At 44.2% G+C, this 206,848-nt stretch overlaps 3 protein-coding genes, 1 long non-coding RNA gene and 1 pseudogene across 29 annotated transcripts; 2 read left to right on the top strand and 3 right to left on the bottom strand.

Moving 5' to 3' along the window:
* The first annotated feature begins 2,391 nt into the window (after positions 1 to 2,391).
* Positions 2,392 to 25,133, top strand: STRA8 (stimulated by retinoic acid 8). Its single transcript, XM_086395485.1, has 9 exons — positions 2,392 to 2,649; positions 5,941 to 6,156; positions 9,992 to 10,067; positions 10,680 to 10,764; positions 14,481 to 14,696; positions 15,490 to 15,766; positions 19,562 to 19,635; positions 21,640 to 21,751; positions 24,899 to 25,133. The coding sequence occupies exons 1-9, from the start codon at positions 2,428 to 2,430 to the stop codon at positions 24,971 to 24,973; spliced, it is 1,353 nt and encodes a 450-aa protein (XP_086251611.1). The 5' UTR covers positions 2,392 to 2,427; the 3' UTR covers positions 24,974 to 25,133.
* LOC147373751 (solute carrier family 23 member 2-like) lies at positions 24,486 to 112,075 on the bottom strand. Of its 16 annotated transcripts, none has more exons than XM_086395463.1 (13): positions 111,962 to 112,075; positions 110,905 to 111,035; positions 82,216 to 82,362; positions 78,805 to 78,962; positions 69,235 to 69,394; positions 41,806 to 41,987; positions 40,037 to 40,157; positions 38,791 to 38,947; positions 37,862 to 38,115; positions 30,929 to 31,093; positions 30,438 to 30,546; positions 29,092 to 29,187; positions 24,486 to 27,577 (listed from the first exon to the last, which is right to left on the bottom strand). In XM_086395463.1, exons 2-13 carry the CDS (start codon positions 110,944 to 110,946, stop codon positions 27,336 to 27,338), a joined length of 1,833 nt encoding a protein of 610 aa, XP_086251589.1. In that variant the 5' UTR covers positions 110,947 to 111,035; positions 111,962 to 112,075; the 3' UTR covers positions 24,486 to 27,335. The 16 variants fall into 16 exon arrangements, 14 of the variants coding, with proteins under 14 accessions (XP_086251589.1, XP_086251591.1, XP_086251592.1 ...); XM_086395465.1 differs by having other exon boundaries at positions 82,216 to 82,359; XM_086395466.1 differs by lacking the exon at positions 30,929 to 31,093.
* Positions 44,887 to 65,406, top strand: LOC147373753 (uncharacterized). Of its 2 annotated transcripts, none has more exons than XR_015162043.1 (4): positions 44,887 to 45,059; positions 58,663 to 58,764; positions 63,804 to 64,008; positions 64,973 to 65,406. It is a non-coding gene; the product is annotated as an uncharacterized LOC147373753 (long non-coding RNA). The 2 variants fall into 2 exon arrangements; XR_015162042.1 differs by having other exon boundaries at positions 63,804 to 64,012.
* LOC147373752 (polypeptide N-acetylgalactosaminyltransferase 1 pseudogene) lies at positions 98,632 to 101,966 on the bottom strand (annotated as a pseudogene). Its single transcript, XR_015162041.1, has one exon. The product of XR_015162041.1 is annotated as a polypeptide N-acetylgalactosaminyltransferase 1 pseudogene (transcript).
* An 8,002-nt stretch (positions 112,076 to 120,077) lies between the features above and the next one.
* On the bottom strand, positions 120,078 to 196,739 carry LOC147373750 (solute carrier family 23 member 2-like). 9 transcript variants are annotated; one of them, XM_086395455.1, is made up of 12 exons: positions 196,607 to 196,717; positions 180,994 to 181,140; positions 179,076 to 179,233; positions 159,749 to 159,908; positions 137,741 to 137,922; positions 135,973 to 136,093; positions 134,727 to 134,883; positions 133,799 to 134,052; positions 126,428 to 126,592; positions 125,937 to 126,045; positions 124,585 to 124,680; positions 120,078 to 123,159 (listed from the first exon to the last, which is right to left on the bottom strand). In XM_086395455.1, the coding sequence occupies exons 1-12, from the start codon at positions 196,646 to 196,648 to the stop codon at positions 122,918 to 122,920; spliced, it is 1,833 nt and encodes a 610-aa protein (XP_086251581.1). In that variant the 5' UTR covers positions 196,649 to 196,717; the 3' UTR covers positions 120,078 to 122,917. The 9 variants fall into 9 exon arrangements, 8 of the variants coding, with proteins under 8 accessions (XP_086251581.1, XP_086251583.1, XP_086251582.1 ...); XM_086395457.1 differs by having other exon boundaries at positions 126,484 to 126,592; XM_086395456.1 differs by having other exon boundaries at positions 180,994 to 181,137.
* Between the last annotated feature and the right edge of the window lie 10,109 nt (positions 196,740 to 206,848).

The following is a 206,848-nucleotide window of genomic DNA, read 5'->3' as shown; positions in this document are numbered from 1 at the left end:
TGGTTGTATAGTTACAAGCATAAACCTTGAGACCATACGATTGCAGCTGCCAGCTGCTACCAGATGTTTTGAAAATATCTGGTGACATCCTTGAATTTGATATAGTTCAAAAAATTCAGGAATTGATGCAGTAATGTGTCTGAAACCACATCCGCAATGGCCACCAGCTCCATTTTAGACGTCTGAATCACAGTTCCTCCATTTTGATTTTTAAATGATCTTAAACATGTCATCCCCAACAATGGAGAACAAGTGAAAAAGGCTGTTTCTCCAACCAGAAAGTTAGGGCTGAGGATGCAGAACACGGGTGGCCATAGTGGGCTGTCATCATGCAGAAACCTTAGAAGGCTCCCTGTTGGGACTGCTGTAGAGCTTATCTGAGGGAAAGAAATGCTCTCGTGCTGGTGGAGGGGAGGGTATTTCAGGGCGGGACCTATGCTCCTTTGGCAGGGGAGGTATTTGGGGCAGGACCCATGTTACTATGAGGAGGGATATTTCACGGCAGGATCTCTGGTACTGGGAGGGAGGAGTCAGGGTCAGAAGGTGATGCTGTGTCTGTGTGTGGCTGTTACTGGGGAGAACTCTGATCGTATCCAAAACTGGTGAGAAGGCCACCTAGAGGTCCCAGAGTTCGTGAGCAGAGCCTTCTGCCTCACGGCAGTGAGGAAGGCTGACTGAGGTGGGCCAGAGGTCTTCATTTTCAAGAAAGAAACATGGCTGTGGCAGGTAAGGAACCCTCTCAGCAACGTCCCACCCCAGGACTGCATTTTTTCTGGGTGCAGACCTGCTCCTCAATGGCCACATCCAGGGAGCCAGACATGTTTGGTAGTGGTGGAGAGGGGATGACTAGACAAAGGGCTGGGCAGGTCGGTTTCTGGACCTCTGTGTGCCCTCTTAGTGCAAAGATAAAGCTCTCCAAGACAGAGGTGTGCTGCTGCTGCTGCTAAGTTGCTTCAGTCGTGTCCAACTGTATGTGACCCCGTAGACGGCAGCCACCACGCTCCCCCGTCCCTGGGATTCTCCAGGCAAGAACACTGGAGTGGGTTGCCATTTCCTTCTCCAATGCATGAAAGTGAAAAATGAAAGTGAAGTCGCTCAGTTGTGTCTGACTCTTCACGACCCCATGGACTGTAGCCTACCAGGTTCCTCCGTCCATGGGATTTTCCAGGCAAGAGTACTGTACAGGCTCTTGAATGCCCTCAGTCGCACAGGGGTCTCAACAACTCTGAGACTGGTGTTGGGAGGCGAGGAGCAGGGGCAGGGAGGAAAAACAAAGGAGGGGGCAGGGGAGAAAAGCAGTTCCTCAGGGATCCTCCATGACCCTAGGTCACAGGGTCCTGGACAGCCAGAAGGGACAGAGCCTCAGGCTAGGGAGAATTTTGTTTTAAAACGAATGTTTAATATTTATCTTGAAAAGGAGGAGGAGAATTTGCTCTTCCTGGGTGCCTTCCATGTGACAGTTTCTTTCTACATAACACACGGTTTAATTTAGTGTTCCACCAAACTCTGAAGCTGAATTTCAAGAGCATCCACAGGGGGGCCAGGTACCCTGTCTGTCTGTGTTAGGTAGATCTCATGGTCCTCACGTTCACTGTGAGGTAAATCCCCAGTCAGAATCCAAATCCAAGTGCCTCTAGTTCCCCTGAAGGAGGCCTTTCGACCTCAGGTTCACCCCTCCCCGTGGTGAAGCAGCTTGTTCCAAGAGCAGCAAGGGGCGCCTGGCTGCTGGGACCTTCTAACCTCAAACTGAAGGAGTGGGAGCAGACCATCCCCGAAACATTCAGGGGAGCAGGAATTCAAGTAGAAAGACACCTAGACACACGAATCTCTATTTGGGGGAAAAATGAATTTTATTTATTTTTTTTTTTGCCTAAGCTGGAAGAGTACCTGTTTCCTCTTGTCTCAGAAAGTAAGCACCGTTTCTCTTTTCTTCTTGCTATTTTGATCCCACCTTCAAAGGCCGCTTATGTGCAACCTCTCTCACGGCCCACCCCTTTTTCTTCTTCCCTAGTTTAAAACATCAATCCCCCGGTCTCCACCACCACCCCACCCCCCCACACACACAACCCCCGCTTTGTATCTGTCTATTTCCTTACATCTGCCTGCTCTCATCTTTCCCCCGAGACAGGGAACCTGTGCTCTGGACCCTGTACTGACAACGTCCTCTCTAAGCCTCAGGGAAATCCTGTTCAGGCTGGTGTCAGAGCCCCGTTTGAGAGATGAGGATACTGGGGCTGTAGGTCAGGCCAGCGGACCCAGTCGAAGGACATCCGTTTAGTCCTCGGTGGGTACATACAGCCCGTGTGGTGACACAGGGATCCGCTCCCTGCCCCACTTCGACCTCTCTTGGAAAAGAGTCGGCGGCGAGGTGAAAAGGTCAACCCACCCCGCCCCCCTCCCCGCCGCCTTGTGTCACCTTCGGACAATATGTTACACTGTTTCTTCCACTGCCTGCACCTCATTGGTCCACCACCGCGCATCCTCATTGGCTGTGGGCCCAGGGACACACTGCGATTGGTCCGCGCGCCTGTGCTGAAGTCGGGCCCAGTGGGAAGACACTGTGTTTGGCATGTGAGGCTGGTGACCCACTGCCACCACTGGCATGGTTTCCCGCGGCCCGTGTGCCCAGGTGTTCATCTCCCTGCGAGGGTGAGAGTGGACTAAACGCCACGCATTCACCTCCAGAATAGTGCACTGGCCTTGTGGGTGGTTTATGTAATACATGCTACTGATTGAAACTTGTGGGTCCAAACAGGTGGCCATTTAGGTCTGGGTCCAAACTTTTGTACATTTGTATATGTCATCCTGACACCCAACAGATTTCTGAGAATGATTCTGAGGGTTTTTTTTTTTTAACACCATCTTATAAGCATAGGGTACCAAAGGAAGCTACTGGTGGGTTGCAAAACATCCAGTGTCTTGTATGCATTTGCTTAGGGTTTGCTAATGAGACTGTGTGTGTGTGTGTGCGTGTGTGTGAGAAATCACTTCAGTCCTGTCCGACTTTGCGATCCTATGGACTGTAGCCTGACAGGCTGCCCGCCGCCAGGGCATCTTCCCCACTCAGGGATCAAACCGATGTCTCCTGCATTGACAAGGGGGTTCTTTACTGCTAGTGCCACCTGGGAAGCTCTAATGCAACTGGCTCACACTTAAATGTTTTAGGGATTGATAATTTAAAATGATTGAAAGTTACTTCGAAACTTGGAAAGGGTGACGTCATAGTTTTTTTTTTTAAGTTTAGCCTAGGGAGTTTTTTTTTTTTTTTTTAAGTTTAACTCTAGGTGGGTATTAAGTGGTGTTTCAGTACGAAAGTCTTTGATAGTGAATGTATGCTTTATATAGGAGAGGTGATAATGATAAAAAAAAATTGTGGCATGAGAATACAAACCTCCACAAAATGTCTTTTTAGAAGAATGCATCAATGAAGCTGTCCTCTAACTTTGTGAGACTGAAGGTTATGGGTAGCATGCTGATCTAATGAACAGGACTGAAGGCACAGTAAAAAGTTTTTTAAAAGGAAAAGATTTCAGAGTTATGGTCATTCTGAAATGCCTGATACTATTTTTGGCCCTAGTTTCCTGCAGAATGGATGGGCTGTGCACAAAGTACCTGGTAAACATTTGTTTGAGGAGCCACAGTCCCCAGAATTCCTTCACATCAGCTGCCCATGCTGCCGTGTGCTCTAACTCCACTTCTGCTGGAGAATGAGCAGCTTGTGTTGCTTGCCCTTGCTCCAAATGATCACAGACTTGTGACAGTGACCTTAAAGGTGAACAGCTTAAAACTATAATCTAGTTAAAGACTTTTTCACCTTCTTTATCCAGATAAAGAAATTAAAATTTCAGGTTTCCAGGCTCATAGAATAGTCACATTGCTGGTTAACATAAAGTTAGAGCTCTAGTCTTGTTCCAATCCATAATCCATCTGCTTTTCCCACACTGGTTCGTCTCATTGGCCGGGTACCATCTCTAGGAGCAACCTTCCATCATCCTACCCACTGTGGATTCATATGACTAGCTTCCTTTCACCTACTGTCCCTGTAATGAGTTCCCCAATTCTCATGTGTATCAGATGCCCAGACATTCACATTCACCCTCCAAACATGCCCTGTTTCCTGAGTCAGAATAAGGTATCCAGGTTCTTGCCCCTGTATAATCCTTCCCTACCTGTCTGACAGGGAGCTGGCCAGCATCACCTTCAAAGATTGTTTTTGAAGTTTCTCAACTATGTGCTTCTCACTGTGAATCTTGTCAAGAACTGAATTCATGAGACTGCAAATGCTTAGGATCCAGAGAGAACTTTGGGGTCAGTGTCCAACGCACTATTACTCCCTGCCCCCAAGGTTTTCTCTTAATGCTGTCCTTGTTGTTGTTCAGTCGCTAAGTTGTGTCCAACTCTTTGTGACCCCATAGACTGCAGCACTCCAGGCTTCCCAGTCCTTCACTATCTCCCAGAGTTTGCTCAAATTCATGTGCATTGAGTCAGAATGCTATCTAACCCTCTCATCCTCTGCCACCCGCTATCCTGTCTTATATCTATTCTGATGCACTCTCGGAGAGACACTTAAGATGCTGAATACATGGATCCTGACAAAGGATCTTACTGATTTGCTGACAAAACAAGATTCAAATGAGAAGCCAGTGTGACCTGGGTCTGAAAAGATTCTCAGAGAAATTGGGGCTTAAATTGAGAACTGAAGGACAAGCTGACTCTAGACAGGTATAAACCAGGGGTGGAGGTCGCGGCGGCGGTGGGAGGGGGGGCAGTGGGGAGACAGGCAGTGGAGGCAGCCTCTGGAGGCAGCAACTCATGGGAGCGTCTGCCCCCTATAGGAGAGGCGGAGGACTGCACCCTCATCCGGTGCGGCAAACTTCTCCACAGCCGGGCAGATCTTTCCAGAGGAATGTGTTTGGGTAAGAAACCTGAGAGGAAAGTCAAATTATCAGCATTGGCACAGGAGAGCTCTAGACTCCCCACAAGCCCAGAGGCCTTTGGCATTCATATTCCTAGACTTATTTAGAGAATTTGAGATCCTGGGAGGACCTTGGTGTTTTTACCTCAGCCTAAATGTCAACCTAAATGCCCTGGTATCCAGGCACATGCATTTCTTTTTAATTTAAACAGGTAAAGAAGACTCATATTCTTAAGTTCAAAAGGTTCTTGTTTTTCCCTGTACTGTGTGCTGTCCTTAGTCCCTCAGTCATGTCTGACTCTTTGCGTCGCTATGGACTCTAGCCCACCAGGCTCCTCTGTTCATGGGACTTAGGCAAGAATATTGGCGTGGGTTGCCATTTCCTCCTCCGGGGGATCTTCCTGACACAGGGTTCAAATCCAGGTCTCCCGCATCGCAGGCAGATTCTTCACCACTAGTACCACCTGGGAAACACTTGTTTTTCTCTGGGCTTCCTGTTCACTTCACTGTTTCACTTTGCTTCCTATTAAAGATTTGTCCGTGTCTGGAAATTGGAGACTATAAAAGGTGGCCTCTAATGTAAACTAGCCCTCAGGCTGGATGGGCCTCTGATTCTGTGGCTGTCCTCCCAACCCAAAGAGGGGTGCCTTCTCAGGGTAGGAAAGACCTCACAGGGCTGGGAGACACCTGCCCCACCTCACAGACTGTAAAGAATGACACCTCAGGGTGTGGCCTGCCCTCCTTGGCCTCCTTGGCACCGTGGTCAATTAACAAGAATCTAGTGAGAACCTGCAAGGTCCTGGAGACTTCCTGCTGTAAAGCAGCAGTGCTCTTTGTCAGTCAGGTATGAGCACCTTGGGTTTTCGGGAGTCGAGCTTCGATAACAGGTTTTGTATCACCTATGGTTGATTGTGTATCTGTTGTCGATTATACTCATTGGTTTGGGAACTTTTACTTGGGAATTGTTCCCCTTTTGGCTTCAATCTACCTTCCTTTCTCTTTAATATTTTACCTTTACTATTTAGGGCCAAGCCAAGCCTAGCACCTTGCAGCTTCTCATGGAGACTGCAAGAAAAGGCGGCAACGCCGGCAGAAGAATGATGCCCCGGGTCCTCCAGGAGCTGGAGCAGCGGGTGGCCCGCAGACGCCTGTCCCAGGCCCGCCACCGAGCCACCCTGTCAGGGCTCTTCGGCAACCTCAGGAAGGCTGTTTACTCCCACTCTGATCTCACAGCCTCAAAGGTACGGGGATCGAGGGTAGGGAGGAAAAGCTCCCACACCTGGGAAGACTGTGGAGCCAGGGTGGGGACTGGCCTGGAGCTCCACCCTCGAGGCCTGCAGCTCGGGTGGGTCAGCAGCCCGCAGTGGACACCTCACGGGGCTCTGTCTACTCTGGGCCCTTCCTACCCGCTGCGGACAAGCCTGGCCTCAGGAGGGAAATGACCCACTGAGAGGCCGGATGAGCCGGCCATACCAATGCCCGTCCCTCTTGTGGGCCGTGGTGAGCCTTCAGCCACTGCCCAGACCCTGCATTCCCACTGCAATACACACAACTCCCTCTACCCCAAAGCACACCCCCCACTACAGGCGGATGTGAGTCCCTCAGGTTTCATGCACTCACCAGGTCTTTCCCTAGGTGGCCGGACTCTCCCGGTAAGCATTTGTCTTTTCCTGATCTTAATTCTACCTTTCTCCTTCCTGGGCTACTGTACTGCTGATTGGTGTCTCTGGCGGAGCACAGAAGGTTCGCGTGGGTTAGGGTGGTGATGGAAGGATGGAGTTGGTATCACCAGAGGGAGCAATCAGGAGGTCTCCAACGTGGGGGAGGTTGTGCTAGCCTCAAGGCCCCTCACCCTCTTTAACGGAGGGAACTGGAATTCAGACAGGACCTGCCAGCTGTCAGGGAGAGGCCAGGTTTGGGGATCCAGGCCAGGCCCTCTTTCCACGGTCCATCTCTCTGGACCAGCCCATTGCCCTGCAACTGTGGGTTTCCGTCTAGGCTGGTGCTGTTTCCAGAGCAGGTGAACAGAAGAGCACTGCCCCCCACCACTGGTGGGCACAGGGCCAGAGCCTCTGTGGAAAACAGAGGAAGGTGCCCCAAGTGCCCTTGTGCCCGGATCCAAGGGGGGCAGGAAGAATCTCAACAGAGCTCCCACCTGCTCCTCTAGAAGGATGTAGGGGGTGAGGGGTGGGGGAGGGCTGCTCCTCTGCCCGACATCCAGCTGTGGACGCCTCACAGCACTCTGCTGCTGCATGTGGCTGAAGCCTGAAAGCCGCGCCTTACCTACTCACTGCGCACTAGCCTGACCTCAGAGGCCCATATCTGGGCCTCTCAGCAAAGAGCCTGTCCAGAACAACTCTGCTCCGTGTCCCCTGGGTGACATGCGTCCAGGGGTGCACAACAACCCCAAGGCCCCCGGCCAGTGACAAAGTGTGCAGACAGGCAGCATGACTGAAGGAAAAAACAGGTACTGGGGGCTGGCAGTAAGGAGTGCAAGTAAATCTAGAGGAAAACCCTCTGCACCCCTGAAAATTTATACCTCACGATGTGGTGGTGGAGAGCCTGCCTGTTAAGTGGCGTCAGTCCACGTGAGGTAGGTTCCTGGCTAAGCTTCAGTTAACACACCAGTTAAACAGGGACACCAGTCACGGCTTCCTGAGGCCTGCCGTGGAGTTTAACAAGAAAGAGCATGAAAAGCATAGCACAGTCCTAGGTGGTTTAGAATGCTAGTATCGTTTCCCCGTGCATCACCTCATTTATTCCTCCCAGCTCTGTTCATGTCACCCTCACTCTGCAGAGGAACAAACTGAGGCTGCAGAAAGTTAGACTATTTGCCTGGGATGGCACAGCCAGGGGGCAGCCTGGAAATCAAATATCTTCTGTCCTGTCCTTCCTTTGCGCTCCTCCTGGAGGCAGAACACTGAATTTTGCATTTGTAGTGTCCATGCAGAAAGGATTTGCTTTCCTAGAGTGAGATGCACACATGTGTGGCAGCAAGGTCGTACTAGTTTTCTGTGGCTGCCAAAACAAAATACCATACACGAGGTGGCTTAGAACAACAGAAATGTCTCAAGGTCTAGCCTCTAGAGGTTCAAAATCCAGGTGCCGGGCTCGCTCTGACTGCCCTAGGGGAGAACACTTCCTGCCTTTTCTGGCTTCTGCCATTTACTGGCAATCCTTGGCGTTCCCTGGCTTACAGAGGCGTCACTCCAGTCACTGTGTGTATCTGTCTCTGTGTCCGAATTTCCCCTTTTTATAAGGACACTGGTCATACTGTGTTAGAGCCCACCCTCATGACCACACGTTGACTTGATTACCTCGAGAAAGGCCCTGCTTCCAAATAAGGTCACACTTACAGGCTTGGGGTTAGAACGTCAACACATCTTTTTTTAGGGGGACATAATTCAACTCAGACAAAGGTCCTAAGAAAATCAGCCTGCCAAAAATGTTGTAGAAACAGAGTTGCAGTGAACGGCACCTGGCCTACGTGGCTCTGTTCTGGCCCAGGTGACGCAGTCAGACTGCAAGGTGGGCATGGGGTGGCTGTGCTGCGAGGACACAGGTGACCGTCCTAGACCAGAGGGATGGAAAGTCCTCGCCTCCCAAGCCTGGGGTTTGGGCAGCCTGTCGGCCCCAGGTATCCTGAGAGCAGACAGAGTCCTTGCTGACCCAACAGTATAATTCTGAGCCCGGGACGGGGGCCAGCAGATGGTGTAGGACGGCAGGGGCCCTGCTCTAAAGGAGCAGTCCAAGATCCCCATGATCTGCTGGGTCTCCTGTCGCCGTCCCATGGGTCTGCAGAGTGGGGTACCTTTAGTCGCCCTCCAGTCTCCTTTTCACGCACCAGTGGGGCTCAGTTGGGCCTCCAGGAGGGTGGGTCCCTCCACCTCCCCTGCAGGGTGCTCCCACAGTCCTCTGCGGTGCTTACCGAATTTTCCTGTTAAGAGGAGCTGTTGTGTGTTCTGTGTGATGAGTGGTTGTCTCCACGCTCACCTTCCCTATTAGAATGTCAGCGGCCTTAAAGCAGGGCAGTTTTGTTTACTCTGTGACCCCGGGCTGGGCACGCAGGTCTTTGCCCTTGTGCGTGCCTGAGGAAGGTCTGGGACTCCTCACAGGCACTGGGCGGTCTGCATAATACACAATATTCAGCGTTTCTCATTGTTGCATAATCTTGCAGTTACCATTTTGACTTGAATAATGTTATATACAGTGGTGAAGAAAGGGAAGGAGGGAGCAAGGAAATGCTTGTGCTTCTATTTTTGCAGGACAGGAAATTCATAGTTCAAGTTGACAGAGCACTTGATAAAGACTTTAGGTCAACTAGAATGTATGCATTTGGCAAACAAAAATACATTTTTGTATTTTTACTAACTAGTACATTTACTGGGAGAAGGCAATGGCACCCCACTCCAGTACTCTTGCCTGGACAATCCTATGGACAGAGGAGACTGGTAGGCTGCAGTCCATGGGGTCGCTAGAGTCGGACACAACTGAGCGACTTCACTTTCACTTTTCACTTTCATGCATTGGAGAAGGAAATGGCAACCCACTCCAGTGTTCTTGCCTGGAGAATTCCAGGGACAGGGGAGCCTGGTGGGCTGCCGTCTGTGGGGTCGCACAGAATCGGACACGACTGAAGTGACTTAGCAGCAGCAGCAGCAGTACATTTACTAGTACTAAACTAGTACATTTACTGTTAACCCACCTGTAGCACACTGTGCGAAGTGATCAGAAGTTAATGGGGAGAGGACGGGGCTTTGTGCCGCCTCTGCAGACATTGTCCATCCCAACTTCACAGCGCGTCTATAGTCCTTTGCAGCCCTGTCTGCTGAACACAGCTTAATGGTTTCCAAATGCTTTGGTATTTCTGTGAGAATCATTCCCAGAATACAAAGTAAATGATGTGCCTTCTGTGGCTCGGAACTAACTCCTACCCTTTCTGTCGACGATGTCAAAGACTGAGACTTCGCACCCGAGGTGGGGTGGCTCTGGGCCAGGAAAGGGGCTTCTGTGTCCACAAAACCAACTCTGTGGCGGGGAGGCTGGCTTCTCCGCACTGTCTGTCTCTGTCCTCAGTGGCAAGTTTTGAATAAGGCGAAGAATCATATTCAGGAACTGGAACAAACTTTGGATAATCTGCTGAAGCTGAAAGGTAAGCAATCCATACCTGCCACCCCTCTGCCTCCCAAGGTAGGGCTTGTTGGTTTTTTCTGTTGAAAACAGAGAGATTGGGGTAAGCCAAGTGAACATGTATTTACTGAGAGCCTACTGTGTGTCAGGCACTGTGCTTGGGCCAGGGGTACGATGAGATCCATGCCCCTGTCCTCAGCGAGCTTAGGGTCTGGCAGGACGGACAAATGTCAGCAGGCTGTGTGAGCAAGAGGAGTTCTTCCCAGGTGCTTGACCTCCTCTTGAGAGGCCAGAGAAGTGGACCGGGGCTGTCCAACTCGAAAGCAAAGGGCAGAAGCTATCTCCCTTCTTTGGCCCTCAGGCTGGACATTGGGGTTTCATGAGTCAGTGGAAGCTGAATTCTCAAAGGGGTGCTCTCCATGCCTTGACTGAGAAGGGCCAGATCAAGAAGCTCTTCCCCTGTCCCTGTCCCCTCCCATCTAAAAAGAGAGGTGAAACTGGGCTCTTGACCCTTAACACTGAACCTAGGTGGGCTCAGTGACCACCCGTGGTCCATACAGTCCAGAAAGGCAGGAGAGACTGGACCAAGTCCCAACTTTATCACGTGTGACCCTTGCCTTCAACTCCTTGATAGGATCTTTCAACCTGGAGGATGGGAATGCAAACAGCTTAGAGGAGGCCAAGAAAAAATATGCCAGCATGTACTCCAGAAACCCCAGGTAAGACCCCCAAGCACCAGGAAACCCAGGACGTGCCGCTCTTCTACCATAGCAGAAAGTTCTGCTGCGGCTCGGCAGCCCACCCTCCCCTCCAGAATGCAGAACAGAGTGAGAGGCACTGCTTATCTATTTAGAACAGCTTTGTGCTGGAGAGTTCTCTTCTCTGTTTTATCCTAATCACATGTATTGGATTTTTCCTGAATATAAAAATAATGCTACTTATTAACAGAAAATGTCAAAAAGAACAGAAGTACCCGAAAAAGAACATGAAAGTATTTATCTCACCACTCAAAGAAAATCAATGTTAATCGTAAAGAATATCCTCATTTTTTTTATTTGCACATTATTTTCTAGAGAAATGAGATCACAGTATTCATATAGTACTATAGCTTAAAAGAAAAACTTACCTAATGGTTTTACTGAAGGATACATAAGAAGATAAGGGAAATCTAAATCTCTGCCTACTTTCTAGCTTACAGGAACCTAAGAAAAGCTAAAAAGGATGTCAGAGAAGAAAGGAAAAAGTAGTAGATGCGGGTGCTGCAAGGGGAAGGGGTGCTGAAAGGGGAACCTCGTTTGTAACAGCACACTCAGACAAGAGAGGCTGCCTGAGCAACGTCTCTCCCACACTTCTGTGATCTCACGTGGGACATTTAATGCTCACACCTTTTGACATGCACTGTGTAGCCTCCGTCTCTGCTGTGCTCTCAAAGGGTGGCCCAGGCCCCGCGCCACCTTACCCTGCGCAGCTGCTCCAAGCGCGGCCTGGACTCTGGGCACAGTGGCCGGGCCCTCGTCACCTCTGGTGGCGCCAGGGCGTTCCCAGCACGGTGTGCGCTCAGACCGGCCTCCGAGGAGGCGCCGGAGTATGTGTGTAAACAATTTTACTCACTCTGAAAAGGGGACTGCACACGGCTTGTGATCAGAATCTCCCGACAACCCGCGGAGGCCAAGTGATGTTGTCCCCCTCGTTTGGGGCGGGGTTACTGATTTCTTATATTGTCTTCTCTGTGTTTTTCTGTATTTCCAGTTTTTTTAAACAGCGAGTGTGTACTATATATATATATATATCCTAAAGGAAATAATCAGGAGAGAAATGATTTAATTAAATTCACATTGTAGACACTGTGGGAATACAGAAAAGTATTAAGAAGGATGTAATCACCTATAATCATAATCCATAGTTTGGTCATGTGGAGGGGAAAAGGCAAGTGGTGTGTGTGTGTGCGCGAGCATGCACATGTGTGTGTTGAGTATACGTGGCAGGGTATTTGTGGCCACGTTTTACAAATCAGACTGGCCCCACCTAGAAATCAGCCTGGGAGTTGATCTCAGTGAGGCAGATGTTAGCTATTGACTCCACACTTCATTTATTACGTAAGCCATGCTCTCCCTCCTGATTTAACATATGAACACTATGACATACTAAAATCTTATTAATACTCGTATCACCCGCATGTGGATGGCTAAATTTCTTTCAGAATCATATTAATTAGGGAAGATTTTTCGCTAGAATTATTATAAAACTGCAATAATTAAAACTGTGCTACCAGTAGAGGACTAGATTAATTGCATTTTATAATTATTATATTTTTAATTAATTAATTAAATTATGAATATGCTTAAGTGCCTTTGTTCAGGGTCATTTGTATTTCCCTTCCTGGAAGCTTTTTTTTTTTAACCTATTTTTTGCCCATTTTCCTGTTCGGTTGCTGGTCTTTTTCTTGTTTAGTGGTAGAAGCACTTTACGTATCATGAGAAATCAGCTCTCCTTCTAGTATATAGATTACAAACAATCATACCTTGGTTGGTTGTTTTACTATTCCAGCATTTCTGTTTTTTGTTTTGTCCATGCAAAAATGAAGTCTAATCTGTCTATCTACAATGGCACCTGATGTCAGGTAAATAGCAGAAAGACTTCTTCCACTCTGAAATTAAACAGAAAGAGAGAGAGCGAGAGACTGAGACCCCTCCTATGTTTCCTTCTGGTGCACTTGCTTTTTAACTCAATCTGATACCTTGGGGATTATTCCTATCAGTATGAAGAGATTCTGGGTATAAGTCCTGGTTTTCCAAATTGTGTCATATTGTTTCATTCTCTTAAAACTGTCTTCTGAAGAGCAGAATTAAAAACTTCGAAGTCCAATTTATTCATTGCTTTCTTTTCTAGGTGGAGCTTTTAGTTTAAACCCAACTATTTAACCATGATTTTGGGTGCTACTGTAAATGCTAATTTTTAAAATTTCAATTTCCAGTTATTCATTGCTAGTATACAGAAATACTATTGGGTTTTGTATATCGACTTTGTATTCTGAAACCTTGCTTCCTTCTTAGTTCTGGCCACACATTTTTAGTTTCTTGGGGATTTTCTGCATAGATAATCACATTGTCGGCAAACACAGTTCTATTTCCTCCTATCCAGTCTGTACACCTTTCATTTCTTTAGTTCACCTTATAGGATGGGCTATAATCTCCAGCATAATTTTGAATAGAAGTGGTAAGAGAGGACATCTTTCTCTTGTTCCTGATCTTGGCAGATAAACAATCTTTTACTATTAAGTATGCTGTTAGCTATAGGCTTTTTATAGATGCTCTTTATCAGGTTGAAGAAATTCCCTTCTATTCCTAGTTTGCTGAGAGTTTTTAAAAGCCATGAATGAATGTTGAATTTTGCCAAGTGCTTTTCTGCACATATTGAAATTAATATTTTTCCTTTAGTCTGTTGATATGGTAAGCTACACCGATTGGTTTTCAAAGCTTGAATAAGCCATCTCATATTCCTAGGATAAACCTCACTGGGTCATAATGTATTTATACATATGTAAGGTGATGGCACCCCACTCCAGTACTCTTGCCTGGCAAATCCCATGGACGGAGGAGCCTGGTGGGCTACAGTCCATGGGGTCGCGAAGAGTCGGACACGACTGAGCAACTTCCCTTTCACTTTTCATGAATTGGCGAAGGAAATGGCAGCCCACTCCAGTGTTCTTGCCTGGAGAATCCCAGGGACGGGGGAGCCTGGTGGGCTGCTGTCTATGGGGTCACACAGAGTCAGACACGACTGAAGTGACTTAGCAGCAGCAGCAGCAGCAGGGTAGAGTAGGTAGGGTAAGAGGACCATGTTGCCTGCCTGCTCAGGTCCAACTCTTTGCGACCCCATGGACTGTAGCTCACCAGGCTCCATTGTCCATGGGATTTTCCAGGCAAAAGTATTGGAGCGGGTTGACATTTCCTACTCCAGGGGGTCTTCCTGACCCAGGGATCAAACCTGTGTGTCTTGTGTCCCCTGCATTGGCAGGCGGATTCTTTACCACTGAGCCAATGGGGAAGCCCACTTATGCACAGATATAATATATATGCTGCTGCTGCGTCACTTTAGTCGTGTCCGACTCTGTGCGACCCCATAGATGGCAGCCCACTAGGGTCCTCTGTCCCTGGGATTCTCCAGGCAAGAATACTGGAGTGGGTTGCCATTTCTTTCTCCAATGCATGAAAGTGAAAAGTGAAAGTGAAGTCGCTCAGTCGTGTCCAACTCTAGCGACCCCATGGACTGCAGCCCACCAGGCTCCTCCGTCCACGGGATTTTCCAGGCAAAAGTGCTGGAGTGGGGTGCCATTGCCATATATAAAATATGCTAAAACTGTGTTAAAATGTTTAGTCTTGATGTTCATGAGGGAAATTAGTCTGTAAATGTCTTGTTTCTATTTCCTCCCCAGTCTGGTGTCAAATAAAGTTCATTGGAAAGGCTCAGACACTTGGTGCTCCATCGAGGCAGCCGGGAAGGATGTTGAGGAGGAAGAAGAAGAGGAGGAGGAGGAGGAAGACCAAGAAGAGGAGGAAGAGGATGAGGAGGTGGAGGAGGAACAGGAGAAAAAAGTGGAGCTCTCACGCTCCTCCGTCACTCTGCTGCCAGACCTGTTGGAATTTGAACGGTGTGAAAGGCCTGGTGCCCATGGGGAAGGGGACAAGTGCTCCAGTGGGAGCAGCCTGCAGGCCCTGAGTCACGGGCCCTCCAGATTTCCACACAGGAAGGGCTTGGGGATGGGGTTGGCAGAGGGGCTAGAGAAAGTCTTGAAACCACATTTGCACAGCACATGCACTGTATTTCCTTAGACTGACTTTATCTGGGGTGACACTGTGGGGGTCTGCTGGGATTTGAGGGCTAAAGTGCCTCCCCACCCCCGCAGCATTACTGGTCTTGGAGCAAGGGAAGCAGTGAATGGCTAACCCAGATTCCACCTGCTATTCACTGCTCCTCCGCAAACTCAAGGCTGAACACATCCTTGTATGTGGGCTTGGAGGAGTTGGCCCAACAGAAAGAGGCTTACTCCACAGCTTCCAAATTTAAGCGAGCTCATATCATGTCTGCATATTCCTGGGCTCTAAATTTGAAGCCATGTTTCCCTGGTGAGACAGTCAGCCTGCCCTGCCTCTCATCCTCTCTTCTGTCGGGCAGTGAGCTTCACAGAGGGCGCTGGGAGGACTTAGGAAGGGACCCCAAAACACAAAACGAAGTTGCCTGTGGCCCCCAAGCTGGCTCTGCACTGCTAGGGTCAGGGCTGGCAGAGACTAGTGAGGCTGAGTCCCTGGTGAACCACAGCCCGGGGCAAGGCCTGTGCTCTTCACCACCCCACTCCCCACCACGGGATCCCAAGGAGCCACCCCGAGTCGGGGGACCTTGGACTGCTGGTTCAAGTCTGGGGGTCACTGCCCTTTTGGTTGCAGATACCTCAACTTTTACAAGAGGACGATGGACTTTCTGATCAGGAACGAGTTCATCTCCTCCAATGAGGTGACACTCCCCATCGTGTCCGCGGCCATCTCCCATCTGTGGCAGACCTTCTCGGAGGAGAGGAAGACCTTCATCTTGCAGGCCTTGGAGCGGACACAGAAGGGCCTCGTGGGGTCCTGTCCAGAGCCGGCCTGCCCCGAGGGCAGCGTGAAGGACAGCGGGGTTGACAGCCAGGGGGCCAGCTGCTCGCTGATCTCCACCCCTGAGGAGGTGAGCCGACCCACGGGTGAGAAAGGGTGGATAGGAATGACTCCATCACCTGTGCCTGGAGACGCCCGGGGAAGTTAGCAGGGTTCCCACAGCTACCTGGAGGTGCTGTCTGGATGCTGGCGTGGTACGTTTCTGATTTTCCCGACATATATGCACAACCACAGAACATTTATTTTTCTCCTGTTACCTTCCTGGTCTTTCCATGGGGATTATAGAAGAGATGGCTTAGAAGGCTGTATCCAGTCGGATTTTTTCAGCTTCAGGTACTCGCTCATTAAACCAAGAGGTGATGTACTCTGCCCACCCGGGAGGGCCAGCACGGCAGGAGGACTTCCGCTATGTCTCCCAGCCAGGTGGCCGTAGATTCGGTTCTTTCCTTTTCCCTGCTCTGCCTCCTCTCAAGGCTGGCATCTCACCTTTCCCGCCCTCCCCATTTCCCGCACAGGGTATAATTGTGGAATGGCGGCCGGTAGCAATCAAGTTATTATTCCTCCTCCTCTGCATCAGTTCAGTTCAGTTCAGTTGCTCAGCTGTGTCCAACTCTTTGCGACCCTATGGACTGCAGCACGCCAGGCTCCCTGTCCATCACCAACTCCCGGAGTTTACTCAAACTCATGCCCATTGGGTCGGTGATGCCATCCGACCATCTCATCCTCTGTCATCCCCTTCTCGTCCTGCCTTCAATCTTTCTCAGCATCAGGATCTTTTCCAAGGAGTCAGTTCTTCGCATTAGGTGGCCAAAGTATTGGAGTTTAAGCTTCAGCATCAGTCCTTCCAATGAATATTCACGACTGATTTCGTTTGGGATGGACTGGTTGGATCTCCTTGTAGTCCAAGGGACACTCAGGCGTCTTCTCCAACACCACAGTTCAAAAGCATCAATTCTTCGGTGCTCAGGTTTCTTTATAGTCCAATTCTCACATCCATACATCCTCTACATCAGGCAAGAGAAAAGACTGCCTCTGGCTCTTTCTTAAGCATCAAGGAGGAACATCTCCAGAAATTTCCACCCTCCCTCTCCTGCCCTCTCATTGGTCAGAATTGTATAGATTGTCAGATTACTGAGCCAATGAATAACCGAGATAGAATTCCGTTTGGACCAATCAGGACCAATACCTGAGAGCGGGTCAGTTCCCTCGCACCCCACAGAGCATTAGGGAATAGAGTGGAGGTACCCACGCCTTTACTGTAAATGCTCGGAGTTCAGGCTGTTAACCCCGGCCATGGTGAGCGAAGCGGCGCGCTGGTGGGCGTTAGCGGTCGCTGAGCGCTGAGATCAAAGTGGGCTCCTCAGCTGCTATTCCAGAATTAGGACAGCCGCGGAAGGCTGCTGCTCCCACTTGGGGCCGCATCTCTCCTTCCGTGCTCTAGCGGGGTGGGCAGTTCTTTGCTTCTCTGCTCCTAATCTAGTGCTTTGCAGGACATTCAGCTTGCATGCAGCACCCCCCTGCTTTGCCCTGACTTTTCAGACGTTCCACAGCAGGTGGTTTCTTTGAGGAGATGTCCGGTGTCTCTCTGGGGAGTCTTCGAGTCAGAGAACCTCCGTTTGCCTCTGATGCTGGGGGAACAGCCCTTGTTGTTCAGTCACTCAGTTGTATCCGACTCTTTGTGACCCCCTGGACTGCACACGCCAGGCTTCCGTGTTCTTCGCTATCTCCTGGAGTTTGTTCAAACTCATGTCCCTTAAGTCGGTGACGCCATCCAACCATCTCATCCTTTGTTGTCCCCTTCTTCTGCCTTCTATCCTTCCTTAGTATCAGGGTCTTTTCCAACGAATTGGCTCTTCGCATCATGTGGCCAAAGCATTGGAGCTTCAACTTCATCAGTCCTTCCAATGAATATTCAGGGTTGATTTCCTTTAAAACAGACTGGTTTAATCTCCTAGGTGTCCAAAGGACTCTCAAGAGTCTTCTCCAGCACCACAGTTAGAAAGCATCAGTTCTTCAGCAGTCTTTTTTATTGTCCAGCTGGAACATCCCTATGGGAAAAACCATAGCTTTGACTAGACGGACCTTTCTTGGCAAAGTAATGTCTCTGTTGTCTAGATTTGTTATAGGTTTTCTTCCAAGGAGCAAGTGTCTTTTAATTTCATGGTTGCAGTCACCCTCTGCAGTGATTTTCAGTTCAGTTCAGTCGCTCAGTCGTGTCTGACTCTTTGTGACCCCATGAATCGCAGCACGTCAGGCCTACCTGCCCATCACCAACTCCCAGAGTTCACTCAAACTCACATCCATCAAGTCGGTGATGCCATCCAGCCATCTCATCCTCTGTTGTCCCCTTTTCTTCCTGCCCCCAATCCCTCCCAGCCTCAGAGTCTTTTTCCAATGAGTCAACTCTTTGCATGAGGTGGCCAAAGTACCGGAGCTTTGGAAAGCCCCAAATAAAGTCTCTCACTGTGTACATTGTTTCCCCAGCTATTTGCCATGAAGTGATGAGACCAGATGCCATGATGTTCATTTTTTGAATGTTGAGTTTTAAGCCAGCTTTTTCACTCTCCTCTTTCTCCTTCATCAAGAGGCTCTTTAATTCCTCTTTCCTTTCTTCCATAAGGGTGGTGTCATCTGCATATCTGAAGTTATTGATATTTCTCCTAGAAATCTTGATTCCAGCTTGTGCTTCATCCAACCTGGCATTTCACATGATGTACTCTGCATATAAGTTAAATAAGCAGGGTGACAGTATGCAGCCTTGACGTACTCCTTTCCCAATTTGCAACCAGTCCATTGTTCCATGTCCAGTTCTGACTGTTGCTTCTTGACCTGCATACAGGTTTCTCAGGAGGCAGATAAGGTGGTCTGGTATTCCCATCTCTAGGAATTTTCCACAGTTTGTTGTGATCTACACAGTCAAAGGCTTTACCTTTGAAGTAGTCAATGAAGCAGATGCTTTTCCGGAATCTTTAGCTTTTTCTATGATCCAGTGCACAGCCCAGGATGGCCCATTCTCTGGGAGGCTTCCTAAACATCAGGACCCAGGCATGGAAAACTACTGTCGCCTCATCCAGTCCTTCCAATTCACAGACGAGCCCAGTGTGTGGGAGGACCTATCCAGGATGCCTAGTTCCTGCTCTAAGGATTGCATCCTTTATCACAGATTTTTTCTTTCAAATCTCTGCCCTTTGGTCTCTAGTTTATTGTTGACCCTCCAGGCTTCTCAAGTGGAGTTTAGTTAAAAGGCAGGCACTTGGCTATTACTCTAGACCCACTGAATCCGAGTCTTTGAGGGGATGGCTCAGAATCTGTTTTTAACAACCACCCCAAGTGACTGGTGTGACTGCAAGGGACTCCCAAGGTGGAGTGAGGTTGGGGCAGGGACGTGGGAGGGAGCGGGTTGACTGTGGCATATCCACCCTGGGAGTGGGCTCTCTGCAACCTAACCCCCGAGCCCCTGAACCTCTGTTCCCCTAGAATGAAACTGCTAGATTGTGGATCCTGGGCTCAGTCTGTCCCTCGGGCAGTGTAGATGAGCCCTTTCCTGTGTAAACAGAGGCTCACCTCTGGCTGTTGCCTCTCCCACCTAAGCTCCCACCCTCTTTAGAAAGAGGAGACCATGGTCCCCAGTGCTTCCCCATCTCTCAGCCACTCTCTGGGGTTGGCAGTTTTTTCTGGGTGGTCAAGAACTTAATATTCATCCCCTGTAAAGGTCACCAAGCAGAGACCCTGGGTTTGGGCCTCAGCTTTAACATGCACCCCTTTGGGGACAAGAGGTAGGGAGCCTTTCTATCCCTCGGCAGCCCAGAGCAAACATCAGAGTGTGGTGGATTTCTGACATGTGAAGTTTTGTGGTTTCTTTCAGATCCTTTTTGAAGATGCCTTCGATGTGGCAAGTTTCCTGGACAAAAGTGAAGCTCCAGGCACATCTAGCCCCAGGTGAGGAGGGGTATGAGACTGTGTGTGGGTGTCCCTGTTGGGGTGTTTGGGAACCTCTCCCGTGCAGCCTCTCAGAGGGGAGCATAATTCAGTGGAAGTTCTTGGAAATCCACTTTTTCCTGTGATTCAGAAAAGGCTGGTCCTAGGATTGTGCCATTGCCCTGGGGAGGATCTTCTCTGGGGCTTCTTCAGCAGAGACCATTCTCCCATTGTGATCCAGGCTGAGATACATCAGCGAGTTGTCAACTCTAGGTGGTTTGCACTGTCTCCTGGGGTGAGGTGGCTGTGGATGGGTTACAGCAGTCAGTCTGGTTTGAGAGGTGGACAGAGAGAGTCTGGGCCAACATGGAAACAAGCCCCACGCCTGAGCCTTGGGGTGAGTGACAGAGTCTCTGAGTTGCACAAGGGGAGAAGCTGTTTTCACAGTGCTGATGGGAAGGATGTAGAAGGAGGGATGACCCCCTGAAGTCAGAAGAGCATCTGGGGAGATTTTAAAACAAGAAGCAGCTTGGTTTTTTTAAACACACACACACACACATAAAAAACAGTTGTGTTTTCTCAGAAAGAGAGAGTTTAGGACTAAAATATCGTTGCTACTTTGAAAAGCTGTGGTCTTACAGCCTAAAGGCACAGCCCCCTCAGATACCTGGTTAAAAAGAGGTGACCAGTGGTTAAGACTCCACACACTCATAGCAGGGGCCCAGGATCAATCCCTGGTCAGGGAACTAGATCCTGCGTGCTGCTAGTAAGACCCACACAGCCAAATAAATAACATATTTTTTTTTAAATGAAGCAAGAACATGTAGCCTTGGGAATGAGGTGACATTCATGTTCTCATGATCCCAAAGAACATCTCCATTCTTTCTGAGGCTTGTGGCTCCAGCCCAGAGCCCTGGCAGCCTGCAGACAGATTAGAAGTCAGCATTTGCAACTCAGCTGCCACCCCGTCCCCCACCCCCAGCCCAGCCTGACATGCCCAAAATCTCAAAGCGATTTTCCGTGGTGACTCTTCCCGGCTGTATAAAGTTTGATTTTCCTGAAACCATCTGGAGACAGACATTGCTATCTCTTTGTTGGGATTGGGCTGTGAACACAATTTGGTTGAAAAGTGGCCAAAGTGTACTTGGCAAATAATTTTGTTAACTCCTCATCCTGCTGGTGGAACAGAAAACAACCAATCAGGGGGAAAAAAAAAATTGTTTTTTTTCTTTCTTTCCCTAGAAAAGGCAGAGGGGTTGCTGCCAGGGTTCCCAAGCTGACTGTGAGGCCTCATTCCAGCAGGAAGTGAGGTCAAAGCACCACCAGCTATCCAGGCCTGATTACAGTCCCGTTGGTGGGCTTCTCCCCTTGTCCCAGGAAACAGCAGGAAAAGAATCTTCAGGGAAGCCGTCTGTGCCAGGGCTGGCGTTTCACTTTAGACCTCCTGAGCCAGAGGCATGTCAAGGGACTGACCTCGATCGTGCCCTGTGCTTCCTGAGCCTGGGAGGTCACGGGTGGGAGCAGAGCCTGACTTTGGGTGGAGAGGAAATCTTGCTCCTTGTTCCCCAGGCCACAGCTCAGAACACTGAACTAGGACCCATGGGCCAGCCTCCCTGTAGTCTTGCTTCCCCAGCAGCTTACAGACATGATGCTGGAACTGGGGCTGTGCAAATCTTCCACAGAAGGCGCTGGGCAACCTTCTGGAGGGTCCAGCTGCGTGCTTCAAAGTGTTTGGTTCTCATTGTAATCCAGATATTTTCAGAGGGTGCAAGCAGAGGTGGAGATTGAGGGCAGGATGAGAAGCGGGCAACAGAGGATGAGATGGTTGGATGGCATCACCGAATGAATGGACATGCATTTGAACAAACTCTGTGAGATGGTGAATGACAGCGAAGCCTGGCGTGCTGCAGTCCATGGGGTCCCAAAGAGTCAGATACGACTTAGTGACTGAACAGCAATAACAAAGCAGAAGTTAAAAGTTAGTTTTACCTCTAACTGCTGTTTCTTCCTCTTTTCTGCCGTTAGTACCTCGCTGGCTGTCTGCAACTCAAAAAAACCCGAGGACAAGTTTCATCTCTACGTGCAGATCATCGATATTTTCAAAGACTTTTGCTGTGTTGACACTCAGGTCAAACAGGTAGGATGGAGCAGGGTGCAGTCAGGCCTTGGCTCGCCTCCCCTCAGATGGTGGGCTCTGGAGGGGAGTACTGGTTGCAGCTCCCCCAGTTCACACCACGGGGGGCCGCTCTTCCATGGATAGTTGACTTTAGTCTAATGCACCTTGTGGAAGGAGGATGTCAGGGAAGAGGCAGACGGATGCTCTTCAGGGCACATCTGAGCCTGGGAGCCTTGAGGCAGGGACCAGACCTCAGAGGCCTGGCCCTTGGCAGGCATTCCTACATGGGTGATTCCTTGATGCCTTTTGAGAGGCTGAACTAGTTCATCATTTTCTGAGACACTGGGGTAATATTTGCTGTCAGCTTTTGAAGGATATTAATTTCTCCTTCCAAAAAGCTGACTGTGCAGCCCACCGTGACATGCATTGTGGGGGTCTTGGTTAGAAGGTCCATTCCTGGAAGTTTCCATGGAGGGAGGGGGTTATTCATGAGCTGCCAAGGAGACAGCCCCTTTCAGATTCAGAGCCATGGATTTTCCCACTGATTTAGCAAAAATATAGCTGTTTATTTTAAAAGGTACGTGATAGTGATGAAAATGTCCAAAAGTAATCAGGGCAGCTTTTCAATGTGGCCCTTTTCCTGCTTACCCTTCACTTCCCTCTGCTGAGACCACTTGGAGCCAAGGCCGATTCCTGCAGTTTGCTCTCTGCACCCCCCACCAACCCTTGGCCACCAGCCCTGACCACTGAGTCCCTTTCTCTGGACACAGTGAAGTCAGGTCACCTTACCAAGGCTTTGAGAGCAGATGGATGGGACAGTCTTTGTTTTCCCCACTTCGTTACTTACACAGAGCAGGAAAGAAAGAACTGGCAGGACTGGAGCTCATGTAAAGCAGAGGCGCTCAGACTTGACTCACCTTGGGAGCTCATTGGAATGCAGATTCCTGACGTCCCCGCACTCAAGATTTCCATTCAGTGTTGTGAGATGTGGCCCCAGGAATCTGTGTCTTGAACAAGCTGCCCAAGAGTGTCCTCATGCGGGAGGCCTCAGGCCTTGGTACAGGGTGTGTAAAGAGGGCAACTGCATTCTCTTTCCCGTTCATCCCAGTGCCTGTATTGGTTTCCTAGGACTCATGTAACAAATTACCACAAACTCAGGGGCTTAAAACAACAAAAATTTATTCTCCCAGAAGGCCCAGTTTCGGTGTTGACCCGCCATGCTCCCCCTGAAAGCTCTAGGGGAGAATTTCTCCTGCCTTTTCCCAGCTCCCAGTGCTCCCAGCAGTGCCGGAGATCCTGCACTTGTAGCTGCATCGCTGCTTCTGTCTTCTGTGATCTCTGTGTCCCTCTCATCTTGTAAGGACACCTATCGTTTGGATCGAGGGCACACCCCAAATCCAGGATGACTTCAGCTTACAGCCTTAGTTAATCACATCTGCACAGACTCTAGTTTCAAATAGGCTCTCGGTGGGCGTGAACTGGGGGAAGTGCTACTCAACACACTTCAGCACCCAGTCCCAGCAGACACCTCTAGCGGCCTAGCGATTTAACAGATCTGCAGCTGAAGAGTCCCTCATCATCGTGTGCAGGGGCTTAGAGATGGTTGGATGGCATCACCGACTCAATGGACAAGAGTTTGGGTGAACTCCGGGAGCCAGTGATGGACAGGGAGGCCTGGCGTGCTGTGGTTCATGGGGTCCCAAAGAGTCGGATACGACTGAGCGACTGAACTGAACTGACTGAAGGAAGCAGAACGTTTGGAACGACATTCAGGCACTCTGTGACAGACTCCAGTGTGTGGCTCCCTCCCCTGATGTTTGGCCTCAGGGCATCCTCCACATTCCAGCTCCCCCTTTTCTCAACCTTTGCCACCATTCTCACCCTAAACAAGGGGTCTGGTGATTTTCCTTTGACCAGTTCTTCCCTCTCTTGGATACTCTGGCTCTGATGTGCCCACCCCTATCAGGAGGGCACGGCAGATGAGGACCATTCTCTGGAGCTTCATTCTCAGAATCACCCCCAATCTGGCCCCACATCCATGAGATGGTTGGTTGGATTAGGGGTGCTTCCCAAGGCCCAAGGGAATCAACCCCTAACGAGCAGCGCTAACGAACTACAGGGATGATTTTCTGCTGGGGTGGGATATGCAGGAAGAACACAAACCCAGGAATGTACTTTTAGGGGAAGAGGTAAAGTGGAATCAGGTTAGCTGGTGTCATCGTTAAGGGAATGAGAAACACTTGCTAATTTAACATAATGCTATTTCTTTTCAAAATGGTCCCCAAATAGCTAACCCATGAATGTGGTTTAAAGTTTAAATGTTACCAAAAGATGTACAAAGAAAACGTAGTCTCTGGCCTACAGGTGTTCCTTGTTCCTATTGCATTCCCTCCCCCAAAGGCAATGATCATGACCAGTTTCTTATTCAGTCATCCAGAAATATTCTCCAGCTACTTATATAATCTATCAAATACAAATGGTATTCCCAGGTGGCGCTAGTGGTAAAGACTCTGCCTGCAATGCAGGAGACCGAGGTTTGACCCCTGGGTTGGGAAGATCTCCTGGAGAAGGAAATAGCAACCCACTCCAATATTCTTGCCTGGAAAATCCCAGGGACAGAGAAGTCTAGCAGGCTACAGTCCATGGGATCGCAAGGAGTCAGACACAACTGAGCACACACACATCAGACACAAATGGTAGCCCACCATACACACTGCTCTGGACCGCGCTCTTTGGAAATCATGTGTCCCACAGAGAAGGAGCCCATTCCTTTTATTGGAAGCAGCTGCAGAGTATTCCATGGGTGGGTGCATCGTGGTATAATTCATCATCCTCTGTTGAGGGCATTTGGATAAAGCTTTAAGATTGCCCCTGTCTCGCTCATGGGTTCTTAGAAATCCCCAGAAGAGGAGAGAAGCCAGTTCTACTGTATCCAGGAGAAGCCCTTCTGGAGACGGTAGAGTACGGAGGCGAGTGAAATGGAAATGGACTCCCTGCCCCTCATTGCTCGTAACTTCCTGGCTGGAGCTGGAGGAGAAGATATCGCTAAAGAGATGTGGGGGAGAAGCAGAGGGAGGAGGCATGCCTGAGATGGTGGGGCCATCTCCCCCGCCTGATGCCTGGAGCCCTCAAATAAAACTCGAATCCTCTTCTACCGGTGTTTTGCAGGAACCGGACCTTCCTGTCGACGATGAGATGATAATGTTGAGGTGCACGGAGACGTTTGACGATGAAGATCTGTGATGCGGGAGGGCTGGAAGCAGGAGGGGATGGAGGAGGCTGGTGGTCTCTGGCTTTGAGTTCTGGCAGCCCAAGTTGCCCCTGCCTTGGCGTTTTGGAGTGGGCTGCCCCGAAAGCATTTTGATGGTTGTAGTTTCTGGTTGTTATAAAGTATTTAAGAATAGTGTGGTTGTGTGTCAGTCTTTTGGGGTTGCTTTGAATGAGGTGCTGGCCTTCTGCAGGGCACACACCTGCTCCTGCTGTGCTCCTCTTCACGGGGTACCAGATGCACCCGAGGACCAGGCCATGAGTCTTTCAAGAACAGGATGGCCAGGATCTGTCCCATGACACTGGGTACTTGCAGCACACCTGCTTCAGGGCATTGTGTTGATGGGTTCTAGGGATCTCTGGCGTCCACCCCACATCCTACAAGCTCTAAAAGCCCAGGAGCAATGCTGACCTCAATCTTGTGCTCCAGGACACCAAGGCAGAATCACCTATATCTGCTTCTTCTGACAATAAAGACTCCTGAATGGAGTCCATGTCAGGTCCCACAGTGCTCGCAATGTTTTTGCTGAGGCTGCTGGGCAGAATGCATCAGTGCCCTTGCCTGTGTACTGGGGGTGACGGTTATTATTACATGTCAGCTTGGCAAGGCCATGGTACCAGGTACTTGGTCAAACATTTTTATAGATATTTCCCTGAAGGTTTTAGGTTGTGTTTTTTTGTTTTTGTTTTTTTTTTTTAGAAGAGATTACCCTTTAAATCAGCAGACTTTGAGTAAAGCAGATTACCCTCCATAGTATGGGTGGGCCTCATTGAATAAGTTGAAGGACTGAACAGACCACGCTTGCAACCCCATGGCCCGGAATTCTCCAGGCCAGAATACTGGAGCCTTTCACCTTGGATCATCCCAATCCAGGGATCGAACCCAGATCTCCCAGATCTATATTGCAGGTAGATTCTTTACCAGCTGAGCCACAAAGGAAGTCCAAGATACTGGAGTGGGTAGTCTATCCCTTCTCCAGCAGAGCTTCCCAACCCAGGAATCGAACCAGGGTCTCCTGCATTGCAGGCAGATTCTTTACCAACTGAGCTCTCAGAGAAGCCCTAACCTCCCTCAGGAAGAGGGAATTCTTCCAGTGACTGCCTTCAGATTCCAGCTGCAAATCATTCCAGCCTGCATGGCCTGCCCTGCAGACTTCAGACTTGTCAGCATCCACAATCACCTGAGCCCAATCCTGAAGTCAATCTCTCCATCTGCCTTCCCCATATGTGTGTGTGTGTACATATATATATATATATGTAGACATATATGTATAGGCACAGATATGTATGTATGTCCACACCCCCCGTATTGGCTCTGTCTCTCTAGAGAATCCTGACTAATCCATTGAGGATGCAGAGACAGCAGGTTCACCTGGCTCTTACAGTTTATAAATCATGACAACAGTGGCTCCACTCCACTGAAGGCCTTTCCAAGGCTTTGGCTGTTTCATGTCCCTGTGAGAACCTGAAGTGCAGGTTAAGTCTTAGGGTCCAAACCTGGTGCCATCTGACCCGCACCCCCAGTGCTCACTGCCTCACCATACCATCCTGTGATGCAGTCTGACTCCAAGGACTAGCACTGGGCATATGCAGGGACTGTAGCTTTGCAGACCCTTCAGTGCCTACAGGGGCTTCCCAGGTGGCACTAGTGGTAAAGAACCTGCCTGCCAAAGCAGGGGAGGTAAGAGAGGTGGGTTCCATCCCAGGGGGCAAAGATCCCCTGGGGGAGGAAATGGCAACCCACCCCAGTATTCTTGCCTGGAGAGTCCCATGGACAGAGGAGCCTGGCGGTCTAGAGTCCATAGGGTTGCACAGAGTCGGACACGACTGAAATGACTTAGCACAAGCTCAGCGTTTCCCAGTGGCAGGGGCCTGGAGGGGAGGGGTCTGATTGGGAGGAATCTGCATGGGAGGAACCTGGATGGGAGGGGTCAGCAGGCCTCCTACTTCTTTGCGGAGGAAGAGAAATGTTACTGTCACCTTTCAGCTAACAGCCCCATCTCTGTTCCCTACCCCACCCAAAGCCTCTGCCTCCCAACGCATCAAAATACTGCCTAGAGGCTTTCTGCGAGGACACCGGGCTGCCCTTGTTTGCCCTGATTTGCCCTGGTTTACCCTGGAGACTGGAGGGCTGAGCACGGTGTAAGGATGTAGCTTGAGGCTAGACCTCGCTGACTCGCTGACGGGGGTCACAGCACGCTTGCCCTGGCCTTTATCTAACACTTATCTAACTCTGCCACCACGTGTGAGGTGCAGAGACGCTCAGGTCGACAGGGTACCTCCCATAGTGGGTGGGGCGAGGAGCACACTGGGTGGGGGCGGTGCAGAAGGAGCCTTCTCACATCCGGGTGTCTGTGGCGCTCCGGGGCCCCTCTTCTGAGTCCCGGGGGCAGAGCGAGAGCTGGCGCACTCCCACCTCGCCTTCCCTGGGCCAAAAGGGGAGGTACTGGGCGCAGGAGGATGTGCAGAACCTGGTGCCGATCCCCCAGGGGAGGCCGTAGACCTCCAAGGCCTTTGTAGTCTCCTCAGACTCCTCCTGGATTTGATTCCATGCCAGAAGACCTCTCTCCTCCAGACTTCCTAATAGGAGACAGCGAGTGAGGTCAGGACTGGGCCCCAAGGGAGCTGGCGGACCTGGGCAGGAGGAGCCTCTGGAGAGGCCAGTTCGCAATGCCCTGGTCCTGCCGGCAGCTCGTCCTTCTCCTCCTCCCAGCCCACCCCAAGAATCAGCTCAGCTCAACTCCACCCAACTCAACTCAATGGATGTGAGAGTTGGACCATAAAGAAGTCTTGAGCGCCAAAGAACTGACGCTTTAGAGCTATAGTGCTGGAGAAGACTCTTGGGAGTCCCTTGGACAGCAAGGAGATCCAACCAGTCCATCCTAAAGGAAATCAACCCTGAATATTCATTTAAAGGAGTGATGCTGAGGCTGAAGATCCAATACTTTGGCCACCCGATGAGAAGAGCTGACTCACTGGAAAAGACCCTGATGCTGGGAAAGATTGAAGGCAGGAGGAGAAGGGGACACAGAGGACAGAGGATGAGATGGTTGGATGCATCACCGACCCGATGGACATGAGTTTGAGTAAGCTCCGGGAGTTGGTGATGGACAGGGAGTCCTGGCGTGCTGCAGTCCATGGAGATACAGAGAGTCATAGGTGACTGAGTGACTAAACAACAACAACAACTCAGCTCATCACCAGGAGTTTCTGAGCTCTAGGGTACGACCTTCTGTGAACCACTGTTCTTTCCTCCTCTTCCGGGGTGGACCTTTCTATGTTTCAGTGTTTCTGGAATGCAGGTGTCTTTTATGTTTGGTGGAGAGAAGAGATGTGGAAAACAGAATATCAGAATAAGCAGGAGTTATTACAGAGGTCCTTTCAAGAAACTGTCGGAGGACCAAGAAGGGAGCACAGAAAGCCACCAGTGAGGACAACTCTGCACCCTTCCCCGGACACATCCTCAGCACTGATGGGTTTGCTGTGCTCACCGCCACACTCGGTGCCCTGTAGTGTAAGGGTCTGTGGTTGTGTCTCCCTTTCCTACGAGCCTGTGAGGCTCCAGAAGGCCGGGCATGTCCTGCTGCTCTCTGTACGCTCAGTACAGAGCACCTGGAGCACAACACACCAGCTATGGCTTTGGTTGGGATATGAATCTATACTGTGTTCTCTCCCTCCCCAGCTAGACTGCAGGCTCTAAGACAGCTGGGGCTGTGCCTTTTGCGCTTTGCTTCTGGTATATTTCCCACCTTAGGGTCCTTTTATGGGCTGAACTGTGCTCACCCACCCACCCCCAAAATCAAATGTTGAAGCCCTAACCGCCCTCCTCACATTCCTCAGAATACTGCCTAGAGGCTTTCTGTGTGGACACCAGGCTGCCCTGGTTTACCCTGGATACAGGAGGGCTGAGCACGGTGTAAGGATGTAGACCTTGTAGACAGGGACTTTAAATCACCCCACCCAGACCCTGGACCCGCTCAGGGTATGCTGTGGCCAGCCTCTCATGGGAACTGGGGCTAGGGAAGCAACGCGGCTGGCCCTAATGCTGACCGTCTACCCAAACTGCCAGCTTACAGGGCAGAGATGAGCCCTACCAGGGATGGTGTTGTCCAACAGAAATCCCAGAAATCCACCAACAAACATGCCTGTGGTCAGCAGCACCTGGATGACTTGGTCCAGCTGAAGAATCCCTACAGTGGAGACAAAAGTGACAGGGATTACAAAATGGGCAGAGGATCTTAACAGAGACTTTGCCAAAGAAGATGTCCAGATGACCAATGAGTACATGAAAGGTGTTCAGCATCACTGACAGCAGGGAAATGCAAATCAAAACCACAGTGAGATATTCATCTCACACCTGTGAGGATGGCTTTTCCCAAAAAGAACTGAGAAGTGTTGGCAAGGGTGTGGAAAAATAGAAACCCTTATGCATCATTGATGGGCCTGTAAATTAGTGCAGCCATATGGAAAACAGCATGGAGTTCCTTAAGAAATTAAAAACAGAACTACCATTCAGTTCAGTTCAGTCACTCAGTCGTGTCCGACTCTTTGCAACCCCATGAAATGCAGCACGCCAGGCCTCCCTGTCCATCATTATGACCCAACAATTCCACTTCTGGATATTTATTCAAAGAAAATGAAAACACCAACTCAACAAGACACATGCACAGCCACATTCACAGTAGCATTATTTACAACAGCCAAGATATCGAAACAACCTAAGTGTTCATCAGTGGATGAGCAACTATAGAAAATGTGTATGTTTACAATGGATATTATCCAGCCATAAGGAAAAGAATGCAATGTCGCTATTTACACAACATGGATAGACCTTGAGGGCACTGTGCTGTGAAATAAATCAGAGAGAGAAAAACAAATAGGTATGATCTCACTTATTATATGTAGACTCTTAAAAAAATGATAAAAACTCAGAAAAAGAGATCAGATTTGCAGTTACCAGAAGCGGGAAGTGGGAGAAGGAGGTGCTGGAGGAAGGTGATCAAAAGGTACACACTTCCAGTTATGAGATAAGGATGAGCAGTGTAATGTACAACATGAAAACTATGGTTAATGCTGCTGTATGTTAACCATACAGTTCTTAACAGAATAAACCCTAAGAGTTCTCACTTACAAGGAAAAATGTTTTTCTTTTTTCCCCCACTTTTTTTATTGTATCCATGTGAGATGATGGGTGTTAACTAGACTTATTTTGGTAATCATTTCACAATGGATGTACATCAAAACTTTATGCTGTATACCTGGAATCATACAGTGATGTATGCCAGTTGTATCTCAACAAAACTGGAAATAGGTAATGGCGATGTAATGTACAACATGGTGACTATAGTTAATTTAAAAGAAGTGACAGGAATTCCCGGGAACCAAGGGCCCCACTGGCTCTGCTCCTGGAATGGTCACAGTCTAGAAGATGGAGAATCACCTGTGTGGAGCCTCTCTGGGTTCTTGTTCACCCAGTTGGGAATGGCAAGCCCACAGAAGATGGAGAAGCCGAAGATGAAGAGGTTTCTGGATGAGTTCAAGTCCACGTACTGCAAGAGAGAGGCCCGGAGCCATCAGCACCTATACTGAACACCAAGCACCCCTCTAAAGTGCCCCCTGTTCGCCCATCACTGGAGGTTGGAGGGGGAAGTTGGATTCAGAGGGTGCAGGCTCTCAGTCAAGTCCCAACTCCCCCTTGACCCTGAGAGTTGAGTGGTTTGGATAATTCGATACAAACGGATCCAATTTTGTTTTTCAGAAGTTTGGATGTTCCTGGTTACTTCTTCCCTCCATTTGGGGCCGGTGCATTTGCTGGGACTGGAGGATGCCCTTCTCCTCCCTTGTCCCCAGGCTGTTCCATTCATCTCCATCCCCATGGGCTCCTCTCAGGAGATGCAATGCTGCTGCTTTTCCAAGGGTGCCTTGCCTCACCTGGAGATTGGAAATCCCCACGGCAGTGATGACCCCGAACATCACCAGGAACATGCCTCCGACCACGGGTGCCGGGATGGTGACAAATGCAGCCCCGATCTTCCCAAATATGCCCATGAGGAGCAGCACGCAGCCCGCAGCGACAATCACCATCCTGCTTCCTACCTGCAGCACGCGGGGAGAAGGGATACAGATGGTGGCTGAGCTCCAAACAGGCCACATGCCCTGGAGACCTCTGCACTCTTCCTGGGGAATCACAAACAACAGCTCCAGGGGACCTGCAGGAGGAGCCCCCTCTACTTCTCATGGGGCTAGGGAAAGGATGAGGGTGTGATCTTGGGTCCCAGCCTCTGCCTTCACCTCTCCTCTCTGCTGCTCTCATACCTATCTTCAAGTCCTGACTCCAGTGCTCCTTCTCTGGGCAGCTTTTTGTGAAGAAGTGGCAAGAAGTCTCTTTTGGGAAGGAGTGGCCCAATGCTTAAGAATGGAGTTTGAGAGCCAGTTCCAACTCTGCCTCTAACTAGCTGTGCGGCTTTACGCATGTTATCTAACCTCTCCAGATATCAGCCTTCAAATTTATCAGGTGGAATTAATAATACTTACTTCACAAGCTTATTATAGGAGGCCAGCATTGGTACCCTGGCAGGACCAAAGCCAGATAAGGGCACTACAAGCAAAGAACCTACAGGTGAACCTTGAACAATGATTTGGAACTGCATAGGTTCCTTTACCGGAGAAGGCAATGGCAACCCACTCCAGTACTCTTGCCTGGAAAATCCCATAGAGTAGCCTGGTGGGCTGCAGTCCATGGGGTCAATGAGGGTCGGACACGACTGAGCGACTTCACTTTCACTTTCCACTTTCATGCATTGGAGAAGGAAATGGCAACCCACTCCAGTGTTCTTGCCTGGAGAATCCCAGGGATGGGGGAGCCTGGTGGGCTGCCGTCTATGGGGTCCCACAGAGTGGGACGTGACTGAAGCGACGTAGCAGTAGCAGCAGGTTCCTTTACATGCAGATATTTTTCAACAGTAAACAATGCAGCACTAAACAATACATGGTAGGCTGAATCTGTGAATGTGGAACCACAGATATGATGGAACCACGGATATGGAGGGACCACACGTATAAAGATCCAACTATAAGTTATGCAAGGGTTTTTGGCTGTGAGGAGGGTTGGTGCACCTAATCCCACCCCATTTCCCATATTGTTCTAGGGTCAACTGTACAGACCAATATCCTTGATGAATGTAGATACAAAAACTATCAACAAAATATTAGCAAACCAAATTTAACAGCACATTAAAAGGATCATACACTATGATCAAGTGGGATTTATCTCTGGGATGCTAGGATGTCTCGACATATGCAAATCAGTAAATGTGATACACCACATTAATAGAATGAAAGATAAAAATATATGATCATCTCAACAGATGCAGAAAAAGCACTGGACAGAATGGAACATCCTTTCTTGATTAAAAAAAGACTTTCAACAAGTCAAATATAGAAAGAATGTAGCTAAAGGCAAATATAAAAAGCCCACAACTCACATCATGCTCAAGGCTGAAAGGTGGGAAACTTTTCTTCTATGATCAGATCAGAACCAAGACTAGGGTGACACTCTCACCACTGCTATTCCACACATTACTGGAAGTCCACAGCCATAGGAACCAGGTAACATAAAGAAATAAAAGGCATCCAAATAAAAAAGGTAGGAATAAAATTATCTTTATTTGCAGATGATATGATCTCATATGTAGAAAATCCTAAGACTCCACTAAGAAATTGTTAGAACTAATCAGTGAATTCAGTAAAGTTACAGGATAGAAAATCAATGTACAGAAATGCCACATTCCACACTAATAATAAAACATCTGAAAAAGAAATAAAACATACCCGTTCATAATAGCATCAAAAACAATAAAATATTTAAAGATGAATTTAAACAAGGAGGTGGAAACTATAAGACTTTGATGAAAGAAACTGAAGAAGACACAAATAAATGCAAAGATATATTATGTCATGACTTGAAGAATTAGTATTGCTAACTGTCCATATTACTGAAGCCATCTACGGATTCAATGCAATCCCTATCAAATTTTCAACAGCATTTTCACAGGAATAGAAAAAAAAATCCTAAATGCTTACATATAGTAGTATAGTGTCAGTTGTTCAGTTGTGTCCACTCTTTGCAACCCCATGGACTGTAGCCCACCAGGACCCTCTTTCCATGGAATTCTCCAGGCAAGACTACTGGAGTGGGTAGCCATTCCCTTCTCCAGGGGATCTTCCCAACCCAGGGATCAAGCCAGATCTCCTGCATTGCAGGGGGATTCTTTATCATCTGAACCACCAGGGAAGCCCCTAAAATGCTTATGTAAGCACTGCTGCTGCTGCTGCTAAGTTGCTTCAGTCATGTCCAACTCTGTGCGAACCCCTAGACAGAAGCCCACCAGGCTCCCCCGTCCCTGGGATTCTCCAGGCAAGAACACTGGAGTGGGTTGCCATTTCCTTCTCCAATGCATGAAAGTGAAAAGTGAAAGGGAAGTCGCTCAGTCGTGTCCGACTCTTAGCGACCCCATGGACTGCAGCCCACCACGCTCCTCCATCCATGGGATTTTCCAGGCAAGAGTACTGGAGTGGGGTGCCATTGCCTTCTCCGTATGTAAGCACAAGAGATGCCAAATAGATAAAGCAATCCTGAAAAAGAAAAATAAAGCTGGAGGCATCTCAATTCCTGATTTAAAACTATACTACAAAACTATAGTAATCAAAACAGTATGGTGCTTGCATAAAAACAGACACATATACCAAGGGGACAGAATTGAGAGCCCAGAAATAAGTCCATGCATATATGGGCAATGTTTGACAGGGCTTCCCAGGGTGCAAGCTTCATCCCTGGTCATGGAAGGAACATCCCACATGCCATGTGGCCCAGCCAAAATGTTAAAAAAAAAACACAAAGAAACGAACAAAAACATTAAAATGATACTCCAGGGTAGTTTGTTTTGTAGGAATAAAAAGCTCTGGAGATCTGTTGCACAGCATTGTGGATACACTTACTAGTACTGAACTGTACACTTCAAAAATATTAAGATGGTAGATTTTATGTTATGTGTCTTCTACCACAATGTTTAAAAATTTTAAAATACTCCAATGTCAACAACTTGAAGTCTGTTAATGCAGTGATAGAGTAGCAGATTTCACCTTTGCTTAGTTCTCTTCCCAGCTTAAGGGCACATTGACCACTGACTGCCACCTGGTGGCTGGTGCAGGTTGACACGCCCAGCGAGGACCAGCAGTGGCACAACCAGGGCACGAGTCCCGTCCTCTGGCTACACGGAGTGTGAAGGGCATGCCTCCGCTATTCAGGGCCTAACAAAACATGGTCCACTGGAGAAGGGCATGGCAAACCACTTCAGTATTCTTGCCTTGAGAAGACCATGAGCACAGTTCATTTAACTGACTTCATAAGAAAACATGTGATAAGAATTTACCACGTCGGCAGGCCTCCCTCACCTGCCCGCGGCAGCTCTTAAAGTCATCCTGTATTAATAAAGCTACTTCTTACCTATCAAAAAAAAGAATTTACCACATCAAAGGAAACTTCTGTTTTGTTTACAAGCCTAACAATGAACTGTGGGAACTAAGCATGAATCTAAGCACAATGAATCAACTTTTCAGGTTCAACCAACGCCCTTTGGATACACTGATGATGAATGGCAGATCATCCCAAATCCTACCACCACAGAATTTACCATGCAGCCCTGGGCCTCTTTGGTCTCAGGACTGACATCTGGGCTGGAAGCTACAACACCCTAGAGAAGTGATAGGAAGTCTCCGACCAACCTAATTCCTCCCCTCACGCCACCACTTGTCCCCCACTTCCCACCCCACCAACTAGGAGAGAACCAAAAACTAGTGAAGGCAAAGGAGAAAAGGAAAGATATACCCATCTGAATGCAGAGTTCCAAAGAATAGCAAGGAGAGATAAAGTCTTCTTAAGTGAACAAGGCAAACTAATACAGGAAAACAAAAGAATGGGAAAGACTAGAGATCTCTTCAAGAAAATTAGAGATTCTAAAGGAACATTTCGTGCAAAGGTGGGCACAATAAACGACAGTATGGATCTAATAGACACAGAAGATATTAAGAAGAGGTGGCGAGAATACACAGATCTATACAAAAAAGGACTTAATGGCCCAGATAACCACAATGCTGTGATCATTCATCTACAGCCAGCTATCTTGGAGTGTGAAGTCAAGTGGGCCTTAGGAAGCATCACTATGAACAAAGCTAGTGGAGGTGAAGGAATTCCAGCTGAGCTATTTCAAATCCTAAAAGATGAAGCTGTGAAAGTGCTGCACTCAATATGCCAATATTTGGAAAACTCAGCAGTGGCCACAGGACTGAAAAAGTTCAGTTTTCATTCCAATCCCAAAGAAGGGCAAACCAAAGAATGTTCAAACTACTGCACAATTGCACTCATTTCACATGCTGGCAAAGTAATGCTCAAAATTCTCTATGCCAGGTTTCAATAACAGTAAGTGAACCATGAACTTCCAGATACACAAGCTGGATTTAGAAAAGAGGAACCAGAAATCAAATTGCCAACATCCAATGGATCACAGAAAAAGCAAGAAAAATCCAGAAAAACATTTACTTCTGCTTCACTGACTATGCTAAAGCCTTTGACTCTGTGGATCACAACAAACTGGAAAATTCTTAAAGAGACAGAAATATCAGACCACCTTACCTTCCTCCTGAGAAACCGGTATGCAGGTCAAGAAGCAGCAGTTAGAACTGGACATGGAAAAATGGACTAGTTCCAAATCGGGAGAGGAGTACATCAAGACTGTATATTGTGACCCTGCTTACTTAACATATATGCAGAGCACATGATGCGAAATGCCCGAATGGATGAAGCAAAAGCTGGAATCAAGATTGTCGGGAGAAATATCAATAACCTCAGATATGCAGATGACACCACCTTATTGCAGAGAGCAAAGAGGAATTAAAGGTTCAGATACAACTGAACAACTGGACTGAACTGAACTGTAGTCCATGGGGTTGCAATGGGTAGGATACAACTGAGCAACTGAACAACTGGATTTGCACCCTGCTCATGTACCTTTCTGCCCTGCTGCTTCCTTCTACTCTCAGTTCAGTTCAGTTCAGTTGCTCAGTCGTGTCCAACTCTTTATGACCCCATGAATCGCAGCACGCCAGGCCTCCCTGTCCATCACCACCTCCCGGAGATCACTCAGACTCACGTCCATCGAGTCAGTGATGCCATCCAGCCATCTCATCCTGTGTCGTCTCCTTCTCCTCCTGCCCCCAATCCCTCCCAGCATCAGAGTCTTTTCCAATGAGTCAACTCTTCGCATGAGGTAACCAAAGTACTGGAGTTTCAGCTTTAGCATCATTCCTTCTACTCTAAACAGCCTTAATTTAGAAATGATGCATCAAAAATTTTTTTGTTCCATTTATTGAGTATAATTTTCTGTTCTGTGTGATATTTGCTTCCTTTAGCAGGAAGAATAGTTGCTGCTTTTTATTCATGTAGCCCATTCCTGTTATATTTCTGTGTGGGTCAGTGGTCCTCACATGGAAAAACATTCCTTTCACTTGCACTAAGGGTTTGGAAACTTTGGGAAAATACCCAGGCGTCCATGGTGTCAATTGCTCCAGGGCTGGGTGCTGGCTGTGCTGTTGCTCACGTGTTTTAGCTCCCACTGTGGGCCCGAGGCCAGCAGATACAGAGGTGGATAGGTCTGAGGGCACGATCAGAAAATGCAGCGAGGGGAAATGAGTAGCAGGCTCTGGATTCTCCAAAGCTGACTTCACTTGTTCTGGGAAACACCACACCTCTGCACTGAAGCAGACAGGAAAGCAACATCGTAATAGTATTCTTTTCTAAGCCTTCTTACAAAGCACCATCTTGAAGAATTCGTGCTGAACTTATGGGGCTTTCCTGTGGAAAATGGGAGCCCAGAAGAGATTTTAAGTAGGAACTAATTTAATTGGGTTCTAGAAAGATCCTTGGGCAGCCAGGTGGCAGCTAGATGACAGATGGGCAAGATCCTGGGAAGAGATAGTTAGGGATGCTGCCATGTTCAGGTGAGAGATGATTGATCAAGCTGTGGTCCTGCTTGGAGAAAAGAGGACAGGAGGGCCACAGGCACACAGAGAAGACAGAATCCACTGTGAGGGGTGCAGGTCAGAGACGATAAGGATGCCCTGGGTGAATCTACAGGACAAGGTTTACAATGAGGAGAGGTAAGACGGGGGCATGGGCTGAACATCACAGAGGCCATGCTGAGTGAGAGGCACCCTTGGGACACACAGGCACAGGTGACCGCAGCCAAGAAGGTCAGAACAGTAGCAGAATAATGGCTCCTCAGAGATGTCCACATCCTGATCCCAAACTCACATGGCAAAGGGGACTTAAGGATTTTGAGATGGAGAGAGTATCCTGAATTACCCAGGTGGCCCAGTCTAATTACACACACCCACATAAGCAGAGTCTTTCCCAGGTGTAGTCAAAGGGAGACATGACAAGGGAAGAAAGGTCAGAGAGATGCAATGTTGCTGGCTTTAAGATCGGGGAAAGAGGCCATAGCCAAGGATGTGGGGAGCCTCTAGATGATGGAAAAAGCAAGGCGATGGATTCTCCCCGGAGCCTCCAGGCAGGAACGTAGCCCCGCTAATACCTTTACTGTAGTCCTGTGAGACCTGTGTTGGAGTTCTGACCTCCAGGTTGGTAAGATACTAAATTTGGGTTGTTGAAAGCCATTAAGTTTCTGGCAATGTGTTGCAGCAACAATAAGAGACTAAGACATGGATGACAGATCCAGGTACTTAGCCTGCATACCCACCACCCACCCCTGCCACACACACATACCCGTGGACCAATGTCTGCAGCCTTACCCTGGTGATGCCCAGTGCGCCCACATTCTGGCTGTAGGAGGTGGTGCCGTTCGCTGTCCCCCAGGCCCCTGCCAGCAGGCAGCCCAGGCCCTCGATGCCGATGCCTCGGTTGATGGCGTGCTTCGGAGGGGGTGGTACCCCCACCAGGCGGGCACAGGCATGATAATCGCCTATTGACTCCACCACTGAGGAGATCACCCCTGCGATGATCCCAAAGACCCCAGCCAGGCTGACGGTAGGGAAGCCCCACTGTCCTGAAAATGCAATGCAGAGGGAATATTAACCCAGAAGACAACAGATTACTGGACCCCAAATAATTTCTTTCCGAGAGGATTCTCCGGAAGGCTTTAAAAGCTGGGCAACACGTCTTCCAGCCCCACAACTGTCCTGAGACTTTGTCTTGAACCCCTGCCTTACCCGTGCCTCCCTGGGGGTGGGTCCCATGCCCTGACCTTGAGATCACAGTGCGCACAAAGAACCAGCAATCCAGCCTTTTCCCAGGAAGGCCCTGAAGCATTCTGAAGTCCACATACTTACTCAGGGAGGCTGTAGCTCCCTAGCCCCCGAGGCCACCCCTGCCTATCACCACTGAAACGTGCTTATTCACACAACCTGAGCCAAGAACTGCAGGGAAAGGAGACCAGAAGAGGCCTAAGTGATGGCCTTGACCTCCAACCCAGAAATGTTCTCATTCAGTCCCGAGCCTCCCTTGTGAGGGACCCACCGAGTCCAGGAGGAGCCCCAGATGCTGGCTAGACGTCGGGGTTCCTCTGTGCTTTTCCCCACCACAGGCTGTTGTCAGATCCCTTGGAGAATATTCTCCCCCACACCCCCTGGCTCTATTCACCACCCGCTCTGGTGCCCTGAGCCCCATGGACAGACCTAGGAAGCGTGTGTCCCAGGCAACAAGGGCCCAGTCTGCTCATTACCTGGGTAAGGGAAGCGAAACCACGGAGCCTGGCTCAGGACGCTGCCTTTGGTGTCAGTGCGGGCCAGGTACCCATAGGCTGTGGGTGCTGAAGGGAGGGCGTCGGTGACTGTGAGCACAAAGCAGAGCAGCCACGAGATGCAGAGCCCCAGCAGTACCTGCGGAAGGGAGGTGCCCTTCACACCTGGTCCCACTCCCTGCCCCTGTCCACACCTCCCAGCAAGGTTGGGCAAAAGAGAGAATTCAGGAAAGCTCTTCAAAATGAGGAAGTGTTGGATTAGGAACCCTCCCAGTGACAACAGAAATCTGTGTGTCAGTGGATAAGTAACACAGTAAAGGAACACAGACAGTAAACCAAAGGGAGACCTTATGCCAGGTGAAGGCAGAAATGTCCAGGAAAGTAGACAAGGCCTGGGTCAGAAGGACTGCAAGCTGACTCCCTTTCTACTGTTTGCTGGTCACATGACTTGCTTCAAACTCCTTGAGCCTGAGTTTGCTCATCTGTACAATGGAATTTCAGCCATTGCTCTGCAGAGCCTGAAGCAGGATTTCTTAAAGTGGGGTCCTCAGATGTATTGGTTTATAATCTCTGGTGGTAGAACTCCAGACATCTGTATTTTTAGCAATGTTCCCAAGTGAATCTTATGCACACTGAACTTCTGAACCACTGGCCTACAGGGTTGTGGAAGGATCAATGAGATCATTACATGGAAGTATCTTTTTTATAATGCAGAATGTAGGTCATAGGTGAATCAGACCTGAAAACACCTTTATGGGGTTGCCAACTGCGCCTGCTTGACAGATTGGAACAAATTCAACAGAGAAGGCTCTGAAAAAGGAGGCACCATCTGAATCATCCAGGAACCAATGAGAAAGAACCTAAGCATCTTGGCCCTTCGTTTTGCACCCATAGTGGTGATTCTGGCTACCTCCCCCAGGGCCATGCTCTGAGGACATCCCGGGAAACATGAGGAAGCTGTCCCACACTGGCGACCACTGTGGCAACCTGGGGCAAGCTCTCTGCTCCCGCAGGAGAGAAGCATTGAGGGAGGAGCTGTAGGGCATTAATCCAATGCTCCCACCACCTATGGGCAGGGTGGGGAGGAGCAGTTAGGGGAGGCCGAGGAGGAGAGGCCACTGCAGGTAGAGAGCATTTGACTTGAGGCCCATCAGGATGAGCAAGAGGCTGCCCCTCACTCTCCAAGTGAGTCAGCTAAGAATGGCAGTGGGTGGGGAGTGCTTCTTACAGGGAAGATCTGAAACAGGTAGAACTTAGAGGTGTGAGACTTCTTCTCTCGTCCATAAATGGGCACGGGCACTGCGATGTTCTTCAGGTACTGAGAAAACAGCACGATGAGGAAGATGGTCCTGAAACAGAAACAAACCACACCCAACCTGGTGAGCTGGGGCTCATCCAGAGCGAGGATCCAGGAAGCTGGGCCACCATGTGCCTCTGGGTCTGGGGAGTAGGGGCTGCGCTAGGAAGGTCCTCATCTAGGCCCTGCTCTGCATCCTGCCAGCTGGGAATAGGTGGGTGGGCCCCTTTCAGAGGCTGCCGGTAGCTGACGAGGAAGAGTGGGCAGAGGACTACTATTCCTTGGGACCTGAGAAATGAGCATGACAGCTGCATAGATCCAAACTGGAGCCATTGAGGCCAGGGTCAAAGCCCATGTGAATGAACACATCCATCTGTTGTTGCCAAATTTCTCCAAAGCTCTGTTTAAATGTTGAGGGCCTCTTCCCCACCCCACTCCTAAGCCTTCCTGACACTCTTCCCCTGCCCTCTCCATCCCCCACAAGCTGGCTGTCACCACCCCATTCCCTGAATAAGCTTGACACTCTGGGACCCTCATCAGTGTCTCCTGGTATCACAGGTACTTGGACTCAAGTCTTAACCCTCCGCTAAACTACCAAATGCTTGAGAGCTGGGCTATGTCTCTGTACCCTTCCCAGGAGCTGGAGGTGTACAAATATTTGCTCAGTGAAAACCTAGGAGGCAAGGGACAGGTAGCATCAGCTGTCTGTGAACCCTGCACTAAGTATGTTTAGACACTGCCTGTAATGAACTCATTGTCTATGAAGACTAATAACAAATAAATAGTAATAATATATTCTAAATAGCCATTTCACTGCTTTTTAAGGTATTATAATGTACATGAACTAGAGAGCCTCTTGATGAGAGTGAAAGAGGAGAGTGAAAAAGTCAGCTTAAAACGCAATATAAAAAAAATTAAGATCATGTCATCTGGTCCCATCACTTCATGGTAAATAGAAGGGGGAAATGTGGAAGCAGTGACAGATTTCCTCTTCTTGGGCTCTAAAATCACTTCAGATGGTGACTGCAGCCATGAAATTAGACGACAATTGCTTCTTGGCAGGAGAGCTATGACAAAACTAGACAGTGTGTTAAAACACAAAGACATCATTTTGCTGACAAAGGTCCATCTAGTCAAAGCTATGGTCTTTCCAGTAGTCATGTATGGGTGTGAGAGCTGGCCAATAAAGAAGGCAGAGTGCTGAAGCATTGATGCTTTTGAACTGTGGTGTTGAAGAACACTCTTGAGAGTCCCTTGGAAAGCAAGATCAAACCAGTCAATCTTAAAGGAAATCTACCCTGAATACTCTGGAAGGACTGATGCTGAAGCTGAAGCTCCAGTACTTTGGCCACCAGATGTGAACAGCTGACTCATTGGAAAAGACCCTGACACGGGAAAGACTGAAGGCAGAAGGAGAAGAGGGTAACAGAGGATGACATGGTTGGATGGCATCATCTATTCAATGGACATGACCTTGGGCAAACTCCAGGAGATGGTGAGATATACAGGGAAGCCTGGCATGTTGCAGTCCATGGGATCACGAAGAGTCTGACACAACTTGGCCACTGAACAACAACAGTTGTTCATGAAAGTACTTGTAAACCACCTGAGCTTGCCAATATCCAGGACTCACTCTTTTAACTGGGTAATCTTCCTCTAGAAGGAACTCAAATGGCCCTCCCACCCAGGAGGGTACTTACATGGCAGCAATCCCCCAGTGGATCCCGGCGTCGTCACCCGCGGGATCAAAGAGAGGCAGGGCCATCAGGGAGATTGTGGGAGCAATGGTCAAGGGGCCGATGAAGCGCATGAGGAAGCCAATGAGGCCTGAGAAGCCCACCAGCATCTGGACACAGGAGGCAACCAAGACGGCTCCCTGCAGCTGAAGAGAAAGAGTGGGACTCATCAAGTGAGAGCCCGAGGCAGGGTGGGGCCTGCGGCGGGCGGTGCGGAGCCTGCAGTGGGGCGGGTCCTCAGCCCAGCCCAGGCCACCGGGAATGCTGGTACCTTCAGAGGCAGAGCAGGGGACAGAGCTGGACCCTAAGGGAACCAATGGAAGGCGAGCTCTGACCTCATTCCTCTCTCCAGTCCTCTATTGCCAACTGTCTGTTGGACATTTTCACCTTATGTGAAGTTTTTCAGGAAGTAGACTGCAAGGTTATCATGGTGATAATGCTGATGACTTGTAATACTGGTGTTACCCAGTAGTGTATTGACCGTCTTGCTGCTTTACTTTTCTCTGTTTTCCTACTTTCTGACTCAGAGGCTGCCAAAGGGGACAGAGAGTGAATTGTTGAGGTTCTGTGGGCTGTCCAGGCTCAGTTGAAACTTTTCCAGACAAGATGGAAACAAATGAGCTTGCCCGTGTTCTAATTAAACTCCATGGGCAGGCCCTGAAATTTGTATTTTGTACAATTTGGACTTGTCATGAAATATTCTTTTGATTTTTTTCAATCATTTAAAATATAAAACCATTTTTAGCTTGCGGACTTTTCAAAAAACAAACAGAAGACAGGCAACGGTCCAGATTTGGCTCACAGACTGTAGTTTGCCAACCCCTGAGCTATGGGACTCATTGAGTTTATTTCTCTTTTTTTACTTTACTTATTTGGTGTTATACTTTCTTTTTTTATCCCTTGCTTTGAAGTCTGATTTCCCAGAAAAGAAAGTAGTCTGATTCCTGCTTTCTTTTGATTAGTGTTAATATAGTATATTCCTCTCCATATATTTACTTTTAATCTACATGTATCTTTATATTTAAAGTAGGTTTCTAGAGAAAGATAAATATAATATGATATCACTTATATATAGATCTTTTTAAAAAGGGTATAAATGAACTTATTTACAAAACAGAAATAGAGTCACAGATGTAGCAGACAAACTTATGGTTATCAGGGGATAAGAGATCCCCTAATAGGGGTGGGGGAAATTAGAAGACTGAGGATGACATATACACACTACTATATATAAAACAGATAACTAATAAAGACCTGCTGTATAGCATGGGGAACACGACTCAGTACTCTGTAATGGTCTGTACATAAGGAGTGGATGTATGTATAACTGATTCACTTTGCTGTGCATCTGAAACTAACACAACACTGTAAATCAACTCTACTCCAATAAAATTGTTTAATAATCAAAGTAGGTTTCATCTGGACAACATATGTGGGGTCTTCTTTTTTTATCCACTCTGACAATCTCTGGTCTTTTAATCAGTGCCTTTAGAGCAATGACGTTCACAGTAATTACTGATCTAGTTGGATTAATATCCACCATATCCATTACTATTTTCTACTTGTTGCCCTTGGTCTTCATTTCTTTCTTGTCTTCTACTCTTTTTCTGCCTTTGGTGGTTTTAACTGATATTTGTATATGACTCCATTTTCTCTCCTTTCTTAGCATAACTATTATCCATTGTTTTCCCTTTAGTGGTTGCCCTAGAGTTTGCAATAAACATTTACAGTGAACTCAAGTCCACTTTCAAATAACACTATACCACTTCCTGAGTCGCATGAATAACTTATAGTAACAAAACAATCCTAATTTCTCCCACCTAGCCATTTTATCATTGCTGTCATTCATTTCACTTATAAATAAGCATACACAAGTATATAAAATTTTTTAAACTACCATAATACCAGAAGGTGAAGTTTAAATTGGTCTAATGTGTTGAAACCTGAGCTCACCATCTCTTCCCTACCACCATTTTCTTACAACATAATGACCATTTACCTGTCCTCTCTATTACTTCTTATCTCCCAGAAAGAAATGACATGACTATTGGTCCTGTATTTGCCTCACTTTCATTTGTGGCTACTATTGTGATGTAGAGTTGGACTGCTAACCATTGGTGGTTTCAAGACTTGAGATGTGTGTCAACAAATATAACCCAGTGAAACATGGAAAAATCTACCTTGAATTCCAATAGGCTGCTGCTGCTGCTGCTAAGTCGCTTCAGTCGTGTCCGACTCTGTGCGACCCCATAGACGGCAGTCCACCAGGCTCCCCCGTCCCTAAGATTCTCCAGGCAAGAATACTGGAGTGGGTTGCTATTTCCTTCTCCAATGCATGAAAGTGAAAAGTGAAAGTGAAGTTGCTCAGTCGTGTCCGACTCTTGGCGACCCCATGAACTACAGCCTACCAGGCTCCTCTGTCCATGGGATTTTCCAGGCAAGAGTACTGGAGTGGGGTGCCATTGCCTTCTCCATCCAATAGGCTAGCTCAGTGAATTAAACCAATCCATTGATCAGTGAAAGGAAGTTGAAACTTGCGAAAACTTTCCCATGTTTACAGCACTGGTGAAAAGCCCTGGACCAGCAGATGGAGCTAAAATACCACAGCTACGACTCTGGGTTTGTGCTCACTCTCAGACACTTGGAAGTGATGTGGGAAAGAAAGAGTGGAGGCTACTGTTCTGGATCTGGACAAGAAGAACCCCTACCCTGGGCCCTGTGCTTTAGAGAAGGGGTTGGCAAACTTTTTCTGTAACTGGTCAGATAGTAAACATTTCAGGTTTTGTGGGCCACATGTAGTTTCTGTCACATATTCTTTTTTAAATTTTAAACAACTTAAAAAATGTAAAAACCAGGACTTCCCTGGTGGTCCAGTGGTTACAACTCCACCCTTCCATGTCAGGGGACAAAGGTTCAGTAGAACACACTCAGCAGCATGGTGTGGCCAATAATAAATAAATAAAATGTAAAAACTATTCTTAATTGGTAAGGAGTAAAAAACAGATTGGGTAACTTCCCTGGTAACTCAGCTGGTAAAGAAACCACTTGCAGGGGAGGAGGAGCTAAGATGGCGGAGGAGTAGGACAGGGAGAACACTTTCTCCCCCACAAATTCATCAAAAGAACATTTAAACGCAGAGTAAATTCCACAAAACAACTTCTGAATGCCGGCAGAGGACATCAGGCACCCAGAAAAGCAACCCAAGTCTTCGAAAGGAGGTAGGGAAAAATATAAAAGACAAAAAAAGGGACAAAAGAGGGAGGGATGGAGTTCCGTCCCGGGAAGGGAGTCTTAAAAAGAGAGAAATTTCCAAACACCAGGAAACCTTCTCACTGCCAAATCTGTGCCCAGCCTTGGAAGCACAGAGGGCAACATAACAGGGAGGAAAAATAAACAATTAAAACCCGCACATTGCGAGCCCTACGGTAACTCTCCCAGCCGAGAAGCAGCGCAGACGCCTGCACACGCCATTAGCAAGCGGGGGCTGGGCAGGGAGGCGTGGCGCGGGCTGCATTGCAAGAATCTGGCCTGAATACCCCGAGCACTATCTGAGCGAAATAATTTGGGCTAGCAAACCAGACTGTGGGATATCTACCACGCAAAAAGCCAGCCCTAACCTATGACACCGCCAGGCCCGCGCACAGAACAAAGGACTGAACAGAGATAGCCGGCGGCAGACCATCCCCCTCCGGTGATAGGCAGCCAGAGCCGGAAGGGGGCAATCGCAGGCCCAGAGAGACATTATCTATAAAACTGTAAGCAGGCTTCTTTGCTAACTAAAACTTCTTGGGGGGTCTGGACGGTCAACATCTGCCTGAGAAGGTGTACCGGTGCACAACTAGATAACCGAGCGGCGGGGAGGCGGTAAGTTGCAGCAATCGCGCACGCAAAACACCTCATCACCTGAGCTGCTCGGATCTGGGAAGGGCACAAAACTCAGGCCCAACCGAGAGTCTGCACCTCTGAGGACTAGGCGAGTGCTTGAACCTGAGTGGCTTGGACCTGGGAAGTACAGGCAGTCCAGGGCCGGCCACGGATGGTTCCCAGCGGAGCAACCTAGAGCCTGAGCAGCGTGGGCAGAGAGGCTACACGCACCGTGAACGGGGGGCAGATCCAGTGTGGCTGAGGCACTGCGAGCACACGCCAATGTTGTTTGGTTGCAGCATCCCTCCCTACCTCCCCTCAGTGCGACTGCACGAGTGAGCCTATAAAAAAAAATTAAGTCCTCTATTATTCCTTTAATTTCCACTTTTATAACCGATTACTTTGCAAAAAACAAAAAGACCCTATTTTTTTTTAAAGCAAACTTCATATATATGTTTTTTTTAAATAATTTTTTGACCTTTTTTTTTCTTTTTCCTTCTTTTCTTTAACATTGTATTTTTGAAATTCCAAACTCTACTCTAGATTTTTAATTTTAGCTTTTTAGTATTTGTTATCAATTTTGTACCTATAGTTTTTTTTGTTTTTGTTTTTATATAATTTCTGTGACCCTTTTTTCTTTTTCTTTTTCTCTGTTTCTTTCTCTTCTTCTTTTAAATAACATTGTATATCTGAAATTCCAAACTCTATTCTAGATTTTTAATTTATGCTTTTTGGTATTTGTTATCAATTTTGTACCTGTATTTTTTTTTATATATATAATTTATGCGACCTTGTTTGTTCTTGTTTTTTTTTTTTTTTCTCTCTCTCTCTCTCTTTCTTCTTCTTTTTTTAACATTGTATTTTTGAAATTCCAAACTCTACTCTAGATTTTTAACTTTTGCTTTTCGGTATTAGTTATCAATTTTGTACCTATATTTTCTTTATAATTTTTGTGACCTTGTTTGTTTTTGTTTGTTCATTTTTTCTCTCTTTCTTTTCCTTCTTCTTTTCTTTAACATCGTATTTTTGAAATTCCAAACTCTACTTTAGATTTTGAATTTTTGCTTTTATGTATTTGTTACCAATTTTGTACCTTTAAGAACCCAATCTTCAGTACCCATTTTTCACTAGGGAGCGAGATTACTGGCTTAACTGCTCTCTCTCCCTTTGGACTCTCCTTTTTCTCCACTAGGTCACCTGTGTCTCTTCCCTAACCCCTCTCTACTCTAACCAACTCTGTGAATTTCTGTGTGTTCCAGACGGTGGAGAACACTTAGGGAACTGATTATTGGCTGGATCTGTCTTCCTCCTTTTCATTCCACCCATTTATCCTCCTGGCCACCTCTGCCACCTTCTTCCTTCTTCTTTTCTCTGTATAACTCTGTGAACAACTCTGAGTGGTCCAGTTGTGGAGTGCACATAAGGAAGAGATTACTGAATAGCCCACTCTCTCCTCTATTGATTCCATCCCATCTCATTCAGGTCACCTCTAACTCCCTCCTCACTCTTCTCTTCTCCATATAACGCTGTAAACCTCTCTGGGTGAAACAAGTTTCAGGGCAAGACATACCAAGCAAATTCTCCAGCAGCAAGGAACACAGCCCTGAGCTCCAAGATACAGGCAGCCCAAAGTCACCTCAAAACCATAGACATCCCATAACTCATTACTAGACATTTCATTGCACTCCAGAGAGAAGAAATACAGCTCCACCCACCAGAACACCGACACAAGCTTCCCTAACCAAGAAACCTTGACAAGCCACCTGTACAAACCCACACAGAGCGAGGAAATGCCACAATAAAGAGAACTCCACAAACTGCCAGAATACAGAAAGGACACCCCAAACTCAGCAATTTAAACAAGATGAAGAGACAGAGGAATACCCAGCAGATAAAGGAACAGGATAAATGCCCACCAAACCAAAGAGGAAGAGATAGGGAATCTACCTGATAAAGAATTCCGAATAATGATAGTGAAATTGATCCAAAATCTTGAAATCAAAATGGAATCACAGATAAATAGCTTGGAGACAAAGATTGAGAAGATGCAAGAAAGGTTTAACAAGGACCTAAAAGAAATAAAAGAGAGTCAATATAAAATGAATAATGCAATAAATGAAATTAAAAACACTCTGGAGGCAGCAAATAGTAGAATAACAGAGGCAGAAGTTAGGATTAGTGAATTAGAAGATAGAATGGTAGAAATAAATGAATCAGAGAGGATAAAAGAAAAACGAATTAAAAGAAATGAGGACAATCTCAGAGACCTCCAGGACAATATTAAATGCTACAACATTCAAATCATAGGGGTCCCAGAAGAAGAAGACAAAAAGAAAGACCATGAGAAAATACTTGAGGAGATAATAGTTGAAAACTTCCCTAAAATAGGGAAGGGAATAATCACCCAAGTCCAAGAAACCCAGAGAGTCCCAAACAGGATAAACCCAAGGCAAAACACCCCAAGACACATATTAATCAAATTAACAAAGATCAAACACAAAGAACAAATATTAAAAGCAGCAAGGGAAAAACAACAAATAACACACAAGGGAATTCCCATTAGAATAACAGCTGATCTTTCAATAGAAACTCTTCAAGCCAGGAGGGAATGGCAAGACATACTTAAAGTGATGAAAGAAAATAACCTACAGCCCAGATTATTGTACCTGGCAAGGATCTCATTCAAATATGAAGGAGAAATCAAAAGCTTCTCAGACAAGCAAAAGCTGAGAGAATTCAGCACCACCAAACCAGCTCTCCAACAAATACTAAAGGATATTCTCTAGACAGGAAACACAAAAATGGTGTATAAACTCGAACCCAAAACAATAAAGTAAATGGCAACGGGATCATACATATCATTAATTACCTTAAATGTAAATGGGTTGAATGCCCCAACCAAAAGACAAAGACTGGCTGAATGGATACAAAAACAAGACCCTACATATGTTGCCTACAAGAGACCCACCTCAAAACAGGGGCCACATACAGACTGAAAGTGAAGGGCTGGAAAAAGATTTTCCATGCAAATAGGGACCAAAAGAAAGCAGGAGTAGCAATACTTATATCAGATAAAATGGACTTTAAAACAAAGGCTGTGAAAAGAGACAAAGATGGTCACTACATAATGATCAAAGGATCAATCCAAGAAGAAGATATAACAATTATAACTATATATGCACCCAACACAGGAGCGCCACAATATGTAAGACAAATGCTAACAAGTATGAAAGGAGAAATTAACAATAACACAATAATAGTGGGAGACTTTAATACCCCACTCACACCTATGGATAGATCAACTAAACAGAAAATTAACAAGGAAACACAAACGTTAAATGATACAATAGACCAGTTAGACCTAATTGATATCTATAGGACATTTCATCCCAAAACAATGAATTTCACCTTTTTCTCAAGCGCACATGGAACCTTCTCCAGGATAGATCACATCCTGGGCCATAAATCTAGCCTTGGTAAATTCAAAAAAATAGAAATCATTCCAAGCATCTTTTCTGACCACAGTGCAGTAAGATTAGATCTCAATTACACGAGAAAAACTATTAAAAATTCCAACATATGGAGGATGAACAACACCCTGCTGAATAACCAACAAATCACAGAAGAAATCAAAAAAGAAATCAAAATTTGCATAGAAACTAGTGAAAATGAAAACACAACAACTCAAAACCTGTGGGACACTTTAAAAGCAGTCCTAAGGGGAAAGTTCATAGCAATACAGGCTTACCTCAAGAAACAAGAAAAAAGTCAAATAAGTAACCTAACCCTACACCTAAAGCAACTAGAAAAGGAAGAAATGAAGAACCCCAGGGTTAGTAGAAGGAAAGAAATCTTAAAAATTAGGGCAGAAATAAATGCAAAAGAAACAAAAGAGACCATAGCAAAAATCAACAAAGCCAAAAGCTGGTTCTTTGAAAGGATAAATAAAATGGACAAACCATTAGCCAGACTCATCAAGAAACAAAGGGAGAAAAATCAAATCCATAAAATTAGAAATGAAAATGGAAAGATCACCACAGACAACACAGAAATACAAAGGATCATAAGAGACTACTATCAACAATTATATGCCAATAAAATGGACAACGTGGAAGAAATGGACAAATTCTTAGAAAAGTACAACTTTCCAAAAACTGGACCAGGAAGAAATAGAAAATCTTAACAGACCCATCACAAGCATGGAAATTGAAACTGTAATCAAAAATCTTCCAGCAAACAAAAGCCCAGGTCCAGACGGCTTCACAGCTGAATTCTACCAAAAATTTAGAGAAGAGCTAACACCTATCCTGCTCAAACTCTTCCAGAAAATTGCAGAGGAAGGTAAACTTCCAAACTCATTCTATGAGGCCACCATCACCGTAATACCAAAACCTGACAAAGATCCCACAAAAAAAGAAAACTACAGGCCAATATCACTGATGAACATAGATGCAAAAATCCTTAACAAAATTCTAGCAATCAGAATCCAACAACACATTAAAAAGATCATACACCATGACCAAGTGGGCTTTATCCCAGGGATGCAAGGATTCTTCAATATCCGCAAATCAATCAATGTTATACACCACATTAACAAATTGAAAAACAAAAACCATATGATTATCTCAATAGAGGCAGAGAAAGCCTTTGACAAAATTCAACATCCATTTATGATAAGAACTCTCCAGAAAGCAGGAATAGAAGGAACATACCTCAACATAATAAAAGCTACGTATGACAAACCCACAGCAAACATTATCCTCAATGGTGAAAAATTGAAAGCATTCCCTCTAAAGTCAGGAACAAGACAAGGGTGCCCACTTTCACCATTACTATTCCACATAGTTTTGGAAGTTTTGGCCACAGCAATCAGAGCAGAAAAAGAAATAAAAGGAATCCAAATTGGAAAAGAAGAAGTAAAACTCGCACTGTTTGCAGATGACATGATCCTTTACATAGAAAACCCTAAAGACTCCACCAGAAAATTACTAGAACTAATCAATGATTATAGTAAAGTTGCAGGATATAAAATCAACACACAGAAATCCCTTGCATTCCTATACACTAATAATGAGAAAACTGAAAGAGAAATTAAGGAAACAATTCCATTCACCATTGCAATGGAAAGAATAAAATACTTAGGAATATATCTACCTAAAGAAACTAAAGACCTATATATAGAAAACTATAAAACACTGGTGAAAGAAATCAAAGAGGACACTGATAGATAGAGAAATATACCATGTTCATGGATTGGAAGAATCAATATAGTGAAAATGAGTATACTACCCAAAGCAATTTATAGATTCAATGCAACCCCTATCAAGCTACCAACGGTATTCTTCACAGAGCTAGAACAAATAATTTCACAATTTGTATGGAAATACAAAAAACCTCGAATAGCCAAAGCTATCTTGAGAAAGAAGAATGGAACTGGAGGAATCAACCTACCTGACTTCAGACTCTATTACAAAGCCACAGTTATCAAGACAGTATGGTACTGGCACAAAGACAGAAATATTGATCAATGGAACAAAATAGAAAGCCCAGAGATAAATCCACGCACATATGGACACCTTATCTTTGACAAAGGAGGCAAGAATATACAATGGATTAAAGACAATCTCTTTAACAAGTGGTGCTGGCAAAACCGGTCAACCACTTGTAAAAGAATGAAACTAGAACACTTTCTAACACCATACACAAAAATAAACTCAAAATGGATTAAAGATCTCAACGTAAGACCAGAAACTATAAAACTCCTAGAGGAGAACATAGGCAAAACACTCTCTGACATACATCACAGCAGGATCCTCTATGACCCACTTCCCAGAATATTGGAAATAAAAGCAAAAATAAACAAATGGGACCTAATTAAACTTAAAAGCTTCTGCACAACAAAGGAAACTATTAGCAAGGTGAAAAGGCAGCCTTCAGAATGGGAGAAAATAATAGCAAATGAAGCAACTGACAAACAACTAATCTCAAAAATATACAAGCAACTCCTACAGCTCAACTCCAGAAAAATAAATGACCCAATCAAAAAATGGGCCAGAGAACTAAATAGACATTTCTCCAAAGAAGACATACAGATGGCTAACAAACACATGAAAAGATGCTCAACATCACTCATTATCAGAGAAATGCAAATCAAAACCACTATGAGGTACCATTTCACGCCAGTCAGAATGGCTGCGATCCATAAGTCTACAAGCAATAAATGCTGGATTGGGTGTGGAGAAAAGGGAACTCTCTTACACTGTTGGTGGGAATGCAAACTAGTACAGCCACTATGGAGAACAGTGTGGAGATTCCTTAAAAAACTGGGAATAGAACTGCCTTATGATCCAGCAATCCCACTGCTGGGCATACACACTGAGGAAACCAGAAGGGAAAGAGACACGTGTACCCCAATGTTCATCCCAGCACTGTTTATAATAGCCAGGACATGGAAGCAACCTAGATGCCCATCAGCAGATGAATGGATAAGAAAGCTGTGGTACATATACACAATGGAGTATTACTCAGCCATTGAAAAGAATACATTTGAATCAGTTCTAATGAGGTGGATGAAACTGGAACCTATTATACAGAGTGAAGTAAGCCAGAAAGAAAAACACCGATACAGTATACTAACGCATATATATGAAATTTAGAAAGATGGTAACAATAACCCTGTGTACGAGACAGCAAAAGAGACACCGATATATAGAACAGTCTTATGGACTCTGTGGAAGAGGGAGACGGTGGGGAGATTTGGGAGAATGGCATTGAAACATGTATAATATCATGTATGAAACGAGTCGCCAGTCCAGGTTCGATGCACGGTACTGGACACTTGGGGCTGGTGCACTGGGACGACCCAGAGGGAGGGTAGGGGAGGGAGGAGGGAGGAGGGTTCAGGATGGGGAACGTGGGTATACCTGTGGCGGATTCATTTCGATATTTGGCTAAACTAATACAATATTGTAAAGTTTAAAAAAAAAAAAAAAAAGAAGAAGAAACCACTTGCAATGCAGGAGACCCCAGTTCGATTCCTGGGTCAGGAAGAGCCCTGGACAAGGGATAGGCTACCCACTCCTGTATTCTTGGGCTTCCCTGGTGGCTCAGACAGTAAAGAATCCACCTGCAACACAGGAGAACTGGGTTCGATCCCTGGGTTGGGAAGATCCCCTGGAGGACCCACTCCAGGGGGTAGCAACCCACTCCAGTGTTCTTGCTGGGAGAATCCCCATGGACAGAGGAGCCTGGTGGGCTACAGTCCACGGGGTCACAAAGGGTCAGACACGACTGAGCACAGCACAAAACAGATTACAGGCTAGATTTGGTCCAAGAGCCACAGCTTGCTGACTCTTGCTTTAGAGGACTCAGAAACACAAGAATAGTGAACGCACTAAAGAAACACGGTTATGTCTGTCGCTTGGGATCCTGTGCTCGGTGCAAGCTCAGCATGACCCACATCCCTAAACATCCTCTCACTACTAGTACTGTGTCCTCAGAACAAGGTAACTGCTTCTGACTATTACAGTGTTAGAGCAGCCACGTCATTAGAACACAGGAAGGATTGGAGCAACAGAAGAGCTCGGGCAGGAGAGGAGACAAATTAACTTGTTGGACCTTTCTTCTCAGATAGAACGAAGGCAAGAGATTCTTGTATAAGAAATTATAGTGCTTGGGTCTTCCCTGGTCCCTCAGTGACAAAGAATCCACTTGCCAGTGCAGGACACACGGGTTCCATCCCTGATCCAGGAAGATCCCACATGCCATAGAGCAACTAAGCCCATGGGCCACAACTATTGAACCTGTGCTCTAGAGCCCGGGAGCCGCACCTACTGATCCACGTGCCTCACCCACTGAAGCCCAGGTACCCTGGAGCCCATGCTCCGCAACAAGAGAAGCCACTGAAATGAGAAGCCCATGCACCACAACTAGAGAGTAGCCCCCACTTGCCCGTGCACAGCGATGAAGGCCCAGCCCAGCCAAAAATAAGTTTTAAAAAAAGGAATTATAGTTCTCGGTAAGTCTAAGTGAAAGGGAAATCGTGCCCCTGGCATCTAGCAGATCAGGGTAAAGAAACTGATGAAATAAAATTCATATTTTAAGGCAGACAAGAAAAAAATTAAATATAAAAGATGATTGCTCCTTGGAAGAAAAGCTATAACAAACTTAGACAGTATATTAAAAAAGCAGAGACATTACTTTGCCAACAAAGGTCCATATAGTCAAAGCTGTGGTTTTTCCAGTCGTCATGTATGGATGTGAGAGCTGGACCATAAAGAAGGCTCAGCACCAAAGAATTGATACTTTTGAACTGTGGTGCTGGAAAAGACTCTTGAGAGCCTCTTGGACTGCAAAGAGATCTAACCAGGATATATAAAAGAAATAAATCCTGAATATTCATTGGAAGGGCTGATGTTGAAGCTGAAGCTCCAATCCTTTGGTCACCTGATATGAAGAGCTGACACACTGGAAAAGACCCTGATGCTGGGAAAGATTGGAGGCAGGAGGAGAAGGAGACGACAGAGGATGAGATGGTTGGATGGCATCACCAACTCGATGGACATGAATTTGAACAAACTCTGGGTGATGGTGAAGGACAGGGAAGCCTGCGTGCTGCAGTCCATGGGGTCGCAAAGAGTCAGACACAACTGAGCGACTGAACAACAACAACAACAAAGGAAGACAAGAAAAAAAATTAAATATTAAACTCCTTCTGTTTATTTGGGCCTCCTCCCTCCCTAAAATGCAGTGTCCACCCACATTACACATTAACCGGAGCTCTTCAAAGATAGAAGGGCCAGATAAACTGTAAAGCAGTTTTTTTTTTCTTTCTTCTGATGTTAACAATGTAACTTCTTTAATTTATTTATCTTTTAATTGAAGGATTAGTGCTTTACAGAATTGTGTTGGTTTCTGCCAAACATCAACATGAATCAGCCATAGGTATACATATGTTCCCTCCCTCTGGAACCTCTCTCCCATCTTCCTGCCCATCCCACCCCTCTAGGTTGTAGCAATGTAACTTCTTGAAAGAATAGTGTTCTTTCTCAGCTCTATTGGGAGTCATGGTGACCTGCTGCTCCTGTCTATGTGCTTACCTGGACAATGTATCCCTGGTGAACTTTACATGAAATATCAGTATGTCATTTTAACATATGATCCTTTTTCTCAAAAATGTATATGACTATGTCTTTGACTTCTAACAGGTGAAACAGTTCCCAGAGCTGCCTGACAATCCACTCCCTGGGTTATAATCCTCAGTATGGCTCGAATAAAATCCCTCTTTTTTTTTTTTCCTTAACTTGATAGTTAATTAAAATTTCCACTTCTTATTCTTTGCTTAGTTTTAATTTGCATTTACCAAAGCCAAGTATTGCCTCCCTGGGGGAGAGTAGAAACAAAACCAAACCTCAAATCACATGTGTTTTGTGATTCATGCTATTGATGATATAATACAAATAGGTTGCACTGAAGAAGAAATATACCCTGCTTTGAAAAAAGTGGTTCGACAAATGGCATTTGAAGGTTAGCCAATTGACCTGGCAAAAATCCAGGGTCCACCAGCTTGACAAATGAAATCCTTAGGTATGTCTTGGTCTAGAGCTACACGGAAAAGTTTATTAAATGCTAAAAACCCCTGTTAACTCTGAGTCCACCTTGAGAAAAGAAAGGAAGCACAAGGACTTGATAGATCACTGAAGTACATTGCGTCTGGTGTGCTCTTGGACTGCACATCAGAGCACAGGCATGTGCAGAAAGGCTGTTTTTGAAAGGGAAGAACAGCAGAAAGTTCTGGCTGAAATTCACAAGTTATGGCTCAGACTGGTCTCAGACCAGCATCCCAACCAGAACAGCACTCCTGAGATAACAGAAGTGTTGGTGGTTGAGTCCATGCTGAATGAGGGCTGACCCTGGCAGATGCCAGATGCTACAGCTCTGAGTGGGGCATTTGGTGCAGAGGTGGCCCAAAGGAGCTATTCAGCCACTCTCCTTCTGAAAGGCCATTCCTAACTAGTCTGCTACTCGGCACTGTTTGGAATTAGAGTACTACTGACCTGCACCAGATAATTCCAAGATCAGAAATCTCAATGATATCTTGAATGATGTCAGAAAGACATTCAAATAAGGAAGGGGTGTGCGTGCATGCTAAGTCTCATCAACAGAACTTGCTGATTAAAAGGAAATAGTTACATTCAGGAGAAGAAAACATGGTTACACAAGGAGGAGTTCATAGGATCCATGAATAAGTGACAGTCCCTGCCTTCCCTGGACACTACTTCACAAGATAATCTAACTCTAGCAACCAAGATTTGGATCTCACTATGTGGGTCTTTAAATTCAAAAAGCAAGTTGGAGTCTTGCTGAAGGTGCTGCTCATCCACTTGAGAAAGACTGAGACTGAAAGAGTGTAACATTTCAGTAGAAGGGCTTTGATGGAGGAAGGAAGGCAAGTCTAAGTCCAGCCAATGAACAATGTGTGTGATGTGGCAGTGGACATGAAATTACCCAGAATCATCCCTTTAGAATTTTAGATTCTCAAGCTGTAGCCAATGGACTAGCACTTTGGTCTGGCAAGTTGGTCATAGAGGCTGTACTGAAATTTCACCTTTTATGGGACAGGACTTAATAGTCAAATCTCAAATACTGGTGGTTCATATCAATGTCCCCGTGTCTTACAAAAGAGGAGGGAAGTATGACTTTGAATGTAGTCGCTATGGTCCAGGAGATGACACCTCGGGTCACAAGCCACACACACGTGGACTCAGAAACTGCACAATCTCCATCTCTATCTGACATTGTTTGTGTTTCCAAGGATGATCCAGATTGATGACAATGATTGATTGATTGATGACAGTGATGGGCACAGGTGCCTCTAGTGGGAGAACATGAGGATAAATGGCCCATCACAGAGCTGGTAGGCTGCCTGAACTGGACAGTCCACAGAGTAGGGACGGTTTTTAACACTCTTTAAAAACCTGGTGGTTCTGGAGAACTGTGGTGCTGGAGAAGACTCTTGAGAGTCCCTTGGACAGCAAGGAGATCAAACCAGTCAATCCTAAAGGAAATCAACCCTGAATATTCATTGGAAGCTGAAACTCCAATACTTTGGCCACCTGATGTGAAGAGCTGACTCATTGAAAAAGATCCTGATGCTGGGAAAAAATTGAGGACAGGAGGAAAAGGGGGTGACAGAGGATGAGATGGTTGGATGGCATCACCAACTCAATGGACATGAGTTTCAGCAAACTCCAGGAGACAGTGAAGGACAGGGAAGCCTGGCCTGCTGTAGTCCATGGGGTCGCAGAGTCAGACATGACTTACTGACTGAACAACAAGAAAAACCTGGTATGGACAGTGTTTCTGATTTGAACTTTGCTTATCCTATCACTGAAGCCCTGGCCCAGGCTACGACATAGGGACTAGCAACCCAGACTGAAATCACCATGAAGATCAACTTATATATTAAACAGCTCAAGGATCACTTTTCACAGCATGAACATGACAGGAATGGAGCAAGAAATACAATATCCATTGATCTTTTCATATTTCATGACTGCTGATTCTGCTGCTAAGTCGCTTCAGTCATGTCCGACTCTGTGCAACCTTATAGACTGCAGCCCGCCAGGCTCCGCCATCCCTGGGATTCTCCAGGCAAGAACACTGGAGTGGGTTGCCATTTCCTTCTCCGATGCATGAAAGTGAAAAGTGAAAGTGAAGTCGCTCAGTACTGCTGACTCCTAGCGACCCCACGGACTGCAGCCTACCAGGCTCCTCCGTCCATGGGATTTTCCAGGCAAGCGTACTGGAGTGGGGTGCCATTGCCTTCTCCATATTTCATGACACTTCACCCCAAAGCAGCAAAATTACTGCAAAATTAGAATATGTGCTTGAAGCAATAAAATGTGGGTGACAAAGGCAGGAAGGGCAAGCTTTGCAGGGTAACACAGTGTAAGCTCAAGATCAAGCTGAAAATGGGGCACAAAAGTGAGTCGCCAGTGGAGCAGTTAGAGCAGAGGGTAAAGAAATCTTATTTTCCCAGGACTAGAGCTTTAGTTGTGTTCCTTAAGATGGAATACTAGAATCAATTTAATTTGACTTGCTGGTATTCGGATGGTATTTATGGGCCGGATTGGAAAGTCTGGTGTTTTTCAGAAGAAGACATGCATCCTACCCAGTGGAAAGAATCCAGTGACAATATATTTATTAAATCATGTGAAAGTACCTTGGGAAAGGACACACAAAGGAAGGTTTAGCAATGTTATTTTTCCTGCCCACTAATTAAAAGTTAGGGGAGAAAAACTCAAAACCCCCTCTAGGAGCAAGAAAATGGGTTGAAAAGGGCTCATCATGGGGAAAAAAAAAGATGGTGGCAGAATGAATTGGAGTCACCAAATCTTTCATCAAATAATGCTACTTTTGCCCATTGTGTTTAAATAGGAATAAGAAAATGATTTCTTAGTCATACTTCTAGATACATCTTCAATCCGGGATGAGGGGTGCTGGCATCATAGTTGGTTCTATGAAACTGAAACACATCTAATAAAGCTAGACCCAAAGTATAGTGGGCTGTACTGAATGGACAACGAGGTGTTGGGAGGCACAGTGCAAAATAGCCTTGAAGGAGAAGGTCCTTGGGGAAAAGGCGAAGGGCCAGAAGTACCCAGGCATTGTGTACTGATTGCTGAAGAACATTTCCTGCCTTTGGCTATGCTCGGTGCCAAGATTTAACAATTAAACATTAAAGACGTTGCTTGAGAAAAATGGGTCATGAGATAAACACATGGGCCATTAAGAACGCGCTGGTCCTTGAAGTATCTTTTACTGATTATACCTTAGCCTTGTACGTGCTCTCCTGGTCATATGCTCTAAGCTCTTTGTTCCCTGCTCCTATAAAAAGGCTTGACTGCAGGAATAAAATTAGTCCTTGCAGAGACTGTCCGAGTGTTGTTCTTTCAGGTTCGCCGTTTCCAAGTCCCAGGGAGAAAATCCCCACAAGGTGGCGCCCAAACAGGGACTTGATAGGAAGACTGAACAAAGCGGCGAGTCCTGCAGAAAGAGGTAAGCAGGATGGGACAACATAGCAGTAAGATTCCTTTCATTTCTATAATGCATCACTTTTTGAAACAAAATGGCGTTAGTGTTTCAAGAGATCAGTTGAACGACTGCTATCATATTTTACTGGAACATAATCCATGGTTCCCAGAGGAAGGGATGCTCAATCTAGACATATGGAAAAGAGTTAAGAATAATGTTTTGCGAGCATATCGGCAAGGAGTCCATGTTCCCCCTCAATGGTGGGTTACATGGTCACTCATACGGGCTGTCATAGAACAAATTTAAGGGCATAATATTGATTTGGAAGTGGAAACTGTTCAGTCTTTACATGAATATGAGCTTAAGGAACAAGATATGCAAGGTGCTTTGAAATATAAGAATGTTATGCTCAATCAGACACAATCCCTAGGAAAACAGCTTGGAGACATATGTATACAGGATGCATCAAAACTGAAACCACTTAGAGTGGAAGTCATTTCATTCAACGGACGGCCCAAATCTGAGGTTTTCCCTTCTGCTCCACCTGTAACAGCAGTTGCTAACTTTGCTCGTACTAACCATTTCAATCCTCCTCTGGAGATGCCTGCTTGCGCTTTCGCTTTTCCAATACAGTTTGATCAACCTGCCCAAGGCCAGAATGCTTGGGCTGGTTTAGATTTTGGTATGTTGTCTAGCTTTAAGAAAGCATGCACTCTGTATGGACCTACGTCTCCTTATTGTGTAGAATTCCTCAGAGGATGGGCTGATCATTGGATGCCATATGATTTTTTTCAAGTAGCGAAGATGATTCTAAATTCTCAACAATTACTTCAATGGCAAATGTGGGTTAATGATGAAGCCCAACAGATGGTGATTGACCAGCAATCTCATGGTAACCCCGCCAATTTAACCTATGATATACTTACTGGAACAGGAGCCATGGCTGATACGACTACGCAATTAGCTAATATTACCCCTCAAATGCTGCATTTCATTAAAGAAATTTCTTGCAGAGTATGGGCAAAGGTTGATAATGTTAACTCTGATAGTTCATTTGTTAAGATTACCCAAGGACATGAAGAGGAATATTCCCAATTTATAGGAAAATTAAAGGATGCCATTGAAAAATCTATCAAAGATGAAACCTTACAAAATATTATTTTAAAACAACTTGCCTGTGAAAATGCCAATGAGGAATGTCAATCCATGCTTAGACAAATTCGAAAAACTGGTTGTCTTATGGAGTACTGGAAAGCTTATAGAGATATCGGATCTATGTCCCATAGAGCAAAATTAGCGACACTAGAAACTTTTAATGTGCAAAAGGTTACCAATGCTTAATGTTTTAACTTCGGGAAGGCCAACCATATGAAAAAACAATGCCGAATGCCAGGGAAAAAAGCCAAAAATAATACTACTTCTAAAAAAAAAAAAAAAAGGCCCCCAGGAGTTTGCCCAAAGTGTAAAAAGGGGTTCCATTGGTTGAATGAATGTCATTCCAAATTCGATAAGGATGGAAATGCAATAACTACAGAGGTACAACAAAAACAACAAGGAAACTAATAAAGGGGCTATCCTCTAGCCCCACTACAAAAGGAGGACCCCACATTATGACACTACAAGCAGCTACATCTAAGAGTGCTTGCATTGATATACCTAGTCCTTATGACACGGAGTTAATAGAATTATACAATCCTCATAAAATCCCCACTGGATATTACAGTCCAGTCCCATCCGGAACAATGGGACTAATTTTAGGACGTAGCAGTTGTACCATGAAAGGTTTAGTAGTGTTGACTGGAGTTATGGATGAAGATTATGAAGGAGAGATACATGTCATGGTGAATGTCGTAAAATTAGGAAATATATACTTACAAAAAGGGGAGTGCTTTGCACAATTATTACTTTTGCCATATGTCAGACCATCGAGGGCATCTGATAAAATTAGGCAGGGGGGTTTTGGTAGCACCAATCTTACCGCCGCACTATCTACCTTATTAAAGGAACATCAAAAGCCTATGCTTACTCTAAAGATACGGGGAAAAGATTTCACAGGTATGTTGGATACAGGAGCCAACATTTCCATTATTAGAACTGAAGAATGGCCCCTTGAATGGGGTAAGACTGTGGCTCCTTCCAGGCTGTAACGGGTAAGCAAGGCTGCTGCTGCTAAGTCGCTTCAGTCGTGTCCAACTCTGTGCGACCCCATAGATGGCAGCCCACCAGGCTCCCCCATCCCTGGGATTCTCCAGGAAAGAACACTGGAGTGGGTTGCCATTTCCTTCTCCAATGCATGAAAGTGAAAAGTGAAAGTGAAGTCGCTCAGTCGTGTCCGACTCTTCGAGACCCCATGGACAGCAGCCTACCAGGCTCCTCCGTCCATAGGATTTTCCAGACAAGAGTACTGGAGTGGGGTGCCATTGCCTTAAAACTTTTGTCAGTGCATCCTATTTACAAGCTTATGGTCCTGATCAAATTGTAGCTTACATCAAACCATATATTACCAATATCCCCATTAATTTATGGGGAAGGGATTTTCTTGAACAAACGAAAGCCACGATTTCTCTGAATGAGCCTTTTTAATGGGGGCCATTAGGTTAACACTGCTGCCTCTCGATTGGGAATCTAATACCTCAATATGGACACCTCAATGGCCCCTGACTAAAGAAAAGTTGGCAGCTCTCACACAATTAATAACTGAGCAACTACAGAAAAATCATATAGCGCCTTCATTTTCCCCATGGAATTCTCCCATTTTTGTCATAAAAAAGAAATCAGAAAAATGGCGAATATTGATAGATTTAAGAAATGTTAATAATACCATGATTCCTATGGGGCCCTTACAACCTGGATTGCCCTCCCCTTCCATGGTGCCAAAAGGATGGTCTATAATTATTACTGATTTACAAGATTGCTTTTTTACTATACCTTTACATCCTAAAGATAGAAAACGTTTTGCTTTTTCAGTTCCTTCTATAAATCACATGGCTCCTATCAAAGATTTAAATGGAAGGTTTTACCTCAGGGAATGATGAACTCTCCTACCATTTGCCAATATCTCATATCTGTTTTATTACAACCCATTAGAGATAAATATCCTACTGCTTTCATAATTCATTATATGGATGATATACTCCTCTCCATGGAATCTGAACTCTATTTACAACAGTTATATGACAAAATCACTACCACTCTTCAAAATCATGGCCTGCTTGTTGCGCCAGATAAAATTCAATTGAAAGCACCCTTTAATTACTTAGAACATGTTATGGAAGAGTCTAAGATAAAACCTCAAAAACCTCAAATCTCTATGCATTCTCTACGCACATTAAATGATTTTCAAAAGTTGATAGGAGATATTAATTGGCTTCGGCCATCCATTGGCATTCCCACCTATACATTACAAAATTTATTCAACATTTTAGAAGGACCTCCTGACCCTAATAGTCCTAGACAGCTAACAACAGAAGCAAAAGAAGAACTAAAATTTGTTGAAAAACACGTTCAACAATCTTTCTCAACTCGGCTGGATCATACCCAACCTATTTATTTATATATATTTCCTACTAAACATTCACCTACTGCAATCATAGCTCAAAAAAGCCCAATAGAATGGTTATATCTACATACTAAACAGTCAAAAAAAATCGTATCATACATTGAGAAAATAGGGCAACTAATTGTATCAGGAAGGAACCATATACAAACCTTAACTGGATTTAATCCATATGCAATACATGTCCCCTTGACAAAAAGAGAATTACAAATTGCTTTACAATATAACATGACCATGCAAATAGCATTAAATGATTTTCAGAATGTTATCTCATTCCATTTGCCTAAAGGAAAATTATGGGACTTCCTACAATTTACTAAATTTATAGTAACTAATATCATTGCATCCCAGCCTATTTCAAATGCACCTACCTATTTCACTGATGGCAACAAGAAAGGCATAGCTGGGATTGTCGGCCCTGATATCAAAGAGAAATTACCTACTACCTATTCGTCAATACAAAGAGTTGAATTATATGCTTTATATGCTCTTCTGTCTCTTCAACCATTACCCTGTAATATATATACTGATTCCAGATACCTTGCTTCCCTTTTCCCCGATTTTGTTACTGCCTTTTTATACAACCTAGATGAAGAATTATATATTCTCTTTTCAAAGACTCAAGCCTTAATTCGATCACGTATGGAACCCTTCTTCATTGCACATATACGTGCTCATTCAGGTTTACCTGGCCCCCTGGCTGCAGGAAATGATGCTATTGATAGGTTCATAGCTCCTGTCTTTACATCTGCTATTGATGAACATGCTAATCTTCATACCAATGCTAAAAGATTGCACTCTAAATACCATATTCCCCTCACTGAAGCGAAACATATCATTAAATCCTATGACATCTGCGCTCCTCTGCACTTACATACCACAATTTCAGGAGTTAATCCTCATGGGCAACAGCCTAACTCCCTTTGACAATCTGACTTCACTCATTGCTCCTTAGGAAAGTTTTCTTTGCTTTTGGTCTCAATTGATACATTTTCAGGTTTTATATGGGCACTGCCTATCTCTTCAGAATCCAACAAACACACCATTTCCACACTTTTACTCATCTTCCCTGTTATGGGGATACCTTCGGTCTTAAAAACAGATAATGGGCCTGCATTTACCTCTCACTCATTTCGTTCATTTCTACTGGAATGGAATATAACACACATCACGGGGACACCCTATAATCCCCAGGGTCAACCAATTATCAAAAGAGCCCATCGTACTCTTAAAACTCATTTATTAAAACTAAAAGGGGGAATATGGAAGAGAAGATACACTTCTTATCCTATGAACCCTCAATTGTTATTATCTTTAACTCTTTATTCCTTAAATTTTTAAAATATTAATAAAAGATAGTTCTAATACTCGTGCAGCAGACATTTTGTAGAGGAAAACAGTAAGAAACTGTTAGAAGCCAACACACCAATATGGTATAAATAGTTTAATCAATGGCTGCCAGGAATCTTACGACTCCTAGGCAAAGGTTATGGTCTTGTTGTTGCAGATGGAGAAGAAATCTGGGTTCCACTTCGCCATGTCCATTACTGAGAAGTACCCGGAGACTGGACTCCCCCGACAGGTGACGCAGCTGACACGAAGGGTCTCGTCAATGACCATAGAGGAGCTGAAGAGAAAACGTCAACGTCTGAACCCCGGACCTGAGCAATGGCATGTGTGGAAGATTCCTGCTGCATTGGAGCACTTTGCCAGTGTGTATGGGACTGCAAAAGCCTTAAAACCTCAAAACTATACCTTTTTATACAATCAGATCAGATCAGTCGCTCAGTCGTGTCCGACTCTTTGCGACCCCATGAATCGCAGCACGCCAGGCCTCCCCGTCCATCACCAACAGTACAGGTTATATCCAACCTTGTGTGCACTTCCCATACATGTTTATTGTAGGTAACTTTGATATAGATCTTTCTGCTAAGATTGTTAACTGTATAGCATGTGCCTTGTATACGTGTTTAAACCATACTATTTCACATCATAATGTCAATATTGCAATAGTCAAGCAGAGATCTGAATTGTGGCTTCCTGTTAACCTCACAGAACCATGGACCGACTCTGTATTTCTCTCAGTTCTGCTCAAAAATGGCTTAAAGAGGTCAAAGCGCATAATAGGATGGGTTATTGCTGGTATTCTTAGTCTAATATCTATTGTTACAGTAGGAACCCTATCTGGTATGGCACTACACAATTCTATACAGAATCATGATTTTATAACTGCTTGGCACAAAGATTCCCATGATCTCTGGACTCGACAAGCTCAAATAGATCAGCGATTGCAAACACGAATTAATGAATTACAAGCAGTGGTAATTAATATAGGAGATCAAATATAGCAACTTACTTTCCAAACACATACACGTTGTCACTGGAATTTTACTTCTTTCTGTCTGACTAACATGCCCTGTAATGGCACTGAGTATCCTTGGGATAAAGTTAAAGCACATTTGCAGGATCTCACGGATAACTCAAGTTTGGACATTAACCTTCTAAAACAACAAATTGCTAATTTTCAAGTTAAAATACCTAAGGAATTGTATAGCACCCAATTTTATGATACTTTAACCAAAACATTATCCTCTCTGAATCCTGGAACTTGGTTTTCAGGAGGCAACCTTTTTATATATGTATTAATTGCTCTGCTTTTTCTGTCATTGGTTATAGGACACAGATGTCTCTACTCAAGACTCCGTGCCTCTCACAACGGAGTCCAACTAGCAGCTGCCATGCTTAAACTAAAAACAAAAGGAGGATATGTTGGGAGGCACAGTGCAAAATAGCCTTGAAGGAGAGGGTCCTTGGGGAAAAGGTGAAGGGCCAGAAGTACCCAGGCATTGTGTACTGATTGCTGAAGAACATTTCCTGCCTTTGGCTATGCTCAGCGCCAAGATTTAACAATTAAACATTAAAGACGTTGCTTGAGAAAAATGGGTCATGAGATAAACACATGGTCCATTAAAAACGTGCTGGTCCTTGAAGTATTTTTACTGATTATACCTTAGCCTTGTATGTGCTCTGCTGGCTGTACGCTCTAAGCTCTTTGTTCCCTGCTCCTATAAAAAGGCTTGACTGCAGGAATAAAATTGTCAGTCCTTGCAGAGACTGTCCGAGTGTTGTTCTTTCAGGTTTGCCATTTCCAAGTCCCAGGGAGAAAATCCCCACACGAGGAATGAACACTGTGAAAGTAGCCAGTACCTACAGTGATGCTGGCATATTTAGGACATGGTCTGTGTAAACTTTGAGATTAAAAGGTCATAGACAGGTCATAGACTAACTATGAGCTCACAGGTGATTTACATGATACTTGATGAAATGAAAGTCCCAGAAATAATGATAAATAACAAAATCTACATTGAGGATTGAACTCTAGTCACTGGTTAAAGGGCTTCCCAGGTGGCGCAGTAGTAAAGAATCTGCCTGCCAGTGAATGAGATGCAAGAGACTTGGGTTTGATCTCTAGGTCGGGAAGATCTGCTGGTTTAGGAAATGGCAACATACTCCAGTATTCTTGCCTGGAACATTTCATGCACAGAGGAGCCTGGCAGGCTACAGTCCATGGGGTCACAAAGAATCATACACGACTGAGCATATACACACATACACATACACATACACACACACAAACACACCTGTTAATGTGGCAAGCATAGGAGCAAAAATGAGTCCAGGTGTTCAAATAGACCTATAAGATGAGGACAATTACAGTTAATTCTATATCATTCAATAGCATCATAAAAGAATGATACAAGTTTACCATAATGCACTCAGTAGAGTGGCTAACAAGAAAATGTTGGTGAGATTGTGGAGTAACTGGGACTCACGTATGATGCTGGCAGGAGGGTAAACTGGAACATCCATTTCAGAAATGTATTTGCTAGTGTTTACTAAAGTGGAACATATACACAATGTGATGGTGAACTTTATATGTCAACTGGACTGAAGGATGCCCAGACAGCTGATAAAATGTTATTTCTGCGGTGTTTCCAGAAGAGATTAGTGTTTGAATTGGTGAACTGAATGAAGCAGATAGCCCTACCCAAAATGAGCATCTCTCTCTGCTAAATCACTTCAGTCATGTCAGACTTTTAGTGACTCAATGGACAGCAGTCCGCCAGGCTCCTCTGTCCACAGGATTCTCCAGGCAAGAATATTGGAGCTGGTTTGTACTGGGTATATTCCAGGCAAGAATACTGGCATGCTGTTCTCCAGGGGATCTTCTTGACCCAGGGACTGGACCCATGTCTCTTACGTCTCCTGCACTGGCAGTCGGGTTCTTTACCATTAGTGGCACCAGGGAAGCCCACCCAATGTGAATGAGTGCCATCCAATCCTTTGAGGGACTCAGCAGAGCCAAAAGGCAGAGGAAGAACATTTTCACTTCCTGCTTGAGCTGGGACATCTGTCTTCTGCTGCCCCCAGATATCAACACTCCTGGTTTTCAGGCCTTTGGAGTCAGATCAGGACTTACATCATTGTCCCTCCGCCCCACCCCCCATTGGAGTGTTTTGTCAATTCTATTCCCTCTCATTGGTCACACTTGGGTAAGAATAGGAATCTTGTTAGGAATGTGTCTCCTCTGTATTCCCTCTTCCTTCATCTGTCACGTTCTGAGGATGTGACCCTTACTGCAGCCATGAAGGTGCTGAACTTGGACTGGGTGGGATGCTGGATGGACCCTGGCTTCACTAAGGCTTGTCAGCTAGACTCCCAGGGATATCTACTAACAGACTCTGCTCTAGGTCCATAGCCCTGAGTTTTGGAATGCCTTTGGTCCAGTCCTAGTGAGCTTGGGGGAGGCACACTAAGACAGTAAATGAGGTCTAGAGTGATGCCTGAGCAAAATACCTTGTACAGTTTTCATTTCAATCCCAAAAAAGGGCAATGCCAAAGAATGTTCAAACCACCCCACAATTGCACTCATTTTACATTCTAGCAAGGTAATGCTCAAAATCCTTCAAGTCAGGCTTCAACAGTGCGTGAACCATGAACTTCCAGATGTTCAAGCTGGATTTAGAAAAGGCATAGGAACCAGAGATCATATTGCCAATATTAGATGGATCATAGAGAAAGCGAAGGAATTCCAGAAAAACATCTACTTCTGCTTCATTGACTACACTAGAATCTTTGACCGTGTGGATCACAACAAACTGTGGAAAATTCTTCAAGGGATGGGAATACCAGACCACCTTACATGCCTCCTGAGAAACCTGCATGCAAGTCAAGAAGCAACAGTTAGAACCGGACACGGAACAATGGACTGGTTCCAAATTAGGAAAGGACTACATCAAGGCTGTATACTGTCACCCTGCTTATTTAACTTACATGCAGAGCACATGTTGTGAAAAGCCAGGTTGGATGAAGCACAAATGGAATCAAGAGTGCCAGGAGAAATATTAATAACCTCAGATATGCAGATGATACCACACCTATGATGGAAAGCGAAGGGAAACTAAAGAGCCCTTTGATGAAAGTGAAAGAGGAGAGTGAAAAAGCTGGCTTAAAACTCAACATTCAGAAAACTAAGATCATGGCATCTGGTCCCATCACTTCATGGGAAATAGATGGGGAGACGATGGAAACAGTGACAGACTTTATTTTCTTGGGCTCCCAAATCACTGCAGATGGTGACTGCAGCCATGAAATTAAAAGTCACTTGCTCCTTGGAAGAAAAGCTATGACCACCCTAGACAGCATATTAAAAAGCACAGACATGACTTTGCCAACAAAGGTCCATCTAGTCAAAGCTATGGTTTTTCCAGTAGTCATATATGAATGTAAGAGTTGGACCATAGCGAAGGCTGAGAGTTGATGAACTAATGTCTTCGAACTGTGGTGTTGGAGAAGACTCTTTAGAGTCCCTTGGACTGCAAGGAGATCCAACCAGTCCATCCTAAAGGAAATCAACCCTGAATATTCTTTGAAAGGACTGATGCTGAAGCTGAAACTCCAATACTATGGCCACCTGATGTGAAGTGCTGACTGATTTGAAAAGACCCTGATGTTGGGAAAGATTGAAGGCGGGAAGAGAAGGGGATGACAGAGGATGAGATGGTTGGATGGCATCACTGACTCAATGGACATGAGTTTGAGTCAACTCTGGGAGTTGGTGATGGATAGGGAGGCCTGGCGTGCTGCAGTCCATGGGGTAACAAAATGTCAGTCATGACGGTGCGACTGAACAACAAGAAGAACCCCACACCATATAGTGTTTGTGTAACTCTGCCCCTGCTCCAGAGGAGGGGTGCCTTTGAGCCGCTCCAGGCTTACATATTTAAGGTCAAGCTGGGAGGGAGATGATTGGACTTCCTAGAAATCTCAGGCGACCTTCCCTCTCATATATTATTCCACCCATGAGCCATGCTTGACACCTCACCTCCGAAGCCAGGTGAGGATGTTAGAGTCTGGAAGCTATGAGGCCTACTGTCCCTGAGGGTGTGGCTGGGCTTTCTGCTGACAATCCTGGTGCTGGCTTCTTAATCTATCATTTAGATAAGCCAACCTGGAGCACGGGCTTCCTGGTGACTCAGAATGTAAAGAATTTGCCTGCAGTGCAGGAGATCAGGATTCCATTCCTAGGTTGGGAAGATTCCCTGGAGGAAGGCATGGCTACCCACTCCAGGATTCTTGCCTGGGGAATTCCATGGAAAGAGGAGCCTGGTGGGCTACAGTCCAGGGGGGTTGCAATGAATCGGACACGACTGAGCGACTAACACTCACTCAGCTCAACTTATCCTGGAGCATGGCCAAACTTTAAAGCCTGCTTCAATCCACCAGTTTCTTTCCCTGAATGACACAACTGAATTAAACAAGGACCAGTGTCTTAAAGTTTGGAGTCTTGCCTAGCAGTGAGCTGAGAAAATGAGTCAACTCCAAAGCCCCTTTTGAGGACCACCCCATTCCTCACACCACACCCCTCAACCCAATACCTCTCGGATCCTCTTCTGCCATTCCTCAGTGAATTCAGGTGAGCTGGCGTTCACCTGGCTGGCATTGAGTGTCCACGCGGGGCACTTCCAGGTGGGAAGAGACAGCATGGCCAGGGAGGGTCCCAAGAAAGCAAAGGTCCCTCCCTGGAGAATGGGCAGCCTGGAGGAGGGGAAAGGAGACAGTTACCCATTAGCCCCTTTAACACTGGCCTGTCACTGGCCCCAGCAGAGGCCTTTTCATCCCAAGTCCTCCCTTGGTTTCAGGGCAACATATGAGTCCTGCAGTTCTCAGTTATAGGGAACTCCTGCTGCTGCTGCTAAGTCGCTTCAGTCGTGTCTGACTCTATGCGACCCCATAGATGGCAGCCCACCAGGCTCCCCTGTCCCTGGGATTCTCCAGGCAAGAACACTGGAGTGGGTTGCCATTTCCTTCTCCAATGCATGAAAGTGAAAAGTGAAAGTGAAATCGCTCAGTCGTGTCTGACTCTTTGTGACCCCATGGACTGCAGCCTACCAGGCTCCTCTGTCCATGGGATTTTCCAGGCAAGAGTACTGGAGTGGGGTGCCATTGCCTTCTCCGAGGGAACTCTTATCAATCTCCAAGTCAGATCCATGAACTTTGCCAAACTTTGGACACGTAGGAGAGGTGGGGAGGATAAGATCAGCAGACCTAATCCCAGTCCTGGAGATGCGAGCCCAGGAGCAGAGAGTCACGAACTGGGAAATGATCTGGGGCAGCACAGAGCTCAGGGAGCACGTTTGGTGGGTGCCACTGTCTTCCTCAGTCCCAGAGAAACTTCCCCAGACCCCAGGATCAAAACACAGTGCACACACGTCAAGTTCCCTCACTGACAAGAGATGCACAGCCTAGAATCCAGGTGGCTAAATTCCTTTGTGCCTTCAAAAATGAAAGGCGATTCCAGACCTCTACCTCCAGGCTCCTTTCTATCACATGGACTGAACATGCTTGAGGTCCATTATCAGGGCGTGTCCCCCACACAAGCCTTCCTTCTTCCTGGTCAGCGTCTCACTCTGGCCTCTGTGAGAACTTCCAGCAGTGTCCATCTGACTTGTCTCCCTTCAAGGTGAACATAGCCTGATAAGTCAACCTCCAATAATCCTGTCTTACTAGAAGGTCAGAAGCTGTTAAGGCTGACCTAGTCTCCTCACTTGCATATTATAATAGAACTGGTGTGAAGGGAGAATGGAACAGGATCTTAGCCTCTTACTTGCATTTGTCATGTATACCTTACCCAGTTTAGATACTTGTTCTTAACAATACTAAAAGAGTACTTTTGAAATCAGGATTCCACGAAGATAGCTTAAAGAGTCTCCTTGAGAATGAACCCATTTTATTTAATGAAAATATAAAGTATACGAAAGAGTTTTACTGCCTAACTGGATTTTGTCCTGGCTGAACATAGGAACTAGCAAGGGCTGAGCATCAGCCTCAGATGAGTTCACGGGTGCACTCAGGCATGGAGAGAGCTTAGACCTCCAGGTGATTCTAACATCAGCCAGGGTTGAGAACAACTGATCTAGATTCATAAATCTAGACCCATCAGGCTCCAAAAGAGATTGGAATATATGGCACAGACAGGGCAGGAAATATGGGTGATGGAATGGGTATGTATGAACAATTTTTTAGTTAAAAAATTATGGTGGGGAGAGATAAATTAGGAATTTGGGATTAACGTGTATACACTGTTATATATATAATAGGTAAACAACAAGGACCCTCTGTATAGCACAGGGAACTATAATCTATTTTATAATAATCTATAATGAAAGAGAATCTATATATAATATACATTCATATATATAAATGTTATACATATATATATACGTATAACTGAATCAATTTGCTATATACTTGAAACTAACACAATGTTGTAAATTAACTATACTTCAATTAAAAATTCATAGAAATTATGAAGCTCAGTATCTTGACAGAGAAGGGAAACACACTATATCATTGCAAAATCCCTTTCGAGCTTTTAAAATGAACATAGACACCTTTGCATATCATAGGTACAGACAGTATGTAATCCAAGATTTGTGTTTCAGTTTTTTGCTGTAATTCCATATGCACATTTCATTCATTCAACAAATATTTACTGAGGACTTGATCTGTGGGAGGCACTGGTTGTCAAGTATTGGAAATACCACAGTGAGTGAGACAAAACTCCCACTTATATTCTAGTTACATATTTCCTGTTTAGCCCTGGTACTAACAAACTACTCATTTACAGTAACTTACTCTCAGGGATTCTTTAAACAGTTTACAGTTATACTTATAAACAATCCATCATTGCTATACCACCATGGCCTCAGCCATTTCAGTATTACTGGGTTCCTTGAGGGCAGAGAAGTCTAGTTTTCTTTTCTATCCCTCCAGCACCAAGGTTAGTATTATAAAATCTATCAATATTGGGGTTTCTCATTTCATTTTTTTAGTTTAATAGGCATATAATGAAATCCTGACAAAAGTGAATTTGCATTTCATTAAGTCACAAAAGATGTGATTTTTATGTCTGTTTTTCCTTGTCTATAAACTATTTTACTCATTACATAGAAATTAGACACTGCCAAAATATATTTAAAACAGTTTTACTGATGGTGAGATTTGTTTTCACTTAAAAAATATTTTCTGTTATTATATCCCTAACTTAGAACTTATTTAAGGGATATTTCAAAAATTTCAAGTAGTTCAGCATTTTTCTAACTCTGTTCATGTTATTTTTTTCAAGATTATTACATGTAGTTGGGATAATGTACTAACATGATAGATGCACTTTTTACCTTTTTTTTTTTTTTTTGGCTACACCTCTCAGCTTGCAGAATCTTAGTTCACCCACCAAGGGAACTTGCATCAAAAGTACTGAATCCTCACCACTGAACAACCAAGGAATTCCCTCTACCTTTTTGAAACTACTAAATACATTTTATGTTCAAGAGCAAGATGAATTGTTTCCATTAATTTACTAGAGTTTATTCCTATGTCCTAAAAAAAAGTCTCCTGATGAAAGTGAAAGAGGAGAGTGAAAAAGTTGGCTTAAAGCTCAACATTCAGAAAACTAAGATCATGGCATCTGGTCCCATCGCTTCATGGGAAATAGATGGGGAAACAGTGGAAATAGTGTCAGACTTTATTTTTGGGGGCTCCAAAATCACTGCAGATGGTGATTGCAGCCATGAAATTAAAAGACGCTTACTCCTTGGAAGGAAAGTTATGACCAACCTAGACAGCATGTTGAAAAGCAGAGACATTACTTTGCCAACTAAGGTCCGTCTAGTCAAGGCTATGGTTTTTCCAGTAGTCATGTATGGATGTGAGAGTTGGACTGTGAAGAAAGCTGAGCACTGAAGAATTGATGCTTTTGAACTGTGGTGTTGGAGAAGACTCTTGAGAGTCCCTTGGACTGCAAGGAGATCCAACCAGTCCATTCTGAAGGAGATCAGCCTTGGGATTTCTTTGGAAGGAATGACGCTAAAGCTGAAACTCCAGTACTTTGGCCACCTCATGTGAAGAATTGACTGATTGGAAAAGACTCTGATGCTGGGAGGGATTGGGGGCAGGAGGAGAAGGCGACGACAGAGGATGAGATGGCTGGATGGCATCACTGACTTGATGGACGTGAGTCTGAGTGAACTCCAGGAGTTGGTGATGGACAGGGAGGCCTGGCGTGCTGCAATTCATGGGGTCACAAAGAGTCGGACACGACTGAGCAACTGAACTGAACTGAACTGATTCCTATGTCCTACAGTTAGATTCACACAACATATCCATAAATTCTTCCTTCCCTCTCCTATACTCAGATCCTCCAATCCGATTTTCCATCCATTCCTGTCCCCCTCCCCACCTTGTTTTATGAGCATTACCACCTTGCTCGTAACTTCTTATTGATACTCTTTTGACAGAGATCTATGTATATTTCTTGCATTTCTACTATGCAAGAAAAATTACATTTTTCTTTTATGCACTTTCTTGGTACATGTTTAAGATATATGCATTCAGTATCACTACAAGGTTTTCATTGTTCTATACACATTTTACCTTTTATGGTGACTTTTATGTGTATCTCAGAGCTGCTTTTAATTTCACAATTAATTTCATCTTATTTTAAAATTTTTACCTTAAATATGATTCACTATTATTATATGTATGCCTTCTAATTCTTTTGTGAACCACAGATTGTTGATTTTTAAAATTCAACACTTTAGAAATAGAAGGGCCATTTGAAGCATATCCAACCTGGCCTTATCATTTTATAGATAACGGATCTGGAGCCCAAGGTCATAGAGTTAACCAGGATGTCTTGGGTTTTTTCACCATGGCGATATAACACCAGTTAAGAGCATGGTATAGACCAAAGGCAAGTTTGAATACGACTTTGTCTTATCAGCTGTGTGACCAAGGCATGTTGCCCAACTTCTGCAAGCCTCAGTGTCCTCTTTGACAAAATATAGTAGTAATGTCCCAAGGAGTAACTGTGAAGATAAAATATATGTAAGTGATTAGCATGATGCCTGGGGAAGAGCTCAATGAATAGAATAATTTTCATTATTATTCCCTCTGAAATGTGTGGTTACTTCTGGAAAGGGTCACTTGGTCAGTTCAGTCACTCAATCATGTCAACTCTTTGTGACCCTATGGACTGCAGCACATCAGGCTTCCCTGTCCATCACCAACTCCTGGACCTTGCTCAAACTCATGTCCACTGAGTCAGTGATGCCATCCAACCATCTCATCCTCTGTCGGCCCCTTCTACCCTCAATCTTTCCCAGCATCAGGGTCTTTTCTAATGAGTCGGCTCTTTGGATCAGGTGCCCAAAGTATTAGAGCTTCATCTCAAGCATCAGTCCTTCCAAAGAATAATCAGCGTTGATTTCCTTTAGGATGGACTGGTTTGACCTCCTTGCAGTCCAAGGGACTCTCAAGAGTCTTCTCCAACACCACAGTTCAAAGGCATTAGTTCTTCAACACTCAGCCTTCTTTATGGTCCAACTCTCACATCCATACATGACTACTGGAAAAACCATAGCTTTACTATATGGAACTTTGTCAGCAAAGTCATGTCTTTGCTTTTTAATATGCTATCTAGGTTGGTTATAACTTTTCTTCCAAGTAGCAAGCATCTTTTAATTTCATGGCTGAAAGTCACCATCTGCAGAAAATAAAGTCTGCCACTGTTTCCACTGTTTTCCCATCTATTTGCCAGGAAGTGATGGAACCAGATGACATGATCTTAGTTTTTTGAATGTTGAGCTTTAAGCCAACTTTTTCACTCTCCTCTTTCACTTTCATCAAGAGGCTCTTTAGTTCCTCTTCACTTTCTGCATTAAGGGTGGTGTCATCTGCATATCTGAGGTTATTGATATTTCTCCTGGCAGTCTTGATTCCAGCTTGTGCTTCATCCAACCTGGCATTTCACAACATGTATTTTGCATGCAAGTTAAATAAGCAGGGTGATAGTATACAGCCTTTGGGTATTCTTTTCCCAATTTGGAACCAGTCCATTGCTCCATATCCTTTTCTAACTGTTACTTCTTGACCTGCATACATGTTTCTCAGGAGGCAGGTAAGGTGGTCTGTTCTTCCCATCTCTTGAAGAGTTTTCCACAGTTTGTTGTGATCCACACAGTCAAAGGCTTTAGTGTAGTCAATGAAGCAGAAGCAGATGTTTTTTTGGAATTCTCTTGCTTTCTCTACAATCCATCTAATATTGGCAATATGATCTCTGGTTCCTCTGCCTTTTCTAAATCCAGTTTGAACATCTGAAATTTCACGGTTCACGTACTGTTGAAGCCTGGTTTCAGTCAGCTCAGTTGGTAAAGAATCCATCTGCAATGCAGGAGACCCTGGTTTGATTTCTGAGTCAGGAAGATCTGCTGGAGAAGGGATAGACTACCTACTCCAATATTCTTGGGCTTCCCTTGTGGCTCAGCTGGTAAAAATCCGCCTGCAGTGTGGGAGAATTGGGTCTGATCCATAGGTTGAGAAGATCCCCTGGAGAAGGGAACATCTACCCACTCCAGTATTGCGACCTGGAGAAACTATGGGATCACAAAGAGTCGGACACGACTGACTGACTGAACTGAACTGGACTGAAAGATTCAAAGGATGTGGGGCTCATGAAACATGCCCTGATGTTAAAGTTAACCATTAAAACTTTTCTAAGTTTAAAAGTTAAGTTTAAACTTAGTTTAAATGGTTAAAAGTTAACCATTAAAACTTTTCTAAGAAAAAGTTTTAAATGGCTCTTATTTCTGCCAGTTATAAAGCAACACGTGGACTCTGAAGAAAAATTAATGGTAAATAAAAACACAAAGCATAAATCACCATAATTCCACAACCCAGAAATAATTATTAACATTTCATTCTAATCATTTTTTTTAACCCTTGAGTAGATAAACTTTATCAGCACATGTACAATATTGGTACATACCTTTCATATATAATGTGTATCACCCAGAAATAACCTTTAACATTTCTTTGATTCCTTTTGCCATCTTTAACTAGATAAATGATTATCAATATACATAAGATGTATTTCTCTCATGGGCTTCCCTGGTGGCTTAGCAGTACAGAATCTGCCTGCAATGCAGAAGACCCAATTTTGATTCCGGGGTTTGGAAAATCTCCTGGAGAAGGGCATGGCCACCTACTCAAGTATTCTTACCTGGAGAATCCCATGGACAGAGGAGCCTAGTAGGCTACAGTCCATAAGGTCACAATGGGACATGACTAAAGCGACTTAGCAAGCACGCACAGACTTCCAGTGGCACCTCTGGTGGCTTGTGCGATTGTCATCGAGGCAAGGGCAAGGTGGCTGAAGACCTCTGGCGATGGGCATGGACTTTCTGCAGAACCTAGCAACAGATACAGAGCTCGGGCAGATCAGGGCCCAGCTGCAGGCAAGTCCACGGAAGAAAAGGACCCAGGCTGATTTGGGCAAGACTACATAGAAGCCAGGTCTGAATGTTCTTTGGGCAGAAATACTGGCTCCACACTTGAGACATTCCCAGGAAAATAAAAGGGAGATATATCACTTGGAACCACTCCAGAAAAAGAAAATCCCAGGTAAAAATGAATCATTCTAGAAATGGAATTATTCCAGAAATGGAATTAAGACCCAGAATTACACAGTCAATATTTTGTTTTCTTTAGTGATTGCATTTAAACTTAATGCTTTCTTTTGAAATGAATGGTTATATAAATTCAGAACTGAGCACCTCAGTGGGAAGGCCCTTGGGGGATACACCCAAGACCCCTAAAGACACATCAGGGAGGCAGCCATCCCTCTGCCAAGGGTTGTAGCTGCCTGCCCCACAATGGGCACTGCACTCTTCAGCTCTTATCAGGGAAGCTGTTTTTTTGCCTCTTATCATTCCCTTTGACTATTTAATGTGGTTTTAATCATTAACATATTCTGAAGTCTTATTGCAGTATCAGCATTTGTGTTTGCAGTCTAAAAAGTACATCATTAAATACTGTTTATCCAATAATCTGCAATCAATCAAGTCTACTAGACCTTTGATTCACAGGCTATCAGCTAGTTTTATAATTTCTAATGTCTCTAATGAGCCACTGTACTTGTTAGTCTCTAAACAGGAAGCCTATTTCAGGGAAATAATCTCAGGTGTATTCCTGTCCCCACCTTAGTCTAAGACATTAGCATGGCTTTCTTTCTTAATTTTATTTCCCTGTTTCTCTGCATGTTTAATTAGGCTGCAGATTCTTTTAACTCTATCTTCTGATTTTGTTTTGTCTCTCACAGGGTTTACCAGAAGCCGAGGCCCACAAGCACCCTCAGTGTTGAGATTCCAGTTGGAACATAGTACTGCATCATCTTCTCTGTCAACAACACAGGTGTCCACATATTAGAGATGGAAGGACTTATCGATATGACACACTTCAACTCCCTCATTTTACAGACGAGAACACTGGGTTTTAGAGAGGGTGAATGGCTTGTGCAGCTTCCCACAGCACAGAAGCCAGAACTAGAATTCAGGCCCTCAGCTTCCAAGATCAACATTTTTCCATTTTTATAGTGAACACCATCTCAATTTAAGGCAAGGAGCTTCCCCACCTAGAAGAGCCTTGCGTATGTAAGTCTCCATGGGGCGGCTCAGGGGTGGGGCCTCCTGGGTGTCCAGGCAGGTGGCTGCAAGGCCTCTCTACTGCAGCACCTGTCACTCCAGGGACTGATCCTGGAAAGGTAGGAGGGGTCCTGGATATCAGGGACTTGAGAAACAGACCAGACCAAACCTTAAACCTCTCTCAGTGCTTGGTGGGGGATTGGGGAAAATCTTGGCCTCAAAGATGATTACAGAAGAAGGAAGAGAGAGAAGGGAAATAATTTGACAAAGATGTAGGCTCTAAACCCCTCTCCTCAACAAAAAATGGGAGACCTTAAGCACTGGCATATCTCCTGTAAATGACTTGCAAAAGCAGCACTTTGGAAAGAGCCTTTGATTTGATTTAGGCAAGACGACTAGGTTAGGAAGGAATATTCTCTAGATACTCTCTGCTGCTGCTGCTGCTGCTAAGTTACTTCAGTCGTGTCCGACTCTGTGTGACCCCATAGATGGTAGCCCACCAGGCTTCCCCGTCCCTGGGATTCTCCAGGCAAGAACACTGGAGTGGGTTGCCATTTCCTTCTCCAACGCAAGAAAGGGAAAAGTGAAAGTGAAGTCGCTCAGTCGTGTCCAGCTCTTCGCGACCCCATGGACTGCAGCCTTCCAGGCTCCTCTGTCCATGGGATTTTCCAGGCAAGAGTACTGGAGTGGGGTGCCATTGCCTTCTCTGCTATATACTCTCTACAGGCAGCCTATCTTGGAAATAATTAGCCACTTTGTAACAGCCTTCACTTGTAGTTTGATTCAGATAATTGATAAAGGATAAAAGTTCTCATCAGAAAGAATTTTTTTTTCTGTTTCTTTAATTTTATATTTATGTGAGATGATGGATGTTCATTAAATCTACTGTGCTAATCATTTCTTGATGTATGTAAGTCAAATCATTATGCTGTACACTTACACAATGTTGTCTGTCAATCACATGTCAATGAAACTGGAAGGAAAAAAAGAATAAATAGAAATTTTTCCTCTCAAGTCATTTTCTCATAAGACAGGTTGGGCAGAAGCACATCATAGGGAAAGTTTTCCATTTTCCTCTGCATCTCCAAAACTGGGCACAGACTTGGCACAGATTAGGTCACAAGCGGACTTACAGTGAAGATTTCCTCACTTGCACTGCTCCTTCTGAAGTCCAGGGAGGAGTCCCCACAGTGTGTTCAGTAGCACAAGCCTTGTAGAATTTGCAAAGGTAAAAGGTTTCAAGCATGGCCATCTGTAGCTATTTGTATTACTTTAACGAAGAACTCTGGCTAATGTAGATAGTAAATGTTGGTGCTGGGACTTGAACTTATGTGCTTACTTCTGATCCTGTGCTCCCTCTATCATGTCACACCAGCTTTCTAACTCATCTCAGGCTATAAGCCAAGCATACCTTATTGCCACCCTGGGAGATAAAAGTCAGAATCCATGGAGAGGAGTTTTACCTACCTGATTCCTAAAAGTACTTGAAGGAGAGTGCAGATGCCAGAGACGAAGAAAGTGGTGCTGATGAGGTAGCTCTGGGACAGGGGATCATGCTGCAAACACAGGTCCTTAGCCAAGATGAGCGGCACTGCCACAAGCCCCCCTAGGGCCGTGAGGAAGTGCTGTAGGCAGAGCAGAGAGAGGACACAAACTTAGAGATGCTGTGGCTGCCTACTCCACCTAATCCTATTCCTTCTACTGGAGGCTCAACCTTTGGTCTCGGAGGAGATCCAGGCAAGTGGCAGAAACTAGGAAGGCCTGGCAGCAAGTAGCAGGGACACAACCAGAAGGTCTGGGGTTCAAAGGCAGGACCCCAGGGCTGAGAACTGCTGTTTTAGGTAAGAAACCAAGGTAGGGACACAGTGTGGGAGGATATAACAGGAGCCAAGGAGGTGGCCTTAAGAATAGGAAAAGACAAGAGGCTCATTATTAAAATAAGGCACAAGGTGAGGGCAAGACCATTGACCAGGCCTGAGCACATTCTTCAAGACTGCTGCTGCTGCTGCTGCTGCTAAGACGCTTCAGTCGTGTCCGACTCTGTGCGACCCCATAGTTGGCAGCCCACCAGGCTCCCCCGTCCCTGGGATTCTCCAGGCAAGAACACTGGAGTGGGTTGCCATTTCCTTCTCCAATGCATGAAAGTGAAAAGTGAAAGGGAAGTCTCTCAGTCGTGTCCGACTCTTAGCGACCCCACGGACGGCAGCCCACCAGGCTCCTCCATCCATGGGATTTTCCAGGCAAGAGTACTGGAGTGGGGTGCCATTGCCTTCTCCACTTCAAGACTAATTATATATTAGGTCAGAAAACAGCATCAGCACATTTAAGAAGACTGAAATCAAAGCAACAATCTTTTCTGTCTGCAATGGTCTGAAACTGGAAATTGACAAGAGGAAGGAAACTGGACACAAGCTGGTGGAAATTAAGAAACACACTCCTGAACAACCAATGGGTCAAAGAAGAAATCAAAAGGGAAATAAAAAGTAACTTAAGACAAATGAAAATGGAAATACAACATACCGAAACTAGTGGGATGCAGCAAAAGCAGTTCTAAGAGGACAGTTTATAACAATCTATACCTGCATTAAGAAAGAAAAAAGGTCTTAAATAAACAATTTTATTTCTCAAAGAACTGGAAAAGGAAGAACAAACTGAGTCTCAAGTTAGAAGAGAGGGAAAAAATACAGATCAGAACAGGAATAAATGAAATGAAAAACAATAGGAAAAAATCAACAAAATGAGAGCTTTTTAAAGGTAAACAAACCCTTAGCTAAACTCAGAAAAAAGGAGAGAGGACTCAAATAAAATGAGACATGATACGATAGAAATGCAAAGTACCATAAAACAGTAGTACCATTACACACCAAGAAATTGGATAACATAGAAGAAATGGATAGATTACTAGAAAGACACAATTTACCAAGACTGAATCATGAAGAAATAGAAAATATGAACAGACCAATGACTAGTGAGGAGACTAAAACCGTAATCAAAATTTCCCAACAAAGAAAAGCCCAAGACCAGATGATTTCACTGGCAAATTCTATCAAATATCTAAAGAAGAATTAACACCAAGCCTTCCCAAACTCCTCCAAAAATTGAAGAGGAGGGACCACTCCCAAACTCATTTTACAATCCAGCATAACCCTGATGGGGTTGTGGCTCAGACGGTAAGGAATCTGCCCGCAATGCAGGAGACCCAGGTTTGATCCTTGGGTTGGGAGGATCCCCTGGAGAAGGAAATGGCAAGCGGCTCCAGTATTCTTGCCTGGAAAATCCCATGGACAGAGGAGCCTAGCAGGTTACAGTCCATGGGGTCGCAAGGAGTTGGACACAACTGAGCGACTTTCACATAACCCTGATACCACAGCAAGATAAAGACCCTACGAGGAAAGAAAATTACAGGCCAATATCCCTCATGGATATAGATGTAAAACTTCTCAATGAAATCCTAGCAAACAGCATTCTACGGTACATTAAAAGGTCCATATGCCATGATTAAGTAGGATTTTTGTCCCTGGAATGTTAAATATATACAAATCAGTAAATATGATACACCATATTAATAACATGAAAAATAAAAATCCTATCACCCCAATGGATGCAGAAAAAAACATTTGACAAAATTCAACACCCTTTCATAATGAAGTATCTACATTATCCATTTTATTGGCTCACAATAATATTTTTAAAAATAGTAATCCATTTGCTTCTCTTCTTTTGTGGAAAAGCACCAGGAAGCAAACAAAAAAGTATATCCCATCCCTGATATTCCACATTGAACATTTGGGGATGAAAATGAAAATGAATCCATCTATGAGATTAAAGATTCATGCTACAAAAAGTTACAAAACAAATAGTAAAAGTTGAAAGCTCCCTTCCTTTTTCTAGTTCCTCAACCCAAGGTTAAATACCTCTATTAGTTTCTTATGATTCCTTCAAAACATGCAAAAATTACTACATATACTTATTTCTGCTGTTCTATCTCTATTTTTGTTTGTTAGTCTTTAACATAAAAAAATCACACTATACACAGTTATTTACTTGACTTTTTTCATTTAATCTATGTTGGTGATCATTTTTTAACAGCAAGGTAAATATATCCTTCTAACAGCTACATTAAAAAATTATTTGTTAGAATATACCACAGTTCTCTAAGATGGATATTTTGGGGGTGTTTCTGGGTTTTGTTTGCTGTTGTGATTTTACGATTAATCAATAGAACCACTTTATACTTATCTTAACAAGTCTTGCCAGCATATCTAGAGAGAAATTCTTAAAAAAAAATTTTTTTTTGTTTCATTTGGCCATGCCACGCGATTTGTGGGAACTTAGTTCCCCTACCAGGGATTGAACCCATGCCCTTGGTCGTGAAATGATGGACTCCTAACCACTGGATCACTGGGGAATTCTCTACAGAAAAATTCTTGAGCATTAGGGCCTGGGTTAAATAACATGTGTTTTACAAGTTAATAGAAAAGTTGCACCAGATAACATTCCAAAAAGTGTTTGACAATGCTTGTTTTCCAATATTCCCCAAGCACTGGTTATGAAACATTTCAGCTGTTGCCAAAAAAATAATAATTGCTATCTTGGTAAAACAAAATAAAACAAAACTCACAATGGCCCAGTTGGTGTCCTTGATGTGACCTATTAGCTTAGCATGGGGGAGAATCTTCCCCTAACTCCCTGCCCCCATCCCCAAACTCCGTGGGAGAAAAGAGAGCCTGGAGGAGCCTTGAGTCCCCTAAAGGTCAACAGCATGGAAGCCAAAAACATGAGCAACTGAAGTTAGATCTTGACTAATTTGACCTGTGTGTGTCGATGTGCCCTTTGAGACAGAGCCTCCTTGCACCCAATGCTTCTGTGTCCCATTACCTGGATCCCCAAGAAGATGCAGAGATACCATGGTGGGATATCCAGGATGCCATAAGCCATGTGGCTGCTGCTGGAACTCTTGAGCTGGCCATCCTTCTTGCTGCCTTGATCACCTTCATGGGAGCTGAGCACACCATCACCCCTCTGCTGGGAAAAAGACAAAAACATGTTTGAGCATTTCAAGAGGAATCAAGTGCATTTTGATGCCAAAAGCTTGGCCTCTATGCACCAGTGTCAAATCAAATCTCGGAGACAGAGTTTTGGATGAAGTAGAAAAGAATAGCTTATTGCTTTGCCAGGCAAAGGGGAACACAGTGGCTCCTGCCCTCGAAAACTGTGTGTCTCCACCCAGTGGGATTTGGTGAGAAGTTTTATAGCAACGGCTCAAGCATGGGGCTGCTAATAAGATTAGGCCGTGTACAGTTCAGTTCACTCAGTCGTGTCCGACTCTTTGTGACCCCATGGACTGCAGCACGCCAGGCCTCACTGTCCATCACCAACTCACGGAGTTTACTCAAACTCATGTCCATCAAGTCGGTGATGCCATCCAACCATCTCATCCTCTGTTATCCCTTCTCCTCCTGCCTTCAATCTTTCCCAGCATCAGAGTCTTTCAAATGACTCAGTTCTTCCCATTAGGTGGCCAAAGTATTGGACGTTTCAGCTACAGCATCAGTCCTTCCAATGAATACTCAGGACTGATTTCCTTTAGGATGGACTGGCTGGAACTCTTTGCAGCCCAAGAGACTCTCAAGAGTCTTCTCCAACACCACAGTTCAAAAGCATCAATTCTTTGGCACTCAGCTTTCTTTATAGTTCAACTCTCACATCCATACATGACCACTGGAAAAACCATAGCTTTAACTAGATGGACCTTTGTTGGCAAAGTAATGTCTCTGCTTTTTAATATGCTGTCTAGGTTGGTCATAGCTTTTCTTCCAAAGAGCAAGTGTCTTTTAATTTCATGACTGCAGACACCATCTACAGTGATTTTGGAGCCCCCCAAAATAAAGTCAGCCACTGTTTCCATTGCTTCCCCATCTATTTGCCATGAAGTAATGGGACCGGATGCCATGATCTTTGTTTTCTGAATGTTGAGTTTTAAGCCAACTTTTTTACTCTCGTCTTTCACCTTCATCAAGAGTCTCTTTAGTTCTTTGCTTTCTGCCATAAGGGTGGTGTCATTTGCATATCTGAGGTTATTGATATTTCCTCTGGCAATCTTGATTCCAGCTTGTGCTTCATCCAGCCTAGTGTTTCTCATGATGTACTCTGCATATAAGTTAAATAAGAAAGGTGACAATATACAGCCCTGACGAACTCCTTTTCCTATTTGGAACCAGTCTGTTGTTCCATGTCCAGTTCTAACTGTTGCTTCCTGAGCTGCATACTCAGGCGATTTCTCAGGATTTCTCAGGAGGCAGGTCAGGTGGTCATGTATTTCCATCTCTTTCAGAATTTTCCACAGTTTGTTGTGATCCACAAGTCAAAGGCTTTGGCATAGCCAATAAAGCAGAAGTAGACGTTTTTCTGGCACTCTCTTGCTTTTTCGATGATCCAAGGTTGTTTGCAACTTGATCTCTGGTTCCTCTGCCTTTTCTAAATCCAGCTTGAACATCTGGAAGTTCATGGTTTATATACTGTTGAAGCCTTGCTTGGAGAATTTTGAGCATTACCTTGTCAGTGTGTGAGATGAGTGCATTTGTGCAGTAGTTTGAGCATTCTTTGGCATTGCCTTTCTTTGGGATTGGAATGAAAACTGATATTTTCCAGTCCTTTGGCCACTGCTGAGTTTTCCAAATTTGCTGGCATATTGAGCACAGCACTTCACAGCATCATCTTTTAGGACTTGAAATAGCTCAACTGGAATTCCATTACCTCCACTAGCTTTGTTCGTCGTGATGCTTCCTAAGGCCCACTTGACTTCACATTCCAGGATATCTGGCTCTACGTGAGTGATCACACCATCATGATTATCTGGGTCATGAAGATCTTTTTTGGGTAGTTCTTCTGTGAATTCTTGCCACCTCTTCTTAATATGTTCTGCTTCTGTTAGGTCCATACCATTTCTGTCCTTTATTGTACCCTTCGTTGCATGAAATTGCCCCTTGGTATCTCTAATTTTCTTGAAGAGATCTCTAGTCTTTCCCATTCTATTGCTTTCCTCTATTTCTTTGCATTGATCACTGAGGAAGGCTTTCTTATCTCTCCCTGCTCTTCTTTGGAACTCTGCATTCAAATGGGTATATCTTTCCTTTTCTCCTTTGCCTTTCATTTCTATTTTCACAGCTGTTTGTAAGGCCTCCTCAGACAACCATTTTGCCTTTTTGCATTTCTTTTTCTTGGGGATGGTGTTGATTCCTGTCTCCTGTACAATGTCACAAACCTGCGTCTGTAGTTCTTCAGGTACTCTGTCTATCAGATCTAATCCTTTGAATCCATTTCTCATTTCCACTGTAAGGGATTTGATTTAGGTCATACCTAAATGGTCTAGTGGTTTTCCCTACTTTCTTCAATTTAAGTCTGAATTCCGCAATAAGGAGTTCATGATCTAAGCCACAGTCAGCTCCTGGTCTTGTTTTTGCTAACTGTATAGAACTTCTCCTTCTTTGGCTGCAAAGAATATAATCAATCTGATTTCAGTGTTGACCATCTGGTGATGTCCATGTGTAGAGTCTTCTCTGTGTTTTTGGAAGAAGGTGTTTGCTATAACACAGAAAACTAACCAATATGATCACATGGACCACAGCCTTGTCTAACTCAATGAAACTACGAGCCATGCCATGTTGGGCTACACAAGACGGACAGGTCATGGTGGAGAGAGTTCTGACAAAACACCGTCCACTGGAGAAAGGAATGGCAAACTACTTCAGTATTCTTGCCTTGAGAACCCCATGAACAGTATAAAAAGGCAAAAAGTTAGGACACTGAAAGATGAACCCTCCAGGTCCGTAGGTGCCCAATATGCTACTGGAAATCAGTGGAAAACTAACTCCAGAAAGAAAGAAGAGATAGAGCCAAGGCAAAAACAACACCCAGTTGTGGATGTGACTGGTGATGTGAGTAAGGTCCGATGCTGTAAAGAGCAATATTGTGTAGGAACCTGGAATGTTAGGTCCATGAATCAAGGCAAATTGGAAGTGGTCAAACAGGAGATGGTAAGAGTGAACATCAAAATTTTAGGGATCAGTGAACTAAAATGGACTGGAATGGGTGAATTGAACTCAGATGAACATTATATCTACTACCATGGGCAAGAATCCCTTAGAAGAAATGCAGTAGCCATCATAGTCAACAAAAGAGTCTGAAATGCAGTACATGGATGCAATCTCAAAAACAACAGAATGATCTCAGTTCATTTCCAAGGCAAACCATTCAAATCACAGTAATCCAAGTCTGTGCCCCGACCAATAATGCTGAAGAAGCTGAAGTTGATTGGTTCTATTAAGACCTACAAGACCTTCTAGAACTAACACCTAAAAAAGATGTCCTTTTCATTATAGGAGGACTTCCCTGGTGGCTCAGATGGTAAAGCATCTGCCTACAATGTGGGAGACCTGGGTTCAATCCCTGGGTTGGGAAGATCTCCTGGAGAAGGAAATGGAAACCCACTCCAGTATTCTTGCCTGGAAAAATCCCATGGATGGAGGAGCCTGTAGGCTACAGTCCATGGGGTCGCAAAGAGTTGAACTTGACTAAGCGACTTCACTTTTTCATTATAGGGGACTGGAATGCAAAAGTAGAAAGTCAAGGAATACCTGGAGTAACAGGCATATTTGGCCTTGGAGTATGGAATGAAGCAGGGCAAAGGCTAATAGAGTTTTGCCAAGAAAACGCACTGGTCACAGCAAGCACCCTCTTCAAACAACACAAGAGAAGGCTGTGTACAGGGCACTGCTTTAATCTTGTCTCAGGTAATATAATGAGAACCTTGTCCTTGGGCTTCCCTGGTAGGTCAGATAGTAAAGAATCCACCTACAGTGCAGGAGACCCAGGTTTGATCCCTGGGTTGGGAAGATACCCTGGAGAAGGGAATTGCTACCCATTACAATAATCTTGCCTGGAGAATTCCGTGGACACAGGAGCCTGGTGGTCTGCAGCCCGTAGGGTTGCAAAGTGTCAGATATGACTAAGTGACTAACACACACGATCTGATGAGTTTGAGGTTCCTTTAATCTGGAATGAAGAATAGTGACATCTTCCTCCTTAAAAAAACTAGGAGTAAAACTACCATATGATCCAGCAATCCCACTCCTAGGCATATACCCTGCAGAAACCAAAATTGAAAAGGATACATGTATCCCATTGTTCATCACAGCACTATTTACAATAGCTAGAATATGGAAGCAACCTAGATATCCATCAACAGATGAATGGATAAAGAAGTTGTGGTACATATTCAAAATAGAATATTACTTAGCCATAAAAAGAAATGCATTTGAGTCAGTTCTAATGAGGTGGATGAACCTAGAGCCTATTATACAGAGTGAAGTCAGTCAGAAAGAGAAAGATAAATATCATATACTAACACATATATACAGAATCTAGAAAAATGGTACTGAAGAATTTATTTACAGGGCAGCAATGGAGAAATGGACAGAGAGAATAGACTTATGGACATGGGAAGAGGGGAGGACAGGGTGAGATGTATGGAGAGAGTAACATAGAAACTTACTGTGTTTCTATGAAGTAAAATAGATAGCCAATGGGAATTTGCTGTATGTCTCAGGAAACTCAAACAGGGGCTCTGTATCAAGCTAGAGGGGTGGGATAGGGGGGAAGATGTGAGGGAGGTTCAAGAGAGAGCAGATATACATATACCTATGGATGGGGAAACAGTGAAAACAGTGTCAGATTTTATTTTTTGTGGCTCCAAAATCACTGCAGATGGTGACTGCAGCCAAGAAATTAAAAGACGCTTACTCCTTGGAAGGAAAGTTATGACCAACCTAGATAGCATATTGAAAAGCAGAGACATTACTTTGCCAACCAAGGTCCGTGTAGTCAAGGCTATGGTTTTTCCTGTGGTCATGTATGGATGTGACAGTTGGACTGTGAAGAAGGCTGAGCGCTGAAGAATTGATGCTTTTGAACTGTGATGTTGGAGAAGACTCTTGAGAGTCCCTTGGACTGCAAGGAGATCCAACCAGTCCATTCTGAAGGAGATCAGCCTTGGGATTTCTTTGGAAGGAATGATGCTGAAGCTGAAACTCCAGTACTTTGGCCACCTCATGTGAAGAGTTGACTGATTGGAAAAGACTCTGATGCTGGGAGGGATTGGGGGCAGGAGGAGAAGGCGACGACAGAGGATGAGATGGCTGGATGGCATCACTGACTTGATGGACGTGAGTCTGAGTGAACTCCAGGAGTTGGTGATGGACAGGGAGGCCTGGCGTGCTGCAATTCATGGGGTCGCAAAGAGTCGGACACGACTGAGCGACTGAACTGAACTGATGGCTGATTCCTATTGAGGTTTGACTGAAAGCAACAAAATTCTGTAAAGCAATTATCCTTCAATTAAAAAACCAAATAAACAAATAAAAAGAATGATGTCATCTTCCATTTATGGGGGGGTTAGTCCTTTTGTTATTGTTGTTCAGTCACTAAGTCATGTCCCACTTTTTGTGACCCCATGCACTGCAGTGTGCCAGGCTTCCTTGTCCTTCACTCTCTCCCAGACTTTGCTCAAATCCATATCCATTGAGTCAGTGATGCTATCTAACCCTCTCATCCTCTGTCATTCTCTTTTCTTTTTGCCGTCAATCTTTTCCACCATCAGGGTCCTTTCCAGTGAGTGTGCTCCTTGCGTCAAGTGGCCAGAGTATTGGAGCTTCAGCATCAGTCCTTCCAATTAATATTCAGGATTGATTTCTTTTAGGACTGACTGGTTTGATCTCCTTGCAGTCCAAGGGACTCTCAAGAGTCTTCTCCAGCACCACAACTTGAAAGCATCAGTTCTTCGGCACTCAGCCTTCTTTGTGGTCTAACTCTCACATCCATACATGACTATTGGAAAAACCATAGCTTTGACTACATGGACCTTTGACGGCAAAGTGATATCTCGGCTTTTTAACATGCTGCCTAGGCTTGTCATAGCTTTCCTTCCAAGGAGCAAATGTCTTTTAATTTCATGGCTGCAGTCACCATCCACAGTGATTTTGGCGCCCAAGAAAATAAAGATACTGTTTTATCTCTTGAGGTGGAACCAGGACCCTGCCCAAAGTCTGCACTATTGTTTCCTGGCTGCTCTCTGTTGTCTCTGAATCCCCTCCTTTCCCTGATTAGCAACTGTTTGAATCTAACCTTTGGGACTCAGGGAAGGTCATGGACGCTGGAGTCTGTTCCCCAAAAACAAGGAACAAGAGACATGGAAAGGCTTCTATGCCCAGGATCACCAGAGGCTCCTGCTTAGTTTCACTTTCTTATTACAACCAGACAGATGGACAGCTTTCTAGAGGCAAGAACAATGGTATTGTGGTATATTCTGGCCAGCTTGTGGTTTCTAGATTCAGACTCAAAAGACCAGTGACTTTCTATATTATATCTGCAGCAAGCCCTAACAGAAAATAAAGTTTGTGGAAGAACGAATGGGGATCAACTCCATGGTCAGAAAATGGGCAGAGGAATTCCTTGATGACTCATTCAGTGGTTAGGACTTCATGCTTTCACTGCCAAGGGCATGGGTTCAATCCTTTGTCTGGGAACTAAGATCCCACACGGTGTAGCCAAAAAAAAAAAGTGGGTTTCTCAAGAAAATGTGCAAGGAAATGGGGATTCTGACCCAGATGTTGTGGCTGCCCTTGTTTATGCTCCCAGAGGCCAGCCATGTGCCAAAGCCCTTATCATAATGTGTTTATTATAATAGACTATTTCCTTATCCATCTCTTCTACTGGAACTGAGTTCCTAGAATGCATTCACTGTCCTTTACTCTCCTTTGTTGTCCCAGCTTCTAGAACAACCCCAATGCTCAATGTAGACTGAGTAAATGCAGGAATGAATGGACATAACACAAATGTAAATAAGTGTAGAACATATAGAATGCTCTAGGGTCAATAGCCAAGTTACATTCCTAAGAGGTTACTCCAAATTAACTTTGAATCATAAACTCTGTCCTCCAATTTATTGGCTATATAGTTTACCAAACTTGGGCAAATTATTAACATTTATAAGTCTTATTTTTCTGATCTATGTAACAAAAATGTTAATAACACCTACTTCATAGATGAAAAAATTAAATTGGAACATTAAGAAATGCAGAGATGTTGCTCAAAGGATATAAACAAATAGTATAACATGAATAGGTTCTGGGAAACTAATGTACAGTGTGGTGATTATAGTTAATAATCAGATCAGATCAGATCAGTCACTCAGTCGTGTCCGACTCTTTGCGACCCCATGAATTGCAGCACGCCAGGCCTCCCTGTCCGTCACCAACTCCTGGAGTTCACTCAGACTCATGTCCATCCAGTCAGTGATGCCATCCAGCCATCTCATCCTCTGTCGTCCCCTTCTCCTCCTGCCCCCAATCCCTCCCAGCATCACAGTCTTTTCCAATGAGTCAACTCTTCGCATGAGGTGGCCAAAGTACTGGAGTTTCAGCTTTAGCATCATTCCTTCCAAAGAAATCCCAGGGCTGATCTCCTTCAGAATGGACTGGTTGGATCGCCTTGCAGTCCAAGGGACTCACAAGAGTCTTCTCCAACACCACAGTTCAAAAGCATCAATTCTTCGGCGCTCAGCCTTCTTCACAGTCCAACTGTCACATCCATACATGACCACAGGAAAAACCATAGCCTTGACTACACGGACCTTGGTTGGCAAAGTAATGTCTCTATCTAGGTTGAATATACTATCTAGGTTGGTCTAAATTTCCTTCCAAGGAGTAAGCGTCTTTTAATTTCATCCTGCAATCACCATCTGCAGTGATTTTGGAGCCCAGAAAAATAAAGTCTGACACTGTTTCCATTGTTTCCCCATGTATTTCCCATGAAGTGATGGGATCGGATGCCATGATCTTCGTTTTCTGAATGTTGAGCATTAAGCCAACTTTTTCACTCTCCACTTTCACTTTCATCAAGAGGCTCTTTAGTTCCTCTTCACTTTCTGCCATAAGGGTGGTGTCATCTGCATATCTGAGGTTATTGATATTTCTCCCGGCAATCTTGATTCCAGCTTGTGTTTCTTCCAGTCCAGCGTTTCTCATGACGTACTCTGCATAGAAGTTAAATAAGCATGGTGACAATATACAGCCTTGATGTACTCCTTTTCCTATTTGGAACCAGTCTGTTGTTCCATGTCCAGTTCTAACTGTTGCTTCCTGACCTGCATACAAATTTCTCAAGAGGCAGATCAGGTGGTCTGGTATTCCCATCTCTTTCAGGATTTTACACAGTTTATTGTGATCCACACAGTCAAAGGCTTTGGAATAGTCAATAAAGCAGAAATAGATGTTTTTCTGGAACTCTCTTGCTTTTTCCATGATCCAGCGGATGTTCGCAATTGATCTCTGGTTCCTCTGCCTTTTCTAAAACCAGCTTGAACACCAGGAAGTTCACGGTTCACATATTGCTGAAGCCTGGCTTGGAGAATTTTGAGCATTACTTTAGTAGCGTGTGAGATGAGTGCAATTGTGCGGTAGTTTGAGCATTCTTTGGCATTGCCTTCCTTTGGGATTGGAATGAAAACTGACCTTTTCCAGTCCTGTGGCCACTGCTGAGTTTTCCAAATTTTCTGGCATATTGAGTGCAGCACTTTCACAGCATCATCTTTCAGGATTTGGAATAGCTCAACTGGAATTCTATCACCTCCTCTAGCTTTAATACTGTATTATATATTTGAAAGTTGCTAAGAGAGTAAATCCTAAATGTTTTCAGCACAAAAAAGAAGTGGTGACTGCATGCCATGATGGAGGGGTTAACTACTAAGAACTGCTGCCTAGTCACTAAGTCACTTCAGTCATGTCCGACTCTTTGAGACCCCATGGGCCATAGCCTGCCAGGCTTCTCTGTCCATGGGATTCTCCAGGCAAGAATACTAGAGTGGATAGCCATGCCCTCCTCCAGGGGACCTACTCAGCCCAGGGATCAAACCCAAATCTGTTGAGTCTCCTGCATTGGCAGGCAGTTGTTGATCACTAACGATACGTAGGAATCTATTAATAATTGCTATGGTGGTAATCATTTTGCAGCATATAATTGTATCAGGTCAATCTCTTGGACGGTTTAAGCTTACACAATGTTATATGTCAATTACATCTAATACACCTCGGGAAAAAACCAGAGCATGAAGTACATAGTCCAGTGTCCTGCCTGCATGGTGCACCTACCCAATAAGTATTAGCTGCTATAATTATGATAAGCTTCTGGTCCTATGTTTCAAAGGCTTTTAACTCATACTTGAGTGACATTAGAGCATCTGTAGGTGGAGTGACATTAGAGCAGCTGTAGGTGAGAGGAATAGGAAAACATGTCTTCAGTGTGGCCAGAATGGGGCAAGGCCACCAGCATGAAGATCAGGCAATTAGGTGACAAGCCCCAGCAGGGTCCTGGGCCCTGGTCAGACCACAGAGGAATAGCAGGTTCTGCACAGTGGCACAGCCAGTGTGCCCTGAAGATAGTGTGGGCTTCTCACAGAGAAAGTTCTGGAAAGGATGTTAAAGGTACCCATACCAACACCAACCTTCATAGTCAAGCACCCTTTACTCAGCACAGCCTCAAAGAACAACTTCTGAACTGAAGCTGCACTATGACTCCTGGGAATGCTAATCACTTCAATGCTATGGGCTTCTCCTATACAAAAAATCTGCTATTTTTTGTGACTATATTGATATAAAGATACATTATTATGTACTAAAAAATTTCTCTTTTGTCTAAAAATTGTTGTTTTTTTTTCCTTCTGGTTTTAAAAGAAATGGGAGCAAAATTGTGGGCACAGACACCATGGCTACTCTCCCTAAAGATCAGTGGCCCTGCTCTGGAGAAGTAGGAGAAGCAGATGAATCGGGGGCAAGGGGTCACCAGTTGCTTTGAAGTGGAGAGAGACAAGAAAGCCACCAGATCAAGAACTGGGTGTTTGTCCCCTACCTCTTCCAGAACAGCACTGGAACATCATATTCTAAGACAGGGTTTCTCAACCTCAGCACCGTTGCCATTTTGGACAGGATAATTCTTCCTTGTGTTGTGTGTGTTCATGGCAGGGGTTGGGGTGTACCATGCACCCTAAGATATTTAGTAGCATCTTTGGCCTGGACCCACTAGATGCCAGTGGCAAGCCCTTGCCCTCACCTTCAGTTGTGACGACCCAAAATGACTCCAGACATTGCCAAATGTCACCAGCAGGGTAAAAATCACCCCCAGTTAAGACCTGCCATTTTAAGGGTGTTGTTCAGATCCCACCAGGGAAGCTGCAACTAAGGACAATTCTGGCTGACGTGGAGAGTGGGTGGGATAGATGTGCCATCTCCACGTGGAGACAGAGGAAGCCAGTCCTCCTCCTCCATGCGATGGACCACAAATCGGATCTCAGCTCTCCCAGTAAGCGGGGGCCCCACCACTGGCGATGGAGAAAATTTCCCAGAGTGCTAAGGTCCAGGCAGTGGGAGGAGCTCAGGGCTGCGGTCAGGCTTGCAGAGAGTGGGTGCACTGAGTCAGCCACAGCACAGCCCTGCAGAGTCACCCTGTTCCTGGGGCTCGGTGCAGCGTTTGCCCATGAATCTATTATTTAGTTTCTGAAACTTAAATGCAAGAGTTTTGCTTCTACTCATCTATTCAGCAATGCCTGGAAGCATGCCTCCCAAACCTGCTGCAGGAAGCCTTCCCTAACTTCTCTCCACTCCCGGACTACTGCCCCAGCATGCCTCACAGCCATAACACGGTTTCCTCATCCAAAAGCCCATAAAGTCCCATGACTTCTCTACTCCATCAGTAGCACAGAGTTAGTGCTCACAGCACAATCTGTTGAGTGAAAAATAAATAAATAAACACATGCATAAATTAATGACCATAAAGATTCTCTCATTGACTTTTTAAAATAAATCCATAACTGGTTAGAACTCTTTGGCAACATTATGCTGATCCTATTTGGATTCCTGAAAAGAAGGCTGTCCTGATGCAGCTTCGATACTTGGATTGGATGTGAAAGAAGGGTGATTTTGCCTAAGCAGGTCAAGGCCAAGCCCAAGATAGCCTGGAGGTGCCCAAGGAAACTCCGGAGCACTTTTCGTGAGGTTTTAGTGACTGCGTGGTGCAGTGCTTGAGTACAACCGCAGAAGAACCGGCTGAAGAAAAGAGGAGAGGCAGAAGGAAAAGAATGGTTGTTGATTGGCTGGCTGGTTGATTGACGCTGCGTAGGCTACACAGAACAGCAGAGCACGTTGTTTGAACTGGGGCAACGGTGGTCTGTCAGTGCCCTGCTTGGCAGCCATTAGCACATCACTTCCTCTCTCTCAGACTCCGTGTCCCCTTCTGACTCTGAGAGGATTGCAAAAATACTCAAAAGTGTATGTGGCTTCCTGTTATGTGCGCCTGTGAATGAACTCACACGACTCGGGCAGGTACAGCTCTAGCAAACTCACCTCATACCTTCTCCCAAGACCCCTTGGAATTCTCAGAAAGGTGAAGGGGCAGCAGGGGGTGGGGGGAGGTTTTGATGGGGACAGTAGGGGGGATGTTAGTTTGGGGCCTTCTCCCACCCCCTCCCCCGCCCCCCGCCATTAAGGGTCAATGAATGACTCTTCATTCTTTATGGCAAAAAGTAAAGAAGAACTAAAGAGCCTCTTGATCCAAGTGAAAGAGAGTGAAAAAGTTGGCTTAAAGTTCAACATTCAGAAAACTAAGATCATGGCATCTGGTCCCATCACTTCATGGCAAATAGATGGGGAAACAGTGGAAACAGTGGCTGACTATATTTTTCTGGGCTCCAAAATCACTGCATATGGTGACTACAGCCATGAAATTAAAAGACGCTTACTCCTTGGAAGGAAAGTTGTGACCAACCTAGACAGCATATTAAAAAGCAGAGATATTACTTTGTCAACAAAGGTCCGTCTAGTCAAGGCTATGGTTTTTCCAGTAGTCATGTATGGATGTGAGAGTTGGACTATAAAGAAAGCTGAGTGCCGAAGAATTGATGCTTTTGAACTGTGGTGTTGGAGAAGACCCTTGAGAGTCCCTTGGACTGCAAAGAGATCCAACCAGTCCATCCTAAAGGAGATCAGTCCTGGGTGTTCATTGGTAGGACTGATGTTGAAGCTGAAACTCCAATACTTTGGCCACCTCATGCGAAGAGTTGACTCATTTGAAAAGACCCTGATGCTGGGAAAGATTGAAGGCAGGAGGAGAAGGGGACGACAGAGGATGAGATGGTTGGATGGCATCACCAACTGAATAGACATGGGTTTGGGTGGACTCTGGGAGTTGGTGATGGACAGGGAGGCCTGGTGTGCTGCGATTCATGGGGTCGCAAAGAGTCGGACAGGACTGAGCCGCTGAACTGAACTGAACTGAATGACTCAGGACTTCCCTGGTGGTCCCGTGGTTAAGATTGCCTTCCAATGAAGGGAGTGAGGGTTCGATCCCAGGTTAGGGAGCTAAGATCCTACATGCCCAGTGGCCAAAAAAACAAAACATGAAAGAGAAGAAGTATTATAACAAATTCAATAAAGACTTTGAAATTGGTCAACATCAGAAAACAGTCTTAAAAAAAAAAGTCAGTGACTCAAAGAGTGTTCTCTGCCTGATGACTGAATATTCTAAGTTTGTCTGGATATCAATCTGGACCTGATGAGGCTATGGAAACCACTTCTGTAATTGCTTTACAACACTTTTCTGGGAAATTGTCCTTGTATGAGGCCCAACATGGAAAAAAATTAGAACTTAAGAGTGGAGAAAAACTTATCTTCCTTGAGAACAGCTGGTTCTTCACTCTGATGAGTGTGTGACTTCTGTGAAGCATGTCAGCTATGGCTGATAGAACGCACAGAGCCTGATCAAAATACATCTTTTGCTGTAAAGCACTTTGTGTCACTTACATAAAGTGCTGGGGCAAAAAATCAAATAAGCAGGTACACAGTGGGCTAAGATTCCTGTGTGTCAGAGATGAGTCACTAGCATATTAAAGATATACATAGAAATGTGACATCCCAGAGATATTGTAGAGAAGGGGCTTCCCAGATGGAGGTGGAAAAAGCCCCACCTCAGGGCATATCCAGATGGGGGAAGTGACTTTATCCCAGGGGAATCCCTGGTCAGTAAAATTCTGTAACTCTCAGACTTCCCTGGTGGCCCAGTTAAGATTCTGAACTCCCAATGCAGGGGGTCCAGGTTCAACCTTTGGTCGGGGAACTAGATCCCACATGCCTCAACCAGGAGTTCACATGCTGCAATTAAGACCTGGCATGGCCAAATAAATAATTTGTTTTTAAGTCTATGACTCTTATAGTGGCAGAAGAATGCCTACAAGCCCCTTTTTGAAGGAAGAATAAACTCTTAATGAAGCTTCTGCATGAGTCAGCACTGGTATGAGAAGACGGGCCACAAGCTTTTCTTCTGATTGGAAGAGTCTATCAGTTCAATGCATGGGCTGTAATTTCACCAAAACACTTGCTCAAAGAGGCATTCTGTTGAGGTGTGGCATTTTATAGCGCTTTACAGTTTGCAAAGAGCTTCCAATGCATCCTCTCATTTGATTCTCACAACCCAGTTTCCAGAGAGGAGATGGAGGCTCAGTGAGATTACATGACTTGTCCCAGGTCCCCTTGTAAATGGGAGAATGAAACTCTCCTCTCCTGGTCGAGGGCAGTTGCTGGCAGGTGCATTCCTGTGTGTACAGGGACAGCCTGTCATCTTTCTGGAGCAGAGCAGCAGAGCAGGAGGAGGCTGGCACAGAGGGAACAGCAGTAGGAAGGAGGATTTCTGGGGGGAAATGAATCCCTTGGCCCTCTGACTCCATCCACCCCCCACACAGCCTCCTGCTCCCCAACTTGCCCCCTAGGTTTGTTTCCTAACACTTCCAGTCAACTGACTCCAGCCATTGGGATTGTCCAGGTCTCTCCAAACATGGCTGGGGAATCTGTCTTCCCCATGTTTATATCCGTAGAAGTTTCTAACAAAGCAATATGCACATGAAAACCAAAACATCTCAGAGTAGTGGCCTTTTAATTTGGGTGCTGAGACCGAGGCTTTGAGGAAAATGACAAGACAGTTCACTGAATAAAGACAGATATGTGCCCAGACCCTACCACTCCCTACTGGCTTCAGGTGTGCTAAAGATGTGGAAAAAAATCACAGCTTTCAAAAATAGAGTCTTCAACTTATTTCCCAAGCTGTTTTTTTTTTTTTTTTTTTTTGCTTCTATGAGATGGTGACAGAAGTTTTAAAAAAAATTTTAAAAGGGGAGGAGGAGCTAAGATGGTGGTGGAGTAGGACGGGGAGAACACTTTCTCCCCCACAAATTCATCAAAAGAACAGTTAAACGCCGAGTAAATTCCACAAAACAACTTCTAAATGCCGGCAGAGGACATCAGGCACCCAGAAAAGCAACCCAAGTCTTTGAAAGGAGGTAGGAAAAAATATAAAAGACAAAAAAAGGGACAAAAGAGGGAGGGATGGAGTTCCGTCTCTGGAAGGGAGTCTTAAAAAGAAAGAAGTTTCCAAACACCAGGAAACCTTCTCACTGCTGAATCTGTGCCAAGCCTTGGAAGCACAGAGGGCAACATAACAGGGAGGAAAAATAAATAAACAATTAAAACCCGCACATTGCGAGCCCTACGGTAACTCCCCCAGCGGAGAAGCAGCGCAGAAGCCTGCATCCACCATTAGCAAGCGGGGGCTGGGCAGGAAGGCTCGGCGCGGGCTGCATCACAAGAATCTGGCCTGAATACCCCGAGCACTATCTGAGCGAAATAATTTGGGCTAGCAAACCAGACTGTGGGATATCTACCACGCGAAAAGCCAGCCTTAACCTATGACACCGCCAGGCCCACGCACAGAACAAAGGACTGAACAGAGATAGCCGGCGGCAGACCATCCCCCTCCGGTGATAGGCAGCCAGAGCCAGAAGGGGACAATCGCAGCCCCAGAGAGACATTATCTATAAAACTGTAAGCAGGCTTCTTTGCTAACTAAAACTTCTTGGGGGTCTGGACGGTCAACATCTGCCTGAGAAGGTGTGCCGGTTGTACACCTAGATAACTGAGCGGCGGGGAGGCGATAAGTCGCAGCAATTGTGCGTGCCAAACACCTCATCACCTGAGCTGCTCGGATCTGGGAAGGGCACAAAATGCAGGCCCAACCAAGAGTCTGCGCCTCTGAGGACTACCCGAGTGCCTGAACCTGAGCGGCTTGGACCTGGGAAGTACAGGCAGCCCAGGGCCGGCCACAGATGGTTCCCAGCGGAGCAACCTAGAGCCTGAGCAGTGTGGGCAGAGAGGCTACACGTGCCGTGAACGGGGGGCAGGCCCAGTGTGGCTGAGGCACTGCAAGCACACGCCAGTGTTATTTGTTTGCAGCATCCCTTCCTACCTCCCCTCAGCACAACTGAACAAGTGAGCCTAAAAAAAAAAAAAAGTGTCCTCCACCATCCCCTTTGTGTCAGGGCGGAAACCAGACACTGAAGAGACCAGCAAACTATAAGAAAAAGCTATAACAGAGGGAACCACCTTGGAAGCTACAGGCAATAGATTAAAACCCTGTGGTTACTACCAACTACATAGGAAGGGGCCTATAGATCTTGAGAAATATAAGTCGGACCAAGGAACTAGCCAAAAATGAACTGAACCCACAATACTCACAACAAAACCAGAGAAAGTCCTAGATATATTTTTACCATTTATACGATCATTCTTTCTTTCTTTCTTTTTAATTATTTTTTTAATTAAAAAAATTTTTAAGTCCTCTATTATTCCTTTAATTTCCACTTTTATAACCGATTACTTTGCAAAAAAAAAAAAAAAGAAGACCCTATTTTTTTTTAAAGCAAACTTCATATATATATATTTTTTATAATTTTTTTGACCTTTTTTTTTCCCTTCTTTTCTTTAACATTGTATTTTTGAAATTCCAAACTCTACTCTAGATTTTTAATTTTAGCTTTTTGGTATTTGTTATCAATTTTGTACCTATAGTTTTGTTTGTTTGTTTTTTATAATTTCTGTGACCCTTTTTTCTTTTTTCTTTTTCTTTTTCTCTGTATCTTTCTCTTCTTCTTTTAAATAACATTGTATATCTGAAATTCCAAACTCTACTCTAGATTTTTAATTTATGCTTTTTGGTATTTGTTATCAATTTTGTACCTGTATTTTTTTTTAAGATTTATGCGACTTTGTTTGTTCTTGTTTGTTTGTTTTTTTTTTCTCTCTCTTTCTTTTTCTTCTTCTTTTTTTAACATTGTATTTTTGAAATTCCAAACTCTACTCTAGATTTTTTTTTTAAACATTTTCAGTCGGATTTTATTAAAAAAAAAAAAAAGCAGCAGATCAACATTACAATTCAAGAACCTAATCTAAATATGCACTTGAAAAGGAAGCACATCCAAATATGGAGTGAAAAAAATTTTCCAAAAACCATCAAACGTATCATCTCCAAATACATCACTTCTGCAGGCCTTTTGTTGAGTGGAATCATAAACAAAAACAGAAGATTTATTGCTGTGAAAACAAATCTGTAGTACAGTAGTATGAATCTTGGGTGTTAAGTAAGCATAATCAGTTGAATCAAGTTAGGAAGTTGAAACTCTAATAAGAAATTTGTGTGTGTGTGAGCAAAGTCTGTAAGCCAGTTGACCCAAGAGCAACTGAGATATCTAACTTGTTCACCGAGACCAGACACCACTTTAAATCTCCATTTTTTGAAGGCAATTAAAAATTACTATTCCGACAGCCCACAAACCAAAAAAAAAAAAAAAAAAAAAAAACCTGTAGAAAGCAATTAAAACTACATTCAAAGAGCCACTTTTTTCAGCTCAATTTCAGCACCCCAAGGGAAAAAAAAAACATCCATGACTATCACAGATGAAAACAGAATAAATGTCATTGGAATCAGTTATTTTTCCCCACTGAGGTATAAAATCTATATAGAAATTTGATACTATACTATAACAAATTGTACTTTTCATAGTTCTAATTTCCTTTAAACCCTGTTTAATATAGTTTGTTTTTTAAATTGTAAAAATGTTTTCATGATTCTGAATCTGGTTCCAGTTCATTTATTTTTATATCAGTATTTAATATACTGGCTACCAGTTCTAATCAGAAAAAAAATCGACGTCTCTTCATTATGACAGCACAGTCAGCGGAACTCACTGCTGTGCACGCAAACCATAAAAGGCGCAGCTCTCTGGAAAGCACAGTTCGCAGACTGTTTCAGTCTGAGTATTCTTTATGATGATTCTTGATGACCGACTCTTTCAATCTTGTAAACATCAGTGTGCACAGTCTCGCTACTACGTAGTTGCATGTCCTGGGACAGGAAGGCTGGTTCACAGCTAGTGGAAGCGAGGGCAGTCTATAAAGTTTTAATGGCTGATAAACCTTACATCCTGCAGAAGGAAAGCACTTTTCCTTTTTTTGCTACTTAAGAATGTGGCAGAAATGTATGCTGAGGTAGCCCAGTCAGTCCTTACGTTTTCCTTTTTTTATAAATTTGGTCTCAGAATATTTCTGGAAGGGTGACGTTCCGAAGAAGCCACTGCTGGGATCGGCTTCCGCTGCAGTCTCTGATGCTGGGCACCTGGCTGTCCTCGTCTGTGGCTTTGTCCAGGCACTGGTTACTGTTCACATGCTGCAGGGTCAATTTCACCGGGTCATACTCCCAAAGCTGATTGCCTTTTAGGTGGTGGCATTTGAGCATTGTGACTGGGCCATTAAGTTTGGAGACATCCAAGCAAAGGTCATCTGTTCTAATTTCTTTGTTGGCAGTGTAAGAGAAAACCTGATTACCTCCCATACCATGACAGTTAAAAATTCCAACTTTTTCATTCTCTTTTCTAGCCATGTTATCTAGACACTGATTTGTTTCCACATTTCGTATCTCTCCCAAAGAGAAATAGTGACGTGGAATCTGAGAATCAGGATAAATATTCTCTAGGTACCAAGAGAATGGTCTGCATTGGAGTTTGTGCCTTAGACCAAGTCTTGATGATATATCTCCATAATCTACCTTTGTAACACCTGGAGAAATTATATAGAAGAAATTCTTGAATTCATCCATCCATACTTCTGCAAGTCGTCTGTTATTTTTATTGATAATCTGCCCCGTGCCTCCTGGAAATGTGTAGGGTGTAGCTTTCCGAAACACATGTCCAACATGTGAGCAAGTAACAATCTCCAAAGTTCCTCCACACTGCCAAATCCTAAAGGAAATTTCTAGGTTTTCTCCTCCCCAAATATCCATTCCAGCATCATATGTTCCAATTTCCTGAAAGTAATCTCTGTCTATTGAAAAAAGGCCTCCTGCCATTGTAGGTGTTCTCACAGGAAGAGTCCGATCACCTTTCCTTCTGTCCGTTTCTCTTTGGGGAACAGGATACCAGCGAAAGTTGAGCTTCCAGTTGAACCCACCATAGGTCATGTCAGAACCTGCCATGTACTCGAAAGTGTCATCACTGATCACATCTATGATGGGACAGACCACTGTCTTCCTGTCGTGTTTGATCCTGGCTAAGAGAGGCTCCAGCCACCCCACTGTGCACTCACAGTGCGCGTCTAAAAAGGTGGTCACTTGGCCTTTAGACACAGCAGCACCTTTTAACCTAGCTCTGATCAATCCAGAACGCTGCTCCATTCGAATGACGTGAACGGGTACTTTTAATTTTTTCACGTAACTCTCTAGAGGTCTTTTTAAAAAGTCTCTTTCACTGGCATCATCTACTAGAACAATTTCTTCTAGCATGTGCCTTGGTGAGTGATTAATGATGCTATGGACAGTTCGCAGAAGTGTGCTCCAAGCCTCATTGTGGAAAACAATCACCACACTGGTTGTAGGAAGGTTATTTGGATACACCTTTGTTTTACACCCTTCTAACCTAACATCTGGTAGAGATCTGTTGAGTGCAATCATCTCACTTGCCATTAAATTGAACTGATTGATTTTAAACATCTCTTTCATCTTTTCTTGATCCTGTTTAGGAATGACGACTGGTTTCCCCATTTCTCCAGGACCTTCATGAGGCTTTTGTACTGGCTCTAGAACATCCCCAGCAGGAAGTCCTCTCTCTTTTTTTTCATCACATTTGTTGCATTCACTGAAGTAAAGCAGCAGGAACATATCCAAGAGTACCCAAATCAAGGAGGTGACTAGGACCACCTTGCAGTATGCAAATTTTCTCATGGCACTTTAAGTCAAATGCAAAATTAAAAAATATATATATATATAAATATACAAAGATCACAAAAATTATTCCAATCCAGTTTCATCAGAAATCACTTTCATAACCCCAAAGTGGCTTTTCAAATGAATTCACATCCCAAATCCACATGTCCCACATCTCCTGCTCGCTCCGCACGCGGCGGTGGCGGTATCGGGCGCTCCTCGAGGCCAGCCCCAGCGGTCGCGGCGCGGTCCCACGGGCCGCATCGCGGGCGCTACTCTCGGGCTGCCGTCCGCAGCGCCGCCTTCTCGGCCACTCTCTACTCTAGATTTTTAACTTTTGCTTTTTGGTATTAGTTATCAATTTTGTACCTATATTTTCTTTATAATTTTTGCGAAATTGTTTGTTTTTGTTTGTTCATTTTTCTCTCTTTCTTTTCCTTCTTCTTTTCTTTTACATCATATTTTTGAAATTCCAAACTCTACTCTAGATTTTTAATTTTTTCTTTTATGTATTTGTTACCAATTTTGTACCTTTAAGAACCCAATCATCAGGACCCATTTTTCACTAGGGAGCGAGATTACTGGCTTAACTGCTCTCTCTCCCTTTGGACTCTCCTTTTTCTCCACCAGGTCGCCTGTGTCTCCTCCCTAACCCCTCTCTACTGTACCCAACTCTGTGAATTTCTGTGTTTTCCAGACGGTGGAGAACACTTAGGGAACTGATTACTGGCTGGATCTGTCTTCCTCCTTTTCATTCCACCCATTTATCCTCCTGGCCACCTCTGCCACCTTCCTCCTTCTTCTCTTCTCTGTATAACTCTGTGAACAACTCTGAGCGGTCCAGTTGTGGAGTGCACATAAGGAAGAGATTACTGAATAGCCCACTCTCTCCTCTATTGATTCCACCTCATCTCATTCGGGTCACCTCTAACTCCCTCCTCACTCTTCTCTTCTCCATATAACGCTGTAGACCTCTCTGGGCGAAACAAGTTTCAGGGCAAGACATACCAAGCAAATTCTCCAGCAGCAAGGAACACAGCCCTGAGCTCCAAGATACAGTCAGCCCAAAGTCACCCCAAAACCATAGACATCCCATAACTCATTACTGGACATTTCATTGCACTCCAGAGAGAAGAAATACAGCTCCACCCACCAGAACACCGACACAAGCTTCCCTAACCAAGAAACCTTGACAAGCCACCTGTACAAACCCACACAGAGCGAGGAAACGCCACAATAAAGAGAACTCCACAAACTGCCAGAATACAGAAAGGACACCCCAAACCCAGCAATTTAAACAAGATGAAGAGACAGAGGAATACCCAGCAGATAAAGGAACAGGATAAATGCCCACCAAACCAAACAAAAGAGGAAGAGATAGGGAATCTACCTGATAAAGAATTCTGAATAATGATAGTGAAATTGCTCCAAAATCTTGAAATCAAAATGGAATCACAGATAAATAGCTTGGAGACAAAGATTGAGAAGATACAAGAAAGGTTTAACAAGGACCTAGAAGAAATAAAAGAGAGTCAAAATATAATGAATAATGCAATAAATGAAATTAAAAACACTCTGGAGGCAACAAATAGTAGAATAACAGAGGCAGAAGATAGGATTAGTGAATTAGAAGATAGAATGGTAGAAATAAATGAATCAGAGAGGATAAAAGAAAAACGAATTAAAAGAAATGAGGACAATCTCAGAGACCTCCAGGACAATATTAAACGCTACAACATTCGAATCATAGGGGTCCCAGAAGAAGAAGACAAAAAGAAAGACCATGAGAAAATACTTGAGGAGATAATAGTTGAAAACTTCCCTAAAATGGGGAAGGGAATAATCACCCAAGTCCAAGAAACCCAGAGAGTCCCAAACAGGATAAACCCCCCAAGACACATATTAATCAAATTAACAAAGATCAAACACAAAGAACAAATATTAAAAGCAGCAAGGGAAAAACAACAAATAACACACAAGGGAATTCCCATTAGAATAACAGCTGATCTTTCAATAGAAACTCTTCAAGCCAGGAGGGAATGGCAAGACATACTTAAAGTGATGAAAGAAAATAACCTACAGCCCAGATTATTGTACCTGGCAAGGATCTCATTCAAATACGAAGGAGAAATCAAAAGCTTCTCAAAGAAGCAAAAGCTGAGAGAATTCAGCACCACCAAACCAGCTCTCCAACAAATACTAAAGGATATTCTCTAGACAGGAAACACAAAAACAGTGTATAAACTTGAACCCAAAACAATAAAGTAAATGGCAATGGGATCATACTTATCAGTAATTACCTTAAACGTAAATGGGTTGAATGCCCCGACCAAAAGACAAAGACTGGCTCAATGGATACAAAAACAAGACCCCTACATATGTTGTCTACAAGAGACCCACCTCAAAACAGGGGCCACATACAGACTGAAAGTGAAGGGCTGGAAAAAGACTTTCCATGCAAATAGGGACCAAAAGAAAGCAGGAGTAGCAATACTTATATCAGATAAAATGGACTTTAAAACAAAGGCTGTGAAAAGAGACAAAGATGGTCACTACATAATGATCAAAGGATCAATCCAAGAAGAAGATATAACAATTATAACTATATATGCACCCAACACGGGAGCGTCGCAATATGTAAGACAAATGCTAACAAGTATGAAAGGAGAAATTAACAATAACACAATAATAGTGGGAGACTTTAATACCCCACTCACACCTATGGGTAGATCAACTAAACAGAAAATTAACAAGGAAACACAAACGTTAAATGATACAATAGACCAGTTAGACCTAATTGATATCTATAGGACATTTCATCCCAAAACAATGAATTTCACCTTTTTCTCAAGCGCACATGGAACCTTCTCCAGGATAGATCACATCCTGGGCCATAAATCTAGCCTTGGTAAATTCAAAAAAATAGAAATCATTCCAAGCATCTTTTCTGACCACAATGCAGTAAGATTAGATCTCAATTACACGAGAAAAACTATTAAAAATTCCAACATATGGAGGCTGAACAACACGCTGCTGAATAAACCAACAAATCACAGAAGAAATCAAAAAAGAAATCAAAATTTGCATAGAAATGAATGAAAATGAAAACACAACAACCCAAAACCTGTGGGACACTTTAAAAGCAGTCCTAAGGGGAAAGTTCATAGCAATACAGGCATACCTCAAGAAACAAGAAAAAAGTCAAATAAATAACCTAACCCTACACCTAAAGCTACGAGAAAAGGAAGAAATGAAGAACCCCAGGGTTAGTAGAAGGAAAGAAATCTTAAAATTTAGGGCAGAAATAAATGCAAAAGAAACAAAAGAGACCATAGCAAAAATCAACAAAGCCAAAAGCTGGTTCTTTGAAAGGATAAATAAAATTGACAAACCATTAGCCAGACTCATCAAGAAACAAAGGGAGAAAAATCAAATCCATAAAATTAGAAATGAAAATGGAGAGATCACAACAGACAACACAGAAATACAAAGGATCATAAGAGACTACTATCAACAATTATATGCCAATAAAATGGACAACGTGGAAGAAATGGACAAATTCTTAGAAAAGTACAACTTTCCAAAACTGAACCAGGAAGAAATAGAAAATCTTAACAGACCCATCACAAGCACGGAAATTGAAACTGTAATCAAAACTCTTCCAGCAAACAAAAGCCCAGGTCCAGAAGACTTCACAGCTGAATTCTACCAAAAATTTAGAGAAGAGCTAATACCTATTCTGCTCAAACTCTTCCAGAAAATTGCAGAGGAAGGTAAACTTCCAAACTCATTCTATGAGGCCACCATCACCCTAATACCAAAACCTGACAAAGATCCCACAAAAAAAAGAAAACTACAGGCCAATATCACTGATGAACATAGATGCAAAAGTCCTTAACAAAATTCTAGCAATCAGAATGCAACAACACATTAAATAGATCATACACCATGACCAAGTGGGCTTTATCCCAGGGATGCAAGGATTCTTCAATATCCGCAAATCAATCAATGTAATACACCACATTAACAAATTGAAAAATAAAAACCATATGATTATCTCAATAGATGCAGAGAAAGCCTTTGACAAAATTCAACATCCATTTATGATAAGAACTCTCCAGAAAGCAGGAATAGAAGGAACATACCTCAACATAATAAAAGCTACATATGACAAACCCACAGCAAACATTATCCTCAATGGTGAAAAATTGAAAGCATTCCCTCTAAAGTCACGAACAAGACAAGGGTGCCCACTTTCACCATTACTATTCCACATAGTTTTGGAAGTTTTGGCCACAGCAATCAGAGCAGAAAAAGAAATAAAAGGAATCCAAATTGGAAAAGAAGAAGTAAAACTCGCACTGTTTGCAGATGACATGATCCTTTACATAGAAAACCCTAAAGACTCCACCAGAAAATTACTAGAACTAATCAATGATTATAGTAAAGTTGCAGGATATAAAATCAACACACAGAAATCCCTTGCATTCCTATACACTAATAATGAGAAAACTGAAAGAGAAATTAAGGAAACAATTCCATTCACCATTGCAATGGAAAGAATAAAATACTTAGGAATATATCTACCTAAAGAAACTAAAGACCTATATATAGAAAACTATAAGACACTGGTGAAAGAAATCAAAGAGGACATTAATAGATGGAGAAATATACCATGTTCATGGATTGGAAGAATCAATATAGTGAAAATGAGTATACTACCCAAAGCAATTTATAGATTCAATGCAATCCCTATCAAGCTACTGGGAGCTCCGCCTCTGGCAAAGGTCATGAGGAAGGAGGCTTGGCATACGCAAAGGCGGGATCAAGCCTCAGGAGTCTCCCTGGAAATTCTCGAGCAATCTACCCCCAAAACCAGAGTCTGCCTACTTTCTGCTTTGTGCTTTCACCTACACCTCTGACTTTACGGGGGGCTGTCCCCCACTACCTCTCTGAAAAAAGTTAGCTTACAGCTCCAGTTAATAATTCCTGGGTGTGACAGTGTTTAACCTACAAACTCCTTTGGAAATCCTCTAGCCTGCCTGAATAGGTTTTTCCGGCCTCATGTGATTGTTCAGAGCCTCCCAACTGTGAGAGGCAGGAGATGTTCTAAACCGTCTAAACACAGATTCTTTTGAGTAGTTAAAAGATTGATTAGAAATTGTATTGGTGAAGGGATTTTCACTTGTTGGGCCAATGTTTGCTGCTAAGTTTCCATATCCCTTACCTGCTGTGTCCCTGGCAGTGTATTGATTAATATAATTGGTGTAAGTAGTAGCTTTAATGTTTGTAACCTGGGACCCTTGAGTTAATTCTTTTTCTTGTTATAGCCTACCACACCTTTGCTCTGTAGGAATGCAACTTTATCTAATGCTTTTGGAGGGTGGCTCCTGACCAATCACCTTTAGAGAAAAATAAGTTTTCTGAAGAAAAGGTCTTAAAATGTTAACAGGCCTCCGGGCCAGAAGATGATGCAAATCACCTAAGCTTTTGCATATGATAAGTTTGCAGGAAGAAAGCCTGGCTTGCTGCCTGACTCTACCCCTTGCCCCATTATCCTCTATGCATAACTTAAGGTATAAAAACTACTTTGGAAAATAAAGTGCGGGCCTTGTTCACCGAAACTTGGTCTCACCATGTCGTTCTTTCTCTTACCTTCTGGCTGAATTATTCAGCCTCTTTTCTCCACTGAATTTCCTTACTGAGCTATCCTTATTCCATTACTCTTTATATCCTTAATTAACGTTTAATTAAGCAATTGTTTCCTGATCTTCGCCTACGCCGTCTCTCCTTCGAATACCCTGGATCAGCCGGGGCTGGTCCCCGGCAAGCTACCAATGGTATTCTTCACAGAGCTAGAACAAATAATTTCACAATTTGTATGGAAATACAAAAAACCTCGAATAGCCAAAGCTATCTTGAGAAAGAAGAATGGAACTGGAGGAAACAACCTACCTGACTTCAGGCTCTATTACAAAGCCACAGTTATCAAGCTGGTATGGTACTGGCACAAAGACAGAAATATTGATCAATGGAACAAAATAGAAAGCCCAGAGATAAATCCACGCACATATGGACACCTTATCTTTGACAAAGGAGGCAAGAATATACAATGGATTAAAGACAATCTCTTTAACAAGTGGTGCTGGGAAATCTGGTCAACCACTTGTAAAAGAATGAAACTAGAACACTTTCTAACACTATACACAAAAATAAACTCAAAATGGATTAAAGATCTCAACGTAAGACCAGAAACTATAAAACTCCTAGAGGAGAACATAGGCAAAACACTCTCTGACATACATGACAGCAGGATCCTCTATGACCCACCTCCCAGAATATTGGAAATAAAAGCAAAAATAAACAAATGGGACCTAATTAAACTTAAAAGCTTCTGCACAACAAAGGAAACTATTAGCAAGGTGAAAAGGCAGCCTTCAGAATGGGAGAAAATAATAGCAAATGAAGCAACGGACAAACAACTAATCTCAAAAATATACAAGCAACTCCTACAGCTCAACTCCAGAAAAATAAATGACCCAATCAAACAATGGGCCAAAGAACTAAATAGACATTTCTCCAAAGAAGACATACAGATGGCTAACAAACACATGAAAAGATGCTCAACATCACTCATTATCAGAGAAATGCAAATCAAAACCACTATGAGGTACCATTTCACGCCAGTCAGAATGGCTGCGATCCAAAAGTCTACTAGCAATAAATGCTGGAGAGGGTGTGGAGAAAAGGGAACTCTCTTACACTGTTGGTGGGAATGCAAACTAGTACAGCCACTATGGAGAACAGTGTGGAGATTCCTTAAAAAACTGGGAATAGAACTGCCTTATGATCTAGCAATCCCACTGCTGGGCATACACACTGAGGAAAACAGAAGGGAAAGAGACACGTGTACCCCAATGTTCATCCCAGCACTGTTTATAATAGCCAGGACATGGAAGCAACCTAGAGGCCCATCAGCAGATGAATGGATAAGAAAGCTGTGGTACATATACACAATGGAGTATTACTCAGCCATTGAAAAGAATACATTTGAATCAGTTCTAATGAGATGGATGAAACTGGAACCTATTATACAGAGTGAAGTAAGCCAGAAAGAAAAACACCAATACAGTATACTAACGCATATATATGGAATTTAGAAAGATGGTAACAATAACCCTGTGTACGAGACAGCAAAAGAGACACTGATGTATAGATCAGTCTTATGGACTCTGTGGGAGAGGGAGAGGGTGGGGAGATTTGGGAGAATGGCATTGAAACATGTATAATATCATGTATGAAACGAGTCGCCAGCCCAGGTTCGATGCACGATACTGGATGCTTGGGGCTGGTGCATACCCCAGAGGGAGGGTATGGGGAGGGAGGAGGGAGGAGGGAGGAGGGTTCAGGATGGGGAACACAGGTATACCTGTGGCAGATTCATTTCGATATTTGGCAAAACTAATACAATATTGTAAAGTTTAAAAATAAAATAAAATTAAAAAAACAAAAAACAAATAAAACAACAACAACAACAAAAATTTTAAAAGGTCCAAAATGGAGTAACTAATGCTAAGCCCATATCAGCCAACCAAGACTTAATAAAGTGAAAGAAAGTGAAGTTGCTCAGTGGTGTCCTACTGTTTTTGACCCCATGGACTGTAGCCTACCAGACTCCTCTGTCCATGGGATTTCCCAGGAAAGAATACTGGAGTGGGTTGCCATTTCCTTCTCCAGGAGATCTTCCCAACCCAGGGATTGAACCCAGGTCTCCTGCATTGTAGGCAGACGCTTTACCGTCTGAGCCACCAGGGAAGTTCTAACCTAATGCCTAACCTAATTAATTGCATGCAGTTATGGTTTCTTACAGGGATGTAACTTTTCACTAGTCCATCTCGAATTATCTGGTCAGAACTAGTGAGGTGATCTGCCTGGTAGACCCCTGCTTTTCAGGAAAGTGACCTGGCCTGAAACAATCCACTCTTTGATAGAATAACTTTGCCATGCCTCCTTCTGCCTATAAAACTCCTCCATTTTGTACAGTTCCTCAAAGCTCCCTTCTACCTTCTATGATGGTATGCTGTCCATTTCATGAATCATTAAATAAAGCCAATTATGTGGACTTCCCTGGCGGTCGACCGGTTAAGACTCCACACTTAACCACGTGGAATCACTGCAGGGGGCCTGGGTCCAAACCCTGGTGTGCGAACTAAGATCCTGCATGCTGCAAGGTGTGGCCAAAAGAAATAATAACAATTTTAAAAAATAAAGCCAACTAGCTTTAAATTTACCCAGTTGAATTTTTACTTTTAGCAATAGGAATTCTGAGAGGAGAGGAAATTTCTCTCAGGTGCCTGTCAAATTTTTTCCAGAAGAGTCAGCCACAGTCCCTTTACCAGAAGACTGACTAGCAGTGGGCAAGTCTGGCAGCTGGGCTCCAGGGGACAGTTCTGAGGGCCCAGCCCAGGCTCATGCATGGCACCTGTCTCACAGATACCATGGCTGGGCCTGGTGGGGAGAGGCTCTGTCTGGCTATGGTGGGCAAAGGGTCCCCACTCATTCAGCTCCCCCTACCCCTGGCCCTGCTTTTTAGGTGGCCAAACTAGGCTGGAAAGAATGGTGGGAGCAGGGCTCAAGGATGAGCTGGAGAGGCCTCCAGATGGGTTATTGTCCCTTTACTTCTCTGGGCCTCAGCTTCCTTATATGTAAAATGGGAACAGAGGTGTATGCCTCAGTGGCTTGAAGGAGGAAAATAAAGTACATAATACTAGGACATATCAGCCATTCGGTAAACAGTAGTTCCATGTCTCTCACCCTCTCTCATCCTCTCTCTCTCTCTGCTTTCCTCTTTCTCTTTGCTTTGCTTCAGAAAGGCTTTCTGATCAAAGAAATCATAATGCTGAGAAACCTGGAAAACAAACACCTAGATTCAACAGAGTAAAACAGAGGGCCTTTCAGCTCTCCCTTCTTCCTTTGTAATTCATTCACGGAGTTCACCACTGAGGATGGGATGTTTGCCTTGCGACAGTGGCAGCAGAAGAACAGCTGTGAAAATTCAACATCTCACTTGGAACACAAGCCACCTTCCTCATGAATCTGCATTAGAACTCCACACTGGGACCCTTCTCCAGGGTCTTTCCTCTTTTCGGCTACCCCACCAATCTGCCTGCAATGCAGGAGACCTGGTTTTGATCCCTGGGTCAGGAAGATCGCCTGGAGAAGGGAATGGCAACCTGCTCCAGTATTCTTGCCTGGAGAATCCCATGGACAGAAGAGCCTGGCGGGCTACAGCCCATGACACTGCAAAGAGTCGGACACGACTGAGAGACTAACACTTAACACGCACCCCACCTCTATCATCCCCTCTCTTCTACCAGCACTCACCAAGGGGTTGGGGTGCTCACAGGTAGTGATGGCAGAGTTCATGGCCGCTTGAGGTCTTCTCTTTTTGGCTTCCTCTCAGAACAGAAAAGAAACGAAGCCGCTGCTAGAGAGGAAGATTAACTTCCCACAGCCTGCCAAAATAATAAGAGAGAGGGAAAGATGAGGATCCAAGAGGGTGGGGCCTCCAAGCCCCACCTACTGGTCTCTAACAGACATCCCCTCCAGCCCTCTTAGGTCACTTCAGGGGACCGAGGTACATCCAGTGATAGTAAGCGTTGCATCATTTGAAAAGTGTGGGTAGTTGCAGAGAAGTTAATGATCCCCCATGGCACCAAGGAAACAAATCAGGGGGCAGCCTGTTGAGATGTGGCAGGACAGCACTTTCTGGAAACCAGGTTCCCAGGGGCAAGAGAAGAGGGGGTGAGGCTCTGGGCCAGACAGAGGGACCTTTCTGTTTTCTAAAGCTGATTTCTAGTGACTGGTTGAACTGGAATGTAAACATTGCAAAAGTGACACAAGCAGCCTGGCCCCTGAGATACACTGACACAGCCGTTAGGCAGGGACTGCTGGCCCTAAATGCTGACCTGGGAGAGGCTACTAAGGCTCATGGGTGGAGCAAAGACCTCAGGTGAGAGGCTGAGAAAAAGTGCTTCTACAACTTGGGTGCCTGGCTCCCTAATATGTAGAAACTTCTAGTAAGCTACCTATTGGAGAGACAAATCCAGGAAGGCAGTCTCAGTCTTATCCCACACAGAGTACTAAAATGCTCCTCTAAAATTCTCAATAAACCCCATTCCATGAAGTCCAATGGGGTTCCCAGGTGGTGCTAGTGGTAAAGAACCCGCCTGCCAATGCAGGAGATGTAAGAGATGTGGGTTCAATCCCTGGGTTGGGAAGATCCCCTGGAGGAGGGCATGGCAACCGACTCCAATATTCTTGCCCAGAGAATCCCGTGGACAGAGAAGCCTGCTGGCTACAGTCCACAGGGTTGCAAAGAGTCAGACACAACTGAAGCAACTTAGCGTGTATGCACATGAAGGCCGATGTAAACAAATACCTGTTATTCATAATGATGGAATGTTCTGGAACAGATAGTACTGGGACCCACGTTTCAGGAAACATGTAGTGGGACCTACATAGACACTGATAGGAGTCCGTCCAAGAGGAAGCCCTGCAAAGCAAAACAATGAGAAGTTTGACATGGGAGGGGACAGAGCTGATTAAGCTATAATAGAAAAACCAAGGTCAGAAGAGAGTCAACGGTCATTAAGTAGTTGACCTTTCAGTTCGGTTCAGTCGCTCAGTCAAGCCCAACTCTTTGCAACCCCATGAATCACAGCATGCCAGTCCTCCCTGTCCATCACCAACTCCCAGAGTTCACTCAGACTCACATCCATCGAGTCACTGATGCCATCCAGCCATCTCATCCTTTGTCATCTCCTTTTCCTCCTGCCCCCAATCCCTCCCAGCATCAGAGTCTTTTCCAATGAGTCAGCTCTGTGCATGAGGTGGCCAAAGTATTGGAGTTTCAGCTTTAGCATCATTCCTTCCAAAGAAATCCCAGGGCTGATCTCCTTCAGAATGGACTGGTTGGATCTCCCTGCCATCCAAGGGACTCACAAGAGTCTTCTCCAACACCACAGTTCAAAAGCATCAATTCTTCGGTGCTCAGCTTTCTTCACAATCCAACTCTCACATCCATACATGACCACAGGAAAAACCACAGCCTTGACTAGACGGACCTTTGTCGGCAAAGTAATGTCTCCGCTTTTGAATAAGCTATCTAGGTTGGACATAACTTTCCTTACAAGGAGTAAGTGTCTTTTAATTTAATGGCTGCACTCACCATCTGCAGTGATTTTGGAGCCCAGAAAAATAAAGTCTGACACTGTTTCCACTGTTCCCCCATCTATTTCCCATGAAGTGATGGAACCAGATGCCATGATCTTAGTTTTCTGAATGTTGAGCTTTAAGCCAACTTTTTCACTCTCCACTTTCACTTTCATCAAGAGGCTTTTTAGTTCCTCTTCACTTTCTGCCATAAGGGTGGTGTCATCTGCATATCTGAGGTTATTGATATTTCTCCCAGATATCTATATTCAAGCTTGTGTTTCTTCCAGTCCAGCGTTTCTCAGCTTAGCACCCCCCAAATAAAGTCTCTCACTGTGTCCATTGTTTCCCCAGCTATTTGCCATGAAGTGATGGGACCAGATGCCATGATCTTCATTTTTGAATATTGAGTTTTAAGCCAGCTTTTTCACTCTCCTCTTTCTCCTTCATCAAGAGGCTCTTTAATTCCTCTTTCCTTTCTGCCATCAGGGTGGTATCATCTGCATATCTGAAGTTATTGATATTTCTCCCAGAAATCTTGATTCCAGCTTGTGCTTCATCCAGCCCGGGATTTCACACGTACTCTGCATGTAAGTTAAATAAGCAGGGTGACAGTATGCAGCCTTGACGTACTCCTCTCCCAATTTGGAACCAGTCCATTGTTCCATGTCCAGTTCCGACTGTTGCTTCTTGACCTGCATACAGGTTTCTCAGGAGGCAGGTAAGGTGGTCTGGTATTCCCATCTCTAAGAATTTTCCAGTTTGTTGTGATCTACACAGTCAAAGACTTTATCTTTGAAGTAGTCAATGAAGCAGATGCTTTTCCGGAATTCTTTAGCTTTTTCTATGATCCAGTGGACAGCCCAGGATGGCCCATTCTCTGGGAGGCTTCCTAGACATCAGGACCCAGGCATGGAAAACTACTGTCGCCTCATCCAGTCCTTCCAATTCACAGACGAGCCCAGTGTGTGGGAGGACCTATCCAGGATGCCTAGTTCCTGCTCTAAGGATTGCATCCTTTATCACAGATTTTTTTTTTTTTTTTTTTCAAATCTCGGCCCTTTGGTCTCTAGTTATTGTTGACCCTCCAGACTACCTAAGTGGAGTTTAGTTGAAAGGCAGGTGCTTGGCTAATACTCTAGACCCACTGAATCCGAGTCTTTGAGGGGATGGCTCAGAATCCGTTTTTAACAAGCACCCCAAGTGACTGGTGTGACTGCAAGGGACTCCCAAGGTGGAGTGAGGTTGGGGCAGGGACGTGGGAGGGAGCGGGTTGACTGTGGCATATCCACCCTGGGAGTGGGCTCTCTGCAACCTAACCCCCGAGCCCCTGAACCTCTGTTCCCCTAGAATGAAACTGCTAGATTGTGGATGGGGGGCTCAGTCTGTCCCTCGGGTGGTGTAGATGAGCCCTTTCCTGTGTAAACAGAGGCTCACCTCTGGCTGTTACCTCTCCCTCCTAAGCTCCCACCCTCTTTAGAAAGAGGAGACCATGGTCCCCAGTGCTTCCCCATCTCTCAGCCACTCTCTGAGGTTGGCAGTTTTTTCTGGGTGGTCAAGAACTTAATATTCATCCCCTGTAAAGGTCACCAAGCAGAGACCCTGGGTTTGGGACTCAGCTTTAACATGTACCCCTTTGGGGACAAAAGGTAGGGAGCCTTTCTATCCCTCGGCAGCCCAGAGCAAACATCAGAGTGTGGCGATTTCTGACACGTGAAGTTTTGTGGTTTCTTTCAGATCCTTTTTGAAGATGCCTTCGATGTGGCAAGTTTCCTGGACAAAAGTGAAGCTCCAGGCACATCTAGCCCCAGGTGAGGAGGGGTATGAGACTGTGTGTGGGTGTCCCTGTTGGGGTGTTTAGGACCCTCTCCCTTGCAGCCTCTCAGAGGGGAGCATAATTCAGTGGAAGTTCTTGGAAATCCACTTTTTCCTGTGATTCAGAAAAGGCTGGTCCTAGGATTGTGCCATTGCCCTGGGGAGGATCTTCTCTGGGGCTTCTTCAGCAGAGACAGTTCTTCTGTTGTGACCCAGGGCTGAGATACATCAGTGAGTTGTCAATTCTAGTGATTTGCACTGTCTCCTGGGGTGAGGTGGCCGTGGGTGGGTTACAGCAGTCAGTCTGGTTTGAGAGGTGGACAGAGAGAGTCTGGGCCAACATGGAAACAGGCCTCATGCCTGAGCCTTGGGGTGAGTGACAGAGTCTCTGAACTGCACAAGGGGAGAAGCTGTTTTTACAGTGCTGATGGGAAGGATGTAGAAGGAGGGATGACCCCCTGAAGTCGGAAGAGCATCTGGGGAGATTTTAAAACAAGAAGTAGCTTGGTTTTCTTAAACACACACACACACATAAAAAACAGTTGTGTTTTCTCAGAAAGAGAGAGTTTAGGACTAAAATGTCGTTGCTATAAAGATTATAGATTGTTTTATAACTGAGCTAGACCTTCCTCCTTGCCTTTCCTTTTTAATATCTTTTTGACTATTCTTACATGGGTGGGTTTTTCCACATGATTTTTTAAATATTAATTTGTCTGCAATAGTGGTAAAGAACTTGCCTGCCAATGCAGGAGATGTAATAGGCACGAGTTTGATCTCTGGGTGGGGAAGATACCCTGGAGGAGGAAATGGCAACCTACTCCAGTATTCTTGCATGGAGAATCCCATGGACAGAGGAGCCTTGCAGGCTACGGTCTGTAGAGCTGCAAAGAGTCAGACGTGACTGAAGTGACTTACCACACATGCACCTCCCTAAAAACGTTTATTCATGTTTTTGTTGGGTTTGTGTTAAATTTTTCATTAACTTAGGTAATTGACAGTTTATGATGTTGAATCCTAAAAAACTGGGAGTGTCTTTCATTTGTTCAAGTCTCTTTTCATAGCTTTCAGGAAGTCTATGTCTTTCCTTATAGAGTTTGTATACCTTTCATTTAAAGTTTATTGCAAAGTGTTTAATCTTTTTCTTATTGTAAATTGTAATTTTTATGTCTTCTAACTAGTTATAAATAATATATCTGTAAAATAATTTTGGTATATAATGCTTTTGTTCTGCTACCTTTAAGTTATTTTATCATTTTAGTTAGTACCTTTTCTTGATTTGAACCAGAAATAAATTTTTATCATGTTAATAAAAAAAAAATAAAATAAAATGTCGTTGCTACTTTGAAAAGCTGTGGTCTTACAGCCTAAAGGCACAGCCCCCTCAGATACCTGGTTAAAAAGAGGTGACCAGTGATTAAGACCCGACACTCTCTAAGCAGAGGGCCGGTTTTGATCCCTGGTCAGGGAACTAGATCCTGCGTGCTGCTAGTAAGACCCACACAGCCAAATAAATAACATTTTTTTTTTTTTTTCTTTAAGAAGCAAGAACATGTAGCTGTCTGCCTTGGGAATGAGGTGACATTCATGTTCTCATGATCCCAAAGAACATCTTCATTTTTTCTGAGGCCTGTGGCTCCAGCCCAGAGCCCTGGGGGCCTGCAGGCAGATGAGAGGTCAGCAACTCAGCTGCCACCCCCCTCCCCCAGCCCAGCCCAGCCAGACTTGCCCAAAATCTCAAAGCGATTTTCCGTGGTGACTCTTCCCGGCTGTGTAAAGTTTGATTTTGCGGAAACCGGCTGGAGACAGACATTGCTGTCTCTTTGTTGGGCTTGGGCTATGTAAAAAATTTCTTTGAAAAGTGGCCAAAGTGTACTTGGCAAATAATTTTGTTAACTACTCACCCTGCTGGTGGAACAGAAAACAACCAATCAGGAAAAAAAAAAAAATTTTTTTTTTTGGTCTTTCCCTAGAAAAGGCAGAGGGTTACTGCCAGGGTTCCCAAGCTGACTGTGAGGCCTCATTCCAGCAGGAAGTGAGGTCAAAGCACCACAAGCTGTCTGGCCTGATTCATAGTCCTGTTGGTAGGCTTCTCCCCTTGTTCCAGGAAAGAGCAGGAAAAGAATCTTCAGGGAAGCCTCTGTGCCAGGGCTGGCGTTTCACTTTAGACCTCCTGAGCCAGAGGCATGTCAAGGGACTGACCTCGATCGTGCCCTGTGCTTCCTGAGCCTGGGAGGTCACGGGTGGGAGCAGAGCCTGACTTTGGGTGGAGAGGAAATCTTGCTCCTTGTTCCCCAGGACACAGCTCAGAACACTGAACTAGGACCCATGGGCCAGCCTCCCTGTAGTCTTGCTTCCCCAGCAGCTTCTAGACATGATGCTGGAACTGGGGCTGTGCAAACCTTCCACAGAAGGCCCTGGGCCACCTTCTGGAGGGTCCAGCTGCGTGCTTCAAAGTGGTTCTCATTGTAATCCAGATATTTTTAGACGGTGCAAGCAGAGGTGGAGATTGAGGGCAGGATGAGAAGCGGGCAACAAGAGGATGAGATGGTTGGATGGCATCACCGAATGAATGGACATGCATTTGAGCAAACTCCGTGAGATGATGAATGACAGCGAAGCCTGGCATGCTGCAGTCCATGGGGTCCCAAAGAGTCAGATACGACTTAGTGACTGAACAGCAACAACAAAGCAGAGGTAAAAAGTTAGGATTCTAACTGTTGTTTCTTCCTCCTTTCTGCTGATAGTTCCAGGCTGGCTGTCTAAAACTCAAAAAATCCGGAGGACAAGTTTCAGCTATACATGCAGATCGTCGATTTTTTCAAAGACTTTTGCTGTGTTGACACTCAAGTCAAACAGGTAGGATGGAGCAGGGTGCAGTCAGGCCTTGGCTCGCCTCCCCTCAGATGGTGGGCTCTGGAGGGGAGCACTGGCTGCAGCTCCCCCAGTTCACACCACGGGGGAACGTTCTTCCATGGATAGTTGACTTTAGTCTAGTTCATCTTGTGGAAGGCGGATGTCCAGGGAAGAGGCAGGGGGATGCTCTTCAGGGCACATCCGAGCCTGGGAGCCTCGAGGCAGGAACCAGACCTCAGAGGCCTGGCCCTTGGCAGGCATTTCTACATGTGTTATTTCTCGATGCCTTTTGAGAGGCTGAACTAATTCATCACTTTCTGAGACACTGGGGTAATATTTGCTGTCGGCTTTTGAAGGATATTAATTTCTGCTTCCAAAAAGCTGACTGTGCAGCCCACCGTGACATGCATGTGGGGGTCTTGGGTAGAAGGTTCATTCCTGGAAGTTTCCATGGAAGGAGGGGGTTATTCATGAGCTGCCAAGGAGACAGCCCCTTTCAGATTCAGAGCCATGGATTTTCCCACTGATTTAGCAAAAATATAGCTGTTTATTTTAAAAGGTACATGATAGTGATGAAAAGTCCAAAAATAATCAGGGGAGCTTTTCAATGTGGCCCTTTTCCTGCTTACCCTTCCCTTTCCTCTGCTGAGACCACTTGGAGCCAAGGCCGTTTCCTGCAGTTTGCTCTCTGCACCCCCCACCAACCCTTGGCCACCAGCCCTGACCACTGAGTCCCTTGCTCTGGGCACAGTGAAGTCAGGTCACTTTACCAAGGCTTTGAGAGCAGATGGATGGGACAGTCTTTGTTTTCCCCACTTCGTTACTTACACAGAGCAGGAAAGAAAGAACTGGCAGGACTGGAGCTCATGTAAAGCAGAGGCGCTCAGACTTGACTCACCTTGGGAGCTCATTGGAATGCAGATTCTTGACGTCCCCACACTCAAGATTTCCATTCAGTATTGTGAGATGTGGCCCCGGGAATCTGTGTCTTGAACAAGCTGCCCAAGAGTGTCCTCATGCAGGAGGCCTCAGGCCTTGGTACAGGGTGTGTAAAGAGGGCAACTGCATTCTCTTCCCCGTTCATCCCAGTGCCTGTATTGGTTTCCTAGGACTCATGTAACAAATTACCACAAACTCAGGGGCTTAAAACAACAAAAATTTATTCTCCCAGGCCCAGTTTCGGTGTTGATCCGCCGTGCTCCCCCTGAAAGCTCTAGGGGAGAATTTCTCCTGCCTTTTCCCAGCTCCCGGTGCTCCCAGCAGTGCCGGAGATCCTGCACTTGTAGCTGCATCGCTGCTTCTGTCTTCTGTGATCTCTGTGTCCCTCTCATCTTGTAAGGACACCTATCGTTTGGATCGAGGGCACACCCCAAATCCAGCATGACTTCAGCTTACAGCCTTAGTTAATCACATCTGCACAGACTCTAGTTTCAAATAGGCTCCAGGTGGGCGTGAACTGGGGGAAATGCTACTCAACACACTTCAGCACCCAGTCCCAGCAGACACCTCTTAGCAGCCTAGCGATTTCACAGACCTGCAGCTAAAGAGTCCCTCATCATCGTGTGCAGGGGCTTAGAGATGGTTGGATGGCATCACCGACTCAATGGACATGAGTTTGGGTGAACTCCGGGAGCCGGTGATGGACAGGGAGGCCTGGCGTGCTGTGGTTCATGGGGTCGCAAAGAGTTGGACACGACTGAGCGACTGAACTGAACTGACTGAAGGAAGCAGAACGTTTGGAATGACATTCAGGCACTCTGTGAAAGACTCCAGTGTGTGGCTCCCTCCCCTGATGTTTGGCCTCAGGGCATCCTCCACATTCCAGCTCCCCCTTTTCTCAACCTTTGCCACCATTCTCACCCTAAACAAGGGTTCCAGTGATTTTCCTTTGACCAGTTCTTCGCTCTCTTGGATACTCTGGTTCTGATGTGCCCACCCCAATCAGGAGGGCACAGCAGATGAGGACCGTTCTCTGGAGCTTCATTCTCAGAATCACCCCCAAACTGGCCCCACATCCATGAGATAGTTGGCTGGATTAGGGGTGCTTCCCAAGGCTCAAGGGAATCAACCACTAATGAGAAGCGCTAACAAACTACAGGGGTGATTTTCTGCTGGGGTGGGATATGCAGGAAGAACACAAACTCAGGAATGTTCCTCTTTAGGGGAAGAGGTAAAGGGGAATCAGGTTAGCTGGTGTCATCGTTAAGGGAATGAGAAACACTTGCTAAATTAACATAATGCTGTTTCTTTTCAAAATGGTCCCCAGATAGCTAACCCATGAACGGTGTTCCTTGTTCCTATTGCATTCCCTCCCCCAAAGGCAATGATCATGACCAGTTTCTTATTCAGTCATCCAGAAATATTCTCCAGCTACTTATATAATCTATCAAATACAAATGGTATTCCCAGGTGGCGCTACTGGTAAAGAATCTGCCTGCAATGCAGGAGACCCAGGTTTGACCCCTGGGTTGGGAAGATCTCCTGGAGAAGGAAGTAGCAACCCACTCCAATATTCTTGCCTGGAAAATCCCAGGGACAGAGAAGTCTAGCAGGCTACAGTCCATGGGATCGCAAAGAGTCAGACACAACTGAGCACACACACATCAGACACAAATGGTAGCCCACCATACACACTGCTCTGGACCGCGCTCTTTGGAAATCATGTGTCCCACAGAGAAGGAGCCCATTCCTTTTATTGGAAGCAGCTGCAGAGTATTCCATGGGTGGGTGCATTGTGGTATAATTCATCATCCTCTTTTGAGGGCATTTGGATAAAGCTTTAAGATTGCCCCTGTCTCGCTCATGGGTTCTTAGAAATCCCCAGGAGAGGAGAGAAGCCAGTTCTACTGTATCCAGGAGAAGCTCCTCTGGGGACGGTAGAGTACAGACTCGAGTGAAATGGAAATGGACTCCCTGCCCCTCATTGCTCGTAACTTCCTGGCTGGAAGCTGGAGAAGATACCGCTGAAGAGATGTGGGGGAGAAGCAGAGGGAGGAGGCATGCCTGAGATGGTGGGGCCATCTCCCCCGCCTGAGGCCTGGAGCCCTCAGATAAAACTTGAATACTCTTCTACTGCTGTTTTGAAAGAACCGGACCTTCCTGTCAACGATGAGATGATAACGTTGAGGTGCACGGAGATGTTTGATGATGAAGATCTGTGATGTGGGAGGGCTGGAAGCAGGAGGGGATGGAGGAGGCTGGTGGTCTCCGGCTTTGGGTTCTGGCAGCCCAAGTGGCCCCTGCCTTGGCATTTTGGAGTGGGCTGCCCCGATGGTTGTAGTTTCTGGTTGTTATAAAGTATTTAAGAATAGTGTGGTTGTGTGTCGGTCTTTCAGGGTTGTTTTGAATGAGGTGCTGGCCTTCTGCAGGGCACACACATGCTCCCGCTGTGCTCCTCTTCACGGGGTACCAGATGCACCCGAGGACCAGGCCGTGAGTCTTTCAAAAGCAGGACGGCCAGGATCTGTCCCATGACACTGGGTACTTGCAGCACACCTGCTTCAGGGCATTGTGTTGATGAGTTTTAGAGAGCTCTGGCGTCCACCCCACATCCTGCAAGCTCTAAAAGCCCAGGAGCAATGCTGACCTCAATCTTGTGCTCCAGGACACCAAGGCAGAATCACCTATATCTGCTTCTTCTGACAATAAAGACTCCTGAATGAAGTCCATGTCAGGTCCCACAGTGCTCGCAATGCTTTTTGCTGAGGCTGCTGGGCAGAATGCATCAGTGCCCTTGGGCCTGTGTACTGGGGGTGTCGGTTATTATTACATGTCAGCTTGGCAAGGCCATGGCACCCAGGTACTTGGTCAAACATTTTTATAGATATTTCTCTGAAGGTTTTAGGGGTGTGTGTGTGTGTGTGTGTGTGTGTGTGTGTGTGTTTAGAAGATATTAACATTTAAATCAGCAGACTTTGAGTAAAGCAGATTACCCTCCATAGTGTGGGTGGGCCTCATCCAATAAGTTGAAGGACCGAATAGACCGCACTTGCTACCCCATGGCCCGGAATTCTCCAGGCCAGAATACTGGAGCCTTTCACCTTGGATCATCCCAACCCAGGGATCGAACCCAGGTCTCCCATATTGCAGGCAGATTCTCTACCAGCTGAGCCACAAAGGAAGTCCAAGAATACTGGAGTGGGTAGTCTATCCCTTCTCCAGCAGAGCTTCCCAACCCAGGAATCGAACCAGGGTCTCCTGCATTGCAGGCAGATTCTTTACCAACTGAGCTCTCAGAGAAGCCCTAACCTCCCTCAGGAAGAGGGAATTCTTCCAGTGACTGCCTTCAGATTCCAGCTGCAATTCATTCCAGCCTGCATGGCCTGCCCTGCAGACTTCAGACTTGTCAGCCTCCACAATCACCTGAGCCCAATCGTGAAGTCAATCTCTCCATCTGACTTCCCCATATGTGTGTGTGTGTACATATATATATCTGTAGACATATATGTATAGGCACAGATATGTATGTATGTCCACACCCCCCATATTGGCTCTGTCTCTCTAGAGAATCCTGACTAATCCATTGAGGATGCAGAGACAGCAGGTTCACCTGGCTCTTACAGTTTATAAATCATGACAACAGTGGCTCCACTCCACTGAAGGCCTTTCCAAGGCTTTGGCTGTTTCATGTCCCTGTGAGAACCTGAAGTGCAGGTTAAGTCTTAGGGTCCAAACCTGGTGCCATCTGACCCGCACCCCCAGTGCTCACTGCCTCACCATACCATCCTGTGATGCAGTCTGACTCCAAGGACTAGCACTGGGCATATGCAGGGACTGTAGCTTTGCAGACCCTTCAGTGTCTACAGGGGCTTCCCAGGTGGCACTAGTGGTAAAGAACCTGCCTGCCAAAGCAGGGGAGGTAAGAGAGGTGGGTTCCATCCCAGGGGGCAAAGATCCCCTGGGGGAGGAAATGGCAACCCACCCCAGTATTCTTGCCTGGAGAGTCCCATGGACAGAGGAGCCTGGCGGTCTACAGTCTATAGGGTTGCACAGAGTTGGACACGACTGAAATGACTTAGCACAAGCTCAGCGTTTCCCAGTGGCAGGGGCCGGGAAGGGAGGGGCCTGGTTGGGAGGAATCTGCATGGGAGGAACCTGGATGGGAGGGGTCAGGAGGCCTCCTACTTCTTTGCGGAGGAAGAGAAATGTTACTGTCACCTTTAAGCTAACAGCCCCATCTCTGTTCCCTACCCCACCCAAAGCCTCTGCCTCCCAACGCATCAAAATACTGCCTAGAGGCTTTCTGCGTGGACACCAGGCTGCCCTTGTTTGCCCTGATTTGCCCTGGTTTACCCTGGAGACCGGAGGGCTGAGCACGGTGTAAGGATGTAGCTTGAGGCTAGACCTCGCTGACTCGCTGACGGGGGTCACAGCACACTTGCCCTGGCCTTAATCTAACACTTATCTAACTCTGCCATCACGTGTGGGGTGCAGAGACGCTCAGGTCGACAGGGTACCTCCCATAGTGGGTGGGGCGAGGAGCACACTGGGTGGGGGCGGTGCAGAAGGAGCCTTCTCACAGCCGGGTGTCTGTGGCCCTCCGGGGCCCCTCTTCTGAGTCCCAGGGGCAGAGCGAGAGCTGGCGCACTCCCACTTCACCTTCCCTGGGCCAGAAGGGGAGGTACTGGGCGCAGGAGGATGTGCAGAACCTGGTGCTGATCCCCCAGGGGAGGTCGTAGACCTCCAAGGCCTTCATACTCTTCTCAGACTCCTCCTGGACTTGATTCCATGCCAGAAGGCCTCTCTCCTCCAGACTTCCTAATAGGAAACAGTGAGCGAGGTCAGGACTGGGCCCCAAAGGAGCTGGCGGACCTGGGCAGGAGGAGCCTCTGGAGAGACCAGTTCTCAATGCCCTGGTCCTGCCGGCAGCTCGTCCTTCTCCTCCTCCCAGCCCACCCCAAGAATCAGCTCAGCTCAACTCCACCCAACTCAACTCAATGGATGTGAGAGTTGGACCATAAAGAAGTCTTGAGCGCCAAAGAACTGACGCTTTAGAGCTATAGTGCTGGAGAAGACTCTTGGGAGTCCCTTGGACAGCAAGGAGATCCAACCAGTCCATCCTAAAGGAAAACAACCCTGAACATTCATTAGAAGAACTGATGCTGAAGCTGAAGCTCCAATACTTTGGCCACCTGATGAGAAGAGCTGACTCACTGGAAAAGACCCTGATGCTGGGAAAGATTGAAGGCAGGAGGAGAAGGGGACGACAGAGGATGAGATGTGTGGATGGCATCACCTACTCAATGGGCATGAGTTTGAGTAAGCTCTGGGAGTTGGTAATGGACAGGGAGTTCTGGCGTGATGCAGTCCATGGAGTCACAAAGAGTCATAGGTAACTGAGTGACTAAACAACAGCAACAACTCAGCTCATCACCAGGAGTTTCTGAGCTCTAGGGTATGACCTTCTGTGAACCACTGTTCTTTCTTCCTCTTCCAGGGTGGACCTTTCTATGTTTCAATGTTTCTGGAATGCATGTGTCTTTTATGTTTGGTGGAGAGAAGAAATGTGGAAAACAGAATATCAGAATAAGCAGGAGTTACTACATACAGAGGTCCTTTCAACTGTCGGAGGACCAAGAAGGGAGTATGAAAAGCCACCAGTGAGGACAACTCTGCACCCTTCCCCGGACACATCCTCAGCACTGATGGGTTTGGTGTGCTCACCGCCACACTCAGTGCCCTGTAGTGTAAGGGTCTGTGATTGTGTCTCCCTTTCCTACAAGCCTGTGAGGCTCCAGAAGGCTGGGCATGTCCTGCTGCTCTCTGTACGCTCAGTACAGAGCACCTGGAGCACACCAGCTATGGCTTTGGTTGGGATATGAATCTATACTGTGTTCTCTCCCTCCCCAGCTAGACTGCAGGCTCTAAGAGAGCTGGGGCTATGCCTTTTGCGCTTTGCTTCTGGTATGTTTCCCACCTTGTGGTCCTTTTATGGGCTGAACTGTGCTCACCCACCCACCCCCAAAATCATATGTTGAACCCTAACCCCACTCCTCACGTTCCTCAGAATGTGACTATATTTGTAGACAGGGACTTTAAATCACCCCATCCAGACCCTGGACCCGCTCAGGGTATGCTGTGGCCAGCCTCACATGGGAACCGGGGCTAGGGAAGCAATGCGGCTGGCCCTAATGCTGACTGTCTACCCAAACTGTCAGCTTACAGGGCAGAGATGAGCCCTACCAGGGATGGTGTTGTCCAACAGAAATCCCAGAAATCCACCAACAAACATGCCTGTGGTCAGCAGCACCTGGATGACTTGGTCCAGCTGAAGAATCCCTACAGTGGAGACAAAAGTGACAGGGATTACAAAATGGGCAGAGGATCTTGACAGAGACTTTGCCAAAGAAGATGTCCAGATGACCAACGAGTACATGAAAGGTGTTCAGCATCACTGACAGCAGGGAAATGCAAATCAAAACCACAGTGAGACATTCATCTCACACCTGTGAGGATGGCTTTTCCCAAAAAGAACTGAGAAGTGTTGGCAAGGGTGTGGAAAAATAGAAACCCTTATGCATCATTGATGGGCCTGTAAATTAGTGCAGCCGTATGGAAAACAGCATGGATGTTCCTTAAGAAATTAAAAATAGAACTACCATTCAGTTCAGTTCAGTCACTCAGTCGTGTCCGACTCTTTGCAACCCCATGAACTGCAGCACACCAGGCCTCCCTGTACATTCATATGACCCAGCAATTCCACTTCTGGGTATTTATTCAAAGAAAATGAAAACACCAACTCAACAAGACACATGCACAGCCACATTCACAGTAGCATTATTTACAACAGCCAAGATATCGAAACAACCTAAGTGTTCATCAGTGGATGAGCAACTAGAGAAAATGTGTATGTTTACAATGGATATTATCCAGCCATAAGGAAAAGAATGCAATGTTGCTATTTACACAACATGGATAGACCTTGAGGGCACTGTGCTGTGAAATAAATCAGAGAGAGAAAAACAAATAGGTATGATCTCACTTATTATATGTAGACTCTTAAAAAAATGATAAAAACTCAGAAAAAGAGATCAGATTTGCAGTTACCAGAAGCGGGAAGTGGGAGAAGAAGGAGGTGCTGGAGGAAGGTGATCAAAAGGTACACACTTCCGGTTATGAGATAAGGATGAGCAGTGTAATGTACAACATGAAAACTATGGTTAATGCTGCTGTATGTTAACCATACAGTTCTTAACAGAATAAACCCTAAGAGTTCTCACTACAAGGAGAAATGTTTTTCTTTTTTTCCCCCACTTCTTTTTATTGTATCCATGTGAGATGATGGGTGTTAACTAGACTTATTTTGGTAATCATTTCACAATGGATGTACATCAAAACTTTATGCTGTATACCTGGAATCATACAGTGATGTATGCCAGTTGTATCTCAACAAAACTGGAAATAAGTAATGGCGATGTAATGTACAACATGGTGACTATAGTTAATTTAAAAGAAGTGACAGGAATTGCCAGGAACCAAGGGCCCCACTGGCTCTGCTCCTGGAATGGTCACAAGTCTAGAGGATGGAGAATCACCTGTGCGGAGCCTCTCTGGGTTCTTGTTCACCCAGTTGGGAATGGCAAGCCCACAGAAGATGGAGAAGCCGAAGATGAAGAGGTTTCTGGATGAGTTCAAGTCCACGTACTGCAAGAGAGAGGCCCGGAGCCATCAGCACCTATACTGAACACCAAGCACCCCTCTAAAGTGCCCCCTGTTCGCCCATCACTGGAGGCTGGAGGGGGAGGTTGGATTCAGAGGGCACAGGCTCTGGGTCAAGTCCCAACTCCCCCTTGACCCTGAGAGCTGAGGGGTTTGGATAATTCGATACAAACGGATCCAATTTTGTTTTTCAGAAGTTTGGATGTCCCTGGTTACTTCTTCCCTCCATTTGGGGCCGGTGCATTTGCTGGGACTGGAGGATGCCCTTCTCCTCCCTTGTCCCCGGGCTGTTCCATTCATCTCCATCCCCATGGGCTCCTCTCAGGAGATGTAATGCTGCTGCTTCTCCAAGGGTGCCTTGCCTCACCTGGAGATTGGAAATCCCCACGGCAGTGATGACCCCAAACATCACCAGGAACATGCCTCCGATCACGGGTGTCGGGATGGTGGCAAATGCAGCCCCGATCTTCCCAAATATGCCCATCAGGAGCAGCACGAAGCCTGCAGCGACAATCACCATCCTGCTTCCTACCTGCAGCACGCGGGGAGAAGGGATACAGATGGTGGCTGAGCTCCAACCAGGCCACATGCCCTGGAGACCTCTGCACTCTTCCTGGGGAATCACAAACAACAGCTCCAGGGGACCTGCAGGAGGAGCCCCCTCTACTTCTCATGGGGCTAGGGAAAGGATGAGGGTGTGATCTTGGGTCCCAGCCTCTGCCCTCACCTCTCCTCTCTGCTGCTCTCATACCTATCTTCAAGTCCTGACTCCAGTGCTCCTTCTCTGGGCAGCTTTTTGTGAAGAAGTGGCAAGAAGTCTCTTTTGGGAAGGAGTGGCCCAATGCTTAAGAATGGAGTTTGAGAGCCAGTACCAACTCTGCCTCTAACTAGCTGTGCAGCTTTACGCATGTTATCTAACCTCTCCAAATATCAGCCTTCAAATTTACCAGGTGGAATTAATAATACTTACTTCACAAGCTTATTATAGGAGGCCAGCATTACCCTGGCAGTACCAAAGCCAGATAAGGACATTACAAGCAAAGAAAGTACAGGTGTAACTTGAAAAATGATTTGAAACTGTGTAGGTTCCTTTACTGGAGAAGGCAATGGCAACCCACTCCAGTACTCTTGCCTGGAAAATCCCATGGACGGAGGAGCCTGGTAGGCTGCAGTCCATGGGGTCGCCAAGAGTCAGACACGACTGAGTGACTTCCCTTTCACTTTTCACTTTCATGCATTGGAGAAGGAAATGGCAACCCACTCCAGTGTTCTTGCCTGGAAAATCCCAGGGAAGGGGGAGCCTGGTGGGCTGCCGTCTATGGGGTAGTACAGAGTTGGGCACGACTGAAGCGACTTAGCAGTAGCAGCAGGTTCCTTTACATGCAGATATTTTTCAACAGTAAACACGGCAGCACTAAATAATCCATGGTAGGCTGAATCTGTGAATGTGGAACCACGGATATGATGGAAGCACAGATATGATGCAACCACGGATATGGAGGGACCACATGTACAAAGATCCAACTATAAGTTATGCAAGGGTTTTTGGCTGTGAGGAGGGTTGGTGCACCTAATCCCACCCCATTTCCCATATTGTTCTAGGGTCAACTGTACAGACCAATATCTTTGATGAATATAGATACAAAAACTATCAACAAAATATTAGCAGACCAAATTTAACAGCACATTAAAAGGATCATACACCATGATCAAGTGGGATTTATCTCTGGGATGCCAGGATGTCTCGACATATGCAAATCAATAAATGTGATACACCACATTAATAGAATGAAAGATAAAAATATATGATCATCTCAACAGATGCAGAAAAAGCACTGGACAGAATGGAACATCCTTTGTTGATTAAAAAAAGACTTTCAACAAGTCAAATATAGAAAGAATGTAGCTAAAGGCAAATATAAAAAGCCCACAACTCACATCATGCTCAAGGCTGAAAGGTGGGAAACTTTTCTTCTACGATCAGATCAGAACCAAGACTAGGGTGACACTTTCACCACTCCTATTCCACACATTACTGGAAGTCCACAGCCATAGGAACCAGGTAACATAAAGAAATAAAAGGCATCCAAATGAAAAAGGTAGGAGTAAAATTATCTTTATTTGCAGATGATATGATCTCATATGTGGAAAATCCTAAGACTCCACTAAGAAATTGTTAGAACTAATCAGTGAATTCAGTAAAGTTACAGGATAGAAAATCGGTGTACAGAAATGCCACATTTTCCCACACTAATAATAAAACATCTGAAAAAGAAATAAAACATACCCGTTCATAATAGCATCAAAAACAATAAAATTTTTAAAGATGAATTTAAACAAGGAGGGGGAAACTATAAGACTTTGAGGAAAGAAAATGAAGAAGACACAAATAAATGCAAAGATATATTATGTCATGACTTGAAGAATTAGTATTGATAACTGTCCATATTACTGAAGCCATCTACGGATTCAATGCAATCCCTATCAAATTTTCAACAGCATTTTCACAGGAATAGAAAAAAAAAATCCTAAATGCTTACATATAGTAGTATAGTGTCAGTTGTTCAGTTGTGTCCACTCTTTGCAACCCCATGGACTGTAGCCCACCAGGACCCTCTGTCCATGGAATTCTCCAGGCAAGACTACTGGAGTGGGTAGCCATTCCCTTCTCCAGGGGATCTTCCCAACCCAGGGATCAAGCCAGATCTCCTGCATTGCAGGGGGATTCTTTATCATCTGAACCACCAGGGAAGCCCCTAAAATGCTTATGTAAACACAAGAGATGCCAAATATATAAAGCAATCCTGAAAAAGAAAAATAAAGCTGGAGGCATCTCAATTCCTGATTTCAAACTATACTACAAAACTATAGTAATCAAAACAGTATGGTGCTCACGTAAAAACAGACACATACACCAAGGGGACAGAATTGACAGCCCACAAATAAGTCCATGCATATATGGGCAATGTTTGACAGGGCTTCCCAGGGTGCAAGCTTCATCTCTGTTCATGGAAGGAACATCCCACATGCCATGTGGCCCAGCCAAAATGTAAAAAAAAAAAAACAAAGAAACGAACAGAAACATTAAAATGATACTCCAGGGTAGTTTGTTTTGTAGGAATAAAAAGCTCTGGAGATCTGTTGCACAGCATTGTGGGTGGATACACTTACTAGTACTGAACTGTACACTTCAAAAATATTAAGATGGTAGATTTTATGTTATGTGTCTTCTACCACAATGTTAAAAATTTTAAGATACTCCAATGTCAACAACTTGAAGTCTGTTAATGCAGTGATAGAGTAGCAGAATTCACCTTTGCTTATTTCTCTTCCCAGCTTAAGAGCACATTGACCACTGACTGCCACCTGGTGGCTGGTGCAGGTTGACACGCCCAGCGAGGACCAGCAGTGGCACAACCAGGGCACCAGTCCTGTCCTCTGGCCACACGGAGTGTGAAGGGCATGCCCCCGCTATTCAGGGCCTAACAAAACATGGTCCACTGGAGAAGGGCATGGCAAACCACTTCAGTATTCCTGCCTTGAGAAGACCATGAGCACAATCTATTTAACTGACTTCATAAGAAAACATGTGATAAGAATTTACCACATCAGCAGGCCTCCCTCACCTGCCCACGGCAGCTCTTAAAGTTATCCTATATTAATAAAGCTACTTCTTGCCTATCAAAAAAAAAAAAAGAATTTACCACATCAAAGGAAACTTCTGTTTTGTTTACAAGCCTAACAATGAACTGTGGGAACTAAGCATGAATCTAAGCACAATGAATCAACTTTCAGGTTCAACCAACGCCTTTTGGATACACTGATGATCTCATGAACAGCAGGTCATCCCAAATCCTACCATCACAGAATTTACCATGCAGCCCTGGGTCTCTTTTGGTCTCAGGACTGACATCTGGGCTGGTGTGACATCCCATCACACCCTAGAGAAGTGATGGGAAGCCTCTGACCAACCTAATTCCTTCCCCCACACCTCCACTTGTCCCCCACTTCCCACCCCACCAACTAGGAGAGAACCAAAAACTAGTGAAAGGCAAAGGAGAAAAGGAAAGATATACCCATTTGAATGCAGAGTTCCAAAGAATAGCAAGGAGAGATAAGAAAGCCTTCCTAAGTGAACAACGCAAACCAATACAGGAAAACAAAAGAATGGGAGAGACTAGAGATCCCTTCAAGAAAATTAGAGATACTAAGGGAACATTTCGTGCAAAGGTGGGCACAATAAAGGACACTATGGATCTAATAGACACAGAAGATATTAAGAAGAGGTGGCCAGAATACACAGAAGGCAATGGCACCCCACTCCAGTACTCTTGCCTGGAAAATCCCATGAATGCGGGAGCCTAGTGTGCTGAAGTCCATGGGGTTGTGAAGAGTCAGACACGACTGAGCGACTTCACTTTCACTTTTCACTTTCATGCATTGGAGAAGGAAATGGCAACCCACTCCAGTGTTCTTGCCTGGAGAATCCCAGGGATTGGGGAGCCTGGTGGGCTGCCGTCTATGGGGACACGACTGAAGTGACTTAGTAATAGCAGTATACAAAAAGGGATTTAATGGCCTAGATAGCCACAATGCTGTGATCACTCATGTAGAGCCAGCCATCTTGGAGTGTGAAGTCAAGTGGGCCTTAGGAAGCATCACTATGAACAAAGCTAGTGGAGGTGAAGGAATTCCAGCTGAGCTATTTCAAATCCTAAAAGATGAAGCTGTGAAAGTGCTGCACTCAATATGCCAATATTTGGAAAACTCAGCAGTGGCCACAGGACTGAAAAAGTTCAGTTTTCATTCCAATCCCAAAGAAGGGCAAACCAAAGAATGTTCAAACTACTGCACAATTGCACTCATTTCACATGCTGGCAAAGTAATGCTCAAAATTCTCTATGCCAGGTTTCAACAACAGTATGTGAACTGTGAACTTCCAGATACACAAGCTGGATTTAGAAAAGACAGAGGAACAAGAAATCAAATTGCCAACATCCACTGGATCACAGAAAAAGCAAGAAAAACCCAGAAAAACATTTACTTCTGCTTCATTGACTATGCTAAAGCCTTTGACTGTGTGGATCACAACAAACTGGAAAATTCTTAAAGAGACAGAAATATCAGACCACCTTACCTTCCTCCTGAGAAACCGGTATGCAGGTCAAGAAGCAGCAGTTAGAACTGGACATGGAAAAACGGACTAGTTCCAAATTGGGAAAGGAGTACATCAAGGCTGTATATTGTCACCCTGCTTACTTAACATATATGCAGAGCACATGATGCGAAATGCCAGACTGGATAAAGCAAAAGCTGGAATCAAGATTGTTGGGAGAAATACCAATAACCTCAGTTATGCAGATGACACCACCTTATTGCAGAGATTAAAGAGGAATTAAAGAGCCTCTTGATGAAAGTGAAAGAGGAGAGTGGAAAAGCTGGCTTAAAACTTAACATTCAGAAAACAAAGATCATGGCATCTGGCCCCATCACTTCATGGCAAATAGATGGGGAAACAATGGAAACAAGGGCAGACTTTATTTTCTTGGACTCCAAAATCACTGCAGATGGTGACTGCAGCCATGAAATTAAAACATGCTTGCACCTTGGAAGAAAATCTATGACCAACCTAGATAGCATATTAAAAAGCAGAGACATTATTTTGTCCACAAAAGTCTGTCTAGTCAAAGCTATGGTTTTTCCAGTAGTCACATATGGATATGAGAGTTGGACTACAGAAAGCTGAGTGCCAAAGAATTGATGCTTTTGAACTGTGGTGTTGGAGAAGACTCTTGAGAGTCCCTTGGACTGCAAGGAGATCCAACCAGTCAATCTTAAAAGAAATCAGTCTTGAATCTTCACTGGAAGGACTGATACTGAAGCTGAAACTCCAATGTTTTGACCACCTGATGGGAAGAACTGACTCATTGGAAAAGACCCCAATGTTGGGAAAGATTGAAGGCAGGAGGAGAAGGCGATGACAGAGGATGAGATGTGTGGATGGCATCACCTACTCAGTGGACATCACAGACTCGATGGACATGAGTTTGAGTAATGTCTTGGAGTTGGTGATGGACAGGGAGGCCTGGCATGCTGCAGTCCATGGGGTCACAAAGATTCGGACACAACGGAGCAACTGGACTGAACTGAACTGTAGTCCACGGGGTCGCAATGGGTAGGATACAACTGAGCAACTGAACAACTCGATTTGCAGCCTGCTCATGTACCTTTCTTCCCCCCTCCTTCCTTCTACTCTAAACAGCCTTAATTTAGAAATTATACATCAAAAATTTTTTGTCCCATTTATTGAGTATAATTTTCTGTTCTGCATGATATTTGCTTCCTTTAGCAGGAAAAATAGTTGCTGCCTTTTACTCATGTAGCCCATTCCTGTTATATTTCTGTGTGGGTCAGTGGTCATCACATGGAAAAACATTCCTTTCACTTGCACTAAGGGTTTGGAAACTTTGGGAAAATACCCAGGCGTCCATGGTGTCAATTGCTCCAGGGCTGGGTGCTGGCTGTGCTGTTGCTCACACGTTTTTAGCTCCCACTGTGGGCCCAAGGTCATGCAGATACAGAGGTGGATAGGTCTGAGGGCACGATCAGAAAATGCAGCGAGGGGAAATGAATAGCGGGCTCTGTATTCTCCAAAGCTGACTTCACTTGTTCTGGGAAACACCACACCTCTGCACTGAAGCAGACAGGAAAGCAACATCGTAATAATATTCTTTTCTAAGCCTTCTTAGAAAGCACCATCTTGAAGAGTTCGTGCTGAACTTATGGGGCTTTCCTGTGGAAAATGGGAGCCCAGAAGAGATTTTAAGTAGGAACTAATTTAATTGGGTTCTAGAAAGATCCTTGGGCAGCCAGGTGGCAGCTAGATGACAGATGGGCAAGATCCTGGGAAGAGATAGTTAGGGATGCTGCCATGTTCAGGTGAGAGATGATTGATCAAGCTGTGGTCCTGCTTGGAGAAAAGAGGACAGGAGGGCCACAGGCACACAGAGAAGACAGAATCCACTGTGAGGGGTGCAGGTCAGAGACGATAAGGATGCCCTGGGTGAATCCACAGGACAAGGTTTAGAAGGAGGAGAGGTAAGACGGGGACATGGGCTGAACATCACAGAGGCCATGCTGAGTGAGCGGCAACCTTGGGACACACAGGCACAGGTGACCGCAGCCAAGAAGGTCAGAACAGTAGCAGAATAATGGCTCCTCAGAGATGTCCACATCCTGATCCCAAACTCACACGGCAAAGGGGACTTAAGGATTTTGAGATGGAGAGAGTATCCTGAATTACCCAGGTGGCCCAATCTAATTACACACACCCACATAAGCAGAGTCTTTCCCAGGTGTAGTCAAAGGGAGACATGACAAGGGAAGAAAGGTCAGAGAGATGCAATGTTGCTGGCTTTAAGATGGGGGAGAGATGCCATAGCCAAGGATGTGGGGAGCCTCTAGATGATGGAAAAAGCAAGGCGATGGAGCCTCCAGGCAGGAACGCAGCCCCACTAATAACTTTACTGTAGTCCTGTGAGACCTGTGTTGGAGTTCTGACCTCCAGATTGGTAAGATAATACATTTGGGTTATTGAAAGCCATTATGTTTGTGGTAATTTGTTGCAGCAACAATAAGAGACTAAGACATGGATGACAGATCCAGGTACTTAGCCTGCACACCCACCACCCACCCCTGCCACACACACATACCCGTGGACCACTGTCTTCAGCCTTACCCTGGTGATGCCCAGTGCGCCCACATTCTCGCTGTAGGAGGTGGTGCCATTCCCTGTCCCCCAGGCCCCTGCCAGCAGGCAGCCCAGGCCCTCGATGCCAATGCCTCGGTTGATGGCATGCTTTGGAGGGGGTGGTGCCCCAACCAGGCGGGCACAGGCATGATAATCGCCTATTGACTCCACCATTGAGGAGATTACCGCTGCGATGATCCCAAAGACCCCAGCCGGGCTGACGGTGGGGAGGCCCCACTGTCCTGAAAATGCAATGCAGAGGGAATATTAACCCAGAAGACAACAGGTCACTGGACCCCAAATAATTTCTTTCCAAGAGGATTCTCCGGAAGGCTTTAAAAGCTGGGCAACACATCTTCCAGCCCCACAACTGTCCTGAGACTTTGTCTTGAACCCTTGCCTCACCCGTGCCTCCCTGGGGGTGGGTCCCATGCCCTGACCTTGGGGTCACAGTGCGCACAAAGAACCAGCAACCCGGCCTTTTCCCAGGAAGGCCCTGAAGCATTCTGAAGTCCAGATACTTACTCAGGGAGGCCGTAGCTCCCTAGCCCCCGAGGCCACCCCTGCCTATCACCACTGAAACGTGCTTATTCACACAACCTGAGCCAAGAACTGCAGGGAAAGGAGACCAGAAGAGGCCTAAGGGATGGCCTTGACCTCCAACCCAGAAATGTTCTCATTCAGTCCCGAGCCTCCCTTGTGTGGGACCCACCGAGTCCAGGAGGAGCCCCAGATGCTGGCTAGAGGTCGGGGTTCCTCTGTGCTTTTCCCCACCACAGGCTGTTGTCAGATCCCTTGGAGAAGATTCTCCCCCCACCCCCTGGCTCTATTCACCACCCGCTCTGGTGCCCTGAGCCCCATGGACAGACCTAGGAAGCGTGTGTCCCAGGCAACAAGGGCCCAGTCTGCTCATTACCTGGGTAAGGGAAGCGAAACCACGGAGCCTGGCTCAGGACGCTGCCTTTGGTGTCAGTGCGGGCCAGGTACCCGTAGGCTGTGGGTGCTGAAGGGAGGGCGTCGGTGACTGTGAGCACAAAGCAGAGCAGCCACGAGATGCAGAGCCCCAGCAGTACCTGCGGAAGGGAGGTGCCCTTCACACCTGGTCCCACTCCCTGCCCCTGTCCACACCTCCCAGCAAGGTTGGGCAAAAGAGAGAATTCAGGAAAGCTCTTCAAAATGAGGAAGTGTTGGATTAGGAACCCTCCCAGTGACAACAGAAATCTGTGTGTCAGGGGATAAGTAACACAGTAAAGGAACACAGACAGTAAACCAAAGGGAGACCTTATGCCAGGTAAAGGCAGAAATGTTCAGGAAAGTAGACAAGGCCTGGGTCAGAAGGACTGCAAGCTGACTCCCTTTCTACTGTTTGCTGGTCACATGACTTGCTTCAAACTCCTTGAGCCTGAGTTTGCTCATCTGTACAATGGAATTTCAGCCATTGCTCTGCAGAGCCTGAAGCAGGATTTCTTAAAGTGGGGTCCTCAGATGTATTGGTTTATAATCTCTGGTGGTAGAACTCCAGACATCTGTATTTTTAGCAATGTTCCCAAGTGAATCTTATGCACACTGAACTTCTGAACCACTGGCCTACAGGGTTGTGGAAGGATCAATGAGATCATTACATGGAAGTATCTTTTTTATAATGCAGAATGTAGGTCATAGGTGAATCAGACCTGAAAACACCTTTATGGGGTTGCCAACTGCGCCTGCTTGACAGATTGGAACAAATTCAACAGAGAAGGCTCTGAAAAAGGAGGCACCATCTGAATCATCCAGGAACCAATGAGAAAGAACCTAAGCATCTTGGCCCTTCGTTTTGCACCCATAGTGGTGATTCTGGCTACCTCCCCCAGGGCCATGCTCTGAGGACATCCCAGGAAACATGAGGAAGCTGTCCCACACTGGTGACCACTGTGGCAACCTGGGGCAAGCTCTCTGCTCCCGCAGGAGAGAAGCATTGAGGGAGGAGCTGTAGGGCATTAAGCCAATGCTCCCACCACCCATGGGCAGGGTGGGGAGGAGCAGTTAGGGGAGGCCGAGGAGGAGAGGCCACTGCAGGTAGAGAGCATTTGACTTGAGGCCCATCAGGGTGAGCAAGAGGCTGCCCCTCACTCTCCAGGTGAGTCAGCTAAGAATGGCGGCGGATGGGGAGTGCTTCTTACAGGGAAGATCTGAAACAGGTAGAACTTAGAGGTGTGAGACTTCTTCTCTCGTCCATAAATGGGCACGGGCACTGCGATGTTTTTCAGGTACTGAGAAAACAGCACGATGAGGAAGATGGTCCTGAAACAGAAACAAACCACACCCAACCTGGTGAGCTGGGGCTCATCCAGAGCGAGGATCCAGGAAGCTGGGCCACCATGTGCCTCTGGGTCTGGGGAGCAGGGGCTGTGCTAGGCAGGTCCTCATCTAGGCCCTGCTCTGCATCCTGCCAGCTGGGAATAGGTGGGTGGGCCCCTTTCAGAGGCTGCCGGTGGCTGACGAGGAAGAGTGGGCAGAGGACTACTATTCCTTGGGACCTGAGAAATGAGCATGACAGCTGCATAGATCCAGACTGGAGCCACTGAGGCCAGGGTCAAAGCCCATGTGAATGAACACATCCATCTGTTGTTGCCAAATTCCTCCAAAGTTCTGTTTAAATGTTGAGGGCCTCTTCCCCACCCCACTCCTAAGCCTTCCTGACACTCTTCCCCTGCCCTCTCCATCCCCCACAAGCTGGCTGTCACCACCCCATTCCCTGAATAAGCTTGACACTCTGGGACCCTCATCAGTGTCTCCTGGTATCACAGGTACTTGGACTCAAGTCTTAACCCTCCGCTAAACTACCAAATGCTTGAGAGCTGGGCTATGTCTCTGTACCCTTCCCAGGAGCTGGAGGTGTACAAATATTTGCTCAGTGAAAACCTAGGAGGCAAGGGACAGGTAGCATCAGCTGTCTGTGAACCCTGCACTAAGTATGTTTAGACACTGCCTGTGATGAACTCATTGTCTGTGAGGACTAATAACAAATAAATAGTAATAATACATTCTAAATTGCCATTTCACTGCTTTTTAAGGTATTATAAAGTACATGACCTAGAGAGCCTCTTGATGAGGGTGAAAGAGGAGAATGAAAGTCAGCTTAAAACTCAATATTAAAAAAATTAAGATCATGTCATCTGGTCCCATCACTTCATGGCAAATAGAAGGGGGAAATGTGGAAGCAGTGACAGATTTCCTCTTCTTGGGCTCTAAAATCACTTCAGATGGTGACTGCAAGCCATGAAATTAGAAGACAATTGCTTCTTGGCAGGAGAGCTATGACAAAACTAGACAGTGTGTTAAAACGCAAAGACATCATTTTGCTGACAAAGGTCCATCTAGTCAAAGCTATGGTCTTTCCAGTAGTCATGTATGGATGTGAGAGCTGGACAATAAAAAAGGCAGAGTGCTGAAGAATTGATGCTTTCGAACTGTGGTGTTGAAGAAGACTCTTGAGAGTCCCTTGGAAAGCAAGATCAAACCAGTCAATCTTAAAGGAAATCTACCCTGAATACTCTTTGGAAGGACTGATGCTGAAGCTGAAGCTCCAGTACTTTGGCCACCTGATGCGAACAGCTGACTCATTGGAAAAGACCCTGACACGGGAAAGACTGAAGGCAGAAGGAGAAGAGGGTAACAGAGGATGACATGGTTGGATGGCATCATCTATTCAATGGACATGACCTTGGGCAAACTCCAGGAGATGGTGAGATATACAGGGAAGCCTGGCAGGTTGCAGTCCATGTGGTCAGGAAGAGTCCGACACAACTTGGCCACTGAACAACAAAAAATGTTCATCAAAGTACTTGTAAACCACCTGAGCTTGCCAATATGCAGGACTCCCTCTTTTAACTGGGTAACCTTCCTCTAGGGAACTCAAATGGCCCTCCCACCCAGGAGGGTACTTACGTGGCAGCAATCCCCCAGTGGATCCCGGCGTCGTCACCCGCGGAATCGAAGAGAGGCAGGGCCATCAGGGAGATTGTGGGAGCAATGGTCAAGGGGCCGATGAAGCGCATGAGGAAGCCAATGAGGCCTGAGAAGCCCACCAGCATCTGGACACAGGAGGCAACCAAGACGGCTCCCTGCAGCTGAAGAGGAAGAGTGGGGCTCATCGACTGAGAGCGGGCCCGCGGCGGGGCGGGGCCTGCAGAGGGGCGGGGCCTGCGGCGGGGCGGGGCCTCGGCCCAGCCCAGGCCACTGGGATCCGTGGTACCTTCAGAGGCAGGGCAGGGGACAGAGCTGGACCCTAAGGGAACCAATGGAAGGCGAGCTCTGACCTCATTCCTCTCTCCAGTCCTCTATTGCCAACTGTCTGTTGGACATTTTCACCTTATGTGAAGTTTTTCAGAAAGTAGACTTCAAGGTTATCATGGTGATAATGTTGGTGACTTGTAATACTGGTGTTACCCAGTAGTGTATTGACCGTCTTGCTGCTTTACTTTTCTATGTTTTCCTACTTTCTGACTCAGAGGCTGGCAAAGGGGACACAGAGTGAATTGTTGAGGTTCTGTGGGCTGTCCAAGCTCAGTCAAAACTTTTCCAGACACGATGGGAACAAATGAGCTTGCCCATGGTCTAATTAAACTCCATGGGCAGGCCCTGAAATTTGTATTTTGTACAATTTGGACTTGTCATGAAATATTCTTCTTTTGATTTTTTCCAACCATTTAAAATATAAAACCATTTTTAGCTTGTGGGCCATTCAAAAAAACAAACAGAAGACAGGCAACCGGCCAGATTTGGCTCATAGGCTGTAATTGCCAACCCCTGAGCTATGGGACTCATTGAGTTTATTTCTCTTTTTTTACTTTACTTATGTGGGTGTTATACTGTCTTTTTTATCCCTTGCTTTGAAGTCTGATTTCCCAGAAAAGAAAGAAAGAAGTCTGATTCCTGCTTTCTTTTGATTAGTGTTAATATATTCCTCTCCATCTATTTACTTTTAATCTACATGTATTTTTATATTTAAAGTAGGTTTCTAGAGAAAGATAAATATAATATGATATCACTTATATATAGATCTTTTTTAAAAGGGTATAAATGAACTTATTTACAAAACAGAAATAGAGTCACAGATGTAGCAGACAAACTTATGGTTATCAGGGGATAAGAGATCCCCTGATAGGGGCAGGGGAAATTAGAAGACTGAGGATGACATATACACACTACTATATATAAAACAGATAACTAATAAAGGCCTGCTGTATAGCATGGGAAACACGACTCAGTACTCTGTAATGGTCTGTACATAAGGAGTGGATGTATGTATAACTGATTCACTTTGCTGTGCATCTGAAACTAACACAACATTGTAAATCAACTCCACTCCAATAAAATTTTTTAAAATCAAAGTAGGTTTCATCTGGACAACATACGGTGGGGTCTTATTTTTTGATCCACTCTGACAATCTCTGGTCTTTTAATCAGTGCCTTTAGAGCAATGATGTTCAAAGTAATTATTGATCTAGTTGGATTAATATCCACCATATCCATTACTATTTTCTATTTGTTGTCCCGGGTCTTCATTTCTTTTTTTGTCTTCTACTCTTTTTCTGCCTTTGGTGGTTTTAACTGCTATTTGTATATGACTCCATTTTCTCTCCTTTCTTAGCATAACTATTATCCATTGTTTTCCCTTTAGTGGTTGCCCTAGAGTTTGCAATAAACATTTACAGTGAACTCAAGTCCACTTTCAAATAACACTATACCACTTCCTGAGTCGCATGAATAACTTATAGTAACAAAACAATCCTAATTTCTCCCACCTAGCCATTTTATCATTGCTGTCATTCATTTCACTTATAAATAAGCATACACAAGTATATAAATTTTTTTAAACTACCATAATACCAGAAGGTGAAGTTTAAATTGGTCTAATGTGTTGAAACCTGAGCTCACCATCTCTTCCCTACCACCATTTTCTTACAACATAATGACTATTTACCCGTCCTCTCTATTACTTCTTATCTCCCAGAAAGAAATGACATGACTATTGGTCCTGTATTTGCCTCACTTTCATTTGTGGCTACTATTGTGATGTAGAGTTGGACTGCTAACCATTGGTGGTTTCAAGACTTGAGATGTGTGTCAACAAATAGAACCAACCCAGTGAAACATGGAAAAATCTACCTTGAATTCCAATAAGCTGCTGCTGCTGCTGCTAAGTCGCTTCAGTGGTGTCTGACTCTGTGCGACTCCATAGATGGCAGCCCACCAGGCTCCCCCATCCCTAAGATTCTCCAGGCAAGAACACTGGAGTGGGTTGCTATTTCCTTCTCCAATGCATGAAAGTGAAAAGTGAAAGTGAAGTTGCTCAGTCGTGTCCGACTCTTGGCGACCCCATGGACTACAGCCTACCAGGCTCCTCTGTCCATGGGATTGTCCAGGCAAGAGTACTGGAGTGGGGTGCCATTGCCTTCTCCATCCAATAGGCTAGCTCAGTGAATTAAACCAATCCATTGATCAGTGAAAGGAAGTTGAAACTTGCAAAAACTTTCCCATGTTACAGCACTGGTGAAAAGCCCTGGACCAGCAGATGGAGCTAAAATACCACAGCTACGACTCTGGGTTTGTGCTCACTCTCAGACACTTGGAAGTGATGTGGGAAAGAAAGAGTGGAGGCTACTGTTCTGGACCTGGACAAGAAGAACCTCTACCCTAGGCCCTGTGCATTAGAGCAGGGGTTGGCAAACTTTTTCTGTAACTGGTCAGATAGTAAACATTTCAGGTTTTCTGGGACACATGTAGTTTCTGTCACATATTCTTTTTTTAATTTTAAACAACTTAAAAATTGTAAAAACCAGGACTTCCCTGGTGGTCCAGTGGTTACAACTCCACCCTTCCATGTCAGGGGACAAAGGTTCAATCCCACACACCCAGCAGCATGGTGTGGTCAATAATAAATAAATAAAATGTAAAAAATATTCTTAATTGGTAAGGAGTAAAAAACAGATTGGGTAACTTCCCTGGTAACTCAGCTGGTAAAGAAACCACTTGCAATGCAGGAAACCCCAGTTTGATTCCTGGGTCAGGAAGAGCCCCTGGACAAGGGGTAGGCTACCCACTCCAGTATTCTTGGGCTTCCCTGGTGGCTCAGACAGTAAAGAATCCACCTGCAATGCAGGAGAACTGGGTTCGATCCCTGGGTTGGGAAGATCCCCTGGAGGAGGGCATAGCAACCCACTCCAGTGTTCTTGCCGGGAGAATCCCCATGGACAGAGGAGCCTGGTGGGCTACAGTCCACGGGGTCACAAAGGGTCAGACATGACTGAGCACAGCACAAAACAGATTACAGGCTAGATTTGGTCCAAGAGCCACAGCTTGCTGACTCTTGCTTTAGAAGACTCAGAAACACAAGAATAGTGAACGCACTAAAGAAACACGGTTATGTCTGTCGCTTGGGATTCTGTGCTCGGTGCAAGCTCAGCATGACCCACATCCCTAAACATCCTCTCACTACTAGTACTGTGTCCTCAGAACAAGGTAACTGCTTCTGACTATTACAGTGTTAGAGCAGCCACGTCATTAGAACACAGGAAGGATTGGAGCAACAGAAGAGCTCGGGCAGGAGAGGAGACAAATTAACTTGTTGGACCTTTCTTCTCAGATAGAACGAAGGCAAGAGATTCTTGTATAAGAAATTATAGTGCTTGGGTCTTCCCTGGTCCCTCAGTGACAAAGAATCCACTTGCCAGTGCAGGACACATGGGTTCCATCCCTGATCCAGGAAGATCCCACATGCCGCAGAGCAACTAAGCCCATGGGCCACAACTATTGAACCTGTGCTCTAGAGCCCGGGAGCCGCACCTACTGATCCACGTGCCTCACCCACTGAAGCCCAGGTACCCTGGAGCCCATGCTCCGCAACAAGAGAAGCCACTGAAAGGAGAAGCCCACGCACCACAACTAGAGAGTAGCCCCCGCTTGCCCATGTGCAGCGACGAAGGCCCAGCCCAGCCAAAAGTAAGTTTTAAAAAAAGGAATTATAGTTCTCTGCCGGAAGCAGGAGCTCCGCCCGTGGCAAAGGTCATGAGGAAGGAGGCTTGGCATACGCAAAGGCGGGATCGAGCCTCAGGAGTCCCCCTGGAAATTCTTGAGCATCTACCCCCAAAACCAGAGTCTGCCTACTTTACTGCTTTGTGCTCTCACTTACACCTCTGACTTTATGGGGGGCTGTCCTGGGCGTGACAAGAGTGTTTTAGTTCACAACCCTGAGAGGCGTGAGATGTTCTAAACTGTCTAAATACAGATTCCTTTGAGCAGTTAAAAGATTGATTAGAAATTGTACTGGTGAAGGGTTTTTCACTTGTTGGGCCAATGTTTGCTGCTAAGTTTCCATATCCCTTACCTGCTGTGTCCCTACCAGTGTATTGATTAATATAATTGGTGTAAGTAGTAGCTTTAATGTTTGTAACCTTGGACCCTTGAGTTAATTCTTTTTCTTGTTATACTCCACCACACCTTTGCCCTATAGGAATGCAACTTTATCTAATGCTTTTGGAGGGTGGCACCTGACTAATCACCTTTAGAGAAAAATAAGTTTTCTGAAGAAAGGGTCTTAAAATGTTAACAGGCCTCCAGGCCAGAAGATGATGCAAATCACCTAAATTGTGCATATGATAAGTTTGCAGGAAGAAAGCCTGGCTTACTGCATGACTCTACCCCTTCCCCCATTATCCTCTATGCATAACTTAAGGTATAAAAACTATTTTGGAAAACAAAGTGCAGGCCTTGTTCACCGAAGCTTGGTCTCCCCATGTCGTTCTTTCTCTCACCTTCTGGCTGAATTATTCAGCCTCTTTTCTCCACTGAATTTCCTCACTGAGCTATCCTTATTTAACCACTCTTTATATCTTTAATTAACATTTAAATAAGCTGTTGTTTCCTAATCGCCGATGCCCTCTCCCCTTCGAAACCCTTGACTCCACTGCGGCTGGACCCCGGCAGTTCTCAGTAAGTCTAAGTGAAAGGGAAGTCGTGCCCCTGGCATCTAGCAGATCAGGGTAAAGAAACTGATGAAATAAAATTCATATTTTAAGGCAGACAAGAAAAAAATTAAATATAAAAGATGATTGCTCCTTGGAAGAAAAGCTATAACAAACTTAGACAGTATATTAAAAAAGCAGAGACATTACTTTGCCAACAAAGGTCTGTATAGTCAAACTGTGATTTTTCCAGTCGTCATGTATGGATGTGAGAGCTGGACCATAAAGAAGGCTCAGCACCAAAGAATTGATACTTTTGAACTGTGGTGCTGGAAAAGATTCTTGAGAGCCTCTTGGACTGCAAAGAGATCAAACCAGGATATATAAAAGAAATAAATCCTGAATATTCATTGGAAAGGCTGATGCTGAAGCTGAAGCTGAAGCTCCAATCCTTTGGTCACCTGATGCGAAGATCTGACACACTGGAAAAGACCCTGATGCTGGGAAAGATTGGAGGCAGGAGGAGAAGGGGAAGACAGAGGATGAGATGGATGGATGGCATCACCAGCTCAATGGACATGAGTTTGAGCAAACTCTGGGTGATGGTGAAGGACAGGGAAGCCTGCATGCTGCAGTCCATGGGGTCGCAGAGTCAGACACAACTGAGCGACTGAACAACAACAAAAAAGAAAGACAAGAAAAAAAACTAAATATTAAATTCCTTCTGTTTGTTTGGGCCTCCTCCCTCCCTAAAATGCAGTGTCCACCCACATTACACATTAACCGCAGCTCTTCAAAGATGGAAGGGCCAGATAAACTGTAAAGCAGTGTTTTTTGTTTTTTTTTTTTCTTCTGATGTTAACAATGTAACTTCTTTAATTTTTTATTTATCTTTTAATTGAAGGATTAGTGGTTTACAGAATTGTGTTGGCTTCTGCCAAACATCAACATGAATCAGCCATAGGTATACCTATGTTCCCTCCCTCTTGAACCTCTCTCCCATCTTCCTGCTCATCCTACCCCTCTAGGTGTAGCAATGTAACTTCTTGAAAGAATAGTGTTCTTTCTCAGCTCTGTTGGGAGTCATGGTGACCTGCTGCTTCCTTCTATGTGCTTACCTGGACAATGTATCCCTGGTGAACTTTACATGAAATATCAGTATGTCATTTTAACATATGATCCTGTTAGGTAGGTAGAATAGGGAAAAGGAGTCCAAAATGGCGGTGGCTAAAAGACAAGGAAGGTCCGAGGACCAGAGTGAAGACTTCAGGCAGAACAAACAAAACAAACAGCACTCCTGGCTAAGCCCAATTTGCATAGGGCAGGCCCAGGTGGAGGAAAAAAACATAAAAGGAGGAGCCAAAGCGCTTTCTCACGGACTCTCTCTCCCACGTGCACCCGCTCTCTCTCTCTCTCTCCCCCACTCTCCCTCCCGTGTGTTTGCGCTCTCTCTCTCTCTCTTTCTCCCTCCCCACGCACTCCTTCACTCTCTTCTCTTCAAGTCTTGGATTCTCCTGCTATCTTATAAATAAAATGGAGCTGTAACACTGATTTGCCTAAGAGCTGTAACACGGTTTGACCAAGACCCGAGAGCTGTGATGTGCCGAGGGCTTTAATGTCCATTGCTCCAAATCTTTGTTGTGACGAGACAAAGAACCGAGGTACATACACTCGCGTGACAATCCTTTTTCTCAAAAATGTATATGACTATGCCTTTGACTTCTAACAGGTGAAACAGTTCCCAGAGCTTCCTGACAATCTGGTCCCTGGGTTATAATCCTCAGTTTGGCTCGAATAAAATCCCTCCCCCCCCTTTTTTTTTTCTTAACTTGATAGTTAATTAAAATTTCCACTTCTTATTCTTTCAGTTCAGTTCAGTCGCTCAGTCGTGTCCGGACTCTTTGCGACCCTATGAATCACAGCATGCCAGGCCTCCCTGTGCATCACCACCTCCCGAAGTTCACTCAGACTCACGTCCATCGAGTCAGTGATGCCATCCAGCCATCTCATCCTCTGTCATCCCCTTCTCCTCCTGCCCCCAATCACTCCCAGCATCAGAGTCTTTTTCAATGAGTCAACTCTTCGCATGAGGTGGCCAAAGTACTGGAGTTTCAGCTTCAGCATCATTCCCTCCAAAGAACTCCCAGGGCTAATCTTCTACAGAATGGACCTGTTGGATCTCCTTGCAGTCCAAGGGACTCTCAAGAGTCTTCTCCAACTCCACAGTTCAAAAGCATCAATTCTTCGGGGCTCAGCCTTCTTCACAGTCCAACTCTCACATCCATACATGACCACAGGAAAAACCATAGCCTTGACTAGACGTACCTTTGTTGGCAAAGTAATGTCTCTGCTTTTCAATATGCTATCTAGGTTGGTCATAACTTTCCTTCCAAGGACTAAGCATCTTTTAATTTCATGGCTGCAGTCACCATCTGTAGTTTGCTTAGTTTTAATTTGCATTTACCAAAGCCAAGTATTGCCTCCCTGGGGAAGAGTAGAAACAAAACCAAACCTCAAACCGCATGTGTTTTGTGATTCATGCTATTGATGATATAATACAAATAGGCTGCACTGAACAAGAAATACACCCTGCTTTGAAAAAAGTGGTTCAACAAAAGGCATTTGAAGGTTAGCCAATTGACCTGGCAAAAATCCAGGGCCCACCAGCTTGACAAGTGAAATCCTTAGGTATATCTTGGTCTAGAGGTACATGGAAAAGTTTATTAAATACTAAAACCCCCTGTTAACTCTGAGTCCACCTTGAGAAAAGAAAGGAAGCACAAGGACTTGATAGATCACTGAAGTACATCACGTCTGGTGTGCTCTTGGACTGCACATCAGAGCGCAGGCATGTGCAGAAAGGCTGTTTTTGAAAGGGAAGAACAGCAGAAAGTTCTGGCTGAAATTCACAAGTTATGGCTCAGACTGGTCTCAGACCAGCATCCCAACCAGCACAGCACTCCTGAGATAACAGAAGTGTTGGTGATTGAGTCCACGCCGAAAGAGGGCTGACCCTGGCAGATGCCAGATGCTTCAGCTCTGAGTGGGGCATTTGGTGTAGAGGTGGCCCAAAGGAGCTACTCAGCCACTCTCCTTCTGAAAGGCCATTCCTAACTAGTCTGCTACTCAGCACTGTTTGGAATTATAGCACTAGTGACTGGAACCAAATAACTCCAAGATCAGAAATCTCAATGATATCTTGAATGATGTCAGAAAGACATTCAAATAAGGAAGGGGCGTGCACGCATGTTAAGTCTCATCAACAGAACTTGCTGATTAAAGGAAATAGTTACATTCAGGAGAAGAAAACACGGTTACACAAGGAGCAGTTCATAGGATCCATGAATAAGTGACAGTCCTGCCTTCCCTGGGTGGGCACTACTTCACAAGATAATCTAACTCTAGCAACCAAGATTTGGATCTCACTATGTGGGTCTTTGAATTCAAAAAGCAAGTTGCAGTCTTGCTGAAGGTGCTGCTCATCCACTTGAGAAAGACTGAGACTGAAAGAGTGTAACATTTCAGTGGAAGGGCTTTGATGGAGAAGGAAGGCAAGTCTAAGTCCAGCCAATGAACAATGTGTGTGATGTGGCAGAGGACATGAAATTACCTAGAATCATCCCTTTAGAATTTTAGATTCTCAAGCTGTGGCCAATGGACTAGCAGTTTGCTCTGGCAAGTCGGTCATAGAGGCTGTACTGAAATTTCACCTTTTATGGGACAGGACTTAATAGTCAAATCTCAAATGCTGGTGGTTCATATCAATATCCCTGTGTCTTAAAAAAGAGGGGGGAAGTATGACTTTGAATGTAGTCACTATGGTCCAGGAGATGACACCTCGGGTCACAAGCCACCCACACGTGGGCTCAGAAACTGCACAATCTCTATCTCTATCTGACATTGTTTGTGTCTCCCAGGATGATCCAGATTGATGACAATGATTGATTGATTGATGACAGTGATGGTCACAGGTGCCTCTGGTGGGAGAACATGAGGATAAATGGCCCATCACAGAGCTGGTAGGCTGCCTGAACTGGACAGTCCAGAGAGTAGGGAAGGTTTTTAACACTCTTTAAAAACCTGGTGGTTCTGGAGAACTGTGGTGCTGGAGAAGAGTCTTGAGAGTCCCTTGGACAGCAAGGAGATCAAACCAGTCAATCCTAAAGGAAATCAACCCTGAATATTCATTGGAAGCTGAAATTCCAATACTTTGGCCACGTGATGTGAAGAGCTGACTCATTGGAAAAGATCCTGATGCTGGGGAAAAATTGAGGACAGGAGGAAAAGGGGGTGACAGAGGATGAGATGGTTGGATGGCATCACCAACTCAATGGACATGAGTTTCAGCAAACTCCAGGAGACAGTGAAGGACAGGGAAGCCTGGCCTGCTGCAGTCCATGGGGTCGCAGAGTCAGACATGACTTACTGACTGAACAACAAGAAAAACCTAGTATGGACAGTGTTTCTGATTTGAACTTTGTTTATCCTATCACTGAAGCCCTGGCACAGGCTACGATATAGAGACTAGCAACCCAGACTGAAATCACCATGAAGGTCAACTTATAAACAGCCCAAGGATCACTTTTCACAGCATGAACATGACAGGAATGGAGCAAGATATACAATATCCACTGATCTTTTCATATTTCATGACTGCTTCTGCTGCTGCTAAGTGGCTTCAGTCGTGTCTGACTCTGTGCGACCCCATAGACCACAGCCCACCAGGCTCCCCTGTCCCTGGAATTCTCCAGGCAAGAATACTGGCGTGGATTGCCATTTCCTTCTCCAATGCATGAAAGGGAAAAGTGAAAGTGAAGTCGCTCAGTCGTGTCCGACTCTTCTTGACCCCATGGACTGCAGCCTACCAGGCTCCTCCGTCCATGGGATTTTCCAGGCAAGAGTCTGGAGTGGGGTGCCATTGTCTTCTCCATATTTCATGACACTTCACCCCAAAGCAGCAAAATTACTGCAAAATTAGAACATGTGCTTGAAGCAATAAAATGTGGGTGACAAAGACAGAAGGGCAGGCTTTGCAGGGTAACACAGTGTAAGCTCAAGATCAAGCTGAAAATGGGGCATAAAAGTGAGTCGCCAGTGGAGCAGTTGGAGCAGAGGGTAAAGAAATCTTATTTTCCCAGGACTAGAGCTTTGGTTGTGTTCCTTAAGATGGAATACTAGAATCAATTTAATTTGACTTGCTGGTATTCTGATGGTATTTATGGGCAGGATTGGAAAGTCTGGTGTTTTTCAGAAGAAGACATGCATCCTACCCAGTGGAAAGAATCCAGTGACAATATATTTATTAAATAATTTGAAAGTACCTTGGGAAAGGACACACAAAGGAAGGTTTAGCAATGTTATTTTTCCTGCCCACTAATTAAAAGTTAGGGGAGAAAAACTCAAAACCCCCTCTAGGAGCAAGAAAATGGGTTGAGAAGGGCTCATCGTGGGAAAAAAGAAAAACATGGTGGCAGAAAGAATTGGAGTCACCAAATCTTGCATCAAATAATGCTACTTTTGCCCATTGTGTTTAAATGGGAATAAGAAAATGATTTCTTAGTCATACTTCTAGATACATCTTCAATCTGGGATGAGGGGTGCTGGCATCATAGTTGATTCTATGAAACTGAAACACATGTAATAAAGCTAGACCCAAAGTATACTGGGCTGTACTGAATAGACAACAAGGAATGAACACTGTGAAAGAAGCCAGTACCTACAGTGATGCTGGCATATTTAGGATGTGGTCTGTGTGAACTTTTAGATTAAAAGATCATAGACAGGTCATAGACTAACTATGAGCTCACAGGTGATTTACATGATACTTGATGAAATGAAAGTCACAGAAATAATGATAAATAACAAAATCTATATTATATTGAACTCGATTTTCAGTTTAGTCGCTCAGTCGTGTCTGACTCTGTGCAACCCAATGAACCGCAGCACGCCAGGCCTCCCTGTCCATCACCAACTCCCGGAGTTCACTCAGACTCATGTCCATCGAGTCAGTGATGCCATCCAGCCGTCTCATCCTCTGTCGTCCCCTTCTCCTCCTGCCCCCAATCCCTCCCAGCATCAGAGTCTTTTCCAATGACTCATCTCTTCGAGTGAGGTGGCCAAAGTACTGGAGTTTCAGCTTTAGCATCATTCCTTCCAAAGAATACCCAGAACTGATCTCCTTCAGAATGGACTGGTTGGATCTCCTTGCAGTCCAAGGGACTCTCAAGAGTCTTCTCCAACACCAGAGTTCAAAAGCATCAATTCTTCGGTACTCAGCTTTCTTCACAGTCCAACTCTCACATTCATACATGACCACAGGAAAAACCATAGCCTTGACTAGATGTACCTTTGTTGGCAAAGTAATGTCTAGTCACTGGTTAAAGGGCTTCTCAGGTGGCGCAGTAGTAAAGACTCTGCCTGCCAATGAAGGAGATGCAAGAGACTCGGGTTTGATCTCTAGGTGGGGAAGATCTGCTGGTTTAGGAAATGGCAACATACTCCAGTATTCTTGCCTGGAACATTTCATGCACAGAGGAGCCTGGCAGGCTATAGTCCATGGGGTCACAAAGAATCATACACGACTGAGCAGACACACACATACACACACACACAAACACACCTGCTAATGTGGCAAGCATAGGACCAGAAATGAGTCCAGGTGTTCAAACAGACCTATAAGATGAGGACAATTACAGTTAATTCTATGTCATTCAATAGCATCATAAAAGAATGATACAAGTTTACCATAATGCACTCAGTAGAGTGGCTAACATGAAAAAGCTAGAAAATGTTGGTGAGATTGTGGAGTAACTGGGACTCACATATGATGCTGGCAGGAGGGTAAACTGGAACATCCATTTCAGAAATGTATTTGCTGCTGCTGCTGCTGCTGCTAAGTCGCTTCAGTCGTGTCTGACTCTGTGCGACCCCAAGATGGCAGCCCACATGGCTCCCCCGTCCCTGGGATTCTCCAGGCAAGAACACTGGAGTGGGTTACCATTTCTTTCTCCAACGCACGAAAGTGAAAAGTGAAAGTGAAGTCGCTCAGTCGTGTCCGACTCTTAGCGACCCCATGGACTTTGCACATCAGGATCCTCCGTCCATGGGATTTTCCAGGCAAGAGTACTGGAGTGGGGTGCCATTGCCTTCTCCTAGTGTTTCCTAAAGTGGAACATATACACAATGTGATGGTGAACTTTATATGTCAACTGGACTGAAGGATGCCCAGACAGCTGATAAAACATTATTTCTGTGGTGTTTCCAGAAGAGATTAGTATTTGAATTGGTGAACTGAATGAAGCAGATGGCCCTACCCAAAACGAGTATCTCTCTCTGTTAAATCACTTCAGTCATGTCAGAGTTTTTGTGACTCAATGGAAAGCAGTCTGCCAGGCTCCTCTGTTCACGGGATTCTCCAGGCAAGAATATTGGAGCTGGTTTGTACTGGTTATATTCCAGGCAAGAATACTGGCGTGCTCTTCTCCAGGGGATCTTCTTGACCCAGGGACTGGACCCATGTCTCTTATGTCTCCTGCACTGGCAGTTGGGTTCTTTACCATTAGTGGCACCAGGGAAGCCCACCCAATGTGAATGAGTGCCATCCAATCCTTTGAGGGACTCAGCAGAACCACAAGGCAGAGGAAGAACATTTTCGCTTGCTGCTTGAGCTGAGACTTCTGTCTTCTCCTGCCCCCAGACATCAGCACTCCTGGTTTTCAGGCCTTTGGAGTCAGATCAGGACTTACATCATTGTCCCTCCGCCCCACCCCCCATTGGAGTGTTTTGTCAATTCTATTCCCTCTCATTGGTCACACTTGGGTAAGAATAGGAATCTTGTTAGGAATGTGTCTCCTCTGTATTCCCTCTTCCTTCATCTGTCACGTTCTGAGGATATGACCCTTACTGCAGCCATGAGGCTGCTGAACGTGGGCTGGGTGGGATGCTGGATGGACCCTGGCTTCACTAAGGCTTGTCAGCTAGACTCCCAGGGATATCTACTAACAGACTCTGCTCTAGGTCCATAGCCCTGAATTTTGGAATGCCTTTGGTCCAGTCCTAGTGAGCCTGGGGGAGGCACACTAAGACAGTAAGTGAGGGCTAGAGTAATGCCTGAGCAAACTACCTTGTACTAGAAGGACTGGAAAAGGTCAGTTTTCATTTCAATCCCAAAGAAGGGCAATGCCAAAGAATGTTCAAACCACCCCCCACAATTGCACTCATTTTACATTCTAGCAAGGTAATGCTCAAAATCCTTCAAGTCAGGCTTCAGCAGTGCATGAACCATGAACTTCCAGATGTTCAAGCTGGATTTAGAAAAGGCATAGGAACCAGAGATCATATTGCCAATATTAGATGGGTCATAGAGAAAGCAAGGGAATTCCAGAAAAACATCTTACTTCTGCTTCATTGACTATACTAGAACCTTTGAGTGTGTGGATCACAACAAACTGTGGAAAATTCTTCAAGGGATGGGAATACCAGACCACCTTACCTACCTCCTGAGAAACCTGTATGCAAGTTAAGAAGCAACAGTTAGGAGGAGGAGCTAAGATGGCGGAGGAGTAGGACGGGGAGAACACTTTCTCCCCCACAAATTCATCAAAAGAACATTTAAACACCGAGTAAATTACACAAAACAACTTCTGAAAGCCGGCAGAGGACATCAGGCACCCAGAAAAGCAACCCAAGTCTTCGAAAGGAAAGAGAAGAAATACAGCTCCACCCACCAGAACACCGACACAAGCTTCCCTAACCAAGAAACCTTGACAAGCCACCTGTACAAACCGACACAGAGTGAGGAAACGCCACAATAAAGAGAACTCCACAAACTGCCAGAATACAGAAAGGACACCCCAAACTCAGCAATTTAAACAAGATGAAGAGACCGAGGAATACCCAGCAGACAAAGGAACAGGATAAAAGCCCACCAAACCAAACAAAAGAGGAACAGATAGGGAATCTACCTGATAAAGAATTCTGAATAATGATAGTGAAATTGCTCCAAAATCTTGAAATCAAAATGGAATCACAGATAAATAGCTTGGAGACAAAGATTGAGAAGATACAAGAAAGGTTTAACAAGGACCTAGAAGAAATAAAAGAGAGTCAATATAAAATGAATAATGCAATAAATGAAATTAAAAACACTCTGGAGGCAACAAATAGTAGAATAACAGAGGCAGAAGATAGGATTAGTGAATTAGAAGATAGAATGGTAGAAATAAATGAATCAGAGAGGATAAAAGAAAAACGAATTAAAAGAAATGAGGACAATCTCAGAGACCTCCAGGACAATATTAAACGCTACAACATTCGAATCATAGGGGTCCCAGAAGAAGACAAAAAGAAAGACCATGAGAAAATACTTGAGGAGATAATAGTTGAAAACTTCCCTAAAATGGGGAAGGGAATAATCACCCAAGTCCAAGAAACCCAGAGAGTCCCAAACAGGATAAACCCAAGGTGAAACACCCCAAGACACATATTAATCAAATTAACAAAGATCAAACACAAAGAACAAATATTAAAAGCACCAAGGGAAAAACAACAAATAACACAAAAGGGAATTCCTATAAGGATAACAGCTGATCTTTCAATAGAAACTCTTCAAGCCAGGAGGGAATGGCAAGACATACTTAAAGTGATGAAAGAAAATAACCTACAGCCCAGATTATTGTACCCAGCAAGGATCTCATTCAAATATGAAGGAGAAATCAAAAGCTTCTCAGACAAGCAAAAGCTGAGAGAATTCAGCACCACCAAACCAGCTCTCCAACAAATGCTAAAGGATCTTCTCTAGACAGGAAACACAAAAACAGTGTATAAACTCGAACCCAAAACAATAAAGTAAATGGCAACGGGATCATACTTATCAGTAATTACCTTAAATGTAAATGGGTTGAATGCCCCAACCAAAAGACAAAGACTGGCTGAATGGATACAAAAACATGACCCCTACATATGCTGTCTACAAGAGACCCACCTCAAAACAGGGGACACATACAGACTGAAAGTGAAGGGCTGGAAAAAGATTTTCCATGCAAATAGAGACCAAAAGAAAGCAGGAGTAGCAATACTTATATCAGATAAAATGGACTTTAAAACAAAGGCTGTGAAAAGAGACAAAGACGGTCACTACCTAATGATCAAAGGATCAATCCAAGAAGAAGATATAACAATTATAAATATATATGCACCCAACACGGGAGCACCACAATATGTAAGACAAATGCTAACAAGTATGAAAGGAGAAATTAACAATAACACAATAATAGTGGGAGACTTTAATACCCCACTCACACCTATGGATAGATCAACTAAACAGAAAATTAACAAGGAAACACAAATGTTAAACGATACAATAGACCAGTTAGACCTAATTGATATCTATAGGACATTTCATCCCAAAACAATGAATTTCACCTTTTTCTCAAGCGCACATGGAACCTTCTCCAGGATAGATCACATCCTGGGCCATAAAGCTAGCCTTGGTAAATTCAAAAAAATAGAAATCATTCCAAGCATCTTTTCTGACCACAATGCAGTAAGATTAGATCTCAATTACAGGAGAAAAACTATTAAAAATTCCAATATATGGAGGCTGAACAACACCCTGCTGAATAACCAACAAATCACAGAAGAAATCAAAATTTGCATAGAAACGAATGAAAATGAAAACACAACAACTCAAAACCTGTGGGACACTTTAAAAGCAGTCCTAAGAGGAAAGTTCATAGCAATACAGGCATACCTCAAGAAACAAGAAAAAAGTCAAATAAATAACCTAACCCTACACCTAAAGCAACTAGAAAAGGAAGAAATGAAGAACCCCAGGGTTAGTAGAAGGAAAGAAATCTTAAAAATTAGGGCAGAAATAAATGCAAAAGAAACAAAAGAGACCATAGCAAAAATCAACAAAGCCAAAAACTGGTTCTTTGAAAGGATAAATAAAATGGACAAACCATTAGCCAGACTCATCAAGAAACAAAGGGAGAAAAATCAAATCCATAAAATTAGAAATGAAAATGGAGAGATCACAACAGACAACACAGAAATACAAAGGATCATAAGAGACTACTATCAACAATTATATGCCAATAAAATGGACAACGTGGAAGAAATGGACAAATTCTTAGAAAAGTACAACTTTCCAAAACTAGACCAGGAAGAAAAAGAAAATCTTAACAGACCCATCACAAGCACGGAAATTGAAACTGTAATCAAAAATCTTCCAGCAAACAAAAGCCCAGGTCCAGACGGCTTCACAGCTGAATTCTACCAAAAATTTAGAGAAGAGCTAACACCTATCCTGCTCAAACTCTTCCAGAAAATTGCAGAGGAAGGTAAACTTCCAAACTCATTCTATGAGGCCACCATCACCCTAATACCAAAACCTGACAAAGACGCCACAAAAAAAGAAAACTACAGGCCAATATCACTGATGAACATAGATGCAAAAATCCTTAACAAAATTCTAGCAATCAGAATCCAACAATACATTAAAAATATCATACACCATGACCAAGTGGGCTTTATCCCAAGGATGCAAGGATTCTTCAATATCCGCAAATCAATCAATGTTATACACCACATTAACAATTTGAAAAACAAAAACCATATGATTATCTCAATAGATGCAGAGAAAGCCTTTGATAAAATTCAACATCCATTTATGATAAGAGCTCTCCAGAAAGCAGGAATAGAAGGAACATACCTCAACATAATAAAAGCTATATATGAGAAACCCACAGCAAACATTATCCTCAATGGTGAAAAATTGAAAGCATTTCCTCTAAAGTCCGGAACAAGACAAGGGTGCCCACTTTCACCATTACTATTCCACATAGTTTTGGAAGTTTTGGCCACAGCAATCAGAGCAGAAAAAGAAATAAAAGGAATCCAAATTGGAAAAGAAGAAGTAAAACTCTCAGTATTTGCAGATGACATGATCCTTTACATAGAAAACCCTAAAGACTCCACCAGAAAATTACTAGAACTAATCAATGATTATAGTAAAGTTGCAGGATATAAAATCAACACACAGAAATCCCTTGCATTCCTATACACTAATAATGAGAAAACAGAAAGAGAAATTAAGGAAACAATTCCATTCACCATTGCAACGGAAAGAATAAAATACTTAGGAATATATCTACCTAAAGAAACTAAAGACCTATATATAGAAAACTATAAAACACTGGTGAAAGAAATCAAAGAGGACACTAATAGATGGAGAAATATACCATGTTCATGGATTGGAAGAATCAATATAGTGAAAATGGGTATACTACCCAAAGCAATTTATAGATTCAATGCAACCCCTATCAAGCTACCAACGGTATTCTTCACAGAGCTAGAACAAATAATTTCACAATTTGTATGGAAATACAAAAAACCTCGAATAGCCAAAGCGATCTTGAGAAAGAAGAATGGAACTGGAGGAATCAACCTACCTGACTTCAGACTCTATTACAAAGCCACAGTTATCAAGCTGGTATGGTACTGGCACAAAGACAGAAATATTGATCAATGGAACAAAATAGAAAGCCCAGAGATAAATCCACGCACATATGGACACCTTATCTTTGACAAAGGAGGCAAGAATATACAATGGATTAAAGACAATCTCTTTAACAAGCTGTGCTGGGAAAACTGGTCAACCACTTGTAAAAGAATGAAACTAGAACACTTTCTAACACCATACACAAAAATAAACTCAAAATGGATTAAAGATCTCAACGTAAGACCAGAAACTATAAAACTCCTAAAGGAGAACATAGGCAAAACACTCTCCGACATACATGACAGCAGGATCCTCTATGACCCACCTCCCAGAATATTGGAAATAAAAGCAAAAATAAACAAATGGGACCTAATTAAACTTAAAAGCTTCTGCACAACAAAGGAAACTAGTAGCAAGGTGAAAAGGCAGCCTTCAGAATGGGAGAAAATAATAGCAAATGAAGCAACGGACAAACAACTAATCTCAAAAATATACAAGCAACTCCTATAGCTCAACTCCAGAAAAATAAATGACCCGATCAAAAAATGGGCCAAAGAACTAAATAGACATTTCTCCAAAGAAGACATACAGATGGCTAACAAACACATGAAAAGATGCTCAACATCACTCATTATCAGAGAAATGCAAATCAAAACCACTATGAGGTACCATTTCACGCCAGTTAGAATGGCTGCGATCCAAAAGTCTACTAGCAATAAATGCTGGAGAGGGTGTGGAGAAAAGGGAACTCTCTTACACTGTTGGTGGGAATGCAAACTAGTACAGCCACTATGGAGAACAGTGTGGAGATTCCTTAAAAAACTGGGAATAGAACTGCCTTATGATCTAGCAATCCCACTGCTGGGCATACACACTGAGGAAACCAGAAGGGAAAGAGACACGTGTACCCCAATGTTCATCGCAGCACTGTTTATAATAGCCAGGACATAGAAGCAACCTAGATGCCCATCAGCAGATGAATGGATAAGAAAGCCGTGGTACATATACACAATGGAATATTACTCAGCCATTAAAAAGAATACATTTGAATCAGTTCTAATGAGATGGATAAAACTGGAACCTATTATACAGAGTGAAGTAAGCCAGAAAGAAAAACACCAATACAGTATACTAACACATATATATGGAATTTAGAAAGATGGTAACAATAACCCTGTGTACGAGACAGCAAAAGAGACACTGATGTATAGATCAGTCTTATGGACTCTGTGGGAGAGGGAGAGGGTGGGGAGATTTGGGAGAATAGCATTGAAACATGTATAATATCATGTATGAAACGAGTCGCCAGTCCAGGTTTGATGCACGGTACTAGATGCTTGGGGCTGGTGCACTGGGACGACCCAAAGGGAGGGTAGGGGAGGGAGGAGGGAGGAGGGTTCAGGATGGGGAACGAGGGTATACCTGTGGCGGATTCATTTTGATATTTGGCAAAACTAACACAATATTGTAAAGTTTAAAAATAAAATAAAATTTAAAAAAAAAAGAAGCAACAGTTAGAACCTGACACGGAACAATGGACTGATTGCAAATTGAGAAAGGAGTATGTCAAGGCTGTATACTGTCACCGTGCTTATTTAACTTACATGCAGAGCACATGTTGTGAAATGCCAGGTTGGATGAAGCACAAATGGACTCAAGAGTGCCAGGAGAAATATTAATAACCTCAGATATGCAGATGACACCACACTTAGGGTGGAAAGCGAAGAGAAACTAAAGAGCCTTTTGATGAAAGTGAAAGAGGAGAGTGAAAAAGCTGGCTTAAAGCTCAACATTCAGAAAACTAAATTGTGTCATCTGGTTCCATCACTTCATGGCTAATAAATGGGGAAACAATGGAAACAGTGACAGACTTTATTTTCTTGGGCTCCAAAATCACTGCAGATGGTGACTGCAGCCATGAAATTAAAAGATACTTGCTCCTTGGAAGAAAAGCTATGACCAACCTAGACAGCGTATTAAAAAGCAGAGACATGACTTTGTCAACAAAGGTCCATCTACTCAAAGCTATGGTTTTTCCAGTAGTCATATATGAATGTAAGAGTTAGACCATAACGAAGGCTGAGAGTTGAAGAACTAATGCCTTCGAACTGTGGTGTTGGAGAAGACTCTTGAGAATGCCCTGGACTGCAAGGAGATCCAACCAGTCCATCCTAAAGGAAATCAACCCTGAATATTCTTTGGAAGGACTGATGCTGAAGCTGAAACTCCAATACTATGGCCACCTGATGTGAAGAACTGACTGATTTGAAAAGACCCTGATGCTAGGAAAGATTGAAGGTGGGAGGAGAAGCGGAGGACAGAGGATGAGATGGTTGAATGGCATCACTCACTCAATGGACATGAGTTTGAGTCAACTGTGGGAGGTGGTGATGGATGGGGAGGCCTGGCGTGCTGCAGTCCATGGGGTAAAAAAGTGTCAGTCATTGCCAGGAGCCAGCGAGAGGCACTCCAGTCAGGACAAAGGTCATGAGGAAGGAGGCTCGGCATACGCAAAGGCGGGATCGAGCCTCAGGAGTCCCCCTGGATATTCTCGAGTATCTACCCCCAAAAAACCAGAGTCTGCCTACTTTATTGCTTTGTGCTCTCACCTCTGACTTTACTGGGGGCTGTCCCCCACCACCATCTCGCTCTCTCTGACAAAGAGTTAACTTACAGCTCCAATTAAAGTTTCTGGGCATTAGGAGTGTTTACATCTAAACCCCTCAGATAGCTCTCTAACTCGCCTGACAAGTTTACCTGGACTCCTACAACTGTGCATACGATTGTTTACAGTCTCTCAGCCTCGAGAGGCACGGGAAGCTTAAGATATTCAAATAGCTTAGAGCCTCTCAAAGAGTTAGAAACTGTCAGAATAAAGCTAGTAAAAGATTTCATTGATGAGCCAATGCTTGCTGCCAAGTTTCCACATCCCCTGTATTGTATCCTTGAATGTGTATTAATTAATATAGTTAGTATGTAGAAAAAATAAGTAGTGGCCTTGGTGTTAGCAACTTTAGGCCCTTAAGGTAATAAATTCTTTCCTTTGTTGTAAACCCACTGCACCTCTGCCCTATAGGAATGCAATTTTATCTAACACCTTCGGAGGATGGCGCCAAACCTTAGAATAATTACTCTTAGAGAAAATAAGTCTTACGGTTGACAAACCTTTGTCAAGAGTCATAAAATGTTAATAGGCCTTCTGGCCAGAAGATGATGTAAATCACCTAAGCCATTTGTATACGATAAATTTGCAGGAAAGAAACCCTAGTTTTTGATAAGGATCAAAGATTGCTGACTTTGCATCCCCTATTAGCCTCTATGTGTAACTTAGGGTATAAAAGCCCCTGTTGAAAATAAAGCTACGGGCCTTGTTCACCAAAGCTTGGTCTCCCCATGTCATTCTTCTCCTTAATTTCCAGCTGAGTCTCCATATGGAGCACGGAGGTCCTCTTCGACCATTTATTTGCCTGGGCTTCTAAGACCCACTCGAGAAGGTGTCTAAGGTGGGGCACCTTCCGCTATTCCAGACAGCGCCTGAGGCCTCTGTGGTCAGAGCTAACCTGGTGCCACAGGTTATATTGATTTTCCATGTAAACCAAGCTACTCAGCCTCTTTTCTCCACTGAATTTTCCTACTGAGCTATCCTCATTCTATTACTCTTTATATCTTTTATGAATATTTGAATAGGTCGCCAACGCCGTCTCTCCTTCGAATACTCTGGATCAGCCGGGGCTGTACCCCGGCAAGTCACGACGGTGTGACTGAACAACAAGAAGAACCCCACCCGTATACTGTTTGTGTAACTCTGCCCCTGCTCCAGAGGAGGGGGGCCTTTGAGCCACTCCAGGCTTACATATTTAAGGTCAAGCTGGGAGGGAGATTATTGGACTTCCCAGAAATCTCAGGCAACCTTCCCTCTCATATATTATTCCACCCATAAGCCATCCTTGACCTCACCTCCAAAGCCAGGTGAGGATGTTAGAGTCTGGAAGCTATGAGGCCTACTGTCCCTGAGGGTGTGGCTGTGTGCTGGCTTCCTAATCTATCATTTAGATAAGCCAACCTGGAGCATGGGCTTCCTGATGACTCAGAGTGTAAAGAATCTTCCTGCAGTGCAGGAGATCAGGATTCCATCCCTAGGTTGGGAAGATTCCCTGGAGGAAGGCATGGCTACCCACTCCAGGATTCTTGCCTGGGGAATTCCATGGAAAGAGGAGCCTGGTGGGCTACAGTCCAGGGGGTTGCAAAGAATCGGACATGACTGAGCAACTAACACTCACTCAGCTCAACTTATCCTGGAGCTGGCCAAACTTTAAAGTCTGCTTCAATCCACCAGTTTCTTTCCCTGAATGACACAACTGAATTAAACAAGGACCAGTGTCTTAAAGTTTGGAATCTTGCCTAGCAGTGAGCTGAGAAAATGAGTCAACTCCGAAGCCCCTTTTGAGGACCACCCCATTCCTCGCACCCCACCCATCAACCCAATACCTCTCGGATCCTCTTCTGCCATTCCTCAGTGAATTCAGGTGAGCTGGCGTTCACCTGGCTGGCATTGAGTGTCCACGCGGGGCACTTCCAGGTGGGAAGAGACAGCATGGCCAGGGAGGGTCCCAAGAAAGCAAAGGTCCCTCCCTGGAGAATGGGCAGCCTGGAGGAGGGGAAAGGAGACAGTTACCCATTAGCCCCTTTAACACTGGCCTGTCACTGGTCCCAGCAGAGGCCTTTTCATCCCAAGTCCTCCCTTGGTTTCAGGGCAACACATGAGTCCTGAAGTTCTCAGTTATAGGGAACTCCTGCTGCTGCTGCTAAGTCGCTTCAGTCGTGTCTGACTCTATGCGACCCCATAGATGGCAGCCCACCAGGCTCCCCCGTCCCTGGGATTCTCCAGGCAAGAACACTGGAGTGGGTTGCCATTTCCTTCTCCAATGCATGAAAGTGAAAAGTGAAAGTGAAGTCACTCAGTCGTGTCTGACTCTTTGTGACCCCATGGACTGCAGCCTACCAGGCTCCTCTGTCCATGGGATTTTCCAGGCAAGAGTACTGGAGTGGGGTGCCATTGCCTTCTCCGAGGGAACTCCTATCAATCTCCAAATCAGATCCATGAACTTTGCCAAACTTTGGACAGGTAGGAGAGGTGAGGAGGATATGATCAGCAGACCTAATCCCAGTCCTGGAGATGCGAGCCCAGGAGCAGAGAGTCACGTACTGGAAAATGATCTGGGGCAGCACAGAGCTCAGGGAACATGTTTGGTGGGTGCCACTGTCTTCCTCAGTCCCAGAGAAACTTCCCCAGACCCCAGGATCAAAGCACAGTTCACACACGTCAAGTTCCCTCACTGACAAGAGATGCACAGCCTAGAATCTGGGTGGCCAGATTCCTTTGCGCCTTCAAAAATGAAAGGCGATTCCAGACCTCTACCTCCAGATTCCTTTCTATCACATGGACTGAACATGCTTGAGGTCCATTATCAGGGCGTGTCCCCCACACAAGCCTTCCTTCTTCCTGGTCAGCATCTCACTCTGGCCTCTGTGAGAACTTCCAGCAGTGTCCATCTGACTTGTCTCCCTTCAAGGTGAACATAGCCTGATAAGTCAACCTCCAATAATCCTGTCTTACTAGAAGGTCAGAAGCTGTTAAGGCTGACCTAGTCTCCTCACCTGCATATTATAATAGAACTGGTGTGGAGGGAGAATGGAACAGGATCTTAGCCTCTTGCTTGCATTTGTCATATATACCTTATCCAGTTTAGATACTTGTTCTTAACAATACTAAAAGAGTACTTTTGAAATCAGGATTCCACGAAGATAGCTTAAAGAGTCTCCTTGAGAACGAACCCATTTTATTTAATGAAAATATAAAGTATACGAAAGAGTTTTACTGCCTAACTGGATTTTGTCCTGGCTGAACATAGGAACTAGCAAGGGCTGAGCATCAGCCTCAGATGAGTTCACAGGCTGGTCAAGAGGTGCACCCAGGCATGGAGAGAGCTTAGACCTCCAGGTGATTCTAACACCAGCCAGGGTTGAGAACAACTGATCTAGATTCATAAATCTAGACCCATAAGGCTCCAAAAGAGATTAGAATATATGGCACAGACAGGGCAGGAAATATGGGTGATGGAATGGGTATGTATGAACGATTTTTTAGTTAAAAAAATTATGGTGGGGAGAGATAAATTAGGAATTTGGGATTAACATGTATACACTAATACATATATAATAGGTAAACAACAAGGACCTTCTGTATAGCACAGGGAATTATAATTTATTTTATAATAATCTATAATGAAAGAGAATCTATATATAATATACATTTATATATATATATATGTATAACTAAATCAATTTGCTATATACTTGAAAGTAACACAACATTGTAAATTCAGTTCAGTTCAGTCACTCAGTCGTGTCCGACTCTTTGCGACCCTGTGAATTGCAGCACGCCAGGCCTCCCTGTCCATCACCAACTCCCGGAGTTCACTCAGACTCATGTCCATCGAGTCAGTGATGCCATCCAGCCATCTCATCCTCTGTCGTCCCCTTCTCCTCCTGCCCCCAATCCCTCTCAGCATCAGGGTCTTTTCCAATGACTCATCTCTTCGAGTGAGGTGGCCAAAGTACTGGAGTTTCAGCTTTAGCATCATTCCTTCCAAAGAAATCCCAGGGCTGATCTCCTTCAGAATGGACTGGTTGGATCTCCTTGCAGTCCAAGGGACTCTCAAGAGTCTTCTCCAACACCACAGTTCAAAAGCATCAATTCTTCAGCGCTCAGCCCTCTTCACAGTCCAACTTTCACATCCATACATGACCACAGGAAAAACCATAGCCTTGACTACACGGACCTTGGTTGGCAAAGTAATGTCTCTGCTTTTCAATATGCTATCTAGGTTAGTCATAATTTTTTTTCTAAGGAGTAAGCATCTTTTAATTTCCTGGCTGCAGTCACCATCTGCAGTGATTTTGGAGCCCCCAAAAATAAAGTCTGACACTGTTTCCACTGTTTCCCCATCTTTTCCCATGAAGTGATGGGACCAGATGCCATGATCTTAGTTTTCTGAATGTTGAGCTTTAAACCAACTTTTTCACTCTCCACTTTCACTTTCATCAAGAAGCTTTTTAGTTCCTCTTGTAAATTCCCATTGTAAATTAATTATACTTCAATTAAACATTCATAGAAATTATGAAGATAAGTATCTTGACAGAGAAGGGAAACACACTATATCATTGCAAAATCCCTTTTGAGCTTTTAAAATGAACATAGACACCTTTGCATATCATAGGTACAGACAGTATGTAATCCAAGACTTGTGTTTCAGTTTTTTGCTGTAATTCCATATGCACATTTCATTCATTCAACAAATATTTACTGAGGACTTGCTCTGTCGGAAGCACTGGTTGTCAGGTATTGGAAATACCACAGTGAGTGAGACAAAATTCCCACTTATATTCTAGTTACATATTTCCTGGTTAGCCCTTATACTAACTAGTCATTTACAGTAACTCACTCTCAGGGATTCTTTAAACAGTTTACAGTTATAAACAATCCATCATTGCTATACCACCATGGCCTCAGCCATTTCAGTATTACTGGGTTCCATGAGGGCAGAGAAGTCTAGTTTTCTCTTCTATCCCTCCAGAACCAAGGTTAGTATTACAAAATCTATCAACATTGGGTTTTCTCATTTCATTTTTTTAGTTTAATAGGCATATAATGAAATCCTGACAAAAGTGAATTTGCATTTCATTAAGTCACAAAAGATGTGATTTTTATGTCTGTTTTTCCCTGCCTATAAACTGTTTTACTCATTACATAGAAATTAGACACTGCCAAAATATATTTAAAACAGTTTTACTGATGGTGAGATTTGTTTTCACTTAAAAAATATTTTCTGTTATTATATCCTTAACTTAGAACTTATTTAAGGGATATTTCAAAATTTTCAAGTAGTTCAGCATTTGTCTAACTCTGTTCATGTTGTTTTTTTCAAGATTATTACATGTAGTTGGGATAATGTACTAACATGATAGATGCACTTTTTACCCTTTATTTTTTTTATTTTTTTATTTTTTTGGTTGCACCTCTCAGCTTGCAGAATCTTAGTTCCCACCAAGGGAACTTGCATCAAAAGCACTGAGTCCTCACCACTGAACAACCAGGGAATTCCCTCTACCTTTAAGAAACTACTAAATACATTTTATGTTCAAGAGCAAGATGAATTGTTTCCATTAATTTACTAGAGTGTATTCCTATGTCCTTAAAAAAAAAGCCTCTTGATGAAAGTGAAAAAGGTGAGTGAAAAAATTGGCTTAAAGCTCAACATTCAGAAAACGAAGATCATGGCATCTGGTCCCATCACTTCATGGGAAATAGATGGGGAAACAGTGGAAACAGTGTCAGACTTTATTTTTGGGGGCTCCAAAATCACTGCAGATGGTGATTGCAGCCATGAAATTAAAAGACGCTTACTCCTTGGTAGGAAAGTTATGACCAACCTAGATAGCATATTGAAAAGCAGAGACATAACTTTGCTAACAAAGGTCTGTCTAGTCAAGGCTATGGTTTTTCCAGTAGTCATGTATGGGTGTGAGAGTTGCACTGTGAAGAAAGCTGAGCACCAAAGAATTGATGCTTTTGAACTGTGGTGTTGGAGAAGACTCTTGAGAGCCCCTTGGACTACAAGGAGATCCAACCAGCCATTCTAAAGATCGGTCCTGGGTGTTCTTTGGAAGGAATGATGCTAAAGCTGAAATTCCTGTACTTTGGCCACCTCATGTGAAGAGTTGATTCATTGGAAAAGACTCTGATGCTGGGAGGGATTGGGGGCAGGAGGAAAAGTGGATGACAGAGGATGAGATGGTTGTATGGCATCACTGACTCGATGGACGTGGGTTTGGATGAACTCCAGGAGTTGGTGATGGACAAGGAGGCCTGGTGTGCTGCACTTCATGGGGTCGCAAAGAGTCGGACACTACTGAGCGACTGAACTGAAATGAACTGATTCCTATGTCCTACAGTTAGATTCACACATATCCATAAATTCTTCCTTCCCTCTCCTATACTCAGATCTTTCAATCCCACTTTCCATCCATTCCTGTCCCCCTCCCCACCTTGTTTTATGAGCATTACCACCTTGCTCATAACTTCTTATTGATACTCTTTTGACAGAGATCTATGTATATTTCTTGCATTTCTACTAGTTTTCCTTTTATGCACTTTCTTGGTACATGTTTAAGATATATGCATTCAGTACCACTACAAGGCTTTCATTGTTCTATATACATTTTACCTTTTATGGTGACTTTTATGTGTATCTCAGAACTGCTTTTGATTTCACAATTAATTTCATCTCATGTTAAAAATTTTACCTTGAATATGACTCACTATTATTATACACGTGCCTTCTAATTCTTTTGTGAACCACAGATTGTTGATTTTTAAAATTCAACACTTTAGAAATAGAAGGGCCATTTGGAGAATATCCAACCTGGCTTTATAGATAACGGATCTGGAGCCCAAGGTCATAGAGTTAACCAGGATGTCTTGAGGTTTTTCACTATGGCGCTATAACACCAGTTAAGAGCATGGTATAGACCAAAGGCAAGTTTGAATACGACTTTGTCTTATCAGCTGTGTGACCAAGGCATGTTGCCCAACTTCTGCAAGCCTCAGTGTCCTCTTTGACAAAATATAGTAGTAATCTCCCAAGGAGTAACTGTGAGGTTAAAATATATGTAAGTGATTAGCATGATGCCTGGGGAAGAGCTCAATGAATAGAATAATTTTCATTATTATTCCCCCTGAAATGTGTGGTTACTTCTGGAAAGGGTCACTCGGTCAGTTCAGTCACTCAATCATGTCAACTCTTTGTGACCCCATGGACTGCAGCATGCCAGGCTTCCCTGTCCATTACCAACTCCCAGAGGTTGCTCAAACTCATGTCCACTGAATCAGTGATGCTATCCGACCATCTCATCCTCTGTCGTCCCCTTCTCCTACTCTCAATCTTTCCCAGCATCAGGGTCTTTTCTAATGAGTTGGCTTTTTGGATCAGGTGCCCTAAGTACTGGAGCTTCATCTCAAGCATCAGTCCTTCCAAAAACTATTCAGGGTTGATTTCCTTTAGGATGGACTGGTTTGACCTCCTTGCAGTCCAAGGGACTCTCAAGAGTCTTCTCCAACACCACAGTTCAAAGGCATTAGTTCTTCAACCCTCAACCTTCTTTATGGTCCAACTCACACATCCATACATGACTACTGGAAAAACCATAGCTTTAACTAGACAGACTTTGTTGGCAAAGTCATGTCTCTGCTTTTTAATATGCTATCTAGGTTGGTTATAACTTTTCTTCCAAGTAGCAAGCATCTTTTAATTTCATGGCTGCAAGTCACCATCTGCAGAAAATAAAGTCTGCCACTGTTTCCACTGTTTCCCCATCTATTTGCCATGAAGTGATGGGACCTGATGCCATGATCTTAGTTTTTTGAATGTTGAGCTTTAAGCCAACTTTTTCACTCTCCTCTTTCACTTTCATCAGGAGTTTCTTTAATTCCTCTTCACTTTCTGCAAAAAGGGTGGTGTCATCTGCATATCTGAGGTTATTGATATTTCTCCTGTCAATCTTGATTCCAGCTTGTCCTTCATCCAACCTGGCATTTCACATCATGTACTTTGCATACAAGTTAAATAAGCAGGGTGATAGTATACAGCCTTTGCATAATTTTTTCCCAATTTGGAAGCAGTCCATTGCTTCATATCCTGTTCTAACTGTTACTTCTTGACCTGCATACATGTTTCTCAGGAGGCAGGTAAGGTGGTCTGTTCTTCCCATCTCTTGAAGAGTTTCCCACATTTTGTTGTGATCCACACAGTCAAAAGCCTTAGTGTAGTCAATGAAGCAGAAGCAGATGTTTTTCTGGAATTCCCTTGCTTTCTCTATGATCCATCTAATACTGGCAATATGATCTCTGGTTCCTCTGCCTTTTCTAAATCCAGTTTGAACATCTGAAATTTCACGGTTCACGTACGTTGAAGCCTGGCTTCAGTCATGTGAGGACTTCCCCATAGCTCAGTTGGTAAAGAATCCATCTGCAATGCAGGAGACGCTGGTTTGATTCCTGAGACAGGAAGATCTGCTGCAGAAGGGATAGACTACCTACTCCAATATTCTTGGGCTTCCCTTGTGGCTCAGCTGGTAAAAATCTGCCTGCAATGCAGGAGACCTGGGTCTGATCCCTAGGTTGGGAAGATCCCCTGGAGAAGGGAAAGTCTACCCACTCCAGTATTGTGGCCTGGAGAATTCTATGGACTGTAATGGGGTTGCAAAGAGTTGGAAAAGGTCTGTATACCAAAACATTTTCTTAATGTTTCCTTAAATAACAGATATTATAGTATGGGCTTTTTTGTTTTGTTTTGTTTTTAAAGCTGTTGTCTGGCATTCCCATTTCTTGGAGGTTGGTTCTCTAAGATGTGCTTCCTAAGACTCTCCCTGTCCATTCTCCCCTTCCCTTCAGTCTTTACTATCTCATCTGTATGTTCAAGTCTGAAGAACATTCCCCACCATTTTCCTTTACAACAACTTGCAAAATCTAGTCTCAGAAACAGTCCTTAGAAATTTGATAGGATTGGTATTTTAAGTGGTCAAAGCCACAGATATGTGTCCGTGGGGGTACTATCAACATCTAAGCTTATATAGTGTTTTAAAGTTACACAGCATTTTCTCATCCTTATCTCAAGAGTATTGCAGGGTGTGTAGCACAATGCTGCTTTGTCTCTGTATGAGGAGGCTGATACTGGGGGAGGTGCCAGTGGCAGGGTTCAATTAGGAAATACAGAGCCCTGATCAGAAAGTATGGGTCATGGGGCCAAATTGTGACCCAGTATGTTTGTTATAAGAACAATTGATAAGAGGACATGTGGTAAGAACAAACTTCTTAAAGAGTTTATGGTAATGATTATGTAATTTTTCTCCTCTCTTAGTATATATGAATACTTCCATTTGGGCCCATAAAGTAGGAACAGCTAACCTTTCGGAAGTATTGGGAAGTTAAGCTTCAATCCTTCTCTCGGAGTTCTCATGCACTTCATAAAAATAGTATACATGACCCTTGTTAAAGACGTTAAGGCAGGCTTTACTACAAGGGGGCTACTACAATGGGATTTTGTAATAGGGGAGAGAGATCAGGCTCAACTCCCAATATGACAAGGAAAGGTGAGAATTCATAGCCAATGAGGAGGGTGGGGTTCAGTGGATAGAAAATTACTAAGAGGAAGCATCAGGATAAGGAGGGGATTCAGGATGAAGACAGGACAAGGTGATGAGACATCACCTGGGGATGATGGAGAATGAGGAACCCAATCAGAGAGTGAGGATGGATATTCTGGCTACAGGCATTGAGCAAGATTCTTGCTAAAATTGGACACTCATGTGTCCATTGTGTCATGTTGGACAGACCAACAAGGACACTCAAAAGTCAAGCCTAGTTGAACAGTTGTTTATTGGATATAGCAGTAGGATGATCATAGTCAATCTTGTATGTTAGACACTATGACTAAATGGATCTCTTTCAGTTAAATAGACTCAGCACAACATGGGCCTGTACAAAATTCTGGAGCAGAAGGGGGAAGGTTGCCTAAGACTCTGGAGTTCCTAAAACTACACTGGAAACTAGAAGGCAAGGGAACAGTGATTTTAAAATTCTGAAAAAAAAAAAAAATTTTCCAATCTAAAATTCTATAGCCAGCCAAGTTATCAATCAAGTATGAGAATAGGATCAAGATATTTTCCCATATGGAGGGTCTTACAAAATTTATCTCCCACGTGGTCTCTCAGTAAACTACTGTGTAATCATGTTCCACCAAAAAGAAGAGAAAGGCATGGGATCAAGAGATCTAGACTTGAAAACTGACATGAAGAGAATTGCCAGGATAAAGGATAAAGGGTAAAGAGGCATCTCAAGATGACACATCTAATATACACCAGGCACACGTAGCGACTGTTTCAGACTACAGCAAGTCAGAGAGCCCCAGGGGGTAGTTCATCAAGAAGATGAAGCTGATAGCTACCTGATGCAATGAAATTATCAAGAAGAGATTTATACAACAGGCAGGGAGCTTATTGTTGAAATGAAAATAAACAGAAACTTGAAAATATTTTTTAAAAGATATTAATTTTAGAGAAAACACACAGGCTTCCCCAGTGGCTCGGTAAAAAAAAAAATCCGCCTGGCAAGACGGGAGCCATGGGTTCGATTCCTGGTTTAGGAATATCCCTTGGAAGGAAATGGCAACCCCCTCCAGTATTCTTGCCTGGGAAATCCCGTGGACAGAGGAGCCTGGTGGGCTACAGTCCACGGGGTCTCAAAAGAGTCAGGCATTACTTAGTAACTAAATGACAACATTATAATGTGAACACTCAGTGTTGACCTATGCTGGGAGGATGGGATTATAGGAAGATGGAAAATGTGCTTATATGTGGTAGGAGTGAGGGGCTGTGAAAGAAAATGAAGTCAGTCATCTATATTGGCACTTCAGTCACTAGTGCATAAGACAGAAGTGTATTAATTAGAAACTCCGGAGGAAATAGCTAAATAATCAGCTTGGAGGGATGAGAGTGCTTGCCTCTGCCTAGAAGAAAGGGGAGGTGGATAGGTCTCCTTTTCTGGTAGGAGAAGGCTGTTTGTCTGTCTTCTTTAAACCCATCACTACCTACTGCCTTGAGAGTGCCTTTGACAGCCACCCACATTGCTCCAGTCCTCCCTTCTGATCTTCCCCAAAGATTTGCACACCTATTCTTTTCTTTTTCCTTTTAAGGGCTTTAATGCTGACCACCACAGGGGAACAGATTGGGGAAACAGAGATAAAAGCAGGTGAATAGACAAAAGTTGCAGAATCTGGGAGGTTGTCTCAAGCCTGGAGCCTTGAGCCATATCTCCCAGCCCCACTTCCAAGACGGTAATGGGAAGTCTATTGGACTTTTGCTGTCAGGCAAAGTACATCATGCGAAATGCCGGGCTGGGTGAAGCACAAGCCGGAATCAAGATTGCCGGGAGAAATATCAATAACCTCAGACATGCAGATGACACCACCCTTATGGCAGAAAGCAAAGAACTAAAGAGCCTCCTGATGAAAGTGAGCTAGGAGAGTGAAAAAGTTGGCTTAAAACTCAACATTAGGAAAACTAAGATCATGGCATCTGGTCCCATCACTCCATGGCAAATAGATGGGGAAACAGTGGAAACAGTGTCAGATTTTATTCTTTTGGGCTCCAAAATCACTGCAGATGGTGACTGCAGCCATGAAATTAAAAGACACTTGCTCCTTAGAAGAAAAGCTATGACCAACCTAGACAGCATATTAAAAAGCAGAGACATTACTTTGCCAACAAAGTCTGTCTAGTTAAAGCTATGGTTTTTCCAGTAGTAATGTATGGATATGAGAGTTAGACTATAAAGAAAGTTGAGCACTGAAGAATTGATGCTTTTGAACTATGGTGTTGGAGAAGACTCTTGAGAGTCCCTTGGACTGCAAGGAGATCCAACCAGTCCATCCTAAAGGAAATCAGTTGTGAATATTCATTGGAAGGACTGATGCTGAAGTTTAAACTCCAATATATGGCCACCTGGTGAGAAGAACTGACTCATTGGAAAAGACCCCGATGCTGGGAAAAATTGAAGGTGGGAGGTGAAGGGGACAACAGAGGATGAGCTGGTTGGATGGCATCACCGACTCGATGGACATGAGTTTGAGTAAGCTCTGGAAGTTGGTAAGGGACAGGGAAGCCTGGCATGCTGCAGTCTATGGGATCACAAAGAGTTGGACACAACTGAGTGACTTAATTGAACTGAACTGAAAGATTCAAAGGGTGTGGGGCTCATGAAACATGCCCTGATACTTTTGTAAGAAAAAGTTTTAAATGGTTCTTATTTCCCCTAGTTATAAAGCAACACATGGACTCTGAAGAAAAATTAATGGTAAATAAAAATACAAAGCATAAATCACCATAGTTCCACAACCCATAAATAATTATTAACATTTTTTTCTAATCATTTTTTTTAACCCTTGAGTAGGTAAAATTTATCAGCACACGTACAATATTGGTACATACCTTTCATATATAATGTGTATCACCCAGAAATAACCTTTAACATTTCTTTGATCCTTTTGCCATCTTTAACTAGATAAATGATTATCAGTATACATAAGATGTATTTCTCTCATGGGCTTCCCTGATGGCTCAGCAGTACAGAATCTGCCTGCAATGCAGAAGACCCAATTTTGATTCCGGGGTTTGGAAGATCTCCTGGAGAAGGGCATGACCACCTACTCAAGTATTCTTGCCTGCAGAATTCCCATGGACAGAGGAGCCTAGCGGGCTACAGTCCATAAGGTCACAATGGGACATGACTAAAGTGACTTAGCAAGCACGCACAGACTTCCAGTGGCACATCTGGTGGCTTGTGCGATTTGTCATCAAGGCAAGGGCAAGGTGGCTGCAGACCTCTGACGATGGGCATGGACTTTCTGCAGAACCTAGCAACAGATACAGAGCTCGGGCAGATCAGGGCCCAGCTCCAGGCAAGTCCATGGAAGAAAAGGACCCAGGCTGATTTGGGCAAGACTACATAAGAGCCAGGTCTGAATGTTCTTTGGGCAGAAATACTGGCTCCACACTTGAGACATTCCCAGGAAAATAAAAAGGGAGATATATCACTTGGAACCACTCCAGAAAAAGAAAATCCCAGGTAGAAATGAATAATTCTAGAAATAGAATTATTCCAGAAATGGAATTAAGACCCAGAATTACACAGTCAATATTTCATTTTCTTTAGTGATTGCATTTAAACGTAATGCTTTCTTTTGAAATGAATGGTTACATAAATTCAGAACTGAGCACCTCAGTGGGAAGGCCCTTGGGGGATACACCAAAGACCCCTAAAGTCACACCAGGGAGGGAGCTATCCCTCGGCCAAGGGTTGTAGCTGCCTGCCCCACAATGGGCACTGCACTCTTCAGCTTTTATCAGGGAAGCTGTTTTTTTTTTTTGCCTCTTATCATTTCCTTTGACTATTTAACATGGTTTTAATCATTAACATATTCTGAAATCTTATTGCAGTATCAGCATTTGTGTTTGCAGTGTAAAAAGTACATCATTAAATACTGTTTATCTAATAACCTGCAATCAATCAAATCTACTAGACCTTTGATTCACCGGCTATCAGCTAGTTTTATAATTTCTAATGTCTCTAATGAGCAACTGTACTTGTTAGTCTCTAAACAGGAAGCCTATTTCAGGGAAATAATCTCAGGTGTATTCCTGTCCCCACCTTAGTCTAAGACATTAGCATGGCTTTCTTTCTTAATTCCATCAAAATGGAATCACAGATAAATAGCCTGCAGACAAGGATTGAGAAGATGCAAGAAAGGTTTAACAGAGACCTAGAAGAAATAATAAAGAGTCAATATATAATGAATAATGCAATAAATGAGATCAAAAATACTCTGGAGGCAACAAATAGTAGAATAAGAGAGGCAGAAGATAGGATTAGTGAATTAGAAGATAAAATGGTAGAAAGAAATGAATCAGAGAGGAAAAAAGAAAATCGAATTAAAAGAAATGAGGACAATCTCAAAGACCTCCAGGACAATATTAAACGCCCCAACATTCGAATCATAGGAATCCCAGAAGAAGAAGACAAAAAGAAAGACCATGAGAAAATACTTGAGGAGATAATAGTTGAAAACTTCCCTAAAATGGGGAAGGAAATAATCACCCAAGTCCAAGAAACCCAGAGAGTCCCAAACAGGATAAACCCAAGGTGAAACACCCCAAGACACATATTAATCAAATTAACAAAGATCAAACACAAAGAACAAATATTAAAAGCACCAAGGGAAAAACAACAAATAACACAAAAGGGAATTCCTATAAGGATAACAGCTGATCTTTCAATAGAAACTCTTCAAGCCAGGAGGGAATGGTAAGACATACCTAAAGTGATGAAAGAAAATAACCTACAGCCCAGATTATTGTACCCAGCAAGGATCTCATTCAAATATGAAGGAGAAATCAAAAGCTTCTCAGACAAGCAAAAGCTGAGAGAATTCAGCACCACCAAACCAGCTCTCCAACAAATGCTAAAGGATCTTCTCTAGACAGGAAACACAAAAACAGTGTATAAACTCGAACCCAAAACAATGAAGTAAATGGCAATGGGATCATATTTATCAATAATTACCTTAAACATAAATGGGTTGAATGCCCCAACCAAAAGACAAAGACTGGCTGAATGGATACAAAAACAAGACCCCTACATATGTTGTCTACAAGAGACCCACCTCAAAACGGGGGACACATACAGACTGAAAGTGAAGGGCTGGAAAAAGATTTTCCATGCAAATAGAGACCAAAAGAATGCAGAAGTAGCAATACTCATATTAGATAAAATGGACTTTAAAACAAAGGCTGTGAAAAGAGACAAAGAAGGTCACTACATAATGATCAAAGGAAAAATCCAAGAAGAAGATATAACAATTATAAATATATATGCACCCAACATAGGAGCACTGCAATATGTAAGACAAATGCTAACAAGTATGAAAGGAGAAATTAATAATAACACAATAATAGTGGGAGACTTTAATACCCCACTCACACCTATGGATAGACAACTAAACAGAAAATTAACAAGGAAACACAAATCTTAAACGATACAATAGACCAGCTAGACCTAATTGATATCTATATGATATTTCATCCCAAAACAATGAATGTCACCTTTTTCTCAAGTGCACACGGAACCTTCTCCAAGATAGATCACATCCTGGGCCATAAATCTAGCCTTGGTAATTTCAAAAACATTGAAATCATTCCAAGCATCATTTCTGACCACAATGCAGTAAGATTAGATCTCAATTACAGGAGAAAAACTATTAAAAATTTCAACATATGGAGGCTGAACAACACGCTGCTGAATAACCAACAAATCACAGAAGAAATCAAAAAAGAAATAAAAAATTGCATAGAAATGAATGAAAATGGAAACACAACAACCCAAAACCTATGGGACACTGTAAAAGCAGTCCTAAGGGGAAAGTTCATAGCTACAGGCATACCTCAAGAAACAAGAAAAAAGTCAAATAAATAACCTAACTCTACACCTAAAGCAACTAGAAAAGGAAGAAATGAAGAACCCCAGGGTTAGTAGAAGGAAAGAAATCTTAAAAATTAGGGCAGAAATAAATGCAAAAGAAACAAAAGAGACCATAGCAAAAATCAACAAAGCCAAAAACTGGTTCTTTGAAAGGATAAATAAAATGGACAAACCATTAGCCAGACTCATCAAGAAACAAAGGGAGAAAAATCAAATCCATAAAATTAGAAATGAAAATGGAGAGATCACAACAGACAACACAGAAATACAAAGGATCATAAGAGACTACTATCAACAATTATATGCCAATAAAATGGACAATGTGGAAGAAATGGACAAATTCTTAGAAAAGTACAACTTTCCAAAACTGGACCAGGAAGAAATAGAAAATCTTAACAGACCCATCACAAGCACGGAAATTGAAACTGTAATCAGAAATCTTCCAGCAAAAAAAAGCCCAGGTCCAGACGGCTTCACAGCTGAATTCTACCAAAAATTTAGAGAAGAGCTAACACCTATCCTGCTCAAACTCTTCCAGAAAATTGCAGAGGAAGGTAAACTTCCAAACTCATTCTATGAGGCCACCATCACCCTAATACCAAAACCTGACAAAGACGCCACAAAAAAAAAAAAAAAAAAAAGAAAGAAAACTACAGGCCAATATCACTGATGAACATAGATGAAAAAATCCTTAACAAAATTCTAGCAATCAGAATCCAACAACACATTAAAAAGATCATACACCATGACCAAGTGGGCTTTATCCCAGGGATGCAAGAATTCTTCAATATCCGCAAATCAATCAATGTAATACACCACATTAACAAATTGAAAAATAAAAACCATATGATTATCTCAATAGATGCAGAGAAAGCCTTTGACAAAATTCAACATCCATTTATGATAAAAACTCTCCAGAAAGCAGGAATAGAAGGAATATATCTCAACATAATAAAAGCTATATATGACAAACCCACAGCAAACATTATCCTCAATGGTGAAAAATTGAAAGCATTTCCTCTAAAGTCAGGAACAAGACAAGAGTGCCCACTTTCACCATTACTATTCCACATAGTTTCGGAAGTTTTGGCCACAGCAGTCAGAGCAGAAAAAGAAATAAAAGGAATCCAAATTGGAAAAGAAGATGTAAAACTCTCACTGTTTGCAGATGCCATGATCCTCTATATAGAAAACCCTAAAGACTCCACCAGAAAATTACTAGAACTAATCAATGATTATATGTAAAGTTGCAGGATATAAAATCAACACACAGAAATCCCTTGCATTCCTATACACTAATAATGAGAAAACAGAAAGAGAAATTAAGGAAACAATTCCATTCACCATTGCAACGGAAAGAATAAAATACTTAGGAATATATCTACCTAAAGAAACTAAAGACCTATATATAGAAAACTATAAGACACTGGTGAAAGAAATCAAAGAGGACACTAATAGATGGAGAAATATACCATGTTCATGGATTGGAAGAATCAATATAGTGAAAATGAGTATACTACCCAAAGCAATTTATAGATTCAATGCAATCCCTATCAAGCTACCAACGGTAAGATCACAGAGCTAGAACAAATAATTTCACAATTTGTATGGAAATACAAAAAACCTTGAATAGCCAAAGCAATCTTGAGAAAGAAAAATGGAACTTGAGGAATCAACCTGCCTGACTTCAGGCTCTACTACAAAGCCACAGTCATCAAGACAGTATGGTACTGGCACAAAGACAGAAATATTGATCAATGGAACAAAATAGAAAGCCCAGAGATAAATCCATGAACATATGGACACCTTATCTTTGACAAAGGAGGCAAGAATATACAATGGATTAAAGACAATCTCTTTCACAAGTGGTGCTGGGAAATCTGGTCAACCACTTGCAAAAGAATGAAACTAGAACACTTTCTAACACCATACACAAAAATAAACTCAAAAGGGATTAAAGATCTCAACGTAAGACCAGAAACTATAAAACTCCTAGAGGAGAATATAGGCAAAACACTCTCTGACATACATCACAGCAGGATCCTCTATGACCCACCTCCCAGAATATTGGAAATAAAAGCAAAAATAAACAAATGGGACCTAATTAAACTTAAAAGCTTCTGCACAACAAAGGAAACTATAAGCAAGGTGAAAAGACAGGCTTCAGTATGGGAGAAATAATAGCAAATGAAGCAACGGACAAACAACTAATCTCAAAAATATACAAGCAACTCCTACAGCTCAATTCCAGAAAAATAAATGACCCAATCAAAAAATGGGCCAAAGAACTAAATAGACATTTCTCCAAAGAAGACATACAGATGGCTAACACATGAAAAGATGCTCAACATCACTCATTATCAGAGAAATGCAAATCAAAACCACTATGAGGTACCATTTCATGCCAGTCAGAATGGCTGTGATCCTAAAGTCTACAAGCAATAAATGCTGGAGAGGGTGTGGAGAAAAGGGAACCCTCTTACACTGTTGGTGGGAATGCAAACCAGTACAGCCACTATGGAGAACAGTGTGGAGATTCCTTAAAAAACTGGGAATAGAACTGCCTTATGATCCAGCAATCCCACTGCTGGGCATACACACCGAGGAAACCAGAAGGGAAAGAGACACGTGTACCCTAATGTTCATCGCAGCACTGTTTTTTTTTTTTTAATTTTATTTTATTTTTAAACTTTACATAATTGTATTAGTTTTGCCAAATATCAAAATGAATCCATCACAGGTATACATGTGCTCCCCATCCTGAACCCTCCTCCCTCCCCATACCATCCCTCTGGGTAGTCCCAGTGCACTAGCCCCAAGCATCCAGTATCATGCATTGAACCTGGACTGGCATCTCATTTCATACATGATATTTTACATGTTTCAATGCCATTCTCCCAAATCATCCCACTCTCTCCCTCTCCCACAGAGTCCATAAGACTGCTCCATACATCAGTGTCTCTTTTGCTGTCTCGTACACAGGGTTATTGTTATCATCTTTCTAAATTCCATATGTATCCGTTAGTATACTGTATTGGTGCTTTTCCTTCTGGCTTACTTCACTCTGTATAATAGGCTCCAGTTTCATCCACCTCATTAGAACTGATTCAAATGAATTCTTTTTAATGGCTGAGTAATACTCCATTATGTATATGTACCACAGCTTTCTTATCCATTCATCTGCTGATGGACATCTAGGTACACGTGTCTCTTTCCCTTCTGGTTTCCTCAGTGTGTATGTCCATCAGCAGATGAATGGATAAGAAAGCTGTGGTACATATACACAGTGGAGTATTACTCAGCCATTAAAAAGAATTCTCATATTAGTTCTAATGAGGTGGATGAAACTGGAGCCTATTATACAGAGTGAAGTAAGCCAGAAGGAAAAACACCAATACAGTATACTAACGCATATATATGGAATTTAGAAAGATGATAACAATAACACTGTGTACGAGACAGCAAAAGAGACACTGATGTACGGAGCAGTCTTATGGACTCTGTGGGAGAGGGAGAGAGTGGGATGATTTGGGAGAAAAATAAATTTAAAAAATAAATAAATAAAAACAAAAAATAAAAAGTACATCATTAAATACTGTTTATTCGATAATCTGCAATCAATCAAATCTACTAGACCTTTGATTCACAGGCTATCAGCTAGTTTTATAATTCCTAATGTCTCTAATGAGCAACTGTACTTGTTAGTCTCTAAACAGGAAGCCTATTTCAGGGAAATAATCTCAGGTGTATTCCTGTCCCCACCTTAGTCTAAGACATTAGCATGGCTTTCTTTCTTAATTTTATTTCCCTGTTTCTCTGCATGTTTAATTAGGCTGCAGATTCTTTTAACTCTATCTTCTGATTTTGTTTTGTCTCTCACAGGGTTTACCAGAAGGCGAGGCCCACAAGCACCCTCAGTACTGAGATTCCAGTTGGAACATAGTACTGCATCATCTTCTCTGTCAACAACACAGGTGTCCACATATTAGAGATGGAAGGACTTATCGATGTGACACACTTCAACTCCCTCATTTTACAGATGAGAACACTGGGTTTTAGAGAGGGTGAATGGCTTGTGCAGCTTCCCACAACACAGAAGCCAGAACTAGAATTCAGGCTCCCAGCTTCCAAGATCAATGTTTTTCCATTATTATAGTGAACACCATCTCAATTTAAGGCAAAGAGCTTCCCCATCCAGAAGAGCCTTGTGTATGTAACTCTCCATGGGCGGCTCAGGGGTGGGGCCTCCTGGGTGTCCAGGCAGGTGGCTGCAAGGCCTCTCTACTGCAGCACCTGTCACTCCAGGGACTGATCCTGGAAAGGTAGAAGGGATCCTGGATATCAGGGACTTGAGAAACAGACCAGACCAAACCTTAAACCTCTCTCAGCGCTTGGTGGGGGATTGGGGAAAATCTTGGCTTTCAAAGATGATGACAGAAGAAGGAAGAGAGAGAAGGGAAATAATTTGACAAAGATGTAGGCTCTAAACCCCTCTCCTCAACAAAAAATGGGAGGCATTAAGCACTGGCATATCTCCTGTAAATGACTTGCAAAAGTAGCACTTTGGAAAGAGCCTTTGATTTGATTTAGAGAAGATTGGGTTAGGAAGGAATATTCTCTAGATACTCTCTGCTGCTGCTGCTGCTAAGTCGCTTCAGTCGTGTCCGACTCTGTGTGACCCCATAGATGGCAGCCCACCAGGCTTCCCCATCCCTGGGATTCTCCAAGCAAGAACACTGGAGTGGGTCACCATTTCCTTCTCCAATGCATGAGAGTGAATAATGAAAGTGAAGTCGCTCAGTCATGTCCGACTCTAGCGACCCCATGGACTGCAGCCTACCAGGCTCCTCTGTACATGGGATTTTCCAGGCAAAAGTACTGGAGTGGGGTGCCATTGCCTTCTCCGCTAGACACTCTCTACAGGCAGCCTACCTTGGAAATAATCAGCTACCTTGTAACAGCCTTCAATTGTAGTTTGATTCAGATAATTCATAAAGGAAAATAGTTCTCATCAGAAAGAAATTTTTTTTTCTGTTTCTTTAATTTTGTATCTATGTGAGATGATGGATGTTCATTAAATCTACTGTGCTAATCATTTCTTGATGTATGTAAGTCAATTCATTATGCTGTACACTTACACAGTGTTGTCTGTCAATCACATCTCAATGAAACAGGAAGGAAAAAAAGAATAAATAGTAATTTTTCCTCTCAAGTCATTTTCTCATAAGACAGGTTGGGCAGAAGCACATCATAGGGAAAGTTTTCCATTTTCCTCTGCATCTCCAAAACTGGGCACAGACTTGGCACAGATTAGGTCACAAGCAGACTTACAGGGAGATTCCCTCACTTGCACTGCTCCTTCTGAAGTCCAGGGAGGAGTCCCCACAGTGTGTTCAGTAGCACAAGCCTTGTAGAATTTGCAAAGGTAAAAGGTTTCAAGCATGGCCATCTGTAGCTATTTGTATTACTTTAATGAAGAACTCTGGCTAATGTAGGTAGTAAATGTTGGTGCTGGGACTTGAACTTATGTGCTTAATTCTGATCCTGTGCTCCCTCTATCATGTCACACCAGCTTTCTAACTCATCTCAGGCTACAAGCCAAGCAAACCTTATTGCTACCCTGGGAGATAAAAGTCAGAATCCATGGAGAGGAGTTTTACCTACCTGATTCCTAAAAATACTTGCAGGAGAGTGCAGATGCCAGAGACGAAGAAAATGGTGCTGATGAGGTAACTCTGGGTCAGGGGATCATGCTGCAAACACAGGTCCTTAGCCAAGATGAGCGGCACTGCCACAAGCCCCCCTAGGGCTGTGAGGAAGTGCTGTAGGCAGAGCAGAGAGAGGAGACAAAGTTAGAGATGCTGTGGCTGCCTATTCCACCTAATCCTATTCCTTCTACTGGAAGCTCAATCTTTGGTCTCAGAGGAGATCCAGGCAAGTGGCAGGAACTAGGAAGGCCTGGCAGCAAGAAGCAGGGACACAACCAGAAGGTCTGGGGTTCAAAGGCAGGACCCCAGGGCTGAGAACTGCTGTTTTAGGTAAGAAACCAAGGTAGGGACGCAGTGTGGGAGGACATAACAGGAACCAAGGAGGTGGCCTTAAGAATACGAAAAGACAAAAGGCTCATTATTAAAATAAGACACAAGGTGAGAGCAAGACCATTGACCAGGCCTGAGCACATTCTTCAAAACTGATTATACATTAGGTCACAAAACAGCATCAGCAAATTTAAGAAGATTCAGTCGCTCAGTCATGTCTGACTCTTGCGACACCATGAATCGCAGCACGTCAGGCCTCCCTGTCCATCACCAACTCCTGGAGTTCACTCAGACTCATGTCCATTGAGTCAGTGATACCATCCAGCCATCTCATCCTCTGTCGTCCCCTTCTCCTCCTGCTCCCAATCCCTCCCAGCATCAGAGTCTTTTCCTAGGAGTCAACTCTTCTCATGAGGTGGCCAAAGTACTGGAATTTCAGCTTTAGCATCATTCCTTCCAAAGAACACTCAGGACTGATCTCCTTTAGAATGGACTGGTTGGATCTCCTTGCAGCCCAAGGAACTCTCAGGAGTCTTCTCCAACACCACAGTTCAAAAGCCAAGGTTAAATACCTCTATTAGTTTCTTATGATTCCTTCAAGACATGCAAAAATTACTACATATACTTATTTCTGCTGTTCTATCTCTCTTTTTATTTGTTAGTCTTTAACATAAAAAAAGATCACACTATACAGTTATTTACTTGACATTTTTCACTTAATCTATGTTGGTGATTATTTTTTAACTGCAAGGTAAATATATCTTTCTCTTTCTAACAGCTACATTAAAAAATTACTTGTTAGAATATGCTACAGTTCTCTAAGATGGATATTTGGGGGGTGTTTCAGGGTTTTGTTTGTTGTTGTGATTTTATGATTAATCAATAGAACATCTTTGTACTTATCTTAACAAGTCTTGCCAGCATATCTAGAGAGAAATTCTTTAAAAAGTTTTTTTTTAATTTAGCCATGCCACACGATTTGTGGGAACTTAGTTCCCCCACCAGGGATTGGACCCATGCGTTGGCAGTGAAATGATGGACTCCTAACCATTGGACCCCTGGGGAATTCTCTACAGAGAAATTCTTAAGCATTAGGGCCTGGGTTAAATAACATGTGTTTTACCAGTTAATAGAAAAGTTGCACCAGATAACATTCCAACAAGTATTTGACAATGCGTGTTTTCCAATATTCCCCAAGCACTGGTTATCAAACATATCAGTTGTTTTCAAACAAATTATAATTGATAACTTGAAACAAACAAACAAACAAAAACTCACAATGGCCCAGTTGGTGTCCTTGATGTGACCTAGTAGCTTAGCACAGGGAACAATCTTCCCCTAACTCCCTGCCCCCATCCTCAAACTCCTTGGGAGAAAATAGAAAAAAAAAGAGAAAAGAGAGCCTTGAGTCCCCTAAAGGTCAACAGCATGGAAGCCAAGAACATGAGCAACTGAAGTTAGATCTTGACTAATTTGACCCGTGTGTGTCGATGTGCCTTTTGAGACAGAGCCTCCTTGCACCCAATGCTTCTGTGTGGCGTTACCTGGATCCCCAAGAAGATGCAGAGATACCATGGTGGGATATCCAGGATACCATAAGCCAGGTGGCTGCTGCTGGAACTCTTGAGCTGGCCATCCTTCTTGCTGCCTTGGTCACCTTCATGGGAGCTGAGCACACCATCACCCCTCTGCTGGGAAAAAGACAAAAACACGTTTGAGCATTTCAAGAGGAATCAAGTGCATTTTGATGCCATTTGATTTGACACTTCTATATACAGTGTCAAATCAAATCTTGGAGACAGAGTTTTGGAGGAAATAGAAAAGAATAGCTTATTGCTTTGCCAGGCAAAGGGGAACACAGTGGCTCCTGCCCTCGAAAACTGTGTGTCTCCACCCAGAGGGATTTGGTGAGAAGTTTCATAGAAACAGTTGAAGCATGGGGCTGCTAATAAGATTAGGCCGTGTACAGTTCAGTTCAGTCGCTCAATTGTGTCTGACTCTGTGACTCCCTGGACTGCAACACGGCAGGCCTCCCTGTCCATCACCAACTCCTGGAGCTTAATCAAACTCATGTTCATTGAGTCAGTGATGCCATCCAACCATCTCATCCTCTGTCATCCCCTTCGCCTCCCACCTTCAATCTTTCCCAGCATCAGGGTCTTTTCAAATGACTCAGTTCTTCCCATTAGGTGGCCAAAGTATTGGAGTTTCAGCTTCAGCATCAGTCCTTCCAAAAATACTCAGGACTGATTTCCTTTAGGATGGGCTGGCTGGATCTCCTTGCAGCCCAAGAGACTCTCAAGAGTCTTCTCCAACACCACAGTTAAAAAGCATCAATTCTTTGGCACTCAGCTTTCTTTATAGTCCAACTCTCACATCCATACATGACCACTGGAAAAACCATAGTCTTGACTAGACGAATCTTTGTTAGCAAAGTAATGTCTCTGCTTTTGAATATGCTGCCTAGGATGATCATAGCTTTTCTTCCAAGGAGCAAGGGTCTTTTAATTTCATGTCTGCAGACACCATCTACAGTGACGTTGGAGCCCCCCAAAACAAAGTCAGCCACTGTTTCCATTGCTTCCCCATCTATTTGCCATGAAGTGATGGGACCAGATGCCATGATCTTAGTTTTCCAAATATTGAGTTTTAAGCCAACTTTTTCACTCTCCTCTTTCACTTTCATCAGGAGGCTCTTTAGTTCTTCTTCGCTTTCTGCCATAAGGGTGGTGTCATCTGCATATCTGAGATTCTTGATATTTCTCCCGGCAATCTTGATTCCAGCTTGTGCTTCACGCAGCCCAGCATTTCTCATGATGTACTCTGCATATAAGTTAAAGAAACAGGGTGACAATATACAGCCTTGATGTACTCCTTTTCCTATTTGGAACCAGTCTGTTGTTCCATGTCCACTTCTAACTGTTGCTTCCTGACCTGCATACAGATTTCTCAAGAGGCAGGTCAGGTGGTCAGGTATTCCCATCTCTTTCAGAATTTTCCACAGTTTATTGTGATCTACACAGTCAAAGGCTTTGGCATAGTCAATAAAGCAGAAATAGATGTTTTTCTGGCACTTTCTTGCTTTTTTGATGATCCAACGGTTGTTGGCAATTTGATCTGTGGTTCCTCTGCCTTTTCTAAATCCAGCTTGAACATCTGGAAGTTCATGGTTTACATACTGTTGAAGCCTGGCTTGGAGAATTTTGAGCATTACTTTGCTAGTGTGTGAGATGAGTGCAATTGTGCGGCAGCTTGGGCATTCTTTGGCATTGCCTTTCTTTGGGATTGGAATGAAAACTGACCTTTGCCAGTCCTGTGGCCACTGCTGAGTTTTCCAAATTTGCTGGCATACGGAGTGCAGCACTTTCACAGCATCATCTTTTAGGACTCAAAATAGCTCAACTGGAATTCCATCACCTCCACTAGCTTTGCTCGTAGTGATGCTTCCTAAGGCCCACTTGACTTCACATTCCAGGATGTCTGGCTCTACGTGAGTGATCACACCATCATGATTATCTGGGTCATGAAGATCTTTTTTGTATAGTTCTTCTGTGTATTCTTGCCACCTCTTCTTAATATCTTCTGCTTCTGTTAGGTCCATACCATTTCTGTCATTTATTGTGCCCATCTTTGCATGAAATTGCCCCTTGGTATCTCTAATTTTCTTGAAGAGATCTCTAGTTTTTTCCATTCTATTGCTTTCCTCTATTTCTTTGCACTGATCACTGAGGAAGGCTTTCTTGTCTCTCCCTGCTATTCTTTGGGACTCTGCATTCAATGGGTATATCTTTCCTTTTTTCCTTTGCCTTTCATTTCTCTTTTCACAGCTATTTGTGAGGCCTCCTCAGACAGCCATTTTGCCTTGTTGCATTTCTTTTTCTTGGGGATGGTGTTGATTCCTGTCTCCTGTACAGTGTCACAAACCTGTGTCTGTAGTTCTTAAGGTACTCTGTCTATCAGATATAACCCCTTGAATCTATTTCTCATTTCCACTGTAAGGGATATGATTTAGGTAATACCTGAATGGTCTAGTGGTTTTCCCTACTTTCTTCAATTTAAGTCTGAATTTGGCAATAAGGAGTTCACGATCTGAGCCACAGTCAGCTCCTGGTCTTGTTTTTGCTGACTGTATAGAGTTTCTCCTGCTTTGGCTGCAAAGAATATAATCAATCTGATTTCAGTGTTGACCATCTGGTGGGGTCCATGTGTAGAGTCTCCTCTGTGTTGCTGGAATAAGGTGTTAGCTATGACACAGAAAACTAACCAATATGATCACACAGACCACAGCCTTGTCTAAGCCAATGAAACTGTAAGCCATGCCATGTTGGGCTACACAAGACGGACACGTCATGGTGGAAAGTTCTGACAAAACACCGTCCACTGGAGAAAGGAATGGCAAACTACTTCAGTATTCTTGCCTTGAGAACCCCATGAACAGTATGAAAAGACAAAAAGATAGGACATTGATAGATGAACGCTCCAGGTCCATAGGTGCCCGATATACTACTGGAGATCAGTGGAAAACTAACTCCAGAAAGAATGAAGAGACGGAGCCAAAGCAAAGACAACACCCAGTTGTGGATGTGACTCATGACGGAAGCAAGGTCCGATGCTGTAAGAGCAATATTGCATAGGAACCTGGAATGTCAGGTCCATGAATCAAGGCAAATTGGAAGTGGTCAAACAGGAGATGGTAAGAGTGAATATCAAAATTTTAGGGATCAGCAAACTAAAATGGACTGGGATGGGTAAACTTAACTCAGATGACCATTATATCTACTACCGTGGGCAAGAATCATTCAGAAGAAATGCAGTAGCCATCATAGTCAACAAAAGAGTCTGAAATGCAGTACTTGGATGCAATCTCAAAAATGACAGAATGATCTCAGTTCATTTCCAAGGCAAACCATTCAATATCACAGTAATCCAAGTCTGTGCCCCACCAATAATGCTGAAGAAGCTGAATTTGAACGGTTCTATGAAGACCTACAAGACCTTCTAGAACTAACACCCAAAAAAGATGTCCTTTTCATTATAGGGGACTGGAATGCAAAAGTAGAAAGTCAAGGAATACCTGAGTAACAGGCAAATTTGGCCTTGGATTATAGAATGAAGCAGGGCAAAGGCTAATATAGTTTTGCCAAGAGAATGCACTGGTCACAGCAAACACCCTCTTTGAACAACACAAGAGAAGGCTGTGTACAGGGCACTGCTTTAATCTGGTCTCAGGTAATCTGCGGAGAAGGCGATGGCACCCTACTCCAGTACTCTTGCCTGGAAAACCCCATGGACAGAGGAGCCTGGTAGGCTGCAGTCCATGGGGTCACGAAGAGTCTGACACGACTGAGAGACTTCACTTTCACTTTTCACTTTCATGCATTGGAGAAGGAAATGGCAACCCACTCCAGTGTTGTTGCCTGGAGAATCCCAGGGATGGGGGAGCCTGGTGGGCTGCCGTCTATGGAGTCACACAGAGTCGGACATGACTGAAGTGGCTTAGCAGCAGCAGCAGGTAATCTGATGAGAACCTTGTTCTTGGGCTTCCCTGGTAGGTCAGATAGTAAAGAATCCACCTACAATACAGGACACCCAGGTTTGATCCCTGGGTTGGGAAGATCCCCTGGAGAGGGGAATGGCTACCCATTACAGTAATCTTGCCTGGAGAATTCCATGGGCACCAGGAGCCTGGTGGGCAGCAGGCCATAGGGTTGCAAAGAGTCAGATATGACTGAGTGACTAACACACATGATCTGATAAGTTTGAGGTTCCTTTAATCGGAGTGAAGAATGGTGACATCTTCCTCCTTAAAACACTAGGAATAAACCCACCATATGACCCAGCAATCCCACTCCTAGGCATATACCCTGCGGAAACCAAAACTGAAAAAGACACATGTATCCCATTGTTCATCGCAGCACTATTTACAATAGCTCGAACATGGAAGCAACTTAGATGTCCATCGACAGATGACTGGATCAAGAAGTTGTGGTACATATTCACAATAGAATATTACTTAGCCATAAAAAGGAATGCATTTGAGTCAGTTCTAATGAGGTGGATGAACCTAGAGCCTATTATACAGAGTGAAGTCAGTCAGAAAGAGAAAGATAAATATCATATACTAATGCATATATACAGAATTTAGAAAAATAGTACTGAAGAATTTATTTGCAGGGCAGCAATGGAGAAACAGACAGAGAGAATAGACTTATGGACATGGGAAGAGGGGAGGACAGGGTGAGACGTATGGAAAGAGTAACACAGAAATTTACTGTGTTTCTATGAAGTAAAATAGATGCCAATGGAAATTTGCTGTATGTCTCAGGAAACTCAAACAGGGGCTCTGTATCAACGTAGAGGGGTGGGATAGGGATGAAGATGGGAGGGAGGGTCAAGAGGGAGCAGCTATGGCTGATTCATATTGAGGTTTGACAGAAAACAACAAAATTCTGTAAAGCAATTTTCCTTTAATTAAAAAACCAAATAAACAAATAAAAAGAATGATGTCATCTTCCATTTATTTGGGGTTTTAGTCCTTTTGTTATTGTTGTTCAGTCACTAAGTCATGTCCCACTCTTTGTGACCCCATGCGCTGCAGCGTGCCAGGCTTCCTTGTCCTTCACTCTCTCCCAGACTTTGCTCAAATCCATATCTATTGAGTCAGTGATGCTATCTAACCCTCTCATCCTCTGTCATTCTCTTTTGTTTTTGCCGTCAATCTTTTCCACCATCAGGGTCCTTTCCAGTGAGTGTGCTCCTTGCATCAAGTGGCCAGAGTATTGGAGCTTCAGCATCAGTCCTTCCAATTAATATTCAGGATTGATTTCTTTTAGGACTGACTGGTTTGATCTCCTTGCAGTCCAAGGGACTCTCAAGAGTCTTCTCCAGCACCACAACTTGAAAGCACCAGTTCTTCGGCACTCAGCCTTCTTTGTGGTCTAACTCTCACATCCATACATGACTATTGGAAAAACCATAGCTTTGACTACATGGACCTTTGATGGCAAAGTGATATCTCTGCTTTTTAACATGCTGCCTAGGCTTGTCATAGCTTTCCTTCCAAGGAGCAAATGTCTTTTAATTTCATGGCTGCAGTCACCATCCACAGTGATTTTGGCGCCCAAGAAAATAAAGATACTGTTTTATCTCTTGAGGTGGAACCAGGACCCTGCCCAAAGTCTGCACTATTGTTTCCTGGCTGCTCTCTGTTGTCTCTGAATCCCCTCCTTTCCCTGATTAGCAACTGTTTGAATCTAACCTTTGGGACTCAGAGAAGGTCATGGAGGCTGGAGTCTGTTCCCCACAAACAAGGAACAAGAGACATGGAAAGTCTTCTGTGCCCAGGATCGCCAGAGGCTCCTGCTTAGTTTCACTTTCTTATTACAACCAGACAGATGGACAGCTTTCTAGAAGCAAGAACAATGGTATTGTGGTATATTCTGGCCAGCTTGTGGTTTCCAGATTCAGACTCAAAAGACCAGTGACTTTCTATATTATACATCTGCAGCAAGCCCTAACAGAAAATACACTTTGTGGAAGAACGAATGGGGATCAACTCCATGGTCAGAAAATGGGCAGAGGAATTCCTTGATAACTCATTCAGTGGTTAGGACTTCATGCTTTCACTGCCAAGGGCATGGGTTCAATCCTTTGTCTGGGAACTAAGAGCCCACATGGTGTAGCCAAAAAGAAAAACTGGGTTTCTCAAGAAAATATGCAAGGAAATGGGGATTCTGACCCAGATGGTGTAGCTGTCTTTGTTTATGCTCCCAGAGGCCAGCCCTGTGCCAAAGCCCTTATCATAATGTGTTTATTATAATAGACTATTTCCTTATCCATCTCTTCTACTAGAATTGAGTTCCTAGAATGCATTCACGGTCTCTTACTCTCCTTTGTTGTCCCAGCTTCTAGAACAACCCCAATGCTCATGTAGACTGAGTAAATGCAGGAATGAATGGACATAACACAAATGTAAATAAGTGTAGAGCATAAAGAATGCTCTAGGGTCAATAGCCAAGTTATATTCCTATCAGGTTATTCCAAATTAACTTTAAATCATAAACCCTTTCCTCCAATTTATTGGCTATATAGTTTACCAAACTTGGGCAAATTATTAACATTTATAAGTCTTATTTTTCTGATCTATGTAACAAAAATGTTAATAACACCTACTTCATAGATGAAAAAATTAAATTGGAACATGAAGAAATGGGGAGAAGTTGCTCAAAGGATATAAATAAATAGTATAACATGAATAGGTTCTGGGAAACTAATGTACAGTGTGGTGATTATAGTTAATAATACTGTATTATATATTTGAAAGTTGCTAACAAAGCTAGTGGAGGTGATGGAATTCCAGTTGAGCTATTTCAAATCCTGAAAGATGATGCTGTGAAAGTGCTGCACTCAATATGCCAGCAAATTTGGAAAACTCAGCAGTGGCCACAGGACTGGAAAAGGTCAGTTATCATTCCAATCCCAAAGAAAGGCAATGCCAAAGAATGCTCAAACTACTGCACAATTGCACTCATCTCACACGCTACTAAAGTAATGCTCAAAATTTTCCAAGCCAGGCTTCAGCAATATGTGAACCGTGAACTTCCTGATGTTCAAGCTGGTTTTAGAAAAGGCAGAGGAACCACAGATCAAATTGCCAACATCCACTGGATCATCAAAAATGCAAGAAAGTGCCAGAAAAACATCTATTTCTGCTTTATTGACTATGCCAAAGCCTTTGACTGTGTGGATCACAATAAACTGTGGAAAATTCTTAAAGAGATGGGAATACCAGACCACCTGACCTGCCTCTTGAGAAATCTGTATGCAGGTCAGGAAGCAACAGTTAGAAGTGGACATGGAACAACAGACTGGTTCCAAATAGGAAAAGGAGTATGTCAAGGCTGTATATTGTCACGCTGTTTATTTAACTTATATGCAGAGTATATCATGAGAAACACTGGACTGGAAAAAACACAAGCTGGAATCAAGATTGCCAGGAGAAATATCAATAACCTCAGATATGCAGATGACACCACCCTTATGGCAGAAAGTGAAGAGGAACTAAAATGCCTCTTGATGAAAGTGAAAGTGGAGAGTGAAAAAGTTGGCTTAAAGCTCAACATTCAGAAAACTAAGATCATGGCATCTGGTCCCATCACTTCATGTGAAGTAGATGGGGAAACAGTGGAAACAGTGTCAGACTTTATTTGGGGGGCTCCAAAATCACTGCAGATGGTGACTGCAGTCATGAAATTAAAAGATGCTTACTACTTGGAAGGAAAGTTATGACCAACCTAGATAGCATATTCAGAAGCAGAGACATTACTTTGCCAACCAAGGTCCATGTAGTCAAGGCTATGGTTTTTCCTGTGGTCATGTATGGATGTGAGAGTTGGACTGTGAAGAAAGCTGAGCACCGAAGAATTGATGCTTTTGAACTGTGGTATTGGAGAAGACTCTTGAGAGTCCCTTGGACTGCAAGGAGATCCAACCAGTCCGTTCTGAAGGAGATCAGTCCTGGGATTTCTTTGGAAGGAATGATGCTAAAGCTGAAACTCCAGTACTTTGGCCACCTCATGGGAAGAGTTGACTCATTGGAAAAGACTCTGATGCTGGGAGGGATTGGGGGCTGGAGGAGAAGGGGACGACAGAGGATGAGATGGCTGGATGGCATCACTGACTCGATGGACAGGAGTCTGAGTGAACTCCAGGAGTTGGTGATGGACAGGGAGGCCTGACGTGCTGCGATTCATGGGGATGCAAAGAGTCGGACACTACTGAGCGACTGAACTGAACTAAAGAGAGTAAATCCTAAATGTTTTCAGCACAAAAAAGAAGTGGTGACTGCATGCCGTGATGGAGGGGTTAACTACTAAGAACTGCTGCCTAGTCACTAAGTCACTTCATCATGTTCGACTCTTTGAGACCCCATGGGCCATAGCCTGCCAGGCTTCTCTGTCCATGGGATTCTCCAGGCAAGAATACTAGAATGAGTAGCCATGCCCTCCTCCAGGGGACCTACCCTGCCCAGGGATCAACCCAAATCTGTTAAGTCTCTTGCATTGGCAGGCAGTTGTTGATCACTAGCGATACCTAGGAATCTATTAATAATTGCTATGGTGGTAATTATTTTGCAGCATATAATTGTATCAGGTCAATGTCTTGGACAGTTTAAGCTTACACAATGTTATATGTCAATTATATCTAACAAACCTGGGGGAAAAGACAGAGCATGAAGTACATAGTCCAGTGTCCTGCCTGCATGGTGCACCTACCCAATAAGTATTAGCTGCTATAATTATGATAAGCTTCTGGTCCTATGTTTCAAAGGCTTTTAACTCACACTTCAGTGACATTAGAGCATCTGTAGGTAGAGTGACATTAGAGGAGCTGTAGGTGAGAGGAATAGGAAAACAATGTCCTCAGTGTGGCCAGAATGAGGCAAGGCCACCAGCATGAAGATCAGGCAATTAGGTGACAGGCCCCAGCAGGGTTCTGGGCCCTGGTCAGACCACAGAGGAATAGCAGGTTCTGCACAGTGGCACAGCCAGGGTACCCTGAAGATAGTGTGGGCTTCTCACAGAGAAAGTTCTGGAAAGGATGTTAAAGGTACCAATACCAACACCAACCACCATAGTCAAGCACCCTTTACTCAGCACAGCCTCAAAGAACAACTTCTGAACTGAACCTGCACTATGACTCCTGGGAATGCTAATCATTTCAATGCTATGAGCTTCTCCTATACAAGAAATCTGCTATTTTTTGTGACTATATTGATATAAAGATACATTATTATGTATTAAAATTTTTCTCTTTTGTCTAAAGATTATTGTTTTTTTCCTTCTGATTTTAAAAGAAATGGGAGCAAAATTGTGGGCACAGACACCATGGCTGCTCTCCCTAAGGATCAGTGGCCCTGCTCTGGAGAAGTAGGAGAAGCAGATGAATCGGGGGCAAGGGGTCACCAGTTGCTTTGAAGTGGAGAGAGACAAGAAAGCCACCAGATGAAGAACTGGGTGTTTGTCCCCTACCTCTTCCAGAACAGCACTGGAACATCATATTCTAAGACAGGGTTTCTCAACCTCAGCACCATTGCCATTTTGGACAGGATAATTCTTCCTTGTGTTGTGTGTGTTCATGGCAGGGGTTGGGGTGTATCATGTACCCTAGGATATTTAGTAGCATCTTTGGCCTGGACCCACTAGATGCCAGTGGCAAGCCCTTGCCCTCACCTTCAGTTGTGACGACCCAAAATGACTCCAGACATTGCCAAATGTCACCAGCAGGGTAAAAATCACCCCCAGTTAAGACCTGCCATTTTAAGGGTGTTGTTCAGATCCCACCAGGGAAGCTGCAACTAAGGACAATTCTGGCTGACGTGGAGAGTGGGTGGGATAGATGTGCCATCTCCACGTGGAGACAGAGGAAGCCAGTCCTCCTCCTCCATGCGATGGACCACAAATCGGATCTCAGCTCTCCCAGTAAGCGGGGGCCCCACCACTGGCGATGGAGAAAATTTCCCAGAGCGCTAAGGTCCAGGCAGCGGGAGGAGCTCAGGGCTGCGGTCAGACTTGCAGAGAGTGGGTGCACTGAGTCAGCCACAGCACAGCCCTGCAGAGTCACCCTGTTCCTCGGGCTCGGTGCATGTGCCCATGAATCTATTATTTAGTTTCTGAAACTTAAATGCAAGAGTTTTGCTTCTACTCATCTATTCAGCAATGCCTGGAAGCATGCCTCCCAATTCTGCTGCAGGAAGCCTCCCCTGACTTCTCTCCACTCCGGGACTACTGCCCCAGCATGCCTCACAGCCATAACACGGTTTCCTCATCCAAAAGCCCATAAAGTCCCATAACTTCTCTACTCCATTGCTAGCACAGAGTTAGTGCTCACAGCACAATCTGTTGAGTGAAAAATAAATAAATAAATAAATAAACAAACAAACACATGCATAAATTAATGACCATAAAGATTCTCTCATCGACTTTTTAAAATAAATCCATAACTGGTTAGAACTCTTTGGAAACATTATGCTGATCCTATTTGGATTCCTGAAAAGAAGGCGGTCCTGATGCAGCTTCGATACTTGGATTGGATGTGAAAGAAGGGTGGTTTTGCCTAAGCAGGTCAAGGCCAACCCAAAGACAGCCTGGAAGTGCCCAAGGGAACTCCGGAGCACTTATCGCGACGTTTTAGTGACCGCGTGGTGCAGCCTTTGAGCACAACCGCAGAAGAACCGGCGAAAGAAAAGAGGAGGGGCAGAAGGAAAAGAATGGTTGTTGATTGGCTGGCTGGTTGATTGACGCTGCGTAGGCTACACAGAACAGCAGACCATGCAGTTTGAACTGGGGCCGCGGTGGTCTGTCAGTGCCCTGCTTGGCAGCCATTAGCACATCACTTCCTGTCTCTCAGACTCCGTGTCCCCTTCTGACTCTGAGAGGATTGCAAAAATACTCAAAAGTGTATGTGGCTTCCTGTTATGTGCGCCTGTGAATGAACTCACACGACTTGGGCAGGTACAGCTCTGGCAAACTCACCTCATACCTTCTCCCAAGACGCCTTGGAATTCTCAGAAAGGTGAAGGGGCGGCGGCAGGGGGTGGGGGGAGGTTTTGGTGGGGACATTAGGGGGGATGTTAGTTTGGGGCCTTCCCCTTACCCCCGCCATTTAAGGGTCAATGAATGACTCTTCATTCTTTATGGCAAAAAGTAAAGAAGAACAGAAGAGCCTCTTGATCCAAGTGAAAGAGAGTGAAAAAGTTGGCTTAAAGTTCAACATTCAGAAAACTAAGATCATGGCATCTGGTCCCATCACTTCATGGGAAATAGATGGGGAAACAGTGGAAACAGTGGCTGACTATATTTTTCTGGGCTCCAAAATCACTGCAGAAGGTGACTGCAGCCATGAAATTAAAACATGCTTACTCCTTGGAAGGAAATTTGTGACCAACCTAGACAGCATATTAAAAAGCAGAGATATTACTTTGTCAACAAACGTCCGTCTACTGAAGGCTATGGTTTTTCCAGTGGTCATGTATGGATGTGAGAGTTGGACTATAAAGAAAGCTGAGTGCTGAAGAATTGATGCTTTTGAACTGTGGTGTTGCAGAAGACTCTTGAGAGTCCCTTGGACTCCAAGGAGATCCAACCAGTCCATCCTAAGGGAGATCAGTCCTGGGTGTTCATTGGTAGGACTGATGTTGAAGCTGAAACTCCAATACTTTGGCCACCTCATGGGAAGAGCTGACTCATTTGAAAAGACCCTGATGCTGGGAAAGATTGAAGGCAGGAGGAGAAGGGGACGACAGAGGATGAGATGGTTGGATGGCATCACTGACTCAATGGACATGGGTTTGGGTGGACTCTGGGAGTTGGTGATGGACAGGGAGGCCTGGTGTGCTGCGATTCATGGGGTCGCAAAGAGTCGGACACGAGTGAGCAACTGAACTGAACTGAACTGAATGACTCAGGACTTCCCTGGTGGTCCCGTGGTTAAGATTGCCTTCCAATGAAGGGAGTGAGGGTTCGATCCAGGTTAGGGAGCTAAGATCCTACATGCCCAGTGGCCAAAAAAACAAAACATGAAAGAGAAGAAGTATTGTAACAAATTCAATAAAGACTTTGAAATTGGTCAACATCAGAAAACAATCTTAAAAAAAAAGTCAGTGACTCCAAGAGTGTTCTCTGCCTGATGACTGAATATTCTAAGTTTGTCTGGATATCAATCTGGACCTGATGAGGCTATGGAAACCACTTCTGTAATTGCTTTACAACACTTTTCTGGGAAATTGTCCTTGTATGAGGCCCAACATGGAAAAAAATTAGAACTTAAGAGTGGAGAAAAACTTATCTTCCTTGAGAACAGCTGGTTCTTCACTCTGATAAGAGTGTGTGACTTCTGTGAAGCATGTCAGCTATGGCTGGTAGAACGCACAGAGCCTGATCAAAATACATCTTTTGCTGTAAAGCACTTTGTGTCACTTACATAAAGTGCTGGGGCAAAAAATCAAATAAACAGGTACACAGTGGGCTAAGATTCCTGTGTGTCAGAGATGAGTCACTAGCATATTAAAGATATACATAGAAATGTGACATCCCAGAGATATTGTAGAGCAGGGGCTTCCCAGATGGAGGTGGAAAAAGCCCCACCTCAGGGCATATCCAGATGGGGGAAGTGACTTTATCCCAGGGGAATCCCTGGTCAGTAAAATTCTGTAACTCTCAGACTTCCCTGGTGGCCCAGTGATTAAGATTCTGAGCTCCCAATACAGGGGGTCCAGGTTCAACCTTTGGTCAGGGAACTAGATGGCACATGCCTCAACCAGGAGTTCACATGGTGCAACTAAGACCTGGCATGGCCAAGTAAATACTTTGTTTTTAAGTCTATGACTCTTATAGTGGCAGAAGAATGCCTACAAGCCCCTTTTTGAAGGAAGAATAAACTCTTAATGAAGCTTCCGCATGAGTCAGCACTGGTATAAGAAGACAGGCCACAAGCTTTTCTTCTGATTGGAAGAGTCTATCAGCTCAAAACACGGGCTGTAATTTCACCAAAACACTTGCTCAAAGAGGCATTCTGTTGAAGTGTGGCATTTTATAGTGCTTTACAGCTTGCAAAGAGCTTCCAGTGCATCCTCTCATTTGATTCTCACAACCCAGTTTCCAGAGAGGAGATGGAGGCTCAGTGAGATTACATGACTTGTCCCAGGTCCCCTTGTAAATGGGAGAATGAAACTCTCCTCTCCTGGTTGAGGGCAGTTGCTGGCAGGTGCATTCCTGTGTGTACAGGGACAGCCTGTCATCTCTCTGGAGCAGAGCAGCAGAGCAGGAGGAGGCTGGCACAGAGGGAACAGCAGTAGGAAGGAGGATTTCTGGGGGGAAATGAATCCCTTGGCCCTCTGACTCCATCCACCCCCAACACAGCCTCCTGCTCCCCAACTTGCCCCCTAGGTTTGTTTCCTAACACTTCCAGTTAACTGACTCTAGCCATTGGGATTGTCCAGGTCTCTCCAAACATGGCTGGGGAATCTGTCTTCCCCATGTTTATATCCCTAGAAGGTTCTAACAAAGGAATATGCACATGAAAACCAAAACATCTCAGAGTAGTGGCCTTTTAATCTGGGTGCTGAGACCGAGGCTTTGAGGAAAATGACAAGACAGTTCACGTAATAAAGACAGATATATGCCCAGACCCTACCACTCCCTACTGGCTTCAGGTGTGCTAAAGACGTGGAAAAAAATCACAGCTTTCAGAAATAGAGTTTTCAACTTATTTCCCAAGTTGTTTTTTTTTTTTTTTTGCTTCTATGAGATGGTGACAGAAGTGTTTAAAAAAATTTTAAATGGTCCAAAATGGAGTAACTAATGCTAAGCCCATATCAGCCAACCAAGACTTAATAAAGTGAAAGAAAGTGAAGTCACTCAGTCATGTCCTACTCTTTGCGACCCCATGGACTGTAGCCTACCAGACTCCTCCGTCCATGGGATTTCCCAGGAAAGAATACTGGAGTGGGTTGCCATTTCCTTCTCCAGGAGATCTTCCCAACCCAGGGACTGAACCTGGGTCTCCTGCATTGTAGGCAGACGCTTTACAGTCTGAGCCACCAGGGAAGTTCTAACCTAATGCCTAACCTAATTAATTGCATGCAGTTTTGGTTTCTCACAGGGATGTAACTTTTCACTAGTCCATCTTGAATTATCTGGTCAGAACTAGTGAGGTGATCTGCCTGGTAGACCCCTGCTTTTCAGGAAAGTGACCTGGCCTGAAACAATCCACTCTTTGATAGAATAACTTTGCCATGCCTCCTTCTGCCTATAAAACTCCTCCATTTTGTACAGCTCCTCAAAGCTCCCTTCTGCCTTCTATGATGGTATGCTGTCCATTTCATGAATCATTAAATAAAGCCAATTATGTGGACTTCCCTGGCAGTCGATCAGTTAAGACTCCACACTTAACCGTGTGGAATCACTGCAGGGGGCCTGGGTCCAAACCCTGGTGGGCGAACTAAGATCCTGCATGCTGCAAGGTGTGGCCAAAAGAAATAATAACAATTTTAAAAATAAAGCCAACTAGCTTTAAATTTACCCAGTTGAATTTTTACTTTTAGCAATAGGAATTCTGAGAGGAGAGGAAATTTCTCTCAGGTGCCTGTCAAATTTTTCCAGAAGAGTCAGCCACAGTCCCTTTACCAGAAGACTGAGACTAGCAGTGGGCAAGGTCTGGCAGCTGGGCTCCAGGGGACAGTTCTGAGGGCCCAGCCCAGGCTCATGCGTGGCACCTGTTCAACGGATACCATGGCTGGGCCTGGTGGGGAGAGGCTCTGTCTGGCTATGGTGGGCAGAGGGTCCCCACTCTGTCAGCTCTCCCCACCCCCGGCCCTGCTTTTTAGGTGGCCAAACTAGGCTGGAAAGAATGGTGGGAGCAGGGCTCAAGGATGAGCTGGAGAGGCCTCCAGATGGGTTATTGTCCCTTTACTTCTCTGGACCTCAGCTTCCTTATATGTAAAATGGGAACAGAGGTGTATGCCTCAGTGGCTTGAAGGAGGAAAATAAAGTACATAATACTAGGACATATCAGTTTCATGCCTTTCACCCTCTCTCATTCTCTCTCTCTCTCTGCTTTCCTCTTTCTCTTTGCTTTGCTTCAGAAAGGCTTTCTGATCAAAGAAATCATAATGCTGAGAAACTTGGAAAACAAACACTTAGATTCAACAGAGTAAAACAGAGGGCCTTTCAGCTCTCCCTTCTTCCTTTGTAATTCATTCACGGAGTTCAGCACTGAGGGTGGGATCTTTGCCTTTCGATGGTGGCAGCAGGAGAACAGCTGTGAAAATTCAACGTCTCACTTGGAACACAAGCCACCTTCCTCATGAATCTGCATTAGGACTCCACACTGGGACCTTTCTCCAGGGTCTTTCCTCTTTTCGGCTACCCCACCAATCTGCCTGCAATGCAGGAGACCTGGGTTTGATCCCTGGGTCAGGAAGATCTCCTGGAGAAGGGAATGGCAACCTGCTCCAGTATTCTTGCCTGGAGAATCCCATGGACAGAGGAGCCTGGCCGGCTACAGTCCATGACACTGCAAAGAGTCGGACACAACTGAGAGACTAACACTTAACACACACCCCACCTCTATCATCCCCTCTCTTCTACCAGCACTCACCAAGGGGTTGGGGTGCTCACAGGTAGTGATGGCAGAGTTCATGGCCGCTTGGGGTCTTCTCTTTTTGCCTTCCTCTCAGAACAGAAAAGGAACAAAGCCGCTGCTAGAGAGGAAGATTACTTTCTTACAGCCTGCCAAAATAATAAGAGAGAGGGAAAGATGAGGCTCCAAGAGGGTGGGGCCTCTAAGCCCCACCTACTGGTCTCTAACAGACACCCCCTCCAGCCCTCTTAGGTCACTTCAGGGGACCAAGGTACATCCAGTGATCGTAAGCGTTGCATCATTTGAAAAGTGTGGGTTAGTTGCAGAGAAGTTAATGATCCCCCATGGCACCAAGGAAACAAATCAGGGGGCAGCCTGTTGAGATGTGGCAGGACAGCACTTTCCGGAAACCAGGTTCCCAGGGGCAAGAGAAGAGGGGGTGAGGCTCTGGGCCAGACAGAGGGGCCTTTCTGTTTTCTAAAGCTCGTTTCTAGTGACTGGTTGAACTGGAATGTAAACATTGCAAAAGTGACAGAAGCAGCCTGGCCCCTGAGATACACTGACACAGCCGTTAGGCAGGGACTGCTGGCCCTAAATGCTGACCTGGGAGAAGCTACTAAGGCTCATGGGTGGAGCAAAGACCTCAGGTGAGAGGCTGAGAAAAAATGCTTCTACAACTTGGGTGCCTGGCTCCCTAATATGTAGAAACTTCTAGTAACCTACCTATTGGAGAGACAAATCCAGGAAGTCAGAGTCTCAGTCTTATCCCACACAGAGTACTAAAATGCTCCTCTAAAACTCTCAATAAACACCATTCTATAAAGTCCAATGGGGTTCCCAGGTGGTGCTAGTGGTAAAGAACCCGCCTGCCAATGCAGGAGATGTAAGAGATGTGGATTCAATCCCTGGGTCGCGAAGATCCCCTGGAGGAGGGCATGGCAACTGACTCCAATATTCTTGCCCAGAGAATCCCGTGGACAGAGAAGCCTGCTGGCTACAGTCCACAGGGTTGCAAAGAGTCAGACACAACTGAAGCAACTTAGCGTGTATGCACATGAAGGCCGATGTAAACAAATACCTGTTATTCATAATGATGGAATGTTCTGGAACAGATAGTACTGGGACCCACGTTTCAGGAAACACATAGTGGGACCTACATAGACACTGATGGGAGTCCATCCAAGAGGAAGCCCTGCAAAGCAAAACAATGAGAAGTTTGACATGGGAGGGGACAGAGCTGATTAAGCTATAATAGAAAAACCAAGGTCAGAAGAGAGTCAATGGTCATTAAGTAGTTGACCTTTCAGTTCAGTTCAGTTCAGTCGCTCAGTCCTGTCCAACTCTTTGTAAAACCCCATGAATCACAGCATGCCAGGCCTCCCTGTCCATCACCAACTCCCAGAGTTCACCCAGACTCACATCCATCGAGTCAGTGATGCCATCCAGCCATCTCATCCTCTGTCATCCCCTTCTCCTCCTGCCCCCAATCCCTCCCAGCATCAGAGTCTTTTCCAATGAGTCAACTCTTTCCATGAAGTGGCCAAAGTATTGGCGTTTCAGCTTTAGCATCATTCCTTCCAAAGAAATCCCAGGGCTGATCTCCTTCAGAATGGACTGGTTCGATCTCCCTGCCATCCAAGGGACTCACAAGAGTCTTCTCCAACACCACTGTTCAAAAGCATCAATTCTTCGGTGCTCAGCTTTCTTCACAATCCAACTCTCACATCCATACATGACCACTGGAAAAACCATAGCCTTGACTAGACGGACCTTTGTTGGCAAAGTAATGTCTCTGCTTTTGAATATGCTATCTAGGTTGGACATAACTTTCCTTCCAAGGACTAAGGGTCTTTTAATGTCATGGCTGCAGTCACCATTTGCAGTGATTTTGGAGCCCCCAAAAATAAAGTCTGACACTGTTTCCACTGTTCCCCCATCTATTTCCCATGAAGTGATGGGACCAGATGCCATGATCTTAGTTTTCTGAATGTTGAGCTTTAAGCCAACTTTTTCACTCTCCACTTTCACTTTCATCAAGAGGCTTTTTAGTTCCTCTTCACTTTCTGCCATAAGGGTGGTGTCATCTGCATATCTGAGGTTATTGATATTTCTCCCAGAAATCTATATTCCAGCTTGTGTTTCTTCCAGCCCAGCATTTCTCAGCTTAGCACCCCCAAATAAAGTCTCTCATTGTGTCCATTGTTTCCCCAGCTATTTGCCATGAAGTGATGGGACCAGATTCCATGATCTTCATTTTTTGAATGTTGAATTTTAAGCCAGCTTTTTTCACTCTCCTCTTCCTCGTTCATCAAGAAGCTCTTCAATTCCTCTTTCCTTTCTGCCATAAGGGTGGTGTCATCTGCATATCTGAAATTATTATTTCTCCCAGAAATTTTGATTCCAGCTAGTGCTTCATCCAGCCCAGCATTTCACATGTACTCTACATATAAGTTAAATAAGCAGGGTGACAGTATGCAGCCTTGACGTACTCCTTTCCCAATTTGCAACCAGTCGATTGTTCCATGTCCAGTTCCGACTATTGCTTCTTGACCTGCATACAGGTTTCTCAGGAGGCAGGTAAGGTGGTCTGGTATTCCCATCTCTAAGAATTTTCCACAGTTTTTTGTGATCTACACAGTCAAAGGCTTTACCTTGGAAGTAGTCAATGAGGCAGATGCTTTTCTGGAATTCTTTAGCTTTTTCTATGATCCAGTGGACAGCCCAGGATGCCCCATTCTCTGGGAGGCTTCCTAGACACCAGGACCCAGGCATAGAAAACTACTGTTGCCTCATCCAGTCCTTCCAATTCACAGACGAGCCCAGTGTGTGGGAGGACCTATCCAGGATGCCTAGTTCCTGCTCTAAGGATTGCATCCTTTATCACAGATTTTATTCCCCAAATCTCTGTCCTTTGGTCTCTAGTTTATTGTTGACCCTCCAGGCTTCTCAAGTGGAGTTTAGTTAAAAGGCAGGCACTTGGCTATTACTCTAGACCCACTGAATCTGAGTCTTTGAGGGGATGGCTCAGAATCTGTGTTTTTGTTTTTGTTTTTTTTAATTTTATTTTTTTTTTTTTTGCGTTTTTTTCTTTCTTTCTTTCTTTCTTTTTTCTAATTTTATTTTATTTTTAAACTTTACATAATTGTATTAGTTTTGCCAAATATCAAAATCAGTCCGCCACAGGTATACTAATTTTATTTTTAAACTTTACAATATTGTATTAGTTTTGCCAAATATCAAAATGAATCCGCCACAGGTATACCTGTGTTCCCCATCCTGAACCCTCCTTCCTTCTCCCTCCCCATACCCTCCCTCTGGGTCGTCCCAGTGCACCAGCCCCAAGCATCCAGTATCGTGCATCAAACATGGACTGGCGACTTGTTTCATACATAATATTATACATCTTTCAATGCCATTCTCCCAAATCTCCCCACCCTCTCCCTCTCCCACAGAGTCCATAAGACTGATCTATACATCAGTGTCTCTTTTGCTGTCTCGTACACAGGGTTATTGTTACCATCTTTCTAAATTCCATATATATGTGTTAGTATACTGTATTGGTGTTTTTCTTTCTGGCTTACTTCACTCTGTATAATAGGTTCCAGTTTTATCCATCTCATTAGAACTGACTCAAATGTATTCTTTTTAATGGCTGAGTAATACTCCATTGTGTATATGTACCACAGCTTTCTTATCCATTCATCTGCTGATGGGCCTCTAGGTTGCTTCCATGTCCTGGCTATTATAAACAGTGCTGCGATGAACATTGGGGTACACGTGTCTCTTTCCCTTCTGGTTTCCTCAGTGTGTATGCCCAGCAGTGGGATTGCTGGATCATAAGGCAGTTCTATTCCCAGTTTTTTAAGGAATCTCCACACTGTTCTCCATAGTGGCTGTACTAGTTTGCATTCCCACCAACAGTGTAAGAGAGTTCCCTTTTCTCCACACCCTCTCCAGCATTTATTGCTTGTAGACTTTTGGATCGCAGCCATTCTGACTGGTGTGAAATGGTACCTCATAGTGGTTTTGATTTGCATTTCTCTGATAATGAGTGATGTTGAGCATCTTTTCATGTGTTTGTTAGCCATCTGTATGTCTTCTTTGGAGAAATGTCTATTTAGTTCTTTGGCCCATTTTTTGATTGGGTCATTTATTTTTCTGGAATTGAGCTGTAGGAGTTGCTTGTATATTTTTGAGATTAGTTGTTTGTCAGTTGCTTCATTTGCTATTATTTTCTCCCATTCTGAAGGCTGCCTTTTTACCTTGCTAATAGTTTCCTTTGTTGTGCAGAAGTTTTTAAGTTTAATTAGGTCCCATTTGTTTATTTTTGCTTTTATTTCCAGTATTCTGGGAGCTGGGTCATAGAGGATCCTGCTGTGATGTATGTCAGAGAGTGTTTTGCCTATATTCTCCTCTAGGAGTTTTATAGTTTCTGGTCTTACGTTGAGATCTTTAATCCATTTTGAGTTTATTTTTGTGTATGGTGTTAGAAAGTGTTCTAGTTTCATTCTTTTACAAGTGGTTGACCAGTTTTCCCAGCACCACTTGTGAAAGAGATTGTCTTTAATCCATTGTATATTCTTGCCTCCTTTGTCAAAGATAAGGTGTCCATATGTGCATGGATTTATCTCTGGGCTTTCTATTTTGTTCCATTCATCAATATTTCTGTCTTTGTGCCAGTACCATACTGTCTTGATAACTGTGGCTTTGTAATAGAGCCTGAAGTCAGGTAGATTGATTCCCCCTGTTCCATTCTTCTTTCTCAAGATCGCTTTGGCTATTCGAGGTTTTTTGTATTTCCATACAAATTGTGAAATTATTTGTTCTAGCTCTGTGAAGAATACCATTGGTAGCTTGATAGGGATTGCATTGAATCTATAAATTGCTTTGGGTAGTATACTCATTTTCACTATATTGATTCTTCCAATCCATGAACATGGTATATTTCTCCATCTATTAGTGTCCTCTTTGATATCTTTCACCAGTGTTTTACAGTTTTCTATATATAGGTCTTTAGTTTCTTTAGGTAGATATATTCCTAAGTATTTTATTCTTTCCGTTGCAATGGTGAATGGAATTGTTTCCTTAATTTCTCTTTCTGTTTTCTCATTATTAGTGTATAGGAATGCAAGGGATTTCTGTGTGTTGATTTTATATCCTGCAACTTTACATATAATCATTGATTAGTTCTAGTAATTTTCTGGTGGAGTCTTTAGGGTTTTCTGTGTAGAGGATCATGTCATCTGCAAACAGTGAGAGTTTTACGTCTTCTTTTCGAATTTGGATTCCTTTTATTTCTTTTTCTGCTCTGATTGCTGTGGCCAAAACTTCCAAAACTATGTGGAATAGTAATGGTGAAAGTGGGCACCCTTGTCTTGTTCCTGACTTTAGAGGAAATGCTTTCAATTTTTCACCATTGAGGATAATGTTTGCTATGGGTTTGTCATATATAGCTTTTATTATGTTGAGGTATATTCCTTCTATTCCTGCTTTCTGGAGAGTTTTTATCATAAATGGATGTTGAGTTTTGTCAAAGGCTTTCTCTGCATCTATTGAGATAATCATATGGTTTTTATTTTTCAATTTGTTAATATGGTGTATTACACTGATTGATTTGCGGATATTGAAGAATTCTTGCATCCCTGGGATAAAGCCCACTTGGTCAGGTGTTTGATCTTTTTAATGTGTTGTTGGATTCTGATTGCTAGAATTTTGTTAAGGATTTTTGCATCTATGTTCATCAGTGATATTGGCCTGTAGTTTTCTTTTCTTGTGGCGTCTTTGTCAGGTTTTGGTATTAGGGTGATGGTGGCCTCATAGAATGAGTTTGGAAGTTTACCTTCCTCTGCAATTTTCTGGAAGAGGGTGAGCAGGATAGGTGTTAGCTCTTCTCTAAATTTTTGGTAGAATTCAGCTGTGAAGCCTTCTGGACCTGGGCTTTTGTTTGCTGGAAGATTTCTGATTACAGTTTCAATTTCCGTGCTTGTGATGGGTCTGTTAAGATTTTCTATTTCTTCCTGGTCCAGTTTTGGAAAGTTGTACTTTTCTAAGAATTTGTCCATTTCTTCCACATTGTCCATTTTATTGGCATATAATTGTTGATAGTAGTCTCTTATGATCCTCTGTATTTCTGTGTTGTCTGTTGTGATCTCTCCATTTTCATTTCTAATTTTATGGATTTGATTTTTCTCCCTTTGTTTCTTGATGAGTCTGGCTAATGGGTTGTCAATTTTACTTATCCTTTCAAAGAACCAGCTTTTGGCTTTGTTGATTTTTGCTATGGTCTCTTTTGTTTCTTTTGCATTTATTTCTGCCCTAATTTTTAAGATTTCTGTCCTTCTACTAACCCTGGGGTTCTTCATTTCTTCCTTTTCTAGTTGCTTTAGGTGTAGGGTTAGGTTATTTATTTGACTTTTTTCTTGTTTCTTGAGGTATGCCTGTACTGCTATGAACTTTCCCCTTAGGACTGCTTTTAAAGTGTCCCACAGGTTTTGGGTTAGTGTGTTTTCATTCTCATTAGTTTCTATGCAAATTTTGATTTCTTTTTTGATTTCTTCTGTGATTTGTTGGTTATTCAGCAGCGTGTTGTTCAGCCTCCATATGTTGGAATTTTTAATAGTTTTTCTCCTGTAATTGAGATCTAATTTTACTGCATTGTGGTCAGAAAAGATGCTTGGAATGATTTCAATTTGTTTGAATTTTTCAAGGCTAAATTTATGACCCAGATGTGATCTATCCTGGAGAAGGTTCCATGTGCGCTTGAGAAAAAGGTAAAATTCATTGATTTGGGATGAAATGTCCTATAGATATCAATTAGGTCTAACTGGTCTATTGTATCATTTAACGTTTGTGTTTCCTTGTTAATTTTCTGTTTAGTTGATCTATCCATAGGTGTGAGTGGGGTATTAAAGTCTCCCACTATTATTGTGTTATTGTTAATTTCTCCTTTCATACTTGTTAGCATTTGTCTTACATATTGTGGTGCTCCCGTGTTGGGTGCATATATATTTATAATTGTTATATCTTCTTCTTGGATTGATCCTTTGATCATTATGTAGTGACCTTCTTTGTCTCTTTTCACAGCCTTTGTTTTAAAGTCTATTTTATCTGATATAAGTATTGCTACTCCTGCTTTCTTTTGGTCCCTATTTGCATGGAAAATCTTTTTCCAGCCCTTCACTTTCAGTCTGTATGTGTCCCCTGTTTTGAGGTGGGTCTCTTGTAGACAACATATGTAGGGGTCTTGTTTTTGTATCCATTCAGCCAGTCTTTGTCTTTTGGTTGGGGCATTCAACCCATTTACGTTTAAGGTAATTACTGATAAGTATGATCCCGTTGCCATTTACTTTATTGTTTTGGGTTTGAGTTTATACACCCTTTTTGTGTTCCCTGTCTAGAGAATATCCTTTAGTATTTGTTGGAGAGCTGGTTTGGTGGTGCTGAATTCTCTCAGCTTTTGCTTGTCTGAGAAGCTTTTGATTTCTCCTTCATATTTGAATGAGACCCTTGCTGGGTACAGTACTCTGGGCTGTAGGTTATTTTCTTTCATCACTTTAAGTATGTCTTGCCATTCCCTCCTGGCTTGAAGAGTTTCTATTGAAAGATCAGCTGTTATCCTTACGGGAAGTCCCTTGTGTGTTATTTGTTGTTTTTCCCTTGGTGCTTTTAATATTTGTTCTTTGTGTTTGATCTTTGTTAATTTGATTAATATGTGTCTTGGGGTGTTTCGCCTTGGGTTTATCCTGTTTGGGACTCTGGGTTTCTTGGACTTGGGTGATTATTTCCTTCCCCATTTTAGGGAAGTTTTCAACTATTATCTCCTCAAGTATTTTCTCATGGTCTTTCTTTTTGTCTTCTTCTTCTGGGACCCCTATGATTCGAATATTGTAGCATTTAATATTGTCCTGGAGGTCTCTGAGATTGTCCTCATTTCTTTTAATTCGTTTTTCTTTTATCCTCTCTGATTCATTTATTTCTACCATTCTATCTTCTAATTCACTAATCCTATCTTCTCCTTCTGTTATTCTACTGTTTGTTGCCTCCAGAGTGTTTTTAATTTCATTTATTGCATTATTCATTATATTTTGACTCTCTTTTATTTCTTCTAGGTCCTTGTTAAACCTTTCTTGCATCTTCTCAATCTTTGTCTCCAAGCTATTTATCTGTGATTCCATTTTGATTTCAAGAATTTGGATCCGTTTCACTATCATTATTCAGAATTCTTTATCAGGTAGATTCCCTATCTCTTCCTCTTTTGTTTGGTTTGGTGGGCATTTATCCTGTTCCTTTATCTGCTGGGTATTCCTCTGTCTCTTCATCTTGTTTAAATTGCTGAGTTTGGAGTGTCCTTTCTGTATTCTGGCAGTTTGTGGAGTTCTCTTTATTGTGGTGTTTCCTCGCTCTGTGTGGGCTTGTACAGGAGGCTTGTCAAGGTTTCTTGGTTAGGGAAGCTTGTGTCGGTGTTCTGGTGGTTGGAGCTGTATTTCTTCTCTCTCCTTTTGAAGACTTGGGTTGCTTTTCTGGGTGCCTGATGTCCTCTGCTGGCATTCAGAAGTTGTTTTGTGGAATTTACTCAGCGTTTAAATGTTCTTTTGATGAATTTGTGGGGGAGAAATTGTTCTCCCCCTCCTACTCCTCCACCATCTTAGCTCCTCCCATTCAGAATCTGTGTTTTTAACAAGCACCCCACGTGACTGGTGTGACTGTAAGGGACTCCCGAGGTGGAGTGAGGTTGGGGCAGGGACGTGGGAGGGAGCAGGTTGACTGTGGCATATCCACCCTGGGAGTGGGCTCTCTGCAACCTAACCCCCCGAGCCCCTGAACCTCTGTTCCCCTAGAATGAAACTGCTAGATTGTGGATGGGGGGCTCAGTCTGTCCCTCGGGCGGTGTAGATGAGCCCTTTCCTGTGTAAACAGAGGCTCACCTCTGGCTGTTGCCTCTCCCGCCTAAGCTCCCACCCTCTTTAGAAAGAGGAGACCATGGTCCCCAGTGCTTCCCCATCTCTCAGCCACTCTCTGGGGTTGGCAGTTTTTTCTGGGTGGTCAAGAACTTAATATTCATCCCTGTAAAGGTCATCAAGCAGAGACCCTGGGTTTGGGCCTCAACTTTAACATGCACCCTTTTGGGGACAAGAGGTAGGGAGCCGTTCTATCCCTCAGCAGCCCAGAGCAAACATCAGAGTGTGGTGGATTTCTGACACGTGAAGTTTTGTGGTTTCTTTCAGATCCTTTTTGAAGATGCCTTCGATGTGGCAAGTTTCCTGGACAAAAGTGAAGCTCCAGGCACATCTAGCCCCAGGTGAGGAGGGGTATGAGACTGTGTGTGGGTGTGTGGGTGTCCCTGTTGGGGTGTTTAGGACCCTCTCCCTTGCAGCCTCTCAGAAGGGAGCATATTTCAGTGGAAGTTCTTGGAAATCCACTTTTTCTTGTGGTTCAGAAAAGGCTGGTCCTAGGATTGTGCCATTGCCCTGGGGAGGATCTTCTCTGGGGCTTCTTCAGCAGAGACAGTTCTCCCGATGTGACCCAGGGCTGAGACACATCAGCGAGTTGTCAACTCTAGGTGGTTTGCACTGTCTCCTGGGGTGAGGTGGCCATGGGTGGGTTACAGCAGTCAGTCTGGTTTGAGAGGTGGACAGAGAGTGTCTGGGCCAACATGGAAACAGGCCCCATGCCTGAGCCTTGGGGTGAGTGACAGCGTCTCTGACCTGTACAAGGGGAGATGCTGTTTTCACAGTGCTGATGGGAAGGATGTAGAAGGAGGGATGACCCCCTGAAGTCAGAAGAGCATCTGGGGAGATTTTAAAACAAGAAGCAGCTTCGTTTTTTTAAACACACACACACACATGAAAAACAGTTGTGTTTTCTCAGAAAGAGAGAGTCTAGGACTAAAATGTCCTTGCTACTTTGAAAAGCTGTGGTCTTACAGCCTAAAGGCACAGCACCCTCAGATACCTGGTTAAAAAGAGGCGACCAGTGGTTAAGACTCCACATTCTCAAAGCAGGGGGCCGGGATCGATCCCTGGTCAGGGAACTAGATCCTGCGTGCTGCTAGTAAGACCCACACAGCCAAATAAATAACACTTTTTTTTTTTTTTCGTTAAGAAGCAAAAACATGTAGCTTTCTGCCTTGGGAGTGAGGTGACATTCATGTTCTCATGATCCCAAAGAACATCTCCATTCTTTCTGAGGACCGTGGCTCCAGCCCAGAGCCCTGGGGGCCTGCAGGCAGATGCTGCTGCTGCTGCTAAGTCGCTTCAGTCG

Source organism: Bos grunniens, chromosome 4, assembly GCF_055505025.1.
Source record: "Bos grunniens cultivar Pamir isolate PY7600 chromosome 4, Bosgru_T2T1.0, whole genome shotgun sequence".
Classification (NCBI taxonomy): Eukaryota; Metazoa; Chordata; class Mammalia; order Artiodactyla; family Bovidae; genus Bos; species Bos grunniens.
The sequence above is the reverse complement of the archived record's forward strand: the minus strand, read 5'-3'. Positions and strand labels throughout refer to the sequence as shown.

Coding starts and splice junctions, on each gene's coding strand:
- STRA8 (XM_086395485.1), top strand. CDS start 2,428: ATGTTACACTGTTTCTTCCACTGCCTGCACCTCATTGGTCCACCACCG. Junction 10,765..14,480: donor ATGTACTCCAGAAACCCCAG/GTAAGACCCCCA, acceptor TTTCCTCCCCAG/TCTGGTGTCAAATAAAGTTC. Junction 19,636..21,639: donor CCAGGCACATCTAGCCCCAG/GTGAGGAGGGGT, acceptor TTCTGCCGTTAG/TACCTCGCTGGCTGTCTGCA.
- LOC147373751 (XM_086395463.1), bottom strand. CDS start 110,946: ATGAACTCTGCCATCACTACCTGTGAGCACCCCAACCCCTTG. Junction 40,158..41,805: donor CACTGGGGGATTGCTGCCAT/GTAAGTACCCTC, acceptor TTTCTGTTTCAG/GACCATCTTCCTCATCGTGC. Junction 38,116..38,790: donor GTTTCGCTTCCCTTACCCAG/GTAATGAGCAGA, acceptor TTGCATTTTCAG/GACAGTGGGGCTTCCCTACC.
- LOC147373750 (XM_086395455.1), bottom strand. CDS start 196,648: ATGAACTCTGCCATCACTACCTGTGAGCACCCCAACCCCTTG. Junction 181,141..196,606: donor GTGAGCACCCCAACCCCTTG/GTGAGTGCTGGT, acceptor TCTTTTTCCCAG/CAGAGGGGTGATGGTGTGCT. Junction 134,053..134,726: donor GTTTCGCTTCCCTTACCCAG/GTAATGAGCAGA, acceptor TTGCATTTTCAG/GACAGTGGGGCCTCCCCACC.